A 288358-nucleotide genomic window follows, 5' to 3' on the forward strand; every position below is an offset into this window, starting at 1 on the left:
ACTTCACATAGAAATCACACCCCTGTGGAGTGCACACTGCCCTGGCACATTCCATCTGACAATCAATGATGACTCAACCTGACACTGATCCTGAATGTCTGGAGAATCAACCGTGAAAAACATATCAGCCTGAGATTGTTCACCTGGAAGTGTTACAATGTGTGCATCCCTACCCACACAGACACCACCAATGCAGTTTTGTGAAGAAACACATTCAAGCAGCTAAAATGAATACCCACTTGCAAAATGCAACAAGAGGACAGTGCCATGTCAGCCAACCCATCCCTAGCACCGCCACACGACACACCGTGCCATGTCATGCTATTTGCAGGTAAACAAAGTAATCCCCACAACATGACACTAGTGTCACAATGTACAGTGTCCCTAATTGAAACTTGCAACACCTGAAATGCTCACAGTAATGCAGGACCAACAACAAACTTGAGCAGGTACTACCATTAACATGACATCACAAATGTAATAAATTAGTAGTCTCACCACCTGGAAATGCCTGCACTCCCACCACTACCAACTGTGCAGTGTTGGCGCCATGTAGAGTTGTAGGTGCACTGCTGCCAACATGGACCGCATCTCCAAACTAGAGGGCCTTGTGTAGACATGAGGAAGGGACCTGCAAATTGGGAGGTAGACACAGATGATGAGTTACACATCAATGCAACATGCAGTGTACAACACAACAGCAATATGCACTAGGAATGTATACACAGTATTGACTAGACTACCCACACATGTAGTGGGAGTCCAATGTCACCATGTATGTCAATGTCACTTGGGCACACCCTTTGCAAGCCCAAGGAAACGGGAAGCAGGAGGGGTGTGTGTGACTCAAACCCAAGCATCTGAACCAAATACATGACAAGCCTGCATGTGCCCAGCCACAATGCAGCGTATGCCCACAGGAACCACGGAAGGCAACAAATTGTCCCAAAAAAATTGGGAAAAAAATAATTAAAAATAAAAATAAAAATTAAAATTAAAAAAAATCAAAAATGGCCATTGATGGGCCCGGGGGAGTTGGGGAGGCCACCCAGGAGGTCCGAGGACAGGGTGCACACCAAAACCCACCTGTGTGGATCCTGGGAAAAAAAACACCTCCATGGGCTCATGGCTCACACGGCTACCCTATTGTGGGAGTATCACTGCTGTCGCTATTATCACCCTGTGCAGCTGCATCCGGAGGAGGTTGCACTATGGGAGGCAGCCCACGCAAGGCCCTAGTCTGCTCCTTCATGACTGCAAGCATGCGGGTGTGGTAGGTCTCGTTCTGGAGGATGAGTGTGCGGAGGTCCCCATGCAACAACTCACGGGATGCCCGGACCTCCGCCCTCGTTGCCTGCATCTCAGCTGAGAGCGTACGGGTGAGACGCTCCAGCTGCTGTTCTGTCCTTTGGTGTGTTGAAGCCTCAAGCTCAACAAGAGTCGTCCTGAGGTGAAGGAGCTCCTGCCTCAGGGCTTCCCTGTGGCCCTGGGACTCTATGGAGATGGCCTCCTGCAGAGTCGCCAGTGCCTCCCGCCTGTCCCTGTTGGACGCCAACATGTCCTCCCTGTGTGACTGGCAGATGGAGTCGGTTGCCTGCTGTAGTCGCTCCATCAGCCTTTCAGGGGGGACAATGGAAGTGGCCACCCTATCCATGGCCTGAGCCATCATTTCGGATGATGCTGCCTGTTGGGTTGCCATACCGTAAATGGATTGCTCCCATGCGGTATTGCCAGGTGGCGTACGGCCACCACGTCTGCGGGCACCACACCTGTCTGGGGCAAGGCGAACTGCGCCTTGCTGTGCCGGCATTGCCTGAGGCTGCAGGACTGCATTCCCCCTCTGATCTGCTGGCCCAGGAACAGGATCAGATGTCGCGGAGTGTGACCCTGCATCCGTAACCACCAAAGGCGTAGCTGCCAACACTGACATCCCCATTGAGGGTTCTGACCCTGGTGCAGGTGGGTGGGACAGAACAGAATCCCTCCCTGGAACACTCACCTGCGACGGCACGTAGGTCTCATCATCCGAATCAACACCTGAGTACAGCTCGGGGGAGGTGCAGCCAGAGACACCCCTTGAGAGCACGACCTGCAGCACTTGTGGGTTCTCACCCACCACCACACCACGTCCCTCACTGGTGGTTGGTCAGCCCTCGGACCCCTCCTGGGTCTGCACCATCTCCACAACCCCAGCAGTATCAGGTGCATCTCCGCCTGCAAAGACATAAAAACAAAGAAATGGAAACAGGCATTAGCACCATGGCACACAATGAGGGCTGAGAAGCAAGAGAACCAGTACTTGATTGACACATGTGCCACATGACTAAAACCCTCCCATGCATGCACCCTCACTGCGTTTGAAGGGGAGGCAAATGGCACACATTGATGACACCAAGATGGAAGATGAACACATTTTCTGCATGCTGCCTGGCAGTGGCATCACACATTGGCCTGTGATTGCCAGGTGAAACACACATGCCATCACACAGATGGCATGTACCATTGCTATTGAGTGAAGATGGAGAGGAGGGCAGCACTTATTTATTCAGTCCAGTTCCCGCATGTAATAGCTTTTCTAATTCAAACAGGTCAGATTTTTCTCCTGGAGCTGCCAGTCCAAAATGGTCCAATTGCACAGGGACATGTGTGAACAAATGATATCCAGGTAACAAAGTCACTCCACTTTACCATAGCCATGTCAGACATGTGACTAGAGGACTGCGAAATGCCTAGTAAAAGTGGTGGAATGCAAACAATCTGACTGAATGAACAGTGAAAAATAAGCAACAATGTTGTGGCAAGGTGACACTTCAAGGGCAACTGGCGTGCAGTTGGGCTAGATGTCTACTGTTGGCAGAAGGGATACTGCTATGGCCAAATGCAGCTGCGCAGGATGTATTGCATGAAGCACATGGCTGACCCATACGACTCAGGCGCACACACTCTCACCTGGCAAACAAACAGAAGCCCTCACACAGACACCATGCACATGAATGACACACACATGCATGTGCACTCACCGGACAATGCCTCGTAATCAGGCAGATCTCCCACGCCTTGGATCTGTTCCTCCGTGACGTAGGTCCCAGCGACTGACTCATGTGGAATGAGTTCCATGTCTACTACTGGAGACCCACCTCCAGTCACTAGAGTTGCGGCATGACTTGAGGCCAGCTTACTCTTTGCCCTGCGCTTTAGGTCATTCCAGCGCTTATAGCAATCATTGGCTGTGCGCCTCACGATTCCAAGGGCACTTACGATGTCCGCAACGGTCTGCCAGTGTGCCTGGCGTTGTGCAGGTGTGGTCTTGGATCCTGCAACAATGACCATCTCGTTATCATGTGCGGACACATACTCGACAAGTGCATTCAGTTCGTCATCCTTGATGCTGGGCTTCCTCGACGGGCCGGACTGTGTAGCCGTGTCTGGGGCATCAGCCTGTGCCGGACGAGCACTCTTCCTCTTCTGCTTGGAAGGTGGTGGTGATCCTGAGTGTCCTGCGCCGCTCTGGACACTAGGGGCAGGAGCCCTGGTGGACTCTGTATCAGGAGTGTGGGATTGCACACTCAGCATGGGAGTTGGTGCAGGCATTGGCACAAGTGTAATGGTGTCAGGGGGAATGTCAGCAGGATGGACTAGGACCGACACTGTCCTGGCTGGGTGTGTGAGAGCTGGGGTGGATGGAGCCGCAGCTGCCCCTGCAGCCTCTCCGCCCTGCCTACTTGGGGCAGCAGATGACCTTGATGCCCCAGATGCACGTGGCATGATGACATCAACGTGCACCAGCGCACGTGTCATAGGCCTGCTGACCTGGAAGTCAGCCATTGAGTCAGCCAGGTCTGGTGCCACAATGGGCTGGTCCAACAAGGGCTGAGCATGGATGGTGTCAGCCACATCAGCCTCAACGGGAGGGGGGGAGGGGGGATTATGGGTGCCCTTGACTGGTCCTCCACACATGGGGGGACAGGCTCACCCTGCAAGTAACGACCACGTCCCCTACCGGATCCACCACAGCCACCACTTGTGGCTCTTCCACCTTTGCCACCCTTACGGAATCCTCGCATCCCAGCCATGGCACTGATGTTAATGTGCGTATGGGAGTGGCTGTAAACTATTGTCCTGGGCAATTGGGGGTCAAAGGGGTTGGGTACCAGATGGTAATCGTACCCTAGTGCTCTAGTAAGGCTGAATGTAACCCCTGGGGAAAGATGACGGGTCACGCTACGCACAGGAGCCCCAAAAAAGGGAGATGACGTGCACGCAACCCCTCCTAGACCACGTGTGCAGAAAGAAAAACCTGCACTACGCTGTGGCACCCAGTAACACAAGAATGAACGTATGCGTGTCACACGCAGCCTAGAATGACCTCTGAAGGGGTAGGCGACACACGGGGCAAGCACAGATGTTAGATACGTGCGTGACTCACCGTCTGCCAGGTAAAAGAGCGTGAAAAAGGAGCGCGTTTGTTTGGCAACACCTCCGCCAAAAGAAGATTTGTACGCTGTCTGAGGAGACAGGACAACAGTAGAAGGGAACACTGTTTGAGGGAACAGGCCCAGGTAAACCAGTAAAAGAGAAAAAAGAGAAAAAGCTGTCAGAGGTAACAGAGAATACGAACTTGAAACGCCGTGAAGTAAATCGCTTGTGAAACGACAAGAAGTACAGAATTCACCCACTCGCTCTCCACGAAAAGCACGTACAAGGAAATGGTGTTCTACACGTACCATTTATACAGGCCCACACGTCCAGCGTCACTTACGCGGCGTGTACACGCTAGGGCCATTTCCACCAATTACACGCTTTGTCACTGCCACGTGTACGCGCTAGGCCCATACCCACCAATTACACGATTTGACATTCGGACGTGTCTTTCATTTTTTTAACACGCAACATTTTCAAACGTGTGCCCAATTCAACGTGCACGTGACTTCATAGACGCGCATACGCTGGCGACGCCTTTACGCGCTAAGAGCCTTTGGTCCAATGACATCGCATATGCGTGCTGCTGTGCATACGCGCATGTCCCTTTCCTCGTATTACACGCGGACGTGCAGTTTTTCACGCACGCTGAAATGCGCATGCACGTCTGTACGCGTCACGTCACAGGGGCGCTTGCGCTTGAGGGGCCTTCTGTCCAATGAAAATGTGTATGCGTGCAGATGCGCTTACGCGCTAAGGGCCTTTCCTCGAATTACACGCTGACGTGCAGATTTTTCACGTGCCAAATCACTCCGTATCAAGCTGGCCACGCGTATGCACACGGAAGACCACGCTCCTGCCCAGATGGCCGAACTACTGCCCCCCAGAGCCCCGAGCATGCTCCCACCTGTCATCTGCTGCTGCCTGACTGCCTGCTGCCCACGTGCACTGCCATTTGCTGCCTGCACATCAGCCAGGGGTGCTGTTGCTGTGACCACCCCTGCTGGAACCGACGACTCCCGACTGGGATTCCATCGCTCCAGAGCCCAGCCCCAGGATCCAGTTGCCCACCCACTCCTGCCTCTGGGGTTGTCATGTCGGGGCAAACACCATCTGTGACCACTGACCACCCCCGGCCAGAGAGGCAGAGGGGCACCAGCTTCAGTGCCGCCGAAGTTGGTGTCCTGGTGGGGCAAGTCCTGGGGCAGCATGATGCCCTCTTCGGAAGTTCCCGCGCCAACAAGGAAGGACGGACTTGGATCTGGACTGACATCGTGACTGCCATCAACGCGGAGGGGGTGGCAGTCCGCGACTTACAACATGTCAGGAAGCGCTGGGAGGACTTCAGGTCCAGGACCTTGAACAAGGCCCGGCGCCTCTTGAAGGCAGCGGATGCCAAGGGGCGCCGGGGCCACTTGTCGGAAGAACAGATGAGGGTCCTGGAACGCATATGCCCAGCGCTCCACGTCCAGGTCCTAGAGAAGTAGACCCGTCTGGAGTCGAGCGGTGAGTGTACATGCATCCTGATTGTGAGCAGTGCGTGTGGTGATTATTCGGTAGTGTGCAGGTTGCACATCTGTTTGTATGGGGTCGAGTATGGCTGGGGGTGTACAGGGCCGTGGGACTGACACATGCGAGGGCTGTAATGTGTGAGACATGGATGGTGCTTGTGTGTGTAGGCTTGCATGCCAAATGCAGTTGTGTGGGCACACATGTTTGGATGAATGTGTATGTAAGTAGACATGTCAGTGATGTCACGCATGTATGTTGTTTTCGGCTGCATGTATCAGCACTGTGTACATGTGCATGTGTGTGTATTTGACAAGGGTGCAACAGTGATGCAACATGGATGCATGTGACAGCGGTATGTGGAAGCCTGATTGGCAGATGTGACATGGATGCCCGTCTGAACAGTGCGACACTTGGCAGAGGTGTACACATGCATGCAAGTGTGGTGGTGTGTGTACATGTGTGGTGCACTTCCTGTGTTGCATGTGATGTCGGGCTCACCTTTGGCTGCTCATGCTGTTGTATGTGTATGGATGGTGGTGGCAGTTGCGATATGTCTGAGGTATGGCTCATGTGTGCAAGTTGTAATGACATGTGTGTTGGGGATTGTGATGACATGTCTGAGGTTTGCCAATGCCACTCATGTGCAACTGTCATGTGTGTATGTGTCCATTGTACAGTGCCCTGATGCCTGTGTTTTGTTTCTCCCTGTCTGCAGCATCAACTGATGAAGAGGGCGGAGAAGGTGCTGTGGAGCACAGCGGCGGGGATCCCACCGCCAGCCGGAGACGCAAGGCCCGGCTCCCCTCCCGTGTTGTCATCTCGTCGGGGAGTGAGGAGTCCGGTGCCGCGTCCCAGGCCGCAGCTGCCGGGGGGAGGTCCAAGAGGCGGAGGTTGGAGTTGGACTCCTCGGCAGCAGAAGGGGCAGCTGGGACCCCACAGGGCCCAACAGGCGAAGATGGCACGGAGTCATCCAGGTTGGAGGGGGGTTTGGTGGAGGAGGAGGCCGTGCAAGCACCTGAGACGGGGTCTGGAGGTGGGGATCCCACTGGTGCTAGTGGTGCAGTGCAGGACCAGGGACAGGAGGCAGCACAGGCCGCCGCTTAGGTGCCTGTGTGCAATCCTGTCCCCGATCCTGTCCCTGCATCATCTTGCACCAGCAGGGATGCCTACGTCCAGACCTGTTTTCAGGCAGGGGATGAGCTGACGTCAACTGGCCTTCCTCTGCCTGCGGACGTGGCTATCCAGGTCCGGGTTGAGCCTGTCCTGGCTGGTGTGGCGTTGCGTCAACGGGCCATGCGAGGTGACCTGCAGTCTTTTCATGGAGAGACTGCACATCATCTCGAATGGCTCGTTGACCACATCAGCCTGCTGGGACAGGTCACCCAGGCCGGATTCCTCCGTCTGGTGGGGCTTGCTCCGACCCCCTCCTCAACTGGACCCCCAACGCGCCAGACGTCCTCTGTGCCATCTTCCCACCCATCAGTCACCTGGGTGCCCTGTGGAGCTGCCTCTGACGGTGCGGCCAGGCTGGTGGAGGAGGGATCCCTGCCACAGTCGGGAGTCGGACGTCCAGCAGGGGTGGCCACATCTATGACTGCACCCCAGCCGGCGGAGGATGTGCAGGCAGCAGGAGGCAGTGCACGGGCAGAGGCAGAGCAGCAGCAGCAACATGGTGGGAGCCATGAAGGCTCGGGGCCTTCGACATCGGAGGGGCAGGCATCGGCCGGAGGGCAGGAGGACCCAGGACAGAGAGTGTCTTCCGTGTGGCAGCGGTTGGGCCACGCCATAGATGCGGAGCGGCGGCGGGCGGAAGAGGCGCGGCTCACAATGGTCAGGGCGGAGAACTCCATGCGGAGGGCCCTGAGGCGGGCCGAGTGCCTCGAGGCAATCCGCAGGGAGTTGGAGGAGAACACGGCATCGTCCCTGCGGACCCTCGGGGCCATGGAACAGGACCGCCTCCGGGACATCGAACAGGAGTTCGATGATGTCCTGGCCCGGAACACCACGGAGTGAGCCGCTGGACTTGCCCGCCGCCTTTGTATATAGTTCTTTAGTTTTAGGTTTCCTTTGTTTGTTCTTATGATTTGGAGTCGACGGACACTGCTCCACTTTTTGTATACAGTAGCATTTTAGTTTTTTTGTAGGTTTCCTTTGTTCAGTTGGGCTCATGGACCCTTGGAAGTTTTGTACATAGTTCTTCATTGGATTGATTTTTTTTTTCATTTGACTTTGGACAACATTTTTTTGGATTAGGATTTGGTGTTTTTATTTTTTTAAACGGACATGCAGCTTATCTTTTTTCATTGCCATTGTAGTTTGTTTCACTTCTTTTGCATTCTTATTTTTTTTAATACAATTTTGTTTTCATACTTCAGTGTGTGGTATCATCTCATTGGTTTCATGCATGTCATGTTGGGTGTTTTCCCATTCAATTGCAACCATTGTGTGTGACGGACATGGGTTCATTAGCTTTATGAACATTGGGGTGTAACATGTAATTTCCATTTCGATGTGGGTGAATGGGTTACTTGGTAGGGCTTTTTGGCTGTGGAGGCTGACCATAACGCACATGATTGGGGATTGTGAGGACCTGGTGGAGGCTGCCCATGGTGGCTGGGGGGTGGGGGTGGTGGGAGACATGAGTGGGGGCCTGGTGGAGGGTGCCCCTGCACTGCTGGGGAGTGGGGGTGGTGGGAGACATGAGTGGGGGCCTGGTGGAGGCTGCCCCTGTACTGCTGGGGGGTGGGGGTGGTGGGAGACATGAGTGGGGGCCTGGTGGAGGGTGCCCCTGGTGGCTGGGGGGTGGGGGTGGTGGGAGACATGAGTGGGTGCCTGGTGGAGGCTGCCCCTGCACTGCTGAGGGGTGGGGGTGGTGGGAGACATGCATTGTTGATCAGTAGTGCAAGGTGACATGTGGGTTGGTTGGGGGGCATGCCCATGGTGGATGGGCTGCCTGCGGGACATGAGCAGGGGTGCAGGGTAGTCCCCCTTGGTGTGGGCTGCCTGCAGGGGCCGTGGAGGTTGTGGAGCGTACACCTGGGAGGACCCACACGGCCAATTCACGTGTAGTACTCCCCAGAACCCCTGAAATACACATACCCTGCTGAAATCGCGTGTGGAACTTCCCGCGCACCCCTGAAATACACGTACCCTGCTGAAATCGCGTGTGGAACTTCCCGCGCACCCCTGGAATACATGTACCCTGCTGAAATCGCGTGTGGAACTTCCCGCGCACCCATGGAATACACGTACCCTGCTCGCACTGGTCCAATCGCGTGTGGAACTTCCCGTGCACCCCTGAAATACACGTACCCTGCTGGAATCGCGTGTGGAACTTCCCGCGCACCCATGGAATACACGTACCCTGCTCGCACTGGCCCAATCGCGTGTGGAACTTCCCGCGCACCCCTGGAATACACGTACCCTGCTGAAATCGCGTGTGGTACTTCCCGCGCACCCATGGAATACACGTACCCTGCTTGCACTGGCCCAATCGCGTGTGGAACTTCCCGCACACCCCTGAAATACACGTACCCTGCTGAAATCGCGTGTGGAACTTCCTGCGCACCCCTGGAATACACGTACCCTGCTGAAATCGCATGTGGAACTTCCCGCGCACCCATGGAATACACGTACCCTGCTCGCACTGGGCCAATCGCGTGTGGAACTTCCCGCGCACCCCTGAAATACACGTACCCTGCTGGAATCGCGTGTGGAACTTCCCGCGCACCCCTGGAATACACGTACCCTGCTGAAATAGCATCTGGTACTTCCCGCGCACCCATGGAATACACGTACCCTGCTCGCACTGGCCCAATCGCGTGTGGAACTTCCTGCGCACCCCTGAAATACATGTACCCTGCTGTAATCGCGTGTGGAACTTCCCGCGCACCCCTGGAATACACGTACCCTGCTGAAATCACGTGTGGAACTTCCCGCGCACCCATGGAATACACGTACCCTGCTTGCACGGGGCCAAACGCGTGTGGAACTTCCCGCGCACCCCTGAAATACACGTTCCCCGCTTGGCGTTTGCTGTTTGCCAGCCCGGTGAACTGGTCCAGGGTTAGCGCAGCCCTTTGCGATGATTTAGCGATTTTGATGGCTTTTCCTTGCGCGAGGGCGTTCTTGGGGGCGTTACTGGTGCTGCTGCAGGGTCGCTGCGATTCTCTGCGCCACGGCTGGTTTGGGAGCCTAAAATCCATGAATACGCTGTGCGCGGAAATCGGTTTTAGCGCACGTGCCTGGCGCAGACAATCGCATGCGGACACTCTGCGCCAGCCGCTTGCGACACTTTTCTGCGAAATTCTATGAATTACCCTGTTTATCTCTTACGGGAACAAAGCCACAGATGGAGAAGCCAAAATGGTGGCATATTCTCCAGATATTTTGAGTTTTGATACTCAGAACATTTAAAGAGAAAGTAGTTACAATCATGATAGTGCAGAAGGGTTTAATAAGTTATCTATAACCCAACTAATGGAGATTCAAAGGATTGCACTGCAAGAAGAGCAGGAATTATAGAAGTGAAGGGGGTGTTCTTTACCCCCACAGAAGCATTATGGCAACAAGATAGCACTGGAAAGCCGGTGATGCCAGTAGCGTTATTAAAGGTCACGCTTGAACAGCTGCATTATGCTGGGCATGTAACTAGGGAGAGTCTTCCTGCTACGATTGTGGAAGACTGGTTCATTGCAAATCTGTTGGAGCATGTTGCACTATTTATAGTGAACTGCATTGTGTGTCAAAAGTTTACTGCTGGGCATACACTGAGAACAATTAGAGGGGTAATGCCTCGCCCAAATGGTGCGTTTCGACTATGTTGATATGTTACAGGTGTGTACTGGATATAGGTATCTATTAGTGGTGGTGTGTCCCATCTCTAGGTGGATTGAGGTAGGTCTGTGTGCATACCCTGATGCCACTCGCACAGCAAAGTTTTTAGTACGTGAAGTTTTTCCAAGATAGGGTGTGTGTGAAGTACTGAGATCCGACAATGGGCCGCATTTTGTTAATTAGGTATTTGAACAAATAGGGCTTTTATTGTACATTAAACACATGTTTTCTTCTGCTTATCACCCGCAAGTGAACGGGATGTGTAAGAGACTCAACAGAAAGGATTGCCAAGAATAAATTGACTTTGAAGAACGGATGGCTGTATTGGCTACCCTTAGCTTTATATGCCTTTTGGAATCAGCCTCACCCATCATGAGCTGGTGACAGGGAGACGTATGAGAACACCTCTTTCACCTTTGTCTAAGAGTAGAAGTGATACCCTGACTGTAGATAACACAATAGGTGATGAACTACATGATTATTTGACATGTATGACCTCTAGCATCTCTCTCATTTCAAATCAACTCAGGCACCAAGGGGGTCTGTCTCAGAACACATATGAAGACAATTCAACAACCAGATCAAATGAACTTTTATCAGCACCAAAACTATGGGGGTCATTACGACCCAGGCGCTAATTGCGCCAACTTTACGTTTACACCATGGTGGATGGCGGATTTACCGCCCCATTCCAAGGTGAGTGGGGCGGTAAATCCCCATTTCCCATTGTCCCTTCCCCATTCCCATTTTTGCCCCATAGGGCATAATGGGAGTGGGGAAGGCGCTAATTACGCCACCGTAAATTTCGGTGGCGTAATTAGCATCATGGCAGGTTAGCGCCATGGATTTTAACGGCTGCTAAGAGCAGCCGTTAAAATCAGAATAGACGTTAAGGGTTAACGACGGCGTTAACCCTTAACACCTGGGTCGTAATGAGGCCCTATATGTTGGTGATTCTGTCCTGATTAAAAACTTCACTAGAAAGTGGCATTTTAATGGCTCCTTTGTGTTGAAAATATAACCCCTTCAGCTGTAAAGGACCAAGGAAGATGTCCCGGGAGGATAGCTTAATGGCAACGTGCGCGCCTTGGAAGCAAGATGACACGAAGCAACACTGGTTCGATCACTGGGTCCGCGCTTAGAAACCTCTGGGTGTTTAAGCGCGTTATAAATATGCAACTAAGACAACAACAAAAAACAAAAAAAAAACAATTTCGCAACTGAAAAAACAAACAATTCCTGTAACAGCACCTCGATGCCCGCGGGCTGTGTGAGCGCTTTAAAAATGCAAAATAAAAATAAAAATAATCAAAAAGATGAGCTTGGCTTCACTTGGGTGATGTAAAGGCCTCTAAAGATGAGACCCTCCCTCCCACTATTGCTGATCTAGAAGCAAGACAAGAAGAAGCATTTAAGCGTGTGCAGACTCAATCAATGACCAAAGAAGAAGGCTGATAAAGCAACAACCAGTGGATGATGCTGATTTAGCTTGGACTAATATTCTGGTGATACTCCTCATAGATATTTTAGCAGGAGTACAAAGACTTGCAGCAGATTCTAGTGGGCCAAAAAATGAACTTGAGAAACACATTGAAGCATCAACGTTATACCTAAACGTCATTTCATGATCAGAAATTGGAAGCGAGATCAGTATACAGATTCATTTTGTGGTACATACCTGTTTTAAACAGTAACCCTATGGTTCTCACTGATAGTGATGTGCTTCGGCTTTTGCTTGCTGTTTTTGTATTTATACTTCAAGCTTATCCTGCTCTTGTCAGAAGAAACTTTGATATTCACACTTTTTTTACAGGATCCTAAAAATGGCCCTGTGATTAGAAGGCTCCTCATTAGAATCATTGAACAGATTTTACAAATGCAGGTGCAGAGAAAGTTGATAAACTGTATTAGAGATGAGAAATTTGGAAGCTGGCACAGTTCTAGAGTATGGACAAAAAAGTACCAGGATGGCGCAAAAGTTGGTTGTCTATGTTTTGGTGCATACTATATGCCTGCACGATTACACTCTTTATCTTTCTATTCTTTTTTTATCACAGGCTCTATCATACTAGTACTCTCTCTGAGGCATAGGCCTCTATAGTTCCCCCCACTATGGAAACTGTTTTTGATTTATTTACTTCCACTGACACAGAGGCCCCTAAGGTTCCACCCATTAGGAAAACTGCTTTTGATTTGCTTCATGAATATTATACAACTTTTAGATACGGGGGGCATAAGAGAAATGTAGAGGAAGATAATGAGGGGATAAATTCCTTTCTAGACAATGCAGCACACTTGGGTAATAACATATTGTATCAGAACATGAGAACGGTGGGAGAGAGAACATCTAAGGAGAGTTTTTACATCTGTGCTCTCATACCCTATGCCTTGAATACAGTATAAACTTTAATCTCTAGAGAAGTTCCAGAACATGATGCCAGACGCCTTGTTCATCTTGCAGCATATATGACTAAAGGACAATTTCAAGGAAGTTGGTCTTCTTTACAATGGAGATCGGAATGGTCATTTCTGTTCCAGTATGATTATATCAAGACTTCACAGATGGAAAAGCAACCTAAATGGGAGAGCAAGATGTGTGTGTATCCTGCAGAAGGACAGGAAGAGATGGTCATAAAAGACATGAAGGGAATGGAATACCCTGATATTACAGAGATAGCTTGATCCCCTGGATGTTGGGAATGGACTCAAGTCTTAGTCTATGGACAAGTGAAGTCCAAAAGGGATGGGAAGGAGGACTGATGCCTTGTGCAGCCCAGCTACTGAAATCAGAATATGTGCAAGAGGTACAGTGAGTAAACGATGGATGTTTGAAGTCATGGGCTAAGCATGCCAAACTGCTGACATGGGTAGAACATTAATCAGGTCAAATGATTGTGACCCCATTGGCGAATGACACACTGTGCTTCCGAAGAGCAGGAAGGAAGCATGTGGGTGATAACATAGGCTGCAAAACTATAGTTGTTGCTTCCAAAATGGGAGCAGGAATAGCTGTCCTGATGGATCGATATTGGGCTTGCGGGCCTAGGGCCTACATCAAGCTGCCCAAGGATTGGGAAAGAACTTGTTCCTTGGTGCTCATCCATATTCCAGCATCAGTGATTACTCAGAGCGACCTAAATATTGGTGAATTTCCAAAAGTGGATGCCGATTTAAGAAGGAGGAAATCACTTGTATTCCTCAATCGAACCAAGAGAGTGAATTCCTTCTCAGCCAAATCAATAGAAGCATATGACTCTATTCCTTATGAACACAAGTTGTTCAGCAAGTCTGCTTCAGCATTCACGACTATCGTCATGCCTGTGATCCAGACACGGGCAATGCCAAATGGTTTCAAATTACAAGATGAGTGCTTCTGCAGACAATCAACACCACCAGAAAGGGATTCAATGCATCATAGAAGAGCTCAGGGCCATACGACTAATGACCCTGCAGAACCGATATGTCCTTGACATGGTCACAGCGATGGAAGGAGGAGTTTGCACCAAAATCGGGCCATCATGTTGTATGTTTATACCTTCTCATGATGGTGAGAATGAGACCTTGGCAGAGACCATAAAGCTGTTGACGAACCTGCATAACCAGATGGAAGACAAGACAGAGAACATTATAGATGATAGTTGGTTTGCATCCATATTCTTATGGATTCCGCAGTGGATGGCAAACATCTCCAAGTTTCTTGGAGCACTATTGCTCATGGTGATGTTCGGATAATGTGTGATCAAGATAATAATCACCCAATGCATGAAGACAGCAAAGAAAGCAGTAGGAATGAAGATCATGATTGATGTCGAATCAGGGTTTGGACCCAATTAATTGACTGATGAAGATGTCAGAAAATACATGTAGGGCAGCATTTTAGCACCTGAAGGAACGAGGTTCCTGTGCCAGAAGAATCATAAGAAGTATGTGGGATGATGGATTTATTGTAAGATGAATGGACAGTGCAGCTACATGACCTGGAGTGTAGATGAACATGTCAAATCTGCCGGCACCCTGAAGGGGGGGTGATGAAGATTTGGACCCCAAAGAAGTAAGATGTGGAAACCGGTGAAGAGGTGGTTGATGGCTCGACCAGAGGGGGGGAATGTAGAGGAGCAGCTGCATGCCTCTGCAGAAAATCCTGCCCCCCTACCTCTTGTATGTTGGAAGCCTGAGATTGTGCCATGCTTGACACCAGCAGTTGTGACCATACCATGGTGAATATTCGAAAGAAGATACCCACTGAAAAAACCCTATCAAATGTATTGCCAAAGAAGTTATAATCTGAGGGAGCAACTCTCTGAAGGAATAGGAGAACAAGTGAAAAAGGAGCTGGTGACGTCACAAGAGACAAACATGATACACTGAAAAGACTGGCCATACAGAATGTACGGACCTTATAGAAACTGATGACAAAGTTAAGAATCGATTATTCTTTCATTTGCGAAGAGAACATTGATGTTTGTGACGCACTGCGGAAAATGCAAGCCGTTCAATAACTGTACAGATGCAGCAACGCAAGTAGATTAATCAATCTTAGAAGCTGGCTATACATAGTGAATAGACTGCAGGCGAGAGCCATTGTATAGAAGCTGGACATCGGTGTCATGAATTTAGTAAGCCCAGACCCATGGAGAAGAAAAGCCAAGAACTGTGTCGCAGTAAGAATTTGCTGAGATTGTGGAAGTGAAAGACGGGCTGTTTGGCCTTGTTTAAAATGTTAAAGCAGCTAAGGCCGGTTATCTATTCTTGAAGGCGGTGAACGTGAGAAGCTGAATCATCCCTTGTTAAATTGCAAAGATAGAACCCCAAGCGTGCCAAGTTTTATTCACGTAAGTCATTTAAATGCTGAGAAATGGTCCAAATCGTGGTCTCCTGTCACGTGAGCCAAGGGTGGAAATGGAGTTCATCTTGGAGTTTTAGAAAAGCGATAGTGCTTGCTCGCACTCGCTTCTATTCTCACAGGCAAGAATACTTTGCAAGGCCAATTCCAAAGACAATCTTCAAGGCAGAGGTCTTGTGTGATGGGAGACGTTGAGCTAATTGGGTGGGGAGGTAAAGTCAAATCCATCTCCTGGCACCTGGGTCTGAGCTCACGTGCTGCTAGGTGAACCGAATGTTCAAGACATGGCACAAACGTGCCAACCAATTATAGAGGGCCATATAACAAAGGGCTGTATAGTTTGAGAACCAATGATGTACTGTTTACTTAATAGTGATGAACGTTACATGTTTTAGAGGTAGGCATAAGTTGTCCATCTGACAGTAGGTATCCAATCACAATCCCACCGCTTATAGAAAGTACACTTAGATGTTCCCCTTGACCCTATCAGAACCCCTCATAGGTTTGTCTCATTCGCCATCCAGTATGACATCATGTATGATGAATTTTTAGTATATAAATGTGATTTTATGTGAACTGAACCAGGAGAACTTGAGCGAACATCCTTTGATGTCCATTGTTACTCCCTATTTTAGACAATTGATAATAAAACAGCAAGACGTTGCCATCTTCCTGAGTTGGTTCGATTATTTGGTGACAGAGTTATTCTGCATCCCCATCCATGGCATGCATGTTACCCAAAGAGTTCTGATATGATATATTTTATTTAAATTGTGCCCATACACAAGTGTTTCAGAGTGCGTTGAGTCAAGGGAGGGGTAGAAGGGAGGACAAAACAACGATCTTACTAGGCCCAGTGACATTGAGTATACGCAAGTGCTGAGGGGAGGAATAGAAAGTGCTGAGCATGTGATCAAAACAACGACAGATAGTGTGACCAGCAGGTGGCAAGTGCAAGAATTAAGCACAGACAATGGGTGTCTGATAAGTGCAGTTAAGGGGACTCTAGGGTTGCAGATACAGACCCAAGTGCAAGGGTTGCCAGGAGGGAGTGCGGGTATGCAGCTGGGTGGGCAGGGAACTTAGCCCGAATTCAGAGGGTAGCCAGGAGCCCAGTGCAAAAACAGGTAGATCAGCAAGGGAGAGGAAGCGAGAAGGCAGAATCAAAGAGGAAGGTCTTGAGGTGCTTCTGGAACCGAAGATGGTTCTCCTCAAATTTCAGAGAGGCAGGCAGGCTGTTCCAGAAGGAGGCCCCGGCCGAAGAAAGAGATCTACAACCAACACGTTGCTTGGAGAAGAACCTGACCCTGAGTGAGTTGGAGGTGGAGGAGTGAGGAGCTCGAGTAGGAAGGTATTTCCGAAGGGGAGTTGAAAGTATTGCTGACCCAGGCCCCAGAAGGCCTTGTGGACAATGCAGAGGGTCTTGAACGTAATCCTTGCAGCCACGGGGAGCCAATGAAGTGATTTCAGGGCTGGAGAGATATGATCCCTGGGCTTGAGGCCAAGGACAAGTCTTGCAGTCCTGTTCTGGATGAGTTGCAGAGGGCGCAGAGTAGTGGTAGGCAGATTTAGAAAGAGGCTGTTGCAATAGTCCAGCCTAGAGATAACCAGAGCTCTAGAGACAGTGAGCTTCTGAGGGAAGGAGAGGAAAGGAAGAATACCCCTGAGGAGGTGCAGTTGATAGTTTGAATACTTAGAGACATCAGAGATGTGTGGAAGAAAGGAAAGTGTGGAGTCGAAGATGACCCTGAGGTTCTTTGCCTTACAGGTGGGCCCAGGAAGAGGGCCAAGGGAGGCCAGCCAGAGAGAGATTGGAAAGGAAGCTGCAGGAGTGCCAATGAGCAGGATCTCTGTATTACTGGCACTAAGGCAGAGGTAGTTGGAGGCACACCACTCCTGGATTGTAGACCGACAGTAAGAGATGAGAGAGGGAGAAGAGGTGGCAGAGGGGAGCCTGAAAATTAGCTGAGTGTCATCAGCATAGCACTGAAAGTTGGAGCAGAGAGCAGCAATGCAGTGGGTGAGGGGTGCCAGGTATTGGTTGAAAAGCGAGGGAGAAAGGTTAGAGCCCTGGGGAACACCACAAGTGGAGAGTAAGATAGAGGAGAGGAAGGACCGAAGTTGGACCTGGGAGGGTCGGTTGAAGAGAAAAGAAGTCAGCCAGGCCAGGGCCTGATCAGTGATACCCAGGTTATCAGGGAGGCAGTTTAGCAGGATGGCATGGTTGACCGTGTCAAAGGCAGAGGAGAGATCGAGTAGGATGAGGACAGAGGGGAGATTAGATTCAAGGTTATAGAGCAGGTCTTCATGGATGTTCAGGAGAGCAGTTTCCATGTTTCTGGCTGCTCTGCAGCCAGACTGATGGTCATGGAGACAACCAGCAGAATAGGTGTGAAGGTTAAGCTGGGAGATGGCCAGCTTTTCCAGAAGTTTGTCCAGGAAAGGAGTGATAAAGATCGGGTGATAGTTAGCCAGGCAGGAGGAGTCAGCTGTGGGTTTCTTGAGAAGAGGGTGCACAAGAGAGTGCTTCAGAGTGGAGGGGAAGGCACCTGTAGCGAACGAGTGAGTGCAGAAGTCAGCCAGGACAGGAGTGAGGGTGTCAATATGGTCCTTGATGGTTTTGGATGAACAAGGATGAACCTGTTTTGATGAGACTTTCATAAATCCGACTTGTCTAGAAATCTCGTCAGGGGGAACAGAGGAAAGAAAGAGGGAGGCGAGGCAGCTGATTGGGTGGTCAGAGGTAGCAGAGAGAGAAGCGGGAAGAGGATGGGAGGACGAGATGGCAGAGGGGTGTCTTGGGTTTTGAGATGAAATGAGAAGCCTGGGCCATGCAGAGGGCCTGGGAGGGGACAGGGGAAGTACAGCAGGAAGAGGAGGAGAGCTCAAAATGACTGTTCAGTGGAATTTACACAGAGCAAATGGTAATTAGATGGGGGATATTCCCAGTTCTCCTACGTGGAGACAGGGTTGTAGTCAAAGTACTATTGATTGGATCTATCTATCTCAAAATCGTTTTAAGAGAGAAGATTTTATTATATTAGTAGTAATAACTTGAGTGATCATGCAAGCCTAGAGTTTACGATTAATCTGTTTATGCATCAGACAATTGTTTTTAGTACCTTGACCTGTATGAGAATGATAACTCGTGTCTATCAGTAATGCTAGAGATGGGTGTTATAAAACTGAATCCTGAAATTTAAAATGAGAAAATTAGGAATATTATGTAGTGAATTGGTGTTGCAAGGTAACATCTTACAATCAATTTTCAAAGAGTGCAGAGGCAATATTTCTTTGACTCAATGGTACAAAAGAGGAAAAGAAAGTTATAGCAAAATGCACGTTTTACTTGGGTACAAATCATGTAGAGTACACCACGTTTCTCTGCAAGAAGGCAGATAACGCAGTTTTGTTGGGCGCCGTCCCTAAACTTGGAATTGAATTCAAGGTCACCCACTTACCCTTCTTCATGTGTGGCGAGTCTGAAGGCCCTACATTTGGTCATGCAAGCGACAGGAACGTACGTTCAGTTGAGGCTGAGTGAAAATAAAACCACAGGAAATACACCAATAGAGACTAGAAACAGTGTACAGAGTGCCAACTTGATCCTTGCCATACACAATCGCTGACCCCGGAACTGTACCAAGGGCCCACAACCCTTAACTGTTAACTAGCAGGTCACTGTGACTGCCTGCAGTGCACACAACAATGCATCATTTGGTGATATCAACAAATAAGGAGCAAAATGACTCCAAGCAAGGAAATGAACACGTTGTGCATTTACAGCATTTCCAGTTGTCATGACAACCACGGAGACTGCTTCTTGGAACCTCTTTTGATTTTCTTGTAGCAATGTTTTGGCAGTATTTGAAAAAGTGCCAAAACCAAACACAGTTGTTTCTATGACCCGCCTTTCAGCTCTGTCTGTAAATCCTATGGCTTTTTATCCAATTTATTGGGATAACTGTTATGTACAAAACAAGCACACATGTGGCTCCATGAAAAAAATACATCACGAAGGGAAAGGGATTAGATACGCTCACTAAAATTCGTGGTGGGTATTCACTCATGACCGTTCCGAAAGCTCACCAACAGCCACTGTTGCATGCAATCACTGTATGCCACGTGTTTTTACAGCTACCGCACCATTTTTGTAACATTGCCTTTTCATTATTTAAAGTTGACTAGTTCCCGTTTTTTGTCAAAATGTAAGGAAATAAATGGCACGGTTTACTTAGTAGACCAAGTAACTGCGTGAGGAACATTTAACACGAGGCTTTAAAAAATGAAGAACTTGAATCTGTCTGAACGATCACACAATTAAATTCCCGATATGACATAGGAGCACTTTCCCTGTACAACAAAAACAGTCTCTGTACCAATGAAGAAATGAACACCTCGTGATTACAGATTCGTTAATTACTAAGAGACTATGCTTTCGAAGTACAGTTATCATATTGTCTCTGCTTAGGGTGACCAGATTTAAAAAGTAAAAAAATCGAGACAGGGAAACTAACATAAGAGTAGGACTAACTGTTGAAAGTGGCTGTCAAGGCATTACACTTCAGTAGCGTTTGGAGGAGAAGGGGTTTAAGTGTTACTGTTCAAAGAAACACATATTATAATTGATTTATCACAAACTAACACTATCTCAAGTTGTAAAATACAGCATTTCTTCTGTGCTAGATTGTGCATTCCTGCCTGCCAGCTATGAAGACCTACTACAAAAACCGGGACCTCTGCAGTTTCCAATGGGAACATAATCTTGAGAAAACGGGACAGCGCACCAAAACCCGGGACGCCTGGTCACCCTATCTCTGCTTCACAATTTTAAGCTTTCAAGCCACTTCCTCTACGACTCTTGCCCACTTCTTATCCTCTGTGTGAAAACATACAGTGGGTGCTATTGTTTCCCCTACCACACAGCGGGTGCACTTCAGATTACCCATCATCCTTGCATTTGTGTAAGTTCTTCTTAGTGTAGTTCGTCCACTGATTGCAATAATTTAGTAGCATGTCTGATCTAAATATGGCAACATGCATTCCTCCTTACCTGTGCTGCATATTTCAGATAAATACAAGAGATGGTAAAGCAGTTGCTTCCATGCCCAGACAGGCATATATACAAATGAAAGGGGTCAGTGTTGATGTCTAGTATCAGCCTTGTGCCTCCTTGCATCCATGCTACTGGCATCATCACCCCAAGCAATTGGTATTGCACTGAAAACCCATCTCCACCCACTGCCTTCAAAAATAAATCCCTGTTTTTGTATGTCAATGGTTCTCACTGATGGGTTTGGTTATAGATTCACCCCAAGATTCATGCTTGGTATTATGTTTTTCGGTGTTTTCATTGTGGTCCAATCCAACATGACACATTTCTTACAATTTGCCATAATCGACACATACAAATCATGCCTCGCTCACCATTCGGAATACCTTGTACACTACAACAGCTTTGTCAAATTTGTCCTGTGAACTCCCCACCATATTTCAAGATCTCTTAACTAGCACATCGCTATCGTTGCTAATCTAAGTCAGCCTCATCTAGTGTTTCTTATTCACTGCCGAAAATGTTGGGATCCATGTGACATTCACTTTATTATGGAAACAGGATACTGAGAGGATGTGTCTTGGGCCAACATGTGCTTTGTGAAATCAATTGCTTTTTCAGCACCATACCTTTCATTGCCCTTAGCCTGGTGGCATTTCTACCTGATGATGCCTTTTATTATCAACCAAGATCATAATTGTTTTTATGGCACCGACCATTATTATTAGTATCGAGAATACTTGTTTATACTATGATTGTCTATTCCATGAAGGTTTGATAACATGGATCTTCATTGTTTTCCTCATTGTGTATGGTACACGTTATGGGACTTATTTAGATTTTAATTATCCTTCTGTTTTTAAAGTTAATAGAATTTTACAGTAAACCTGATTTTGAAATACTTATTTTCATTCTTTTACTACTGTTATTAAATTGATTGTAATGAAATGTGTATTCAAAATATGTATTTGGAGCCTGTTGCTTAACTCTGCTTCAATTGAATGAGCTTACTGCAGCTCACAGTGTGAACGCTGTACTGCTTTTGAAATTGAAGCTGTCTCCTACGCACTACATTTCCCAGGTGAACTGTAGTTCCCATGGGTTTTTCTTTCACAAAGGGCGTGACAGCGCCGGCTCGACATCATCCTCCAGCCGGTCTCTGGCGGTCCAAGGTGTGCGTTTGTATACTGGAAACGCCAGCCTTTTGTACAGAATGGTAATTTATTAGGAACTTCTATTGCTCTGTTGGTGTGTTAGCACTGTTTTGTACAGCATAGTATGCCTGGGATGAGCTGTTCCTATTTCCGAAATGCCCTGCTTTCTTTTAGGGATACGGGACAAGGCTTCCTATCACTTCACACCCTGAACAAAATTAGAGATGCCAATATCTTCCGAAAACCAGCAGCCTCTATTAGGTATACAGTGGCTCCAGTTGTTTCGACCCATAAAGTAGATTTAATTAACACCAGATCAGCTATCAAGAATGCAGTGACGATTAATGACTATATTGAAGATCATGATATCGATATCCTAATGATTACAGAGTCATAGTTTACGGATTCATGTCAGTCAACTACCAGATACAATGGCTCAATAGAGAGCAACAAAATAAGAGGTGGGATGGCTATTATCTACGAAGATAGTATCGATCTTCAAAATAATTGCACCCTGAAATGGGATAGTGTTTCGCAGGTACTGGCATGCTCCTATCAACTCTCCCCCAATGAGTCCTTTAAAATGATTGTGTGTTGTAGAGCCCCAGGATCGGCCACTACATTCTTAAACACTATGTATACTTACCTACGGGTGTATGCTAGTAATCAACCAGATATTATTATTTTGGGAGATTTAAATATATGCTGCAACAAGCCAGAACATAGTGACTGTATACATCTTACATATATCATGGATTCACATAACCTTTGTCTTCTCTCAGACCGGCCCACTCATTCCAACGGGCATTGTTTAGATCCTATATTGTTCAGAGGGTTCTAGTTGAAGGAGGCAGACATTGAACAAGTTAGCTGGTCAGATCACTTAATGGTTCAGTTCAGATGGACCTTATTATCTAGTATAACTTATCTAGTATGAATACAAATAGAGTAATAGGTACCACAGAATTCCAACGTGAAAGAAAAGATTTGGATCGAATTTCTGATGCTGACTTGATGATTCATATTCCTAAAACATATGATATTACAGGTGGTGTAGAGGATTATACTAGCCTGATGTAACAATTACAGACAAACTGTGTTCTTGTGGTGCCTGTAAAGCAAATTGCAGGAATCGCTAGGAGAGGGAATCAGTGGTTCACTGAGAAACTGAAACAATGTCAAAGCCAATATCAAAATTTGGAAAATAAATGGCGCTCGACGCAAGCTGTTGAAGATCATATGATAGCAAAAGTAGCCTTAAAACAGTATGATTCAGATATTAAACAGGCACAAGAGCAAAATGAACAGAAGTAAATACATTTGGCAGCAAATAGACCTAAAGAACGTTTTAAGACCATTAAGAATCTAGCGAATCCTGATTGTATAAACCCATGTTTGAGCCCCAGTCAGAAGATGGCTAATGAATTTAATAGTACATATTTTAACAAAACTGACCAGATCAGATTAAATATTGATGCTCAGTCTATCTCAGCCCACCTCTCAACTGACTCTGATCTTATAGTTGGGGAAACGTCTCCTCATTTGGAGTTTAACTTCACTCCGGTGGGGAAGGACACTATTGAGAAATTTCTCTGTCCTCTTAAACCCACTAATTTCATGTACTTTCCTATTCAGCATACCTAGTTAAACAGCATGCAGATGTACTGAGCAAACCTATTCAAAGGTTTGTAAATGCATCACTTGCTTACAGCTATGTGCCAGAAGAATTAAAGAAGTCCTATCTCACGCCACTGTTAAAAACATTTTTTTTTTTAAAAACACCCTGGACCACAATGTTCTGGCAAACTAATGCCCGATTGCAGGGCTATTATGGCCAACTAAGATACTTCCGAAAGTTGTCAATATGCAACTTCAGGATCATTTAGAGGTAATAGTATCTTAGATGTACATCAATCCAGCTCCAGGCCGGGTGATGGGACCTAGACTGCGTTACTCAAGGTCTGGGATGATATAGTCGAAAATGCTGACAACGGCGATATTAGCATGCTTGTCATTCTCAGTGCCAGACTAAGCTCTCTGGCAGAGGTTTCTGACAAACCATTGAGATGGTTTGACTCCTTCTTGGCAATCGAAAGCACAGGTGAAAATGGATTCATTTCTTTCGGCAATGTTGACAACATCCTGTGGAGTGCCACAGGGTTCTACTTTATCTCCTGTATTGTTTAACCTTTACATCTGCCCTTTGCTAAAAAATGTTGCTCAGTTTGACCTCCAGTATCATTTGTATGCTGATGATATGCAGATTTATGTTAGATTAGCTGGTGGAGGAAGCTGAGCATATCTTGATATGTGCTGCTCCAATTGAATCACAACAAGGCAGAAACCATTGTTTTTGGCTCAAAACAAAAACTGCAAACTCTTTTTCCAGTAGTTCATGTACTCCATTCTTAGGAATTGCATCCAAGTATACGGATTCTGTGAAAAACTAAGGTTGCATTTGACAATGAAATCTGGGGTATAATCTGCATATTAATCAGATGATTAAACAAGTATATTTCCAATTGAAAATATTAAAACCTCTTCTTCCCCTGATTCCAGAGGGGGACCGACCGATTGTGGTAGACACTCTTCTGAATGCTGGGCTGGACAACTGCAATCGGCTCCTGGTCGGTTGCTCAAAATATCTGTTGCAGCACCTTACAGTAGCCCAAAACTTTTGTTACCATGGAAAGGGGCAGTCTTAGAGTTTCGCAGGAAACTCCACTGGTTGCTGGTCCATCAGCGGATCTGGTTTAAGATACTGTATGTGGTTTTTAGATGCTTACGTGGCCTGGCACCACCATACTTAATCACAAAGATTAAGAATTGTAACCCCATAAGATTTTTGCAGTCTACGAATCAAGACCTATTTTTAGTTCCACCTTCTAAATCCCTTCACTGGGGAGAGAGAAGGTTCTCAGTGGACGGCCATTGGGCTTGGTATTGTCTGCCGTCCCATCTAGGGAAAATTGAATCTTAGGCTATGTTCAGGATACAGTTTAAAACATACTTATTGGAGTAAATTGCAATATGAGTTTCTTCCACATAGTTTTGTGTATTATTAAAATCTGTGCCTAGATATGGCTTGCCGCTTGGTTCCTTCGAGATATGCGGGATATAAATCCAAAGTCAATGAATGAATCAATCAATGAATCTATACATCGAAACATCCTGGTACTTTATGAATTCTAGTCACTGATGAGAAGAAAAACGTATAATAGAGAGTAGAGGTTACATAGTTTGCATATCCTGCCTTTTGCATAACCCCAAGCATAATTATGCATAGTTAATTGCCCCATGACCCTGTGCGCCTTCATGCTCAACTCATCAAAGATGAAGCCATCTTTCTCTCTGAATCCAACACAAATCCTAATCCACCCTCTCCATCTCTTTCCCTCTTGATTTTCTCACCCTTGGCTTGCAACCCAGAGGTACTCTTTGACAGGAGCACCACTCTCTTCCAGTTCATCATGGTCATGACCACCACAGTCAGATGTAACCTCCTAAACATTACAACAATGTTCATGTCCCTGACACACCACTCAAATAAAACCTTCTGATCAGCAAAAGGAATAACAGGAAAATCCTACTTCTTCATCTCTATTCTTATCTCCTCAAAAAAGTCTTCGACTTTGCAACACACAACCTTCCCAGTTCTGTCTTCATGAAACCCTTACTGTCACAAGGCTGGATTACTCTCCAAGCAAAATTGTTCTCTTCATATTCCTGCTATAAATCTGTCCATAGTCTTGCCTCAATACCTCGCTGACTGCATCTCATTGCATCTCACTTTACTCTCACTCTTTAACGACTCACTCCCCAACACTTCACAATCTATCAGTCCCCACCACCCTCACCTATGCATTCTCCTGCTTTCACTCCTTTTCCCCAACTTGCCACAATCAACAGGGAGGCTCTCCCTCAGCCACCAAAGCTATATCATCAGTGGAACTCTTCACACCACAACTCAAACTCCACCTGCTAGCACTGGAAGGAGCACACCAAATCATCCCACCCTCCTATCCAAACCAACCACTTACCACCCTCTCATGCATTCTGCCACCTGCACCACTCTATGTATTTGTAAATACTATCCTCAGACTGTTAATGTTCCAAAATATTGTTTTGTCCTCAATCCCTGTCCCTGATATGCTCTCACATTTACCCCATCAGCACCTTGTAAACAGCACTCTATCAAACAATGCTCTTAAGTGAAGGCACTTTTGCCTAGGACCGTCTGCTCTCTATTACTACTTTGTAAATCATTTGATTTCAAAATGACCACACATTCTTTAATAAATATAAAATACAAATGCATTCAATTAAAAAGTAGACAGAAACAGCAGTTCACTGTATTGTTCTGCAGTACGTGAGCGTTCAAGAACATAATCAAGGATAATGTTTTCAAGTGGTTGATTTATCAGTTCCTTCTGAAAGTTACACGAGCAACAAAAATAAAAAAAATACCATTTTAATGAATGTGTTGATTTTCAATCATGAACTAAATGAAATTTTTTAAAAAAATGAACAGGAATGCATGTTCCTTTTGCGAGAGATGTGCAAAGCTGTCGTGTTCTGGAAATGGCCGGAAATTAAAAGAAAAGCACGAATCATATAAAAAAAGAAGTTCTGTACTACAATTTGAGATTACATAATTTATTAACATTGCTATGATGAATACATATAGTTGATAATTTCTTCTATGCAGAACTGTAAAAAAATAATTTTAATACAGTATCAAAATGTACATCAGTGTTAACAAAACAAAAGACCGGCGTCCTTTGAGTTACAACAGCAGAAAAGTGTTGTGGGCACAGTTCTGCACATAGTTACTATCATAGGAATACAACAATTTGAGTTTAAGATGAAAATCATTTCATAGAAGACAAAAGATGATGCAGCTTCTGAGCCCACATACATAACTACTGTAATATCTAAACATGTTGATTATATGGGTTTACATCTGCTTCTATTTTTGTGAAGCTTTCTTGGCAATAAGAGAACACGAATGCCTTGCATGGCACAACTTTGTTATGGAATCAAATAGAAATATGTATTTGATAGTAGTTAATTCCTCTTCCGTGCATCCACATAACATCTAATCAATGTTTTGGCAATATGTTGCTTCTCGAAAAATATATGTGTAGTTATGTGTTACACTTTTTCACAACCGATAGTCTCTTTTAACCAATTGGGACCCATTCTGTAAGGTAACAGCATATGCAAATACACCTGCTAAAGCGCCATTTTTTGTAATGCATAGAGGGGATGTGAAAGCACATGCCCAACTCTTGCACAACTCTTGTCTGAAAGCTGATTGGTGCAAGTGGCACCCTAAACCAATGTGTCGGTAGTTAATAAGCTCTGATCAGTGGCATCCTGGAGAGAACATGTTGTAGAATTATAATCGAATATTCTATAACATGTGTACACATCTACAATGTGCTTGCCTCAAGGGAGGAGTAAGAGCGCTAATCCAAATTCTGTAACGGTGCATGCTTCATTGACTGTAGGTTTACTTTTCATTGCATGGGATAAACCCTTGTGGCAATGCAAGAATCTGAGCGTACCTTCCAATTGGTTATTAAAGATAGGTCCATGCAACCATTCAGTAAAATGAGTGGAGGCCGAGCTTGATCATTTTGTTGGTATGGCCTTCATTGCCACTGCTTCTTCTCTTGGTGCCTATTTCTAGAGTGTCTGTTAACATTGGAAACCAGATTTATTCAAGAAAGAAATAGCAACCCGCTATGCTTTGATTCCAGACAGGTCTCCAGAGTGCATTGCCTTTAAATTCTATCCCATAATTGTACAAGTGTCCAAACATTGTATGACAATCATCAGGGGGAAGGGGATTCTTATCAGTCCATAGTAAACAACTGAATGGAAACATTTCAGGTGCAATATGTTTTATCAATACATACTCAAATAGATAAATACACAAAACAATGGAAATAATGTGTTTGTACCTCTTAGAATTCAGGTGTGTAATGTTAGTCATTTTCAGAAGTAAATTGCTTTACCTTCCTCTGGTGAGCATGGTGACTGACACATATGTGTAATGACCAAGCATGAGCAAACCTGTTTTGCGAAACTGGGAACAATCTGGATTTTCTGAGTATTTGGAGTTCAATGAATCTACAGATCTTGTACATTTTGGGGTATTAAGTTTGGTTTCGGCTCATTACAGTTGTAGGTTGACGAACTACCCTTTATAGTGAGGAAAAAAGATGAGAGTAGTTTCCGTCACTTATGAATAAAGTGGATTTGGAGGGCTAATTGCATGCAGGGTTAGAGCCATAGTCTCATAGTCTAAACAAAACATGTGGTCAAGGAGGAATCCTTCAAAACATGGCGTCTTTGCAAATTATCAACATCCCTGTTAGTCATTTGAGGAACCTCAAAATATGAGAGGCTTTTTCATTCATGTGCGACATGTGACTGACTGCAACGTCTCCACCGGCTTTGCTAATGTAGAAGCCTTCCAGAGACACTCTTTATTGTAATATTTCCAACACCACTGGCACTATTGTAAATCCCTGCAAAAACATGAATAGATATATAATGTGTGTTTCAAAGATTGCTGACTCTGCTGCAGCCCTGGCATATTTGCAGAGAATAATATCTGGTTTAAGCTTTCTATAATTAAATTAAGCCTCATAAGTACTCAAATAAGCATCTTCCAAAATATGAAAGGATTTCCTGCCACTCAGCTCATTCCTAACGTTCAATACTTGCCCCTAATACTCTAGATAGGTGATTATTATGAGACACTGGCATTCCTGGAATGTTTTGAAAAATAGTACCAACAGGGACTATATATTAGCTGCTAGTTTCACAGCTCCGAGGCTTCAGAGGGTTATCACATACCACCTACTACGGCAATCACTATTAATTGCAGTGGACACAGAAGGTGGGCAAGTGTATGAACTACATCTTAAGCAACCACCACAGTCTGGGGGCATAAAAAGGCCCACACTTGGTAAGCTCTAAAAGGAAGCTATGTGTCAGTGAACATTATGTGTTCTAAAGTCCAATGACATCAATATCTGTCAAATGACCCAAAGGAAGACTAAGAACATTGCTTAGAGTCTCGGAACTAGAGACAAACATGTCCTTCAAATCTCAGAATATGTTGGTAGCCATTTTAGGAACATGACTATGTAAACAACCCCATGTTTCACACTGAATGAGCTGCAAGTCTTATGTTTAAATATCCAGCAGATTCAGAGTTTAAATAATTTGAAGACATGCCTAAGCAATATGGATAGTTCACAGAAGAGAGGAATGCTTTTGAAACCATCATATTAGGTTGATAGTCTTTTCACACACTCATGCATGATTCTGTTGAGGCACATTCCAGAAAGAAATAGAGATGTCCATGTAGCAGGACTGATTCAGGATTTGGAATGATCTGATTGCAGAAACAATCCCCAAGTTGGGATCAAGAATATAGCTGTGAAAGGGTTGTGGGAGCTGCAACCATTTCACAGACATTACAGGTTCGTGGAAAGAATGTTGAAAGGTTAGTGACCTTGTCCTTCATGACCACGCAGAAGGAAATCTAGAGCTTAATGACACCCTCTTCACCTTTTCAAATAGGGAATTTCTAAGTTCTCTGTTATGATAGCCGAGTGTGTTTGAGAAAGTCTTTTGAAGCCCTGATAAACAGTAATTGTTTTTCTGCTGCTGATGCATCATTTTATCTCTTCATTTTAACAATTGGGCATAAGGGATGCAACTGAGTATTCCTTGTCTGAGGTCCAACATGACATTACAGAGGAATTGATAGTTTACAAGCAGAACATTAATCATTTAGCAAAGTCTTGACAGAATTGTCTACCAGATTAAACCATTAAATGCTAAAGTAAATGCTCACCCCAATCCTTTTCCAGAAAACATGATCAGTTGTTCCCAAGAAACACCCATTACTACTTTAGCTTTGACGCTTGTTTTCACACAGTCAGGGATGGCCTTACAATTCATCACTCAGCACCCAGCAAGATAACTTGTTACACCCAAAGTCTTCTCTGTGGACCCATAGATGGCTCACATATATGTGACCAAGGTGAAACTTCACTTTATTCGTAAATGAATAGCTTTTCGGAAAGCCATAGTAAAGCAGCTTTCCTGCCTTCTTACCTGCGTAGTCCTTGTTCATACCAAAAATCAAATTAATCTAATTTGAAAGAAGGGTTTTATCATAGTTTACATTGTTAATATGAAAGTCGTCCTAAACAAGCTAAGGTTGTATACATTCTACATAAAGTTGGGAAAACTTGCTTTGCATGTCCACACTATGGATTTCTATGGATTTGTGTGAGGGTGGTACCGATGACCCGTCCCAAAAAACGTTAGGTAATTTTGAGAGTAAACTTTTATTATCATTGTTTCAGCCAAACCTTTCACAGATCATGGTCTGAGTTATGCGCCGGTAAATAATAAGGTATGTCTTTTAGGATTTGGAAGCAGGTGCTTAAACGAAGATTGCCTCAGTCCTTATTCTCCTATCTCCAAACCCACTTCCACCATTTGTGATTCAAGCAAATATTCAAATCAACCTCAAAGGAGAAGTCTTGCTCAGACACAGTGTGAAACAGGGCGACTACAGCCTTTAGCATATCTCTTCCAGGAAATAGCACAAGTAGAGAGCAGTTACTCCATTTTTCACAAGGAGTTATTTGTCATATAGGATATGTTTGAGGGATGGAAGCAGTTCCTGGATCCTAACACTTGGAAGAGAGTACAAACTCATGTAGAATTCTGAAAAACTTTCATGTTGGCCAGAGTTTTTCTTCAGCTTTGAATTTCTGGTAACCTACCACCCAGCAGAAACAATGCCAAGGCAATTTGGTTAACACATATTAGCATCCGAGTGAGTGGTGTCAGCAAATAAATGGGCTTGCATTGATGGTATAAGTCTGCTTTCCCTCCCTTCCTTCTGCACCACTCTTCCAGCCCAGCAGACACATTTTCTTCAGATGATGCGTTGTGTCCCCACTTCTGACCTCTTAAATACACACCCCATGCAATCTGTGTCAACCCTCCTTCCATTGTCCACCAATGTTTCCTCCTAAACTGCTTGGGCTGTCTTCTGCTTTGGTGCCTATTCCACTCCATGGTCACCATGGAAACAGAACAAGGAAAATGCTGTTTTTCTGTTTCCCTCGTGACACTTTTTTTGTGGATTTTATTTAAGGGATGTCATCACAAGCAAAATGCCCAGAGCCAATTTTTTATTATAAAAAAGAAAACATTAATATTAACACCCTGGCTGCCTTAACCACCTCTTCCTCGGTGGGATTCGGTGGTAATGGCACAAAATCCTTTCAAGGCCCTTGCTTCACTTTGGCCTACATTTCTTGGCTTTGTGGGCAAATACCACCAACACCCACCCGAGGCCTAACGCCACAGTAAAGAAGATAATATCAATAACATTGGCAGAACCAATAGTTGAAATCTGCAATGCCTCAATGTACAGTGGTTTGGTCCCCATCCTGCTCTAATCTGCCACCATAATACCTTTATTAGGAATTCAGTAAACCATCAGCAGATCCGGCAGTTCTAGAACACTCTAAGCTATCTCCATGGCTTTCCTGGGGGCATTTCTGAAGGAAATGCAATCTTCCCAGCTGATGGGTACTAAAACCAATTGCATGTACATGACAAGAAGGTTTCTGGAAGCTCTCAAGAACACATCACATGTGACACTCAACCTCCTTGCTTTCATAATGGTTTTTGACCTGGTTGATCATGATATCACACCACAATAGGTAAAAAAGAACTGCACTCAACTGGGATCAAAATCTATTTCTAGGACCCCTCTTTGCACGTCAATCTGGATGACTTTGCCTCAGCATATTTCTAATTGATTTGTGTTTTCCCCCAATTATCCATAATATCCACTTGCCTATTCAGTATGTATGAGAGCCCTCAGGAAAAATGTATTTAAATCTTAACACCATACTTCTCGATTAGCTCTGACGAATTGAATATCCATCTGAATACCACAGAATGACGCAGTGAACCTGACCTGATCACCTGCTTCCTACAAACATATACTACAATGGTCCATCCTCAACATTTGTCTGAATCCCATTAAAAAATAAAATACTTGCTTTCACCGTACCAAAACTTTTAACTATTCTTCCAACACTCCTGATTGAGGGCCCTCAGCCAGATACAACTCCACGAATGTTGTTTGTTTAACAACACCTGTTCTTTATTCCCAAATCAACCTTACAGTGCAAAAGACTCAATTTTCAGCTGCACGTGTGGAAGGAAATCTCCCCTTACTTAAACATACCACAGAAAGTCATTGTCGCTCGAACACTCCTACTATTGATATTGGACTAATATAACACTATCTATCTTGGGATAAGAAAGGAATGCATTTCATATCTGCTACTCCTGAAACATTTGGCAGCCAGGCTAATTTTCTCCCTAAAAACATGGGATCCCATCTCATCCACGCAGACTTCTTTGAAATGGCTCATTGTCTAGCACAGAATTGTCTAACGGCCACAAGATTTTAGTGAAAAAATACCCTCACTGACTTATGATTAACATCAAGATAAATATTGCTTCCAGGAACATAAGCTCCTCATCCTTGAACCTGCCCACCACACCGAAGATGAACATAATATGACCATTGGCTAGAACTCCATATGCCATAAAGTGTTTGAAAGACAGCTACGCTCCCTACGTAGAGCAGAAGGTGCTGCCAATTAACAATGGTAAAACTAAAATATTGGTAGTGGAATGGAAGGGGATGTTCTATTGATAATATACAACAAATGCTCTCATTCAGGGACATGTTAGCTGTTTGTTGAGAAAATGTACAAGGAGATACAAATATTGTAAAGCAAGCTGCCTTAATAAGGCAAACATATTTGAAACTAATTAAATTGTTAAATGATCAAAGTAAACGGTCAATCGAGACAATCTTAAAAGTATATAAGGCCAAATTAGGTTCCATTGGCCTTTATGGTGCTGGGCTTTGGGCCTGCTAGAACTATAGGATTATTCAGAAAAGTGAAGATAGTTTCTTAAAATGAGCATTGGGCCACCCATCTCGGGCCCTTTATTTTACTTGCATAATGAGTTGAGCCAGGCTTTTATAATGGATAAGGCAAAGGCCAGACCTATTAGTGCCTGGCTACATAGACAATCAAATATCAGGGCTTTACAACTGAAGGAGATTGTGAAAGATATTTTGCACAGAGATCCCTTTGTTAGGATCGGGAGGATAGAGCAGGGGCAATGTGATCATCTTAGAAGCAGGACGACACAGAGCAACACTGGTTCGATCCACAGGTCCACGCTTAGAAACCTCTGGGTATTAAGCGTGTTATAAATAACATATCATATCATATCTATCCTGTGGTTGAGTTTGTTTGCGATATGCTCATTAGCATTCAGAGTGCACAAAGTTACCCCCTAAAGAGATCACCACATCTGAAATCAAGAATGTGATAAGTAAATTAAAGGGACTATGGTGTGAAGCAAGAGATTACATAGAGTTTAGAAAATCATCTAATAGGAAATATTTTTAGAATTACACCGATAGATAATAGCAACATTGCGAATTAGCTCAGGTGGATCTCTGATACCTTAGAGAGGATTCATTTAACTCACTTTCATTTTGATTTTCTTCCAGTTAGATTTGATTTTAAGGAATGAGAGGGTGAAAATCTGGACATGATCAGCTGTCCCTTGCATCCAAATCGGAGGAAACTATATTAATTGCTTTGCTTTTTTGTCCCAGGTATGTAGATATTCGAAAATGCACTTTGAAACCCTTTTTGAGGTCTAGGAGATTTAAGCGATAGCATTTGGTAATTATGTCATCTGCAAATGATATCAGAGGTTGCAACTTCCTGGACTGAAATATACATTTAAAATAAGGTCAAAAGAGGCTGCATGAATGTTCTACTCATATAAATATGCTATTCTAGTACATTGTGATTGTATTCTTAAAAAAATATGTTTTATATTACATACTTGCATTTTAAGAATTTAGTGTTTGGGAAGACCCCAAATTAAACTAAACTAGAACTAACACTGTCTAGGTGAATGCTGTCTATCCTTGGGCCTAAACAATGGAACACTCCCTTTTGAGATGAGAAGTAGTCTATCTTATCCATGTTCTGCTAAGAGCCTGTCTCCTTATCTTGGCCTTCCATGAATCTGCCTCCCTCTTCTACACTTTGTATGTATGTATTGTAATAATTGATATTGATTATCTGTCATTTACTTACCTATCATTGCAATGATTTTGGGTGTGAATCAGCAACACATTGTTCCTCATCCAAGAATGTGACTGTCAGGTCCACTGTCCCCATCCCCTTTAGATCCTTCTATGACCTCATGGAGGAAGTCGATTGCCAGCAATGACATACGTTGTGAGGCCTTGCTGATAGCTCTGAATTCAAAATCCCTTGATGGATGGATGTGTTATTGTGCTTTCTGTGTGCTTACATTTGTTGGCCATTCCAATGTCAGCGGACCTGGGCCTGCAAATCCGATGAATTACTAATACCCTGCCAAGCAGGGCCATGTTAAGCACTTTTGGGGCCCTGTGCACAGACATCTTTGGGGCCCCCTCCACCAAACCGAAGGAATTAAGTGATCCAGAATATCTGCCCGCCCCCACCCCACCGCGATCACAACACATAGGTTGATATGCTGCCTCACAGCATTACAAATAAGAAGGTTTACTCCCCTTACCCTCTTCTTTCTTGCTCTAATCAGAATGATAAACAAGTGCCATTTGATGGCCAACATTATCAGTCTACGCAGAGGTCACTTCTGTTCTAGCAAAGATACATGAGACTTTTTATCAATAGCATCCAGAAAGGTATGCAGCCTGTAGTATTAATGCAGGACTGTATGTAAAAGGTACATGTAACCCAGAGTATACAAAGAACTCACATTTGCCGCCTCACAGAATGCAAACGTGCTCAAGCATGGATAGAGGAGAACAATTGGGAGGAAGGAGAAAGTTACACATACCATACAATGGAAATGTGGATGCAGATTAGAAGCTACCAGGAAGGTGACTGAATCTAGACAGGCTGAGATTATAAGTGGGACATGGTTTTCAAACAGTGTTAATATGATTGGTTATTTAGATCAAAAGAATAAGTGCCTGTGGTGTGCAATATATCAATGCTCACTATTATAGTGGAAGCAACACTATAGCCAGTGACACCATGAGTGAGGCTGTTTTGAAGATCATACTATGAGAAGAAAATCATTCTGAAGGTCTGACAATGTTGATTGGTTAAGGAACTGGCAATTTCGAGAGGCTAGGCAATACATGATTACATTAGATGCTCAGTATTACACACACTGGTTATGGGGTGAATCTGGGATTTGTGCCAACTCAAATTTAATTAATTAATAAATATCTCTGCAATGAGTGCTTAACACACTGAGCTAACTTCTGATCCATTGTGGCATTCAATTTACCAATGTGCATTTCAAATGTGTCTATTGCACATGATCAACATAATTCCCACAGGAAGGAAAGAATGCTACAGGAGTTTTGCCGCAAGGAACTCACAAACTATATATACCACAGTGTACAACACAGAAAGCATTACAATGTGAATTGATTCAGGCAGAATATACTTGCCAAAACAGACAGTCAATAGGTTTAGAGCCTCAGCCATTAAACATCATGATGTGCGCTATTTCATTTTGGTGAACAAAGGAATCTTACTTCTTTAAACCAGGCAGCCTTGTGGGGCCCCCTCCAAGTTGGGGGCCCTGGGCAAGTGCCCCTTTTGCCCTCCCATAAAAACGTCTTTGCTGCCAAGGGCCAGGAGGATAGCTCAGGGGCAATGTGTTTGTCATTGAAGCAAGACATTGCAGTTTCTTTCCCAGCTGAAATACTGCCCTCTGATAGTAAGTGTGTTATAAAAGATTAATTTATGTGCTCATTTATTAAGGAGGTGATGGACTATCAAACTCCTGTATTTCAAATTTGATGAGATTTTGGCACATAGGGCCTGATTCACAGAAGTGTTTTATAATGTTATGTTATGTTGTTATGTTAGCGGTACTTGTATAGCACACCGTCACCAACAGAATTGGTCCCCAGGTGCTCTGGCGGATATGTAAACAGGAAGGGTGGAGATAGGGTTAGTCGGGAGGAGGTGAGAAGGAGAGTGGGAGAAGTGGTGTGCTGTTGGCAGCTTCAGCTCGGTATACACCAAGTGCTGGGCTTTGGTGCTAGTATCGGATCGGATGAAGGCCTCCAGTGCTGTGGGTGAAGTTTACGCATTGTTGATGCGGTGTGGTAAAGTACGTGCGGATTGCTGGAAGAGAGATGGTTATGTTGTTTTGTGTAGGTTTAAGTATGCAGAAGATTGAGGGTTGGGTTAGTGCGGTCTGTATCCTGGTTCAGGTACTTATGATTCCGTTAGAGTTGTATACCTGTGGGTTCGGATGTTGCTGGTTCCTCATGGGCTGACTCGATTTGGTGGTGTTGCGCTGATCAAACTGTTTCCTATTGAGTATATTTGGATTGGTGGGTGCGTCTGAACCTAATCTTCAGGTGTGGGACTAGGTGGGTGATAGTGTGACCCATGACCCTGATCAGTTAAGGTTTTGAATGGGTCGGGGTCATGTTGAAGTGTTGTCCTAGTAGATCCATCTTGGTGAGCGTGTGTATTCAGACGTTCGTATCCTTTTGTCCTGGTTCTTTGTTTTCCGTGGGGTGAAACTCCTTGGGACTGTTTAGTTGTGTGGTGGGGCATTGTGCTACCTGCTTTGTATTGGTGGACATTGTGTAGTGATGAAACATTCTGTTTCTCACCCATTCCATTGGGGCCGTGATGCAGTGCTTGCTTTCCCTCTCTATGTTTTGTTCTTAGGGCTGTTGGGGAAGGTCATAGTTATGGTCATGGTCCTCTTGATGATTCGGTCTAGTCTTTCTGTCTTAGTTTGCTATGTTTACTGTCTTTGGTCGTATTGCGACTGTCTCCCGTTAGGTCCTTTAGTATGCCGTGGGATATTTACCTCAGCTTTTCCCATTGATTGATCGGTGTGTATCGCGGTCGCACTACTTTAATTGATGTTTTTAGTTATGCCAGTTCCCCTGTAGCCAGTCTTTCTAGTTATGACGTGAAGAGCCAGGTTTTGAGTAATTTCCTGAATAATAGGTGGTTTCTTGTGTTAAGTATGTACTTTGGAAGGACGTTCCAGGTTGTCGGGGCTTGGTGAGAGAAGGAGGCTCCTCCAAGTTTTCTTTTGTAGTATGACTTCGGTTCCAGGCGGATCTCCATGCTTGATCTGAGAGTTCTTGTTGGTTGATGTAGGCGCAGTTGGCAGAATCCCATAGGAAAAGCCTCTGTGAATCAGGTCCATAATGTATACAAGATGATGCAAGTCAGACCTGAAGTGTCACACAAGCTTTTCAATAAAGCTAGTGTGTGACGAGTTTGCGATCTGTTCACTGATCCAGAATAGTTGGAGATTACACAATTTGAAGGCTGCACAGAGAGTAGCTCATTCTTCAGAGAGGGGTGTCAAATGTCAGTTCTAGAGATAGTATACACTAGCAACAGCATTTTGTAACCACAGTAGCAGACTGGTAGACTTTTCAAGATGATCACAGTTGCCGTGATCTCTATATGTGTAAGACCTTGTGAAACCTACCTCTAGGTGTATAACATTGCGTAGCGGTTTCACAGTTAGTTTTTACAAATCCATAACTTAGTTTACCTGTCTTCCCTATTGGAACGCTTGCGATGTGCAAATCCCTTAAACCAGAGATTAAGAATGGATAAATTGTTCATATAATCTGTGTGTAGTGCTAGAGACATTAGGATTTTCCCTCTATTTTTTTTTTTTGCTACTGCCTTTATGTGGATTAAAACACTTCTGCCTATGGGCCGGTTTAAGGGATGCAGAGAAAAGGTTACATTTTGATACCTGAACCATATGACCAGATTTCAACAGACTATGATGGGTATTAGAACACTGTTTGTTCTCTCTTTCTAGAGCACATAACATATTAATGTAAGTAACTGCTGATAGCATTAATAATATATTTAAATGTATTCTCCAGTCTGTAAAAACAAGAGTTCTCCCGGTGTAACACGAAGCAAATAGTCAAGTACACATCATGATTAAGTGGTTTTACTGTGCCCGTTACTCACTATGCATTGTAACTCAACAGCCCCTCTTATCCCACGTGTCATCTCTTTAGGGTATAGTTGCTTGCTCTCTCTCTCTCTCTCTCTCTATGTCTCTCTCTCTCCAGTGATTTGATTTTTGGTATGGTTGCAATACTTTACTCCTATATCTATGTGTTCTCTTTAATTTCCATCTCAAACCCATGTGTTTGCCTTGTTGAGATATGGCCTCAATATGTAAATGAACGAAGACAAACCATGTACTTCACATGATAATTGAAGGTTAAACCCAGCCAGAACATTTTGCCAGCACTTACAAAATGCATGGGACTGGTGTTTGTGGCATTTTATTTGAGCAAACCGCTGCTCACCAATGAAATAAAAACATTCTCAAGTTATGAAAATAGTCACCAAAAGGCTTGAAAAGGTCTTAGTCAGTGCTATAAAAGACAGAAAACTGCAACTTAAATCACAATCACAATGTGAATAAAATATTAATCTCACCTGTCACCACAGGCACTTCCGGGAAAGAGGGGGACTACCCCTTAAAAAGCATAGAGGAACAGGTGAACTTTTGAACGTTTTATTCAATGTGTGCTTATGAATAGTGTGTCTGCCTTTTCAGGATGTTCTGCCTCAAATCTCTGGTGAGGAGTATTCACTACACCATTCCCCATCGGATTGATGTTGCCAGCTCCACTTACCTCCACGTCCCTCTTCCTGTCTTACGTCATGAGGCCCAGCCTTCCCAACTGGAACTCTGTTTATTTTTCCTATGGAGGTACATCACCTCCCTCATGTCCTACAATCTTACGTTCAAATTTTTCCTGTCCTCTGAACAAGACCCAGGAGACATTTCAGGAGTAGGGCTCCAGGGAGCAATGAAAGGGACCCCTCTGCACCCCCTCCAGTGGGGCAGAGGTGGGAATACGGGAAGACCGGTCTCTTGGGCCCCCTGTAGGGTGAGGGGGACCAAGGAGCAGGGAATGCTCTATGGAGAAGGGAAAGCTCTCAGGATTCCTGCAGGGTGAGCAGGCCTGATGAAACTGCACAAAGCCACGTGCGCAGAGCCTGGGACTGCAGTAAAGAGTTGCGGGAGCCTGTGGAGAACTTTCCTAAAAGTGCTTCCATGTTGTGCTGGGGGTGGGCGGTGTCCGCCACAAGGATGGACATGGGGGCCAGGAGAGGCAGCACACATGTTTGTTGTGCGCTCGCCCACCTTTGGTAGCATGAAGGTGTGCCGGCTGGACCTGACAGGTTCTGGGGAGCCCAGGTTGGTGCCACCTGTTAGGGATACTTCTCCAAAATGGCTAATTCCCCTTACCTATTGAGTCCCTCAGCAGCGATGCTGGTTTTCTAGGATTTATTGTTTTCACCTGGTAAGAGTGTGAGCCTTTTTTTCCCACTCTTACATGTGTTTTGCTGTGTGTGTTTAACATGTTTGTGTTCATAGACTGTGGAGCCTCACCTACTCCACAGGCATCATCGTTTTACTGTGTGTTAAACAGCACGTTCAGTGCAGTGACACAGGGTTGTCTTTTAGACTTCCCGATTCAGACTCCATTTTCGGGGACTGACTACTGTCTCCCAGAACATGTAAAGTTGCCATTGACTTTATTAGTCTCTTTAAATGCACACACCCAGTACAAACTATCTTACATAGAGTACTGGAAAGGGTTAATACTTATCCCCTTTTGTCTGTTCCTCTTGGAGCATTGTTTCACTCCCTTTTCATTAAGACTTGGCGGGTGGCAGTGGTGACTACCCTATTTTTCCTACCGTGTTTATCTTAAATAACATTGGTATTGTTTTAGACTATCTTGGTAGCCTCGAACTTAAACCCGCTAGACCATATTTGTTTTAATTTGGTTCCGACTGGGTTTATTCATCATTTCTTTTGGAAAAGTCTTTCTTGTATTTTTCTCTGTCCGCCAAACCAGGTTTGGTTCCTTTGTTTGCCGTCCTTTCACGGGCTTCTGCACAGAAGCCCTCCTTAGGCGCCTGAAAGTCTGGGTCGGCAGGATGTGAGGGAGGGGTCTGAGGACCCCTGCCATGGGTTCCCTTGATAACCCAAGTTGCATTCCTGTTTGATTGGCTAGGTGACTGTCCCGCCAGGGCAGCCACCCTGCGGTGTGATTGAGAGCCAGGCTGGGTGAATGGGGGAAAACTGCACAAAAAGCAGGTCTCTGGAGCTGGAAAGGCAGAGTCGCCACTGGAACGAAAGAACCGAAGAGGAGCTGACAGAAGAGGACCTCTACAATGACTGAACGGCCCGGAGAAGCCCTGCTGCAGGTCTGAATCTTCAGACTCCAACGACAGAGATAATCTTCCAAGAGTCTTCTCCCCTTGAGCTGGTGGGACCAACCAGTTTGCCCAAACTGCAAGCCAGGACTCCCTCCTCTGGTCGAATTTGCTGTACAGAGCTACAGTGAACCGGATAGCCAGGAAGGTCGGACCCTGCTTGGGTTTTAAGGAGCACACATTGTATTCATTGCTTTGCTCTGCTGCTGGTTTCTCCCCTGGGCAGTGCAGGACCCTCCAGTCTTCCTACTCCGTGTCAGTCCGAAGTCGCTTCAGGAACCGTGAGCCTGCAGGACCTGCCAGGAACGGCCGCCTCAGCTACAGCTGCTTCTCCATTTTAAGGTACTGTTCAAATCCGGTTGTTTGTTTCGTTCAGCCGCGGCGAAGGTGTGTGAAACCTTTCGCCAGTCCAAGGGCTTGTCCTTCTCTATTCTATGAACTAACTTTTCTGCTGACCAACTTCGTTCTGAACTCTTGGCAAAGACTAAACTGCAAACTACCCTGAACTGTGTGATCTTGAGCAAAAGACGTTTGTCCTATTGACTTTGGCCCTAAGCCCTTTTGATTTGATTCCCTCACTGTAGTTCCTTTTTCTAGATTGCCCTGCTTACTTACCTTTTGGTGTTGCTCAATTTTGGTCTCACTTTGTCTTTTGCTCCCTTTTAAATTGTTGGAGTGCCATTTTGCTCACACTTCATTTTTGAGCATAACTTGTCCAGAATCTATTGGGAGTGGTGTGGTGAATTAAGAGCGTGATTTTGCAACTGCTTTACTTTAGTGAAACATTTTACAACTGATGTGTAAATGAATGTATATTCTTTTGAATCATAGTAACTGCTGTCCTTTGTGTAACTATTGATACTGCTCATTTGCTCTTGAGATAAGTCTGGCTGCTCATCCATTGCTACCACTTTACTGTGTAGTACAGGCTTGTACCAAAAGTGAATTTGTACTGTCACTTGTAGTCTTAATTGTGTGTGGTGTTCTCAAAGGGTACTGCATATAATTCTGCCTAACAACACCACATTGTGGTTGGCACTGTTACCGGCTTATAAGTAGGACAAAGGAACCTGCTGGCTACTAGGTTACTGGGTTGCTGCATCCTCCTGGCTCTGGAAGGTGTCACTCGCGGAAGCAGGCTGTTGTGGTTTCTGCTCCCTTCTTTTGTTCCAGGCTCCTGATGGGGATAAAGAAGGAATAGAAAAGCCATGTGGAGGACTCTTCTTTTGGATCCTCTTGTCCTGAGGGGGACACAAAAAAGGGGAAAAGCCAAAAAGGAAATGGAACTGAAGTATTCCCTATCCAAGAAGATGATGACATTATTAAGCAGACCATTAAAGAAGAACATGAAGACCAAAGGAAGAGGAAACAGTCCCTTCTTCCTAGTCCTCCTCCTCTTCTTCCACCTCAGAGAACATTTCTTCCTCCTCAGTGGTGGGCTCTACTGTCTCGAAGAAGAGGAAGCCAAGGGGAACTATTTGGACAGGGAGGAGGTAGAGGTGGCTTTGGCCCAGGTATGGGACAGCATAGGGTTTTCCAATCCTGTGGCCCTTGGGAGGAAGTAATTACTAGACAATTTGGCAATACAAACGCATGCCGAATATGTGGCTCCCACTCCTTTTTTATATTAAGGACAAGATCCTTGCAGAGTGGAAGGACCCTGAGCATATTTCAATGCCACGTTTTCTGACAAAGTTGTAGCCTCTGAAAAGGACAGAGTATTCCCTGATGGAAAATGTCGAGGTGGATGACATCTTTGCCATCCTTGTTGGCAGATGCTCCATGACAGTGGGGAAGCAGCTGTATGGAATCCGGTGGACAGGAAATCTAATGCAGCAATGGAAAAGGCTCATATGGAGGCCCACCTGGCTCTCAGGGCTAATGTCTAAGGATCCTATATGGCACAAACTGCCCATTAAAAAGCTCACAAAAACTATGGAGGAAAGTACAGCCTGTCTTCCGGTGTTGGCAGACATGCAGAAGCAGGTGGAATTTTTGTCAGACCTAGCATATGACAATGTAAAAGGATCTGCCATGGCCATGGGGGCAGGCATTGCAACCGGTAGACACATCCCCATCCGAGATTGGAAGTTGGAGGGTTCATAGAAGGCCATCACTCTCAAGATTCCTTTTCGAAGGCAACAAGTTATCTGGTGATTCCTTGGAGGACAAAGTACATAAGGTGTATCACGCCAACAGACATGCAGACAAACTGAGGAAGAAATGTTAATCTACTTCCTCCAAGTGTAAAGGATCAGAATACGCGACCCAGGAAACCCTTTCACACACTGGCTGGATTCCAAAGCCGGCCAGGAAAAGGAAAATCACCTGTTAAGATACAGAGGTCTTGAGAACCACAGAAGGCCAGTGGGTGGAAGATTAAAGCTCTTTTTCAGGACTTGGGAATGGTGGTCTGCAGATGCTTTGGTGAATGAGACGGTTCTGCAGGGGTACCTGATAGACTTCACAACTGCCATAATCATGACTCCTGATGAAAGTCATCAGAAAAAGGAACCCATCTTAAGTGCCATTCAGGAACTCTTACAAAAGTGGGCTATTGTAGAGGTTCTCCAGGAACTGCAGGGTCGTGGTTTCTACTCTATCATCTGCCTGGTCCTGAAGCCATTGGGGAAATTCAGGTTGATCCTGGATCTGGAGGCTCTATATGTGTTTATCAAAGGGGAGAGTTTCAAGATGGAAACCCTTCAGAAAATAATTCTCATGGAATAAAGGGGAAACTGGCTTCTGACCCTGGACATGCAAGCTGCCTATTACCATATAACCATAAGACCTGCTCAGCGGCAATGTCTCAGGTTTGTGTTAGGGGGAAGGCACGCACAATTCCAGGTTCACCCCTGTGGGTTGAAGTTGAAGACGGCCCCCAGGGTCTTTACCAAGTTATCTGCCTCCTGGGTGGCCCACCTTCAACTAAAAGCTATAAATGTCTTTCCATACCTGGATGATTGGCATATAAGAGCAGCCCATTGAGAGTTAATACAGATAAACTTAGAGAATGTGTGCAAAGCCATGGATCAATGGGGGTGGTTTCTTGTGAATTGGCCAACTCACAGCTGCTTCATTCTCAATATCTAAACTTCGTAGGGGAACCGTTTTGCACCAGACAGGGGAAGTGTTCATTCCCAAGGAGAGAGCCACTTGCCTCCAGGCTGTTCTTTCCAGGGTTCTACTGAAGGAGTGGGCTTCTGCACAGGAGCTTCATGTGGTACAGGTTCACATGGCCTCTTGCACATTTATGGTGCCCTGGGCCTGGCTTCATCTCAGGCCACTCGTTTCCCATCCCCCCTATCACGGGATTCCAGCTACCCAATCCTGTGAGTTTCGTATTCCTGTGACACAGTAGTTGAGGAAGGCTCTGGATTGGTGGTTGCATCTGGGCCATCTCCATTAGGGGAAAAGTGTTGATGCCCGCCTTGAAGATCATTCTCACCACAGATGCCAGTGGCTGAGGTTGGGGGCCACCCTGCGGCCAAGAGCCATGCAGGGGAGATGGACCCCAGAGGAGAGCCTAAGGTCTAAGGACTGGAGGGAAATATTTGCAATTGGCAGGGCCCTGGTGACGTTTGCTGGGTGAGGCTGTTCTGGTTGACAGATAATTCCATTGCCCTGGCTTACATCAACAGGCAGGGGGGGGTTTGGGTTCTGTGTCTCTGAATTCTCTGGCATGGGACATAGGCTCCTGGGCAGAATCTCACCTCTGATTCATAAAGGGGATCCAAATCAGGGGAATAGAGAGAGTTGTGGCAGACAGGCTCAGCAGGACTTCCCTATCCTCACAAGACCTGTCCCAGATGGACCGAACGTCTCAGAAAACTGTTGAAGGTTCCGAACCCCATGTTAGACTTGTTTGACTCCATGGCATCAGCCAAACTGCATCTGTTCTGCTCTTGGTGGCTCTGAATATGGTTTGGCCCTGGGAGCTTGTGTCACCTTTCCCCCAATTTCCTTGATTTCGAGGGTAGTAAGGAAAATCAGGGTGTGCATGTCCCTGGTGATTCTGGTGGTCCCCTAATGGCTTCAGAGAAGTTGATTTCCTATACTCGTAGAGCTCCAGACCCAGGAGGTGTTGATAATCCCAAAGTGGCCAAGCGCAAACCTTTGGGACTGCTTGGGCTGGCAAACAAACCTTGCTTGTGACTATAACCAGATGGATTTGGACTGTAGTTCATATGGCATCTGGACTTCCCATTCCTGTACAGGCACAGGGTCGTTCCATCAGGGGCATAGCTGCTTCCTGGGCTGCTGCCCAGGGGGGTTCCATGCAAGAGATATGCGGAGTGGCCACCTGGGCAGACCCTAATACGTTCATAAAACACTTCAGATTGAATGTCGATAATCCAAGGGTCGGCTCCTTTGGGGTAGGGGTACTCACAGCTGGAATGGGGTGACTTCTGTCTATTGTATAATAAAATTGGTGGATGGATGCATCAATTCTTGGGGTCTATGAGGGTTTTTTAGCTGGGGTCCCTCCCACTGCTACATGCTTGTGTACACCTCATGACATAAGTACTTGGTTGATGAAGAGGGACATGATGGTAATGCCTCGATTACTTACTGGTAATCTTCATTGCTCCCCATCCTACTCTCCCTCGTCACTTTACTGACATCCCTCCTCGCCCTCCCAGGATGTGGAAGGTCTAATTGTTCCGGTTTGGTAACACTGACAAAGTATTGTGTGTAATGAGGGATGTAATATACCTCCAGAGGAAAAAAGAAAGGAAAAGGGTTCCTGTTGGAGAGGCTGGACCTCATGACAAGGAAGAGTAGGGCTAGGAGTAATGAAGATCACTGGTAAGTTATTGATGCATTAGATAATGTGTGGGTCAAGCTATGCCATGACTTGGAGAATGTAGTGCACGGATAGGAGACTATGTTACCTTTGTCTTTACATAGTATGCTTAACATTTTTCCCAGTAGTAAAATGTGTCAATGACATTCCAGAAATTGAGTGTGTATCCCTCTTTGGATTAGCTGCTTATAAAGTTTAATAGAAACAGATTCGGCTGCTATGGGGCGTCAAGGTTACAAAACATCCCACTGAATGCGTAGCAAAGGGTTCAATCTAACGCACACTCTGACACATGTGGTACAAAAATGAAGAAACCTACATGGCAATATCCAACTTCTGATAAAACAGATATTTGTTAAGTGTATATTTGTTAAGTGTAGTTGGTCATTCCGTATTTAAACAGTGCTGAAAATATATGAAAAGACAGACTCTTTAGGGAGTTTCTTAAATATGCACCTCCATTTTCTTTTGTTTAGTTTTTTTTTTTTTTTTGGTCAATGAAGCCCATTTGCTTACAAAGCAGTACCGTAAGTAAAAACAAAAAGATACCTAGGAAGCAGGCTGTTTACATTCCACTTTCAGCAAAACAGTAAGAAAAATAGATAACAAGACCCCACAAACAGAATAGTGTAGCGTTTCAGATAAATGTTTAGCCAGAACAGGTTCGAATTCTGACAATTGGTGCATTCCTATGTTCTGTGTTATGCTACTGTGAATAGAGGAAAAGCAAACTACCACAAGCCTGTTGCACGTCCATACGAGGAACTGTCATTGAGTTGGGTTGTAAGCCACGTACTGTACCTACCTCAGCATTTCAACACGCACACACACAATCTAGTTATATACAAACACGCAAGGAGTTGAAAGAAAATCCAGAGTGGGGGAGGTAACATTCAGGGCAAACCTGCAGCCTGTTGAACATAACGTTCTAGCGTGGAAATAAAGAAAGTACATGCTCTGATTACAGTATTAAATAAAACAGGAGTTTCAGTTGCAAGGGAAATAGAGGCAAGGGAACAGTTTTACAAATAGAGCAGAACTTTCTAGAATCGTTTACTGGTCTGGTTCTATCTAAATCATAAATTAATACTGCCTCAATTTAGGAGCTGTGTGGGGATTGTTTTGGTTGAAAACTGTAAATTTCAATAGCTAAGTTTTGTTTCACTTTAAAAGAGGGGTCATTTTCAGAATGTGTGCCCTGAAGTGAGGGGTAACAGCGGCCTGCTGCAGCCTTTCCTTGTGAAAGAAGCAATGGCCTACTTGGTCGTTTGCTACACTCGGGCTGGTAGGAGACGTTGTGGTCTGTTAGCACCTCTGAATGCGTGTATCCGTAAAGGCCTGCGGCTGCACGACGCACAGCGTGAGCTGTCTCTGAAAGCGAATTACTGTCTTTCGGCTGTGTCAGCCGAAGCTGCGCCTTCTCTGCGTCGATCCAAATACGCATCAAAAATTGTGATCCAGCCACCCAAAGATGAACACATAAAACAACTTCCAAACTACCGCTGTGCCAAGACAGTTTTCCAAATGTTTCGCTAATTCTCTTCATGTTGACACCTCTGATGGAAGCATAATGCGTGAGTGCCTCTGAAGTGTTAGGTAAAAATAACTGTGCAACGGTGGCAGAGGTTTAGTAATGTGAGCCCTGCTGTTCGTTAAATGGATGCTGGGACACCACCACGCAGTTCATTTGAGGAGACGTCGGAAATAAGCTGAGCTGGCTTCCATGAAAGTCAGACAGGCTGCAGTCAGGTCAGACGTCCCGTTGTCAGGCATATGTTTGGTGTAGGCAGTATACATACTAGATAGCCTCCTTTTGTGCTCTTCGTTGTTTATTTGAAGCGACTGTTTTCCAGAAGGAGGCACATTGCAGTGTTTTCAAATTGGTCCTTTGTATTGGTTTTCTGATAAATGGTGTCTAATTCCAGGACATGAACCTGCAGCATCTCCAAGTTTCCTCCACACAACCTAAAACAAGAAAAGAAAGACATTTCGGTTGTAAATGTACTAATAACTTTCTGTGACAAAAATGCAAACATTTGAGTTCCTGGAAATGCAGGTTGACCTTTACAATTGTATACATTATGCATGTGAATCATATCCCCAAGTCTGCCCTGTTACTACTCCCAAATGAATAACATCTGGCGTCAGCAGGATAGCGGGTAAAGCGAAAGAAAGGAGAAGGTGGGGAAGTAGAGAACACATTCTATCCCAGATGAGAAACAAGAGGTTAGACAGAAATGAAAAGCGAAGAAGCCAAGCAGGCGGACCCACCAAAGACAGTTCGATGAAAACATTGTGAGAGATGTCAGGGTGATGTGTCCTAGAACACAGCCAAGAAAATGGCACATCAGGAAGATGGAAGATGACATCCTATTGCCTGAGAGGCGTTTAAACCAATGCCTGATTGTCAATCATTGGAGAATAGGCCAATTGAAGCACCTGGCTAGTCCATTGGCAAAACACACCTGAACAGAACACAGTTCATATAAAAATGAAGCAACTGTAATCAATGAGCTAATGGCAAAATTACTGCAGTGATAAGAGTGATTGAGGCGATGGTCACAGAGGCAGCGGGATAAACCTAATAAGAGCCCGCCGGAGGCGGGCAGCATGCCATTACCATAACACTGAGGTGATATCAGATTAGCAATAGCAGATGCTAAAGTCTAAAATAAATTACAAAAAAGAAAAATTCACCATCTTCGGTCCTGTGGTTCTGGTTGTGTAAGAGGGAATCTGTTTTACAATGGGGATTACCACGATGTAACCAACACTGAAAGAACCAGCATGCCACCGAAATGAAGGTGAAATGTTCTTTTTTTAAATATAATTTGTTTTAACCTTTAGCATCCAGGTGTGATTTTGTGTGAGTAATAAAGGCAGCATGCAGGTCCGGGGAGTGCAAGTGAAGCATAGGGTGAGTGGCACGGAGTACGGAGGAAGCTCCCAAACTGGGCTTGTTCCAGCGAATACAACCCCTGTTCTAAGCTTCCTGATTGGCCAGGCTGCCAATGAGTGATTGTTTGGCCCATATCTGAACTCGGCAGCTCTGATTGCCGGAATACTGGGAGAAAGAATTAGCGGTTGTAGGATCGGTGCATTCTGCCACTCACTTGTTAAGAAAATATCAACTTACTTCAATGGTGTTTACTAATTTACTTTGTACAGAACATTTGGGTACTGCATTTGAATATTACATTAAGTAAATTGACATGTTTCGTAGTCAGAGCATTACAGGTCAGCACCTTTCTCTTTGTGCACTACCCTTTAACCCATTAGGGAAAAAGATAAACACAATGCAAATGTTAAAGGAATGCAATTATGCAGTTCTTTGTTTAATAACACTGTTTTATTTTTTTAACTTTAGCTGAAAGGTGCTTAGGGACCTCCATTTGTGGAAACATCAGATCTGGGTAATTTACAATTCAGCTGCTTTGAAACCAAAGATTCTCCTTTGTAGAATGTCAGTAACACCAGCTCTCTGGTCCTATGGAAGTAAAGGTAAAGTGTCATGAATTTAACCTGGGTCCACAACCTGAGCAACCAAATATTGTCCTTTCCTTGTTCAAAGGGATACCATATCAGAAGCAGCATGTGCAACTGTCTCTTGTCTACAAGTTGTGATTTGTAAACAACTCCACCAAAAATCAATGTGAATCTTACTGCCTTTGGAAATAAGTACTAATTTTTTGACACTCAAGACTTTAGGGTTGTTTGTTTAAATCGTACTGGAGCTACATTTCCTTGCTAAGAGGCTCTGGGCCTGATTTACAAAGCTTTTTTCAATGGTGTTTTCCTTTGAAAACTGCTTCGTAACTCAGGCCCTCTATCTCCTGCAGTGCTGGATAAAACCCTGTGAAGGCACCTAAGCATTATCTCCTAATATGTTTTTAATTTTCTGAACCACTTTCGTAGCTCTTCTTTTCGGGCGTTGGCATTATGGGTGTACAATAGAGCGACGACAACACATTTCTACGCTTTGTTTTAAGAAAATGAAAGAATTCCTATGTCTCAGCCAAAATTGAGTAAAAGTGCCTGAACAAGATAGATTTGTTATGTTACGGTAGAAGGTAGACAGTGAAGTTAATCAAACTTCATTATAACTCAGAAAAGCTAACTTAGTAACGCAGACGCCGGGTACTGTTTATATACTCGTCAGACATCTCGAAGGTTCTACTCGCTTATATTCTACTAGGGTTGGAGTCGGCGGGAACTTGTGACACACTAATTGACAGCTTCATTTCTGGAGGTTTCTCATGCAAAATAACACATCCTCTGTCGGGATAACATTGAACTAAGTAGTGTGCATGTCAGCCGCTAGATGGAGATGACCCTCAATACTGTACATTACACATGTGTAGTTTGCAACAGATTTCTTTACAAATTGACAGCTGCCAGAAGGTGAGCTTTTAAGAGTCAAACTGTTATGTGAATCTGATGTCTCTGGCTTATGTACTTTAATTTTTCTAATAGGGTACATTACGTTAATACAGTATTTTCGCTATAGTCTATACAGTCTTTAATGTAAAGTTTGGATTTGTGTTGTTGAGTTTATCATTTTTTTCTAACTTTTGGAAACAATTTGAGAAAGCTTAATTGTAATTTTCTTTCAAGATCAAATCAATATTATTCTGAACAGTTGTCGCAACGCCCTTAAAAGGATGGCGGCCCGTAGGTCGTTGCCTACTTTGCCTATTTGGTTATCGAGCACTGACCTCCTGGCTCTTGGCCCTTTGAAAAGAAGAAACTCACACTTTCTTCTGTTTGCATGACACTCAAGGTTGCTACATTGCTTGTGTTTCTTTTAGACGGCGACCGTTTTGAGCTGTCTGAATAAATACATCTGGATCTATATTTCCTAGCTAGAATGCTCCACCTCCTGTCCCTTTAAAAACAATGATCTCACTCTGAAGCTGTGCTTGATGTTAATTTCTTGACACACAGGTCATACTGTCATGTTTCTTTCAGATGATATCTGTGCGATTTTTCCTTAGACCAGTCTGAGTAAATCTAACTGAAAGTCCAGATCCTAAATAATACACCCTGTCCCTCTGCTCTTTAAACAAGAAACTTTTGCTAAATGTCACTAACTACTTATTGCTTAATACTAAGTGGTGCTGCATCATGTGATGTTTCTTTTAGTCTGTGGCTGCTGGATTTTTTCTTTGAGATTTCTGAGTAAACCTCACTGCTGCAACTGCACATATCAGCAAGAACGCTCTAAATCCAGGAACTTTACAAACACGAAACTCGGCCTGCAGTGGCACTACATTGGCATGACAATAGTGCACATGGCATGCTTGAACCACACAAAGCATGTTGCTGTTGACTAGATGACAGACAGCATGAGATGTGGGAGATGATATTATGAGCAATTTAGCTGTCCGCATGCTCTATGCCATGAAGCAGTCAATACAATGATTGGGATCATCCCTCACAACTTTGACAAAACAAAACACCTGTATTGAATCTAAAACAGAAACAAATTGAATGAATTCAGTTGTTGCTGGAAAAGCAAAATGTCAACTATACATTTTAAAAAGAAATAGGTTAGTTTCTGAGCCCGTTAAAACACAAGAGTCTTTAAACTTATATATTTAAGGAAGACTTTAAAGTCCATAAAGATCTTAAAATGAAGTAGTGAATATTGAAGAAAATAGCCATGTACTACAAAACTACAAAACTAAGATGCATACGATATAGTTGAAACATCATTGCATCTGATAGGCTTGCACATACTTCGACCTAATATGTTCAATAACATTGCAAAAAATCTTCAAACATCACAAAATGATGCCTCTGTTCAGACAGACACAGCTGATCAATGAACTGAAAATGGGGAAGAGGTTCAACCTATTACTGTCTCACCACAAATTACAGCTATGACTAATACTGATACCGTACAAAGACATAAGCTGAATCACACGAAAAGTTGAATGTAGCAAACCCAAACGTGTTGAGAGATTTGGATGTACAAATGAACGGTCCTTCTCACATATTAGATAGTGTACCTCATGTGGAGGAGGACGTGTGCGACAATAGCTTGCTAGCTACCTTAGAGCTACTGCTAATGCAATGTACCAGTTTGGATGATCCTGCACATAGGTATAATAGTATCAGACTTGCCTCCTACTATATGAGTTAGGATGAGGTAAAGCCTGACCCAACACTATGCTAGAAGGAGGGGAGCTCATATCTCAAATGACCCAGCTGAAAGCATTAAACCCCATGCTTATGTTATGAATCCAAGTATATGAAAGTATATCAAAGGAGCCCATTAAACCTTCAGAACATCTGGAAACCATTATATCCCTTTTAACATGAGAACACGACAGTAATCAATCATTTAACATAGACATTCACAGTCATAAGGAAAACCTTTTGGACATTTTCTGTAAGACAATAGCTGAAGATTATCCTACATTTTGAGACATTGTGGCTGGTGCAAATGCATGCACAGTAATTCTCAATGGTCCCGGGCCTCCAGATTGCTCCAACAGTGCAGATGAAGTCTCACCAAAGTGAATACCATTTCTTACATAGACATTATTATGAACCTGAGTGTAAACAGTGTTACTGTAATTGAGGTGGCCAGTGATACATAATTGTAATGAATGCTGTAAATGGATCTGATTCTCACCAAGCTAAAGAATTTACCCCAAAGTGAACAACTAATCAAACATTTGCATAAAGAAAAAAGCAAATCTAAAAAAAGAGAAAACCTGAGATAGCATTAGTAATAACAAAATAGACTCTCTATGCGGTGGTCAAGAAAGATAGAATCAAGGGTAAGAATGGACTAGGAAGAAAGAAAAATAGGAAACACTCAAATGAAATCAAATCAAGAGATCTAAGGAAGGTTAATGTGTAGACCCAAAAATAATTATGACTAATAAAGCTGAGACAGAACCTAACATGGTTGCAAATGAAAGTGTTCACTTTGTCGAACGGGAAATTATATTGTGCCTCCTATACTGTATGAATATATGTATATTGGCCTACGCCAAGTTGCTTGAAAGCCACTTGCGAGGAAATCCGCGTTGCAAGGTCTTCACCTTAGATCTGTGTAAGCGCCATTTTAGATCTATCCGCCATTTTAGATTCTCCCTCTAAAGTCACCCTGTGTTTTAAGATGGTGGACAAAGTCATTTCAAATACAACATGGCCGTCTTGACATCTGTGTATAAACTAATGTATAACTTGCCTGTAGGCTACATGTTGGGGTCATGAACTGAGACCTTGTCCTTCGTTGACCTGTGTGTAGAGGATTACTTGAACCAACAAAGCTAATCCATGAGCATATGTAAAACACAATGTATTCAAATACTGAAACGTGAACGCTTGCTTGACTACATTGTATACAACTGTTTAGAAGGCTTAACATGAAATCCTAAAACATACTGTTGCCAGTAAGGCTTGTTAGTGAATACATTGAAGGTAAACCCTAAGTGCACAGATGTGTGAACTCGGCACAAACCCTAGATCCGTAATGCATTAACTAATATTAACTGGGAAATGGGTTGAACATCATGTTTTCGAAGGAATATAAAGTGCGACTATTCTAATGTACATTCGCACTCACTGAGCATACCAAACCACGCTGGAGTACGCTGTGTTGTACTGAGGGCCGATAGCTATCTGTTGCTTTTCCCTTTGAAACTGTTCAGTATAAAATAAAGATCTTTGTATGTTCCTTTGTAACCCGTGTTCGGTGTATTTCCTTTTGGGGTACTCAGCCTTGATATCTTCTTTTTGTTTTCACAACCTCACAAATTTAAATAATACTGGATTAACAATTAACATAAAAATGGACACTATCAAAGTGATGTCTATTATTCTGAATCAGCCCTTTTCAGCAAAAGTTGGAGATGGACCACACACAACATAAATCACAGTGATTATCCAACTTGAGATAATAGAATGATTATTTACATATGTTCAAAGACAAATTAGAGGCACTTAATCCCAGACATATTAACATTACCACATAGCTGTGTGTTATTAATATTGATAACCTTGATTGGGTTGAAATTATATAATATGTTATGTTGACTTGTAGCGCACACCATCACCACCACTGGGGTGGTCTCGAGTCAGGCACGTGGCACTGCAACTAAGAGGACGGGTGTGTTAGTGAGGGATGAATGATAGGATAGGTCCAGAACCACCAGGAAAAACTGAATCTGTGTGTATTGGCTTTCAGATGGGTTGGTTGTGTGCATGGCTTGTTGAATGCGTAAGGATGAGACCCAATGCCTAGACTGCTTCTTGTATGCAAGTGTTTGACATGCTGGGTGTATATTTGTGTGTTTTATGTGCAGATTGGCTGGTAGTTAAGGTTTTGCTCACAGGCTTGTTGTCTCCGAAGGATATGTTCAGTGCCTGGTATTGTTTGCTTTATATGGGTGTTACTTATGTTGGTGGGTGTGTGTGTATGTGTAGTATGGCTAGCCCATAGTACTTGGACGATGTGTTGGAGGGGAGCAGGAACAAGGTGGTTAGTACACTGGGTACTCTCAAAGTTCTTCTAAGTGGCTAATCTTCACAATTCTATCTAATGCTGTGCCATGAAAGCTCATCTTTTTGCAGAGGCCTAGTTGGCCTTACAGGTTACAAAACATGGGCCTTAATCAAGAGCTCAAATACAACATTACCACATGAACTAAACACACCTTGAAAAAGACCTCTGTTGGGTTGAACAACGTGTCGGCATCATTTGTACATTATACATCACTATCCTACTTCTTAATCGATCTTGATTGATGCTTTTGATGAGGTGTTTTTATCTGTATTTGCACTTTTATGAGCTTGTTCCCGAAATCAAGTATCTTTTGATTTGATTTGATAACAAAGGCAGAGATTTGCAACCAAATATGACACATGACATTATTCATTAAAAATGATTCTCAATTTCCGAGAATGACATTTTAAGGAGACACGCATTATTCACAGAAAACTGTTGCATGTAATTTAGGCACAGGCAATCTTAAAGTGGCACCCAGTCAGATAGAACAAACTATTCATGATATCCTGAACTAAAACAAAAGGTGATGGCTGGAAGGTTTCAAATTAATCATAACCTCTGGCACAGCTTTAGGCAACCCTTCACGCCATCAGTCTTTAGCCTACCAACCCATTACAGAAAGGGGAAAGACCATATTCAAATCAGGCTTGGTCCAATCCCAAAAGGGGCAGTCCAGCCCAAACTGCTAAGTCGCATCCCTTCTGCACAAGACCACAAGTATCCCCAGAAATGCTTCAGCCTCTTTGGGCATCATCAGTGACGAGTACCTTGGGTTTCCAGGCTCGGGACCCACATCTGGGCATACCCGTCCCGATCGGGGTGACTAAAGCAAAGCAAAAGGTGATCGCTGGAAGGTTTCAAATTAATCATAACCTCTGGCACAGCTCTGGGCAACCCTTCACGCCATCAGTCTTTAGCCTACCAACCCATTACAGAAAGGGGAAAGACCATATTCAAATCAGGCTTGGTCCAATCCCAAAAGGGGCAGTCCAGCCCAAACTGCTAAGTCTCAACCCTTCTGCACAAGACCACAAGTATCCCCAGAAATGCTTCAGCCTCTTTGGGCATCATCAGTGACGAGTACCTTGGGTTTCCAGGCTCGGGACCCACATCTGGGCATACCCGTCCCGATTGGGGTGACTAAAGCAAAGCAAAAGGTGATCGCTGGAAGGTTTCAAATTAATCATGCCCTCTGCGCAGCTCTGGGCAGCCCTCCAAACTAAACCACCATGATATCCTATAAACATCTTGAAAACAAAGATTTAAAATCACAGAATTTGAAAGCAGGGTGTTGTATCTCATGTACCTCACAGAATGAAAAAATATTTTTAAAATGATACAGTATTTTCATTTAGTCCAATAAAATGAATATCATGTCAAATGTATTGGATTTTTGTGTGTTTTTAAAACTGCACTAACATGGCGTTAAACTTTTCTTTCGACAGTGCTAAATAGTATTTTTGCTAAATCTGTTTCAGACCTGTTAAAAACCATATCAACCACGTTTCTAAGAATGCTACAATGGGAAAGTTCAACAATTAAAAAACATGTAGTGCAGACAAGAGTACAACGGTGCCCCTCCATACCAGACAGTTTAAGGTATTCCTAATTTTTCATATGCAATCTCGGTGTGCTGATTTTATGAAAGCTTTCAGGCAGAAATCAACTTAAGTTGCAATTGAGAGAAACTGTTTGGCTGACACTAACTTATGTTCAATTCTGATGCCAGTCTGCACGTGAAAAGAATGTGAGGACTGGCGGGCCCAAACAAGGGCCCAAACACCAAGAATTTCCCTTTGTATGTGTTTAGGGCAAAGGGTTCACTTCAGCACAGCCACCGTCACCCATACCATTGCAGCACAGTGATGGGTGTCAAGGGGCAAAAACCTCCTTCATACAAAGCTCTTGGCATCTTTTCCCCTGCCTTCGGCATCTAATAAATGTGCATATCATCTAATAAGTGCCCATATCAAGTGACCAGGTTCTTGGGATGAACTTAGCTGAGCACCCCCAGTCTGAGGCGCAAGCTTGCAGAATGTGGGGTGAAAGGACGTTAGTCAGTACTGTTTCTAGAGGCAAGTGGGCAGTTCAGTAATTAGCATTGCAATCATCTCAACTGGATGACAACTCGTCCAGAGCGTTTGAAATGGGCACACACTTGCCTGTGGACAATGCAGAAACTAGATTTGCGATGTGCTTCCGGGGTCAAAACCAGGATGGCACTCAGGATCGGTATGCACAAACATGATGAACTGGATCTGTTGGAAACGCTCGCCGCAATTATGGGTATTAAGTAAACACATTGGCCCTCATTACGACCCTGGCGGAAATTGACTGACCGGACCGCAACAGCGTAAATAGCGTTTCCGCCATTGCACGAAGGAGCAAAGTGCGGCCAATCACGACCCATCGGGCACGAGCATTACGCCATGGCGGAATCCGAAAGGCTGCGATGGCGGAAATGACCCCAAAACGGCCCTTACCGCCGCCGTACGCTGCACCAGGTGCAATACCGCCACCCATCTTAGCGGTCACCGTAATGAGCGGTCACCGTAACGAGCGTGCACCGCAAATTACGGCCACCGTAAATATACGGAAACGGAAGTAAAAGCATGTGGCCGGAACGGGAAACAGCACGCCGCACAACTATAAAATCCGAATCCCAACACAACCATAAAAAATCCGACCCTGACACACATCCCAACCCGTTAGCAACCCCAGTTAAAAAAATAAATATGGGAAAGGTAGCCAAGAAAGCGTGTGACCGCAAGCGGCAGGTACACTTCTCCCGAGAGGAACTGACCGTGCTCACCGAGACCCTACAGGAAAATTCCGCCGTCGTCTTCTCCAGTCAAATGACCAGGACGGCCCTTGCCAACAAGAAGGCCATATGGGTCCTGGTGGCACAGCGCGTAAGTGCGGTGGGGACAACACCCCGCACGCCACAGCAATGTCGCAAGCGGTGGGACGACCTGCGGATCCGCGTACGCAGCATACTTTCTGCGAACAGGAACATCGCCACAGCTACCGGGGGGGGTTCAGAGTCGCCCATCAAGTTGACCCCCTGGGAGGAAATCTGCGCCTCCACCATAGGAATGGAGAGCATAGAGGGAGTCGGAGGGATGGAGAAAGGAGTGCCGACATCCGGAGAATCAGGTAGGTTGGCCAAGAGAAACAATGCGAAATCCACAAACCACGAACATGTGCAGTACCATGTGACCCCATAGTGCAATACATACTTAGCCCTGACAGCGCCCTCTAAAAGTCAGAATGAACAAACAAATCAATCAAGAAGCCATAAACAACCCCTACATGTGCAGCATGCACCCCCTAACTGCAGGCAGCCAAATGAATGCATCCTCAATCCACACGAAAATGAGACCACCTCCAAGGCCCAGTCCCAAATCAGCCTCATGTACCACCCCAATGCATTTGATACGTTGCCATTCCAAATCCGACAGACCCATAACTAACGCTCGCCCCTCTTTACTCCACCACAGGGTCCGATACCAACGACGAGCTGCAGGACACCCCTACCAGCACGCCTGCAAAGAGGGCCAGGACCAACGTCCCAAGAGCCTCCACCTCAGGTGCAAGGATCAAGACACGGCAGCAGCAGGAATCAAGTGGCAGCACACTGGAGGGGACTGCAACAGGCACCCCAGCAGCCAGCAAGTCCACAACCCCAGCACCACAGGTCCCCCCAAAGAACGTATCTGATGGCACCGCCTCTGGTGGTAGCAGCACCATAGGTGACACAGCTGTCATGCCAGCATGCTCCGACACGGAAAACAGTGCTGGCGACGTAGGTACCATCCATGACCTTTCCCAATCCCCCTGCATGTTCCATCCCCTACACCATGACGAAACCACGCAGGGGCACCCTGAAGACGACGACTGGCCAACCCCCACAAGTCCTGTGCCAAGGCAACATGTGTTGAGCAGCCCCCCTGTCACACCACCGCAAATGTCCATGGCCCAGCAGAGGCAACAGTCCCTCGACCTGCTGATCGAGCAACAGCAGGAAGCGTCCACGCTACTCAAGGACCATGCAAATGAATGCGGGGGTTCCAGGGCAGCCATGGAAACATCCACCGAGACACTCAGGGCACAAATAGAGAAAAGTAGTGAGAGCCTCAGGGGAGAAATGGAGAGAAGCACCGAGAGCCTGAGAGCACAAATGGAGAAAAGCACCGAGAGCCTGAGGGGGGAACTGCATGCGACGTCCAAAGACGTCTGTGCTGAACTTGCTGCTGTGCGCCGTGTGCTCTCGGAGCTCTCACAAACCCTCAGAGACATGCATGGACGCGAGCAGGCAGAGACCTCATCCGTGGCAAGTTCCGTCCAGGGCAGCCCCCAACGCAGATCTGGCAGGAACCTGCGCTCCACGGGCAGGGGTGCCCCTGATACCCGTAGAGGGGGCTTGCAATAGCGTCTACCCACGGACAGCATGCATATTTGGACACTGGTGTTGGGGGGGGAGGTAGTAGGGTGGAGGGGGTGTGTTGGGCTTCACTGGGTGGCGGGTCCATAGGGTGTATAAATCAAATCACATTAACAATACAGCACCTCATTATCATCCAATGACATGTGTGGACATTGATATTTGCGTACGAGGCCTTCATAGGCGTACAGTCCACAATGTGCCTGTACTACACACACACAGTGCCACAGGTCCCCTTTCCGTGTAATAGGCACCATGCGTGGTTGCTAGAAGCATGCATCTATGATGCTCTGTCGGATTGCACGTGCATCCTGTGCCTCATGGACTCCTTGAGGTGCCTCCACATCCCCACCCTCATCATCATCATCATCTTCAGGTGCATGCAGTACAGCGTCAGGGGGCATGGGCACATTCCTACGTATGCACATGTTGTGCAGCATGACACATGCCATGACCATCTTAGAAACCTTCTCATGGCTGTATATGAGTGCCCCGCCAGACCTGCTGAGGCTGCGGAAACGAGCCTTCAGTAGGCCGAATGCCTGTTCAATGACCACACGGGTACGTGAGTGGGCATGGTTGTAGTCCTCCTCATGCTCGTTCTGTGGGTTCCGGATTGGTGTAAGGAGCCATCTCTTCAGTGGATACCCGGCATCACCTGTATGAGACGAATAAAGGGTGTCAGTGGAATGATAGTGCTAAGTAGCCCCCCCCCCCCTGCAAGGTCATTGACGCATCAAATGGGCCACGATGTCATGCATGAAATGAGACTCACCGAGTAGCCAGGATCTGTGCCCTGCGTGTCGCTCCATGTAGCGTGGTATTCTTGTGTTCCTCAGGACCATAGAATCATGGGTAGATCCTGGAAATCTGGCACAACAATGCGTAAATATCTTGTTGGAGTCACACACCATTTGCACATTGATTGAATGAAATTGTTTCCGGTTGCGGTACTGGACCTCCATGGCATGTGGGACAACCAATTCAACATGGGTGCAGTCGATGGCACCAATGCAACCCGGGATGCCGCCAAGTGCATGGAATCCCACTTTAGCGTTGGTAATCTCCTGGTACGTGCGTGGTAGTGTGATGTGGTCGTCGGCGTGCTTCAGGAGGGCATCGTGCACTTGGAAGAGTGTCCGTGAGAACAGTGGCTGTGAAATGCCATGCAACTGTCCCACTGTGTGCTGGTAGGTGCCTGTGGCCAGGAAGTGGAGTGCAGACACCACCTTCAGTAGGGGTGGGATGGCGGTTGGGCTATCTATCATGCTCACGAGGTCAGCATGTGTCATGTCCACAATGGCGATTATGGTGTCCCGGTCCAAACGGTAGAGGGTGTGGATCTGCTCAGCAGTGAGGTTGAACGGATCGGCTCGGAGGCGTGGGATTGCGGGCCGCCTGCGTGGTGGTGGTGGCAGTGCTTGTGGGCCTTGCTGACCCTGCCTTGCCCTCCTCCTCCTCCTCCTCCTCCGTCTCCCCTGTGCGCCCGGTTGTTGTACCTGTTGTTGTTCGTCGTCTTCTTGTAGTTGTAGCACTTGCAGTGCTATCTGGTACCCCAGGCCCAACATCGCTAGTCCTGCCGGTAGCATTTTGGAGTGGGAGTGGTTGTGGGAGGGGTTTGGGTCTGCAATATATGTGCTGTCGGCCTGTATGGCCTCCACCTGTGCTGATTGAATGAATCTGTGGCAGATGCAATCCCTTCTGGTCGAGCACGGCCCGCACGTAAGGCTGCATTTGGCCGCATGGCATCTTGGGATTGGAATCATGTATCAAATCCCGATGGCAGTGTGATGTACTTTGACTGATTTTCATGCTATGCTCCCATTGTTACACATGCTATGATTGCAGCCGCTTACATACCTGTGAAGAGTCAGTGGTATGTAGGGCTCGATCGATGGCCGACCCTCATGCAGCACAGTAACGTACTTCACCGACGGGCGTGGCGTCCCATTTGTGATTGCAGCCAGTTAGCATCATGACACACAGCCGCACTACATTGATGTAATTGTGAATGCAAGCGTTCACAGAAGCCTTTTCGACGTAATGTTGCAAGTGAGGAATTCGAAGGCCAGCATTTTTGGTTTTGAAGTAGCGGCGAGGATACGCCCACAGGTCTGGCTGGAAATGTAACGTTCTATTGTAGAATGTCCTTGGGACATGGCCCATAACGAGCAGGCAATGAATGATATGAATTTATTGGGATGCGCAATAGCGTAGTGGACGATGAGGCAGGACGTTCCCAAATCCATCTTGCTTCACAACACTACAGATCCGGCCAGGGGCACAGTGGTTTTTGCGGACTGCATTACGCACAGACGCGATGGAAGTTTCACATATTATGTGAGTGAATATTCATGCGTTTTCATTGCGGGATGAGGGAATGATGTGTGGATGCATGGACTGATGAATCCGTTTAGGGTCTGCCATGTACATGGGTTTCTTGGTTCACTCCCCTTCCCCTGCGTTATGTGATGCAAGGCTGCCATAGTGGGACATACGTCTCTCTGCCCTTGTCGGATCCTCCCTGTCTCGACGCGCCTTCATACACTTGTGTCTAGGCACGTTACTAATCCCATGTCATGGGTTCTATCTTGACGGACGCATGCACAGTAACCGACGTTGCCAATGGTGTATTTAGCTCGATTGGTTTCGTTGTGATTCGATACTGGATTAGGGGTGTGTATATTCCTTTGGAGTGGGCTAGCATGCATATGGGTGTGGATTTGGTGTGTTGAATGAAGATTGTAATGCATCATGAGTCCCGTAATGCAATCGGTTGATTTGTGTTTCTTTTGGGTGACAGGTATCTCCTGCCCTATTGCAGATGCCATCTCTACGCCACTCCTCCAGATGGTTTTTACTCTCGACTCCTGCAGCTTCGGGTGAATCAGTGGAGCACCATTTCGATCATATGGGACGATCGCCAATGGGCCACATGCCCTTACGCTGTACTGGTGGCTAGGTGCAACATTTCGGCCTTTCAGCTCGACTAGTGCCTGCCTCATGGGACGGACCTGCAGTTCTTGCCGCTTCCATGTTGCCTTTTGGAACGTTGATGTAAGCCCTGTGTGCCATGATGGTACAGGGCGTCACACAAGTGGAAGCCGGTCAATTATTGCAGATGCAGCCCTCGGTGATGATGGTTGTTTTGGTGGGATTTTGCAAATTGATGTGGGGCCTTTGTCATTTGGATGTGCATTTAAATTGTATTCCGATATTTGTCGTGTTGCGTTGTTCTTTGCAGGTGATGTGGCGATTTTCGCTTTGTGGCGGTATGTATTGCGTGATGATCTGCTTTGTGTTCCGCCTTCTGAGTTGAGTTGTGTGGTACAGTACTGGCCGCGTTTGCCTACGTAGCACAGTATGGTCACGGATAGAGGCTGCCATTGTGTCTGTTTACATGATGTGCTGTTCAGGGGCGGGGGATTGGCTTTTGGCCGACTGGTGCCTGTCAGCCAGGTCGATTGGTGGAATGATGGGTTGTTCAGAATGTGGCTGGTCACAGGTGACTGTGTTTGCGTGCGTTTGTTGGAGGGGGACTGGGGTCATGTCCATTGGAATAGCTTCTGTATTGATGCCATCTGTGCCCTGCAGCTCCCATCGGCCCCTCTTGGGATGGGCCTGGCTGCTCAGTCACTCTGCCGACTTGTGTGGTACATGCTTCTGCTGATGGTTGGTTTGTTTACTGGCATGAGTACAGGGCTGGTGCAATCCCCCTCAGGATGCTGTTGTGGATGTTGCCTTGCGCTGGTGGCAAGCGATGGGGGACTACTGTTGTTTTGTGTCATGTGTTCTTGATTTTCATTTTGATGTGTTGTACCTTCACATGCCTGTGCTGCGTCAGTACGGCTATGGTGACATGCCGTACATGGATGCCCACTCACGGGGCGCTTTGAGCCCCTGCATGCTTTTCTACGTTGGCATGCATGGGTGAATAGTGGATTTCACTGGTTGCATAGTGTGAGTACATTGCGCCTGCCAGGAGTTGTGCAATGAGGCCAGGGAGTGGAGTACAGGCACTCAGTGGGCCATTTACGGTTGGTTCGCGTTGCCGTATTTCTCGCCATGGCGGAATGGTACTTTACGACGTGCTTGATGGCGTTCAGTACATGTCCGCTAGGGTCAGAATTCGCGTACCGTTGCGCCATGGCGGTGATTCCGGTTTTGCAAGGCGCGCGTGCGCGTACTTGGTGCAGTTAGCGTTGCCGTTCACTGCGGTGTCGCTAATGGCATCGTACTTTACGGTGACGGGTCATGATCGCAACGAGCGGTGTTCGATGGCGGTATTGCATTTCCGCCATCATTTTTCCATTTCCGCAAGGGTCGTAATGAGGCCCCTTGAGTCAATTCATATATATAGGTTTTGAGGGAACATAAATGAACGCGTTATTTTTTTTCAGTAAATATTGGGATTTCACCTCAATTAATGAAAGAGCACAACAATGCTGCAGCGAAACTGTTGTTTGGGGAATCAGAGGACCGACTCGTTCAGAAAAAGCTTACTGGAAATAAATGAGTTTATGTAACAGGGATGCAAGCTATAATATGTTATGACAACAATTTACTGTAGTAATGGCCAGTGTATATGTTCTAGGCCTACAATATTAAAACCAAATAAGTGTGACAAACATCTAAACTTAACTTTTTTCTGATTTTCTGTTGAAAGTAATACAAGACAATAATTCGCGGGAAAGACAACTCTTCTCAAGTGTAATTCCATCCCAAGTATGTGGCGTACCATTTTACGGATAATCAGAACCCGTTCTGTTGCAAATCACATTTGTAAACTGAATAAATAAAGTCCTAAAAGGTTGTGCAATCCGTACAAATTAACTGTGAAATCTACTCATCCAATGCCTGATCAATCTTTGCAAATTGGGTTTATCTGGTGTTTGCAAGTCTACCACTCGTTCAATCGCTCTGATTGGGCTGCAAACAGAGGTGAGCTAGCACGTGACCCATTTAGTAATGCCTCTTTCCATGAAATGAAATTGATATCTGCCTCTTGGAGGAGGACTGAGGGCACTTCACTTTGTATCAACAAGCATGAAACTACAATATATTGATAACTGGTATTTACTATTGTAGTGGATCAGACCACAATCAGAAAGTTACAGATAATATGCACAAATAAAATGTTCCAATTCACTCTCATCCTATGACCTAGACTTCATTGTTTTCAGTAATCTGTGAGTTCCTTTTGGATTTTGCTCATATTGTAGGTTTTGAGTGCACACAATCAAGGGCATCTTATTTATGCCAGACAGAGCCACATGTCCATGCAATTGACAAAAGAGCAAAACAATGCAAACAAAAAGCTGTTGTTTGAGAAATCATTCAAACACGCAGAATTTAAATATATGAGTTCACACAGCAGGGATTGAAAATATGGTTTGTTACGACATCCATTTTTTATAGGAAAATCATGACCAATGTATAACATCAAAGTCAACAATATCATGGCCAACACATCATTCTGCACACCATTTCTTTCGGTTATTCTGTTCCAACACACCAATACAACAGTTTGGCTTAAAGTAATCATAACAGGATAATATTTCAATAATTTTTCCAGCTAATACTCAGTTCAAACCCAGTTATCTATGCATCGGTTTCCAACAATATACCTTACAACATGTTCTAAGATCTGCATATACTCACTACATGGAACTGAACATTTCACTCCTTTGAAATAAACTATGATAGCTATGTGGATTTGGCATCCATTTTGGGAAGTTTCTCTTCCGACATATGTCAGGGCCCCTTTGTGTTTATCTATGTGTGGAAAATGGAAATTGTAACTTAAGTGGGGGAGTGGGGGAGTGAGAACCTGTAATGTAGTGGAAAAAATAGATTGGCCTTTCACAGGATTATAAAGGCCGTACTAGACTAAGCTAAGCCTCTTGTCGAATGTGTTGTCAATGATCATTAGCCATGTGTAGGTATGGATCCTCTGTAATTATAATTGTGGTTATTATTTATATAGCGCCTTTTACCATTACTATAGTCTCAACGTGCTTATGATGGGAATGCCCTTGGGACTTCAGTCCAGAGTATGGGAAATTCTCATAGCGGTTTAGAATGTGTGTGTGCATGTTGGTCAAGATAAGGAACTAGGTGGGCTGGCCATGCTTCTGTAAGCAACCCCAGAGATCAGGCATGCGGACGGGTGCTGAGGGAAAACAGGCGAGTGCAGGTGCAGGAGACTTCCTTTGTGTCCAGCTGGACTGAATTTTGTCATAGGTTGTAACTGCATTTTGATGGTAGAGGTGTTGAGGCTTAGTATGCTGCAAAACATCATGTGCCTAGCTAGACCTACGTTGCCGTAGGTTGTCGCTGCAGTCTTGTGCATGAGTGCAGGTCACAATGCCTGTGGCCAATGTCCACCGAAGTGGTGCGTTTAAATGTACCTTGAAGCTCAGATGGAGCTTTGTTGTGGGCAACATGGTCAGTGAGTGGGAGTCCTCTACGCCCAATAGCCTGATCGCATAGCCCCAGCTACCCAGACTAGAAACAAAAGAAATATCACCTCTGACAACCTCATTCCTTTGATCTTACCGACCTTGAATGCTATTGCTGACCACTTAGACCCCTCCATCATGGTAGATTTGTATAATAAAGTTATGCTCTCCTCCCTTGACATCAGTGCACCTTTAAAGCTGAGAAAGAGCAAACCCCTCAAACATGTTAACACCTGGTTCTCCCCCCATCTTAAACTCCTCAGACAGGAGAAACGACGCTGCGAAAAAGTTTGGAGATCACACCCTACTGAAGGTAACAAGAATAACTTGAACACACTAGCCACCCAGTACAAAAAAGAATTATTCAGGCCAAACAAATGTCCTATAACTCCCGAATCTCACTTGCCAAATCTAATACAAAGGAGCTCTTTACTATTCTGAAAGAGGTAGAATCTCCTGTACAAACGCCTGACTCCTGCCTCAAAGATAAAAATTGGTGCGCAAGCATTCAAAATGCCTTAGCTAATAAAATCACGTCCTTGCAAACTAAGATAAAAAATAAAAAAAGACTCACTTCTCCCAACTATCAAAATGAATATCACCAGTTCAACAACGGAACTTCCGACCCAGCCACCCTCCACTACTCCCATTCCCCAGTTCAACTTCCATAAAGTCACTACCAAAGAGGTTGAAAAGGTTATCCTCACACTCAAACCTTCAAACTGCAAGGGAGACTTGTGTCCTGCACAATTGATAAAGGATGCGGCACGTGAACTTGCACCTTTCATCACCAAATTAATAAATGCCTCCTTCACCACCAATACTATCCCCAATAACCTGAAACAAGCGTGGGTCCTCCCCCTCCTTAAAAAACCTAGCCTAGATCCCGCGACTCCTACGAACTACCGACCTATTACTACAGTACCATTCTTACTTAACATCCTTGACAAAATAGCATATCAACAAATTCAATATTACCTCGAACACTTTCACCTTCTAGGAGTCCGACAGTCCAGCTTCAGGCCACGGCACGGCACCAAAACTGCTCTCCTGGATCTCAAGACCCAGATTGACGAGCTGAGAGAAACGGGAAAGACTGCATTACTGCTACTTCTTGACCTCTCAGCCGCCTTTGACTTAGTTGACCACGAGGTCCTCTGCAATCACCTACAATCAGCAGCCCACTTCTTTCGAGAGGCAACCGATTGGATCCAATCCTTTCTCAAAAACCGCACTATGAGAGTATTCTCCCCTTTAGCACCTGCCGACCCTACACCTATTACCTGTGGCGTACCCCAAGGCTCCTGCGTCTCCCCCACCTTGTACAACATCTTTACAAAGCCCCTTTTCGACGATCTAGATGGTCTGGGTATCACCCACACTAATTATGCGGATGATACCCAGATCCTCATCCCGCTGACGGGAGACTACGACAAGGATTTGGCCTTTGTAAATAGAGTGTACCTCATCATTCAGGCATGGATGGCCACACACGGTCTATGCCTGAATGATGACAAAACAGAACTCCTCATTCTCAGCACCTCCTCTAACCATACCAAACTAGGCCCAAATTACTCCTCCCTTGTAATCGACAACAACAAGATTACAGTAGCCAAAGAGGTCAAAACTCTTGGTTTCTACCTAGACTCGACACTCACCTTCTCAAAACAAGTAAATGCTATGGCATCCGCCACAGCATATACATGCAAACTTATTAGGGCCAAACCCTTCCTCTCATCATCCAACTGCATTACACTAGCCAGAGCATTAATATTGTCCAAACTGGATTATTGCAATACCTTATATGTAGGTTGCCATAAATATATCACCAATAAAATCCAAGTCCTCCAAAATAATGCTTTAAGAGCCGCCTTGAGCATCCCGAAAAAAGCACATATCTCGGATACTAGAAGATCTGTCACCTGGCTATCTACCAAAGACAAAATCTTCCTCAAATCTGTGTCCTTGACGCATAAGTGCCTCCACCAGGCAGCCCCTCAATACCTAATAACTAGATTTACCAGACCTATCTCCTCCCGACCATCCAGAAAGGCCAATTCCAACCTCCTCCTTGTGCCCAGATTCAAACGGATGATGTCTGGGGGGAATAGTTTCCCCGTCAAAGCAGCTCAATGTTGGAACTCATTACCTCCATCACTCAAGGATGACCTGCCTTACCTACAATTTAGGTCCATGACTATCCACTGGCTCAAGGAACATGATTTTTAATACACTACTAGGCTGTGCCTTACCACAAATTCTACAAATCTCGTACACTAATGCTTACCTTGGCCTATTAGAGGCTAGCTGTTTGATCACCTGTATATATTGTATACCTTGTGTGTGTGTTACTTGATTGTCCATAAATGTCAAGGTGCTTCCAGCAATGTAACCTCTGCTGGACCTACCTCTGTTGCTATGTAACTAAGTTTTTACAATCCTCTTGTCACTTTTTGCGCCTTGCTACCCTTTGGGTTAGGAGCGCACTATAAATAAACAAACAAACAAACAAACAAACAAACAAGCAGGTGCAGGAGACTTCCTTTGTGTCCAGCTGGACTGAATTTTGTCATAGGTTGTAACTGTATTTTAATGGCAGAGGTGTTGAGGCTTAGTATGCTGCAAAACATCATGTGCCTAGCTAGACCTACGTTGCCGTAGGTTGTCGCTGCAGTCTTGTGCATGAGTGCAGGTAGCAATGCCTGTGGCCAATGTCCACCGAAGTGGTGCGTTTATATGTACCTTGAAGCTCAGATGGAGCTTTGTTGTGGGCAACATGGTAAGTGAGTGGGAGTCCTCTACGCCCAATAGCCTGATCGTCACAATACGTCTTCAGTTGTCTCATCTACCAGATGCAATATTGAGGCTCCTCACTTATCTAAATGCGTCATGTGCTTGCAATGCTCACACATAAAGGTGCATTAGACAGGCTAATTCCAGGGTCCACTACATGTACTGAGAGAGGAGAGTCCGCAGGATAAGGTAGACTAAGACTGTGTTTGAGTGATGGAGGGAACTCTTAAGGCTTGGAGTGTGTGTGGTAGTTTATAGAGTGGAGTGTTGATGTGCACTGTATATTTAGAGGGATGCCAGTGTCCCTGTGTGGAGGGCCGCTGTGATTACAGCCAGCCACTGCCTAGTGGAGCGTGGCCATGTTCCTCATTGGAGCATTTCATTAGCAACATTAGCAACAGCCTGTCATGTCTATGGTCGGTGGGTGACTGAGTTGTGTGGATAGTGGTCTGTGGTTCCACTTTCCAAGGTAGGCCACCACGATAACGGCCTGGACCGCCTCAGATGTCAGGACATGTTCCTGGGTAGAGTTTTGCACTGTCGTGGCTAGGGGGATAGGGATGGCCTGGCTCATCTGTGTTATGCTACACCTTGCAGAATGACTAGTTTGGATAGGAACATGGCTTTGGCCGGGGGAGTGATGATGTTGCGATGGAGATGAGGCAGGAACTCCATTTCACTAAACATTTCAGGATGTGAATGGTGCAGTGAGATAAAATGTGGCTGTAGACCCTCCTGAGTGGAGGAAATTCCTTAAAATAAGGTATTTGGCCCATGTTTGTTTTCAGAAGCGGAGCTCCCACACTCTTGTTTAGTAGCGGATGTTCGTCCACTGCCCGGGATATGAATCTCAATGCCATGCAGTTGATGACCTCTTGCACAAAAAGGAGTACACCCAGAGAAATATTCACATACCAAACAGGCCTTGTTTTGGTTATTTCACTTGAATTACAGGGGCAAGAGGCAAACCCCCTAAAAGTGTGAAACATCTCCGATTGGACATTATCTGTGTGTGATGCTTCAGCTCATGGTGTTTGATCTTAGACCTGTGCTGGTTTTACAGAGAACTTTGCAGCAGGGAGCTAGTGCAATACAAACACAATGCAGGTTCCCCCTGCAAAAGAGTACTTAACACAAGCATGCACAATATACTAAAAAGGTCACCATAGTGTGAATACATGGCACAGATGTGCATTGCCACATATGAGCTTTCACATTGCTATGTAAAAGGATATGCCAAGCAGTGTGGTCAGTGTATGAACAGTGATGTGTGCATGTGCTGTATGTTCACTTTGAGCATCATCACGCAAATTACACTTTTGCAGCAGGCACCATGCAAACAAAGCAGAGGTGCTCACAAAAATATAGCCAATACCTGCTTTGCTTGGTAGAATTAAGCAACATCGACATTTGGCTAGTCCACATGCCACAATAAATTCATTGGAGCATATAGTAGTAATCCTGGAACAAGCAGCACAACGAAGGACCAAGACGCAGTCGATCCATGTGGACATTGACCAGACCACCTTGAGTAGGACCAAGAACCATAAGGCGCACATCAGGCACCTTCATAGAAGAGAATTTCTTCAACACACCTGTGACACCGCAAACAACGGGCTCAGATGTCACATCAAAGGGGTCCACAAAAGAAACCACCAGGCTCTCTTGCCTAGTCCTGAGGACGGCACTAGCACAGCCAACCATCCAGCTTGTGCCAGAAACACAAGTGTCAACCAGATAGATGTGTTGTGTAGATTAACCACATCATAAGTAACAATTTATACTAACCCTCACAAGATCTCAGTACTACAACTTGTTAGTCATATGAAGTTACAATATGATGGCATGTTTATGTAATTCTGCATGAAAAGGGAGTTGGAAACTGGTGACATAGACTCAGCAGCCTATAGAGGCTTTTTTATATAAAAAAACATTGAAAAATAAACTGTCACATATGAAAATGAATATTGGTGCACTCTTGTTTATGTAAAGACCAAATGCCATAGTCTTTAGTGCGATATCACACTACCAGCAAGTGTCATTCAGGTGGGGTAGCCTATGTCCTTGTGTTAAAAAATACTGTTACATACCCTCATGACTAAGCCCCCCTGATCAAAAAAAAGGGCCACACACACCCCCTTGGTATTACAAGCATATAGTAGTTGAACATTTTTTGTGAAGTGTAAAATCGTTTACGTTTTACTCTAGACACAGCATAGCAATGCAGCATCTGCACAGTTAACAATTGGCTCTTCACATTTGTTGGACTACATCTCCCATCAGTCCTAGCAAGCATAATCAAGGGTAAAGTAGGAAATCACCTGCAGGACTGCTGGTTGTAGACCCCTTGTCTAGTGCATATTCCTGTTATAGTCACCTGGAGAATGTTGAATGATCTTAGTAATAGTGTTGAACCCATAACCAATGGGTGATTTTTCATAATTCACTGTATTGAAAATAGTTGATTACAGAGAAGTAACTAGGGGACACTTGGGGGGGCTACAGACCCGGGTTTTTTGGTTGTAGCGCTGAATAGAGGCTCATGGGCTGCAACCAAAAGGCTAGCTAGCCCAGAGTCCCGAAAGAAGTGTAACCCCAGATCTTTTCCAGACCTAGCAACACCCCTGGTTGATTATAATCACTTGAATTATTAGTTGAAATATAATGGATTTTATTGCATTCAAATACGGATTTATACCACGAATTGGATGTTCCCAGTCACCCAGGGGAAGTTGGTTCCCTGCACCACGATTTCATTAGGCTCGCCATAGATCGAATTTGGCAAAGCTTTCTTTGTTGACCAACAGAATCCGGCTTTCCTGGTTTCTGCTGAAAGCTACAAGTGGCCGCCAGGTGCTGCCTGCTGTGCTCCATCAGACACTCTAAGAGAGTTTAACCATTGGAAGTTAAGAACCTTTGTAAGAAAGTGGCTTTCAAGCCCCAGAAACCTCGATGCGACGTTCCTGTTCAATGGAATGCAGATCGTGGAACTTCTTGAATCTGTAAAGGCAGAGTTTGCATTTGTTAAAGATACACAATTGACATCAACGTATTTATGTTAGGATTTTGTTAAGTTAGGTTGTGTTCTCACACACTGATAGTCGGCAGGACACGAAAAACAAAAGTACTTAATCAAGTTTAAGCATTAGGAATTGGAATCATACATGAGCCAGGACATGTCAGTTCAGGCATGATTTATTAAAGCTACCTCTGCTAAGTAAAGTATCTGAGTGTTTGGAAATAGGTGGGAAAACACACACGCGTGCAGGGAGGCTGCAGAGTATCCAGATTCTCTTTAAGCTTGCACATGTACAGGTGTTTACCGGAACTGGCCTCGTTTTGCTCTTTTTCTGTGGCATTGGCAAAGGCAGGCAGAAGGCGCCTGGGCAAAGCTCGCGCGTTCTGATCTTTGTCTGCCAGACCCGCTTTTGCAAATGGTCATGCCAGCAGCTTTGGCCGTCATCTGGTCGCAGGTCGTGTCGCGCATGCAGGTCGTGTCGCTGCTAAAGCCAGGGCTTGTTTATAGGGGAGTCAACCCATATTCTGTGGCACGCCTTTTTGACACGTTGATGGTAAGGAAAATGTAGGCGACATGTTTCGCTGTAGGAAGGCAGTGAATGTGCACAAGGACTGAAGCACTTACCAAAATATGAACATCAGGTGGGTGTTACTCACCGCTCTGAATTAGTGAGCATTAACTATACAACAGCCGTTTTCACAGCAAGATGAGTCATGCGGGGGAAGCTGCTCACTTGTGCACTAGCCAAGCCAAAGAAGAAAGCCGGTAGCTTTAAGGTCACGCTATGTGTACACAACAACATGGAAAATTGGAATGCACTGGTGTCAAAAAGTGTGATGGACTTTCATTGTACACAGCCTTCTTCCTCCACAAAATGCAGCCCCACCCCCACACATACACAATTTTGCTTTGTGTTTTGAATGGTTAAATAGTGTATCTCCTGCCAGACTATCAGTAAATGCCAACCCCCATCCTTCCATGTGATGCAAATAAACATAGGGTTTAAAGTGCCCTTCCTGTGGATTTCTCAAAGTGCCTCTCACGCTACGCCCCCCAGCAGTTGATATCCCAAAAGGTATTGGAATATTGTCTTTGCTTATTGAATTGAGAACAGCATGTCACTCTTTTTGATGGTGCATGTCACCATTGAGTGATTTCGCTGAATAAACTTAACTTGTCCCTTAGTAAATTTGCATTCATGTGACAAAAGATGGAGTGAACCATTTTTTAATTGGTAAGAACGAAAGCAATTAGGTGTGCTACGTAATTTTCACAATGCTTCAGATGAAAACAGTCTGGGGTTCTGAGGCCGCACCTAGGGTATGTTATGCTGTCCTATTTGTTTCCGTGCCAACAGATGGGTGACCCTCTGTTAAATGATTCTACTTATTTACATACTGGGCTGCAGAGTCCTGCTGATGGGGTGCCTTAAAGAGCTTAATTGCTCATAGTTGTACAATCACGTTCTGTTGAGTTACCTTCTTCACCTGTCTTCTGCGGGTGGGATGGGGCGGCACACACATGATCTTACTGTCACACAGACGTGTGAGCATGGATTCTCACACTGCACTCATCCAATACCAGGCATGGTTCGTTCCATTTCCAATTACAATCAAGAAGATTGTGATGATTGGTGTTTTTTTTTTTTTTTTGGTTGATACTAGCTAGTTTTGGTGATTTGTCAAGCACTTGTGTGTGCTTCATTTCACGGTTCTGCTGCTTTCCTGTTCTCTGGGTGACTGAAATGGGCAAGTTGTCTGCTTTCTGTAGCTTAACCTACTCTGAGGAAGGCAGAGTGGTCATGACCAGGTTTCCTGAACATTGGCACTCAATATCATGTCCTATTCATTACAGCTAGCTCCACTGCTGGCAACTTGGCTATAATAAGACATCAATGCTAGGCTGCAAAAGGCACCATAAGATGTTAATTAATTAGAAACGAATCAGGTTTTTGATGCTTTTTTTGGAAGGGCATCCAATCCCAAAAATTCAACATTGAGATGACGACCGTAGAGGAGAATGGTCTCCTGACTGACAGAAGCACATGGATGTCACCTTTTAAAAATGTCCAGCTTGTCAGAAGGAATACAGTGGCTTTCAATATGGAGCGATATCAACCCAGTGCCTTTTCCCACTGATGCTCTCTTAGGATGGGAAAGTGGGGAGGTGTGTGGCAACTGTGGTGATGGGCATGTGTTTAAACATTTTGTCCAGAAACATAAAGTCCTACAGGCAGTCAGGCCTGTTGCCGTGGTTGCCCAAACCTTTTTAAATGTGTCATTCAAGAATCACTACAGCAGCTGTTCTTGGCACTCATTGGTGAAGGATGTGCTACACTAAAGGTTACCCCATGCTACTTTGAATGCTGGAATGCTGGGATAAGTGCCAGAGCATTGGAAGAATCCAGAACAGGAAACCAAAGTGCCTTAGGGGACACTGGCTTGCTTGCTAGGGAGCATCTAGCATGGCGTTTGTTTTTAATACCAGTTGCAGACCTTGTTCACGCTGAGTGCCAGCTGATCCAGAGAGGAATCTTGAACAAGTGCATATTCCGGAAGGGAACAGTGGCCTGGAGAAGTGAATGCCACTTGGCCGACTCTCTGCCCTGTGGTGACAACGTAAGGGATATCTCATGTGGATTATAGTTTCAGGGCAACAATAGCTAGAATTCATAACATTGTTCTACGATGGTAACCAGTGTTTGGTTCTTTGCTCTAAGGTCGCTCCACAAATCACACGTCTGCATTGGCCATTGGGAAACAGGCTGTGGGGTGTGGTGACCAGGGTTGGACATGTGTACCCCCTTCCAAGAAGGGTCATTCTGTTTGTTGAGGTGGCTCCGACCTCTCCTTGGCTCTTGTCATGCATTGATCACTTTGAGGATGTGACTATAACGCTAGTTATCTAAACAACAAAGATATTTGGTATATGACGTGTGTACATTATTAGTTTACTTGAATTGCTAGATAAAATTTTGATACTCTATTTTTCTCAGTAATCCAGATGACATGGGAACCTTTGGCAACTTTAGGCTCTTCCAAATCAAGGACATTGAAGCCTGTAACACCCTCAGCCCACATTTCGTATTTTAGGTGACCATTAAGGCATTCCTCTTCCAGCAAGCTTTCTACTAACCAACTGCCTCACAAGCGTCCAACTTCACATTTTAATGTAACTGTTTCCAAGTTAGTGGTTACGGAAATGTCGATTTGCAAACAATGGCTGCACCCCAAAAGCCTCATGGCAATGAATGACGGCCTACAAATCACATACATACATTCAAACATAGTAAAGAAATATCATTAACACATTGCACTATTTCTAAATTGATTACAAACGACACTATGATTTACGCCTGGAGAACGGCGCTCAGACAGCAGGTGGCTAGGAACACAGGTGAGAACAAACAGTGTATCAACTGCATTTCTCGAGCCACCCAAATCCCTTCCCTGGGTGCCACCATCTTGATTGAGGAGCGGCAACAGAGAGTAGCTCCCTGTTGCCTCCCCATGTTCCCACCCTCCCCTGACACCCAAAGACATCCTGCACTCTTCCACCACCTCCTCCCTCCATCTCTCCCTCCCACAAAGCTGCTGGACTGGAGCTTTGTGCTCTGTTCCCGGCACTCCTTCCCACCTGTGACTGCTGCAAGAGAAATAGAAATGGGACTCAGTCCATTTTCTTTTTACTATGGCAGTGGCCATCTTTTTGTATTTTTCTGGAAGATTGGGATTGCGTAATAAAACAAAATATAACCTTTTGATTTATTTGAGATATAATCCTTCATTGTGCCATTCATTATCCATTAGCCAGTGTCAGATGTCTCATAAAGTACCTCCTTTTGATGACTTGCTGCTCATACTTTTTCTGGTGGTACACTGAGGGGGACCACACATTTAGGGGTAGGAACCATTTGTGCCCTTAACATTTCTGGACTACTTCAGCATTGTAGAGATGAAGCAATAGAGAGCTTCCTTTGCCAGCCGGGTGTTCCGTGCCTACTCGTTTGTAGCAGAGTCCTTGCCATCTTTAGTGATGTATTACATTTGTCCGTTCTGTTGCATAAAATATGTCTCGTTTGCTGGGAGTCAAGTTGGGATTACAAAGCTGCTCTCTCATTATGGTAAACACTCCATGTCCAAAGTTTGGCCTCTAAAATGTGCAGCTAGAGGTGAATCACTTGTATCATGGTGACAGTTTGTAATGAGTCAATGTGGTTCTGCGGCTCGTGACTTTAAGAATGGTCTGGACTTGAGTTAATGATGTGTGTTGCTGTCTGATTAGACCTTGCTAAAAGCAAAAAAGAAATGTGCTGCATCGAGAAAAACAATGAATCATTAGAGTGTGTCATTGATTTGTTCCCTCGTTTCTTGTAACAGCATCCTGCAGTACATTGGGCAGCACTAGTCACAAGAAATGTAACTATGGACATTTTTTTTCTTTTAAAATAATACTGCAGTTATTTACTTACAATGCCATATTAAAACTGACATCAAAATTACTTATTTCTGAAACTCCACTTTTACGGGTGCCCTATTATTATATATTGTTCTATGTGCAGTATCTTACATGGGTACTCATGTATCCACTGATCACAGAGGGCACCACATTTCTAAAAAGGACATAATGTGAATAATGTGGTTTCCGTGTTATTAAATTATCATCCAATTATATTCATGTGAGAGTTTTGAAGAAGTTCTTTGTGAATGATGGCATTTATAACTGTGTGTAGTGAGTCTGAGTGGGGCAGTTTGGGCAAAACTCAAACAAGCATACGTTCTTTACATGCTCTTTGCAGGTAGAACTTTACATGTTTTCACTGAGCTTCGAGATGTGAGGTTCTACAGGGTGTGAATGTGTGTCTATATAAGGACAAGCCCGTAGAAATTGAGGGCAGCCAGACATTAGCATTTGAAGAAGCAAAGGCAGCTCAAGCTTGTTATGGAAGGGATTTGTAGGTTAGAATTAGATCAATAATAGGTCCTAGGTGCACTTAGAGGGCTATGTTTGACATTTTCTGTGGGGTTGCTTTGTGGGCATATGATTTGTAGGTGGGTGGAGAATGGGAATTGTGGGCACAGGGGAGGTAGAACGTGCAATTTGTATGCATAGGAGAAGGCCAAAATAGTGATCATCCCATGTGCATTATGTAGACGGAGAAGGCAAAAGTCACTTGGAAGCCCATATGCATTTTGCGGACAAAGGAGAAAGACATAGCACTCAGAACTCACATGCACTTTAATAGACGGATGAGAAGGCCAAAGCATTTAAAACCTCATGTGCATTTTTGAGGCGTAGGAGAAAGTAAAAGCACGTTGAACCCTTCATGCATTTTGTAAGCAAGAAGTCCAAAGCAGTGAGAACGCCACATGCATTTAGCAAGCGTAGAAGATGGACAAAGCACCCCTGCATATTGTAGGTAATAGAAAATGCCAAATCCATGAGAACCCATGTGCATTTGTTTGCCAAAGGAGAAGACCAAAGCATTGAGAACCTCAACTGCTTTTACTACACATAGGATGAGTTAAAACAGTGAGAAACCCATGCTTATTTACCAGGCACTCACTTCAGAAGGCCAAAGAACTGAGGCTCCTCTCTCAAGTCATGGGACTTGCAATCAGTGGGCAAGCCTCAAACCCCTTCTGGAGACCCATGGGGTAGGGGGAGGTGGAGTTTAACCCTTAAGGTGTCCTTTGGTAATCCTGTGGTGGAGTTTGCCTATCACCAGGGTGCACACTTTTTAAAGCTAACTCACAGTCTAAGATCGTAATATCCAAATATCAGATCAGGTCTTCTATTATTCCTGATTCTAGAATTAAAACCTTAGATTCCAGTTAAAACAATTTAATCATCTGCAAATCATCTACATGTTCTGCAGCATTTCAAAATTTTGAATGACTATCAAAATCTATCCATCCCCTGCTCAATAACTATTGACTTCCCTTCCTCATTCCACCAGGGACAAGAAAGATGACATTTCTATTGGAACACCTTCAAGTTCAGGTTCTTCACACTGTAATCTACAACATTGTCCCTCCGCGTTGTGACATCCTGCCTGAAGCTACCATTTTAATGGTGTTCATTTGTGTTCTACATATGCCCTAAAAAATCAATCAATTAAAATAAACACATACATAAATATAGGTGATAGTGAAACCCCTAAGACACTGAACTGTGTCTGACATGGACTGCTTCACACAACATGTTACTTTAAGCCACAGAGAACATTGTTTAACTAGATTAAATGAGCAATCATCAAAACATTTTAAACAAAGCAATACATATTACTTCCCAACTATATCGCAAAACAAACGTTTGTGACGTTCTCTTGCAGGATACCATCTGGCCAGCAGACATCATTACCATGCACCGGCATTGATGTATTTTTCCAAAGTGCCTGGTAATAACGAACACATAGACCCAATATCGCCATCACATAATCCAAATCTATTGCATTAAAGATGTGATCCCTATTGCCAACAAATTAATTTACTCACCAACAGGACATCCAGGATAAAAATAGGCCGTCACTGCTCATCCACGGAAATGGTTGACTGGGGTGTTCATTGGGGTTCTACTCTGCCTCCTTTACTTTTAACATATATTAAAAACCCTTAATGACCTTCGAATGCAAAACAGACATCGCTTTTCCCTTGGTCTCAGTATGCACATCGGCTATTGGCTTGTTTGTAACTCTGCATATTCAGCATTATGGCGCTGGATCGGATCTTATCGCACCCTGACATTAATCACTTGAAACCATAGCCTCAGACTGCAGCACATCTAACACGCTACACTACGTTAATTATTTGCTATTTGTATCCTGGCTGATCGTGACCCTGATATGTGCCTTTTAACCACCTCAGATGTACCTGGACATCTCTGTATTCTAGCACAGCTTGGATAACCTGCTTACCACCCCCTATCTACCTTGTTCAGCTTCACAAGGTATGTTGCACCCTCACCTGTCCACACCTCTGACTCTTCATTCAGCCCAGTTATGCGCTGTTTTTTTTATCCAACTGTATCTACCACTCTCAACTTATCATCTAGCCCTGCGACGCTTTTACTTTGCACCAAACTGTTATTATACTGGTATACCTGATGTAGCCCCTCACACCACGAGGCGTGGCTTTGCCAGACTATGCCCATATCTGTTTTAGTCTCCTGGTTTGTCTGTAATTTCTTTACATCTAACCTACCTGTAACCGCTGGATTGATACTTTGCAGCCCTGAGGTGTGCGTCACATCTAACCTACCTGTAACCACTGAATTGACACTTGGCAGCCTTGCGCTGTGCTTTACACCTAACTTAACTGTAACCACTGGATTGACACCTCACAGCCCTGTGCTGTGCTTTACACCTAACTTAACTGTAACCACTGGATTGACACTTTGCAGCCCTGCGCTGTGCTTTACACCTAACTTAACTGTAACCACTGGATTGACACTTTGCAGCCCTGCGCTGTGCTTTACACCTAACTTAACTGTAACCACTGGATTGACAATTCGCAGCCCTGTGCTGGGCTTTACACCTAAATTAACTGTAACCACTGGATTGACAATTCGCAGCCCTATGCTGGGCTTTACACCTAACTTAACTGTAACCACTGGATTGATATTTTGCAGCTCTGTGCTGTGCTTCACATCTAACCTACCTGTACCCATTGGTTTGACAATTTGCAGCTAACCTCCTCGAGGCTACAACACACTATGAACACTCTTTTAAATGTCAAGTTAATAAAATCATAAAATGTTGTGTGCTCTACCATCTGAGCCCCTCTCTGAACTTTGTATACATGCCTGATGTAGCCCCCGGCAACATGAGGCAAGGTGTTACCAGCCTGTACACTAGCACCTATCCTGTACTTATGATGTATGCATGCCAGATGTTGCCCCCTATAACTTGAGGGGAGACATGTCAGAGTATGCTGCCAACAAATTATGCTGTAATCCCAATGATGTAATCCTAATGAGTATTCATTCCTATGAATTGCAACAAGCACTTACTGTAACTAGCGCCTAGATGCCTCAGGGTTTGTGCACTGTAATAAATGCAAAAATACATAAAATAATTACATATGTTACCAAACAAGAAAATATATTGCTCCACAGTCGTGCTGGGTCACAAGGTAGAGGTTGATACAATTAGTCAATAATAGGATGGTTTAATGGTAGGTAGGACAGATGTATACATCATTGAGAACATTTACTATTACATAATAACAAAAGGCCTTTTTTTTGAGGTTTTGACCAAAACACCATTTTCACCGGCCTCTCCCCGCCACATGAGAGTGATCTGGATTTGTAACCACAGTTGATTTGCAATTGTGTAATCAATGGAAGTCCAGAAGTTCACATATGCTTGTTGCCAGTTGGAAGTGTTTCTGCCAAACTAATAACTTTACTGCCAGGTAGACTTTGGTGGCTACCTACAAGCAACTCAGGTGTGATTATTCAGCTCAGTGCTGGTGGGTGCAGCATCCTGGCTGTCCTCAGAGATGTCCTCAGAGTTCTCCAAGGGCTCTTGCTGTGCAAGCATGACAGAAGGAGTCACTTTGAGATTTCGAGGCTGTGGAGACTGGACAAAGGAAAGGCCCCACATGTCAAGCTGGTGGGCAGCATAGCTTTGCCAACCGGCGCCCTCAATCAATTGCTAATATGAACAGTGTTCAACCACTCATTGTAGAAAGGGGAGAGACTAAGGCTCTGTGGACACTGTCAATAGCTACCCATGCATTTTCTGGGGTTGATGGCCCAAAAACTGTGTGTGACTTCTGTATATTCGATGGTCACATATCTAAACATAAATGATCCCTCCCCCTCCCCCACAACTCTCTTATTCACCTAAATATCCCCCTAACTCCCACTGCTCCACAAAACATCCCTCTTCCTCACCAGCACCCCTAGAATAATCTCATCATTTCTGTTTCTACTCCCAGTGCAAGACCACTGGGAATAGAAAAGGATCTTTGCCTTTTCACACTGCTCTGTAGGGACCTGGCCATCCCCAGAAGGGGAGTGGAGCATTGATAAGGCACTGTTATGGATGACAGCAGGATGCTCTTCCTTGCAGAGCCATAATGATGTGCCATTGGATGGCCTCCAACTTTCATTAATAGCTCTCTAAAGAAGGTCTATATGTTGGCAGGACGGACTCTACAACAGCCACAATGCAGTGATTTGTCAAATCCCCAAACATCCTCATCCAGGCATATCAGCAGAGATGTAGCACTAATAATGGCAGAGGTGAAACTATAACTGGAAGAGATGATTGTAGCTCAGTCTTTAAATCGATCAGGCCCAGTGAGGTTGGTTGAAGGAGACCTTGTCCTCATGCCACCAATTTCGAAACGGGGGCCTTAGTGCAATGCACATAGGACACTGAGTATGAAATTATATGGGAATGATCACGTGATAGCCTTCATGCATGAAGGCATACAAACTGCAATCCCATCAGATAGCACATCTTCCAGCTGCTTTCAGCACCAGCCGGCACAGGGGATCTTTGAAAAGCATGTTTGAGCGGTCCTAAATCTATGCATTTGAAGGTGCCTTTAACATCGAGCGTGTTGTGATTGGCTAGGTTATGCCTTCTGGATGTGTGATATATTCAAAGATAACATTTCTGCTGCATGCCCTCCCATCCCCCAATACCTGCACAGCATGGTTGCTTATCCCACAAAGCAGTGTACACCTGTACAACTCTCTAGGAGGGTCCTGAAGTACATATTGAGTCTGCCACTCATCTGTGTGGCCAGTGTGAGGGTTAGGCTATGTGCTGGCATACATTTACACATGCATATGCAGGCACAGGGATACATTCAACTGTCCATCAGCAGGTTGAATATTCTTTGTATATCACAATAATAAGACCAACAGGGTGTGTACGATATCAACGATCTAAAAGGGGATCTGAATTCACATGGTATATACGTCTGACGTTGACTGATTTATTCCCGTCAATTTAGAATTTCAAATGGATTTTAATGAGATACAGGGTTATTATGACTATAAGATTTATAAGACAACTGAAAGGTACTAGAACGACCACGTTTGTCCATACATTTTTAGCATTGTCTCTTAATATTCTGCTTCCGAACACAAGGAGAACATCGAATACATTATCCATTCCATAGCCCTGGGCTAAGACAGAGCTGCGAGTAGAACAAAAAACATCTCTTAGCAAAGGTTAAATGAAGGACTCTCAAGGATTCTTTTTTAAGAACTAGCATAAATAAAGAACATTTTTGATAACACATGATTACATTTGAAGAAGCAGCAAATGGACTCAAAAACAGGCTTGTGATTAGTCAAGCATCAGAAAGTATGCAAAAGCATAAAGAAGCCGCCAGTAGAGGGAAATCTATAAACGTTTGCTTGTTCATGTCAATGATAACTTGAATAGAGGAGAATCTAAAGAAACACATATGCCTTCTCTTCTAATGGTGATTAAAAATGTGTTTGGAAATTGCAGCTCAATTTAATCTTAACTATGCTGCCTAATGAGTGTATTCATTACCTAACTGCCTTTATATGTGCCTTTCTTCATTAAGCTTATAGTTAAAGTGCAAATTAGAGAGAAGAACAATTTCTGCTCCCTCTGTTTTCATTGTCATCAACTAAGTCTGTACTGAGTGTACACTATAGGTCATGTCCCTTGTACTTAACATTCTGAAAGGATATACGTTAGGCAAACTCACACATAAGATATAGAGCCATATACCATACTATTGATGACACGGGATGTTATACTAGGGTTGGATGTAATGCCCCACCCTACAGTCAATCAGTGTAGCCATTACATTATTGGCCAGCAAGCAGGCCATTCTGGCCAATCAAGCAACGTGAAATGTTCTGGTACTCTGATTAGCCCAAACACTCAGTGCAGCCTCACATTTGTAAAATCAAAACATGTGTGATTTTATAGTGCCCAATTTATAAGAGAATACATACAGGGCTAGTTCACCATTTTATGGTGAAACCTTTTCCCATCTTAGATCTAGGACATCAATATCAGCTCGGAAACAGTAACTGTAGACATAACATTTAAATAGACTTGAACAAAGGGGGCATAGGCTCACATCCTGCGCCAGCACTTTCATATATCAATGTGGGCTGTGTGGCTAAATTTGCTAGAAGATGTGAAAGAAAAACTTTGAGAATAAATTCGAGTAGGTTGCTGCACATTTTTTACAAGTTAGTGGTTAATTAAATACTTAGGTTGAACTGAATTGGATTCATTCAGAGGCTTAGCTGATCAGCGAGGGCCAAGATATGTGAATCACCCCTGTGCCACACTCGACCTGACTTGAAACCCATCCAAGGACACACAGTATCACCAGGGAAGTCTCAAACTTTCTCTTCCATTCAACCACCCAATAGAATTGTGGATGCACCAAACAGTAACCATTACAACTTTGAGGCAACAATAATATCAGACAATGTGAGAACTTTGAACAACCACACAATCCCTCCTGATGAGCCACGCAATAAGAGTGGCGAAACACGTGTAGGGGGCTACAGATGATATAAGGCAATTTAAAACAAGGAGATGAAAGAGAATACCATCGAAAATACCCAAGAGGATACAATTACCAACAACAGCAGATAAACATCTGCCCAAATCAAACAAAGATAACTCTAATTGGATTAATCCTAATGGATTACACCACTGGACAATATTAACCCTAGCAGACTATACCACCGGACAATCAAGATAACCCCTAGAGGGAGTATTTTTCAACACATGAAGTATGCAACAAACTGACAGGCCGATTCAATGAATAATTAACGCGGCGCAAGTGGCCAAAAACGTGCGATTCGCAGTGGAATAGCGAAAATCGCAGTGCAAGTGCGAAAATCGCACGAAAAGCAGTGCACATCGATTCATGGAAGGCCGTGCGCGAGAAAACCATCGGATGTGCGCTAAAAAAGTGCACGGCGCACGTTGGCGCACAGGCCATCTAACGGCGTGCGCCAGGTCACAGCGAAAATCGCACAGGCCACAGCAAAAATCGCACATAGCGTGGCACACACAACAAAAGTATGCGGAACACGGGGCGTAACACTCGGAATGGGGAACAACTTGCCAAAATGTGGACGTCACGGGGGAAGTACAGGGTGCAAGTGCGCGGAACGCCCACACGCTCGCCTACAACACGTATTCATGGAATCGAATAGGGCAAAAAAGCGCACGGTCAAACCAGCGCACAGGCACAAACACGACCGCCACAAGAAAGCAGGCGGTAGCGTCTCTGTGCCTGTAATAAATGTGCGCCAAAAGGTGCGCCAACAAATAGCACCTATATACAGCTATGATGAATGTCCTATACTGTGACCCTCCAGGACAAATGACGTGCAAAGGGGTACCCACAAACACGGACACCCGCTGACTGAAAAATAATATGTGCGTGTATTCCGGGGTGCGCGAATGTTCACACGCGATTTGGCAGGGTACGTGGATTTCAGGGGTGCGTGGGAAGTTCCACACGCGATTTGGCCGGGTACGTGCGCAGGAATTTCCACACGCGATTTGGCTGGGTACGTGGATCTCAGGGGTGCGCGGGAAGTCTCACACGCGATTTGGCAGGGTACGTGTGCGGGAATTTCCAAACGCGATTTGGCTGGGTACGTGGATCTCAGGGGTGCGCGGGAAGTCTCACACGCGATTTGGCAGGGTACGTGGATTTCAGGGGTTCGCGGGAAGTTCCACACGCGATTTGGCCGGGTACGTGCGTGGGAATTTTCACACGCGACTTGGCTGGGTACGTGGATCTCAGGGGTGCGCGGGAAGTCCCACACGCGATTTGGCAGGGTACGTGGATTTCAGGGGTGCGTGGGAATTTCCACACGCGACTTGGCCGGGTACGTGCGCGGGAATTTCAACACGCGACTTGGTTGGGTACGTTGATCTCAGGGGTGCGCGGGAAGTCCCACACGCGATTTGGCAGGGTACGTGGATTTCAGGGGTGCGCGGGAAGTTCCACACGCGATTTGGCCGGGTACGTGCACGGGAATTTCCACATGCGATTTGGCTGGGTACGTGGATCTCAGGGGTACGCAGGAAATTCTACACGCGATTTGGCTGTGTGCTCCCAGGTATTCCCTGTACACCCTCCACGGCCCCTGCAGGCAGCCGACACCACAGGGGACTACCCTGCACACCTGCTCATGTCACCCAGCACCCCCACCCCCCAGCAGTGTGGGGCACCCTCCACCAGGCCCCCACTCATGTCCCCTATCACCCCCACCCCCCAGCATCCAGGGGCACCCTCCACCAGGCCCCCACTCATGGCCCCCTGCATCCCCACCCCCCAGCAGTGCAGGGCACCCTCCACCAGGCCCCCACTCATGTCCAACTCATGTCCCCCTGCACCCCCACCCGCCAGCATCCAGGGCACCCTCCACCAGGCCCCCACTCATGTCCAACTCATGTCACCTATCACCCCCACCCCCCAGCATCCAGGGGCACCCTCCACCAGGCCCCCACTCATGTCCCCTATCACCCCCACCCCCCAGCATCCAGGGGCACCCTCCACCAGGCCCCCACTCATGTCCAACTCATGTCACCCACCACCCCCACCCCCCAGCATCCAGGGGCACCCTCCACCAGGCCCCCACTCATGTCCCCTATCACCCCCACCCCCAGCATCCAGGGGCACCCTCCACCAGGCCCCCACTCATGTCCCCCTGCACCCCCACCCCCCAGCATCCAGGGGCACCCTCCACCAGGCCCCCACTCATGTCCCCCTGCGCCCCCACCCCCCAGCAGTGCAGGGCACCCTCCACCAGGCCCCCACTCATGTCCAACTCATGTCTCCCACCACCCCCACACCTCAGCAGTGCAGGGGCACCTTCCACCAGGCCCCCACTCATGTCCAACTCATGTCTCCCACCACCCCCACCCCCCAGCATCCAGGGGCACCCTCCACCAGGCCCCCACTCATGTCCCCTATCACCCCCACCCCCCAGCATCCAGGGGCACCCTCCACCAGTCCTCCACTCATGCCCCCCTGCACCCCCACCCCCCAGCAGTGCAGGGCACCCTCCACCAGGCCCCCACTCATGTCCAACTCATGTCTCCCACCCCCCCACCCCCCAGCCACCATGGGCAGCCTCCACCAGGCCCCCACTCATGTCCCCTATCACCCCCACCCCCCAGCAGTGCAGGGGCAGCACCACCAGGCCCCCACTCATGTCTCCCATCACCCCCCAGCAGTGCAGGGGCACCCTCCACCAGGCCCCCGCTCATGTCCCCCTGCACCCCCACCCCCCAACAGTGCTGGGCACCCTCCACCAGGCCCCCACTCATGTCCAACTCATGTCTCCCACCCCCCCACCCCCTAGCCACCATGGGCAGCCTCCACTAGGCCCCCACTCATGTCCCCTATCACCCCCACCCCCCAGCAGTGCAGGGGCAGCACCACCAGGCCCCCAATCATGTCTCCCACCACCCCCACCCCCCAGCAGTGCAGGGGCACCCTCCACCAGGCCCCCACTCATGTCCCCCTGCACCTCCACCCCCAACAGTGCAGGGCACCCTCCACCAGGCCCCCACTCATGTCCAACTCATGTCTCCCACCACCCCCACCCCTCAGCAGTGCAGGGGCACCCTCCACCAAGCCCCCACTCATGTCCACCTGCAACCCCACCCCCAGCATCCAGGGGCACCCTCCACCAGGCCCCCACTCATGTCTCCCACCACCCCCACCCCCCAGCAGTGCCGGGCACCCTCCACCAGGCCCCCACTCATGTCCCCCTGCACCCCCAGCCCCCAGCAGTGCAGGGCACCCTCCACCAGGCCCCCACTCATGTCCAACTCATGTCTCCCACTACCCCCACCCACCAGCAGTGCAGGGCACCCTCCACCAGGCCCCCACTCATGTCCAACTCATGTCCCCTATCACCCCCACACCCCAGCATCCAGGGGCACCCTCCACCAGGCCCCCACTCATGTCCCCTATCAACCCACCCCCCAGCATCCAGGGGCACCCTCCACCAGGCCCCCACTCATGTCCCCCTGCACCCCCACCCCCCAGCATCCAGGGGCACCCTCCACCAGGCCCCCATTCATGTCCCCCTGCACCCCCACCCCCCCGCCAGCAGTGCAGGGCACCCTCCACCAGGCCCCCACTCATGTCCAACTCATGTCTCCCACCACTCCCACCCCTCAGCAGTGCAGGGGCACCCTCCACCAGGCCCCCACTCATGTCCAACTCATGTCTCCCACCACTCCCACCCCCCAGCATCCAGGGGCACCCTCCACCAGGCCCCCACACATGGCCCCTATCACCCCCACCCCCCAGCATCCAGGGGCACCCTCCACCAGGCCCCCACTCATGTCCCCCTGCACCCCCACCCCCCAGCATCCAGGGGCACCCTCCACCAGGCCCCCACTCATGTCCCCCTGCGCCCCCACCCCCAGCAGTGCAGGGCCCCCTCCAACAGGTCCCCACTCATGTCCAACTCATGTCTCCCACCACCCCCACCCTCCAGCATCCAGGGGCACCCTCCACCAGGCTGCCACTCATGGCCCCTGTCACCCCCACCCCCAGCAGTGCAGGGGCAGCACCACCAGGCCCCCACTCATGTCTCCCACCACCTCCACCTCCCAGCAGTGCAGGGGCACCCTCCACCAGGCCCCCACACATGTCCACCTGCACCCTCACCCCCCAGCATCCAGGGGCACCCTCCACCAGGCCCCCACTCATGTTCCCCTACACCCAGGTCCTCACAATCCCCAATCATGTGCGTTATGGTCAGCCTCCACAGCCAAAAGGCCCTACCAAGTAACCCATTCACCACATGGAAATGGAAATTACATGTTACACCCCCAATGTTCATAAAGCAAATGAACCCATGTCCGTCACACACAATGGTTGCAATTGAATGGGAAAACACCCAACATGACATGCATGAAACCAATGAGATGATACCACACAGTGAAGTATGAAAACAAAATTGTATTAAAAAAAATTGAATGCAAATGAAATGAAACAAACTACAATGGCAATGAAAAAAAGATAAGCTGCATGTCCGTCCAAAAAAATCAAAACTACAAATCCAAATCCAAAAAAATGTTGTCCAAAGTCACATTAAAAATAAAATCAATCCGAGAGAGAAAAATAAATGCAAAGACCATTGCTCCATGGTGAATAAATAAAAAAAAAAAATAAAACAATCCAATGAAGAACTATGTACAAAACATCCAAGGGTCCATGAGCCCAACTGAACAAAGGAAACCTACAAAAAACCCTAACTAAAATGCAACTATATACAAAAAGTGGAGCAGTGTCCGTCGACTCCAAATCATAAGAAGAAACAAAGCAAACCTAAAACTAAAGAACTATATACAAAGGCGGTGGGCAAGTCCAGCGGCTCACTCCGTGGTGTTCCGGGTCAGGGCATCATCAAACTCCTCGTCTATGTCCCGGAGGCGGTCCTGTTCCATGGCCCCGAGGGTCCGCAGGGAAGACGCCATCTGCTCCTCCAACCCCCTGCAGATTGCCTCGAGGCACTCAGCTCGCCTCAGGGCTCTCTGCATGGAGTTCTCCGCCCTGACCATCGTGAGCCGCGCCTCTTCCGCCCGCCGCCACTCCGCACCTATCTGCTGGCCCAACCGCAGCCACACGGAAGACACTTCCTGTCCTGGGTCCTCGTGCCCTCCGGCCGATGCCTGCCCCTCCGATGTTGATGGCACCGAGCCATGATGCCTCCCACGTTGACTCTGCTGCTGCCTCCGAAACAACTGCCTCTGCCAGCACGACGGCATCCAGGCTGATGGAATCCACCGACGCCGTCGTGCACGTGCCCTGCCTGATGATGCCGGCACATCCTCCATCTGCTGGGGTACAGTTGCTGTGGTGTCCACCCCTGCTGGACCTCCGACTCCCGACTGTGGCAGGGATGGGATCCCCACCGAGCTGGCTGCATTGGTCAGGGCAGGTCCACAGGGGGCCCTGGTGGCATCTGGGCCAGAAGACGGCAAGGAGAACGACCGGCGTTGGCCTCCACAGAGGAGGAGAGGGCCGCCAGATTGGCCGACACATGCAGGAAACCCCCGTACATGGAAGATCCCAATTGGGCCACGTCGGCACGGTGCTCTTCGTGATGCCGTGGTGCTCCTCCCGGGAAGCACGCACGTCATCATGAATTGAACCCCTGCGCATCGCGACCCCAATCAGGACCTTCTCCATACGGCCACGGGTCCCCTCATCCACAGGTGGAGGGGAGTCAGGTGACATGGACATCCCCTCTACCTGCGGACGGGCCTGGGACGTGGCATCCCTGCTGGTGCATGGTGGTGCACTCACAGGGTCAGGGACAGCGACATGCACAGGCCCCTCCACGGTGACCTGTGCTGCCTCCTGCCCCTGCCCCTGGACTGCACCACTTGCACCAGCAGGGATGCCCCCACCAGGCCCCATGTGTGCCTCAGTGGCGGCCTCCTCCTCCTCTGTGGAAACCACCAACCTGGATGGCTCCTCACCGTCTTCCGCCGTAGCAGGCCCCTGTGGGTGCTCACCCACCCCTTCCGCTGCAGCCGTGGGGGCATCCCCGCCACCTTGCTCCACAGCGCCGTCTCCGCCCTCTTCTTCACTAGCCGCTGCGTAGAGGGAGACATAGAACGCAAGCATCAGGGTACTGTACAATGGTCCCCTAGACAGGAAGCAATAGCAGATGAGTACCACTGTCAAAGTACACTTCCATCATGTCCCTCCACAACACATGGGTCAGTCCAGGCAAAACACACACAGTAACAGGCATGGTGCATGCCATGGACATTTCCATACATGTCCAATGGACTCTTGAAACATACAATGATATGGAACTCACATGCATCATGGGTCATGCCTATCACATGCACACACTTCACCTCAGTCACTTCCATCTGGCCTCATACACCCCAAACACAGCGGATACAAGGATAACTAGGCTGCATCAGTGAATCTGTGCATTGTCACACACATGTGTCATGCATCCATGGCATTCACAAGTCACAGACACGGAGGTCAGGCACACAGACATGGCTACCATATATGTACCTGACATCAGCACCCATCCCTCACCCCCACCCATATCCAGGAACAGAGACTGGCATGCTCTCATGTGTAAAATCTGCACAGGGCTCCCCATATCGCATTTAAACACATGCAACAACCATGTGGTTCACACATCACTGGTCGCATATGCATTACCATGATGTCCCTGCACACATACATGCATACATGGCCTATGTCACACATACAGGCAAGTATCAGACAACCAGCACACCGCAACATGCCCTGTCTCACACAGCAATGCTTGGCCACTTACCGCTCAACTCCAGACGGGTCTCCCTCTCAAGGATCTGGGTGTGGAGCGCTGGGCGTACGCCTTCCAGGACCCTCATCTGGATGGAACTCATGCGGCCCTGGCCCCCCTCCACGAGGCGCCGGGCCTTCACGAGGGTCCTGGACCTCAAGTCCTCCCAGCACTTCTTGATCTTCTGGACGTCGCGGGTTGCCACCCCCTCCACTTTGATGGCAACCACACAGTCGGCCCAGATCCTCTCCCGTCCTTCCTTGCTGGCGCGGGACGATCCAAAGAGGGCATCATACTGCCACAGGACATGCTCCACCAGGACACCAACTTCGGTGGCAGTGAAGCTGGTGCCCCTCTGCCCCTCTCCCCCTCTGCCCTGGGGTTGCCACTGGTGCCAGATGTCGAAGTGCCCGACATGGCAACCCCAGAGGCAGGAGTGGGTGGGCAACTGGGTCCTGGGGCTGGGCTGTGGAGCGATGCAATCCCAGTCGGGAGTCTTCTGTTCCAGCAGGGGTGGACACAGCAACTGGACCCCTGCAGATGGCTGATGTGCAGGCACCAAATGGCAGGGCACGGTGGCAGCAGGCAGGCAGGCAGGCAGCAGCAGATGGCACGTGGGAGGCTGCTCGGGGCACTGGGGGGCAGTAATTCGGCCTTCTGGGCAAGAGCGTGGTCTTCCGTGTGTTTTCGTGTGGCCAGCTTGATACGGAGTGATTTGGCACGTGTAAATCCTGCACGTCAGCGTGAAATTCGAGGAAAGGCCCTTAGCGCGTAAGCGCGTCAGCACGCATACGCGATTCTATTGGACCAAAGGCCCTCAGCGCATAAGCGCGTCTGTGACGTGACCCGCACGGGTGTTTCCCTCATAGCACGTGATGACGGAGCACAAGTGGAAAGACTGCACGTCAGAGTGTCATCGCGTGTAATTGGACAAAAGTGCGCGTACACGTGATTGGCCTATGTACGTGTATTTCAGGGGTGCGCGGGCACTTACACACGCGAGTACATCAGCACATGTGTATTCCGGGGTGCGCGGAAATTTCCACACGCTATTGGCCTGGGTACTGGATTTCAGGGGTGCGCGGGAAGTTTCACACGCTCGCCTACAACACGCGCAAAGAAACATGTACGCCAGTAGGAAGCAGGCATACGTCGACCCCCATAAATTTGCGTGCAAAAAACTAACAAGCTCAGGCACCAGGATGAATATACGGTTCCTAGCAGCAGTGGCCGTGGGCTACCAAAGGAGGAGGAGGAGGATAGTCAGGGCCAGAATTTTCACACCCAGAACCAACCTTTTCGGGATGCCTGATGACCAGGTGTATGGGAGGTACAGGTTTCCACCACACATAATACTGGACCTGGTGAGTGAGTGGGAGGATGACCTCACATCACCCACCCTGTGCTCCCAAGCACTCAGCTCCCTGGAGAAGGTCCTCAATGTACTGCACTTCTTAGCCACTGGATCATTTCAGCAGACAAGTGCCATAGTGGGTGGGGTGTCACAGGCCACGCAGTCACGCTGCCTACACCAGGTCTTGAACATCATCACTGCACGCCCATCAGTCCGCAGGCACATATACCTGCCCGGAACACCAGCAGAAAGGCATGCTGCCGCCCTGGATTTTTACGGTGTGGCACGATTCCCCAAAGTGCTAGGTGCCATCGACTGCACCCATGTGGCTCTACGTCCCCCCAGTGCATCTGAGCACATCTATAGGAACCGCAAGCACTGGCATTCCATCAACGTGCAGGTAGTATGTAATGCCAAGGGAATCATCACCTCAGTATATGCCAACTATCCCGGGTCCACCCACGACAGCTTCATTTACCGAATGTCCACCCTAAGCCGGGACCTAGAAGCTGGGCGGCATGGCGATACATGGCTGCTTGGTGAGTATGAATGCCACTGCACATGCATGCATGTCAGATACTGAGCAAGGTCACAACCCCACCAATGATACCAATCACCACCTCCACAGGGGACAGTGCCTACCCTCTCAGCCCCCACATGATGACGCCAGTTCGGAACCCCACCACGCCACCCGAGGTAAGATATAACACAGCCCACATTGCAACCCGGGGCATAGTGGAGCGCACATTCGGAGTGCTTAAGTCACGCTTTCGCTCCCTTGACCATTCTGGCAGGCAGCTGTTATACGCTCCCCCAGTAGTGTGCAGGATCATAGTGGTAGCATGTGTCCTGCACAATGTTGCAACACGCCGGGGCCTGGCCGTGGACATGGTGGTGCCCCCACATCCCCAACCACATGCACGCCCGCTGCGCATGGGAGGGGAAAGGGCATGGGGGAGGCAGCCCGTACACAGCTAGTGGCTAATTACTTCACATAGAAATCACACCCCTGTGGAGTGCACACTGCCCTGGCACATACCATCTGACAATCAATGATGACTCAACCTGACACTGATCCTGAATGTCTGGAGAATCAACCTTCAAAACCAAATCAGCCTGAGATTGTTCACCTGGAAGTGTTACAATGTGTGCATCCCTACTTACACAGACACCACCAATGCAGTTTCGTGAAAAAACACATTCATGCAGCTAAAATGAATACCCACTTGCAAAATGCAACATGAGGACAGTGCCATGTCACCCAACCCATCCCCAGCACCACCACACAACACACCGTGCCATGTCATGTTATGTACAGATAAACAAAGTAATCCCCACAACATGACACAAGTGTCACAAAGTACAGTGTCCCTAATTGAAACTCGGGACACCTGAAATGCTCACAGTAATGCAGGACCAACAACACACTTGAGCAGGTATTTAGCAATAACACTTATCAGCTACTGACCCTCAAAACTACCATTCAAATGACATTACGAATGTAAGGAATCAGTAGTCTCACCACCTGGAAATGCCTGCACTCCCACCACTTCCAACTGTACAGTGTTGCCGCAATGTAGAGTTGTAGGTGCACTGCTGCCAACATGGACCCCATCTCCAAAGTAGAGGGCCTTGTGTAGACATGAGGAAAGGACCTGCAAATTAGGAGGTAGACATGGATGATGAGTTACACATCAATGCAACATGCAGTGTACAACACAACAGCAATATGCACTAGGAATGTATACACAGTATTGACTAAACTACCCACACATGTAGTGGGAGTCCAATGTCACCATGTACGTCAATGTCACTTGGGCACACCCTTTGCAGGCCCATGGAAACGGGAAGCAGGAGGGGTGTGTGTGACAAAAACCCAAGCATCTGTACCAAATACATGACAAGCCTGCATGTGCCCAGCCATGATGCAGCGTATGCCAACGGGAGCCACACAAGGCAACACACTGTCCCAGAAAAACCAAAAAAAAACAAAAAAACCCAAAAAAAAATAAAAAATTAAAAAAATCAAAAATGGCCATTGATGGGCCCTGGGGGGTTGGGGAGGCCACCCAGGAGGTCCGAGGACAGGGTGCACACCAAAACCCACCTGTGTGGATCTTGCAAAAAAAAAAACACCTCCATGGGCTCATGGCCCACACGGCTACCCTACTGTGGGAGTATCACTGCTGTCGCTATTATCACCCTGTGCAGCTGCATCCGGAGGTGGTGGCACTATGGGAGGCAGCCCACGCAAAGCCCTAGTCTGTTCCTCCATGGCTGCACACATGCGGGTGTGGTAGGTCTCGTTCAGGAGGATGAGTGTGCGGAGGTCCCCATGCAACAACTCACGGGATGCCCGGACCTCCGCCCTAGTTGCCTGCATCTCACCTGAGAGCGTACGGGTGAGACGCTCCAGCTGCTGTTCTGTCCTTCGGTTTGTTGAAGCCTCAAGCTCAACAAGAGTCATCCTGAGGTGAACGAGTTCCAGCCTCAGGGCTTCCCTGTGGCCCTGGGACTCTATGGAGATGGCTTCCTGCAGAGTCGCCAGTGCCGCCCGCCTGTCCCTGTTGGACGCCAACATGTCCTCCCTATGTGACTGGCAGATGGAGTCGGTTGCCTGCTGTAGTCGCTCCATCAGCTTTTCGAGGGGACAATGGAAGTGGCCACCCTATCCATGCCTGAGCCATCATCTCTGATGATGCTGCCTGTTGGGTTGCCATACCGTAAATGGATTGCTCCCATGCGGTATTGCCAGGTGGCGTACGGCCACCACGTCGGCGGGCACCACACCTGTCTGGGGCAAGGCAAACTGCGCCTTGCTGTGCCGGCACTGCCTGAGGCTGCAGGACTGCATTCCCCCTCTGATCTGCTGGCCCAGGAACAGGATCAGATGTCGCGGAGTGTGACCCTGCATCCGTAACCACCAAAGGCGTACCTGCCAGCACTGACATCCCCATTGAGGGTTCTGACCCTGGTGCAGGTGGGTGGGACAGAACAGAATCCCTCCCAGGAACATTCACCTGCAACGGCGCGTAGGTCTCATCATCCGAATCAACACCTGAGTACAGCTCGGGGGAGGTGCAGCCAGAGACACCCCTTGAGAGCACGACCTGCAGCAGTTGTGGGTTCTCACCCACCACCACACCACGTCCCTCACTGGTGGTCGGTTGGCCCTCAGACCCCTCCTGGGTCTGCACCATCTCCACAACCCCAGCAGTATCAGGTGTGTCTTCCCCTGCAAAGACATTAAAGCAAACAAATGGAAACAGGCATTAGCACCATGGCACACAATGAGGGCTGAGAAGCAACAGAACCAGTACTTGATTGACACATGTACCACATGACTAAAACCCTCCCATGCATGCACCCTCACTGCGTATGAAGGGTAGGCAAATGGCACACACTGATGACACCAAGGTGGAAGATGAACACATTTTCTGCATGCTGCCTGGCAGTGGCATCACACATTGGCCTGTGATTTCCAGGTGAAATACACATGCCATCACACAGATGGCATGTACCATTGCTATTGAGTGAAGATGGAGAGGAGGGCAGCACTTATTCATTCAGTCCAGTTCCCTCATGTAATAGCTTTTCTAATTCAAACAGGTCTGATTTTTCACCTGGAGCTGCCAGTCCAAAATGGTCCGATTGCACAGGGACATGTCTAAACAAATGATATCCAGGTAACAAAGTCACTCCACTTTACCATAGCCATGTCAGACATGTGACTAGAGGACTGAGAAATGCCTAGTAAAAAAGGAATGCAAACAATCTGCCTGCATGAACAGAGAAAAATAAGCAACAATGTTGTGGCAAGGTGACACTTCAAGGGCAACTGGCGTGCTGTTGGGCTAGATGTCTACTGTTGGCAGAAGGGATACTGCTATGGCCAAATGCTGCTGCGCAGAATGTATTGCATGAAGCACATGGGTGACCCAAACGACTCAGGTGCACACACCCTCACCTGGCACACAAACAGAAGCCCTCACACACACACCATGCACATGGATGACACACACATGCATGTGCACTCACCGGACAATGCCTCATAATCAGGCAGATCTCCCACGCCTTGGATCTGTTCCTCCGTGACGTAGGTTCCAGCGACTGACTCATGTGGAGTGAGTTCCATGTCTTCTACTGGAGACCCACCTCCAGTCACTAGAGTTGCGGCATGACTTGAGGCCAGCTTATTCTTTGCCCTGCGCTTTAGGTCATTCCAGCTCTTATAGCAATCATTGGCTGTGCGCCTCACGATTCCAAGGGCACTTACGATGTCCGCAACGGTCTGCCAGTGTGCCTGGCGTTGTGCAGGTGTGGTCTTGGATCCTGCAACAATGACCATTTCGTTATCATGTGAGGACACATACTCGACAAGTGCATTCAGTTCGGCATCCGTGAAGCTGGGCTTCCTCGACGGGCCGGACTGTATAGCCGTGTCTGGGGCATCAGCCTGTGCCGGACGAGCACTCTTCCTCTTCCGCTTGGAAGGTGGTGGTGATCCTGAGTGTCCTACGCCGCTCTGGACACTAGGGGCAGGAGCCCTGGTGGACTCTGTATCAGGAGTGTGGGATTGCACACTCAGCATGGGAGTTGGTGCAGGCATTGGCTCAAGTGTAATGGTGTCAGGGGGAATGTCATCAGGATGGACTAGGACCGACACTGTCCTGGCTGGGTGTGTGAGAGCTGGGGTGGATGGAGCCGCAGCTGCCCCTGCAGCCTCTCCACCCTGCCTACTTGGGGCAGCAAATGACCTTGCTGCCCCTGATCCACGTGGCCTGATGACATCAACGTGCACCAGCGCACGTGTCATATGCCTGCTGACCTGGAAGTCAACCATGGAGTCAGCCAGGTCTGGTGCCACAATGGGCTGGTCCAACAAGGGCTGAGCATGGATGGTGTCAGCCACATCAGCCTCAACCAGGAGGGGTGAGGGAGGGGGGTTTATGGGTGCTCTTGACTGGTCCTCCACACATGGGGGGACAGGGTCACCCTGCAAGTAACGACCACGTCCCCTACCGGATCCACCACGGCCACCACTTGTGGCTCGTCCACCTTTGCCACCCTTACGGATTCCTCGCCTCCCAACCATGGCACTGATGTTAATGTGCGTATGGGAGTGCCTGTAAACTATTGTCCTGGGCAATTGGGGGTCAAAGGGGTTGGGTACCAGATGGTAATTGTACCCTAGTGCTCTAGCAAGGCTGAATGTGACCCCTGGGGAAAGATGACGGGTCACGCAATGCACAGGAAGCCCAAAAAAGGGAGATGACATGCACGCAACCCCTCCTAGACCACGTGTGCGGAAAAAAAAACCTGCACTACGCTGTGGCACCCAGTAACACAAGAATGAACGTATGCGTGTCACACGCAGCCTAGAATGACGTCTGAAGGGGTAGGCTACACACGGGGCAAGCACAGATGTTAGATACGTGCGTGACTCACCGTCTGCCAGGAAAAGAGCGTGAAAAAGAAGCGTGTGTGCGCGTTGGCAACACCCCCGCCAAAAGAAGAATTGTACGCTGTCTGAGGAGACAGGACAACAGTAGAAGGGAACGCTGTTTGAGGGAACAGGCCCAGGAAAACCAGAAAAAGAGAAAAAAGAGAAAAAGCTGTCAGAGGTGACAGGGAGTACGAACTTGAAACGCCGTGAAGTAAATCGCGTGTGAAACGACAAGAAGTACAGATTTCACCCACTCGCTCTCCACGAAAAGCACGTACAAGGAAATGGTGTTCTACACGTACCTTTTATGCAGGCCCACACGTCCAGCGTCTTGACACTCGGACGTGTCTTTCATTTTTTTAACACGCAACATTTCAAACGTGTGCCATATTCAACGTGGACGTGACTTCATAGACGCGCATACGCTGGTGGCCTTTGGGCCAATGAATGTACAGACATGTGCTGACGCGCTTACGCGCTAAGGGCCTTTCCTCGAATTACACGCAGACGTGCTGGATTTTCACATGTAAAATCACTCCGTATCAAGCTGGCCACGCGTTCACACACGGAAGACCACGCTCCTGCCCAGAAGGCCGAAATACTGCCCCCCAGAGCCCTGAGCACTCTCCCACCTGCCATCTGCTGCTGCCTGACTGCCTGCTGCCCACGTGCCCTGCCATTTGCTGCCTGCACATCAGCCAGGGGTGCTGTTGCTGTGACCACCCCTGCTGGAACCGAAGACTCCCGACTGCTTTTCCATCGCCCCACAGCCCAGCCCCAGGACCCAGTTGCCCACCCACTCCTGCCTCTGGGGTTGCCATGTTGGGCACTGCAACATCTGGCACCAGTGGCAACCCCCGGCCAAGGAGGCAGAGGGGCACCAGCTTCACTGCCACCGAAGTTGGTGTCCTGGTGGAGCATGTCCTGGGGCAGTATGATGCCCTCTTCGGAAGGTTGCGCGCCGACAAGGAAGGACGGACTCGGATCTGGATGGACATCGTAACTGCCATCAACGTGGAGGAGGTGGCAGCCCGCGAGTACGAACGTGTCAGGAAGCGCAGGGAGGACTTCAGGTCCAGGACCCTCAACAAGGATCGGCGCCTCCTGAAGGCAGCGGATGCTAAGGGGTGCTGGGGCCACTTGTCGGAAGATCAGATGAGGGTCCTGGAACGCATATCCCCAGAGCTCCACGTCCAGGTCCTTGAGAGGCAGACCCGTCTGGAGTCGAGCGGTAAGTGTACATGCATACTGATTGTAAGCTGTGCGTGTGGTGTGCCAGGAGTGTGCAGGTTGAACATGTATTTTTATGTGGGCAAGTAGGGGGGGTGTACAGGGCCGTGAGGGTGACACATGCGAGGGGTCTCATGTGTGACACATGGATGGTGCTTGTGTGTGTGGGCTTGCATGGCACACGATGTGGAGGAATGATTGTCAGGTGTGACATGGATGTCGATCGGAACACTGTGACAGTTGGCGGAGGTGTACACATACATGCAAGTTTGGTGGTGTGTGTGCATGTGTAGTGTACTCCGTATGTTGCATGTGATGTGTGGATGACCTTTGGCTGCTCATGCTGTTGTATGTGAATGGATGGTGCTGGCTGTTGCAATATGGCTGTGGTATGGCTCATGTGTGCAAGTTGAAATGACATGTGTGTTGGGGATTGTGATGCCATGTCTGAGGTTTACCAATGCCACTCATGTATGACTGTCATGTGTGTATGAGTCCATTGGACAGTGCCCTGATGCCTGTGTTTTCTTTCTCCCTGTCTGCAGAGTCAACTGATGAAGAGGCGGAGAAGGTGCTGTGGAGCACAGCGGCAGGGGTCGCACCATCAGCCGGAGATGCAAGGCCCGGATCCCCTCCCAGGTTCTGATCTCGTCGGGGAGTGAGGAGTCTAGTGCCATGTCCCAGGCCGCAGCTGCCGAGGGGCTGTCCAAGATGCGGAGGTTGGAGTTGGACTCCTCGGCAGCAGAAGGGGCAGCTGGGACCCCACAGGGCCCAACGGAGGAAGATGGCACGGAGTCATCCAGGTTGGTGGGGGGTTTGGAGGAGGAGGAGGCCGTGCAAGCGGCAGAGGCGGTGTCTGGAGGTGGGGATTCCACTGGTGCTAGTGGTGCAGTGCAGGATCTGGGACAGGAGGCAGCACAGGCCGCCGCGGAGATGCCTGTGTGCAATCCTGTCCCTGCTCCTGTCACTGCATCATCTTGCACCAGCAGGGATGCCTACCTCCAGACCCGTTCTCAGGGAGGGGATTGGCTTACAACACCTGACCTTCCTCTCCCTGCGGATGTGGCTATCCTGCAGCAGGTTGAGCCTGTCCAGGGTGGGGTGGCGTTGCGTCAACGGGCCATGCGAGCTGACCTGCAGTCTTTTCATGATGAGTCTGCACGTCTTCTCGCATGGCTCGTTGACTGCGTTGACCCACTGGGACAACTCACCAGGGCTGGATTCCTCCGTTTCCTGGACCTTGTTCTGACCCCCTCCTCCACGGAACCCCCTATGCCCCAGTTGTCCTCCATGCCATCTTCCCACCCATGTGTCACCTGGGTGCCCTGTGGAGCTGCCTCCGACCGTGCGGCCAGGCTGGTGGACAACAGATCCCTGCCACAGTCGGGAGTCGGACGTCCAGCAGGGGTGGCCACATCAACGACTGCACCCCAGCTGGAGGAGGATGTGCAGGCACCATCGGACAGGGCACATGGACAGCAGCAGCTGCAGCAGCAGGAGGCTTTAGGTGGGAGCCACGATAGCTTGGGGCCTTCAACATCGGAGGGGCAGGCATCGGCCGGAGGGCAGGAGGACCCTGGACGGGAAGTGTCTTCCGTGTGGCAGCGGTTGGGCCACGCCATAGATGCGGAGCGGCGGCGGGTGGAAGAGGCGCGGCTCACAATGGTCAGGGCGGAGAACTCCATACGGAGGGCCCTGAGGCGGGCCGAGTGCCTCGAGGCAATCCGCAGGGAGTTGGAGGTGAACATGTCGGCGTCCCTGCTGACCCTCGGGGCCATGGAACAGGACCGCCTCCGGGACATAGACGAGGAGTTCGATGATGCCCTGGCCCGGAACACCACTAAGTGAGCCGCTGGACTGGCCCGCCGCCATTGTATATAGTTATTTAGTGATAGGTTACCTTTATAGTTTATTTTTATTTGGAGTCGACGGACACTGCTCCACCTTTTGTATATAGTCCCATTTTAGATAGGTTTTTTGGTAGGTTTCATTTCTTCTGTTGGGATGATGTATCCTGAATATTTTGTACATAGTTGGACTTTGGATTTGGTTTTTTTTTTTACTATGAATATTTTTTCCCATGGAGCAATGGTTTTCTATTTCTTTTTTCCCTTCATTTCCTTTTTATGGAGTTGAACTTTGGAAGAATTTTTTTTGGATTAAGTTGAAAAGGGACAGCCAGCTTAATTTTGTTTTTTTTTACTTGTGTATTTTGTTTAATTTTGTTTGCCATTACTGTTGTTATTAATACATTATTTGGATTTTTTAATTCTTCAATGTGTGGTTTCATCTCATTGTTTTCATGCATGTCATGATATGGGTTTTCAGGTTCACTTGCAACCATTGTGTGTGTGTGTGACACATGTGTTGATTTACATTGTTTCCATTGGAGTAGTATCATGGGCGCACGTAATACTTGGTTGTGTCTTTGGGCTGTGGTGGCTGGCCATGAGTCCCATGCTTGAGGATTGTCAGGGCCTGGTGGCAGGGGGACATGAGTGGGGGCCTGGTGGAGGCTGCCCATGGTGGCTGGGGGGTGGGGGTGGGTGGGAGACATGAGTGGGGGCCTGGTGGAGTCTGCCCGTGGTGGCTGGGGGATGGGGTCATAGGGGCCATGGGTGGGGGCCTGGTGGAGGCTGCCCATGGTGGCTGGGGGGTGGGGAGGGTGGTAGACATGGGTGGGGGCCTGGTGGAGGGTGCCCCACACTGCTGTGCTGGGGGTTGGGGGTGATAGGGGACATGAGTGGGGGCCTGGTGGGGACTGCCCATGGTGGCTGGGGGGTGGGGGTGGGTGGGAGACATGAGTGGGGGCCTGGTGGGGGCTGCCCATGGTGGCTGGGGGTGGGGGTGATAGGGGACATGAATGGGGGCCTGGTGGGGGCTGGCCATGGTGGCTGGGGGGTGGGGGGGTGGTAGACATGGGTGGGAGCCTGGTGGGGGCTGCCCATGGTGGCTGGGGGGGTGGGTGACAGACATGAGTGGGGGCCTGGTGGAGGGTGCCCCACACTGCTGGGGGGTGGGGGTGATAGGGGACATGAGTGGGGGCCTGGTGGGGAATGCCCATGGTGGCTGGGGGATGGGGGTGGTGGGAGACATGGGTGGGGGCCTGGTGGAGGGTGCACCACACTGCTGGGGGGGTGGGGGTGGTGGGAGACATGAGTGGGGGCCTGGTGGGGGCTGCCCATGGTGGCTGGGGGGTGGGGTGGTGGTAGACATGGGTGGGAGCCTGGTGGGGGCTGCCCATGGTGGCTGGGGGTGGGGGTGATAGGGGACATGAGTGGGGGACTGGTGGGGGCTGCCCATGTTGGCTGGTGGGTGGGGGCGGTGGGAGACATGAGTGGGGGCCTGGTGGAGGCTGCCCATGGTGGCTGGGGGGTGGGGTGGGTGTTAGACATGAGTGGGGGCCTGGTGGGGGCTGCCCATGGTGGCTGGGGGGTGGGGGGGTGGTAGACATGGGTGGGAGCCTGGTGGTGGCTGCCCATGGTGGCTGGGGGGTGGGGGTGGGTGGGAGACATGGGTGGGGGCCTGGTGGGGGCTGCCCATGGTGGCTGGGGGGTGGAGGTTATAGGGGACATGAGTGGGGCCTGGTGGAGGCTGCCCATGGTGGCTGGGGGGTGGGGGGTGGTAGACATGGGTGGGGGCCTGTTGGAGGGTGCCCCACACTGCTGGGGGGGTGGGGGTGGTGGGAGACATGAGTGGGGGCCTGGTGGAGGCTGCCCATGGTGGCTGGGGGGTGGGGGACATGAGTGGGGGCCTGGTGGGGGCTGCCCATGGTGGCTGTGGGGTGGGGGTGGTGGGAGACATGGGTGGGGGCCTGGTGGAGAGTGCCCCACACTGCTGGAGGGGTGGGGGTGGGTGGGAGACATAAGTGGGGGCCTGGTGGGGGCTGCCCATGGTGGCTGGGGGGTGGGGGTGGTGAGAGACATGGGTGGGGGCCTGGTGGAGGGTGCCCCACACTGCTGGGGGGTTGGGGGTGGTGGGAGACATGAGTGGGGGCCTGGTGGAGGCTGCCCATGGTGGCTGGGGGGTGGGGGTGGGTGGGAGACATGAGTGGGGGCCTGGTGGGGGCTGCCTATGGTGGCTGGGTGTTGGGGGTGATAGGGGACGTGAGTGGGGGCCTGGTGGAGGCTGGCCATGGTGGCTGGGGGGTGGGGGTGGTGGGAGACATGAGTGGGGGCCTGGTGGAGGCTGCCCCTGCACTGCTGGAGGGGTGGGGGTGGGTGGGAGACATGAGTGGGGGCCTGGTGGGGGCTGCCCATGGTGGCTGGGGGGTGGGGGTGGTGGGAGACATGGGTGGGGGCCTGGTGGAGGGTGCCCCACAATGCTGGGGGCGTGGGGGTGGTGGGAGACATAAGTGGGGGCCTGGTGGAGGCTGCCCATGGTGGCTGGGGGGTGGGGGTGGTGGGAGACATGAGTGGGGCCTGGTGGTGGCTGCCCATGGTGGCTGGGGGGTGGGGGTGATAGGGGACATGAGTGGGGGCCTGGTGGGGGCTGCCCATGGTGGCTGGGGGTGGGGGCGATAGGGGACATGAGTGGGGGCCTGATGGGGGCTGGCCATGGTGGCTGGAGGGTGGGGGGGTGGTAGACATGGGTGGGAGCCTGGTGGGGGCTGCCCATGGTGGCTGGGGGGGGGGTTGGTGGGAGACATGAGTGGGGGCCTGGTGGAGGGTGCCCCACACTGCTGGGGGGGTGGGGGGTAGGAGACATGAGCAGGTGCTCAGGGTAGTCCCCTGTTTTGTGGGCTGCCTGCAGGGGCCGTGGAGGGTGTACAGGGAACACCTGTGAGGACCCACCCAGCCTAATCGCGTGTGATTATTCCCGCGCACCCCTGTAATACACGTACCCAGCCAAATCGCGTGTGATAATTCCTGTGCACCCCTGTAATACACGTACCCAGCCAAATCGCATGTGAAAATTCCCGCGTACCCCTGTAATACACGTACCCTGGCTAATCGCGTGTTTAACTTCACACGTACCCCTGTCATACACGTACCCTGGCTAATCGCATGTAAAACTTCCCGCGTACCCCTGATATGAACGTTACCCGCTTTGCGTTCCTTGTTTGGCAGCCCTGTAAACTGGTTCAGGGTTAGCGCAGCCCTTTGCAATGATTTAGCGATTTTGATGGCTTTTCCTTGTGCGAGGGCGTTCTTTGGGGCGTTACTGGCGCTGCTGCAGGGTCGCTGCTATACTCTGCACCACGACTGGTTTGGGAGCCTAAAATCCATGAATACGCTGTGCGCGGAAATCGGTTTTGGCGCACGCGCCTGGCGCAGACAATCGCACGCGGACACTCTGTGCCAGCCGCTTGCGACACTTTTCTGCGAAATTCTATGAATTACCCTGTGAGTTTCTGAATGAATCCAATTCAGATCAACTTCAGTACTAAATTAGTGACTAACTTGTAACACATGTAATAAAACCTTGCAGCAACATACTCAAATTTAGTCGCAGTTTTTCTTTCACATCTTCTAGCAAATTTAGCCACACAACCCACTTTCATGTATGAGGCACAGGATGTGAGCCCATAAAGACTTTGTTCTTGTTGAGCATTGGACAGACACGATTTTAAGGCTCAACCAGCGACAACAAAACCAAACTGCACATATTCATTTTATTTGAAATGTTGAGGTTTGCCACAGGGTAATCTTATGTCTGCAAACTACTAATTGTAATTTAATTAGACTTGTACAACAGCAAAATGTTTGCCAAACAAATTAAGGAGTTTCCAAAATAGACAACAAAGAGCGGTAATGGGTGGAACACAGTGAACGAGAAATAACACCTTCTATTCGTGAAGCAAGAGACAACGCCTCTGTATGCTGGAGCAATGTGGCATGTTGAGCTATGAGACTGTTTCCTTCTGCAAATAACAGAAGGGTCTTGCTGACTGCTATATGAGTATAGTGAAAACCAATGTCATGGAAAGCCAACGTGCCATAATGCCTGGTGTAATGGAGGTGCATTCACACTCACACACCCACACACCGGCACACACACTCACACAAACCCAATGATGTCACAGGAAGTAATGCCACTTGAGTTTTGGCTATGATAACATAACAGGAAGTGATGCATATGTGCAGTTTCTGTCATCTCATGGTATAGCACAGCATGCTAAGTAAATTAATAACCCAGATGGAGTTAACCCCTTTGCACATTGAATAACCACATTTGATTTGTTACATGTTGCATTCATCAGTAAACAGTCGCCAAACATGGGGAAATATGCACCAAACTATGTGTAACACCATAGGTTTATACTACACCAGTAAAGGATCTGAAACTTTGCACCACTTATGCATAACATCTTATACAAAGCCCTAAAAATATGCATGTAGAACACACTTTCATTTAAACCATCATGCAATACAACACATAAGGTCTAATGTATGTAGCAAAATTCATTAGGTCTGTCAATACAGGAGCATGCACTTCTGTATACAGCTTGAATGCCACAGCATCAAAACACACATAATACAGTGCCGAATATTCACAGGCCTATCCACGAGCAAAGAAAAACAAAAAAACTAGCTAGTCATAATGTGCTTATTTATTAACATATATCTATTTGCAGTAACGCAATCTTCAACCTTTCCTTTCAAATAAACCTGGGTGGCCCGTAAATTGCCGATTTACAAATATAACATCAACACAAGCCACAGCAAAGACACACAGTCTAAACGTAAAACATGCATTACTATGGCGATGTTAGCAGGAAAAATTGCTTTTGCTAGAAACCAAAAAATATTTAGGTAACTCATCTGAAGTTACTAATAACTGTACACGCTATTAATAAGTATATAATAAAAGAAAAACGTGCAATATATTAGCATTTAAGTATCTCCTTCCAGTTCCACATTTATGGCTGTCTCTGAGTGTTTGCAGCACACAAGAACTACAATAAGCACCGCGATCTACCTGATGGATTTCAGACACATCCTTGTTTCATTATGAACCTGGTGCTATTTATTTATTTGAATATATTTGACTTATCAATAAGTCATATTCATGTGCTACAAAACCAGTATCAAATTCATGAATACAAAAATGGGAACAGCATGGAATACCAGTTTTAATATTTAGAGAAGAAAAGAACAGATTTGAGACAATAACAACACAGCAAGAATGGGTGAACAAAAAGTGGGAATGGGGAGCATTCGAGAGTTTGGGAGCAGCAAGAGATACATAATCAGGACCAGTCAAAAGGAAGGTTTGAGATTGCTAATAAGAGTAATGAAAAAGAAGAGCATAGAGAGTAACGGATAACATAGAGTGAAACAAGGGAGAAGTAGGAAGGAGTTAAGCCGTGGCAACATTTAAAAATAAAACAGAGAAAAGGAAATTGAAGACAAGCAGAAATTGAGAGTTAACCAAGAGAGGCTAAAATAGAAGAGAATAAGGAATGAGGTAGAAGAAAGAAGAAAACGTTCATGGATGAATTGAACATCATATTCAGAAGAGAAAGAACATATGCTGGCATGCCAAGAATACGGAGAATGCAGATATTATAATTTTGATGTCAGCAGTAGCAGAAATGTGGAAAGAGAACAAGAGGGAAGAATGCAAATGTGATACCTAGGTTATGAGCAGAGGACAAGAATGAAACCAAGTCAGATTCACAATACATGGAAGAAGAAGAGGGACGCAAACTTAGAAGAAACAGGGAACAATAGATCATCAGTATTAGTAAAATTAAGATGAAGAGAGTGAGCAAGCATACAAGTCTAAATTGTGGGCAGGTTATCACAAATACAACATTGAAGTGGGGCAGAAACAAAAAACAAGCAGAAATCTCGCCATCTTCAGCATAGCAATGCATAGCAATGACAATCTAGCAAATTATGGATAATAGAAGATAGGGGCATAGTATAGAGAGTAAATAAAAGAAGTTCAATGACTGACTCATCAATATGTTTCACTACACAAAACCATAACTATCCAAGTGATGCTGGCCAAGGGGCCGTTCTCCTATGCTATACCTTATGGACATTCACACAACACATACTCAAATAAGACTGTTTATGCCTTCGAGGGTCACCTTGTTTGTACGTATGCGGAACCTGAGTTCTGGAGTTTATAAGAACACTCAAAGCAGTCTTGTGGACAAAATGTCTGACCTTTTTACAAAGAAGCTCTGCCAATAAGTACACACATGGGATATCCTTGATCCACATCCACATACATGAAAAGCAAAACAACATGCACGCTATACACATGACAAAAAAGTCAACAGTACACGCAACTACACTAACCACTACATCTACTCAAACTACCTCCATTGCTGCATGCCTTAAAAAAACAAAAACAAAACATTCCATGGCAAACCCTCCCCGCACACATCAACTAAGGTATAGAAACAGGAAATTGTTCCAATCCATACTTGTAAGATATACCTATTAACAATATCACTATTCAAAAGCAAAATGACTACTAATAGCATGCATTGTCCAAATACCATTGTTGTGGCTCAAAAACATCCAACGACAAACAACGTGTCAACATGAATTGCAACATTATAATAAAAGGGAATAACATTGTATACGACCCACAACAAAAATGCTTCATATGTACCTATTTAGGAACAAAAATTAGTCTTTGCACAGTTCTTTCAACAAAGCCACAACGTATGGATGGTGTCAAGAGCAAATGTCAACATGCCATCATTGATGACATTAGTCGATAAATAGTTTGTGAAAAAAGGGCTTGCAGGTGCCGCCGAGCCCACGGACATCCTTGCTGACCACAAACAGCACAGTGAGAAAAAAGTCTGGAAACACATTTGGGGTTCTTTGGTGGATGAAAGAAGTTTTGGAAAGGGTCCGGGAATGGAATAAAGATGACATGGAGCTGTATCTAGACAAAAAAATGATGTGCAGGTGGCACTGAGTCTGCAGTCACTTTTAGTGTCTGCGGACATCATTTGGATTGCAGGGGGTTCAGGGCAAGTCTTGTCATTTGAAGGTGTATTGTATGTACGTGTTATATGGTTTAATTCAATTGCAGTGGTTGTGGCCAGTGGCCAGATAATCTGGTCACTGGCAACACATAGTACAGTAATATGTGTATAGTAATTATAGGTACTGTAGGGAGGGTATATCGTATTTGTAAATGGTAGAATGATGTAATTGAAGTGTATATGTTTTTTATGATAGTAGTACAATTGAGAATAGTGCTTCTGGAATATGTATTTGTGTGTGAAGATAACAAACAAGATAATGGATGGTATGGTTCTTAGCTGCATACGGTAATAAAGCTGAAATCCCTGGCTCTTTTTCTGTGAAAAGAACAGTCTAATGTGTTAAGCATGACAGTTTAAAAGCTTTAAGTGGAAACAATTGTACTTACACATTTACTTTTTGACCCTCATAAAGAGTACATTCTATGTACTATGTTTGGTACAACATTAGTGTGTGCTACACTGTTGTTGTATTGACATGAAATACTAATTGGGTCCTCGGGAAAAAAAATCCATAGAGGATAAAAGAATCCCTATTAAAAATATGTGAGATTAAGTGTGATAGTAGGTTTGTTTGAAGTGTGTTGCAATTAAGGGAATGTTTTAAGTAGTTTGATACCTGTTGGTGTATTCTGACTATATTGGATAAGTTTTGCAGTAATAATAACTGGGATGGTATATTTAAAGTCTAATGCAATGAAGAGAAGTTTAGAAGTAGTTAGATACCTGTTGGCATATTCTAACTGTTTAGGGTTTCAAAAGTACTATTGTAGTATTTTAGATGGAGTTAGATACCATTTGGTGTTTTGTAACAGTTTATTGTACTATAGTTTAGTGAGTAAATTTAGGGTGAAGGAATATTAAGTAGGCATTTGTTAGATTTGGTGTTAACGTTGGCATATTGTAATTATATTGGATTTTACAAGAAGTATTGAAGTAACAAGAACTCTGATCACGTATTTGAAGTGTATTGCAATGGAGTGTATTTTTGAAGTATATACCTGGTGGCGTATTCTAACTATCTTGGCTATTAAATGTACTATTGTAGTATTATGGTTATAGTTGCTACCGGTTGACGTATTCTAACTCTTCATTGTGCCACAGTTTAATGATAACATTTGGGCTGAAGGAATATTAAGTAGGCATTTGTTAGATTCGCTGAGTAATGGAGGTGTCATTTTCAAACCAACTACTTATTTTTTTGCCATTTGAAGTATAGCGGCCTGAAGTGGTTGTAGCACCAGTGTGGTAGATTATGCCCACTGTTGTGAAGGTTTTCTTTCCCAGAGATACTTGGCCTTGTGTGAAGCTAGTAAGCTTTCAGTTGTTTTTGGTACCATCTGCATTGTACCTTACAAGCATTAGTATCACATATTGGCCATGTGAGTTTATTTTTATGTTGGAACGATTGTCTGAATTGCCAAAAGGTCATAATATGCTATGATTTTCATTCTGCAGAAGGTGGTAAAATGGAATTGATTCAGAATTTGATATGGATACATACAAAAATTGTTAATATTGATGTGCTCTTGTGAAATATGGTTGCAGAGAGTGCATGCATGTTTCCACATGTATGAAATGTGAAAGATTTGGTTTATAAGAATGTTTTTGGTATCCAGTGTGGATCTTCCTGTGTGCTTATGGTGAATTTAACCATTCTTGCACAGTAGTCCAATGCTTGCCTTATACCTGAGACACTGTAGGTGCTGTCAGGATTATTTGTGGCATTTAAATGAAGGACGAGCATTTGCAAACACAACTTGTCCGAGCCGTTTAAGTAAATGTCGTGAACAATTGGTGGCAATTGGAAGAGAAGACTGCTACATTTTCAGAGCAATTTACTCGAGTTGTATTGTTGAATTTAACAACATAGCCTGTTGTATTCTGGGATCCAAGGAATGTCAGCATTGACACAAACAGAGTTGGTACCGGAGGAACTTAAAGATCTGGAGGGAGAGTATTTAGTGAGAGCAAGTTGTAGATAGTGTGGGCCAAGGCTCAAGACAGCCTTATGGATGATGCACGGGGATTTTCATTTCATCCTTGCAGCAACTGGGAGCCAGTGGAGAGATTTTAGGGCTGTAGAGATTTGATCAATGGGCTCGAGGTTAAGGATACGTCTTGCAGCCCTATTCTTGATTAGCTGGAGGGGTCGAAGAGAAGAACAGGGTAGATTAAGGAATAGGCTATTGTAGTACTCAAGCCTAGAGAGAACCAGAGCTCTAGAGACATTGAACTTCTGCCTCATTTGATATGTTTCTAAAGAATCTTCTATGGTATCTTTGGAGTGTAGTGGTGATTTGTATACTGGTCCAAAATGTTGGCTGCAGGAACAGGATCTACACATTTAAATTGGTCAGTTGGTGAATCTTGAATTATTTGGGTGGTTTCTCTTAAGTTGTCCTCTATGTTTATATATTTGTAGTCTTTGCGATATTGTGTGGCTTGTCTAACTTTCTTTAAGTTGATTAGTTGTTGCCACATTTTTTTGTTTTTTCCTGGTGCACCATTAACTAGTACAATCAATGATTGATCTATTGACCGTTGTACTCTACATTTTCTTTAAGATCTAATGGTAAATATACTACTTTGCCACTGATGTGTTTTAGTAATTCAGATGGAGGCAATTTGGCTGTTTTCGGTTGAAGGCGTATTATAGCTTGAAATGGGTGTACTGTGTTTAGGTTATAATGCTCTCATAAAAGTTAAGTTGTTGGAGAGCTTTTGGAAGTGGGAAGATTTCTACATTGTAAGTAATAGCATGTGATGGCAATTGGTTATTGTCAAGCTTTGTATTGCAGTAACATTGAGGGGTTGGTTATTTTGTATTTATTTTCTGTTACATATAAAGCTAATTGGAACCGTTGGATTCCTCATTGTCTTGTATTTAGTAGGTCATATCTACTATTTTTGTGCTCTTTTTATGAAAATTTCTGTGACGACAGACACATACTTGGTCTGGAATTTCAGCAGATGCGTTAGCTATTTCTTTTTTGTATGTGTTTGTTAGGAGGTTGGTGTTAGTGAGGCTTTCGCTAATGTTTTCTGAAGTTACAAAATGCTCTAAATTAACTTCAGTTAAAACATATTTACTATGGATGTGCTCTATTTCCACTGTTCCATGTAGGAGAATGTTATTCACATTCTGGAGTTCTAGAGCAGGACCGTTTGGACAGTACAGTCTTGTATAGCGGAATGGTGTATTGCTAACATTTTGATGTGGTGGATGGTGATTTTGCAAGCAGTTCCTGAAATGCAGGCTAATAAATGTCCTTGCAGTCCAGTGTGGCTGCACACTGGGCAGGAGTTTATATTTTTTAAAGTTTTCAACTTTTGTCTTTTAGTTTCACATAGTGACTGAGGAATTGTCGTAAAGATTTGAAGGATTGTTGGCATACTTTACATATTGAGCTGCATGTCCATTTGACGGTTTGTTTGGGTGAAAGGAACATTTGGTTGAAAGTTTGTTTGGGGACTTTTTTCTATTAGGGTTTCTTTTGCCATAATGGTGTGTCCTACCATTTCAGACCCTCATCAATTACTGTATATGGCAATTGGGTTGTTTTGTTCTTGTTTACAAGCGTCTTTCCTTGAAATATGGTTCTTTGCTGCTTGTGTGAATCATTCATCATTCATCATTCACCTTCACAGAAGTTTGGCAATGTGTCTATATTGACATTTTGCTTGCTTAGAAGTTCTATATACTGTGGCTATTGTAACATTGGTAGATATAATTTTAGGTTCATTAGTAGATCTGCTTTTGTTTAACATTTTTTCGACTTTTTATTTTTGCAAGAGGGGCCTTACTTGTTCTGGTGGTGGCTGTTTTTGTTTTGTTGAGTGAGGTTACTAGCTGTTTTGTTTTAATGCTTTCTGTACATTGTTTCAGAGGTGGTTGACTATATGACCTGCTTTCATTCGTATCTGCTCTATTTTTTCTTTGTTTTCTACAGAGTTACTTTTTAGTGAGCATTTTGTTTTGTCTGTTGGGAAAGAATAACGTTTGGGTTTGAAAGTATTGGAATGTATATGCCTGAGTTATGCATGGGTGTGTGGGTGTAATTGTAGAGATGAATAGAGTGCTTTGTGATTATGTAGTGGGATGACAAGTGTGGTTGGGAAGGTTGTAAGAGTAAGAATCTGTATTGGTGTGAGGGGTTTGGATCAGTGAGTAAGGGTGTGGTGATGTGATTGAATATGTAAGGACATTATGATGTTTTGAGGGAAACAGTGGATGTTATAATGGTGGTGTATATATGGGAATAGAAAGAGTGTGAATGTTGCTATATAATGAGTAAGAGTGAAATAAATGGTTGATTCAAAAATAATACTCTGGCTAATATATAGTGACAGTACATTGTTATAATTAGACAGATATGCATGCTTTATTAATGTACTCACTTTGTAAGATGTGAAGAACATTGGTTTTTCAGTACCTGTCTTCTGCAATCTTCTTCTCTCCTTTAATTGTAAAATAATGTTAGAGGGTATATGTGGAAATGGTGAAGTACTTTTAGTAAGCAAGCAAGTTTGTTATCTAAGAAGGTAGGAGGAGTTGTTGGGAAAAATAGTTAATAAAGTTGTCTTATGGGTGGTGTACTAAAGTATGTTAAGAATGTTGTTTGAACAATTGGAGTATGAATAGTGCTGTTTGGGACATTAGAAGGAACAGGGCAAACATGAGGGTGATTATTTTTGTGCTGCTGATTCGAATAAAATAAGTGCTGTGTCTGTTGTGCAATGTATTTGTTATGTGTTGCAGTGTTTTTGAAGAATAGGGAAAATGTGGCCTAGTGGTAATGCAATGGCAGATTATTATTGCAGCAGTTTTAGGTGTCTTATAATAGAGGTTGAGAAAGAAGAGTAATGTATATGTAAGGTGAAGTATTGCATATAGATACGTTAGCAGTATACACATATATATGTGAGCAGGTGGAGAATAGTGGCAGTATAAGGGATGTAATGAGTGAGTTTGGAAAGTGTGACGTTTATATGGAATCAGACATGGAAAATGCTGAGCATTTTAAAAAAAAATCTTTTCAGGAGCATTTTCATGAAAGTTTAAAAATGCATATGTGCATTTATAGCAGCACTAAGTGTAAATGTTTTTTTAAAAGAAATGGAAAGCAGATGGAAAAGAATTGTAGAACATGTTTAAGTGGCACTTGGTGTGTGGAAGTTGAATATGTTGGCAGTACATGCACACTTGCAAACATGATCCATTCCAATATGTAGGTGCTTAGCAAGTCTTGTTTTTTTCTTTGCATTCTGGGAGTTGTAACTGCACTTTTTCCTTTAGAAAACTTGGACTAAATATTTCAAAAAATAAAACATGGGCGGATTTGCAGCAAACTTGTGCAATTAGCATTGGCAGGGACCTGAAAGCATGGTTTCACAAAAGTGCCTGTGTTTTATTTTTTGAAAGTGTTATAATGTAGGTACAAAAAATAGTGATATACCTTTGGGGACTGAGGTATAGCCTATGGCCATGGCCAGTGGTCAGATTGTTGGGGTCATGCGATGACCCTTCCAATCTGGCTACTGCCCATGACCTCAAAGGACCGGCAATGGGATTTAAGTGGGCATGGCCACCAGGGACCGCTATGTGTTAATATTTTTCGAAAAGGGGATAGGTTTGAATGGGAAAAAATATCTGCTAGTGGCTACAGCCCGAAGTGCTCAACGGGATTGCAGCAAACCTGCGTGAGGAGCCTCAGCAAGGACCTCAAAGCATGGTTTTGCAAACCTGTCCTGTGTTTAAATTTTTCCAGTGTCAAGATGTAATTACAAAAAATAGTGATACAACTTTGGCACCTGAGCAGTGGTGATGGCCCTGAGAAAGGACACATGTGTTCTCTGATTTGCTTATTGGGGCATGCAGCATGGCTGAAGCCCTAGGCTTGAATGGGAAAAGAGATTCTGCTTGTGGCTACACCCTGAAGTGCTGAATTGATTACAACAAACCTGCATGAGGAGCATCAGCAAGGACCTGAAAGTATGCTTTTGCAAATCTGTCTTGTGTTTTATTTTTTTCCAAAGTGTAAAAATGTAAGTACACAAACTAGTGATGTAACCTTGCTGTCTGGGCAGTGGGCCTGGCCCTCGGCAAGGAGAAAGGTGTACTCTGACTCTCTTATTGGCGCATGCCACATAGCTGAAGCCCTAGTTTTGAATGGGAAAGAAATGTTGCATGTGGCTACAGTGCTGGATGGGATTGCATCAAACCTACGCAAGGGGCATCAGCAAGGAACTGAAAGCATGCTTTTTCAAATCTGTCTTGTGTTTTATTTTTTCCAAAGTGTCAAAATGTAAGTACAAACATATTGATATAACTTTGGTGCATGGACAGTGGGCCTGGCCCTCAGCAAGGATGAATGCCGACTCTGATTTACTTACTGGGGCATGCGGCAAAGCCGAAGCCATGAAATTCAGTGAAATAACTTTGTTAAAAGGACTGCTGCCACCGCCATGTACTGCTAACACTAACACCCAGGACATCAAAGATGACATCACAAATTACATCATCTGTGACATAACTGATGGCATGGCGGTGGCGTGAGTTATGGTTGCATAGCTTACCATAACTGGCGAATTTGTTGGGGTTTTTGATTTTAGTTGTAACCATAACATCCCTTTAACAAAGTTGTTTCACTGAATTTAATAGGTTTTCTTTTAGTACAACTTAACCATAAAGTCCCTTTAACAGGTCCTTTACAAAAGTAACTTTAAGCTAAGGGGACAAGTGCTTCAAAATAAAGCATACTAGCTAAATATAAAAAAATACATTATTAAATGTAGGTAGTGGTTGGGTCTTGTAGGTAGGAATGGGGGAGACGGCAAGGGGAACTTCGACTTTTGCAAATAAGTGAAGTTAAGCCAAGCTTTAAAGAGATACAAAGTGTGGCTGTCTTTGATTCCGATGGGCAGTGGGTCCCAGTGCAGTGCGCTGAGTAGGGAGAACGAATGAAAGTGAAAGGAGGCACAGAGCAGGTATGGAACAGTGAAGCTGAGGGCAAATGAGGATCAGCAGAAACACGATGGTGCGTAAACTGAGAGACCATCAGATATCCACTGAATAACAAGACCATTAATAGCTTTGTAGAATAGGAGAAGGCATTTGAAAGGGGAGTGGTTGTGCATGGAGAGCCAACTAGCATTTTGTCAATAGGTATAAGTGCGGGAGGATCTGGGTAGGTGTGGGTAGCAACATTGGGGACTTTAACTAGAGGGAGAAAGGCCATAGAGTGGGCTGTAGGAGTATTCAAGTTTTATGAGCATGAGGTGGAGGTTAGAGTTTCGTAGAGTGGTTAGGAGGTTAATATGAGCATCAGAGGCATTGGTAGTGATGAATTGTTGCAGTGAGGGGTTTCTATCAAAGAAGACCAATCTAGTAACAGAGAGTAATAATATCTGCTAAAGGTTTTGAGTCCCAGAATTACAATGTTTCTCCTCACTGTCTGCTTGTTTCAAGAAGAAGAATACACTACAATGGAATACATGTTGTAATGTCAATTATACCGTTATTCCGGAGACATTTGGAGTCAGCTATATTCCAGGGACGATGTTAGAGGAATTTGCTAAATTCAGCAATATTGTTGTGGCCAAAGATCTGTTATGAACTTAATATAACTCAAGAAATGCAACAATAAAAAATAATTGTGGTCTAAATTATTCTCACATTAATACTTCATCACGTTGAATTTGATGATTAATAGATCTGTTAAACATCAAATTCAACATCATGCAAACTGCAGTTGTATTGTTGAAGTGTGTGAGGGATTTGCTACTTTGCAAACGTTGATAGTGGTTATAAAGAGCTTTGCCATGAAAAGACCAATGGTTAATGCTGAAGAGGCACATTCGATATGCACAGGAAAGTATAGTTAAGGTTCATAGTAATCATGTAAATGACACCACATGTCCATACGTACAGTAAAAATGTTATTGCGAACAATGGAAAAAACACTGCAGAAGTACAACTAGACTTTTGTAACCTCAGGAAGGAGCTGCAGCTGATGAAAAGTTTTTAAATGTAAAAATAGCACTTTCCATGAAAAGGAAAGACATCAAACGAAGTGTGGCAAGCAAATAAGATGATGCCACTGTAGCTGCTCTTCAAAGTAGGGAACATGTGTTACAGTGGACGTACACATCAATGTGCAATGTTCATGAAGAGTCTTACACACTTTTCATGTCCTTTCTTAGCTGGCTTCACAAAACCTATAGTGTTAGATCTGTGTGAAGTAAAAGAGTGCAGTGGCTTGTGAGGTAACATATTGGATTGTTGGGCTGAAGGAGCATGCAGCAGTGTGCTCCGCCATATTCTCATACTTAGTGTCTATGACACTGGAATTTGTCACCTTATTATGGAATTGCATTTTTTTTCAAAACAGTAGGTGTCTTAGTGGTACTTTTACCAAAATAAATAGATTTCTGGAACTGTGTAGCAACTGAACACTCTTTGAGACTCTGTGCACCAGACATATTTCAGTTCTGTCTTCTCCATTGCAAGAGTTATATGTTGGAGTAGCACATACACATTTCATGCTTTCAAATGACATCATTCTTGGAAAAGCAATGGCTCCCTTTGAATGCTTTGCCAGTCAGACGAGAGACAAGGTTTGTGTATCTTGTTGTCTTACATTTGATAAGTTGCAATTACAAAAAGTCAGTATTACAGAAAAGGTGATTAAAAAAGAGGTGATGGTGGAATGCACTGTTTCTATTTATGATTGTTGGGGATCTGTTTTATTTGAGTGAAGCTCAAGCAATATTCAAGTCTTGTGTTAGTGTATTCAAAATCAGTTCTATGTATACCTGAAACATTTTAAATAGCTTTCATTGTTGTGCCTTTTTTCCACCTCTTCATAATATGAATATGTGTGAGGTAAATGCACTGTGAAAAACTCATCTGTTTTGGGTTTTCAGAAGGCTGGAGATTATGTCATCTAGGCTTCCATGTAAAGAGATTGCGTGTTTCTCCACTGGGGCAGGAGGACAAAAGGATAATCGCTTAACATCCTTTTCAGCATCAGAATAGCATTCTACTCCAATGTATTGTGAGGACACAAGATTGAGGACAAGCATGGAGTATATTCTTCACTTATTGTATGAGAGTTCGTTTTACCCTGCTTTGCTATTTTTTGGCTCAGAGGCTGAAGACTGCACTAATTTCTAGCTTTTCACTGCAAATGAAATGATAGAACATGTGAAGGAAACGTATGAGAACTTGAACACAAAGATCACAGTTATGTCTGCCAGCATACATGCAACTTTTCATAGTGGTGCAAATGACATTCGGATGTGAAGTGCTGTGCATAGTGAGGGTGTGCTGATCTGGCAGATGTTATCCAGGAATATAACCCAGGCAAAATCGGGGTAATGCACATGACACCAGCCACATTCCTTGCTATGGACCCTGTTGTTGTGTCATGTTTCTTCCACCATTATATTTTTGCTATGCTCCATTTCATCTGCAAAGAAGATCATTTTCCTTTGGATGTTGTTGTAAATTTACTTTTTTTGAGGAAACAGTATTAGGCTCATAGATCATTCCTAGTGCGATGTCTGCGAAAGATGATTCAAGATTTGGAAAAGACCCTGGCAGCTCTGTTGTTGAGGTTATTTAGAAACATGCAGAGCAATTTCGACAGCAGATGATACTGCAGAGTTATGAATGAAGGTTTTGCATGTTCAAATGCACAGTTTTTGAAGATACTGCCACAGAAGGTATAAGGTCAATGTGGAAAAATGTTACAGAAAGTGTGGATTTGCTTTCCCCAAGGCCATTCGTTCAGCCAGTTAGGCAAATAGTGTTATGTCACCTGTTCACAAAAACATAATTGGCAAATCTCTTCAAAAGATGTACAGCCCCAAATACGATGAATAATCTCACTCGCTAAGGACTATAACTCTGTTATTACTCTGCCTTGGAATGCAAATATAGATCCTTAATCTGTGGCTGAGAGCGTGAGCATGATTGTATGGTACATTACTGCTTATTTGATCAAAGTCAAAAATAGTGAAGATAGTCTGGTCCAGGCTGATTTGCCAGCAGATACGTGAGAATTTGAGTAAGAATCTGGTTAGATTTGGCATCTAGGTGTACTCTCATAGAAAGTCCAGTGCCTTTAAGGCTTTTGATAGTTCAAGTAGCACTTTGCATAATGGTCATGCGATCAACATTTTGATTTGTTTCTGAAATATGTATGAAACAAGTGCTTAAAGCACTCTATGAAATTGAAACCATGTGCCTGATAGGTCCCTGACAGCAAAGGCATCTTGAAAACAATTACCCTTATTACTGCAAAAGGGCTAGAGCCATAGAGTCCCTTTGAATATATGAAGCAGCTGAATACTACTAGTATAATAATGTGTTAGGCAACACAGTGGCAGGTTGTTTAAGGTTTTCTCAGTTTCCTGGTAAGATGTGACAAACTATCTTGCATATGCCATATGAAATTGTCTTACAGAACATTTTAAAATAATTAATTTCTGGACTTTTGCCTTATGCAATTGTTCTTACCTGGGTGAAATATACCAGGTAGCCTTTGAAACTAGAAAGGGGGCATTGTTGTCACACATTCCAAACATATTTGGACATTTTGAAAGAAGATGATTTACAGGAAGCATCTGTGGCAGCACAAACTGTAAAGGCCACTCCTGAAGGGAGCCAAGGGTCTGTCAATGGTAGTCAGAATGCCCTCGGTGACCCTGTTGTCCAGACCGATGTTGAAATTGCCAACATTGTCGCTGGGCATGGGGTCATGTAATGCAGTAGGCATACGTTTGAGAAATTGAGTTGGCAAGTTTCGTTTCTAAGTTTATTGAGCGTGAAAATAAAATCTGATCCTGCCTAGAATATCAACCATTGCTTCTGTATGTTATCCGACAAGCTGCTTCAGGGAAGAGTTTTCTTATTCATAACGTGAAGGCTTTTGTCAAGCAAGAGACTATCTACAGTTTATATTGTGTGGCAACTGCTCTCAATGGATCAACAGAATTTTACATGGTTCTATGTGATATTCTCGAATATTAAAGGCCACGTACACAAAAGACAATTTTTTTCCACCCGCTTTGGTGCAGCCTTTAATATTCTAAATACATCACCCCCACTTTTCCCATCCACCCAGTGAAATCGGGGGTTTCACCCACAAATCCCCCTTTTGAAACCGCACACACCCCACCATTACCATAGCAGACAAACACCCATACAAATACACAAACACACAAGCAGACACACACCTTCCTCCAAACAACATATGCACAGAAACACTTACCTGTCAGCCTTCTGCTGTCTTCTGTCTTCCTCCTGCACTCGGGTGCGGCAGGGGAGTGACAGTTGTGCTTTAGAAAGACCACTCTGAGAGTTCTCAGGGTGGTTTTTCTAAATCAGTCTTTTTAATTTCCGATTAAATTAAATAGGCTTTTTCACTCCATACCTTTTACATAGATGTAACTCTTCATCAAGTGTGGGTACTACCAGTTGAGCATGACAGCACGTTGGAATTCAGGAAATTGTCTGATGAAGCGTCCCAAGGCCGTATGCTATGTACCCCAGAACATGTAGGTTTTCATTGTGAATGAGGTTAGCATTGCATCTAATGTTGTGCTAGCTTTTGTAGATTTGGGACTCCAAGAGATGCTAAAGGTTGACTCTGAGGAACTGTTTGGATGAAAATATACAATTGTTTTAAAGGATCTCCTGCAGTTAATTCCTGCAAAAGGGCAGCCAATGTTTTAGCTCCTTAACACTAAAGATGCCCCATACTCTGTGCCCTGGATGCTAAACAATGTAAACCTCTGTAGTTATTTCATGTTTCACAAACCAACGGTTAGCATGACGCAGAGATACAGAGATGCTGACAATAATGGCAATAGGTGATGTGGGCAATGGTGGGATAAAGCCCTTAAGAGGTGCATTCTGTTATAACATACTCTATGAAGGAGTTATTGGTCCAGAGGCTATGTTGGATTTTAAGCAAATACAATAACACATATGTTCTTGACATCCATTGTTGCAAAATGTAAAATGTTTAAATATGTGATGATGGCCACTGAAAATTAAAATATTGTCTAACTGAATCTACAAGACTTTTAGATGACCAGGCAATGCATTTGAACTGAATAGAAAAGTGAAGTCATGCTTCACTGACTTTCAGAGGTCAATTTCTCAAAGAGCAGGGTTATAGTCTGTTCTAAGATGGTATTTCATTTCTTGAGTTCGTTAGAGACTTTGTAACTTAACTCCGAAGTACTGACATTGAGTTCATTCTCATCAGGTTTGACCAGATTAATGAGCTTCGATGTATAGCCAAAGCATTAAGCTTCTTAAAGACATGTTCGCACAAAGTCTGCCTATGTAAGCGTGCCCTTAAAACAACAGGAATAATTGGGCAGATATACACTAAACCAGAGATATTCCTGTTGCAGAATTCACTTAATGTATTTTTGAAACTCCTAATTCTTGTAATTAGAAATCTAGCATGGAACAATTAATGTTCTAAGAACTAGTTAAGGTGAACACATCTCATGATTATTAGCCTTTATGAGTATAGATCAGACATACATTTAGCTACTTAAATACCTTTATTGAAGAACAGTTTGAATGGTCATTTATGATAATAAAGACTGTATTCATGTACATACAACATTACTATTGTGATGTTTGTAGAGAACAATCAAAATACATGACAGATACACATATATACAAAATAGATTCACGCAATGTTACATCAATGCAAGTTAAATTCATACATTATTGCATCAGTCAAAACTGAACAACAATGAAGAGATCACAGATATTTGTATAACAATTAACTGACACTGAATGAAGAGTTGAACATTCTAAGGTAGAGCATTCCTTAAGGTAGTCAGCAAAATTATTGCTAGTTTATAATACAGTTTAAAAAATCTTTAACGTTGTCTATCTGGTATAAGTTTTAAAACATCCTCCTAATGGTCTACGTAAGTAAAAATATTGACTACATATGTTTCAATGCAAACTATTCATTATTGCACCTTCATTAGGACACGTAAAATGTATATAGTGCAGGAGATTAACTAGTTGCGTTTTATAAAGGATTATTCAGTATTGTGTTTTCATTGGCGTGATAAGAGAATTCAGTTTATCAAATCTGGAGTGAAAATAACCTACTATTAAGGTGTGTACCTCTTCTTTTCTTTTAAGCACTTATCATCATAGATGTGCTCACACATGACATTTCAAATGGACATACAGTGAATGTATTTCAAATAGGAGTGTGAATATAGGTGAGGAACTCTTTACCGTAAAAATGGGTGGTGAGGGTGGATGTGACACAGGCGGGCTGATTCATGGAATAAATTTGTGCTGAAAAGGAGAGCGCAAGTGTGAAAATCGCAGCGCAAACATGAAAATCGCAGCACACGCGTGCCAGTGCCACGCACATCGATTCATGGAATTCAGTGCGCGTGTAAATCCTGGGATGTGCGCTAAAATCGTGGTTGGCGCACGCGGGCGTACACGTCATTAAAAGGCGTGCGCTACGCACACAGGGAAAGCGCACATAGCACAGCGCACACAGCAAAAGTGGGCGAGACACGGGGCGTAACACGCGGAAAGGGGAACAACACGCGAAAGTGTGGGCTGTAAGAGGATTCAATTCAGCACTACAGCCAAGTCAACGCCTAGTCTAGAATACTGAATGAAAACCCTTATTGATATATCTTTATGTCCAGTTCATGCGTTCTGGATGACTACCCCTATATAACACCCCTCTCTTGGAATCCTCCTGACCCCACTGAGCCAAGAAGTAGTTCTGTTTTGCAAGTTAAAAGGTTTAATTGATAATTTAAACCATAGATATATATATCACACTTTAGAATAAATTAATAATTGAATATCACACTTAATCTGATATGTAATCAATAATGGATAGTCTGGCACTAGCACACCTCTTTATAATCAATGATGAGTGGTTATAGGATGGATAAGATAGCAACAATACTTTTATGGTTTCAAATGGATGCAATGTGGAATGAAATGCAGTACAGAAAATAACTTGATAGGATTTCAGCAAAAACAATGTAATCACTTTCTTGGACAATTCACCCCCCCCTTTTATGCTATGCAAGGAATTGGAAGGAAGGCACACAATTCTCAGAAATGCAATTCAAATGTAATTCAGTTCACCCAGCAACTTAGACTACAGACGTTGAAAACACAGGCCCAAATGCTTTTAAATGTGCTGGCAATGTAGAAAAAAATATGCTAAAATGCTTTTAATTCCCTCTAGGAGGTTTAGGGCGAGTGGTATATGCTTTGAATAAGTTCAGGATCACTTTAGCAAGGATCTAGGGTGTAACTAGCAGGTTAAACAAATTTCTGGCAAATGGAAGGCAAGCAGCAGCAGATTTTTACACGTGAAGAAATTTGCAAATCGCGGTAAAATTCGCGAATGCGTCTGGCGCGATTACAGAGGAACTACAAGGGCTAGCAATATCGTTATGGGGTCCTATGAAAGCCTAGGATCTCAGCCTCCAGGTGAAAGTTACTGCAAGTCTCTAGCACAAACGGTCGCGGAGATATGAGCGATTGAATAAAGGTCGTTTTTCAGATTGAAATTTTAAAGTTCAAAAAGACAAGTGCAGCTTGCAAATAGAAAATGACAAGTGACAGCTTTACAAATGACAGGTGACAGGAGGCAGTTCTACTTAGATTAAAATAGCTTGGATTATATTATTTTAACTAAGAGATTGGTTCTGCACAGTTTGCTAGGTACTCACACTATATTCTTGAATTAAATGGCTGACGGATCTGGTCAGGTTTTGGACTGGACTCTGGTCTCTGCACTTCACAGTGATCTGGGTCAGCTCTCTCTGGTTCTGCTAACAGCGGTCTAGGCCAGCTCTCTGAAGGTGGATAGATTGAAGTCTCTATGTTAGCTCTCTGGAGGTTGATGGAGGTAAAGTATGGATTTTCCCGGCAGAGCTTCCAGCTGCAAATGGATTTGAAGGTCCCTATCTGTCCTGTCTGTCTGCTTTTATGTGTTTAGAATGTGGGTGTGTTCTAGCATCACTGACCCTACCTCTCTCTCAGCTTCTAATTGGTCAAACTTCCATTTCTCACTTGATTGGGGGAGATAAGTTGTGTCAGAGTGATGTCATTTTACAGCCTGCAGAAAGTCCACTCCTCCTGTCAACTTGCACACAAATCTAGATTTGAACCAAATACATATTTGCAGAGGTACATATTGTTTTAAAATCATATGCACCCATCATGCATTACAGGAGGTATACCCTGTTCAAACTCTGCTCTTCCTGGGAGCTTGCATTCAGAAATGGCAATATTTTGCACTTTTTAACTGGTTTGCAATACCGGACATTACCCCAAATTTACACACATGTGCGCAAGGAGTATGGACATTAGTTGATGAAGTGTCAGATTTTTCACATGCACACATTTTGAGTAATATCCTCTTTTCCGCTAAAACCCCCCTGAACATGCCACAGGTTCTAAAAACCTCTTAAAATGTGGGCAGAAAAATCACAAGAATTATGGTATCATTTAAATAATTTTCACAAGTCCGTACTATGAGTTATTCATCTTTTTCTAAAACCATATTCTGGCTATAGAGGTGTGTCTTTTCAGGTCACATGGTACAGAAACCAGTCTTTCCAGTTTCTGCCAAGCTCAGAGACCCTGCCCCTCCCAGCTTCTGCCAAGAGGAAGCTGTTTTACGACATCTGCAATAAAAAATTTGCCTGAGTCAGGACAGGGCTTTGTTCAGAGCTCCTGTATTCTGTGGGGGCTCCCCTTAATTCAATTATCAGAGAGATGGCATATCCTTAGTGTGGCCAGCAAAAGGCAGATAGGCCTGGGAACACAGCTGTGACTCAAGTTTCACTCCTGATGGGGGTAGTTGCCAGGCAGAATTGGAATCTCTTTAAGCCAGTTTTTAGCTACATGTCATTTCTGTTCCCCAGTTTAAGTCAAGACATTTTTTTTACATATGCAGCTAGGATGCTGATTCTAAGTTTAAAACTATGACATTTAAACAATTGCAACCTATGTGACACTCAAAGTAGGTCACTCATTTCTTTTAAACATTTAGATTTGTAGTGTCTTTCAGTCCAAATTTACTTAAACTGCTGAAATCCACAGCTCAGCCAGTCTTGTTCTAAACCTTCAAGTCACTTCAGAATATAACTTTACATTGGATCCACCTCTTAAAGTGTCTTTCTTTGGCATGTTTTGGGTTCATTTATTAAGTTTTACACAAAAAAAGTAAAATCTGGTGTTGTTTTAAAACGCCGGCTTTTGGATAGTGGTGAGAACTGGTACTGCACCGCTTTTTGGGATTTAAGAAAATGAATTCACAACAGTTATGGGTTTGCTTTTGGCAATCAGCATTGCCATTCCCAATGGTTTCAGACTACTGTGTGGGTAGTCCAATGGTGGTTTTAGGCAGTGTCCTTCTGTGCCCATAACATCGGCAAAAATGAGTGGCAGCCTATTCTTCATGCATTTCCCTGTGCATTTTCTGGGAAGCTCTGGCCATCATGAGGTTTTCCATGTCAATACTGCACAGTTTTGAGGTAGGGCTCGGATGCATGGGTAAATACATCCCACAAGCCCCCCTCTTGCGATGGCCATTCGGTTTCACTGCTGGGACTCGCAAGACCTGGGATATTTCCTCATCTTCTTCCAATAGATGGCACAGTTCAGCATCTTTTCCTCCATCCGGTACTGGTCGATCGGTTCTCCTCGCCGGTCCTGATGGGAATATTGGGCGGTAGCCCGGGCCCATTGGATCTTCGTTCCCATCTCCTGATCATCCTCCTTGGCCCGTCTCCAGGTTTTCTTTCTCCTAGGACGACAAAGGAAGAGCGGCAATACCTATTCATAGACGTTTTTCCACCACTGTTGAGATAGTGGGGCAGCATATGCATTTCATCATAACGAAACATTACATTCTTATTTTGAAAAAAAAACAGTATAACTAAGAGACAGTTTCATGCAAATCACAATATTTTAGAGACTAGATGTGGTATGTTTTATGATTGGAACTGAATTAGTCTGAGACAGTACCCTCTAGGATTCCAGAGGATTCCTCCAGTTGTTGCAGAGTGTGCCTGGGATAGCAACATTTCAAATGGTTTATGTGGACCCACTTGTCTTCCCCCGCTGCCAAAGGACCTTTGGGGATGTGGATTTTGTAGGCCACAGGGGAGATCTTGTCGATGATCTCAAAGGGTCCCTTCCATGTAGGCAAGAATTTCCGCTGTTTTGCCTGGTTTCTTTGGAAGTTGTATAGATAGACCCGGTCTCCCACCTGATATTCTTTCCTGGAAGTTTTCAGGTCATAGTGGGTCTTCATGCTATCAGCCGATCTTTCTAGATTCCGCTGAGCGTAAGCAAAAGCATGTTGGAGGTGTTTCCTTAAATTCTCCACATACTCATGAGTAGTGGAGGCATTTATCAGTGTCTGCTCTTGGGTCCTGTAGAGCAAATGCTGAGGAAGCACCATCTTGCGCCCAGTCATCAACTCAAATGGTGACATTTTGGTTGCAGAGGAAGGGGTAGATCTGATGGCCATTAGGACCAGAGGTAATTGGATATCCCAACTTTGCCCAGAATCTGCCACAAACTTCTTTAATATGCTCACAATTGTCCGGTTATATCTCTCTACTGCCCCAGAAGAAGCTGGTCTATAAGCAATATGCAACTTCCTTTTGACCCCCAGTATCTCCCACATCTTTGTCATTACTTCACTGGTGAAGTGGCTACCCCTGTCTGACTCAATCCTTTGAGGTAGACCAAAACGGGAAAAGATGTGGTTAATCATCAGGGCAGCTGCGGTTTCTGCCTTGCAATTTGGGGCTGGGAGACATTCCACCCACTTGGTAAACAAGCATGTCACAGTCAACATGTACTTATTCCCCCTAGCAGAGCGAATCACGGGGCCTACAAAGTCGATTTGTAAATCTGACCAATGCAGTGTCATCCCCCGCTTTTGGAGAGGCGCGCGGTGCGTGAGGGATGATGGCTGAAATTGTGCACACACAAGACACCCCTTCAAGTATTGGTCGAGGTTCTGCCCCATGTGTGGCCAGTATGCAACCTCTCTTAAGATTTCCAATGTTGTGTGAAACCCCCTATGACCGGCGGTGGCCGCATCATGGGCGTGACTTAACATCAGGCTTCGGAATGAAGTAGGAACCACCCACTGATCGTGGCCAGCTTTGGATTTCCTTACCAGCAAACCGTCTTGGATTCGGAACATTTTTGGACATTTCATCAACACTCTTAGGTCCTCTTTCCCAATGTAATCGGTATCCATCAGGGGAAAGTTCTCAGGGTCCTCAATGTGCTGGTAAAATTTACCAATTGTTGGATCCCCCTTCTGAGTGGTAATCAAATCAGCATCAGGGGTCTCCTTACTCCATTGTGCAATTGAAAGGTCGTTGTGAGCATTTGTCTGGGACCTAGTGATAGCAGTGACCTGGACTTCCCCCAACAGGGACTCAATCTCAATTAGATCCCCTTGGATGGCCCCGGTTTTGGCCAGCTGATCAGCTAAGTCGTTTCCAGTTTTGTCTGGTCCCTCTACTTTGGAATGACCCTTGATCTTTTTCCAATAGATGGTCATCTCATTCGAGGTGACCAGATCGTCAATGTTTTGGATCAACTTCCCATGTTTCAAGGGTTTGTGATTAGCACATAACATGCCTCTGGTTTTCCAATTAACCAGGTGCTCCACGAACCCGTTCCGTACATAATCCGAATCTGTGATTATGACCAGTTTGCGGAGTTGATGCTGGACAGCAGTGAGGATGGCTTGATGCACAGCCATCAATTCTGCCACCTGACTACTTCGGGGACCAATTTTGTATCCAGCAGAGGGTTCTGGGGACTCATTCACCTATGCATTCCCTACGCCGGCCACCAGTTCTTTCTCCCCGTTGTTGTCAACATGGTAAGAGCATCCATCCACATAGACAGTGGGCATTCCCTCACACTTGTCTTCTTCAAAGACTTTGTGTGGGGAATTAAGGTATGCCTCCATGTTGTCCTTGATTTTTAGACTTTCGTCCTCGAGACAGTTTTCTCTGGCACAATCATGCAAGTCAGCCAGACCTTGCGCGAGGCGACTCTTCTTGTTTTGGCCATATCTGACCTCCACAGGAAAGCCTTGCATTGACAGAATCCAGGAAGTAATTCGGGAATTACTCACATTTCCGGTCCGGATTCTATCACTTTGGAGATATTGCAGAGGCTGGTGTGGAGTCTCCACTATGATGTGTTCCCCCTGGATGAACGGGCGGTAATTCTTCAATGCCCACACCGTTGCCAGGAGTGCCTTCTCACAATCGTTGAATTTTTCCTCCACAGAGGATAAAGTTTTGCTCGCATAGGAGATTACTTTATTGACCTTGTCATGCTTTTGGTATAATACTGCCGTCAAGCACGTATTAGAGAACCCCGTCTCCAGGAAGAACTCCTTGTTTCTGACAGGGTAAGCTAGGCAAGGCGCTTGTGAGAGGCTTCTCTTGAGTTGTCTTACTGCCTCGGCTTGTTCTGGACCCCATTCCCACTTGACCCCCCCTTCAGGAGATGAATCAGGGGTCTGGTGATCTCTGCGTAGCCCTCAATGAACTTTCTGCTGTAATTAGTCAGTCCAAGGAGGCTCCTTAGTTCCCGCAGAGTTGTGGGGTCTTTCAGTTTTTGGAGTCCTTCCACTTTCTTTTCCTGGGGACAGAGGCCCTGAGCAGTAATCTCATGCCCCAAGAAATTAACACGGGTTCTACACCACTGTGCTTTCTGAAAGGAAAGTTTTGCTCCGGCGGCCCTCAACTGCGTCAGAACATAACGGATCTCCGCTATGTGTTCCTCCACAGTTGAGCTTTTGATGAGGACATCATCTACATAAGCCAGGTTACCCCTCGCACCCAAGTCGGGCATGGCCTTGTGTAGAAAAATGTTGAATTCATTGCCGGAGTTGAGGTATCCGAAGGGAGTCCGGGTCCATGTGTACTGCTGGCCCCCAAAGGTAAAAGCCAGTTTGTATTGGTCCTCCCTACTGACAGGCACGGTCCAGTACCCATTGGTCAGGTCTATTGCAGTGAATACCTGTGACCCCTGGATCTGGGCCAGCCCTTGGTCAATGTAGGGCAGAGGCCATCGAGAAGTATGGACCCGTTTGTTGAGCTCCCTGAGGTTGGCGCAGAGTCTCCACTGGCCGTTTGGCTTCAATATTCCCAGCACCGGATTATTGAAGGTGCTGTGGACGGGACGGATTATTCCCCGGGACTCAAGGTTCTTAATTATTTCAGTAAGGGACTCCATTTATGCGAGAGGCAAGCGATATTGCTTCACAAACACTGGAGTCATGCCAGGGTCCGTGGGGATTGTCGTTGTGTGGATGTCAGTGCGACCACAGTCATATGAGTCTACCGCAAAGAGATCTTGGAAATCCAAGAAAACTTGTTTCAACTTTTGCTTTTGTTCCAGAGTCACACAGGCATCAGCTAGGTTGACTCTCTCTTCCACCATCTGCCTGAAGCCTGGAAAGACTTCTGGTTTGGCTATCTCCGCGGCCTCCTCCAGCTGGGTGGAGAAGTCCCTGGTCAGAGTGCTGATTTGGACTGGAGGCTTCAGGTGGGAAAGGCAGCCCTCATGGACCTGGAAAATCACCTCATCCCTCCTGAAGTCACAAGTCACATCTTCCTTACCATAGGGGCAGGAAGTGTACACCAGGAAGTTCCCCCCGTGCCGGGTAAAAATCCTGTCTGGTGTTGTATTGTCATCACTGTCACTGTCAAAGCAGTCCTTGGGGATTGGTCCTAACAGTTCATTTCCAAGATCAATGGAGAAATGTCGGTCATCAACCGCCATTCCAATAATGGTGCCTGCGGCTAGAGTAATACTCTTTAAGTCGCTGTTATCCACCTCTATTAGGATGGTGTCATGTTCTATGTTGACTAATGGAGTTGGGTTTACCCCCAACCCTTGCTGTTGGAGAGAAGCATTTAGATGTATATAAGCATCAGGGTTTTTCAAATGTTGTCCTCTTTTAACTTTCACTTCCAGGGAGAATTGTCGGGTCCTTTCTGGGATGGTGACCTCCTCTTTAACCTGAATTTCCACTGCATAAGGTAGCAATTGAGCTGACCTAAATGCTTTTTCTGGATCATCAAAGCCCATGGGATTATCCGCTAATCGGGACCAAGCTTTGAAGTTTATTAGGTCCAAACTAATGGCAAAGCGATTGAGAATGTCACCGCCTAAGTAAAAGGCGGCAGGGACGTCTCGCACGACCCAACAATTATGGACTATGCTCTTGTTGCCAATGGAGATTTTGAGCATACACCTGCTTGGCAGGAGATGTTTGGAATTAGGCGCTTCCAGGTCCATTTCCCATTTGTCTATCAGTTTGAATGTGGGAATGGCTGGATCTTTTGGGAGTTGGCGGAACATGGCTTCGCTGATGAAGCTCTTACCGTTGTTCACACACACTCGAGCGAGAACAGAGTCCTTCCCATCATTTAATTGGACAGGGATGAACAACTGCTCTCCAATTTGCTGAATATCAGCCAGGCTCTGAGCTGATTTCACATCTTTCTGGACTATAGGAGTGGGAGTTTCTGATTGTGGATTAGTATAGAATCTCAGAGTGTTTCCTTCCAGCGTGGAGTACCACTTTAGACTGGAAGGAAGGTTGATTTTCAGAAATAGAGAGGACCCTCCATCACCAGTCTGTTGTCCTACTGCTATTACTGTCACGTCTGGAATTTGGCTATTCTGGAAGTGAAATTCTACTTGGTCAGATTTTTGTTCAACCATTTGGCAGGTGCCGTTTAAACTAACATGGTTGACACTCTGTTTTAATTTTATTGGTCGGCTAGTCTGGGTCCAGAGGACCTTGTTTACGCAATCTATTAGGGGTGACAACCTCCTCAGGAGGTCATTGCCCAGTAAACAAGGGGTGCCCTCTGGAGTCACTACTATGACCGGGTGTTTGGTAATTCTCTCCCCTTCCTGCATTCAGTTCATCAAAGGCCCTTCTGGACAGAAGGGTAGCTTGAGATCCCGTGTCCACCAGTGGCAAAATTGTACCCTGCCCCTGTACTTGTACCGGGGCATAGTATCTTCCCTCCTTCTCCTCAAAGGGGCACAGATAATGTACATTTTTGGACAACTGGTGGGCTAACTTTCTGGTTTTGGACATCGCTAGCGAAGAGATTTGGGCGGAATTCTGCAGAGAGCCTTGGGAATCTGAAAGAAAAAGTTGGCAACTGGAAATCAGAGCCATTGTGGGTTCCCCTGGCTCCCGTTCTGCGCCGCCCCCCCCCTTTTTGGAGGCAGTCACCAGGATGGGTTTGAACCAGGGGATTTTCTTGCTGTTGTTTCTGGGATGAGATGGTGGGCGGCGGTAGCTCAGTCTCCACATCTCCCCAGTCTGGATTTGCATCCCTAGGGACCCATTTTTCTTTGGGAGGAGTTCCCCCCTCTCTGAAGGAGAAGATCCTTTTCCCAGGATCCTCTGAGGATCCCTCTCCCTCAAATTGGAAGATCTGTACCTCCTCCTCAAACTGAGTCTGTTTGGGTCTTTTGTTTCTCCTACCCCCCCTCTGCTCCTTAGGAGGCAGACTTTCAGGGGCAAGAGATTTTGTTTCCGGTTCCTGGGTTTCCAGGGGCTGTTTACAAGTGAGGAAGGAAGCTTCCTCCAAGGCTTTACACCCCCCTTCCCCTTGTGCCTCCTCCCTGGGAACCGGTGAGTTATCGGGGTGCTGCCCCCGTCATTGTTCTGGAGCACCAGGTCCAGAGTTGGGTGCGTTCTGTGCCGGCATGCCGATCTGAGGGTTCTGCTGAGCCCTCAGTATGTGACCCAGATCCCGCGCCATGTTTTGAACCTGGCGCTCTAACTGGGAAACCCGCTCAGGCTGATACGGGGCCCTGTTTTCTCCCCTGGGCTGAACCCGGGAAGGGTAGCTATCCCTCCTTTGGTAGTACCCCTGGTTGGGAAGATTTGGGTACCCCTCCACCCTTGGCCTCCCCTCTCCCGGATTCAGTGGTCTGGGCTCAGGGAATTGGGGAAAGAAGGATGGATGGTTTTGGGGCTGAAAGTCAGGTGGATCTCTGGGGAAAAAGTTCTGCCCAGGGCTTGGAGAATTTCTGCCCTCCTGTGGGAAGTTAGGAGGGAAGTTCCCTGGGTTAGGTGCTTGGCTGGATCCCCCCCCTTGGGCTGGAGGAGTCCACACATAACCCAGGATGGGTCGATTTCCCTTGTAACGGGGACTTACATAATCAGGAGAGCGAGGGACCCCATTTGTGGGGCTGCCTCCTTGGCTCCCTGTCTGTGACTGACCCGAGGACCTCCTGGGCCTAGCATTATTAGGTGCAGGTAGGTTTTTAGGCCCCCCCATCTCCAAATCCAAAACGGGGGTGACCTTTACCTCTGCCACCTTGGCAGCAGCAGGGGTGCTGTTGGCTTTGGGGTTTTTCTGGGCATTACTTTTGCTATCTACCGGTTTCTGCACCTCATAGATCCGGGTAGCCTGTTCAATGACCCAGTCTAAAGATCTTTTCTCGTGAAAATCCCTCACGAGCTGGGTCATTATGTATTTGGGCAAGGCATGAAAAAATGTATTGATGAATTCTCTACTGTCTGTGCGCACCCTTCTGGTGGTCTGCGCAAAAGCACGTTTCAGTTCTTGCACAAATTCTTGTGGGGCCTGATCCTCCCCACATTGCAAATTGTAGGCTGCCTTACGAGCCTCTTGAGGATTTCTATGAATGGAAAAATGTTTCAAGATGGCCGCCTTATAGGTGGACCATCTTAAATGATTTTGGTCCTCCAGCCCCGCAAAGAAACTGGAGTATTCCACGGAGAAGGTCCACTTTACATATTGAATACAGCTTTGGCTGTCCTTCAAATGGAAAGTCTCCATCATTTGCTCAAACAACTCTAAGTGCTCCCAAACAGAATAGTTAGCGTTCTTATGGTAAGGCGTGATGACGCTCCTGATCGCCTTAATCTGCTTTAAGGGGTCCTTAAGCAAGGCCCTTTTTGCCTTATTGGCCTTTTTGGTTCGGGTAACCCTTGTCCATTCATCCTCTGACTCAGAGGCACTGCTCCCAGAGGTTCCTGTCTGTTCTTCCAGGTTTTCCCGGATTCTGCGAGCCTGGGAATGGCTGGCAGAATGTGGGGACCTGGTCTCCTGTTTCCTGTGGTGCTCAGAGGAGTCCTCAGATCCCTCCTTGCTGCCAGGATTTGCTGGGTACCCCCCCACTGACCTAACTGGGCAGAGGTTTTCAGGATGCCCTTAAGGGGCCTACTCTCCTGGGGTTCCCCACTGAACTGTACTGTACTTGGGTGCCCATACCCGGATGCCCACCCCTCCATTCCTGAGTGGTACTGGCCTATGAGCCCCATACTTTTAGCTGGATAGTAATCTGCCATCCCTGTGGCCCTGTGCTCATGTGCGCCAGGGGACATGGGGGTGGCAGAGTCCAGGGACTGAGAGAAATAAAGGCCTCTGGTACTAGGGCTCCTGGGGTTATGCTCAGGAGTTTCTCTTTCCCAGCGAACCTCATCTCTATCCGCCCCTGCTCCCTGATGCAATGCAAGAGCCTGCGCCTTCAGTTCCTCAGTTAAGGCCTTACTAGACTCTATCAGTCTCTCCTGCATCGCTACCTGTTGTTGGAGCCTATCATTGTGCTGGCAGAGAGCCTCATTCTCTCTCTGCGTTTCCTGATTGGTCCTGGAGCACTGGGCCAGTCTTTGCTGCAGGAGGTTTACCTCCTGAGTCCCATCCCTACTGGCCTGCTCCTTTCTTGCCAGAGCATCTTCCACCCTTCTGGTGTGCTCTACCAAGTTCTGGTTTTCTTTTTGGAGGTCACCCAGCCCCTGGAGGGCCAGGTGATTTTCTTCAATTTCCTTTTTTAAGTGGCAGACTTCCTGGCCTAAAGTGTCTCTTTCCTGACTGAGATCCTGCATCTGTGCTGCCAGGTCGTCCCTCTGTCGTTGAAAGGCACCAGCTTTTTGGCGCTCCTCATCAAACTCTGCCTGGGTATCCAGGTCTTTCAGAATCAGTTTATTGCTCTCCTCTTTCTCTCTATCTAGCTGGCTTTGCAGGGTGACTACCTGCTCCGCGCATGCCCTGTTGAAATTGATCTGTTGCTCCAACTTTTTCTGGTTCTGCAGTAAGGAGTCCAAACTGTCTTGGTGCTCCTTCTGCAGGGCCAGAAATCTGGTATCCTGGTCTGTCTTTTCCTGTTGTAGGATGCCCATATCCTCTTTTATTTTAATGATGTATTGCCTACTATCATTTTCTGACTCCTGGATCCTGAGCAGCCTCTGCTCAGAAGAGTCCAGATCATATTGGGCCTTCTGTAATCCCAGCAGTTGCCTACTCGCCAGATCTTGGCCTTCAGCACATTTGTCCTGCATGGCTCCCATATGTAAATATAAATATGCCGCTACCCTGGCAATCTTATTGTGTTCATCTTTGGCTTTAGGAGCCATATATAGTTCACTCAGGGCCACATGTAATGGACCCTGATCTCTCCATAGGTCTGACCCTGTTTCAGTGACCTGTCGCGTGATGGCCTGCAACCAGGCATCCTGGCCCTGTTCAGTCCATTCACCTCTCACAAATAGTTTATGTAAGAGGTGCTCTCTGGCTATTTTCATGTCTACTAAGGTCGTCATTCTAGAGATTGGTCTCTGTCCTGACTTACAGAAATTAATAATTTATTTTTGCAAAACAGACCTTTTTCTTAGAGCGTTCCCATGAGGAGTGCTTTACAGCGTAACACAGCGTGGTGATCCGACCGGATATGTGTATCTGGTCAGCTGGCACGCTGTATTAATCTGCACAAATGGTAGATCTAACCCAAACGTCCGGCACGTGCCCCCAATTTGTAAGAGGATTCAATTCAGCACTACAGCCAAGTCAACGCCTAGTCTAGAATACTGAATGAAAACCCTTATTGATATATCTTTATGTCCAGTTCATGCGTTCTGGATGACTACCCCTATATAACACCCCTCTCTTGGAATCCTCCTGACCCCACTGAGCCAAGAAGTAGTTCTGTTTTGCAAGTTAAAAGGTTTAATTGATAATTTAAACCATAGATATATATATCACACTTTAGAATAAATTAATAATTGAATATCACACTTAATCTGATATGTAATCAATAATGGATAGTCTGGCACTAGCACACCTCTTTATAATCAATGATGAGTGGTTATAGGATGGATAAGATAGCAACAATACTTTTATGGTTTCAAATGGATGCAATGTGGAATGAAATGCAGTACAGAAAATAACTTGATAGGATTTCAGCAAAAACAATGTAATCACTTTCTTGGACAATTCACCCCCCCCTTTTATGCTATGCAAGGAAATGGAAGGAAGGCACACAATTCTCAGAAATGCAATTCAAATGTAATTCAGTTCACCCAGCAACTTAGACTACAGACGTTGAAAACACAGGCCCAAATGCTTTTAAATGTGCTGGCAATGTAGAAAAAAATATGCTAAAATGCTTTTAATTCCCTCTAGGAGGTTTAGGGCGAGTGGTATATGCTTTGAATAAGTTCAGGATCACTTTAGCAAGGATCTAGGGTGTAACTAGCAGGTTAAACGAATTTCTGGCAAATGGAAGGCAAGCAGCAGCAGATTTTTACACGTGAAGAAATTTGCAAATCGCGGTAAAATTCGCGAATGCGTCTGGCGCGATTACAGAGGAACTACAAGGGCTAGCAATATCGTTTTGGGGTCCTATGAAAGCCTAGGATCTCAGCTTCCAGATGAAAGTTACTGCAAGTCCACGACAAACGGTCGTGGAGATATGAGCGATTGAATAAAGGTCGTTTTTCAGATTGAAATTCTAAAGTTCAAAAAGACAAGTGCAGCTTGCAAATAGAAAATGACAAGTGACAGCTTTACAAATGACAGGTGACAGTTAGGAGGCAGTTCTACTTAGATTAAAATAGCTTGGATTATATTATTTTAACTAAGAGATTGGTTCTGCACAGTTTGCTAGGTACTCACACTATATTCTTGAATTAAATGGCTGACGGATCTGGTCAGGTTTTGGACTGGACTCTGGTCTCTGCACTTCACAGTGATCTGGGTCAGCTCTCTCTGGTTCTGCTAACAGCGGTCTAGGTCAGCTCTCTGAAGGTGGATAGATTGAAGTCTCTATGTTAGCTCTCTGGAGGTTGATGGAGGTAAAGTATGGATTTTCCCGGCAGAGCTTTCAGCTGCAAATGGATTTGAAGGTCCCTATCTGTCCTGTCTGTCTGCTTTTATGTGTTTAGAATGTGGGTGTGTTCTAGCATCACTGACCCTACCTCTCTCTCAGGTTCTAATTGGTCAAACTTCCATTTCTCACTTGATTGGGGGAGCTAAGTTGTGTCAGAGTGATGTCATTTTACAGCCTGCAGAAAGTCCACTCCTCCTGTCAACTTGCACACAAATCTAGATTTGAACCAAATACATATTTGCAGAGGTACATATTGTTTTAAAATCATATGCACCCATCATGCATTACAGGAGGTATACCCTGTTCAAACTCTGCTCTTCCTGGGAGCTTGCATTCAGAAATGGCAATATTTTGCACTTTTTAACTGGTTTGCAATACCGGACATTACCCCAAATTTACACACATGTGCGCAAGGAGTATGGACATTAGTTGATGAAGTGTCAGATTTTTCACATGCACACATTTTGAGTAATATCCTCTTTTCCGCTAAAACCCCCCTGAACATGCCACCGGTTCTAAAAACCTCTTAAAATGTGGGCAGAAAAATCACAAGAATTATGGTATCATTTAAATAATTTTCACAAGTCCGTACTATGAGTTATTCATCTTTTTCTAAAACCATATTCTGGCTATAGAGGTGTGTCTTTTCAGGTCACATGGTACAGAAACCAGTCTTTCCAGTTTCTGCCAAGCTCAGAGACCCTGCCCCTCCCAGCTTCTGCCAAGAGGAAGCTGTTTTACGACATCTGCAATAAAACATTTGCCTGAGTCAGGACAGGGCTTTGTTCAGAGCTCCTGTATTCTGTGGGGGCTCCCCTTTATTCAATTATCAGAGAGATGGCATATCCTTAGTGTGGCCAGCAAAAGGCAGATAGGCCTGGGAACACAGCTGTGACTCAAGTTTCACTCCTGATGGGGGTAGTTGCCAGGCAGAATTGGAATCTCTTTAAGCCAGTTTTTAGCTACATGTCATTTCTGTTCCCCAGTTTAAGTCAAGACATTTTTTTTACATATGCAGCTAGGATGCTGATTCTAAGTTTAAAACTATGACATTTAAACAATTGCAACCTATGTGACACTCAAAGTAGGTCACTCATTTCTTTTAAACATTTAGATTTGTAGTGTCTTTCAGTCCAAATTTACTTAAACTGCTGAAATCCACAGCTCAGCCAGTCTTGTTCTAAACCTTCAAGTCACTTCAGAATATAACTTTACATTGGATCCACCTCTTAAAGTGTCTTTCTTTGGCATGTTTTGGGTTCATTTATTCAGTTTTACACAAAAAAAGTAAAATCTGGTGTTGTTTTAAAACGCCGGCTTTTGGATAGTGGTGAGAACTGGTACTGCACCGCTTTTTGGGATTTAAGAAAATGAATTCCCAACAGTTATGGGTTTGCTTTTGGCAATCAGCATTGCCATTCCCAATGGTTTCAGACTACTGTGTGGGTAGTCCAATGGTGGTTTTAGGCAGTGTCCTTCTGTGCCCATTACATCGGCAAAAATGAGTGGCAGCCTATTCTTCATGCATTTCCCTGTGCATTTTCTGGGAAGCTCTGGCCATCATGAGGTTTTCCATGTCAATACTGCACAGTTTTGAGGTAGGGCTCGGATGCATGGGTAAATACATCCCACAGGGCGTTACGGGGAAGTAAAGGAGGTAAATGCTCGCAACGCACACACGTGCGCCAACAACACGTATTCATGGAATCGAACGGGGAAAAGGCATGCACCAAAAAAAAGACGCGCTAATCCGGAAACACATACACCAGCAGGAAGCAGGCGTAAGCGGCACTGCACAGCATAAAAGTGCGTGCAAACAACAAACAAGCTCAGATGCTACGATGAATATACCGTTCCTTGCAGCAGTGGTCGTGGGACACCGCAAGAGGAGGAGGACAGCCAGGCCCCGCATTTTTTACCCAGGACCAGCCTTTTTGGGATGCCTGATGACCAGGTGTATGGGAGGTACAGGTTTCCGCCACACATAATCCTAGTACTGGTCAGGGAGTGGGAGGATGACCTCACATCACCCACCCTGTGCTCCCAAGCACTGAGCCCCTTGGAAAAGGTGTTCAATCTACTGCACTTCTTGGCTACTGGGTCATTTCAGCGGACAAGTGCCATAGTGGGGGGGTGTGTAACAGGCCACGCAGTCATGCTGCCTACACCAGGTGTTGGCCATCATGACTACACGCCCCTCAATACGCAGGCACATATACATTACCAGAACACCTGTAGAAAGGAAGGCCGTGGGCCAGGGCTTTTACGGGGTGGCACACTTCCCCAAAGTGCTAGGTGCCATTGATTGCACCCATGTGGCTCTACGTCCTCCCAGGGCCACTGAGCACATATATTGAAACCGCAAGCACTGGCATTCAATCAATGTGCAGGTTGTGTGTGATGCCAAGGGAATAATCACTTCAGTATATGCCAACTATCCAGGGTCAAGCCATGATAGTTTCATTTTCAGACTGTCACCCCTAAACCGGGACCTGGAAGCTGGGCGGCATGGAGACACATGGCTAATTGGTGAGTATAAATGCCTGTGCACATGCATGTACATCAGAAACTGAGAAATGGGAAAACCCCACTAATGAGAACCATTAACACCTCCCCAGGGGACAGTGGCTACACTCTGAGCACCTACATGATGACGCCAATTTGGAACCCCACCACACCACCGAGGTATGATACAACACAGCCCATATTGCAACCCGGGCATAGTGGAGCGCACATTCGGAGTGCTCAAGTCACACTTTCGCTCCCTTGACCACTCTGGTGGGCAGTTGCTATATGCGCCCCCAGTAGTGTGCAGGATCATAGTGGCAGCATGTGTCCTGCACAATGTTGCAACATGCCGGCGCGTGCCGGTGGACATGGTGGTGCCCCCACATCCCCAACCACATGCACGGCTGCTGCGCATGGGAGGTGAAAGGGCATGTGGTGAGGCAGCCGGTACCCAGCTTGTGGCAAATTACTTTGCCTAAAATCACACCCCTGCGGAGTGCACACAGCCCTGGCACATACCAGCTGATAATCAATGATGATGGCAAAAAGGACAATCAACTGTCACAACCATACCAGCATGAGATTGTTCACCTGGAAGTGTTACATTGTGTGCATCCCTACATACTCAAAGACACCCAATGCTGTGTCACAAAAAGACACACATTCATGCAGCAGGAAAGATTACCCTCTTGCAAAATACCACATCAAAATAGTGCCATGTCAGCCAACCCCTCCCCATCTAAGATACCCAACACACCATGGCATGGCATGCAAAGTGAAAGCACCTAAATTAATGCACAACACATGACACAAGTGTCACAAAGTGCAATGTTCCTAATGTAAACAGTCCACAGACAATATACTCTCAGCAATCAATAAGAAACACCACACATGAACAAATACTTACCTGCAACACAAAACATCAGTACAGGAAGAAAGTGTGGCAATATAAGACAGGAAAAAATTAAAGTAGTGCAAGTCTCACAACCTGACCACGGCATCACATGGACCCCTTCCAACTGCAGAGTGTCGCTGTCAGGCAAATGTGTCAGTGTCCTGCATACAACATGAACTGTATCTGGAAAGGAGACAGCCTTCTGAAGACATGAAGAACCTACATGTATATAAGGAGAAAGACATGGATGAACAAGCACATATCAATACACCATGCATTGTAGAATCCAACAACAATCCCCACTAGGGATGTACACACAGTTTTGACTACAGACTGCCAACACAACTCATGGGAGCCCAATGTCACTGTGTAAGTTACTGTCACTTGGTCACACCCTTTGCAAACCCATGGAAAGGGGAAGCAGGAGGGGTGTGTGTGTCAGGAAACCAAGCATCTAACCCAAAGACAGGACAAGCCTGCATGTGCCCAGCTGGAATACACAGTGGATGCCCACGGGAGCCACACAAAGCAACACACTGTAAAAAAATATATATATATCAAAAATGGCCATGTGTGAAACAGGGGGGTGAGGCCACCCAGGAGGCACGAGATACAGGGTGCATCCCAACACCCACATGCGTTGATGTTGAAAAAAAAAATACCTCCATGGGCTCATGGCCTGCACAGCTACGCTACAGTGGGAGAACTGCCGTCGCTCTCTTCATCCTCTGCTGCTACATCAGGAGGTGGCCGTGATATGGGAGGCAGCCCACGCAAAGCCCTGGTATGGTCCTCCATGGAAGCAAGCATGTGGGTTTGGAAGGTTTGGTTCTGCAGGATGATGGTACGGAGATCCCTATGCAGCACCTCATGAATTGCCTGCATTTCTGCCTTCATGGCCTTGCGTGATGCCCGGATCTCCGCAAGGGTTGCTTGGAGCTCAGCTGAGAGTGAGCGTGTGAGCTGCTCCAGCTGCTGTTCTGACCTAAAATTCCAAGAAGCCTCAAGTTCACCCAGGGAATCACTGAGGAACCCATGTTCTAACCGCAGGGCTTCCCTGTGGGCCTGTGACTCTACAGATATGGCTTCGCGCAGAGCCTCCAGTCCAGCCCGTCGGTCCCTGTTGGACGCCAACATGTCATCCCTCTGTGAGTGGCAAATGGCACCTGTTGCATTCTGCTGGAGGTCCACCTGCCTTTCAGGGGGAGAATGGAAGTGGCCACCCTATCCATTGCCTGAGCCATCATTTCAAACAATGCTCCTTGTTGTGCTGCAATAGTGCAGATGGAGTTCTCCCACACAGTATTGCCTGGTGGCGCACGGCTACTGCGTTGACGGGCACCACACCTGTTTGGGGCAAGGCGATCTGCACCTTGCTGTGCTGGCACTGCCTGAGGCTGCAGGACTGCATTCCTCCTTTGATCTGCTGGCCTAGGAACACGAGCAAATATTGTGGAGTGTGACCCTCCATCCGTAACCGCCACAAGCAGACTTTCCAATACTGACTTCACCATAGAGGGGTCTACCCCCGGTGCAGGTGGGTTGGACAGAACAGCATCCCTGCCAGAAACACTCACCTGCGATGGCATATATGTCTCACTGTCCGATTCAGCACCTGATTCATAGAGGTCTCCGGAGGTCTACCCAGAGACACCCGTGGACAGTATGGTCTGCAGGAGGCTTGAGTTTTCACCCACCACCACCCCACGTCCTCCACTGGTGCCCGTTTGTGGCTGAGATCCCTCCTGGGTGTGCACCATCCCCTCCTCCTCAACAGCATCAAGTGCCTCATCATCTGCAAAAACATGAAAGACAACAAATGGAAACAGGTATGAGCACCATAGCACACACATAGGCCTAATGAGACAGAGATCCAGTACATAAATTACACATGTCCCACATGAATATAACTCTGGCATGCATACACTGTCAATGAGTTGGAAGGGGAGGCAAAAAGCACACACTGAGGACTCCAAGATGGAAAAGCAACAAATGTGCAGCGTTCAACTCTACGGCTGAAGCACCACTCACTATTTGAATGACATGTCTTTTATAGACTTTTGATAGTTACTTAGTATTTTTAGTGTTGTCGCATCCACTTTTTGGTAATCATTGAATTGTCTGAATTGATATTCTGCACCAAACAATTTTTTTCTGTTATATGCCTGTACATAATACATATTTTTCTTTACTTACTTCTACTGCCTGCAGCTTCAGAGCACGTTCCAAACTCTGCTCTGAAGTTCTCTCTGCCTCCGCCCTCCCAACTTCGATCTATCTCCTTTCTGATGTTTTACGAACCTTCCTCCAAATACTCTTTCCTCATTCTTCTTTGCAAGAAGCCTCCTTTTTCCACAGTGCCTCTGTCTCCTTTCCACCTTAACTGTCTTTCACTGCTGCTTGACAACCTTCATCATCCCAATGTCTCCATGTCTCTTTGCTCACTCCAAAACCCCAACCCAAGCTAAGGTGTGCGTTTTATTATTATCTCAGGATTGGTTTAATATGTTTATCTTTAAGTGTGGGGAAACAAGAAAAAGTCAAGCTCAAATAATGGCTGCACACTTGGGTTTGGCATGCATGGTTCAGCTTTTCTGAGAAGGGTGACTCTCATGTAAACCCGACCGCCAGACTTCTCCCTCCTCTCTACTACGGAGGCATTATACTCTTTGAACTGATCACACTATAACATATGACTCTCTACACTTTTCACCCATCCTGCCCTTGCTGTAAACCTCTGGAACCCTGGCTTACTCATTAACTTCTCTCTCTTTGCTCTTCCTTGTGTTGTACTGATCATCAATGGAAAAAAAAAACTTCCATGGTATGAGGAATTCGACCATGTGTACACACGCGGGCCTGGGCTTTTTTGATTTTTTTAATAATGAAAATCAATGATGGGAGACCAACCTCCGAACAAATGTGTGACGCCATTCCCGGCCCATTTCATCTGCTTCCCACACAAAACACATGGTTACATGTACTCCGAGAAGACACCGCCTACAGGCGCTGTCATCCCCTGTGATATTCAGCGGAATGTGACAGTACATCAAAGCATCTCGAGGAGGGAGAAGACTCACCTTCCTCCAGCATGGGCATATTCATTTATTTATGAAAGACTCCATGAATCTGCATTCCTTTTGTCCTGGTGACAATGCATACTAACAAGATAATTGAGACAAGCCTGCTGAGTAGGCTTGGTTGCCGAAGAGACGACAGGAAGGCGGGACTAAAACACCTTTGGTATGCAATGTGTCAACCTGAAGCTAGTTCCCACCTCTCTGTATGAAAGGCAGTGAATGACCTGTCTGGCTCCAGAAGATATTGCAGGTATCCCTGCAGAGTAGACCCCTTTCAGAGGAGAGAAGTATGTGGTTTGGGGGAGACAGGAAGTCTGCTCCCAGCACAGACTTCAAGGGAACCCTGCGCTTTAATCAGTCACAGAGGGCTCAGTTAACCAGATAAACACTTTGATCTACAACAGACAGGGAGATGGGTGGGATTTAGGTATATGTTGTCACCCCCTTTTCTGTCTTGTTGAAGAACACTCTGGTCCTGACCCCATGCATAACAGAAAATTGTTGTTGGGGATCCAGGATTGGTTCATTAATGTGGGCTTAGCCTGCATGAATCACAGAGGCCCATTTGGCTTTAAAAGAGGGATGAACCCCTCACTTAGCAGAACATCTTGAGACTTCAAAAGGAGTAAGAAGGACTCATTTTGAACCGACCTGAAGGTACAGTCTACCTTACATCCTCTGCCAGTGAAAGAAGGCCAAGAATTCCAAGAGGGAAGCACGAGCCCTCCCCTAAACATCTCCAAGTGAACAGAGGGTGTGAAAGCAAAAGAAAATATCGAGGCTGAGTACCCCAAAAGGAAATACACCAAACATGGGCTTATAAAGATTCTCAGATCTTTATTCAAACAACTGTACAGTTTACAAAAAAACAATGTATCAGATAGCTATCTGGCCCTTTCGGTGTGAGAAGTGAGAGGTGCTGGATGTCTAAATATTTGCATCTTTTATACAGTTTTCAATCGTAATGTCCAACCCCTCTGCAGGTTAATAATTTTCAGTCTAGGGTTCGTGCCGAGTTCACCTCTAATTTATCCGACTATATGCATGTGGATTATGTCCAGTTTGTACAACAACAAATCACAATGGCAACAGTGTATCTTTGAATTTAACATTTCAGCCTTAGTACACATCCTATACAATGTAGTTCAACAAGTGTTCATGTTTAGTATTTAAACAACATTGTGTTTTATGTATGTCCGCGGATCGGGCTTGTTGCCGTAGGTAATCCTCGATTTACAGGTCAAACGTAGGACAAGGTCACATTACACAGTCCTAACATTTGGCCTGCGGGCAGTTTGGACATTAACTCTGCGTGAAGGTCAGGATGGCTAGGTTACAAGCGGGAAAACACTGTCCACCATTTTAGAAAACAGAGTGACTTTGAAACAGAAATAAAATGGTGGAAGTACCCAAAATGGCAGCTAGGTCGATCTAAGGTCGGAACCTTGCAACGCGGATTTCTTCGCAGAGCGACTGGGCTTAGGCCAATATATACAATAAAAGAGGTACAATATGATGTCCCATTTAACAAGGGAGATACAGGAACCAGAGGACCTGTCCAGCAGCTCCAGAACCGGTACCCAGCAGGCACAAAGCATGCCTTGCTAGGTTCTGGCAGCAAGCTTCCTAGTTCTTAAGTGCTGGAGAGTCTCTGGACAAAGGACAAGGCTGTTGCCTGAAATCACTCTCCTGAGCCTTGGGCCATCCACCTTGAAAGGACATGAGCCCTGCAAAAAATCTAGGATGAGTGCCACACAAGCATTATCCAGCGTCCTTGTTTTAAGGACATTTTCGAGACAGCCGAGTCCTCAAACCGCAACCGGCTGGACCACTGACTGTTGTCACACTTCAGTCACAAGAGCCGTCTGATCCACCTCAACCAGCCTTCCAGATCCACTAACCTGCACAGAAACAACAATTCTTGGCTCTGGGCCGCCGCGTTGGTTAGCCTGCAGACATTAGTCCAGCCTTGCTTGCTGAACTGCCTGTGGCGTGGTAACTGCAGCTGTCTCCAGTCACTAACTTTGTCTCAAGGGCTGCAGAGAGCCCTTGAACAGCCTTGACACTGTTAAGCACCAAGAACTCCTTCAACACCAGGTACATTGTGGTTCTGCCCCCATGGGGTGTCTCTGAAGGCCCCTAGAGACAGTTACAACCCTTTGCCCCCTTGGTGCTGGAACCACATAACATTGAACAGTAATACTGATTACTTTACCAACTACCTTCCTGTCAGTATCCAGAGTGCATCCCTTTCCTTCATGAAACTATCTGTCCTCTGTGTTCCTTTACAGGGTGGGTTGTATTTTGTAGTGTGCTAGGACTGTCTGTTGTAGTAATAATAAAGTCAATTTTTTATGCAACCTTGACTGGACAGTCCCTTTTATCATTGGGTAATAATTGTATTTTTGCTGTGTTGCAACTAACCAACGTTCCATGACCTTGTGGAGATAAGGCTGCTGTTCCGTCCACGTTACCAAAATTGGACAAGGAAGTCTTATAATACACTTGTATTCCAATCTGTTTGTTTACCTTCTGGTGGACTATACTAGAGGTGTGGGGCTGATTGATGGCTTAGAAACCGATATTTATCCCTGGACCACTGGTGCCCCAGAAGTTGATTTGTCTCATAGGGACAACCTCAATTTACTCTTTTCTCTGCACATCTTGGACAACTTATTCCTGTCACTAGCAGAAACGTGCTATTTCTTTTGATCTCATTCTGTCCTATTCCCTGCAAAAGCCATCTCTTTAAACTTCTTAACCAAATCTTGCCCCTGATCCCTATCTTGCTTCTTATCTTTCTCCAGCTGACACATGCTTTGGTCATGTTCTAGCCTCTAATCTCCGCCCTCTACAACTCATCCAGAACAGGACTGCGAGTCTTGTCCTTGGCCTCAAGCCCAGGGAGGGTATCTCTCCAAGACTGAAATCGCTACACTGGCTCCCTGTGGCTGCGAGGATTAAGTTCAAAACCCTCTGCACTGTCCACAAGGCCTTCTGGGGCCTGGGGCCAAATTACCTTCAACTCTCCATTCCTAAATATCTTCCTTCTCGAGCACTTCACTCTTCCGCCTCCAACTCCCTCAGGGTCAGCCGCTTCTCCAAGCAACGAGTTGGGGGGAGATCTCTCTCCGCAGCAGGGGCCTCCCTCTGGAACAGCCTTCCTGCTTCCCTGAAACTTGAGGAGAACCATCTCCGGTTCCGGAAGCACCTCAAAACCTTCCTCTTTGCTTCTGCTTTCTCTCTCCCTCTCCCCTGCTAAATCACTGAAACTGTACTGAATCAGCAACTGGGCCACTCACCAATCTCGGTCCTTGGCCCAGCCAATCTCCCCTGCACTGGCCCTTATTATTTATCTTGTTCATTACTAACCCTTTACTGCACTTTCCCCTCTCCCTTTCCCCCTTGCACTTTTCCCGCCCCCCCTACCCATGCACTTGCGCGATCTGAATGACACCTGGCCTAGTAGGATCGTTGTCTGTCTCCCATTGTTCCCCCCTCCCTGCCTCGTCGCGCCTTGAAACACTTGTGTATAGGCGCGTTACAAATGCCATATCATATCATATCATTTAAGGTTTCAACACTTGTATTTTTCTGCCTCGATTACTGCTACTCTCTTCATTTTGGTCTTTCTGCCTATCATCTTACCTCACTCCACTTTGTTTTCAATTCCGCATGTACCTTCACTTTCTTGTAGGCTGGTTTGTAAGTTGCCAATCAAAACAAAGTAATTTCTTCAGCTTCAGTGAGTTTTACACGTTTCACCTACCTACTTGGCCTACTGGGCTGAAATGTAGTATGAGCAAATTGTGCATTAAAGCAGCATTGGCAGTTTTACAGTGGGCCCTCCCTTAAAGGGAAAGGCATTGCATGGGCATATTTCCAGTGACAGTCCTCTGCCAGAGAGCTGGATGGTACGGGGCAAATCCTATGTACCACTTCTGTGTGCCGCTACAAGGCATGGGTGGCAGAACTCGTCCCCAGTAACTACCCCTTTCAGCCCAAAATAAAGGCAAGGGACTTTGTCACGAGGATGTATAAAATGAGCCACAACTAATAACCTGTGTTGCTGTATTTCTAGCATCGTGCATTTTTTACTGGTCAGCTACTGGAAACGATTTACGAACAACAAACAGCCCACCTCCGAAATTCAGACATAACTGACCCTTCTACGTGTGGAAGCAAAAATGCAAGTTTTGTGTTTTACCAAGTGGGATCTGCTCAATTAAGTTCGGAAGTACAGTTATGGGTGTCAATTTATCGTTGGTAGATGCAAAGCACATATTATAATAATAATAATAATAATAATAATAATAATAACAATAATTCAATGCAACTAATCCTAATGACAGCCATGTTTAGCAAATAATTCACACCCAGAACTGCAAAGTAATCAGCACACATACTGTACAGATAAGCCTTAAAGAGAAAATCATTAAGCTGCAAACATGCTCACATGGCTGCCTCCATGAGGTTTGTCTACCATCCTTAGTAAAAGACGCAATGTGCTACATTTTGATGTGCATTCCCGACACTAATGTATGCAAAGGGACTGGACAGCACATCTTTGCGCCACTGCCCAGCCCCTCCTGAAATGCTCAGTGCACCTTTGATAATAAGGAGACCTAAGAATTTCACTGCGACACGTATATTCTCTGCACCCCTTAATTAGTGCTACTGTTTGAGAATCTGGCCCATTATGGCAAGACCTCAACAAATCACTGGCAATACACAATTGCTAATAGAGCCACAACCTCCTTCAGATTATCCAAAAGAAGATATGTTCTAGACCTTAAATGTTCTGGTTAACAGTTTTAGAATGGCTTCTTAATGCATTATGAAACACACGAATCAGTACATAGAGCAGCAGGCAGAGACACGTGTAAATGTTACTTACATAGAGAGGAGGGTGGGCATTTTACACTTAAAGCAACATAACATATATGCAAACAAATTTTTTGTCTTTAAGTACTTGATTCTGATTTTGCAAAGGACCATAAACACAACGTCCACATTCATCAAATAGGCATGAACATCCCCAACACAAAGTTGCTACATAATGAACAGCCTGATGCCCCTATAAATGCAAACACATGGAAAATAACAGCACTTCCTTTACAGATGGTGCAGCTACTGATGAGGAGAAGCCAGGAGGACCACAGCTGACAGCGGGAGCTGGAAGAGGGGCAGTAGACGCAGGGTGTGGGAGCAGAGGCACTAGCTGGGAAACCCCTCACTGAAGTTTCCTAATTTTGTCAGATATTGCACGTGAATATCGCTTGCTCACTAGTTTTAGAAAGATTTTAATAGAGGATGGTCTGTTCTTTGTAGCCATGGCTTCCATCATTTCAAAAATGCCATTTACTTTTGAACACTTAAAGGGCTGGAGGCATAACAGAAGACAGGAGCACGCTCACACCAAACACACGTGCATACTCCTTACTTTCCTCAAAACGTACATGTAATGTGTTCATTTTTGGAGATCAATACACATATGAGTAAGGGGAAGGCAAAAAGTAGGAATCATAAAATGCAAAAGATTGTGCACACAAATAGTATACTGTACTTTAAAATCTGATTGTATATTACATTCAGAATTGTACAATATAATAACCTAGAGATGCCAAGGGGAAATCATTATGGCCTGTGAGTCTTCTCATCCAGAGATTAAGGAAATCACCAAGTTGAATGGCCCAAATGTGTAGTTGTTTATTTGTGAGTTTGCTTTACAGATTACATTTCCTGAACAGTTGTGCTCGAGCAAGTGTTATTTGAGTGCTTGTATTGTTTTGACAAATGTCTAAGAGAATTGAAAACGAGAATCCAGTTTAAAAATGATCTTTTCCCAATCGTGATGACTAACCATTAAAAGAAATAGGAACACCGTTTTTTATAGCATAAGAGGTTGCACTCCTCAAACCGCTTTTAGTAATCATGGCACACTTGAAGAAAAATACATGTACTGGATAACAACGCTTTTTGTGATTGCAAATGGACCTGTGCCCATCAAAATTGCAACTTGCAAATGTGTAGAATGTGCCTAATTCACAAACACAAAACAATGCACGATCCACTAGGCAACTGTGGTGTGAATAATGTATTCATCTTTAGTGTAATGTACACCAGCTCCAACAGAAAGTGAGAGCCAACACATAACTATTTACGGACAAGACACCTGAATGACTTCCACACCTGTAAAGGTGCCAACCCTAATGAGGCCGTTGGTCCAAATAAATAAATAAATAACGGGACTAGGTATCACTTCTGATTACCCTAGTATTCAAGTGGCCCACTTCCAACAAGGTGTATGTCATGCATTCAATGGCAGAACATGGGACTTAAGTACTAAAGTGATATGTGAACTCCATTTTTTTTAAAAACAAATATCGTATTCTGCATATCAAAGAAGGAAACTAAATATCACAAATGCAATATGAAAAACCAATGACACATTAACAAAGTCCCACGTTTTGACCATGCAAAAATGCAAAATACAAATTGCATTTGTGGTACTTCAAATATTGATAATATCACCCAATGATTCTGTATTGCATTTTGAGGTACCAAAAAGAAGAACCCCCTTGGCCCCCCTAATGATGTCAACAAATACGCACAACTATTACGCACTAAATATTCTGAAATCATCTGCATGCCACGGCATACATTGGAGGCAAAATGCGATGCACCACAAAAAAATGAACCAAAAGCTTTATGGGTTCACTACGAACAAAGTACCTGACACGAGGAGGCAGAATCTGCCAATGACAGATGGAGTACAAGTGAGCATGCCTGTAATTGTCTTGACAGGACATATATGGCCTACATAGATTTTCCTTCTGTATGATCCTTAAACTCCTCACAGATATCAAGGAGCACACCCAATCCCTGAAATGGCAAATATAGGCCATATCCTTGACATATCTATTAATATTTGTAGCAAGACATCTCTTCCAATTATTGGTGCCTTTCAACAAAAAAACATCAGACATGAACAATCACATACCACAGACACCAAAGAGCAGAAAGTGTTGAATGGACATGTTGTATATCATGCATGATGTGTCTAAGAAAAACCATGTGGAAGCCCTCAATATGTGCCGCATGAATACAAAATGTATAATTCTGTTGCTGGCTCAAGAATCAATGACTTGAATTTGATGGGGATATAGATGCTATGCAAGCAAACTTTGATTGTTTTTATTTATGCCCAGTATTGAACATGAGAGTGTCACATTTCTCTAGAAGGCTCTTAATTTACAGAAAAAAGACAAAATGAAACATGTACAAATAAAGGACTTACTGAACATATTACGGTCAAATAAATTTGAACAAAATTAAATAAGAAACCTTAATTTTATAACTGATTTTTGGTTGGTTTCATGCATTTCTAGATTTATTTTCCAGATTTTAGACATTCAGCTGCGGTGCTTTAGTACATCACTATCCGATGTATATGCACTGCTATGATTCTTCTTTTAATAAAAGCTTTATTTCATTTTAGTCTTCAAAGAACATGTCCACTTTTTACAGAGAAGATATCACAACATGGATGAAGCACACATTTTCTTATCCGCCTATCCCCAACCCAACTGAAGGAGCAGAAAAAAAAATAAGGAAAGACCTCATAGCACTACCAATGAAATCTTCTTCAGCAAGACTTGACCTTGATAGTCCTCAATTATCTCCCCACCCATCGCGGGCTAACTCTCGCTATCTCAAGGTCATGTATTGTATTAATTGAGGTCTAAATAGGGCTGTTTCTCTATCTCTAATGATGTCTAAGAGGGGAGCCCATACGTAATGTTTCTTAAAGTACAATCTAAGAAATACATCTAGTGGGTTTACTGATTGTGAATTACAGACATTTCATATTTGGGGTCCCTCTGAGGTAAGTTTGAACCTCTCCACTCGTGTTCTACCTTTTAAACATCTATGAACTGGGTGTGAACCTTTCTCCCAGTGCTTTACCTGATTGTATTTATGTTTCATATGCTCTAGCCATAAACCGGCCTCCAATTAAAACACACTGTTTGATTGAAATGTGTACTATTGCTTATAATGAGACTGAATGAGTACAAAACAAGTGGTCAATGGCAGGCAGGCTCTGAAATGAATGAACAGAATGACCACCTGATAAGGGACTAGGTTTAGGAAAGACTTCCCTCGATCACTGAGGGTATTTATTTGTTTCTGTGAAACTAATCACTACTAATAACAATTGTCCACATTATAAACATTATCCTGATAATATTTATAATGTGGACAATTATTAGTGAATGCAATTTGCTATTAAGTATCTTGTAATTGAAAAAGTTTACATGAAAACTTTCAGTTCTCAAAATAATGAACTGTTTTAGAACTGAATGGCATGTATGGAGTATGACTGAATGTTTTACTGAACTAGAATTTGTATTTGTATTTTTACATTTTGAATCCCCATTTTATATATAATCAGAATGAAATAAAATAATGAATAAGCAGCTACAGCTTTAGTCTCAATCTCCCCAGTTTTTTTCTAATTTTTCCATCCGGTACTATCACGGTTCTATACACAATTGTTCTACCTCAGAGTGACAGTGTAGTAGAGGTACCCACCCTTGGGTTTTTGTTAAGTTTTAACAAGTGACATTTTACATATTAACCAAAATACAGTAAACACATAACAAGTCGGTTGGTTTTGCTCCTCCTGTCTAACTTTTAGGCAAATAGAACAGCACTGCATGAAACTTTCGATTTATCAGATATTACTAGGAATTAGTAATCAGTGTTCATTATAGAAATCAGGGCCGTGATGGTGCTTGGCGTTTGGTGGCCTGCAGTTCTGTGTTCAAACATATATGCGTTTGTACATGCTTTATAACCACAACATTGGTAGTTTAGATGATTAAACACTCGACAGAATAAAGTTAGAAGCACTATGAGCGAGTTTCAAACTTCTACATGAAATATTATGAACCTAAAACAAGCTACAACAGCTGCATAAAATATAATGTTACATCTTAACCAAGGAACATAGAGAGGTATTTTAAAACAAAAGGAACAAGCATGAGATCTCGGTTAGAAACATCTGCTTGAAATAAGAATGAATAATAGGCTTCTGGAGTAAGGTAGGGGGCGAGGAACTCAAGATGAATGACACCATCATTAACCAAAGGTGTTATTAGGCAGTCGGTATGCAAGGAGCCCATCCTGTGGCAGTATGCTCTGGGGTTACTATGAACGGATGGATTAACACTTTACAGAGCATCCATTCCTGTCCATTTAGGATGCAATTCAGGAACAAAATACCATTGATGGTAACTGCTGTTGCACTGGGGTGGGGGTGGCAGGAGTGATGTCAGAGGTCAAATGAATAGGTTGGCAGAGGTACTGTACAGGAGGCAGTCAAAATGGCATGCGCCACACACAAATAATTATCATTATTAACACTGAGCATAAAGGCAGTGCATGTTTACTGGGGACTGCGTTTGGTAAATTCGAATTTGACCAATGGCCAGGCTGAGTTCTCTAGTTCCTCTTACAAGCAATGGTTAACTTGGAGAGAGTGGACTTGGTATAGGGGACTGGGTGATTGTACAAGTTAAGTCCCATCAGGTTGACACAGTCAACCTACATGCAGCATGAGTCTGCAACAGTGTGTTTTAAGTACAACTATATCCATAGGGTTTCAATTCAGTAGCAATAGCATTCACTAAATGCATGAACCCACCCACACCTAAAATGCAAAGACAGGAGTGATTTCTTGCAGAGAACACTGACATAGTGAGGAGGCTGTTATACCTTCCCCTGTCTGTAAAGCACATTCAAGGGACACAGTGCAGGGTGGTAGGAGACCCACGAGCAGTAGCTAGCCACACAATTATGGAGGTGTTTAAAGTAAAGTAAACTGCAGGAGTTGAATGAACAATAAAGCAAATTCACCATCTGTTGGAGAAGTCTGTATACACATATGTTATGAACACAGACACCGCTGACTACTGTGAAATGTAGGTTTTGGCTGATTGTTTGCCCTCAAATAAACAGCTGGTTAAATAGCATTGGTTGACAAAAGGGGGTCAAACTGCACTCTCCCCCACAGCAATCACTAAGGATGTTGTGTTAAACTTATATATGTTTGTTTGCTTTTCAAAACCACAGTATTTGTAGTGGACAGGATTCCGTATTTAACATTCATAAATATTGAGCAGACTTGTGAACTGGGTTTCAACACCTCCGCCAATGCAGTTTTTAAATTGGAACTGTTATGGCCTACATAATGCAACCAGTATTTGCATTTGCCATGAATGTATGACACACCCATTTACAGATATTGAATGCTCTCTCTTGCCTAAAGTTATATGTTATTTTCAACTTTGCAACTTGTGGTGAGTCTGAGGGCAGAGTCATGGCAGGTATGTGGCAAGTGTGTAAAATCATTGACAACCGGACTAAAGTGGCACTTCATTTTGGAGTGATGACTTCAAATATGCACCATAACCTACTCAACCAAGTTGACAGTATGTTTCAGAAAACTAGTATGACTGTAGTTTCATTATCCCCATCATGAATTAAAACCAACAATTACCAGAATTCAGATTAATGTGAGTCTACAGAAATCACACCTGGAAAGTAACAGACTGAAATGAAATGCACCTGATTGTAGTTATTGGGCCTCATTACGATTTCAGCCGTAGCCATGCTGCTATTGGCTGCTGCCGAAATCGGGTCCGGGTCTGGATTCCCAGAATGGGGAATTACCGGGCCATTCTGAGTTCGGAGGGACCGCTAATTCCTCCCTCAGGGAACCCGGGCCCGGACCTTCCCCATTCCCATCTGAGCCCCCATAGGGCTCAATGGGAATAGGAGAGGGTGCAAACAACAGGCCGATTACGAACGGCCCATTGTTTGCTCCCTCTTCCCCTCGTGGGATCCGACAAGGACGCCTGGTTTGACCACGCGTTTCATACCGGGTCCCGCAAGGGGAGCTTGTAAGAGGCGGAACGGGTTTAACGGGTCCGCCTCCTTTAGTGGAGCCCGTTAACCCGTTCCGCCTCAGTCGTAATGAGGCCCATTGTGTTGCACAGCATGCAGCTTTATACATCCGTCACATTTTTTATCACTCACCATTCAGTCATCTTAATGGACTTTGCACATTACCCACTGGCTGCTGTGCCTGCAGCTTCTTAATGTTAATTGCACTTTATTGTGCTAATGTTAAAAAACTAAAACAAGCCAGAGCAGACGTCTTTTGAGCTGAGAATCTGTCAGAGAGCTGGTCACAGAGGATCACTGCATCGGCAGTGTGCTAAGATAGCATTTGCATGTGCTTTTGGTTTATCTGAATTGTGAATCCATTAAGACAATTTTGCTGAATTCCAAATTGAGATAAATCAATCCCAAATCTAGCAACCTGGATCTTCAAACCTTAACACACATGTCCAATTACAACTTAATTAGCATGAACTGTACATACCAAATTACCAGAACACCTGTTAATGATTGAAACAGCTCACCAAAAGCAACCAATAACTGGCTCGTTTGTATTAGGTCTGACTAGCCTGTCCAATACTAACTCACTTCATTTAGATTTCTGGGGGTAACAATATCTGACTTGGTACACCAAAACAATGCTCTTCAACAGCATCATGTAATGTTTGTGTTTTAATGAAAAACACCTCACTTTCCAAATGTGATGACAATTGTAATGTTTCCTCACTTTATTAATTGTTCCACTTACCATGAACTCAAGATCCCAATCTCAATAAATCAATTAGTCTTTCCCTTTGAAAATGTGCAAGCAAGTTTACATCCTTCTAAATTAGTAGTGTTAGATGTTTTGAAAAACAATTATCTCAATCATGCACTAACTTTAACAATTGGGTAGATGTTAGTGACAGTGAATAAAAGATGTCAGATTCTGTTTTAATTGGTAAGAACTATCCTTACACTTTAAAATGCATTTGGCCATATACAAATTGAAATCACCTTAATATTATAATCAGAGCATTCCTAATACCAAATTGCATAGCAGACATGTCCCACATAAAGCAACACTATTAGGGAATGCTGTGATCCTGTCTGCCAGCATATGCAACGTTGGCCCATTTCTATCTTGCAATTTTTAGTTTCATTTGGCATTGCAATCACTGCAGGTAATTATGTGGGGGTGGCTGCTAGGGAGAAGCAGGAAAGCATTCAATTAAAAACGGCGGGCTGGTTGCACCAGTAGAGTTGCAAATATAGTGTACCTATAAACAACTTCAAACTGTGAGGAAAACAACACATGCTATGTTCAAATTGTGTGTTTTTCAATCTTACAGTTCTGGATTGCTCTACAGTAAAGTGGATATTCGTCCATACATAGTGGGCGCCTCTTTTAAGACTCCTTTAGCTTAGGCTTATGGACACATATTTATATGCAAAGATGCTGTGTCAATAATATGTGCCTCTTAGAAATAATGTGGCAATAAAACCCGAGACGGCGGGTCAATACCACCCCAGGTAATGCCCCCAGGGACCCTAGTTACAGGCCCGAGCGTAACGAGGGCCTTAACAAGGCCCCGGGGACATTACCGTAGGCGGTATTGGCCCGCCACCGAGGGTCTTATAGCCATTACTACCCAGGCCTGTTAGACAGGGGGTACTAATGGCATTTTTTCTGTTCAGAAAAGTCAAATAAAATGCCTGCTGGGAAAGGGAAAATGTAGTCCGTTTTCCCTTTCCATGGCGGCCATCGGGAGCGGACGTGCTTGGAACAGAAGTGTTCCCAGCGCGTTCGCTCTCAAGAAAAAGAAAAAAGAAGATAAGTGGTGTTGGGAGGCCGGGGAGGGGGATGGAGGAAAAAAAACTTACCTGAGTCCCCGGCAGGGGACAAATCAGCCTCCAGCCTTAGGGAGGCTCGGAGTGGGGATTGCCCCGTTTTGAGCTTCCCCGTTGTCTAAGGGGCTGCCACGCCCCCCGCCGGGAACAAACGCTGGCACGTACGTGCATCCACGGGAATACCGTGTGGTATGGCTCGGAAAAGAGCCAATCCACGTGTGGTATTTCCCGTGGACAGCGTGTGCCGAGTGCTAATTCCCAATACTGCTAGAATTGAGAAATGTTTTCCAATGTGTACCGTTATGTGTTTGTTGTAATACAAGATGTGTTTCTCTATAAATAAAGTTGCCATCCAGGGGCTGAATTCTGTGCATATTGTTCCTGCAGTCAATTGAGTTTGAAGTAAAACATTGGGTCTCATTACAAGTTTGGTGGTAGTCTTGCTGGTAAAACCGCCAGGCTGCCGCCAAACTTGCAAACATTTCCAGCACCCGCAAATGGGCAATTACCGGGTCATTACGGCCATGCCGGACCCGGTAATTGCCCATTCGCGGGCTCCGGAAAATATTCTTTCTCATTCCCATATGAGCCCCATAGGGCTTAATGGGAATGCGGAAGCCAGATACACGACACCACCATGGTGCCGGCACATCCAACATGCTATGCTTGTGGGTGCCGATACTGCCGCCAGGCCAGTCCTGGCAGGCGGGAAGGCACCCACGAGCAGAACTCATAGTTTGCCGGTACCGTAGTTACTGGACCAGCAAACTTGTAATGAGGCCCATTATCTCTTATCTTTTGCTATATGAGAGAACTTTCCATCACTGTGTTTATTGTCTCTCATTCCATTGTGTGATAGCCATCTGATGAAAAAGACTATGCTATTTCGAAAGGTGATGCCTTTTACCTCCTCAGCAGAATATTTTCAGCTTATCCAAAGAAAGGTATAGACAAACTTAGATTGTGGGTGTATGGAAACTGCAGTGTCATCATCAGGCATCCATATTTTTAAATATGGGGAGAAGATGTAAATAAATGCATCTAACTCACTCTATAGGATAGATGCAAAAAGTTGTAGGTGGGGAGTGGTGGGTGACCTATATAGACAAACCTACAGAAGAATGCTGGATAGATTGAATATCATCATACTACCAGTCACTAGCATACATACTCATGAATGCACCATCACTACTATCTATCCACTAAACATATTGGGCCTCATTAAGGCTGCCTCCAAACCGGGCTCCATTAGTGGGTTCCTGCAATGAGGAATAACCAGGTCATTCCGACATAGGAGGACTCGGTAATTACTCTTTGCAGGAACCATTCCCCATTCCCATTTGAGCCCCCATAGGGATCAATAGGAATGGGGATGGAGGTAACAATGGGCACATTACAAGTGTCCCGTTGTTACCTCACTCTTCCCCTCACGGGACCCGGAAAAGACGTCTGGTTTTACCAGGAACCTCGTAATCGGCCCTGACGGAATGAAGGGGGCCGGTCCCGTACCAAGCCCTTTCATTCCGTCAGTGCCAGGGTCGTAATGAGGCCCCTTGTGTTCTCTTAAAAGCAGAGAAGTGTGTGTTCCCAAAATGTTATGTTTGCTTAAGCCTGGTGTTGTAAAGTGCTTCAGGTATCTCAAAAGCAGAGCATAGTGTGTACTTACAGTAAAACATGTGATACACCATGCAGGGTGAACACGTTTGCAGCTAATCAGAACATTTTGCATTTTGGATGGTTCAGGGTCCGGAAAACATATATATGTTTTCTTCAACATGATAATAAAGAGACAGATCCTAAAAATAAAATGGAATGATCAGTGTAAGCAAAAGTATGTAAATGACGTAACCATTTAAAGAAAGAATCTAAAAATGTTGTATTATAGGAAAAAAATTATTAAAATAATATCTAGCCATGAAAAAGCCTATCCTTATAAAACAAATTAGTACTATAATGATAATGAAAATGAAGCCATTTTGCAACAGGATAGATCAAAGTACAATTGCTATAATAACACCCAGTCTCCCATCCAAATCTGGTAATTTAGTAGTGATAGTTTGGGATGAAGGCCTGCCATCCCTCACCTCAGGCAGGAGTAGAAAGGTATATTTTGAGACAGCTACCTATGGAAATGAACTACCTTGGAACAGGGCAACACTCCTTAAATTCCAGATAGAGAACCTGTCACCCAATTATCGCTATACTGCTGCAAAAGCTCTATTGGGAAAGGGTTACTGCTTCCCATGACCTATTTGAGAACCTTATCAAATGAACCCAATGGTTCAAGAAAGTATAGTTAAATATGTTGCAACTGTGATTCAACAGGTAAGGATATCACATGTCTTCATAGACCCTCTATGTTTAGTCCTGCAATGGGAGCACCACAACTCTTGAGTTGGCAGTGCAGAGATTTGCAAAATATGAAGTTTCAAATGGAAGAACCTCGCCATTATTTATTCAAAGAAGTAATGCTGGTTTAGACGTCACTTAAAAAAATGACTATATAGTCATAAAGCCTATCACTACAGGGGGATCCCTGTTCTACTCCGAGGAAGTCGGGTCTACCATCTGCTATCTGATGGGCACAGATATGGACACAGAATAAATATAGAAAACAGAGTAAGCCTGAGGCAAATCATGCACACGAGCAAGAATGGATCCCTTAAAACGAAGTAAAATTCCTAGTCATATTTTATCCTTTACATGGATTTTAATTTGTCCACAAAAGACTAGTGCTGAGAAAACTCTTTCAGAGATAATCTGATCCTCATGAATTTTGGACTTTTTCTTTATAGTCATTCATAAATATTTCAGAGCACACAGGTTGTAAAAAGAAGAGCCCTGTGAGGGAGGGCATCTGCTGTCAGCTCCTTTAGAACCTGATAACATACCCCCCTGCCCTAATGTGGCATGAAAACATGCTGCAGTGAAGCGGGGCATGTCAAACACAGTATTTTTGTGTTGCAAAGTGAACAAAACAAGTTTAAATACATCTTAAAATGAATAAGGGAGAGGCCATGAGGAGAAGTGGTGGCAACAGTGATAGGGATACTTTGGTGGGATGCTGGGGCGGGGTAATATGCAACACCAAATATTACCTGTAAATATTAATTGGTCACCGGTTACCCCCAAATATTCTTGGGTCACTTTTGGGGAAGTTTGACTGGCCTTACACAACATAAAAATCCATTCCCCACTAGGAAGACCTATCACTTCAGGGATGATGTATATATGCCGTTACTGCTCAATTACACAAAACATTGAGACAGTGCGACATCTACTCCTTCTTTGTCCAGGAACAGACAAATTAAGAACAATTTATCTTCGGCCACACAGACTCAAACATCAGACGACAACTGACGATGTTTGGTGGAATCGGATTATGAGCGGAGATTCCACATCGCTGACATTAGCAACAGCTACATTTTTGTATGATTTGGACCTAGACGGAAAGGCCGCAGATCAAAACTGGTACAAAGAGGACAGAGCTCCTCAAGGCCGCATCTCTTAGCAAAAAAAAGGGAAATGTGACAACCAAGGAAAACATGCACTGAGTTTGTAAAAATTGTTAATCACGATTAAACACAAAAAAAATTCAAAATAAATAAATAAGTGACCTTTTCGAAAATGTGTAGACTTTTTCTGCACACATGTGTCATCCGTATGACTCTATATATGAAAATAAATACGAATATGCTAAGGAGGTGAGCATTGTGTGAGTTTGACACCAGTACATGTAACTAAGTTAGCAGAGACATTAAATCCCTATATACTGAGATGCTACAGATGGAGATTCTTCCGTTAAAGAACTAGTGCTTACTACACAGGCACATACCTGGATGAAACTACTTATTTCATAGTTGAGATGAAAAAAATTATGCTTAATAAGAACCATTTTACTTTCATGTACAGATTTTATGTTTCGTCTATTAGGGTGGTGTGTAACATGATTACATTATACTATAGCTAGGAGGGACACGCCAATTGTAGGTGTTGTTTGGTACTAACCCCTCATAACTACCTAAGTCCATGCTAATCCTTTTCGCCATTCACATCCATTACATGCCCCTATTCTCCCATAACATTTCCTCCAGGGATCTCTCTCCGGTACCTCTATTAATCAGTACCATCAAACTCTGGCAGCCAGTGTTACTTCGAGGCAGTCCACTTAATTGGTACTGGTGCTTTAAACATGTCTTAGCCGAGTTTGCCTTCAGCTGCTTGATTTATATCTGTTCATTGCACTGATGTCCTCTAAGGATTTATTATACTGTTATGCACCTATTGTTATTTTGAGCTGTTGCTAATATTTCATGACATCATTTTCCATAACATTATTTAAAAAACAGGCCTTGTTAAAGCCAAAATTGTGAGCGTGCGTATTGATATTAAATAGGCATTTGCAAGGCACTTCTATCATATGCCCAGGTAATCAGTACATTTCCCAGCTGTTGCCTTCTTGTGCCTTCCCAATGCCCATCACATCCCTACACAAAAGATACAATGTTTGGCTTTGCCAATGCTTTTGTCAGACTGAGCCCATTATGGCGAATGCAGCATTTGTGGCCAGGCTTGCCGTTTTGTAAAACAATTAATATATTTTGAGGTTATCAAGAATGGAAGTCCCTTTAAAATGCATAGCTATTGCTGGAAGTGACATAAGGAGGACATCGTGTTCATGTGCTAAGGAAATGAACATTCTCAGAACAACTTCAATTTGGATAAGTATGCTCAATCCACATCTCCATTTGAACATGGAATGGGAAAAATACAACATTACATTTCTTGAATGCAGAACAGAATGTACAGTTCATAAACATTCAAAAGTTACCACCCTAACATTCTTAGAAATAAATTGACATTGGGGAATTTGTTAGGTTTGTATGAGATTGTTCAACCAATAGGCGTAAGACATACAAGCTGACAGACACAACAAAACACTGAGATAGGATATTCTAAATGTATATTAAGGCAAGCCAATAAGAGATCTAAAAACATCCCATGAGATTTACAGGGTAATTCATAGAATTTCGCTGAAAAGTGTCGCAAGCGGCTGGCGCAGAGTGTCCGCGTGCGATTGACTGCGCCAGGCACGTGCGCTAAAACCGATTTCCGCGCACAGCGTATTCATGGATTTCATGCTCCCAAACCAGCCGTGGCGCAGAGTATCGCAGCGACCCTGCAGCAGCGCCAGTAACGCCCCCAAGAACGCCCTCGCGCAAGGAAAAGCCATCAAAATCGCTAAATCATCGCAAAGGGCTGCGCTAACCCTGGACCAGTTTACAGGGCTGCCAAACAAGGAACGCAAAGCGGGTAACGTGCATATCAGGGGTACGCGTGAAGTCATACACGCGATTAGCCAGGGTACGTGTATTACAGGGGTAAGCGGGAAGTTCAACACGCGATTGGCCAGGGTACGTGTATTACAGGGGTACGCGGGAAGTTTAACACGCGATTAGCCAGGGTACGTGTATTACAGGGGTACGCGGGAAGTTTAACACGCGATTAGCCAGGGTACGTGTATTACAGGGGTACGCGGGAAGTTTAACACGCGATTGGCCAGGGTACGTGTATTACAGGGGTACGCGGGAAGTTATACACGCGATTAGCCAGGGTACGTGTATTACAGGGGTACGCGGGAAGTTTAACACGCGATTGGCCAGGGTACGTGTATTACAGGGGTACGCGGGAAGTTTAACACGCGATTAGGCAGGGTACGTGTATTACAGGGGTACGCGGGAAGTTTAACACGCGATTGGCCAGGGTACGTGTATTACAGGGGTACGCGGGAAGTTTAACACGCGATTAGCCAGGTTAAGTGTATTACAGGGGTACGCGGGAAGTTTAACACGCGATTAGCCAGGGTAAGTGTATTACAGGGGTACGCGGGAAGTTTAACACGCGATTAGCCAGGGTACGTGTATTACAGGGGTACGCGGGAAGTCTAACACGCGATTGGCCAGGGTACGTGTATTACAGGGATACGCGGGAAGTTCAACACGCGATTGGCCAGGGTACGTGTATTACAGGGGTGCGTGGGAATCATCACACACGATTAGGCAGGGTGGGTCCTCACAGGTGTTCCCTGTACACCCTCCACGGCCCCTGCAGGCAGCCTACAAAACAGGGGACTACCCTGCACACCTGCTCATGTCCCCCTGCACCCCCACCCCCCAGCAGTGCAGGGGCAGCCTCCACCAGGCCCCCACTCATGTCTCCCACCACCCCCACCCTCCCGCCACCAGGGGCAGCCTCCACCAGGCCCCCACCCATGTCTCCCACCACCCCCACCCCCCCGCCACCAAGGGCACTCTCCACCAAGCCCCCACCCATGTCTCCCACCACCCCCACCAGTGCAGGGGCACCCTCCACCAGGCCCCCACCCATGTCTCCCAACACCCCCACCCACCAGCACTGTGGGGCACGTGGCCAGCAGGCAGTCAGGCAGCAGCAGATGGCAGGTGGGAGCGTGCTCAGGGCTCTGGGGGGCAGTAATTTGGCCTCCTGGCCAGGAGCGTGGTCTCTCGTGTGTGAACGCGTGGACAGCCTGATAGGGAGTGAAATCCCACACGTCAGCAAAGGCCCTTAGCGCGTAAACCCGTCAACAGCATATGCGCGCCTATAGTCACCTGCACGTGCAGGAAATTGTTGCGTGACACGTCCCAGTGTCAAAGCGTGTGATTGGTGAAAATGGATGTACACGTAGAAGTGACAAAGCGTGTGATTGGTGAAAATGGATCTACACGCAGAAGTGACAAAGCGTGTGAATGGTGAAAATGGATCTACACGCAGAAGTGACAAAGCGTGTGATTGGTGAAAATGGATCTACACGCAGGAGTGACAAAGCGTGTGATTGGTGAACGTACACGCCGCGTAAGTGACGCTGTACGTGTGGGCCTGTATATAAGGTACATGTAGAACACCATTTCCTTGTACGTGCTTTTCGTGGAGAGCGAGTGGGTGAATTCTGTACTTCTTGTCGTTTCACACGCGATTTACTTCACAGCGTTTCCAGTTCGTATTCCCTGTTACCTCTGACAGCTTTTTCTCTTTTTTCTCTTTTACTGGTTTACCTGGGCCTGTTCCCTCAAACAGTGTCCCCTTCTACTGTTGTCCTGTCTTCTCAGACAGCGTACACATCTTCTTTTGGCGGGGGTTTAGCCAGCCAAACGCGCTCATTCTTCACGCTCTTTTACCTGGCAGACGGTGAGTCACGCACATATCCAACTTCTGTGCTTGCCCCGTGTGTAGCCTACCCCTTCAGAGGTCATTCTAGGCTGCGTGTGACACGCATACGTTCATTCTTGTGTTACTGGGTGCCACAGCGTAGTGCAGGTTTTTCTTTCTGCACACGTGGTCTAGGAGGGGTTGCGTGCACGTCATCTCCCTTTTTTGGGCCTCCTGTGCGTTGCGTGACCCGTCATCTTTCCCCAGGGGTTACAATCAGCCGTGCTAGAGCACTAGGGTACAATTACCATCTGGTACCCAACCCCTTTGACCCCCAATTGCCCAGGACAATTGTCTACAGCCACTCCCATACGCACATTAATATCAGTGCCATGGCTGGGAGGCGAGGATTCCGTAAGGGTGGCAAAGGTGGAAGAGCCACAAGTGGTGGCCGTGGTGGATCCGGTAGGGGACGTGGTCATAACTTGCAGGGTGAGCCTGTCCCCCCATGTGTGGAGGACCAGTCAAGGGCACCCATCATCCCCCCCCCTCCCCCCCCTCCCCCCCTCCCGTTGAGGCTGAAGTGGCTGACACCATCCATGCTCAGCCCTTGTTGGACCAGCCCATTGTGGCACCAGACCTGGCTGACTCCATGGCTGACTTCCAGGTCAGCAGGGCTACGACACGTGCGCTGGTGCACGTTGATGCCATCATGCCACGTGGATCTGGGGCAGCAAGGTCATCTGCTGCACCAAGGAGGCAGGGCGGAGTGGCTGCGGGGGCAGCTGCGGCTCCATCCACCCCAGCCCTCACACACCCAGCCAGGACAGTGTCGGTCCTAGTCCATGCTGCTGACATTCCCCCTGACACCATCACACTAGAGCCAATGCCTGCACCAACTCCCATGCTGAGTGTGCAATCCCACACTCCTGATACAGAGTCCACCAGGGCTCCTGCCCCTAGTGTCCAGAGCGGCGCAGGACACTCAGGATCACCACCACCTTCCAAGCAGAAGAGGAAGAGTGCTCGTCCGGCACAGGCTGATGCCCCAGACACGGCTACACAGTCCGGCCCGTCCAGGAAGCCCAGCTTCACGGATGACGAACTGAATGCACTTGTCGAGTATGTGTCCGGACATGACAACGAGATGGTCATTGTTGCAGGATCCAAGACCACACCTGCACAACGCCAGGCACACTGGCAGACCGTTGCGGACATCGTAAGTGCCCTTGGAATCGTGAGGCGCACAGCCAATGATTGCTATAAGCGCTGGAATGACCTAAAGCGCAGGGCAAAGAGTAAGCTGGCCTCAAGTCATGCCGCAACTCTAGTGACTGGAGGTGGGTCTCCAGTAGTAGACATGGAACTCACTCCACATGAGTCAGTCGCTGGGACCTACGTCACGGAGGAACAGATCCAAGGCGTGGGAGATCTGGCTGATTACGAGGCATTGTCCGGTGAGTGCACATGCATGTGTGTGTCATCCATGTGCATGGTGTGTGTGTGAGGGCTTCTGTTTGGGTGCCAGGTGAGAGTGTGTGCGCCTCAGTCGAATGGGTCAGCCATGTGCTTCATGCAATACTTCCTGCGCAGCTGCATTTGGCCATAGCAGTATCCCTTCTGCCAACAGTAGACATCTAGCACAACTGCACGCCAGTTGCCCTTGAAGTGTCACCTTGACACAACATATTTGCTTATTTTTCACTGTTCATTCAGTCAGTTTGTTTGCATTCCACCACTTTCACTAGGCATGTCGCTGTCCACTAGTCACATGTCTGACATGGGTATGGTAAAGTGGAGTGACTTTGTTACCTGGATATCATTTGTACACACATGTCCCTGTGCAATTTGACCATTTCAGACTGGCAGCTCCAGGTGAAAAATCTGACCTGTTAGAATCAGAAAAGCCATTACATGCGGGAACTGGACTGAATGAATAGGTGCTGCCCTCCTCTCCATCTTCACTCAATAGCAATGGTACATGCCATCTGTGTGATGGCATGTGTGTTTCACCTGCCAATCACAGGCCAATGTGTGATGCCACTGCCAGGCAGCATGCAGAAAATTTGTTCATCTTCCATCTTGGTGTCATCAGTGTGTGCCATTTGCCTGCACTTCATACGCAGTGAGGGTGCATGCATGGGAGGGTTTTAGTCATGTGGGACATGTGTCAATCAAGTACTGGTTCTCTTGCTTCTCAGCCCTCAATGTGTGCCATGGTGCTAATGCCTGTTTCCATTACTTTGTTTTCATGTCTTTGCAGGGGAAGACGCACCTGATACTGCTGGGGTTGTGGAGATGCTGCAGACCCAGGAGGTGTCCCAGGGCCGACCAACCACCAGTGAGGGACGTGGTGTGGTGGTGGGGGAGAACCCACAAGTGCTGCAGGTCGTGCTCTCAAGGGGTGTCTCTGGCTGCACCTCCCCCGAGCTGTACTCAGGTGTTGATTCGGATGAGACCTACGTGCCGTCGCTGGTGAGTGTTCCAGGGAGGGATTCTGTTCTGTCTCACCCACCTGCACCGGGGTCAGTACCCTCCATGGGGATGTCAGTGTTGGCAGCTACGCCTTCGGTGATTACGGATGCAGGGTCACACTCCGCGACATCTGATCCTGTTCCTGGGCCAGCAGATCAGAGGGGGAATGCAGTCCTGCAGCCTCAGGCAGTGCCGGCACAGCAAGGCGCAGTTCGCCTTGCCCCAGACAGGTGTGGTGCCCGCCGACGTGGTGGCCGTACGCCACCCGGCAATACCGCATGGGAGCAATCCATTTACGGTATGGCTACCCAACAGGCTGCATCATCCGAGATGATGGCTCAGGCCATGGATAGGGTGGCCACTTCCATTGTCCCCCCAGAAAGGCTGATGGAGCGACTAGAGCAGGCAACCGACTCCATCTGCCAGTCACACAGGGAGGACATGTTGGGGTCCAACAGGGACAGGCGGGCGGCACTGGCGACTCTGCAGGAGGCCATCTCCATTGAGTCCCAGGGCCACAGGGAAGCCCTGAGGCAGGAGCTCCTACACCTCAGGACGACTCTTGTTGAGCTTGAGGCTTCAACACACCAAAGAACAGAACAGCAGCTGGAGCGTCTCACCCGTACGCTCTCAGCTGAGATGCAGGCAACGAGGGCGGAGGTCCGGGCATCCCGTGAGTTGTTGCATGGGGACCTCCGCACACTCATCCTCCAGAACCAGACCTACCACACCCGCATGCTTGCAGCCATGGAGGAGCAGACTAGGGCCTTGCGTGGGCTGCCTCCCATAGTGCAACCACCTCCGGATGCAGCTGCACAGGGTGATAATAGCGACAGCAGTGATACTCCCACAATAGGGTAGCCGTGTGGGCCATGAGCCCATGGAGGTGTTTTATCTTCCCAGGATCCACGCAGGTGGGTTCTGGTGTGCATCCTGTCCTCGGACCTCCTGGGTGGCCTCCCCAACCCCCCCGGGCCCATCAATGGCCATTTTTGATTGTTTCTTTTTCATATTTTTATTTTGATTTCTTTTATTCCCAATTTTTTTGGGACGATCTGTTGGCTCCGATCTGTTGGCTCCGATCTGTTGGCTCCGATCTGTTGGCTCCGATCTGTTGGCTCCGATCTGTTGGCTTCGATGTGTTGGCTTCCGTGGTTCCTGTGGGCATACGCTGCATTGTGGCTGGGCACATGCAGGCTTGTAATGTATTTGGTTCAGATGCTTGGGTTTGAGTCACACACACCCCTCCTGCTTCCCGTTTCCATGGGCTTGCAAAGGGTGTGCCCAAGTGACAGTGAATTACACAGTGACGTTGGACTCCCATGAGCTGTGTGGCCAGTCTGTAGTCAATACTGTGTATACATTCATAGTGCATATTGCTGTTGTGTTGTACACTGCATGTTGCATTGATGTGTAACTCTTCTTCTGTGTCTACCTCCCAATTTGCAGGTCCCTTCCTCAAGTCCACACAAGGACCTCTAGTCTGGCGATGGGGACCATGTTGGCAGCAGTGCACCTACAACTCTACATGGCGCCAACACTGCACAGTTGGTAGTGGTGGGAGTGCAGGCATTTCCAGGTGGTGAGACTACTAATATGTAACATTTTTGATGTCATGTTAATGGTACTACGTGCTCAAGTATGTTGTTGGTCCGGCATTGCTGTGAGCATTTCAGGTGTTGCAGGTTTCTAATAGTGCCACTGTACATAGTGAGAGTGATGTCATGTTGTGGGGATTACTTTGTTTACCTGCAATTAGCATGACATGGCACGGTGTGTCGTGTGGCAGTGCTGGGGTTGGGTTGGCTGACATGGCACTGTCCTCTTGTTGCATTTTGCAAGTGGGTATTCATTTTAGCTGCTTCAATGTGTAACTTCACAAAACTGCATTGGTGGTGTCTGTGTGGGTAGGGATGCACACATTGTGACACTTCCAGGTGAACAATCTCAGGCTGATATGGTATTCACGGTTCATTCTCCAGACATTCAGGATCAGTGTCAGGTTGAGTCATCATTGATTGTCAGATGGAATGTGCCAGGGCAGTGTGCACTCCACAGGGGTGTGATTTCTATGTGAAGTAATTAGCCACTAGCTGTGTACGGGCTGCCTCCCCCCGTGCCCTTTCCCCTCCCATGCGCAGCGGCTGTGCATGTGGTTGGGGATGTGGGGCCACCACCATGTCCACGGCCAGGCCCCGGCGTGTTGCAACGTTGTGCAGGACACATGCTGCCACTATGATCCTGCACACTACTGGGGGAGCGTATAACAGCTGCCCGCCAGAACGGTCAAGGGAGCGAAAGCGTGACTTCAGCACTCCGAATGTGCGCGCCACTATGCCCCTGGTTGTAATGTGGGCTGTGTTAAATCTTACCTGGGGTGGCGTGGTGGGGTTCCGAATTGGCGTCATCATGTGGGGGCTGAGAGGGTAGGCACTGTCCCCTGTGGAGGTGGGGATTGGTATCATTGGTGAGGTTGTGACCTTGCTCAGTATCCAACATGCATGCATGTGCAGTGGCATACATACTCACCAAGCAGCCATGTATCGCCATGCCGCCCAGCTTCTAGGTCCCGGCTTAGGGTGGACATTCGGTAAATGAAGCTGTCGTGGGTGGAGCCGGGATAGTTTGCATATACTGAGGTGATGATTCCCTTGGCATTACATGCTACCTGCACGTTGATGGAATGCCAGTGCTTGCGGTTCCTATAGATGTGCTCAGATGCCCTGGGGGGACGTAGAGCCACATGGGTGCAGTCGATGGCACCTAGCACTTTGGGGAATCGTGCCACTGCGTAAAAATCCAGGGCGGCAGCATGCCTTTCTGCAGGTGTTCTGGGCAGGTATATGTGCCTGCGGACTGATGGGCGTGCAGTCATGATGTTCAAGACCTGGTGTAGGCAGCGTGACTGGGTGGCCTGTGACACCCCACCCACTATGGCACTTGTCCGCTGAAATGATCCAGTGGCTAAGAAGTGCAGTACATTGAGGACCTTCTCCAGGGGGCTGAGTGCTTGGGAGCACAGGGTGGGTGATGTGAGGTCATCCTCCCACTCACTCACCAGGTCCAGTATGATGTGTGGTGGAAACCTGTACCTCCCATACACCTGGTCATCAGGCATCCCGAAAAGGCTGGTTCTGGGTGTGAATATTCTGGCCCTGACTATCCTCCTCCTCCTCCTTTGGTAGCCCACTGCCACTGCTGCTAGGAACGGTATGTTCATCCTGGCGTCTGAGCTTGTTATTGTTAAAGTCCGCAATTTATGCTTAGCGCGTGTTCTAGGCGAGCGTGTGACCCGCGCACCCCTGGAATCCAGTTCCCAGTCCAATAGCGTGTGGAAATTCACACGCACCACGGGATACAGCGTGTGACCCGCGCACCCCTGGAATCCAGTTCCCAGTCCAATAGCGTGTGGAAATTCACACGCACCACGGGATACAGCGTGTGACCCGCGCACCCCTGGAATCCAGTTCCCAGTCCAATAGCGTGCGGAAATTCACACGCACCACGTGATACAGGTTCGCTGACGTACTTGCGTGTGTAAGTGGCCGCGCACCCATTAAATACACGTACATAGGCCAATCGCGTGTACGCGCACTTTTGTCCAATTACACGCGATGACACTCTGACGTGCAGTATCTCCACGTGTGCCCCGTCATCACGTGCTGAGTGGGGAACACCCGTGCGGGTCACGTCACAGACGCGCTTACGCGCTGAGGGACTCTGGTCCAATAGAATCGTGTATGCGTGCTGACGCGCTTACGCGCTAAGGGCCTTTCCTCGGATTTCACGCTGACGTGCAGGATTTTCACGTGCCAAATCACTCCGTATCAAGCTGGCCACGCGAAAACACACGGAAGCCCACGCTCCTGCCCAGAAGGCCGAGTTACTGCCCCCCAGTGCCCCGAGCAGCCTCCCACGTGCCATCTGCTGCTGCCTGCCTGCCTGCCTGCCTGCTGCCACCGTGCCCTGCCATTTGGTGCCTGCACATCAGCCATCTGCAGGGGTCCAGTTGCTGTGTCCACCCCTGCTGGAACTGAAGACTCCCGACTGGTATTACATCGCTCCACAGCCCAGCCCCAGGACCCAGTTGCCCACCCACACCTGCCTCTGGGGTTGCCATGTCGGGCACTTCCACATCTGGCACCAGTGGCAACCCCAGGCCAGAGGGGCAGAGGGGCACCAGCTTCACTGTCACCGAAGTTGGTGTCCTGGTGGAGCATGTCCTGGGGCAGTATGATGCCCTCTTTGGATCGTCCCGCGGCAGCAAGGAAGGACGGCAGAGGATCTGGGCCGACTGTGTGGTTGCCATCAACGCGGAGGGGGTGGCAACCCGCGACGTCCTGAAGATCAAGAAGCGCTGGGAGGACTTGAGGTCCAGGACCCTTGTGAAGGCCCGGCGCCTCGTGGAGGGGGGCCGGGGCCGCATGAGTTCCATCCAGATGAGGGTCCTGGAACGCGTACGCCCAGCGCTCCACGCCCAGATCCTTGAGAGGGAGGCCCGTCTGGAGTTGAGCGGTAAGTGTCCATGCATTACTGTGTGAGACAGGGCATGTTGCGGTGTGCTGGTTCTATGATACTTGCCTGTATGTGTGCCATAGGCCATGTATGCATGTATGTGTGCAGGGACATCATGGTAATGCATGTGCGACCAGTGATGTGTGATGCACATGGTTGTTGCATGTGTTGAAATGCCGCATGGGGAGCCCTATTCAGATTTTGAACATGAGAGCATGCCAGTCTCTGTACCTGGACATGGGTGGGGGTGAGGGATGGGTGCTGATGCCAGGTACATATATGGTAGCCATGTCTGTGTGCCTGACCTGCGTGTCTGTGACTTGTGCATGCCATGGATGCATGACACATGTGTGTGACAATGCACAGATTCAGTAAAGCAGCCAAATTACCCTTGTAACCGCTGTGTTTGGTGTGTTTGGGGCCAGATGGATGTGACTGAGGTGAAGTGTGTGCATGTGATGGGCATGAGGCATGATGCATGTGAGTTACATATCATTGAATGTTTCAAGAGTCCATTGGACATGCATGGAAATGTCCATGGCATGCACCATGCCTGTTACTGTGTGTGTTTTGCCTGGACTGACCCATGTGTTGTGGAGGGACATGATGGAAGTGTACTTTGACAGTGGTGCTCATCTGCTATTGCTTCCTGTCTAGGGGACCATTGTACAGTGCCCTGATGCTTGTGTTCTTTGTCTCCCTCTACGCAGCGGCTAGTGAAGAAGAGGGCGGAGACGGCGCTGTGGAGCAAGGCGGCGGGGATGCCCCCACGGCTGCAGCGGAAGGGGTGGGTGAGCCCCCACAGGGGCCTGCTACGGTGGGAGACGGTGAGGAGCCATCCAGGTTGGTGGTTTGCACAGAGGAGGAGGAGGCCGCCACTGGGGCACACATGGGGCCTGGTGGGGGCATCCCTGCTGGTGCAAGTGGTGCAGTCCAGGGCCAGGGGCAGGAGGCAGCACAGGTCACCGTGGAGGGGCCTGTGCATGTCGCTGTCCCTGACCCTGTGAGTGCACCACCATGCACCAGCAGGGATGCCTCGTCCCAGGCCTGTCCGCAGGTAGAGGGGATGTCCATGTCACCTGACTCCCCTCCACCTGCGGACGTGGGAACCCCTGGCCGTGCGGAGAAGGTCCTGATTGGGGTCGCGATGCGCACGGCTGTGATTCGTGATGCCGTGCGTGCTTCCCGGGAGGAGCACGCACGTCATCACGAAGTGCACCGTGCCGACGTGGCCCAATTGGGATCGGCCATGTTCGGGGGTTTCCTGCATGTGTTGGCCAATGTGGCGGCCCTCTCCTCCTCTGTGCAGGCTATCCACCAGTCGTTCTCCTTGCCGTCTTCCAGCCCAGATGCCACCAGGGCCCCCTGTGGACCTGCCCCGACCAATGCAGCCAGCTCGGTGGGGATCCCATCCCTGCCACAGTCGGGAGTCAGAGATCCAGCAGGGGTGGACACCAGACCAACTGGACCCCAGCAGATGGAGGATGTGACGGCATCATCGGGCAGGGCACGTGCACGACGGCGTCGGTGGTTTCCATCAGCCTGGATGCCGTCGTGCTGGCACAGGCAGTTGCGTCGGAGGCAGCAGCAGGCTCAACGTGGGAGGCATCATGGCTCGGGGCCATCAACATCAGGGGTGCAGGCATCGGCCGGAGGGCAGGAGAACCCTGGAATGGGAGTGGCTTCCGTGTGGGAGAGGTTGTGCCAGCGGATAGGTGCGGAGCGGCAGCGGGCAGAGGAGGAACGGCTCACGATGGTCAGGGCGGAGGACTCCATGCGGAGGGCGCTGAGGCGGGCTGAGTGCCTCGAGGGTCTTCGCAGGGAGTTTGAGCTGGACACTGCGTTATCCCTGCGGGACCTCGGGGCCAGGGAACATGCCCGCCTCCAAGCCATTGACCAGGAGTTCGATGATGCCCTGGCCCATGACAACAACCAGTGAGCCGTCCGAATAGCCCGCTGCCTTTGTATATAGTTGTATAGTTAGGGTTAGGTTTCCTTTGTTTTTTTGATTTTTTTTTGGTTGCGATTGGACAATGCACCACTTTTTTGTATATAGTTCACTTTTTAGTTAGTAGTCAGTTAGGTTTAATTTGGTAGGGCTCATGGACCCAGGATGATCTTCTTAATTGGCTTATTTTAATTTTTCAGAATTTTTTCTTGGACATTCATCTTGTTTTGTTTGATTTGCTTTGTGTTTTTTCTTATTTGCTGTTCAATACATATTATTTTTTTAATCTTCAATGTGTCGTATCATCTCATTGCTTTCAGGCATGTCATGTTGGGTGTTTTGTCATTCACTTGCAGCCATTGTGTGTGACAGACATGTGTTAAATTGCATTATTTACATTGGGGGTGTAACATGTAATTGCCTTTGATATGTGGGTGGGTGTGATAGTTGGTTGGCCCTTTTGGCAGGGGAGGATGGGCATTACGGACATGATTGGGGAATGTTGGGACCCAGGTGCAGGGGGGCATGGATTGGACATGGGTGGGGGCCTGCTGGCAGGTCCCACACAGTGCTGGGGGGTGGGGGTGGTGGGAGACATGAGTGGGGGCCTGGTGGAGGGTGACCCTGCACTGCTGGGGGGTGGGGGTGGTGGGTGACATGAGTGGGGGCCTGGTGGAGGGTGCCCCTGGTGGCTGGGGGGTGGGGGTGGTGGGAGACATGAGTGGGGGCCTGGTGGAGGGTGACCCTGCACTGCTGGGGGGTGGGGGTGGTGGGTGACATGAGTGGGGGCCTGGTGGAGGGTGACCCTGCACTGCTGGGGTGTGGGGGTGGTGGGTGACATGAGTGGGGGCCTGGTGGAGGGTGACCCTGCACTGCTGGGGGGTGGGGGTGGTGGGTGACATGGGTGGGGGCCTGCTGGCAGGTGCCCCACAGTGCTGGGGGGTGGGGGTGGTGGGGGACATGAGTTGGACATGGGTGGGGGCCTGCTGGCAGGTGCCCCACAGTGCTGGGGGGTGGGGGTGGTGGGTGACATGAGTGGGGGCCTGGTGGAGGGTGACCCTGGTGGCTGGGGGGTGGGGGTGGTGGGAGACATGAGTTGGACATGGGTGGGGGCCTGCTGGCAGGTGCCCCACAGTGCTGGGGGGTGGGGGTGGTGGGAGACATGAGTGGGGGCCTGGTGGAGGGTGACCCTGGTGGCTGGGGGGTGGGGGTGGTGGGAGACATGAGTTGGACATGGGTGGGGGCCTGCTGGCAGGTGCCCCACAGTGCTGGGGGGTGGGGGTGCAAGGGGACATGAGTTGGTGTTCATTAGTTCAAGGAGACATGTGCCTTTGCTGGGGGGCATGCCCATGGTGGGTGGGCTGCCTGCGGGACATGACCAGGGATGCAGGGTAGTCCCCTGTGGTGTGGGCTGCCTGCAGGGGCCATGGAGGGTGTACAGGGTACACCTGGGAGGACCCACACTGTCAAATCACATGTGGAACTTCCCGCGCACCCCTGAAATACACGCGCCCAGGCTGTTCGCGTGTGGAACTTCCCGCGCACCCCTGAAATACACGCGCCCAGGCTGTTCGCGTGTGGAACTTCCCGCGCACCCCTGAAATACACGCGCCTAGGCTGTTCGCGTGTGGAACTTCCCGCGCACCCCTGAAATACACGCGCCCAGGCTGTTCGCGTGTGGAACTTCCCGCGCACCCCTGAAATACACGCGCCCAGGCTATTCGCGTGTGAAATACACGCGCCCAGGCTATTCGCGTGTGGAACTTCCCGCGCACCCCTGAAATACACGCGCCCAGGCTATTCGCGTGTGGAACTTCCCGCGCACCCCTGGAATACACGCGCCTAGGCTATTCGCGTGTGGAACTTCCCGCGCACCCCTGAAATACACGCGCCCAGGCTATTCGCGTGTGGAACTTCCCGCGCACCCCTGAAATACACGCGCCCAGGCTATTCGCGTGTGGAACTTCCCGCGCACCCCTGGAATACACGCGCCCAGGCTATTCGCGTGTGGAACTTCCCGCGCACCCCTGAAATACACGCGCCCAGGCGATTCGCGTGTGGAACTTCCCGCGCACCCCTGAAATACACGCGCCCAGGCTATTCGCGTGTGGAACTTCCCGCGCACCCCTGGAATACACGCGCCCAGGCTATTCGCGTGTGGAACTTCCCGCGCACCCCTGAAATACACGCGCCTAGGCTATTCGCGTGTGGAACTTCCCGCGCACCCCTGAAATACACGCGCCTAGGCTATTCGCGTGTGGAACTTCCCGCGCACCCCTGAAATACACGCGCCCAGGCTATTCGCGTGTGGAACTTCCCGCGCACCCCTGGAATACACGCGCCCAGGCTATTCGCGTGTGGAACTTCCCACGCACCCCTGGAATACACGCGCCCAGGCTATTCGCGTGTGGAACTTCCCGCGCACCCCTGAAATACACGCGCCCAGGCTATTCGCGTGTGGAACTTCCCGCGCACCCCTGGAATACACGCGCCCAGGCTATTCGCGTGTGGAACTTCCCGCGCACCCCTGAAATACACGTAGCCCGCTCCCCCAGACCCGATCGCGTGTGAAACTTCACGCGAACCCCTGTGATGCACGTACCCTGCTGAAATCGCGTGTTAGACTTCCCGCGCACCCCGGTATACACGCACACGTATTTTTTGTCAGCGGGTGTCCGTGTTTGTGGGTACCCCTTTGCACGTCTTTTTTCCTGGAGGGCCACAGTATGGGACATTCATCATGGCAGTATATAGGTGCGATTTGTTGGCGCACCTTTTGGCGCACATTTCTTACAGCCGCAGAGACGCTACCGCCTGCTTTCTTGTGGCGGTCGTGTTTGTGCCTGTGCGCTGGTTTGAGCGTGCGCTTTTTTCCCCTATTCTATTCCATGAATACGTGTTGTAGGCGAGCGTGTGGGCGTTCCGCGCACTTGTGCCCTGTACTTCCCCCGTGACGCCCACGTTTTGGCAAGTTGTTCCCCATTCCGAGTGTTACGCCCGTGTTCCGCCTACTTTTGTTGCGTGCGCCGCGCTATGTGCGATTTTCGCTGTGGCCTGTGCGATTTTCGCAGTGACCTGGCGCACGCTGTTAGATGGCCTGTGCGCCAACGTGCGCCGCGCACTTTTTATCGCACATCCGCTGGTTTTCTCGCGCACGGCCTTCCATGAATCGACGTGCGCTGCTTTTCGTGCGATTTTCGCAATTGCACTGCGATTTTCGCAATTGCACTGCGATTTTCGCCATTCCACTGCGAATCGCACGTTTTTGCCCACTTGCGCCGCGCTAATTATTCCATGAATCGGCCTCTTAGTTTTGCTTCCAAAATGCCTACAATCCTGCTAAATAAATAACCCCTATTAGCACTTCCAGTTCTAACTCACATAAAATAAACAAAACAATTATTAAAGATAATTGGCACATCTAATCTTCAGTATCTAAACGCTAGCTAGAAAAAAACATGGTTTACTTTTAAAAGTGCTAACAATATAGGAGACGCTGTTTGCAGCCTTGACGCCTTCTTTTCCAGGTACTTGACAAAGGTCATTATGAGCTTTACTTCCTCTTCATGGTCATTCTTCTTCTGTTTTTTTTGTTCATTTTGTAAATATACAGCCCACAATTCATAAGTGAAAATTGGCCTAACGTCTGAAGAATTCATTTTGAAGGCTGTGCTATTTTTTTAAATAATGTTTTAAAGTATATTAATGTATCATGTTTGTAGGTGCACTATGAGAGAATGGACTTATGCCCAAATAAACGTATGTTACAATGGTTTTAGTCTAAATGCCTTATCAATGGTTCTAGTATGAGCATTCATGCATTAGAGACCCATGGTCTGGAGATATAAAGCCATCCATTATTGTACTGTACTGGAGGGGTCTTCAAGATAGATGGCACACCAATCTCACCTAACATTCCTGTATATCTATCTCTTAGATATCTCTGAGATAATCATTATTAATATTGTCTGTTTCTAGCCATGTGTAAAAGGATGGGCACAAGAGATGTCATTGGAACTGAGCTAACAAGAAAGAGGGCTCTCATTTCTGAAGCTACTCCTCTAATCATCAAGTGTTGCTACAACTATGTCCCAAGGCCCATCACATTGCTGCCTTGGAAGCTTCTGTCCCTTTCAGGGAAAAAGGTATGATGGAAATTCCCATGATGGCGGTATTGCCCTATGCTCAGTTTCCAATGCAAGTGTGCATAAATATTACCCAGAATCACAAGGGTAGGGTCATCAATGTGGCAGTCTTGGAGAGGACCACCAATGGAGACGGACTAACACATCCCAAGTCCCACATTAAAATTGCAAGCTATTTCCAGGGGATGGGCCCATCAGCCAATCTCATAGCCATTGCAAAGGGAGACACATCAGAGCTCTCTTAGATCAGAAAGAGGCTGGAAGGGTGGTCCATGCCTCTAAAATTTGAAGCCCCCATGGCAGAAGGCTGTGGAGTCAGGGGCACAAGCTCATTCGGGGACTGCTGGCAAAGAGTGCAGAAGGAGTTGGAGTAGCTGGCAGAAGTCTAGGGGCCAGATAAGAGAGCCAGGATGGTCGGAGGAGAAAGGCATAGGAGGCTGTGGTAAGAAAGAGACAGGAGAATGGAGGAGACTCCCACGGACTACCAATTTCAGCTGATACAGAAGCAAACCAAACCACAATAGTAACATGATACCAAAATAAAAACGTTTCAACCAATGTTCTATAAAAATAGGATAACAAAAAGGCACACCACTAATAAAAACACTAGTGGTCAACACCCAAAAGGAAAAACAAGATAAAGCAGACTTTAAAAAGAGGGCACTCTGGGTTTGTTGAGAGGACTGCTCCGACAACGATTTCAGCAGCAATATTTCAAAGTTATTGAGCATGTCTTTCAAAGGGTAGGCAAACAGAGGAAGGGGGCATAGCTAAAGTAGTAGACATATCTGTCAGTAGGGCTCTTTAAGGTGGGCATGGGGAACATGGCCACTTCAAAAACATGTAGTTTCTTGTTTTTGAGAGCACAATACTGTTGAGTCTGTGTTATAGGTGCTTGCGCTGCCGCCCCTTCTGTAATATCAAATTACAAAGTGTGCACATATTTTATAATAGCACACAGAAAGACCAAACATGTTTACAGAGTTAGCATGTCACGTAATTAACCACAATGTGAACTATCATTCAGAAATCACAGTTATGTGAGTTAAACATTTGGTCATAAAGCATGTCACTGAATAGCCAGATAAGATTGATCAAGTTTAGACAAATCTTTAAGAAATTGGATTAAGTGATATTACAAACAGAACCAGAGGATTTGTAAAATACACTTTTGAGAAAATAAGGTACCAATCAATTATCAAGTGTAAGCCTTTTTTTTTCTTCTCTGAATTCAAGGTGAAATGCAAATTGCATTAGAACATTTGGTTGTTTATTGATCAACACTAAATGGTGTAGCACGTGGTTTGATTTGGGTACTGTTATCATCAAAATACAATATACTACAGTGCATTACAAGAAAATCAATCAGAAGAAAAGTGGCCATGACTTGTCATGCAAAAGAGTTTTAAAAGGCGGCTCTCTGATAATGGTCAGTTGCATCACATCCCTTACCAAAAGCTTCACTCTTAAAGTTATACTCTTCTTAAAAATAGAGTACAAAATGAAACATGGAACTTACATTGCACATTTCTCTGACTAGAGTTTTTTCTGTCTCACTAAAGTCATTGTCATGGATTCTACAATGTTGTTGTTCTATAAGCTCCTGCACTTCAACGACCTGTATATATTGAAAAAAAAAGAAACATTTACCTTCTAATTCCATCTGCAAAAAATAAAGATACATGCAATAAACATAAACATTGCTTGTTTAATGACTAAGCATAAGGATGTTCTATACACTAATTGACATACACTGTTACCAGACTATATGAGCAAAATAATGAAACTCCTCTTAGTAAGGTTTTTCATCAGCTTTAAGCACATCAACCATGCGTCTGCTTACACATGTGATTCCTTACACCATCAAATATTCACAAAAGGTTATTCCTGTCATTACCTTGCAAAACTAGGTATGCAATGTCCATGCATACCTTAAATATTTAATCAAGAATATGATTTATGTATTTCACTGGTTTCCTTTAGCATGTAATAAACAAACAGCTGGCCAACCATTTCTGCTCACAGCACTACTATGAATGCCCATCAATAATATACAATTCTGCTAAGACCTAGTGATATAGAGAGTGTAAATTCCACATGTTCTACTCATAATTAGCACTGATGGGCGTGCAAACATGTGCACTTATGTCCACACAGATTCCTCCCTGGTAATTTCATTGATCGCACTACCAATTGCAATAGTTATACAATGACGGCCATTGTTTCTAGGTGGATCGGGTTTTGTGCACTTCATAGGGCAAACAATTGCAGGAGGAATGCACTTATTGCTCCTGCCATGTACACACATGACACCTGGAAACACAATTTATTTGTATAGGCGCCTAACTAATGCTCAATCAATAAAATTTTAAAAATACATACGTCAGGCATTTACATGGACTCCATTGGAATCTATCAGTGTGTATCATGTGCCAAAAGCTGCAGAATTCCAAAAGGGTGCAATGCCATCATCAAACAAAGATTCTGGTGAACAAGGGGGAGAAATGTATACATTTGATTGGAGGACCTCCCACAGGGGCAATATAAAATCCCACCAAAAATTCAACTTCACACAATCATAGAATTCCGGATGAAAACAATACAATTTATTGATGTCTGAGAGACAATCCCACCGACAATCTGGGACAAGAAACAGATGTTTTAAGTAAGAATAATGTTGTTTTTATTTAAATAGAATGAATGAATTTAAATGCAGGTGGTGCCGACCACATAACATGGGAAGTCACCAAAATATTTCACATAAATCTGGGTTGGCTTGAAATCCAATATGTCATCATAATACAAACGGACTGTTTTTGGTGTTGCTAATAAAAATATAGAATAGAGAACAGGAATAGCATTGCTCATTCAAACTGACATCCATCCATACATTATCATAAGTGAGTTTCTATCAGTATATGAAACATTGCCACATCATTTTGGTTAAAAAAAAAGGCCACTTAATATCCTGCATATTAGCTTTTCATAGTGAGTCAAATTTGGAATATTTAATATTTTGGGTTTACATGATATGTAATTCAGGTATATATTATACTATGCTGTGATACCCCAGGGTTTGGACGTATAACGGACAATTACAACAACATTCTAAATGATTCTATTGTGAAGATGGGCAAGTGAGAAGGAAAAGAGATTTTACCCACTGTTCCATTTGGGCCCTATTTCTATAGCAAATCACTCATCCCCAATGCTTTGAATACAGGAAAAAGGAAACTTAATTTGGACATTATTTGACTAAGCCTGCAACAAGGCATAAAAGGCATTTAATTCCTTTATCAATTGTGTGACTTATTATGCATAAGAGGCCACAGCTTTCTGGAGACTCTTGCTTTCCAAACAAATTGATGCTTGATATTACATTTCAAAATTAATATAACTTATAAATGCAAAAATGGGACATCATGTTCAGCTTGTGGATATAACTCTTTGGATAGGAACCAAAATCAAGGATGAATATCTCAGTGCCCTGTGGTTGGGGCTGCCCCCCCCCCGTGCCCTAAATGGACTGGCAAATCATTGGACAACAGGCCATCTTATTCTAATTATCAGCCCTGGTATCCGGGTAACAAGATTTCCCAGCTCCCAAGTTATATCCCGTTCGTGGCTCCATAGGCAAATCATCCTTTGCTCTACAATTAAGTGCCTCATTACCTGCACGTAAATGTAGCATGTATTTCCTTGGTCAATTCATCTTTGTTGTCAACATGCAAGATTAAAATTAACTCTTTGACTGCTCATAGGGTTTGGAATGTCTATGTATCTTCCTTCAAACACATTAGAGAAATCTGATAGCGGTTTATTATTCTATGAACCCTCTAATTGGCTTAATGTGACTAATTCGTACACATAAAGTCTACCGCCACTGGAACTAAAGGGTTGTAAGGTTTTTAATGTCATCAGAATGGGTTTCTAACTTCTAGTTCACCTCCACCCTTGCAAGTTAGATTGTATATCTGTTGAAATATGTATTTCTTAAATAGCTTCCATTGTGTTTACCCGAGAGTGTGTTAAATGACATATTATTACTTGGAAGCATGCACTAATTCTAACATGATACCTTTGTACGCCATAACTCACAGAACACTGGTGTTATCAATATGTACTATTTAAAAAGAGGGAATAACATTATCTAAGCAAGTATTTGTATTTTTTTGATTGCGCATTGTATAACAAATCTGAATGTGTATGTCATAATTCACTAAAATGTATACTATTACATTTTGAAATATGTTCATACATAAACAGGAATTTAAAATATAAACCTGTATGTGCATGTCTGCATTTTGTTTTTGAAAGTGTTAGTTTGGACACATTGATTCTTGAGGTTATAGATCTGGAGCTCAAAAATCAAGAATTGTTCATGAAATTAATAGGCTCGTAGGCTTCAATTATAACACATAATAACGTGCTTTATGGATGGCTTCTCTTTGATTATACCAAAGAGTAAGTAGAATTGGAACTCTTATGAAACTGAAATTCATTTGAATAATGATTCATAAGCCCAAAGTCAGTGTTTATACTACAGCCATCATCTCGACAGCAGGTCATCATCCATCAATTTAAGAATGCACTTTGACCATTCAAATGACTTTTGGTATTACATGACCTAAAACAATTCTCTGCATTTCTATATGTTCTCAGTTAGCTAAATGAACATGATTCTTACATAAGCACAGATGTTCTTACTTTATTTTGAAATGCATTAACCTTTTTTATAAAGGTCAAATGAATTCTATTGGTATCAAACTTAAAGAATCACAGCATTCCTTTCCCTGTAACATTTAAACACAGAATAACGTATTCGGATGTTTTGTAATTTCCTATATCAAATCATTATCTAATGTGTGATTTTAATGACATACTTACATTACTCATGTAATACATTGTGATTTAGTGTATGTATTCTGATCAATGTGGATTGTTTTCTCCTTTCATTAATTCTTCATGGCAGTGTATCGGGATTGCACTGTCACTATTCGTGGTTTGTAGACACACATATGCAATGCCAAAACACGTTCATTAATGTTTGTAATAGAAATCCTACAACATGCATGTTCTGTGTATGTCAGAGAGGGTGGGGTGGTTGATTCATGAATTGGAACAGTTTATCCTGCCCCGCCAATGAAACAATTGCACATGAGGTGAAGTTAAAATGTTTAACTGCAGGTTTTATACATGCTTCGCACACATACATTTTACAAACCACCTCATACAAATGTGGCCAGAAGTAGCATCCCATTGGGCACTTGCATGGCATTTCACAATATGCAAGTGTCACCTAGGCTATTCTGGCTGTCCTTCAGGATGACCCTGATAAGTCTTGAACAAACAGTACTCCAGCCCTTTATACAATTCTATGTGTGTCTCAGTGAGACATGCTATTGATTTTCTTCAGCAGCCCCACTTGACCTTTGATTTGCAATGCAGAGGAGAACTGTAGCATACGCAGAATGTGTAAGGGGAGCTGATTTGCATGACCTTGCCCCAATACATATGTGTTTCATTTGTAGCACCTAAACATGGCAGGAGGGCAGCAGCAAACGTTTGTGAATCCCGTTATTTAAGTGGCATCGTTCTCATGTGTACTCTTGTCTTGCAGCACTCATGAATACATATTATCCCCAATTCCTCTATTTCCACATGCACTTCTCATACTTCATTCAATCTTCCTGCATACCTGTTTCTCTCTGCCATGCACTCTTCACATGCCCCTGCTACATGACCCTGCGCTTCCAATACCCACATATACAATCTCCCTAGATACTTCTTGCCCTACCTGTTCCCTTAACACATGCACCACAATGTTCCTTCCACAGTATTCTGCTGTCACTCTCCATCCTTCCCTTGCTCTTGCTGTTCCCTCCTCCAAGCAGTCGGCTCGGAGGAGCCTGAGAAACTTAGAAAGAAAAACCGAAACGTTTTTGAAACACAACAACATTGTATTTATGTTTGCGGTAGCTTCAGCTTGGAGCCCATTGGGCTCCAAGCTGAAACTACTGCAAACATAAATACAACGTTTATAAAGCTCCAATAGCCCGGAAAAAGTAGGGAAAAAAATGCAGATAGTGCTTATTTTTTGTAAAAAAAATAGCACTTACCGAGATGCAGCTGCAGCTTTCCTGCCTGTAGTCTCTGGTCCCCGTCCTCCGTGTCTGGCACCAATGAAGCAAAAGCCACCCAGTAGTAGCTTTTGTTTACTACAGCTGGCTGGCTTTAGCTTCATTAGTGCCGCAAACGCAAGCACAGGCGGCATCCATTTTACAAAATGCATGCCCCCTAGTGCTTGCAATTTTAAAGTTTGAGTTTCATTTGCTCGAAACTTTACATAGACACATAAAAAAAATATATTTTACATATTTGTTTTACTATTGCCCATCTTTTTGGCCAATAATATTTCTGAACGAACTATTCCTTTAAGGCATGAGTTTACACAATCTAATGGATAACAAGTCACATGTATTGATTGATGAAATAATGCTATATGTAACAGACTGGGATTTATGAAAAATTGCGATAAGTTACTAAATTAAGATTTATGTATTTTGATTATTTTTTAGAACCTAAGAAACTATAAATTTAGCTCCTGATGAATTTCAAGTTGTTGTGACCAATTTGAAGACTGTCATTTGAAAAATTACTGTTTTCTCTATCTAATCCATGTTTTATTGTCATCTGAAAATTGGATATTAATTTCCATAAAACAAGTGGTCCATTGCAATAGGTAATGGGTGTATTACCTGGCAATTACACACCACTTCTAAATTATTGATCTGATTTTTTCAGAAACTGGACAGTGTGCAGGGGACGGGAGTTCCCTATTTCGGGAACACTTTTTTTCTGTTTCTATATTATTTCCAACCTAGATGCCAAGGTTGAGACTATCTCCCCCCACCTTTAATTTTCTATAACTCATGCCACAGAACAACATTTAAATACATTGAATATTGGTATATACCAAATGGAAATAGGTGTGCTTAGTGTTTTTCACCTGTTCTAACGCTATGTGTGGTAGCAGCAGTGGTGTGGAACTGCCCACCTGCAGTGTCACAGAAGTACTCAAAAATATTTGGGCCCTGGCACTTACTTTTTTACAAATTAAGCACTGGGTATACACATGAAGTTTCAAGAGTATGCTATCACAGAGAAACAGGGACCGCAAAGCCAGTTCAAGTACCCCCTCCCAGGTGTGCTACTAGACAGGTAGAGGTAAGTTGGGAGCCAACCAGCCTCTTTCTCCTATCTGTGCTAATGTACCATACAAATAAGGGGGATCAGTCTCCTGCAGCCTCTCTACCAGTCATCAATTCTTGATGGTGCAGTCATAAAAAAAGAGATTTTCTTTTTGGGTTCATTTTGTTTACAAAAGTAGCACATTGCTACACCCCCCCCCCCCCTGGCTGCCAGTTCAGTGTCCATGGAGCTTCCTCGGCTCTCCACCCCCTGATAGCCACCAACCTTGGGTGCTGTTTTATAACAAATGAAAGACGCAGACAGAACAGTAGCCCTGTGAGTCAACTGAGAGATGAATGCACTCATGCTGCATTCAGAGAGAGGCTTATAAAATATAGCTCTGACAAATCAGAGAAAACCTCAGAGTGGCGGTCTCAAAATAAAGCCACAATTTGATTCACTTTCTGCAGACTGACAGGCCCACCCTTTCCATTAGTACTTGCTATGTAAAATCAAATTGACTTCTGCTGAATATACTAATAGGAATGTATTTTGAGAAAAGGAAAGCACTACTGGAGAATTTTGTGTTTACTTGCACAGTTTCTATGTTTGGATTGGAAGTGATTGTATTGCGGTCTTGGAATGTCTCCCCAACAACATAACACTTCAACATTATGGCACCAGGCATTCTGCAGACATCTCTATACAAGTAAATAACACCAACACAGAGGGGCAGGGCAGGGGGGTACCAAACAATTTATGTTTTGCTCCGGGGAGCCTTCATTTGAAGACCACTGCGTTTAGACAGATGTCGCAGATATTTAATTTGAAAACAAGTTCATGGACATTCAGCAAGCCTTTGTGTAGAGGTGCATACAGACATTGAGGTTGACAGTTTTGAGAATTGAGCTAGCACTTTAACGAACCTTACTTTCTGTTTTCTTTCATTGCTTGGTGGCTGGCTCACTTGTTCCTGGGTGGCAAATGTACTGTGGTTCTGTGTAGGGGAAGGGGTGATTGTGTTCAGCACCACTTCAATGCCAGGCTGTTCTTCTTTGAAAGCTGAAGCAATGGACTGCACCATTTCATAGTGATGGATGTGAAGGCTGACCTGATGGATTTGTACTTAACAAGTGCATCAGGACGGATTCTGATTGTGTGTGCTACAGTGCCATCATTGGTGTGTAATATAAGGCTGTATACATATTTAAAAAAATAAACACATGATAATTCGTATTGCAAATGATCGTTGAACATACCAAACATCAAATGAAGGAAGACAACCTGGCGTTTTCTATGCGTGGTCTTCTCCCATTACCTTTATGTAAGACTCTCAAAGCAAGTTCTTCATAAATTGTGCTTCTCACATCAAATGGTGACTCACCCGCCGGTTGACAAAAGCAAGATAGTACTCAACAAGGATGATGGACGTAAAGCACCAATGAAACAGATAACAGAGCAATCTGTTTCCAGCATTGCAAGCACTGCAAGCATATAACTATCCTGAAGTACTTCAAGCACAATACATAGTTATCCAACGCAATACAAATCATCACACAATATCTGTGTACATTATACTTAAATAGATTAGTCTCCTCTTGCAAAACCGTGCTTTCAGTGGCTCAAAGTGTTCCACTCCACACAATTTGCCGAACCGCATGTATCACTGGCAGTGGGAAACCCAGAGGCTGACCTGAACTACTAAACGTATAAACCTGGCTCAAAATTTCAGGACAGGGCACATCCACCTTATTCTCAGGCCAACAAACATTGGCAAAGTCGATAGATTGGGCTTTTGTGTAAGCATGGGAGAGGCATTTTACAGGCACTGCAATAATGTTACTACCTGGCCATAGCAGGGCAAAAGCTGGAAAATGGTGTCAGAACATGGGTTTATTATGGCTTTGGCTCTCAAATGCCAATCTAATTCATAGGGTGCAAAAGCCAGAACTGTTAACTTTGCCAATGCATGTTTTTAACAGTGCAAGGAACAGATAACCGACAGCCATCATACTTATAAAGCAAGTGGCTGAAGGCACACATGGTTAAGACATGAGCTGCTAGTAAGCACAACTGTTTAGAATAATATTGGCATCCCCTTAAAAGCACACAGCTAGATAAAAGGGACCCCAGGTGGGGTGCTTTGAACATGGAGGAGCAGGTACTAGTTGGCCATATGGATTAGATTGGCCATGGGCAGTCTTTGATTGGTGAAAAGTCAAACCGCCACAGGTTGTGTGTCCCACCTCACATCCCTTCTCTATCTAGTATCTGCACTTTCAAAGCTAATATGTTTGTCTCAAAGGCAGCAGTTTCAGCGTGAACTAATAGTCAAAGGATAAAATCAGAATATGAACTACTGTTTCCATCGTATTGCTCCCATATAAACACAGTTATATCTGCACACGTTGCATTCCCAGCATCAGACTGTTGATAGAAGGGAAATTGCCCGAATGGGATCCTGGCATGTAGTGACCTTATCCACAAGTCCACAATTATGTATTGGAATAATTATATTGGGTAAATTATTTTTTGGTCAAAAGAAGAAACATATACAGGGGTTAGGCTTCTTCTTTCCGAAACCTTCTCACAATATCACCCTTTTAAAAGAAATACATAAGTTATTGCCAGTTTGCAGTTTGCCACACTCACAGACATAAATTTGCCAGGGCACTTCTTCCACTCTGTCCATGTCAACCTCATCACATCTGGCAATGGAACTTTCTTATGAAAACATTGCTAGTTCCACATAAGAATGGGCCTCAGCAGGGCTTCTTCACCCACTTGTTGGGTACCCCAATTTGGTCTCCATAATATCAACACGTCTACCCCTTCAGGCCAAAGAGGCTTATAGCAAAATGCTTTCTCATCTGTAGTCACCATATGAGGCATGCTGATCTCCATTTACTATAAAAGAAAGAACCCAGAATCATTGCTCTACTGTGTTGGACCTCTAGAGCATCCCTTGTGGCGGTCTGCCCAAGCACACGGCTCCATGGGTGCCTTTGGCTAGTTTCTGGACCATATTAGACTCCTGTAGCCTTTATAGCAGAATCGCAGAATGTAATAATGAACGACTTGCCACTTCATAACTCCTTGCAGACTCAACATTCAAGAACGTGTTTGTTTCCAATGGACCATCATCATGATCTGGCTTCTCTTTTTTTAACAGCTCTCAATCTATATAGAATTACTCCATCATTACCAAACACACTTTCAATCCCACTCATGTCCATGCCATCAGCTGCATCACATGCCCATAAAGAACTGAGGACAGGCTTCTCACGTATCACTGCGATATCACTACATGCCTCACCCAAAATGTTGTTAATGTACAACTAAAGGCAAATACTAACCCATGCTTAACCATTTTCTGGACTGCAAAACAATTGGTCAATTTGCCTCTGTTACCGTATCTTAGAGCCATTCAGTCTCCTGTGTTCGTGCTCCTAATTGACTCTAGCAGATTTAACTCCATCCCAAAAACGTTAAGCACCCCCAAAGAATATGAAATATCAATGATGTTGAACAGCAGACAGAGTTCTATAAATGTGCAGTGTCCACGCAAAGACAGTTCGAAATAATGTGTGTGTTTTTATGGAATTCTGAGATAAAGTGTGAAAAGGTGAAAAAAAACATATAATTAACTGAAAGACAAAACCGAAGTCTAGCATGCAGACCCCTTGCCTAAATCCTAATTGGACTGTTGAAAGGAGTGTCTTTCCATCCGCCCATGCCTGGATTCATCCCAGAACCACCTTCACATATATCTTGGAGAAAAAGTCAAGTATAAACATTGGCCAATAACAATCCAAGTTCTTGCTACTAGCCTTTTTAAATATGTAGATGATAAATTATTTCCACTGTCTTTCCCAACCCACCACCCTTGAATCTGTCATGTGAGTTCTCCAGGACATACCTAGTAGCAGTTTATGGGGTAAACCTGTCCAATTTGTCTCTTCGCATATACCAACACACTTGTAGATTGCCTAGTAGAGTCTGCTACTGGGGTCATATGTGACTCAATTATTAGTCCTTCATCCTGATATTATTCCCCATTATCCTAGACAAGCTGAACTCTTTAGGAATCAAAGACACTGCCCTCACTTGGATCTCCTCTTGCATCTCTAAATGCTCACAAATCATGCTCCCCACCCTTTCATCTCTATTTCATGACCACTACCACAAGGGTCCCACAAGGAGCATCCAAATCTCCCTCCTCGTCAACATCTACCTGAACCTTCTCCCCGCACTCATCCTCTCCCACAATCTTACCAGCAACATCTATGCAGATGATACCGAGATCATAGTTAAAATCCAAAAATCGCCAAGTTCCAACAGTCGAGATCTGTCACCATCCCTTTCGGATACTAACTATTGGATGACGACCAACCACCTCATGCTCAACCCAGGAAAAAACAAAAATCCTAGTCTGCGGGGAAAGCAGCGCTCCTTTACCAACCTATTCCCTGGCCTCAATCCCTATCCCCCAGCCCCCGGCAACCTCCACCTTGGTGAAAAATCTTGCATGCATAATGGACACTGATTTATCTCTACCCCAACACATCAACTCTGTATCCAGCACCTGTTTCTTCCATCGATGCATCCTCAGGTGTATCTTTCCAAGCCTCACCTATCCTCACTGTTTCTCTGCCATCATCTCCATCATCCTCTCCCGCTAAGACTATGCAAACTGCCTTTACCTATGCATGCCAGCATTTCAGCTAAGGAAACAGCAAAGAATCCAAAACGCTGGGGCCCACCTGATCATTAGCCCTAAAATAAAAGTTATCCATTGGCACCCTATTGGTCGACACACTACCTTTAAAACCATGTGCATCACTCACCATGCCATCCACAACACTGCCCCACAATTCATCCAAGACAAAGTCACTCACTACCACCTCTCAAGGACACTCAGATCTGGCACAGCATTTCTCCTAGTTGTCTCACATCACAACTCCACCATACTGAGCGGATCCTCGTTCTTCATCCAATCGCTGCTCATCCGGAACTCTCCGCTGCCCCTGCATATCCGCAACATTGACAATCACATGGCATTCAGAAAGGCCCTCAAAACCTGGCTCTTCCCTTCATCCTCTTGAAAACACTCTCACACTCTAAACTGTTGATACGCGCACAGAAACACTGGCCCAAACCCAGCAACACACCCATCCACCCAAACCTCGACGGATGCAGGCCAGCACTCACTGCGGTACACTGTGACAAGTTTTTGCCTCCTCACCCTTCACCCCCCCACCCACAGACAATTGTACATCACTCCACTGTCCCTCCGGGCCCCTTTCCCACTGCTCAGACTTTCAATCTAGGCCAGAGTTCATCAAACTGTGTAGCCACATCATGGGTTGTGGGGGCTTGGGGAGGGGTGCGAGAGCCCAGCATGAAATGTAAACAGAAAAATAATTGTATTTTTTTTAGATCAGAGAAAATGGGCAGGGGCGGACTGGAGAATAAAACTGTTACAGGCACCAATGAAAAAGTGGCCTGCAGTTGAAAATGGATATTCATTCCTTTAGTCACAGACTGTTTGAATAGTACCCAAGGGGGTGATTTTTGTTAACATGCAAATAAATTGTGATATTTAAAGAATACTTTTTCAGCAACAATGGTCAGAAACTACTACTAGCTGCATAGTGAAGTATCTTATCAAACTGGCCCACATTGGCCAAAAAAGTCACCCATTTTGACTGGCCCACGCTAGCATTTTGCATTTTTGGTATGGGCATTTCCCTATAGGCCAATCTGAGCCTGGTAGCTCGTCCTCCATAATGGCCGAGGGTGGTGCCCACCCAGTGACCCCCTCACTTATTATGGAGGAGCCGATGAGCCAACCCAGTGAAAAACTGAGCACCCCCTCTGCTGCTTTTTCCAGCTGAGGGAGTGCTCCTAGGCTGGCTGAACTGTCAAAGGGCAGTTCATTTCAGTTCCCCACCCGCACATGCTCACTGAGCCATGCAAGTCTGGGGGCATTTTGCTTTGCCAACCTTGCAAAGCTCACTGGAAATGCTGGCTAGGGCACTGCATCTCTTTATGTGCGAGGGGGAGCTCCCGCGCCTCCTTGCACATGCGGACAGAGCAGCCTGGAGCAGGGCGTTTCAGCACCCATGCGCAGGCCCATGCAGAAGGTACGCTTATGTTAATTTATTTTGTATTGAAATATGTGTATGGATGTGTGTATTTTGTGTTACGAGTGTTATGAGTGCGTGTATGTGAATGATAGTGATTGCTGTGTGTGTGTGTGTGTCTGTGTGTTTGTTCTTGTCTGTTTGTTGAGCTGATTTTGGTGAGTGAGGGGTGGAGGGGGGAAGGAGGGTTGTAGAGGGTTGTACAACAAATGCATTTTCCTTCTGAGGCGCTGTGGAGCCCATGGGACAGGGATGGTATCTTTTTACTGGACATCTATCATAGAAGTACAGTAAAAAATATCATGCCTGCCTCCTGGGCTCCCAGGCGGCAATGCTAACTGTTTGGCGTTTTACCCATTTTTTTATTAACTATGCTCTGAGATGTAACATTTTAACCCGTTATTTTTAAAAAAATTCACTGGAGTCAAACCGCCCAGCCTCCTTCATAGGTTTGGGCTCCCTCGCTGAGCTTTGTCGTTATGCCATTTATGCCCCTCCACTTAAAAAATTCACCAGCCACCACTGGCCCTCGGACTGTGTGTGTTACGGGGGGTTGGGAGCCCAGGGACTGTGGTGGAAACAGAATGGGCGGGAGCCAAAGGATAGTGGTGGGAGCAGGGTGGGGAGAGCCCAGGGTCTGTGATGGGGTGGGGAGAGCCTACGGACTGGATAGGAGTGGAATGAGGTAACCCAGTGACTGTCATGGAAGCAGATGGGGGTGCCCAGGGACTATACTGGGAGTAGAGTTTGGTGATGGCGTGCAAATGTTCACAGCCATTTAAAATGTACATACTGTCCATTTGGCATTTTTGCGGCCTGCCCAATTTTTGCTCAGGGGGGCCCAGGCCAAAAAAGTTTGAAGACCACTGATCTAGGGAGACCACAATTGGTGAGACCAGCCAATTGCTTTTGACCTAGAAAAACAACATCAAAGATGAACTCCATCCAGGTCTACGTTAAGTTTACATTCACCACATCTGTGGACAGAGGCTGCAACCACGGCCACCCATTGATCCACTCTAGAATGCAGCTATGGCTAAGCCACATTGAAACCCCTGATGTACCTCAAAACCTCTGCCATTAGTATACAGCAACAACCTATGAGAAATGTTGGTCTAGCTGGGCACACATCAAATCTCTGGCCCTAGCACTCTATCCTACACCACCAACTATGGTCACCAACGGTGTTCCAACTATAAGGAGCATTGAGGCCATACAAATGGGGAAAGGGTGCTATATAAGTGACAAATACAATACAATAGTCTACCATGATGCCAGAAAGGTCAAATATGTGATGATTGTTGCTTTGTCTCTAGATAGATATGTTGGCATCAACGGAAAGTCAGATATTGGGCCTCATTACGACCCAGGCGGAAAACCATGGTGCTAATAGCATGCCGGTAACTTACCGACTCCACCCCATTACAAGGTTGGCGTGGCGTTAATTCCCCCTTCCTCCATGGCCCTTCCCCATTCCCATGTTTGCCCCATAGGGCTCAATGGGAATGGGGAAGGTGCTAAGTACGGTACCGCAAATTTCGGTACCGTACTTAGCACCAAGGTCCCTTTGCGGGTCCCTACTTTAAGGGCCAGCCGTTAAGGTCGGGTCCCATAAAGGGTCCTCGTGATCAGGCGCTAATGGGTTAACGGCGCCGCAGCCTTTTACGGTGCCGTTAACCCATTAGCGCCAGGGTCATAATGAGGCCCATTGACATTCTGTTCACTCAACAGAAGCCATTCAGTAGATTGAAGCCTCTATCTATTCTTCTCTTAGTGGATATTAATCCTATTACATTCTGGGATTCTCCTATTACATATATTCTTGATGATTTCAAGATTTTGTCAGCTCCTCTTCCCTTATGTGAATGCTAAACACAACCCCAAAATAATAAGGCAATCCCACCCACCGGGGCTTGTTTCAACACTGTTCTCTCTCTGTCTTACTCTAGATCTGTTCCTAACTGCCTAAATATAGATTGCATGAATTATTATCTAAATATATACTTTCTTGATTATAATTAATTTACGCAAAACAAATGATATATTGTGGTGCCCCATGGATACTAATGTAGTCCTGATCATGCAAGTATATGATATCAGAACTATCACACACTTATGGGATAACCCTCCATTTGCCACAGCACAAGAATGCATAACATGCTGAATAATGCCATTCTTTATGGAGCGAGCCTAAAGCTGCCTACTCTTGAATCTCCATTCCCCCGCATGTCTCAACACTCAGCACATTCCAGTGCAGTATTTTCAAACTGTGACTTGCTTGCATCTTACAGCTCTGCTCAATAGACTGCAGAGATGTTGTTCCACTGTTGACCCTTAAAGGCTGTGGAAACATCAGCCCACCTTTCACCACTTCCTTGTCTCTACGTATTCTACCATGTGGCCTAATCTGTAAATTAATTATGAAAGAGTATCCAGCTATAGTCTCAGTGCATTTAAGGCATCATAATACGGGCTAGTGCGAAACTAGTTAATGGCTCGCTGCTTACATCCTTCATTATGGGCTCTTCCACATGTCTAGTTGGCAGATGCTGCTTGCGGCCAATGTAACCTTCATCAAAACATACGTGCAACCATCCACAAAACATTTGGGGCCAATCCTACCCAGTGATATAGGGACTGGTTGATGCATTCTCCATTGGGTTTCAGAGCCCTGGGAGTACATGGGGAACACACTCCAGGCAAAACTGTTTGATTTATGTATCATTGTTTCAGAACACTTCATTTAGACCTGTCCAACCTAATGGTACAGAGCATGCTCTAATGTGTTGAGCAGGTTTCCTTGGTCTGCTCTTGAATCCTGCAGTACTGCCCCCATTATACCATGCCCTTCTACCAGGTGAATAGTGATACAATTTCCTTGCTCCTCTACAATTAGCGATCCAACAGTTGTAGTCATATCAATGCCCCAGTATCCATGCTCATTGCCATGGCCAACTTGCAAACCTTGTACATTTCCTAGAGCTTGTCCCATATGCCTAGTCCTCTCCCTTCCTCCAAGTTTTTTGATACATTCTCAATTTCATCTTCTAGTAAATGCTATCCCACAAAACAAGTTAAATGAAATCATTTCCCATCCTTGCATTTGCAATTTTATTATAGAGAACAACACACGCTTATTTTGTATCCAGAGTCTACTGTTAGAAAATATGGATATCCTTCATGAAATTACATATAGCAGACGAACATACTTCTGTGTACTTTTTGTAACAATGCCAAATGGTACTAGAAAATGGAATTACGAATAGCTAGCTGACACCTGGCATCCCTGATGTCATAATAACCTTATTAACACACGAACTGGAGAAAATATATTATTATTTCACCTTAGCCCTAAAACAGTCGCTGAGCAGAGTGTGTGTTTTTTTTTTTTTTATTTTATTCAGCGCCAGGATAAAACCTCATTGGCATTCTGTTTTGTTATATCATATCTGGTGGCAGATATGCATCAACAAATGTTTAGGCCCAAACCTGTGCATAAGCATAATGTGGTGTATTCTTGAAAATGCTGCCCCCATAATTAAATACCATTGGCTTCATGGACTATTATGTGACAACCAGTGTCAGTACTGTGGTAGCCTCACAAGTGGGAGCCAGGCAAACATAAGGAACAAGCAGTTTGCCCTCAAAGTATTTTGCTGCTGCATGCACATATCTGAACAAGTGTCCAATTTGGCTTTCATCTTTGTAAGCACCTAAAACTTGCCTGTCTATGGTTAGAGATTAATTGGGTTGGGAATCAATCATACCACTCTTTCTTGCCAGAGAACACCCCTATAGCTGGGCTGGACTAAAACTGGGATTCTTTCAAATCCAGTGATTAACATTCAGATGTCATCCAAATGTGGATAGGAGAGCTTCAATGACTCATCTCAACCCATAAAATACTGATATGGTCTGGATGAAAGGGGGTGATTGGGCATGGGGAGACATGTGTAGGCAGTGTCCATTTCTTTGCAGGGACGTTTTATATGAACAAAGCTAAATTAGCATGGCACCAAGTGGACAGGGGCTATTCCTTCATCTGCTTTGGAAATTCTGAACATACTTAGTTTATGCCTCCAAAGCAACTCTTCTATAAGCAAGGTACTACTTTGTGTATTGATGTGAAAGATGGGATAGGCCCCTGGGAGACATCTCGATTGGATTCGAGCAGAATTATTGACAGTTCAATGTTCTGATCCACGGGGGTTAGACAGCTGATCAGACAAAATAGAGACACTTCCTGTGTTTTCCTGCAACTGAGGAGCAGGGACCAGGAACCCCAGTTTACCTAGAAGATGACAGTGGGCCTCATTACGATCCAGGCGCTAAGTGTTTAATGGCGCCGTAAAAGGCTGCGGCGCCGTTAAACACTTAGCGCCTAATTACGAGGTCCCTTTGCGGGACCGGACCTTAACGGCTGGTTTTTCCAGCCGTTAAAGTAGGGACCCGCAAAGGGACTTTGGTGCTAATAACGGTACCGCAATTTGCGGTACCGTTATTAGCGCCTTCCCCATTCCCATTGAGCCCTATGGGGCAAAAAATGGGAATGGGGAAGGGCTATGGCGGCATGGGGAATTACCGCCCTACCAACCTTGGAATGGGGTGATAATTCCCCATTCCACCATGGCGGACACCGGCATGGACCTTGGTGCATGGTCCTCTGCCTGGGTCGTAATGAGGCCCAGTGTCTTGTGGTACCTCAGTTACTTTCAGCAGGGGGAAGAACCCTGAAGAGAAACCAGCACAGCGGGGTCCATTGGGGGAGACCCAAAGCAAACTGAATTCCTAAGGCAGTGCTGCTGCTGTGGTCAGGAAAGTGAACATATTAGTAGGTTTTGAGCTGCCAAATATAGCTGCATTATGCAAGCAAAGTCAAACCATCAATCCTTAGAAGTCTAATATTGTCGAGCCAGATCAACGTTTTGAGACATAGGTCAACATATTTGAAAGAACATGGAAGATCAACTCGACTCTATCAGCCAATCTACAAAAAATAAGGTAGCAACTTGTGAGCTAGATGTCCTTTTTCAAGCACCCTAGGCACTCTGACATAGTGGAATTATAGTCTGCCTGAAATGTAGCTTGGGCCCCTGTCCATACCTCTTCGCAAAGACATTTTAAAGCACACTATTCTATGTTACCTTTCTATGTTCTTTTGCCTATTTGTATATCCCTCCTGCAATACAATTCCGAGTTTCTACTAAACAGATATTCAACTGTATAATAATGTATTATTCTTTGCAAGGGTGGATGATTAGGGTTTTTGATGATTGCGTTTTTGGTAAAGACTGTGTTTTTAAGAGCCTTGCTTGGGCATTGATGTATTATATAGATCCATGGCTCTGTCCGCTGACCATGCGTGCAAAATAGAAAATAGAAGTGAAATAGGTGCAAAAAGTACTTTTACCGGATTTAACTAAATGACTGAACATGTTCTGAGCCAATTTGTGGTGCAGGTTTGTGCATAGTGCATACAAGCCCGGGTAAGGCCAAGCTCTTCTTTTAAAAGCTAAGGTACGCATTTTTCACTGGAAATGTAGACAGGCTGCTCCTAACTCACGATTATATGCTACGGTTAAGGTTTCTACGAACCATGCCATGGTCCTAAAAAAAAGTACACTAAATTCCATCTGCTGTCTGATGTCATTCTGGAGCTCTCATTAGCCAGAAAACCTTTACAATTTAAATTATACTCGTCACAAACAAATAATGCGCCATTTGTTTGGATTGTTTTATCAGGAACATTTTTGTGGAACTTGCGAACAAATTCTCTAGTGGTCTTTATATGGCATCAGTTTGTCAAGTTACCTCGTATCCAGCGACATTACCTCTTTTCCCCAAAATGCTATCTTAGTCCTTATGAGAAGACTGGAGCACGACTGCATATACCAGGAATGGAAAGAAATTGTAGGCTGTCTGGGGATAATTTACTGGAGACTACTAAGCATCTCCTATTGCATTCTAGCAGTCTGTATGAAGTTCGCTCTAAAGCTTTTAAGGCTGGCGGTTTTACAGATCTGAATTGTATTAATGTTGACTCTATTTGGGGATGTTTTATGGCCAGGAATGATTTAAATATGATTTACCATCTCTCTAAGCGTTGGCTGTTTGCACAGGATGTTCTTAAAGAATTAACGCGATTTTAGAATTTATTTTAATAAGTGAGGATAGATATTGTTTTCGGCTTATTGTCTAATTGTCTATCATTGTCTATCATTGAATGATTATCAATGTTTTTGTGTATGGATTTTGTTATATGATAAAAAAAAGTAATGTCATTCATGACTATATCATATTAATAAAACAAAAACAAACAAACACATCTCTCCGTTGCTCTTTTTCAGGGCCAAATAGATTTATTTCAGAGTCATTTATTTTATAAGTGGAGACAAAGGGTGATGTTGTATACTGCCTAATTGCAAATAGTTGAATCAAGAAACCTCGGGTTAAAGCCAGACTGCCCCACTTAACCAAATTATGTGATTCTTGAATTTATCTCATTGTGCCTTATGTTTGTTAGATGCTAAAATTGGGAACAAGTAAACTTTTTCGGTTGAAAAGCCTTGCTCATGCATGATCAAACAGACTAAACTGTTGTTTCACATACAGTAATAATGGCCACTCTTTTAAAGCACACTAAAGGTATAAATGTCCCTTAATTCACTGAAACGAATGTTACTTCTAAGCCATTAGCAAACATGTTTTAATTTGCATTCCAGTTCAAATGTCACATTATTTTCTTTCAACCTATGCCCAGTGAAAGAATGTAAGAACTAGGAATGATTCTCTTTTCACCCTCTCTTTGCAGCTGCACAAAGCACACGATTTAGTAATTGGCAGGTCTGTCAAAGAAAGTTAAGCTGCACAAATGTTTTATCAAAAACAACTCACAACAGCCATAACAACACAATCCACTACGCACACATACTCACTGGGATTTTAAGTTGATCTCTCTATGAGACAACATGTATGTTTAAGACTGTATTTGTAGAAGATTTTAAGTGGTGTCAGGCTGTATGTGTTATGGTGTTTGTGTTTGTGACCATATGCATACTGACAGTACTTGATGGGTGTCATTGGTATGGCAATGATGGGACTGGCCTCACATTTCTATGGAGTAAATTTAAAGTCAGCATGAGGATTTGTGTCAATGGAATAAAACTTAATTTCTGAGGGAATTTATTAATCATCAGGTGAATGTTATATACCGGGGAAACATTAGCACAACACTTTCCTGGATGCAATGTCGAAAACATCGGGCCTCATTACGAGTCCGCCGTTAACCCTGTCGGTGCTACCGGCGGTTTGCCGGCTGACTCGTAAACATTGACCGGTGCATGACTTCCTGGTGCCACCGGGAGATTACAAGTCCGGCGGCCCGGGAAGTCAAGCACCGGTAAAAAGTAAGTCCCCATTCCCATAGAGTCTCATAGGACTATGTGGGAGTGGAAACTCAGAAGCGCTGGCACTGTTGTTAACAGTGCCTGTGCTTCCGTGACTGGTCTGCCTACCCTGGCCTCTGCGCCCGGCAGGTTCAGACCTGTCGGGCACATTGGCTCTGGCAGGCAGACTCATAGTTTGTTGGTCTGGAAACAAGGGTGCCAGTGAGCTCACCGGCACCCTTATTTCCAGACCAGCAAATCTGTAATGAGGCCCACTATTGCCAGGTGGTTTAACTGGGGCAAAGCTAGCAGGCATTGTTCATTGTTGGCACAGCCACAGGTGACAATTGTGCTTAAATGGGACAGTTAGAAACTGGCGCCTGCCATTTTAGAATGTGTCATGTTTAATGTCTCCTGGTCACTGTGCTTTAAAATGCACCATTTCAACCCATTCTTCTAGGCATGTTTCATTGTGGAAAACCTAGTGTGGCTCAGGCTACCTTGCATTTCCCACTTACATGGACTAAGTAGGGGAACATATTTACAGCTCACAACTTTCAAAATGTAGCAGCCACTTCAGACTTCTTGTAGTGGAGGGACAGGAGCCTCTTGTCAGGCTGGGTGCAAGTTCTTGGCTCACAGAGTGTTAGGATGTGCCTTAGTGGAATGTGGCTGAGAAGCAATGTTCCTATTTTCATCTATCAACTTCCCAGCCTCATTTTGTGTGCCAAACTCTTCTCAGTCCCCATTAAATCTAGTTTGTCTGCCATGCTTGTCTGTGCTGTCACACAATCTTGTTCTGCCACCTTCATCTCCAATCTTCCCAAGACTGACTTTGTCCTCCAGAACCTCTGTATTCGCGTATGTCTTCTTCCTCAATTGGTCCAGCACTATTTCTCATCGCTAGTGGGTTAGCTTTCCTCTTCTCTCTCCTGGTGGTACCTTTCCTTCATCTCACTATTGCAATCACATTTAGCTACATGTGTCCCCACTACTTCCTTTTATCTCTCATTCATATTCTTCAAACTAATATCTCTCTGCTTTATCACCAAAATGGCGTTGTCATCATTATCATTAAAGAGTGTGTCTCTGTCCTCCACAATCTGTTTCCTTTTTGATATCTCTCATCACCCAAATGTATATTTCTTTTTCAAGATCTCTCTCCTATTCAGCCATTCTCTCTCTCCCGTTGTCTCTCTCATGGTCTCTCCCCACTAAAAGATCTCTCTCCTTTATCACAAAATAAACTCTCTCCACTCCACTGTCTCTCCATCGATCCATGTCTCCCTGAGTCTCTCTAACCAGTTCCCCATTCTTCACCACAACACATTTTCAGCCTTTTTCCTCTTTATTATGATTTTCCTCTACTTCACTTGAGTCGCTTTTATACTGTTTTTTTAAAATATTTTAATATAAGTTAGAGTCCATGGCACAAATGTACGCAGATTGTGAGGAGGAAATGTATACATTAACCTTGATGATTGCCTGTAACAGCACCACCACCTGTGTTAAGGAATGATTGCTTTCCCCTGGTCCTTAAATTGGGCAGCAGGCCATTACCAACAGGGTCCGTTCGTAGCTGAGGTAAGTATCACCTCAATTTGGCATTTTCAGTTTACTTGATTTGCAGATTTAAAAAAAAAACAGTAGGTGATGCAGAGGAGGCATGCAGCATACATCATTACTATAATGATGTATGTCTCACTGCACAGTTGCTATTCTTACGTATTTACATCACATCAAAAATGTTTAAAACATGCTTCACCTGGAGGTGGAATGATTTAGGAAGAAGCATTCGAATGATCAGACAAATTACCACAAATTTGGATCTATTTTCCTTTTAAATATATAAAGGTCAATAGGAGAAGTTGGCTTTGAGTCCATGGAAATAGTGACTCAATGATTTCCCACTCTAGCTTAGAAAGGACTCAGAGAAAAAGACACGTCATCAGAGCACTGAGATAAAGTACTCAACCACAAAAGCAGTGTGCGCAAGTGTGTACTGCATGAGCTGCAGTGCAAATACAGTTACTTCATGAGATGTATTTGCATTGCTGCTAATTCTGTTTGGCAAAATGTGATTTTGGTTGGTCAATTTATCGTAATTCAGCTTCAAGTTTCAAAAGTGTTTATGTGTGAGAAAAATGGTAAAAACTATAAACAATCATCCACCCTGCAAAACTAAAGGTAGGATAAGTCATGTCAGAAATTACCATATGTACACATGCATACTTTTGAAAAATTGAGTAAGTATGATTTAAAGTAAACATGTCTAATTTCCCACAGCTCAATGGCTACCGGAAAATATTAAACATCTATTGCATTATTTCCTATACATTTTGAACATCTAATGCTCTGAATCTTTTTAAATAGAGGATATCACCAATTTTAGAACAGTAAAACAGCAAGGAAAAAATTAATGTGGGAAAACAGTTGTACCAATCTAGCAATACTTGGCCTGTTTAACATCTCAGAACATAGCAGGCTGACAGCAATCATGGCTCCACCCAGGTTATACTGTGAAAGTGCTCATGATTTGTGGCAAATACCAAATGATTGATGGACCAATGTGCCCAGTTTCATTTAGCAAAGTATAAAAATGATCCTGAACCCCATGCCTTAATGAAACCTTTAAAGTTTTTGGTTGTGACTTTAAATTTTAAAAGGTCCTGTAGGGAGTAAGTTATCAGAATGCAATGGGGAATGGATGAGGGTGGAGAGATTAGTGAGCTAGAGATCAAGAGGCAGACAAAACAGCACAATACATCAAGACCTCCATTAAGACCTCCAGTGATACAGCGCAGATGATTAATTCTCTCGCTTAAGATATTTGTTGGGATCACAGATCGAAAAACAGCCAGGAAAGACTCAGCCTATAAGCTGTTGGGAAATGTATACTGAGGAAAAGTAGGCACCTAAAGAAAATCACCTGTTTAAAACAAACATGTGACCTGCAGTCTGCACACAGTATTTGAACAATGCATGTTTGAGGAAATGTGTAATGTTTGCAGCCCATCTATATTCATAATGTATGCCCAATGCAACTGTTAAATTCAAGAAAAAAAGTCCTACCAGTTACCAGAAAGTATGAAGCAATGTTTATTAAAATGAAAAATCACCCAGACTGAGATGAAAAGTGCAGCATTTTACAATTTCAGAAATACGGAATTGGGTCTGCATGTTCAGGTTGTGTTTGTTTTTATTTCCTTTACAGGGTTTAGAATCAGTATTTTGAAACCTACATTTATTGAAAATGTAGACCTTTTATAGAAATTTGATTACAAATAAAAAGTTATAATGTGGATCTATATTAAGGTGTCAATTACAACATAGAGAATAAAATGATTTTTTAAGGCTAAATGGGGGAAATAGTAGCTTTTGGGAATAGAAAGTGACATTTTCCTGACCTCCCCCAACAAGACACATGGCCTGGGACTTGTTTTCCCATGAAATAAATGAAACTGGAGTATTTGGGAGCTGAACCATAAAAAGTTATTACTTTGCTTGGACCATGATTCTTTTGAAGACATGCCCTGCAATTAAAACAAACAGAACTAATTTAAAACGTACATCTTTCTCTGTTCTTGGGCTTGAATCCATAAATATACATGGAATGTATTCTGAACAGCTGTCAGAAGTGGTCCTGTCTCATCTAATCTGATACCACAGTCAGCCATAGCCTTTTGTGAAGTAAGGTATGTAACACCTTTTGGGACTAAATGTCTTCCTTAAGAGGGCAGCCAGGTCTCGGAACTACCCAAGGATGGGGGACTGAAGTTAATAAAACATCCATGCCAGCTTAACTTCAAAGATCATTTGTTGAGGACCAAGCTTTCATAAGGGTTATAAAAGCTCTGGCTCTGATCAAACAGGATGCGACACCAAAGGGTCTGTTGCTGGGCAGATTAACTGGAGTTGACATATAGCAATTGGTAAATAAGAAAACAATTGCATCATTGAAATTACATTGGATTCATATTTCACTTGATAACCTTTCACTAAATGTCATAGAGAGTTATTTTTTAAATGTTCCCTTGAAACGATCTATGAGATGGTTATGAAATGAATGTTTGTAAGTCAGTTTCATTATGTAAATTATGTGAATATGGATATCTATGCAGAGAAACAGTACACGTTAGTGATTCATACATCATAGCATTCATTTGTGCTGCCATTATTCTGAGCTGGAAATGTGATTTGTGGGGTTAAAAGCATAATAATAATAAGTTGCATGTATATAGCACTACGAACCATCAGGTATCTGAGCACTGCTTTTACCCACAGTGTGTGGTGCTCATTTATTGACCTCAGATGTATGGCTGAGTTTGGCTCTGCCGGGATTTGAACCTGCATCGGCAGGCTCTGCATGGATGTCAAAGCAAGCACTCTAATAGCTGTGCTATCAGAGCAAAAGAGACAGACGTTTGTATCACATGCATCCCATATCATGACAAGATCGGACTAGCATTATCTGATTTGTCTAGGTGAGAGCAATCTAATGAACCAATAGGTAATGTGGTCACAGTGGAATATGCTTGTTAGAAAGTTACACAAGTTTAACGCAGAAATCTCCACAATGACATCTCATAAAATGGGAGGGAAACTGGGTTTAGAAGTTTTTTTTTTCTTGTTTTTTTTGCCATTTGCCATTAGATAGCCCTCTTCATTACTATACCCAATTACCACAGAGGGGTTGGTTCAATGTGATGTCATTTGTGAAATACTGTTCAACCACATACATTGACCAATTTGATTAGAGAAATGATGCACAAGTGTGTGGTTTATTCTCTATAAAACTTCAAACCCATAGATCCTAAGGGGGAGACACAGGCACTCACTCACTGACTGGTGGAGAGAAAGAAGAAGAACATATAGAATTGATAACAACAGAAAGGAGAATGGAATAGATTGCCTTCCTTTTTGGTCCTATTGTATGGATTATCAACAGAGCACTGTATGAGATGCTGACTTGGAGTTACAATTCCATTGAAATGGTAGCAGTCAGGCAGCAATACAGAGAGAGGGGATCCAGGCTCCGAAGGGAAGCTTTCCCCATCTTGCTGACTGATGCCCATCTGTTCAAAGAGGGGGAAATTGAACAATTCTTTTAGAGGGTGCACAACTGTCTGTGAGACAGCCAAAAGAAATGCAGATGTAATTATAATATAAAGGGGAAGGATTCCTGTGGGGAATGATACTCTGAAAGGGGAAAATATTCAATCCTGGCCCCTTTCTTTTGTTAGTACCGAGGGGCAGGGTATATCAATTGACTGTATAGCCTGGGAAAAAAGTAAATATTTCAGAAGTGTATGTGCTTTGCAATTAAAGATTTCATTACATAGATCGTATGGTGTAGATACTGGGAGAACCTTGATTCCTTGTCTGCGCAATGTACAAGCACAGAAAAACAAAGGTCACCTCGATGTGTGTACATCTAGAAAAATTAAGTAATTTTCTGGTTACATCACCAGGAAGAGTTTTGTTACTAGTGCTTAACCATTCAATTAAAAGGGGAAATAGATATTAAAAATGAGAAATGTACCAGTTCACAAATGAATGCAATAGAAACACTACTGAAGGTAGGTTAACAAAAATAGACTTTCCTTTAGTAAGTGATTCACATGTGGGAATGTTAAGTAGCGTGGTATTTCAATAGAGTTTCCAGAACACGGTTTTGTAAGCGATATTCAATCAACACTACAGCTAAGTCAATGCCTGGTCTGGGATGCTGAGGAAAACCCTTATTGATGTATTTTTATAATCAGTTCAGTACTCTGGATGACAACCCTTTTATAACACCCCCCTCTTAGAATCCCCCTGACCCCACTGAGCCAAGAAGTAGGTTTGTTTTGCAAATTAAACGGTTTATTTGAAAAATTAAACAATATATATATATGTCACACTTCTATAATAAATTAATATCTGATAGTACACTTAGACATATGATGTTGATCAACAATGGGTAATCTGGCACTAGCACACTTCTTTACAATCAATGAGGAGTTAGTATAGGATGGATAAAGTAGCAAAAATACTTTTATGGTTTCAAATGGATGCAATGTTGAATGAAAATGCAGTACAGAAACTAACTGATATGGTTTCACAAGATATCATATGTTCACTTTTCCCCTGGTGGCAATTCACCCCCCCCCCCTTATATGCAATGCAAGGAGATGGAAGTAACACACACAGTTCTCAGGAATGCAATCAAATACAATACGAAATTCAATTCCCACCCCAGCAAGCTTAGAGAAAACAGGTATGAGTTTTAAAACACAGGCCCAAGTGCTTTGAATGTGGTGGCAGTGAAGTGAGAAATATGCTGAAAATGATTTTAATTCCCTTTAGGAGGTTCAGGGTGAGTGAGAGATACTTGGGATGAGCTCAGGCTAACTTTAGCAATGATTCAGGGATGGTTATTAAGAGGCAAACACATTTTTAGCAAAGGAAAGCAAAAAGCTGCTATCTTTTTACAGGTAAAGAAATCAGGCCAAATCGCAAATCGCGGCAAAATTCGCGAGTGCGTGAATCACGATTACGGCAAAAGTATAAGGAGTAGCAAATCGGTTACTAGCCGAAATGGTTCCAGAGATAGGGACGATTAAATAAAGGTAGTTTTTTCGGATTTAAAGTAAACTCAAAATGACAGGTGACAGCTTGCAGCTGCAGAATTAACAGGTGACAGTTGTGCAGCTTTAAAAATGACAGATGACACGATTTCTAGGAGGCAGTTCTACTTAGGTTAAAATAGTTTGGATTAGATTATTTTAACTAAGAGATTGGTTCTGCACAGTTCTGCTAGGTACTCACAATATAAATTTGAAATAGGCCTCGCCACGGATCTGGTCAGGATTTGGACTGGACTCCGGTTCTGGTCTCAGCACTTCACAGTGATCTGGGTCAGCTCTCTGGTTCTGCTCACAGCGGTCTGGTTGACTCTGGATCTCTGGTCTGGTCTCTGGCAATTGTTCTTGGCAAAAGAATTCAAACAGCTCGCCCGGCTGTGGACTAGTTTGCAAATGATTTTAAGGTTGCTGAGGCCTGCTGAGAAGAGTTCTCAGTTGGTGGGTTTAGGCCCTTGCTTTAAGTTCTGAAGTAAAGTTCTGGTCTTTGGAGATTGATGGATTTGAAGTCTGGATCTCTGGATGTGAAGTCATCGGTCAGCATGCTCCGCAGCAAATGGAATTGAATGTCTCTACCTGTCCCAGCAGTCTCTTTTTATGTGTTTTGAAAATGGGTGTGTGCCTGGGCCTAGCTAAGCCTGCCCCTCTCTACTTGTCATTGGCCCAATTCTCCCCTCTCCCATGATTGGGGGAAGGAAATGGATTGTCATCATGATGAGGTCTGTTTATGGGTCAGAGGATCCTCCCCTGGTCAGTTTGCCCACAAATCTATATTTGATTCAAATACATCTTTCCCAGATATACAATTTGTTGAAATTACATGTGCACATTATATATTCCTTATGGTCCATGCTTGTCCACCTCTGATCTTCCTGGGGGCTTGCATTCAAAAATGGCAACATTTTGCGCTTTTTAACTGGTTTTACAATATCGGACATTTACCCGAAATTACACACATGTGCGCAAGGAGTATGGACATTAATTGATGAGGTGTCAGATTTTTAACATGCAGACATTTGGAGTGAGACCCTATTTTCCGCTAGCAACCCCCCAGAATACACCACAGGGTCCTAACGCCTCTCAAAATGTTCACAGAAAAATCACAAAAATAATGATATCACTTATATAATTCTGACAAGTCCGCACTATGAGTTATCTATCTTTTCAAAATTATGCCCTGGTCAAAAAGGTGTGTGGCTTCCCACATCACAGGGTGGAATAACTGGTTTATCCACTTCCCCCAAGCTCAGCTGCTAGCAGAGGCACTGCCCCTCCCAGTTTCCCCTAAGAGGAAGCCACTTTACGACGCCCCCAATATAACATTTGCCTGAGTCAAGGGAGTTGCATTGTTCTGTTCCTTCCAGTTCCCAGGTGCTCCACCCCTAATCTAATCAGAGAGGTGACAACTCCTTTTGGCAAGGGGCAGCAGGATGCAGCTAGGCCTGGGAAGAGTGGCTGAACAGGTTTCTCCTGTCGGGGGTAGTTGTCAGGCAGAATCCAGTTTCACTAAGCCAGGTTTCAGCTAAATGTCACTTTTTGTTCCCAGTTTTCTACATTCAAATCAAACTGACAATTTTCACCTATACATTAATTAATTACTTCCTTCAAGTCATTTCAGAATATAGTTTTACATTCTTCCACCTCTTAGCAAGTCTTTCCTTGGACTGGTTTTGTTTCATTTGTTCAGTTTTACACAAAAGTCTGGTGGTTTTAAAACGCCGGCTTTCTGATAGTGGTGAGTACTGGTAATGCAACCATTTTTGGGATTAAGAAAATGAATTCCCCACAGTTCTGAGTTGCTTTTTTGACAATCAGCATTGCCATTCCCAATGGTTTCAGGCTACTGTGTGTGTAGCCCAATGGTGGTTTTAGGCAGTGCCCTCCTGTGCTCACAACATAGGCAAAAATGGGTGGCAGCCTATTCTTCATGTTTTCCCTGTGCACCTTTTGGGGAGTTCTGGCCATCATGATGTTTTCCATGCCAGTACTGCACAGTTTTATGGTAGGGCATGTATGCATGGGTAAAACATCCCACAGTTTGAAAGTGACATGTTCATTGAGTAAGTGGGAGATATGTGGTTTCAATAAATGGGAAGAGGAGAGATTAAGACAGGCAGGGACATTTTGTTAAAATTTGGTTTTTGACAATTTAAAGCCTTATCCTGGACACTCGTGCATTGTTCAATCCATGGTGCATGTGTGCCCAGGGTAAACAAAATGTATATATGGCAGTATGTGTTTACAAATGTTTATTCAAGTAAATGTAGCATAGAAATGTGATGTGGCTGGTCTATTGATCATTTTCCATTGTAGTACAATTTGACATGGAAAGTTTATCGATGCATAATGTGTATTCTTAAATTGATTCAATTATTTTATATGTTATGAATACATAGATCTTTTGTGCAACCCTGTGTGTTTCTTATCCTGACAGGGGAGGGGGTATTTTGTGAATCAATATTATTAAATTGGGGGTCTTGATTCATAAAAAGAACTTTATTCAATAAATAGAAAATGTGTGCGCTTGGTTTAGGGTGGTTGGAATATTCCACTGAATTGGAAGACACCCATTTAAAACATCCTACAAAACCTTCTGTGGTCGATTAATTACAAACAATTCATTTGTCAAAAAATAAAATAGGGTTCATTGTAGAGTCAGGAATGGAAAAGCCTGACTTAGAATTCCATCCACGTGAGTGAAGTAAAAGGAGTAAACCTGAGATTGGAAAAATTAAAATAGAGACTTTGTTGGCCAGTTTCTTTAAAAGCTGTATAGGCCTTTTCAGTCACAGAAAAGGTACACCTGTCACAGACTTTAATCTTGCTCAAGCTACTGAAAGAACCTAAGAAATGTGACTACGTCAGCCACAATTGTAATGACCAAGAAGCCTTTTGAAGTACTGCCCTAGCCAGGGAGGATAGTTCAGGGGCAACATGCTCGCCTTGGAAGCAAGACGACACGGAGCAACACAGGTTTGATCCCCGGGTCCGCACATAGAAACCTCTGGGTATTAAGCGGATTATAAATACCCTATCATATCATAAATCTGCACCAATTAAAGAATAATTATGTGCAGTGATTGAAAAAGGGAAAACTAATCTACTATAAAAAAAGTTCATTCAATTATTATGATATTTATTGAGCGCTGAAATAGCTTAGAGAAGCAACAGACTTTTTTACAGAGGTATACAACAATGAAGAAACATAACAGAGCGCTTTGTGGAGGTATGCAACAGTAATAATAAAAGTACAGATGCATAACAGAACACATTCCAGAGGTAAAAAGGGAACAGATATACAGAGGTGGGGTAGGATACAGAGGGGCACAGAGGAGTGGTACAGCCATACAGGATAACAGAGAGGGGCATACGGAACCTAGCGAGTCAGATGGCAGGGGGCAACATGATGTCCTAGGTGAGGAGGTGAGACTCTTTGGATAGGTGAGTCTTGAGTTCTTTTCTGAATTTTAGGAGCGTGGGGGCAAGTCTGACACTGATGGGGAGGAGGTTCCATAGTCTCGGGCGCAGGCAGAGAAGCCTTGTTTTCTTGTCCTTTCCTTTTTGCAGCAGCAGATTTCACGTATGCATGTGTCCTGGCTTCTGGTGGTGCGCTGTCCACCGGAGATGCTGAGTTTCTCAGTGAGGTAACTGTGTGATTCCTGGCTGACTGCCTTATAGATGATGCAGCAAGACTTGAAGGTGATTTGTTCATGTGGTGGGAGCCAGTGAAGGTCAATTAGGGCCGGGTTGATGTGGTCGTATCTGATTAGATGCATGATGAGGTGTGCAGCTGTGTGTAGGACACTTCTCAAGGGCAAAAGAGAGGATGACGGGAGGCCTTCGAGGAGGGCATTTCCCCCATAGGTGGGATAGAGCACTGCTTGAACAGTGAATTTAATGCTGTCCGAGGGAGGAAGGGCTTGATTTACCCAGGAGCGAGAGCTGATACCAATCTGAGTTGTCTGAGCTAGTCAATGGGCCTCATTCCGAGTAGAGTGGTAAATGATACCGGGTGCCGGTAAGGAGACCGGTGCCAGTAATCCCTTACCGCCCTACTACGATGTCCCTTACCGGGTCCCTTCCTTAACGCTTGGTCTGACCAGGCGTTAAGGATGGGACCCGTTAAGGGACTTCAGAGCTAATAACGGTACCACAAATTGTGGTACCATTATTAGCTACTTCCCCATTCCCATTGAGCCCTATGGGGGCTCAAATGGGAATGGGGAATAGTTTTTTCAATGGGGACTTACCGGTCCCGCAAAGGTCGGACTACACCGGTAACTCCCCATTAAACGAGACCGGTGCCGGTACCGTTATTGGAGGCAGTCTCCAATCTCGGAATGAGGCCCAATGTGTTTTTGTTTTTCTTTGCCACCAGGTTAATGACTGCACTAGCAGCAATAAGGAATTGTTTTCCTTCTAGGAAACTACACTGATGCAAACATGCATTGAAATAATATGATTTTTGTACTGCTGCATTTTCTTGCACCATGCACATTTTCTGCATAATGTACCCGGCATGATTTATTTAAAGGATCATGTAGATAAAAGGGGGACCAAGGTAGGGGATAACATGGCCTGGGAAGAAAGCGTGTGATAGTCTTTGCCAGTCGGACTGTCAAGATGCACCATAATAAAGTGGCGGATGTAAAAATGGCGCAGCGTCAACGCATAATGTGCATTCCCAGCAGCTTTAATGGAAGTCAGCCAGACCTGTGAAGTGCTTATGTGCGACATGTAGGTGGACAGGCGAAACCCATGCTCAGGAAAGGATCAACAAGGCCACTGTAGTGATAAAGGGCGGGCCAATGAGAAAGGACGATTATCTCATTCTATTTGCCATGTTCATTTCCTCGCTCAGATCATATGTGGCACTTCCTCGGATGGATAAAGAGCTGTGGCCGCCTCCATGACTCTATTTCAGCCGCATATGTTTTCAGCTAATACACCTTGCCAATGACACATCTGTTCCATGCAACTTTCAGATATATGTCATCACTCCCTTCGTCAGAAGTGGATTCCGGTCGCTATAAAGGAAGGCGACCTACCTGCTTGTATCATTAATGCAATCTGTTGCCTACACTCTAGAGACCTATGGCATGCCGGTAAGTGGGCACAGTCTCAGGTCTTCCTTCCTCGCTATGCAGCAGAAGCAATTTATAGTGACTGCTTTCTTCCTTTTATCGATCAAAGTCCAGATAGCCGAAACCATCTAGACGCACACATTATGACAATGCGTGCGCAAACACCTTTGGCTCATGTGAAACATGCCTTAGCCCTCTGCAATGTATTTGGCGATTTGGCACCAGGTCAGCTAATGTTAGACAGCTTGCTCTAGCTTCTGCAAATAGTTCAGGGCAGCAGTTAAAACATTTGCGTATGCATGCCTTGCTCCGTTATTTCAATGGTCTGCATCAGGAAATGCTGCTAGGTTTCTCTCTATTCTGAAGATCTTCTCTCTATGTTTGTTTCACTGCAGTCAGTTGTGAATGCAGAGATATGTGGATGACCTGGAGCCTGGACAGATATAAGAATACTTGCACGGACAACAGGGCTTAGGGCAATGGTTTCATTACTGCTATCTGACTAGCCGGACTAATGAAAACACAGGTTGTGATACAAACATCTTTCATATAAAATTCAATTAAAAGTTGCACACAGCATTACTTGTCCCTCAATATAATAGTATGATATGATATGATATGATCGTTTATTTATATAGCGCCTGTACACAATGTGTTTCAAAGCGCTTCAAGGCAAGGGAGGGAACAAGGGAAAATACAACCACATTCTTACAGGCCATGAACAGTAAGGATGTGAAATTAACTATCGTACTCGGCCTGACGACATTTCAGATAGTGCAAGAGCTAAGACATAGATAAGGAAGGGAGGGGTAGAGTGGGAAGGAAATGGAAACAGACAGGCGACTACCGTACTAGGCCTGATGACATTTCTGGTAGAGCCGGAGAAAAACAAAAGGTGAGGGAGAGGGGTGCAGAAAGGGAGGGGAGGAACAAAACAAGCGACTATCATACTAGGCCTGACGACATTTCAGATAGTGCTGGAGGGGTCGTGGGGAGAAAAAACAGTAATGGGCGGGTGGAGGAAACAGACGAGGTTGCTATCATATTAGGTCCAGGGACAATTCTGATAGAGTAAGTGCATAGAAGAAAGTAAGGGGAGGAGATAGGAAAAGGGAGAAGGGAAAGGAGGAGAGAAAAGAGAGTAAGCAGTCAAAAAGAGTGGAGAAGCAAGAGTGGAGAGCGAATACAATTGCAGAATTCAGTAGTAACATATAATGTTGCAAGCCAGGACACAAGATGAAGATGGGAACAGCATGATTCAGGGTCACCATGAGTACAAGATGCAAAGGAAGTCCAGCATGAGAGTTGAGAAAGAGTGACGCACCGTGAATGAATGAAGTCCATAAAAGTCAAATCCAGCATTGGCCACATGACAGTGATGGTGAAGGAAGGCACCAGGTGGCCGGGGCATGCTAAGTGGTGAAAAAGAGCAGCAGGCAGGAAGGCACCAGGTGGGCAGGGCTTAGGCCAGGTGACCTAGATCCACTTGCACCTGCTCCCCATCTGCAAAGGAAAAGAAGCTGGAGGGCTCCTTAAGTAGGGAAACAGAGCGGCAAGCACGAAGGCACCAGGTGGGCGTGGCTTGCTAAGTGGTGAAAAAGAGCAGGAAGCAGGAAGGCACCAGGTGGGCGGGGCTTGCTAAGTGGTGAAAAAGAACGGCAAGCAGGAAGGTACCAGTTGGCCGGGGCTTGCTAAGTGGTGAAAAAGAACGGCAGGCAGGAAGGCACCAGGTGGGCGGGGCTTAGGCCAGGTGACCTAGATCCACTTGCACCTGCTCCCCATCTGCAAAGGAAAAGAAGATGGAGGGCTCCTTAAGTAGGGAAACAGAGCGGCAAGCACGAAGGCACCAGGTGGGCGTGGCTTGCTAAGTGGTGAAAAAGAGCGGGAAGCAGGAAGGCACCAGGTGGGCATGGCTTGCTAAGTGGTGAAAAAGAGTGGGAAGCAGGAAGGCACCAGGTGGGCGGGGATTACTAAGTGGTGAAAAAGAACAGCAAGCAGGAAGGCACCAGTTGGGCAGGGCTTGCTAAGTGCTGAAAAAGAGCGGCAGGCAGGAAGACACCAGGTGGGCGGGGCTTAAACCAGGTGACCTAGATCCACTTGCACCTGCTCCCCATCTGCAAAGGAAAAGAAGCTGGAGTGCTCCTTAAGTAGGGAAACAGAGCGGCAAGCAGAAAGGCACCAGGTGGGCGTGGCTTGCTAAGTGGTGAAAAAGAGCAGGAAGGCACCAGGTGGGTGGGGCTTGCTAAGTGGTGAAAAAGAGCAGCAGGTAGGAAGGCACCAGGTGGACGCGGCTTAGGCCAGGTGACCTAGATCCACTTGAACCTGCTCCCCATCTGCAAAATAAAAGAAGCTGGAGGGCTCCTTAAGTAGGGAAACAGAGCGGCAAGCACGAAGGCACCAGGTGGGCGTGGCTTGCTAAGTGGTGAAAAAGAGCGGGAAGCAGGAAGGCACTAGGTGGGCGGGGCTTGCTAAGTGGTGAAAAAGAGCGGCAAGCAGGAAGTTGCCAGTTGGGCGGGGCTTGCTAAGTGGTGAAAAAGAGCGGCAGGCAGGAAGGCACCAGGTGGGCGGGGCTTAGCCAGGTGACCTAGATCCACTTGCACCTGCTCCCCATCTGCAAAGGAAAACAAGCTGGAGGGCTCCTTAAGTAGGAAAACAGAGCGGCAAGCACGAAGGCACCAGGTGGGCGTGGCTTGCTAAGTGGTGAAAAAGAGCGGGAAGCAGGAAGGCACCAGGTGGGCGGGGCTTGCTAAGTGGTGAAAAAGAGCGGGAAGCAGGAAGGCACCAGGTGGGCATGGCTTGCTAAGTGGTGAAAAAGAGCGGGAAGCAGGAAGGCACCAGGTGGGCGGGGATTGCTAAGTGGTGAAGAAGAGCGGCAAGCAGGAAGGCACCAGTGGGCGGGGCTTGCTAAGTGGTGAAAAAGAGCGGCAGGCAGGAAGGCACCAGGTTGGCGGGGCTTAAGCCAGGTGACCTAGATCCACTTGCACCTGCACCCCATCTGCAAAAGAAAAGAAGCTGGAGGGCTCCTTAAGAAGGGAAACAGAGCGGCAAGCAGAAAGGCACCAGGTGGGCATGGCTTGCTAAGTGGTGAAAAAGAGCAGGAAGCAGGAAGGCACCAGGTGAGCGGGGCTTGCTAAGTGGTGAAAAAGAGCAGCAGGCAGGAAGGCACCAGGTGGACGCGGCTTAGGCCAGGTGACCTACATCCACTTGCACCTGCTCCCCATCTGCAAAGGAAAAGAGGCTGGAGGGTTCCTTAGGTAGGGAAACAGAGGGGCAAGCAGGGTGGCACCAGGTGGGCGGGGCTTTCTAAGTGGTGGAAAAAGCGGCAAGCAGGAAGGCACCAGGTGGGCGGGGCTTCCTAAGTGGTGAAAGAGCGGCAAGCAGGAAGGCACCAGGTGGGCGGGGCTTGCTAAGTGGTGAAAAAGAGCAGCAGGCAGGAAGGCACCAGGTGCGCGGGGCTTAGGCCAGGTCACCTAGATCCACTTGCACCTGCTCCCCATCTGCAAAGGAAAAGAGGCTGGAGGGCTCCTTAAGTAGGGAAACAGAGCGGCAAGCAAGAAGGCACCAGGTGGGCGTGGCTTGCTAAGTGATGAAAAAGAGTGGGAAGCAGGAAGGCACCAGGTGGGCGGGGCTTGCTAAGTGGTGAAAAACAGCGGCAAGCAGGAAGGCACCAGTTAAGCTAAGTGGTGAAAAAGGGCAGCAGGCAGGTAGGCACCAGGTGGGCGGGGCTTGCTAAATGGTGAAAGAGCAGGAAGCAGGAAGGCACCAGGTGGGCGGGGCTTGCTAAGTGGTGAAAAAGAGCGGCAGGCAGGAAGGCACCAGCTGGGTGGGCTTAGGCCAAGTGACCTAGATCCACTTGCACCTGCTCCCCATCTGCAAAGGAAAAGAAGCTGGAGGGCTCCTTAAGTAGGGAAACAGAGCTGCAAGCAGGAAGGCACCAGGTGGGTGTGGCTTGCTAAGTGGTGAAAAAGAGCGGCAAGCAGGAAGGCACAAGGTAGGCGGGGCTTGCTGAGTGGTGAAAAAGAGCGGGAAGCAGGAAGGCACCAGGTGGGCGGAGCTTGCTAAGTGGTGAAAAAGAGCGGCAGGCAGGAAGGCACCAGGTGGGTGGGCTTAGGCCATGTGACCTAGATCCCCTTGCACCTGCTCCCCAGTAGCGTCCACAAGAAATACACAGCAATTGTACAACAGCTGTGCTGGCTGTTTGACAGAGAATGTGTTGAACGTGGGATAGCGCCATTATAACACGCTTCTGTGAATCAGGCCCATATTGCGGAAAACCAAAACTATTTAAGAACCTTATGCACTTTGTAGGTTCCTTCTTGTTCTATATTCTTCTCTTCCCTTCTAACTCTCCATATTAAAAAAAAAAATGCTCAACCTCCAGTCTGCTAGAAGGATATCCGATTCTTAGCACATGGACCTTTAATTGTCAAAATAGAACAATAGTCATAATAAATGGTCAGTCTACTACCCCCCTGAAAGTGACTAGGATGCGTGGCGGTATGAATGGAGTTAGCAAAGTAATTGCTCCTGAGCCGTAAGGAGAATATCTGAAGTGTAATTTAATATGAATGAGCAAATGTGAAGAATGGCTGGTCAGAGTAAGCTTAGGTAAGGCTGAGGAGTGTACATAATGGAGGAGAGAGTAAGAGAGTGAGACAAAGAGAGGGAGAAAAAAGAAAGCAAGACAGAGAGAGAAAGAGAGAGGCTGGGAGAGAGGGAGAGACAGAGAGAGAAAGAGGAAGAGAGGGATGGATAACAAGCCAGTGCTGATATGAGTGGTCAAAATGTTATGAAAGACATTCATCCGTGACAGTGTGCAGAAAGTATGGAGTTGACCATCTTACAGTTGGAAGCTGCCATTTTGTCCTGGGGATTGATATGATTGATTTCCAGCTATGGATGGGAAATTATCAATCTCTAAGTAGATTCCTTTATTGAGGCTCCGTGTCAGGGCACCCTCTCTTGAGAAAATGTGAGGGCCATGCGATGCTTTCTGGGAGGAAAGAACATGTATTCATTTTTGGTGCATATGATTAAATGGCATTTGACAGGGTGTCAGATATGGTGAGAGGTAGTCATTACGCTCTTTGAGTCAAACTGCACAAAGAGAAAGAACAGAGAAGAAGACTGACTGACAAATGGAAAGACATTTAAGAAGTGCTGGATAAAATGTCCAATACTGGTCACTGATCGACTGTATGGACAGATAGCAAATGCAAACTAATTGTTGACCTCTGAATAAATATGCCAGTGAGAAAAGGATTGGGCCAGGACATGTGTCTGATTTATACACGAATCCACAGTAATCAACTATTTAAAATTGCAAGGTTCTCAAAACCTGTGAATAACTCTTAAGTGCTGCATTGTGGGATTAAAAGAAGACATTTGTTACTGCTAGGTCTGTGGCTCACTGGACTAATGCATCCACTAGCGTAATCTGTGTTGGACCTCATGGTAAAAGGTGCAAATCCTGGCAGGGCTCTTCTGAGATTGAAAAAATGAGTACCATTGATTTTGCCTACTATAAACATATGTTATCTGTGAATAGTGCCAAGATTCTGCTATGCAGTAAACATGACCTCTACAAATACACACGTATGCACGCTAATTCCAGATTCATTAACAGGAAACTATCTCTCTTATAATTTTGTGAAATATAAGGTTAATTCTCAATGTGCAGTGGGTTATGGTGGTAGAGATACATTGCATATGAAAATTAATCCCTGCCTACCAGGTTCATTGTTGATACTTGTATGTCTTTCTGTCTCCAAGGAAGATGCTTGGCTTGGGTTCAGTTGTATTATCAAATAAAATATGTCTGCCTTATATCCTGAAGTAAGGTATCATGTTATGATCATTTCAAAACGTGTATTCCTTTATCTAATTGGCTAATTTATTTAAAAATAAATCACATCAAGTGCACACCCAAAGAATGTTATTAATTGTGGTCTTTCTCTCGTCAAAATGTGTCCAAATTTCCATTTTCCTCAGATTTCAGCCTTAGATGCCGAGTTGGTGACACCATACTTAATATGAAAAAATGTATATCAGGGATGGGTAAAATAATGTTCAGATCGCTGCCGATTTCAGTACAATACCACTATTGAGTGCCAGTTTAAGAGCTGGATCTCTTGTTTAATTAATTATTGTTTAACTGTTGTGACTGGACAGTGGGAAATTACATTTTGTGTTTTTCTTGAGTGTAGTCCCAGCTTTGGGAATCAAAGGAGCAACCTAGATGGGAACCAGCTAAAGGCATACATTAGATAGTTACACAGGAAGAGTCCAAACGGGCCCCATTACAAATATTGCAGGGTGGGTAAAAACGGCAGTAATGGGGCAATAATTCCATTACTGCCACTTAACCGCCACATTACTGCACCGCCAGAGTTTGGTGGTAGGGAGGAAGATTTACCCCCAGCAAAACGTTGGAGGTAAATCTTCCTCCTTACTGCCAAAAATCATCAGATATACTCCACTGTAATTTACCTGGTGATAGATCCACCAAATAACCGTATGGAGTCCTCTGGACTCCAGAAATTGAGAATTACCACCACTTGCACTTCCATGGTAACTCCACAAGACAAAGTGGCAGTAACAGTCATTGAATATGGTGGCAATTCTGTGGAATTACTTCCGAATTACCACCAAACTCGCAATGAGGCCTAATATAGCTTTTTATCAGCCAAATATGCTAGCAAGACCTAGTTAACTTTTACAGTGGTTCAGGAATATCTAATAATTTTGATATGGCATCTGATGGTGGAATAGAGGTGGCCTGTAAAAAGGGTAGTCCTCAGCAGGTATGCTAGGCTGGGTGAGTTCAAGGGAGTAATTTACAGGGTGCAAAGAGGGTGATTCTTTTCTGAATTGCATGACGGTGGGTACCTGCTTACTTTTGCCAAGGCTTCTCTGCGGTTCTTTATAGTAACATGGGGAAAATCTGAATAATTAATGGAAAGGATACCCTAATTAGCCTTAGCACATGAATTCCATTCAAGAGCTCTCCTCAACCAATCAGAATGCTCAGAATACAGTATATAATTAGACAATGAAGCAGGTCAAGGTGATCTTTCTGTCCTAGTAACATCCTGAGTTAACCACCTGAGTGGCAGCATGTCTGGAAGAGCAGTAACATCACCAGCACCACAGAGGGCCTCATTACGAGGTGGGCGGTAAGGGATTACCGGCACCGGTAAGGACACCAGTGCCGGTAATCCCTTACCACCCTATTCTGAGGTCCCTTAGCGGGTCCCTTCCTCAACGCCTGGTTTTAAAAGGCGTTATGGAAGGGACCCGTTGAGGGACTTCAGAGCTAATAACTGGCCCGCTAATAGCGGGCCCGTTATTAGCTCCATCCCCATTCCCATTGAGCCCTATGGGGGCTCGAATGGGAATGGGGAATGGTTCCCGGAATGGGGACTTACCGGGTCCTCCTAGGTGGGAATGACCCGGTAAGTCCCTATTCCAGGAACACGGACCTGGAATGCGGTAAGGGGGTAGCCATGGCGCTAATAGCGCCATAGCTACCTCCTACCTCGTAATGAGGCCCAGAGTCTCTGTCCAGGGGTATTAATATATTTTCTTAAAGGAAATGTTCACTGTGTAAGCATTCCTCTTTTTATTTCTATCATGAGGGATCATGGCCAGGAGTGGGGAATCAAACTGGAAAAAGTGTGGAGAGAAGGAGGGGCGAGGAGGCAACAAAAATGAGGAGGTTAGTGAGGATGGGCCAAGGGTGGACCTGTGACAATGGCTGAGTAAAGATTGGAGCTCAGAGGAGTAGCACAGTAATAAGAGATGGAGATGGAACACAGGCTTATCCTGGGAGCTACAGTCCATGTCCCTAGCCTCCAGATTGGCTTGCCTAATCCCCCAGGTGCTGGTATAGACCTCATTCCAAACATTCTGACCTAAGCAGCAGTCTGAGAAGCAGCTCAGAAACAATACTCTTCAGCTGTGTACAGTTCAATCCTGAAACTTACAAACAGCAATGAATTACAACAAGTGTAAAGTTTATTATATTAATATTATATATGATTGTGGCGTTTTGTCAGGGATGTTATTTGAGGGGCTCCAGGGGTAGCAGGTGCTACCTCTGGCTCCCCCTCTGCTACCCCTAGACCGGTCCTTGCAACCCCAGGGCCACTGGACAAAGATACAGTCCCAAGAGCAGATTTCTGTGTTGCAACTGAAAAAGGCAGTTGTAAATGCAGCTAACTGTGCTTGCTTTTTTCACCTGGAATCTAGATCTCATTAGCTGGAGAAATAACAGGGATACATGAAAAACCATGAGGCCACCGTCACTCACAGGTTGACTGTCCATTAGTGAAGCATGCCTGAATGGTTGGGATCAGAGGTGGGGCTGTCTGTGCAGCTCATACCCATTACTGTAGCAACAGGAAGGATATGAAGGCTAGGTCTAGCTAGCAGGAAATGAGTAAGAGCAGCCTTCAGTACTCAGTGACAGCACCGCATGAACGGAAATATCATCAGTGTTTCTCATTGTCTGCTTTGTACATCCAGTAAGCCACTGGGCATGTGATGAGAGGGGTGTGCCCCAGTGGCTTCTTCCAGCAATCCTGCTTGGTCAATGTGTGACCTGACCCAGATCTGCCAGACCTGCATCAGAGGCACACTGTAGATAGATGCAAGGTGAGATATTTAACTTACATGAAGTTGCCCACCTTTGAAGTAATCCATCCGTTGCTTCCTGAATCAAAAAATATATATATGTGGAAGAATAGCTCTGGGGCAACATGCTTGCTTTGAAACAAGAGGATGCAGTGCAACATGGGTTCCGTTCCTGTTCAAGTGCATAGAAGCTGGAGAAGGCTGGTGTTAAGCAAGATATTATGAGCCAAAGAAAATAATAAAATGGGCCTTTTCTAGGGGTGAAGTCATTGAGCTGCAGCCTCTGTATATATTTTAAAATTAAAATAAAATGCAATTACTGTGACGTGCAACACATCCTTCCCCTCTACCTCCCTTCTAACAAAAACAAACTGTGGGTTACTTACCAAATAAGTAAAACAGAAAGGTGGCTGGAAGTTTTCAAATATTTCATAACCACTGTCACAGCTCTGGGCAACCCTCCAGCCCATTGCTTTTCTGGTTGGAGTTGTTTAGGTTAGTTGCTGTTTCCAGTCTGTGGCCAGACAGTTGGCAGGCACTAGGTATCTGCGCTTTGGGGTTTAGGGTTCTTTGCAATGCTCAGTCTGTTTACATTTTAGCTCAAGTGATGTACAATAGTCCAGGTTTTTGTGTTGGATGTCTGCTTACACAGACAGAGCCGACGAGCACCAGAACGCACATATCATACGGAAACATGGGATTTAACCCCACAAAATACGAGTATGGCACAAACTAGATTTTGCCCAGCTTCGAGAAAGGCTTGAGTTAGCCAAAACACGTGTCGCGCATAAGGGCATTGCAAAAATAAAAAATAAATCATGAGTTCTAATTGAGTGTTGTATCAATCATCAGCTGGCGCTGTCTTGAGAAATTTCTTTAGTATAGTTTTTCAATAGCGGTTTCAGGCTATATCCGCTCTTCTACAAGACGCGACAGACTTTTCACTACACAATCATCAGTCAACTAATATCAGCAAATTCAACATAACAGGCTTATATAGACGAGTCGCCACTTGACCAGATTACCAAAGCCAAACGTCCCTCTTCTTCTTTACATTCAAAATAATTTGTTAATATGGGCCTATACACTAATATTAATGCTACATATGCTGATCCATTCTTGTATGAAATGTACATCATATTACAGTGACATAACCATATTTTTCTTAGTGTACTGAGGAACAATGCTATGCGATGCCACTTCCTGTTTTTTCAAGGGGTGAAACGTTGTGTGCCATCACTGCCTGGGATGTCACTTGGGGGTGTGGTCCAGTGACATGACTTCCAGTGATGTCATCAGCGGTCGCAGTTCATGTGATGTCACTTCCGCTACCCCAGGCATTTTGGTGAAATGACATCCCTGTGTTAAGTTCCAGCCCTTGAAACAGGGGTTAACGGCACAAGCTAAGAGAGGGCCATTAACGAAAGCTCTGGGCCATTACCCTCATTCCAGCACTTGGAACGCGGGCGTAAAGCCATTATCACACTGGGCTACAAAAGCGTTAACCCGGGGTGCCGATTAAAAAAAGAGATTTTTCTTTGTTCAATGGGATGCCGAGCGTGACCCATTTAAAGAGGGAAAATCCTTTACAAATATGGCTGCCATGAAAAGGTAAGGCGGGCTCCGTGCGAAGCCCATCTTCCCTTTCCATGGCAGCCTGCGGGAGGCAAGGGGAAGGAGTGGATGCGACGGCGACACCCACTGCTGCCGAAATAAGGTAAGTACGGGTGTGTGGGGATGTAAAGACAAAAGGGACGGAGAGTGGAGGGAACATGGCGGCAGAGGAGACGACCATCAGGCGGCATGGAACGCAGGCTTTCACCATTGGTTCAAGCCCGCATTCCTACCCACCTGATTGGCTGGCAACCCTGCCAGGGTGCTAGTTGTGTGTGAACATGTTCCCCAGCAAACACACACTGTACTTTTAAGTTGCATAACTACCCGATGACAGTCTAATATTCTCTACAGTCATACTATTCTAGACACATTTCCTGTTGCATCTGTGATCACATTTCAAAGAATCAATCAAAGATCCTTCTAGTAAACACCAGATAAGTTCCCTAGGACCAAGTCTGCCGGTCCTCTACCTGCAGTCACTTGGCAGGAGACACCATCCAGCCAAACAACAGACCTACACCTGCGCTGTTTCAACAACGCCTTATTAAACTGGGTTGCTGTTCAAGCCCACAAATCCTGCTGGAATTGCATTCCAAGGATTTTGACACCTTATTTCTGAGATCAGCAAGTTACCAATGTGATTCCTGAGGCTTCTATCACAGGTCATTCTTACAGTATCACCTGTGAGGCTTTATTTTAACTTCAGAGGATGGACAAATGATAAAGTGTATCGCAAAGAAAAAAGAACAGATGGGAAAACAAGCAGCAATACATATTTGCAGTAATGTGTACAAGAGTTCCCTGTTCTGTTTTGTCTTTTTGAGATATATGTTGGCTCTTCCAACCAGAGCGAGATAATGATTTCTTGACTGTGCTGGTGGACTCTACATGCACATGCATGTTCCCCACACTGCAGCACTGCTCTGCATAGAGCCAAGATCATAGTGGCAAGCTTATTCCAGAGTGAGTAATTTGCTATCCAACTATAAAAAGCCACATCATCGGCTTTCTTCTCTGCAATGTCTTTCCAAATAAAATAAATATCAGTGGCTGTCAAATTTGAAGTCCATCAAAATGTAATTAAGAAATACAACTCGGTACTAGAAAGCCTTTGGAGGCTATTGTCCATCTAGATTTGAGTGAAGCTTTGAGATGTGCCCTCTGGTGGTGACATGTAGAAGCTGTCCCCTTGAAGCGACAAGCACTGATGTACTCTAGGGAAGATAGCAAGTTAAATGCTCGGGGGAGGGCAAGCAGAGACCTACTGCAGGGGTTTGAGAGGAGGAGGCTTATCCGCTGGCACAAAACAACATGTTTCTGCTGCACTGAAGACTTTCTTGCCAGAGAAAATAGGTCTTTTCAAATAAAGCATAATACGAAGTGAATCACAATGATGTTTCTATGCCAGAAATGTTACTGTGTGTAACTATTTTCTGAAGCACCGAGTCAAATTAGTCCTGCGGTCAAATATGACTACCCAATTAATAATTCATTTAATATTGTTAAATCCAAGGTTTGGACAAAAGTCAATGTGTAAACGTATATTCATATTTAAGTAGTTATATTGCTATACAAGGAGGAACAATGTTCTTTTGTTCTCCAAAGAACGTACAAAAGATGAACATCCGATGTGAAGGGAAGCGGGGAGCTTCTTACAATGGGGTACGTTCGAGGGACATTCTGGCCAGATAGTGGAGGGGAGTAAATGGAACAGTCACCGGTGACACTTCACGTGCTAGTTGTCATCACCATTGGGTACTTGATGGTTTGCTGTTTTTTCAAAAAATACCACTTAATACCACGTCTTACATGTTAGAACAATTGTTTACTCCCTAATATCTTGGAAAAATAAACACAACTGCATATCAAGAGTGCGCTTTTTAAAAGAAAATATGGGAATCTAAGTGTACAAGGAGTCTGACAACACTGATCCTGAGTTCTTTGTGTTTTTCGCAGGCACGCTGAATTGGTCTGTCTTAAGGACCAACACCTCCACCACTCCACTGATTTTGCGGGTGCTGCTGACGGGCGGTCTAAAAAAAAAAAGTTAAGCACATGTGTTCCCAATCATTTTAAACGTAGTTACAAAGTTAGAACGTGCACACAAATCAACCATAAGTAAATACAGAGAACGAACTAACTTAAAAACAATGGCCTGATTCATGGAAGTGGTTTATAATGTTGCAATGCCATAGGAAAACGTTCTGTGAATCAGGCCCTATGTTTTTAAAACACATTACACGCTCGAAACAAGGAAAAGGACATGCCTTTACACTTTTTCAAGTAAACACTCTTTTTTTCCATTTTCCAAACTTTTTTCTCGTATGCCACCCTTTTCCACTTATATTCCAGCTTCCTTCTTTCCTGTTTATCTTTCATTTTCTTTCCCCTTTCCTATTGCACCTTTTTCATTTTACTTCCTTATTCCATTAGCTTTCTTTTCTATGTTGAGCCTGTGAAGCATTTAACATTTATCTTTGTGTGTAACTAAAATCACAGGCCCTGATTCATGGAAATGTGTGCAGAAATCCCTCAAGGGACACGCACCAGGAAGGACACTGCACAAGCCTGCGAGCAGGATAAAAAATGCATACCCTGCCTATTCATGGAATTTAGAGCGCAAAATAACCATATTCGCAAGTTGCGCCTATAACGCTGCCACGCAAAGCATAAACAGCCAGAACAGCTACCTTTGCGGGCTCCCATGGACACGAATACATGCACCCTTCAAACAGTGCGTGAAGTCCTCCTCAAGCAGGCCTGCATCTCTAGTGGTGTAGAGATTGAGGGATTTGTTTGGCCATTACGATGCCGAGAGGCTGCATGGGTGTTTCCATGAATATGTGTTATTTGGCGCAATTGTGGCCATGCAATGATTTGCCCACAGGCCGTCCCTTGGAACGCCCACTTTTTTGCATGTTCTTCCCCATTTTCTTTGTTCCGCTCCACAAACAGGATTTTGCATGCCGTTTGGCGCGCAAGTTCACTATTGTCCGTGCAAATAATTCCATGAATCGGGCCCAGAGACTTTATCTCACTCCTTTCCTTCATTGATTTCTCTAATTTCTTTATTTATTTTCACACTCTCCTTTTCATGTTTTTCTTATTTTACTTGTGTCTTTCCATTTCACTCTTTCTTTGCTTTCCTTGTAGTTGGGTACTCTTCCTTTCTTTCCACTTTCTATGTGCTTGCTGTCTTCTTTGCCAAGTTCTTCCTTTTTATTTTGGTTATTTTTAGTCCTCTATCTGTTTGCTCCTTCCTTTCCTGCACAGTCTGACTGCATTTTGCTGCTACCACTTTTCTCTACAGTGCTAATATCGCGAACAGCAGCTTCTTGCTGGAAGCATGCTAGTTGCATCCAACTACAAAGAAAGCCTCCCAATATGGAAACGGCTGATCTGTTATGTTATTTCATACTTGTAAAGCGCACTGCGACTCAAGGGTAGCCTGGTATCCGTAACTGAGATCCCATGAGAAAGAAAGCGAGGAAGATTAATTGAGAAATCAACCAGTACCCGTTATTCATGAAAAAGGAAGGTCTTCAAAGCTTTCTGAATCTTAAAAAGGTTTTTGTTTTTCTTTCCCCAATTTTAATGATCGTATGTATTTGCAGTATACAGAACTGTTTGCTCTTTCACCACGTTCCAATACATTTTTGGGAGATAATTGCCATACTCTTTTTTTTGAATTCTGGGACTTGCAGTCCTGCATTTAAAATGAGCAAATCAGAAGTATTGTTTGTTGATGGGGAAGCCTCTCCAGATTAAAATGGATCATGTTGGCATGTAAGTGACTAATGTGTAAATTGCAAGGTGATTTCTATTGGCAGCAATAGATTACATTCACTGACAAGCTCTCTAATGCAGTAGCGTGTCCACATAGTACGTTATGCTTGCATTCAATCCCAAATAGATATGCATTGAATCCTTTCAAGCTGTTAGTCCACATGAATGATGTTGTCACTGGAAAAAGAAACACATTTTCATGACAAGATGTGTTTCTTTTTCCCCATCTAACAAGAAATACAAGGGGATACATTTCAGTGAAGAGCTAAACGTGACATGTTTTTTAGAATGAACACTCGCCATACAATAGTATATAGCTGGATAAAAGCATATGCATATCATTGGGCATGGTACTGGTGGTGTAGTGGAACTAGTGTAGGCAAAGGAATGTCGTCATCGGTCTCTGCATATACCTTTCCCGGTCCAATCTAGATGATCAATACCTGAAAGAGATCTAGAAAAGCCAGGCACTATTTTTCTTCCACCTGTCAGAACCACCCCTTCCAGAGGACCAATGCCGTTTTCCTTTTTATGTAACATCTCCAGTGGCCACTGATGTAAAGGTGTACTCTTTGTGCATGGATAGAATTGCAAGAGCTGTGAAAGGCAGCAAGTGGGTTGTGAGACATGCAGTAAAAAAGTATTTCAGTACGTTCAATAAAATGTACTGGGCTGTAGATTTCCCCCACAGACATCACAAGCGACTGGCATCTTTCTTACACACTGGGCCTCATTACGGGTAGGGCGGTAAGGGATACCGGGCACCATTAAGGAGACCGGTGCCGGTAATCCCTTACTGCCCTACTACGAGTTTCCTTAGCGGGTCCCTCCTTCAACGCCTGGTTTTGCCAGGCATTATGGACGGGACCCGCTAAGGGACTTCAGCGCTAATAACGGTATCGCAAATTGCGGCATGGTTATTAGCTACTTCCCCATTGCCATTGAGCCTTATGGGGGCTGAAATGGGAATGGGGAATAGTTTTTTCAATGGAGACTTACCGGTCCCGCAAAGGTCGGACTACACCGGTAAGTCCCCATTGAACGAGACCGGTGCCGGTACCGTTATTGGAGGTAGTCATGGTGCAAATAGCGCCATGACTACCTCCAATCTCGGAATGAGGCCCAGTTGATACTGCTTTTTAAAAAAGTCTACAACTCCATCTTCTCGGTAGAGCAGCGGCTGAGAGGTTTGAAAGGTTTGAGGTTTGAAATCAGCTCACTAGGCTCATCCTTTTTTTTTCAAAGTCAAGGGACCAATCTTGCAATTGAAATTTAACTTTAAGTGATTAGTACAATCGATGATGTTAGAGTGGAAGCTTTCCACTGGTCATTCATCGGTCAAACCAAAGCTCTATGTTTTTTTTAATATCATATATGTACTACCAATATCTATGTCACACACACTTTTTGGGAGTCATTCGGTTATCGTACTACTTTATGTGTTCACTGTGAGTTACCTGACAGCACAGTGTCAACAAGGATTGACCGGCATATCACCTGATTACTGTGTGCCTGTTTGCATCCCAATGGTATTTTTCACATCGATTGCACACGCGTAAACATTCCTCAATTTCACCACTAATGAGTTACATGTGAATTTAATTCTGTGTGGAAACGATGTGCCATACGAGTGCTTTACTTATTACTGTATATATTGTATATCCTTTACACAATGTGTTTTTTTTTAATTTATTTTTTATTCCATGTATTTGTCAAGGATGTCTCTAAAGGCACTGAAAGATCCCAGCCTCGGCTCCGCCTAAAGATGATTCATGTGTCACTTCTTCTGCTCATGTCCTTGCATTCGAGCAGGTGCTTTGTTGGGTTCCTCCCACACACGACTGATCATAAAGCAATATGTCTTCCAGCTTTCGGCTTGCATTTCGTACATTAGAACATCCTTTTGTTCCTGCCTTCTTCGTCCTTGCCGCCCACATCCCCACTATCTCTTTCATGGTTCCCTCCGAGTTGTCATGCAAACGTGTTGCCCTGCTGTCACAGTAAGAGGCATGTTCACTTACAAGGAGACAGGTATATAAGAATTAATGACCTTCTTTCCTTCACTCCCCCTGGAAGAGGCGTTAAGGAAACAAAAGAGAAGACGTTCATATCCGAGGGATGTCCAAACAGATGCTGCTGCCAGTGGGCACGCTTTGCATGTTCTTAGTGATGGATGGCTCACAACAAAACAACTGGAACATAGAACCATCAGTAAGTGCAAGAGCCACTGGTCCTAGCCCTCTACACATGTAGAACATTGCTTGTGTGCTGAGGCAAAAGTGACGATTATAAGTAAGAAATTCATAAATAACAGCATTAAGCGCAACAATGTATGTGAAACAGAAGGAAATAGAGGCTAACATGCTATGGTATGTCACATCATGGCAGTGCATAGCATGTCATAACATGTAATGTTTTTCAAACATTGATTCATAAAGTCTACATATGATGTAGTTGGCCTCCTGAAGCCTGGCCTGCAAGTAAGGTGGACTATGGAAAATAGGGTGTGCCTACATTGAGGCAATAGCCAGGTATATGGCAGGATTTCAGAACATCTGCTGACTTAAGTGTCAAGAGTCCAAAAGGCCTGACTTGCCTGCACATGAACTACTTTGCTGAAAGGGGCCTATTCACAGAGAGGTTACTGGGGGTAAATCAGTTAGGCGTAAGCCAGAGTTACTCATAAATAGCATCATGAAGAGTTTGCTGGTAATTCGGCAGCAAATCAGCCAAATTACTGGAAACCTTCAATATCAGCACTGACACGTGGAACTGCGAAGTTACCACAGGATTATCAGGGGTGCTAGCGTGGTGGAAATCCTCATTTTTGGAGTCCTTAAGACAACATGGGGATTTTGGGTGGATTTACCGCCAGCAGAATTACCGTGCAGTAATTGTTCCGGGGGTAAATTTGCCAAAACCTATAATTTGGTGGAATGGGAATAACGGTGGTAATGCTGTTGCAACCAAGTAAATTGCAGTGACAGAATTACCACCACATTTTTCCTGTGCTGCCAAACTTGCCATGAGTAACTTATTTTGTGAACAAGACAGCCCTCTCCACGGCGATCGTCAAGAATAGCTCAGGGATACTCACTCACCTAAACTACTCTGTGAATTGGTTGCATAGTACTTTTTGTCAGTCTCTATTTACCTCTTGCAATATATAAATCTTCTTTCTCACGAATGCTCCTACACACGTTCCTCTTTCCCAAACTTTAAATCAAGGAGCTGCTCTTCTGACAGATCAACAGCAGATCAATACACAGTAAAGGCATTTCCCCCAGAATGCTGCCTGGAACATCCTGCCCTGGGACCTGCAGGCATACCTTGCCCCTGCCACAGCTGTCTGCACTCTTTATTTTCTTTCAATTTCTTTCATATCTAGCATGATAAAAAGCACTACTTCTTCTTGGAAGGAGGAGAAGGAGAGGCAGCTTTGCTGGGCAGACATCGCTATACTCCACTTCTATTGACACACGTCGGTGGCTAAAACTAAAACTATGATACAAGGTCACACGGATATAAGTGCCCGCGATTCATTCAAACTCTCTGTCCACTGTACACCAGATGTTAGTGTCAGTCCATTCCCTGCTTGGGAACAGCATTTCTAGATATCATTGAAGGGGATCTCGAACATATCTGGCAACACCGTGTAAGTGATTTCAATCCAGCACTTCACCAAAGTCAATGCCTAGCGTGTAGTGCACGACTGAAATCCTTATTTATTTATTTGTGTCTAAAAGTTCTTTTATTCTGAACGATGTACCACTTATATCACGCCCCTCTCTTGGACCCCCCCCAGTCACACGGAACCAGGAATCAGGCTGTTTTGCAAAATTAAACTATTTATTTATATATTCACAAATGGGGATACAATGATCACCAATGGGGTGATTTCACACTAAGCAATCTTTTTAATCACCAGGAGTAATAATGAGCAAAAACAATGCAATAGAAATAATACTTTTGGGTGTAAATTCAAATAAAATAGCAGTGTGGTTACTATTTCCCCCTGCACACCCCTCAACCCCCGAATATGCAATATAAAGAGGTCGGAGGAGAGAGAACAGGTTTCAGGAATGCAGAATTCAAGCAAATGTATCAATCCCAATTTCCCCCCCAGCAAACACAAGAAAGAAACAGAACTGATTGGCAAACTGTCAAAATAGTTTTAAAGTTGGCTTTGAATAAAATAGGTAAAACACTAAATATGGGCTAAATCACTGAAGTTGTTTAAATTCTAATGGGAGCCGCTTTACATGGTTGCAAACAAACACTAGCAATGACCTGAGAGTAATAAGCAATGGGAAAACTTAAGTTTGAGGTTGGGTGCAATGAAAAGCTACTTTACACGTTGTAGATTTTGCCAAAACGAAAGTTTGCGGCAAACGTTTCCGCGCACGGTAATCGCGACCGCGGGAGAACTATAAGGATATGAGATGCGGTTTTGGGTTCTCTGGAAAGCTTAGGATGTTAGCTACAAGCAGACACTTTAATTTTAAAGTTATTTTCAGATAGGAGTAACAATGAGAAACAGGGATGAGCTTTTAAAAGACAAACAGGGTTTCTGTACACTAGGGTCAGACTATGAAGAAGCAATTGCTACACGACTGCACAGCCACTTGATCAAGGCAGCTGCCAGCCGAGAAGCTTGCCTTCTTCAGATGCAATATATCAGCTCAAAGATAATTTTAACAATATTAGTACAGAAGGAATATAGGATAAGATGGAAATTTCAGGCAATTCAAAAATATTTCTAACAATGCAGGTTTCTAAAGATAAGGTAGGATGGATTTAGATAGAGATTACTATGGACAATATATATGATAGTGACACAGTTCTATACTCTGGATACTCACTATATGTATTTGAACCGAACCGTCAGGGATTCAGGTCAGGGATTCTAGGATTCTGCTGGGCACACCAGGCTGGACAGCAAGGCGCTCTGGTCTGCAATCAGCAAGGCGCTCTGGTCACCGCATGGTAGGACTGTACTGGATCTGCAATGGCTCTCTGGTCACAGCACAGCACGGCACGGCACAAGATTAGGTTTAATCTGCCCTGGTTCTGCAGATAATTATTTGGCAGGCAAGCGGTACAGCACAGCCCGGCTGCTTCTTTTGTTTCCCCTTTAAGTTTGTGGGATGGGTTCTGGAAGTTAAGGCCCAGCTGAAAGTGGTTCAGCTATGCAATGAGCCTTTCTGCTTGCAAAGTTTATGGAGTCTGGAGTCTGGAACATGGATAGTTCTCCTTCAGGGTGCTTCGCCAAGATCGGGAAGGTGGGTGGATCTGTGTCTGTTTCTATATCCTCAGCTTTCTCTATGTATGCATTTGATAAAGGGGTGTGTATGCTGAATTATCCTAAGAGCACCCCCTTGGCTGGCTATAGGCTAGAATCTCCCCGCTCCCTTGATTGGAGGAGAAAACAGGGTGTCACCATGATGATGTGGTTTTATGAGTCAGCGAATACTCCCCTTGGCTTTTGAACATGAAATCTACTTTTAGTATAATACATATTTACAATTTTACAAACTTTATAACAATAACATATCTAGATCACATATTTTGTGGAGCAGATGCTCTTCCAAGCTCCATCGCGGTAGGATCTTGGGTCTGGATTTGACAGAATTTTGCACTTTTTGTCTGGGACACGATATCTGGTTTGTCCAGAAATGTTTATACATCTGCGCATTCTATGTGGGCATAAGCGTGTGAAGTTTCATGCTTCTGACATAAATACATCTGCTATAAAACCACAATTTCTACAGTTACGTCCCAGAACATAGCACAGTTCTGGCTCCTCTTAAAATGTGCAGCAAAAATGTAGGTTCAGAAGGATTTATATTTTTTTTATAATTGCACACAGTGGCCCTCATTAGGACCCTGGCGGAGTGGGTTTCCGCCAGCGCTAATCGCGGCGGACCCGTCCGCCGTACTACGAGTTCCCTTAGCGCCATGGAGGTTTTCTCCGCCTGGTTTTACCGGGCGGAGAAAACCATGGCGCTAAGGGACCTCATTGTTAATTACGCCGCCGTACTTTACGGCGGCGTAATTAACTCCTTCCCCACTCCCATTATACCCTATGGGGCAAGAATGGGAATGGGGAAGGGTAAAATGGGGATTGGGGATTTACCGCTCCGCCAAGGTCGGCATGGGGTGGTAAATCCGCCAACCCCCATGGCGCTATCGACGGCTTTCCGCCGTGCTTCGCGGTGCATTTAGCACCGCGAAATCCGCCAGGGTCGTAATGAGGGCCAGTAAATTATTAGTCTTTTTAGAAATCTGCTTTTTGTCCATTGTGAATCAACAAAATTGTCTGTCCCTGCCTCCTTCTCCTTCTTGCAGCTTCCAAAGCAATCTCTGCCCCCTTCCTTCTGGCAGAGGCCCTTTACAATCCTTCCTGATTAGCATCTCCATGCCTGTGAGGAAGCCCATTGGGCTCTTCCCAGAGCAGCCCAAGTGCCCCACCCCTCTTAATCAACACATTAATGTGAGTTCCTGGCCTAGAGAGCAGAAGGGAGGTGCCTTGCCCAGTGGGGGAAGTTGTTTGTGGTTTTGGCTTAAAATCAGTCTTACTTTAAAGGTCATTGTGTTACAATTTTCTTTGTTTAAAACAAACTTACAATTTTAAAACACACAACTAGAACACTGATTCCAGACTTTAAACCATGAACTTTAAATAGTTACAACCTAGGTCACTCTTGATGACAAGTCACTTAGATTTTAGACATTAAATCTTAATGGTACAAGTTTACAGTTCTAATGCAGACTTTTGAAACAGCATTCAGGCAGCCGCTGGTACTGCGCCCAAGTTTTGACAGATTTCAAAGGCAGGCAAACTGGCTGTAGATGTTTTTTGTGACCAATTCAGCTTTCCAGGATATTGCAATTTCACAATGATTTCTTGTATTCAATAACAGAGATTTCGGATTTCTTTCAGCAAGCACTGCTTTTCATCTGTGCTCAATTTTCACTAGTTGGGCAGCCCAATGCCATGTTTCAGAAGTGAGGTCTCCATTCCACCACTGACAACATGCATGGTAGATTTGGCAGCCATCTTTTTGTACTTTGTAGGGTGCAAATTCCATAGGTTCTGGCGCGGATAGAGGTTTTGCAGCCATTTTGATGATCCTGGCCCCATCAGGACACAGTGAAGTCGCAGGGCAGAGCAGAGTGGGTTAATACATCCCATAAAGCCCCCCCTCGCGATTTGACTTTTGACCGCCCGTCAAGGGGAAGTCAGGAGATTGGGATGTTCAGTTTTCTTTTCGGTGCAAGTGGAAACAATTTGTCTGCTTCTCCCATCAGTGGTGGATCGACAGGTTCTCCTCACCAGTTCCAGGTGGAAGTATATGGAGCAATACCCCGGGCCCCATGGGTCTTTTCTCCTGGTCCCCGAGTGGTCCTCCTTGGGCTTAGGATCCATGGTTTCAGTCCTATGATGACAAAACAGAGAATATTTGTAGACATTTCCCCACCACTATTCATGTAGTGGGGCAGACGCATACATTTGGTAGATACATGACAATCTTTCCCGCTTATACTTATTACTGATTATAGTGGATGTAATGGTCTTTACAGTCGGAATTTTCAAGGGAGCTGGAATGTCCCCCTCAGGGATTCCAGATGAATCCTCTAGTCTCTGCAGAGTGTGCCGAGGATGGCAACACTTCAGCTGGTTCATGTGGACCCACTTATCTTCCCATTCTGGCAATTTGCGTTGTTTGGCCTGGTTCCTTTGGAAATCGTACAAGTAGACCCGATCTCCTAGTTGGTATTCTTTTCTAGTTGTCTTAAGGTCATAGTGGGTCTTCATACTGTCTGCAGATCTTTCTAGATTCTGCTGAGCATAGGCAAAAGCATGTTGAAGGTGTTTTCTCTGATTTTCAACATACTCATGAGTTGTGAAGGCATTTATCAAAGTCTGCTCTTGGGTTCTGTAGAGCAGATGCTGGGGAAGCACCATCCTTCGTCCAGTCATCAGCTCAAACTGTGACATTTTTGTTGCAGAAGAAGGGGTAAATCTGATGGCCATCAGGACAAGAGGTAATCAAATGTCCCAACTTGGCCCAAAATCTGCCACAAACTTTTTTAATATGCTCACAATTGTCTTTTTGTATCTCTCAACTCCACCACTAGAGGCTAGCCGGTAGGCAATGTGTAATTTCCTTTTGACCCGTGTATCTCCCACATCTTTGTCATCACTTCACTGGTGAAGTGGCTACCTCGGTCTGACTCAATCCCTTGGGGTAGTCCAAAACACGAGAAGATGTGGTTGATCATCAGGGCAGCTGCTGTTTCTGCCTTGCAGTTTGGGGCCAGGTGACATTTCACCCATTTAGTGAACAAGCATGTCACGGTCAACATGTACTTGTTCCCCCTAGAGGAGCGAATCAAGGGCCCGATAAAATCGACTTGTAAATCTGACCAAGGCAGTGTCATCCCCCTCTTTTGGAGAGGCACACGGTGTGTGAGGGATATTGGCTGAAATTGTGCACACACAAGACACCCCTTCAAGTATTGGTCGAGGTCCTGCCCCATGTGTGGCCAGTATGCAACCTCTCTTAAGATTTCAAGTGTTGTATGAAACCCCCGATGACCAGCTGTGGCTGCATCATGGGTGTGACTTAGCATCAGGCTTCGGAATGAGGTTGGGACCACCCACTGATCATGACCAGCTAGGGATCTCCTCAACAACAAACCGTCTTAGATTCGGATGATTTCTGGACATTTCATCAACACTCTGAGGTCCTCTTTCCCTATGTAATAGGTATCCTTCAGGGGAAAGTTCTCAGGGTCCTCAATGTGTTGATAAAACTTACCAATGATTGGATCCCCTTTTTGAGCCGTAATCAAATCAGCATCTGGGGTCTTCTTACTCCATTGTGCAGTTGAGAGTTCATTGTGAGCATTTGTCTGGGACCTAGTGATAGCAGTGACCTGGATTTCCCCCAACAGGGACTCAATCTCAAGCAGATCACCTTGGATGGCTCTAGTTTTGGCCAGCTGATCAGCTAGGTCATTTCCAGTTTTGTCTGGTCCCTCTACTTTAGAATGACCCTTGATCTTTTTCCAGTAAATGGTCATCCCATTCGAGGTGACCAGATCATCAATATTTTGGATTAATTTCCCATGTTTCTTATGGTTTGTTATCAGCACATAGCATGCCTCTGGTTTTCCAGTTAACCAGGTGTTCCACAAACCCGTTCCGTACATAATATGAATCTGTGATTATGACCAGTTCGTAGAGTTGGTGTTGGACATCAGTGAGGATGGCTTGATGCACGCCATCAACTCAGCCACTTGACTACTTCGGGGACCGATTTTGTACTCAGCGGAGGGTTCAGGGGCATTATTCACCCATGCATTCCCTACGCCGGCCACAAGTTCTTTTTCCCCGTTGTTGTCAACATGGTAAGAGCATCCATCCACATAGACAGTGGGCATTCCCTTACACTGGTCTTCTTCATAGACTTTGTTTGGGGAATTAAGGTATGCCTCCATGTTGTCCTTGATGTTAAGACTTTCGTCCTCGAGACAGTTTTCTCTGGCACAATCATGCAAGTCATCCAGACCTTGCGTGGCGGCCATACCTGACCTCCACAGGAAAGCCTTGCATTGACAGACTCCAGGAAGTAATTCAGGCATTACTCACATTTCCGGCCCGGATTCTGTCGCTTTGAAGATATTGCAGAGGCTGGTGTGGAGTCTCCACTATGATGTCTTCCCCCTGGATAAACGGGCGGTAATTCTTCAATGCCCACACCGTTGCCAGGAGTGCCTTCTCACAATCATTGAATTTTTCCTCCACAGAGGATGAAGTTTTACTCACATAAGAGATTACTTTATTGACCTTGTCATGCTTTTGATATAATACTGCAGTCAAGCATGCATTTGAGAACCCTGTCTCCAAGAAGAACTCCTTGTTTCTGACAGGGTAAGCTAGGCAAGGCGCTTGTGATAGGCTTCTTTTGAGTTGTCTTACTGCCTCAGATTGTTCTGGACCCCATTCCCACTTGACCCCCCCCTTCAAAAGATGAATCAGGGATTTGGTGATCTCTGCGTAATCCTCAATGAGCTTTCTACTGTAATTAGTTAGTTCAAGAAGGCTCCTTAGTTCCCGCAGAGTTGTGGGGTCTTTTAATTTCTGGAGTGCTTCCACTTTCTTTTCCTGGGGACAGAGACCCTGAGGAGTAGTCTCATGCCCCAAGAAATTGACACGGGTTCTACACCACTGTACCTTTTGAAAGGAGAGTTTTGCTCCGGAAGCCCTCAACTTTGTCAGAACATATGGATCTCCGCTATGTGTTCCTCCACAGTTGAGCTTTTGACTAGAACATCATCTACATAGGCCAGGTTACCCCTTTCACCCAAGTCGGGCATGGCCTTGTGTAGAAAAATGTTAAATTAATTGCCGGAGTTAATTTATCCGAAAGGAGACCGTGTCCATGTATACTGCTGCCCCGAAGGTGAAAGCCAGCTTGTATTGGTCCTCCCTACTGACAGGTACAGTCCAGTAGCCATTGGTAAGGTCAATGGCAGTGAATACCTTTGGCCCCTGGATCTGGGCCAGCCCTTGGTCAATGTAGGGAAGAGGCAATCAGGAAGTATGGACCCTTTTGTTAAGCTCCCTTAGGTCGGCACATAGTTGCCACTGGCCGTTTGGCTTCAAAATCTCCAGCACCAGATTATTGAAGGTGCTGTGGACTGGACAAATTATCCCCCGGAACTCAAGGTTCCTAATTATTTCAGTAAGGGACTCCATTGATGCAAGAGGCAAGCAATATTGCTTCACAAACACTGGAGTCATGCCAGGGCCGTGGGAATTGTTGTTGTGTGGATGTCGGTGTGACCACAGTCAAATGAGTCCACCACAAAGATATCTTGAAAATCTAAGAAAACTTGTTTCAATTTTTGCTTTTTCTCCAGAGTGTCACAGGCATCGGCTAGGTTGACTCTCTCTTCAACCATCTGCCTGAAGCCTGGAAAGACTTCCGGTTTGGCTAGCTCAGTGGCCTCCTCCAGCTGGGTGGAAAAGTCCCTGGTGAAAGTGCTTATTTGGGCTGGTGGCTTCTGGTGGGGAAGGCAGTCCTCACAGACTTGGAAGATCACCTCATCCCTCCTGAAGTCACAGATCACATCATCCTTACCATAAGGGCAGGAAGTGTAAACCAGGAAATTCCCCCCATGCCGGGAGAAGATGCTGTCTGGTGTTGTGTCATCGTTGCTATCACTGTCAAAACAGTCCTTGGGGATTGGTCCTAACAGTTAATTACCTAAATCTATGGAAAAATGTCAGTCATCAACCACCATTCCAGTAACGGTGCCTGCGGCTAGAGTGATACTCTTTAAGTCGCTGTTATCTACCTCTATTGGAATGGTGTTGTGTTCTATGTTGACTAATGGTGTTGGGTTTACCCCCAACCCTTGCTGTTGGAAGTGAGCATTAAGATGAATATAGGCTTCAGGGTTTTTCAGTTTCTGTCCTCTTTTAACTTTCACTTCCAGTGAGAAGTGTCAGGTCCGTTCTGGGATGGTGTCTTCCTCTCCAATATGAATTTCAACTGCATAAGGCAGCAATTGAGCTGACCGAAATGCTTTCTCTGGGTCATAAAGTCCATGGGATTACCCGCTAATCGGGACCAGGCTTTGAAGTTTATTAGGTCAAAACTAATGGCAAAGTGATTGAGAATGTCACTGCTTAAGTAAAAAGCGGCAGGGACATCTCGCACAACCCAAAAATTATGGACTATGCTCTTGTTGCCTATGGACATTTTGAGCATACACCTGCTAGGGAGGAAATGTTTGGAATTGGGTGTTTCCAGATCTATTTCCTATTTCTCTATCAGTTTAAATGTGGGAATGGCTGGCTCTTTTGGGAGTTTGCGGAACATGGCCTCGCTGATGAAGCTCTTACCGTTGTTCACGCACACTTGGTCGAGAACAGAGTCCTTCCCTTCATTTAACTGAATTGGGATGAACAACTGCTCTCCAATTTTCTGAATATTAGCCGGGTTTTGAGCTGATTTCTCATCTTTATGCACTATAGGAGTGGGATTTTCTGATTGTGAATTTGTAAAGAATTTCAGAGTGTTTCCTTCCAGTGTGGAATGCCACATTAGACTGGAAGGAAGGTTGATTTTCAGAAATAGAGAGGACTCGCCATCACTAGTCTGTTGTCCTAATGCAATTACTGTCACGTCTGGGATTTGATTATTCTGGAAGTGATATTCTATTTGGTCAGGTTTTTGTTCAACCATGTGGCATTTGCCGTTTAAACTAACATGGTTGACACTCTGTTTCAATTTTATTGGTCTGTTAGTCTGACCCAGAGCACCTTGTTTACATAATCTATGAGAGCTGACAACCTTCGCAGGATGTCATTCCCTAGTAAACAAGGTGTGCCCTCTGAAGTCACAACTATGACCGGGTGCTTCACCTTGTGTCGCCCAATTTTAATGTCCAAATCTGCAGTCCCCTCGACGGGAATTTCCTTCCTGTCGAAGTTCTGAAGTTGTCTAGGAAGAGGGGTGAGACGAATTTGGTATTTCTCCCCCCTTGCCAAAATCACTTGATCAAAGGCCTTTTTTTACAGAAGGGTAGCTTGGGATCCAGTGTCCACCAGTGCCAAAATTGTACATTGCCCCTGTATTTGGACCGGGGCATAGAATCTTCCCTCCTTCTCCTCAAGGGAGCATAGATAATGTACATTTTTAGACAACTGGTGGGTTAGTTTCTTGGTTTTGGATACTGACAGAAAGGTGATTTGGGCAGGATTCTAGTTGGAGTCTTGGGAATCTGAAAGAAAAAGGTGACAGCTAGATATGTGGGAACTTTTGGGTTCCCCTGGAAGGCAGTCACCAGGATGGGTTTGAACCAGGGGATTTTTGTGCTGGTGATTCTGGGGTTTGATGATGGGCAGTGCTAACTCGGTCCCCACAATTTTTCTTTGGGAAGAGTTCCCCCATCTCTGAAGGAGAAGATCAATTTCCCAGGATCCTCCGAGGATCCCTCTCCTTCAAACTGGAAGACTTGTACCTCCTCCACAAAATGGGTGTTTTTGTGCTCTTTATTTCTCCTAACCCCCTCTGCTCCTTAGGTGGCAGACTTTCGGGGACAGGATATTTTGGTTCCTGGGTTTCTAGGGGCTTTTTACAAGTGGGAAGGAAGCTTCCTCCAAGGCTTTACACCCCCTTTCTCCTTGTGCCTCCTCCCAGGGAACCGGTGGGTTGTCGGTTTTCTTACCCCGACATTGCTCTGGAGCACCAGGTCAGGGATTTGAGGCATTCTGCACCACCATGCTTATCTGAGGGTTCTGTTGAGCCCTCAGCATGCGACCCAGATACTGTGCCATGTTCTGGACCTGGCGCTCTAGTTGGGACAACCGCTCTGGCTGGTACTGGGTCCTCATGTCTCCCCTGGGCTGATCCCGGGAAGGGTAGCTATCCCTTCTCCCAAAATACCCTGGGTTAGGAAAGTTTACATACCCCTCCACCCTTGGCCTCCCCTCTCCCGGATTGGGCTGTCTGGGCTCAGGAAATTGGGGAAAGAAGGATGGATTGTTTTGGGGGTTAAAGTTTGGCGGGTACATTGGAAAGAAGTTTTGTCCAGTATTTGGGGGATTACTGCCCTCCTGAGGGAAGTGAGGATGGAAGTTCCCTGGGTTAGCTGATGTCTGTTGGACCCCCCCCCCCCCTTGGGCTGGAGGAGTCCACACATAACCCAGGATGGGTCTATTGCCCTTGTAGCATGGGCTGATGTAATCAGGGGAGTTAGGGGTCCCATTTGTGGGGTTGCCTCCCTGGCTCCCTGTTTGTGATTGGCCAGATGGCCTTCTGGGTTTGGGGTTGTTTTGATTCTGTGCAGTAAGGCTTTTAGCCCCCCCCATCTCTAGATCTAAAATGGGGGCAACCTTCACCTCCGCCCCTTTAGCAGCAGCAGAGGTGTTAGTTGTTTTGGGGCTGTTTCCACTATTTTTATTTTCAACTGGCTTTTGCACCTCATAAATGCGCGTGGCTTGTTCAATGACCCAGTCAGTGATCTTTTCTCGTGAAAGTCCCTCACTAGCTGGGTCATGATATACTTAGGGAGAGCATGGAAGAAAGTGTTTACAAACTCTTTGCTGTCAGTGCGCACCCTTCTAGTGGTCTGTGCAGAGGCACGTTTTAATTCTTGAACAAATTCTTGGGGAGCCTGATCTTCCCCACATTGCAAGTTGTAGGCTGCCTTGCGAACCTCCTGAGGATTCCCGTGAATAGAATTTTTTTTCAGGATGGCCGCCCTATAGGTGAACCATCTGGAATGATTCTGATCCTCCAGCCCCGCAAAGAAGCTGGAGTACTCGGGAGAAAATATCCACTTACATATTGAATACATCTGTGGCTGTCCTTCAAATGGAAAGTCTCCATCATTTGTTCAAATAGCTCAAGGTGCTCCCAAACTGAATATTTTGCATTCTTATGCTAGGGCGTGATGACGCTCCTAATGGCCTTTATTTGTTTTAGGGGATCCTTGAGCAAGGCCCTCTTGACCTTGTTCGCTTTTTTGGTTCGGGTGACCCTGGTCCACTCATCCTCTGACTCAGATGCACTGCTACCAGAGGTGCCTGTCTGGTCTTCTAGACTCTCCCGGATTCTGCGTGCTTGGGAATGGCTGGCAGAATGTGGTGGCCTAGTTTCTTGAGTCCTGTGGCGCTCAGAAGAGTCTTCTGATTCTTCCTTGCTACCCGGATTGGCTGAGTACCCCCCCCCCCACTGTCCTAGCTGGGCAGAGGTTTTCAGGATGCCCTTAGTGGGCCTACTCTCATGGAGTTCCCCACTAAATTTTACCATCTGGTCTCTGGGTAAATTATATTTTTGAGGATCCATTTCTTTGACCGTCCCCTCATTGGAGTCTCCCTAATCAGAGAAAATGTCTCTAGCACTTGGGAACCCATACACAGATGCCCCGCCCATCCATTCCTGGGAGGTGCTGATCTATGAGCCCCATATTCCTCATTGGATTGAAGTCTGCCATCCCCGTGGCCCTTGGCTCATGTGTGCCAGTGGATATGGGGGTGGCAGAGTCCATGGAGTTGAAGAGATGAAAGTCTCTGGTACTAGGGTTCCTGAGGTTATGCTCAGGTGTTTCCCTTTCCCAGCGGACCTCATCTCTCTCAGGCCCTACTCCCTGTTGCCATGCAAGAATCTGGCCCATTTGCTCTTCTATCAATGCCTTACTAGTCTCTATTAGTTGTTCCTGCATAGCTACCTGTCTGTGGAGCCTGTCATCTTCTCACAGAGAGCCTCATTGTCTCTCTGTGCTTCTTGGGTAATTTTGGAATATTGAGCCAATTTTTGTTGTAGGAGGGTTACCTCCTGAGTCCTGTCCTTACTGGCCTGGTCCTTCTTGGCTAGAGCATCTTCCACCCTCCTGGCGTGCTCTAACATTTTTCTGTGGTCTTTTTGAGTTCACCCAGTCCCTGAAGGGCCAGGTGATTTTCTTCTATTTTGGCTTTTAAATAACTGACCTCCTGGCCTAAGGTGTTCCTTTCCTGAATGAGAGTACCCCTCTGTGCAGCCACGCCGTCCCTTTGTTTTTGGAGTGCACCAGCTTTCTGGCGCTCCTCATCAAATTCTGACTGGGTGTCAATGTCTTTGAGAATTAATTTATTATTTTCTTCAATTTCTTGGTCTAGGCGGTTTTGCAGGGTGAATACCTGCTCTGCGCAGGCTCTATTAAAATGTTATTGCTGTTCCAGCTTTTGTTGGCTCTGTAGTAGAGAGTCCAAACTTTCTTGGCACTCTTTCTGCAGCGCCAGTACTTTGGTATCCTGCTCTACCTTCTCCTTCTGCAGGATATCCAGATCTCCTTTTATTTTTACCAGGTACTGTCTGGTTTCATTTTGTGATTCTAGGCTCTTTTGTAGCCTTTGCCCCGCGAGAGTCCAGATCAGTTTGGGCTTTTTCTAGTGATTGTACTCACCTATTTGCCAGATCTAGGTTTTCGGCATATTTCTCCTGTATTGCTCCAATGTGGAGGTACATATGTGCCGCTATTCTGGCAATTTTACTTTGCTCTTCTTTTACCTTAGGGGCCATGTACAGTTCACTCAGTGCCATGTGCAATGAACCCTGATCCTGCCATATATCTAATCCTGTGGCAGTGGCCTGTTCTTTGATTTCCTGCAACCAAACATTCTGATCCTGCTCTGTCCATTCACCCCAGACAAATAATTTGTGCAGTAGGTGTTCTTTTGCCATATTAATTTCTACTAGGTTCACCATTCCGGAAATATTAATTTCCTTTCTGACTTACAGGCGTTATTTTATTTTTGCAAAATAGGCTAAATCCTTACAGCATTCCTATTGAAGGGTGTTTTTACAGTCTAACACAGTGTGGTAGCCCAACAGGGTTTATGTACCCCATCAGTTAGCACGCTGTATTAGGCTGTCACAAGTGGTATGTCTAATTCAGAGATCTCGTGATGAGCCCCCAATCTTGTAAGTGATTGCAATCCGGCACTTCACCTAAGTCAATGCCTAGCGTGTAATGCACAACTGAAATCCTTATTTATTTATTTGTGTCTAAAAGTTCTTTTATTCTGAATGATGTACCACTTATATCACACCCTTCTCTTGGAACCCCCACGGTCACACTGAACCAGGAATCAGGCTGGTTTGCGAAGTTAAAATATTTATTTATATATTCACAATATAATCACACTATTTTTAATGGGGATGCGATGATCACCAATGGGGTGATGTCACACTAAACAATCTCTTTAATCACCAGGAGTAATAATGAGCAAAAACAATGCAAGAGAAATAATACTTTTGGGTGTATATTCAAATCAAATAGCAGTGTGGTTACTATGTCCCCCTGCACACTCCTTACTCCCCCAATATGCAATATAAAGAGATAGGAGTAGAGAGAACAGGTTTCAGGAATGCAGAATTCAAGTAAATGTATCAATCCCAATTTCCCCCCTGCAAACACAAGAGAGAAACAGAACTGATTGGCAAACTGTCAAAATAATTTTAAAGTTGGCTTTGAATAGAATAGGTAAAACACTAAATATGGGCTAAATCACTGAAATTGTTTAAATTCTAATGGGAGCCGCGTTATATGGTTGCAAACAAACACTAGCAATGATTTCAGAGTAATAAGCAATGGGAAAACTTAAGTTTGAGGTCGGGTGCAATGAAAAGCTATTTTACACGTTATAGATTTTGCCAAAACGAAAATTCACTGCAAACTATTCCACGCACGGTAATCGCGATCGTGGGAGACCTATAAAGATTTGAGATACGGTTTTGGGTTCTCTGGAAAGCTTAGGATGTCAGCTACAAGCATTCAGTTTCTAGCATGAAAATTGAAGAGGTTATGGACGCTTTTGTGGAGGTCGTTTTTTTCAGATAGGCGTAAAAATTAGAAAAAGGGAGGCGCTTTTAAAAGACAAACAGGGTTTCTTTACACTAGGGTCAGACTATGAAGAAGCAATTGTTACATGACTGCACAGCCACTAGATCAAGGCAACTGCCAGCCGAGACGCTAGCCTTCTTCAGATGTAATATATCAGCGCAAAGATAATTTTAACAATAATAGTACAGAAGGAATATAGGATGAGATGGAAATTTCAGGCAATTCAAAAAAGATTTCTAACAATGCAGGTTTCTAAAGATAGGATAGGGTGGATTTAGATAGGGATTACTATGGACAGTATATATGATAGTGACACAGTTCTATACTCTGGATACTCACTATATGTATTTGAACAGAACCGTCAGGGATTCAGGTCAGGGATTCTAGGATTCTGCTGGGCACACCGGACTGGACAGCAAGGCGCTCTGGTCACAGCATGGTAGGACTGGACTGGATCTGCAATGGCTCTCTGGTCACAGCACGGCACGGCACAAGATTGGGTTTAATATTCCCTGGTTCTACAAATAATTATTTGGCAGGCAAGCAGTACAGCACAGCCCGGCTGCTTCTTTTGTTTCCCCTTTAAGTTTGTGGGATGGGTTCTGGAAGTTAAGGCCCAGCTGAAAGTGGTTCAGCTATGCAATGAGCCTTTTTGCTTGCAAAGTTTCTGGATTCTGAAGTATGGAACATGGATAGTTCTCCTTCAGGGTGCTTCGCCAAGATCGGGCTGGTGGGTGGATCTGTGTCTGTTTCTATGTCCTCAGATTTCTCTATTTATGCACTTGATAAAGGGGTGTGTATGCTGAATTATCCTAAACGCACCCCCTTGGCTGGCTATAGGCTATAATCTCCCCTCTCTCTTGATTGGAGGAGAAAACAGGGTGTCACCGTGATGATGTGGTTTCATGAGTCAGAGAATCCTCCCCTTGAATTTTGAACATGAAATCTACTTTTAGTATAATACATATTTACAATTTTACAAACTTTATAACAATAACATATCTAGATCACATATTTTGTGGAGCAGATGCTCTTCCAAGCTCCGTCGCAGTAGGATCTTGGGTCTAGATTTGACAGAATTTCACACTTTTTGTCCGGGACATGATATCTAGTTTGTCCAAAAATGTGTACACATGTGCGCATTGTATATCGGCATAAGCGTGTGAAGTTTCATGCTTCTGACATAAATGCATTTGCTATAAAACCACAATGTGTACAGTTACGTCCCAGAACATAGCACAGAGTTCTGGCTCCTCTTAAAATGATGCAGCAAAAATTTAGGTTCAGAAGTTTGGGGTTTCTATATTTTTTACAATTGTCCACAGTAAATGATCAGTCTTTTTAGAAATCTGTTTTTTGTCCATTGTGAATCAACAAAATTGTCTGTCCCCACCTCCTTCTCCTTCTTTCAGCTTCCATAGCAATCTCCGCCCCCTTCCTTCTGGCAGAGGCCCTTTACAATCCTTCCTGATTAGCATCTCCATGTTTGGGAGGAAGCCCATTGTGCTTGTCCCAGAGCAGCCCAAGTGCCCATCCCCTCTTAATCAACACATGAATGTGAGTTCCTGGCCTAGAGAGCAGAAAGGAGGTGCCTTGCCCTGTGGGGGAAGTTGTTTATGGTTTTGGCTTGAAATCAGTCTTACTTTAAAGGTCATTTTGTTACATTTTTCTTTGTTCGGCCTTCTGGCTTAATATTTCAAATGTTGCTATGAGCTGTATGCTGTGGGAGACTGACACTGATAGATATTAGTGATCTTGTTACCCAATTCTACTATATGTATTCTGAAGACAGAAATGTGAGAGGAATTAGCTCATTTATCACAGAAGTTTAGTCTTGGCTCATAGAGGTTGATCAAGCCACATGGATGAGAAAAACCTAATACTACACAAGGGGTATATGGGATTGGTACTTTATTCTAGATTTTTTGGAGCAATAGATAGCTTGACCTGGGGTGCATTCTATGTGTGAGCTAAACCCTTGTCACATTAATGTGATTCAAAATTGCCACTTCTGTCTGTTGAAACAGATGTTTATTATAATTAGTTATTTTCAGCTGCTCATTATCTAAATATATATCACATTAATGTTTTTTTTATTAATGTTATTTAGAACAGCTTTCTACCTGCAAAAGTGTCTTTCAGAATAGTAATGGGGCAATTGCAGATATTAGACTGCTCCTGGTGTAAAAAAACATGTTTTAACCCAGTGTGCCTTCTCTTACTTGATTTCTAAGCAATGCAGCATAGCAGCACATGACCCAGTGTGAAAGTGCTTAGCTTGTTTAATTGGTATTGGCTGTTAGCTGGATCTCTAGCACCAACTGTAAGCCACGATTTTTAACATAGGAGTACAGAAAGGAGGGAGGTGAGACGCGAGGAGGGAAGCACGGCATATGAGTGTTGTAGGATTTGTTACCCACCGATTGACCACCCGTGGACATTCTAATCCTTATGGTCATTCCTACCCACTATCTTGCTCTTCTCACCTAAAACACCCCCACTCAAGATCTCTTTGATCTGGCTCTATCAAACAATAACATCCAACTATGCACATCAGTCATTCATTATGGGAGGGCAACAAAGATTGTTCATGGGCCCCTACCTTGCGATGGGGATTTAGTGCCTCATTTAATTGTGTTTTTCGAAGTCAGTGCATATTTCAAATAATATTGTATAGAGAACTGACCAATTAATCCTGTAATGCATTCTGTTTTCCCTGTAGTACAAACATGTGTTGAGCTCACTATAGGACAAGTGTGCAGCATGTTCACCTTTCTGTGGGACATACATGCATCATGTGTAATCATGAATAGGACAGTTTGTGCAAAACCCAATCCTTTATAATTTCCATGGGTTTGCCCCTGTCAAACTTAGCAGGTTTTTCATGGGGTCTACAATATGAGGTTCTACTGGGTTTGAACTTGTGTCTATACAAATGCAGGTAAATAGAAATGCTTGGAACTCCATCTGCATTTTGTAGGTGAAGGAGAAGGTGAAAGCATGGGGAAGCCACGTGCATTTTGTACTGTGAGAAGAATGTCAAAGTGCTGAGAACCCCAGTGCATTGTGTAAGTGAAGGAGAAGGCAAAAGCATTGAGAACCCATATACATTTTGTAATTTGAGAAGAATGCCAAAGTGCTGAGAACCCCAGAAGGAGAAGGCAAAAGCACGGAGAACCCACATGCATTGTGTAAGCTGAGATAAAGGTCAAAGTACTGAGAATCCGGTGCATTGTGTAGCTGAAGGAGAAGGACAAAGCACAAGGAGATCCATCCCATTTTGTAGGCATCGTAGTAGGGCATGGCACTGAGACCCAACCTGTCTTTATTGAATAGAAGTGAATAGAAGTGCACATTAAATTAACTTGTATCAATAGACAGCATGACTCACATGTGGTATGGGGTGTTGTAAGGGCTGGGGATGGAATCTATCTCTGTTTCCTTTTTCACCTGCTACAGCAATAGATGTCTGCTTTGGAGAAACCCAGATATTATGTGAGACTCAAGTCCATAGCCTCAGATCTCTCCTCTGCAAGGAACATGTGTATCTGTCTCGGTATAGGCTGGATACAGTAGAGACATTCATAGCATCCTTTAAACCGAAAGTATGATCATAATTGTACTACTAAAACTATTCTGCATCTGCATTGTGTTGTTCCAATTTTTCCAGATGGGGTAAATAAGATTTTAATGCAGTGGGTTTGGTTTCTTTGTAACTTGATCCAGTGTTCGCTTCACATTTCCACTAGCAGGGCCTTTAGGTTTGCACGTATCCAGTTGTTTATCTGTTTCATTATCTATGTATCTGATGGGCATAGAAACAAGCTGAGGCTTAAAAAGGAGGTAGGAATTCCATGTGATAATCCAAAGGCAGGACACCAACACCATGTTACACACGAATTTAATGTGGTGACCTCCTCTCACCTCAAATTCTGCTTCCAAAGAGCATTTGTGGGACCTTAGCAACTGTAAACAGAACACTTACTCATATCAGTCACACACATCATATCAGTGTTTAACATCCATTTATGTAGTTTCCCAGAGATTTGGCACCTTTGCGTACCGCAAAAACCCAAACGTTTCTTTTCCGCGATTCATGTTGAGACAAATCAGTGCCCAATGGGCCACATGCCATTGTTCTATAGAAGCAAATTAGAGATGGGGATTTCAGCTGCTGGTAATTCTGTCAGTGGTAATTCCACCAATATTGATGACTTTTGACTTTGAGGTGGCGGAATTACCTCCAGCATTTTGTTGGATGTTTTCTTCCAACTCACCACCAAGGTTGTAGTATCGCTGTGCATTAATGTGGCCATAATGCAGTGGTAACAGAGTTAAAACTGCAATACTGCTATTTTTTACCACAGTGCCGTACTTGTACTGAGGCTCTAAGACTGTGGAAAGGGGACGTGTATAACTTTAAATGTCCATGCAATAAATAAATAAACAATCACAAAAACCCTATTAGCGTTACATGTCCCATGTAATTTGGCATGCACGTGTCTGAAGATAATTTTATGAAAGAATATATTTTCTTCACTCAAATAATCTGTAACCACAGACAATATTAAAAGAAAATATATAACCATTTGTTTAACCTAGTTGTGTACATGGGAAGACAGCTGTTTGCTTGACAAAATAGGCGTAAGTGTGGAGCTTGCATAATTATGCAGTACACTGTAAGAAGGATTACAAATTAAGTGCACGTCGAAAAGTGTATACAATACAGGAAGAATTTGGGTACATTGGAAAAAAGGGCAAAGGGCAAAGGAGGTGTAAGGGTGATCTGCACCAGCCTCATCAGGTGCAAGGATGAGATTACAAATGTGTCCAGCATTGAGCTGTGGGTCAAGTGAGCCTGATCCTTACCGAGTGTCACTATTTATCGCCACCTAAGGTCAGCCATCAGTGGGTGAGGTGCTTGCGCTGCCACAGGAGGCACTTCCGGCTTCTTCACTCCCATTCCCATAATAAGGAAGCTTTGCCTTAATTCTACCTCAATAGTCGCATTGTTGGCCCTGTATAGAGTCTGGAGATCTGTGCTGACGATGCTGGAGTTAATTGACATAGATATGGAATGTGAGTGTGATGTTTGTGACAGGATTCTATGGCAGATACATGTATCCATTGATGTCGTTATAGGAGATGCGTGACAACTTGAAAATGACCTGATTTTCTCTTTTAATGTGATGTTTTGTTATATTTTAAGTGAAATATATGTTTTCTTTTTATGTTTTGATAAATGTTTTTGTACTTATGAAATTGGAAAATGATATATGTGATAATCTGTGTTAAGTATTTGTAAAAATTGATTAAATTGTTATTATTGTAAAAATTCAGTTTCTGAACTATTATACAATTATAATCCATTTTTTTAAAAAAAATAAAAAAATAAGGACGTTATGCCTGGCTGGGCCCTGGGCACATGTAATTACCAAAGGCAATAATATCTCAGACGAATCCCCCGCAATATCTTTGCAGTGTAAGAGGCCTCTAGGATGGGAGATGTTGCCTTTAGGAGAGAGGACACTGTGAAATGATGAGAGTGAACATGCTGGCCTCTTCACATCCTCACATCCTTCTCCACATGCCCACCCTCCTCCACTCCCTCCTATCTCCCTGGCCACCCCAGGGAGCTCCTTTCGAGGCTGCCCAAAGGGGCCTGTGAACACCGCCCCCGTTTAGCAGAGTACAGACGATACCCAAGTGCCTGTGTAACCCGACCTTGGGACACCTCGTCATATGTTTGACGGACAGACATCATACTGCAATACGATCATTACAAGGCACATACCTAATTGACACCGTAATGGTCGGGCTGGACTGTCAACCTCTTCAAAAGTTTGTTAACCTTCAGAAAGTTGTCCTCTTTGACACACCTTGCCAGTGTGACTGATTACCGCTGATGAGTCACATTAGTAACAGATAACGTTTGAAAAGGTACAACACTAACCCCTTACACAGAACTGCAGACAACTCACAACAGTCATGTAGAACTGTGGTCTCCTTGACTTGCACTGAGCAAACAACAGATGGAATTGCTTCTTAGCGGCATACTAAAGAGTTCTTTCTCAAAGGTGACTGGTTTTAGAAGGGTGAACGGTGGAGTCCTCGCTTCGGCCATTTGCATTTGTGTCCTTTTTCGTTTGTTGTTCATCGGGGTTCGAACCCGTGCTAAATTGTGTGGTCTTGCTTCCAAGACGAACGCATTGCCCCTGAGCTATCCTTCCTCCTGTTTGCAGCAGGTCTATTCACCCAAAGAGCAGTCTTACTGAAGAATAATACAAAGGCACATTATATTGAAATAGTGAAAATCCTTCTAACATTCATCCCTATCATATTTTGAAAAAGCAGCTCAGTGTGTTAACAGGCTAGAAAATGTGACTGCAACAGTTGGAATTCCTACCTTTTGACATTCCGTTACCATTGATGAAATAAGTACCACTGAGTTGAGACATATTTCTTAATCCTGTGAACAGATGCAAATCAATACGTGGTTTGTGCAGTTCAAGCCACAAACAGAATAGTTTTTTTGCTGTAAAAAAAAAAAAAAGGTTATTGGCCAAATCACAGCGGCCGTTTTGACGAGGCTTTAAAATGGGACCGATAGGAAAATCACAAGCAGAGAGTTTGCCTCAGCATGTTTTTTTTTGTTTTATTTTTTTATTATCTTGAATAGGTTTCCCCAAAGAGAGCAGGACACGAAGTGTGAAATGCCTGCCCCTCTCTATCTACGTTCCGATCTATATATAATTGCAATGCAGGTAGAGACTTGAGTCCCTATTGATTGTAACCCACATTATACTTCAGACAAAAACAGCTGGAATCCAGGGGGATTAATGGTAATTCCGGCCCCGTACACATGCATGGCGCTTGTCATTACTGCTTATTTGCCTGTAGGGTGTGTTAAGGTATGGGAACCCGGAACCTTGTTATCACCCCGGATGGAAACTGATCAAAGTCCATTGGAGCAGAGCGTGGGCATGAAGTCGGATGCATCAGTGATCAGCTCCAAAGGAAACGTGCTGGTTGCTAGCAGCCAGTAGCAGAGGCGAGGGGCAAAGTGTATAGTCCCTGCTCCACACACATTCTCTAACTTAGATACTCTTAACGAGACATTACTTTGCCAGGTGTGCATGCGATGCCTGCTGGAAGAGCAGTAAGAGGGCATGAAGTGAGACAATTCAAGCGTGTGTTGTTAGACAAAAAATGTGTGCTGCAATTAGGTAATAATGCACAAGAGCAGTGCTGAATGGGTTGCTGTCAGGTGGATGTAGGGACGTGCCATGAAACAAGGAGAACTGGAGAATCGTGCTGTTATTATTACCCAGTGTGCAGGTTCTGTACACTTTAGGTACACTGCACTTGTCATCGATATTTGAAATATTGGCTGGCTTATTGAGCACCCTTAACCCACACTGATATGAAAGTCTTTATTGCGGGCAGTGTGTGTAGAATACCAGTAGTAGAAACAGAACTTCATTCGGGAGAGTTGTGATCCAATGAAAACATGGAAAAATAAACACACTCATAAAAAATATGCAACAAACATATCAGGGAATAAAAAAGAGTAACTAGTAAAGTCAGGAGCTAACATATTACTCAATAAATCATTCTAAAATGTACTATTCACTGAACAGAGTAAAAGTGATAACTGTGGGGTGCATCGAATCCTGGGACGCAGTGGAGAAACTTTGCTGAAAATGTTGGGGGGGGACATGGCCTCTGAAGAAAAGGTGCCCCATTCAAATGAATGGGGACAAAATAGTGTGCCATGAGAGTTGGGGGGGGGACAAACACCCCCGTCCCCCCGTAAAATTACGCCCATGCTGGGACGGAGTCGATGAGGCATGTACGCGGATGATGAGGCTACCACCATTTACGAATCTTGTTCCCCAATCGAATAGGTGTACACTGTTTGGGGTGTCATCCCTATAGCAACTGCTGCTAGAATGCAACACATAGTTGGCTACCTATATGCTTCCCAGTGCTCCTACGTCAAACCCTCCCCTCCCTCGCAGGGTGCGTGTGGCCACAGAGCCAGCATATGAAAGTGTGGGTGACTCCACACCTGTTCAATGGCAAGTACCAGCTAGGGGTGAAATAAGGAGTGGATCGAAAGGCTATGTACCATGGGCATCAAAGCTACATTGGATCTAAGATAGTGCTGAAATGTGTGGAAAGTGTGAAAGCAACATCTACATCTCTGGCAAATACTTGCCTAGGTGCACTTATAAAACAATTGCAATCTTCACACAAAGTGCTTCATTTCAAAATGTGCCTTGGGCTGGTTGAATCATGGATGTGAGCTGTCTAGCTCAATGTGAATCCCCAAAAGGTTGAATTCTTTCTCATCTACAAGGGCAATGTACACCATTGCTTACAATTCTGGTTCAGATAAACCATTATTCCCTGACTTTCATTCCATGTACAAAATCTCTGGAATTCGACTCTGATCCCAAACACAAGTCCAAAGCACCATTGTCAACCAGCCCACACTCCCACCCTATCTAATGTATAGTATACCACTATGCCGCAGCAAGCACTTTCTACTAGACTCCAATGCAAAGTCAACGATCCTAGCCATGGTACTGCCACACATTGATAGAGGTGCTATCCTCTCCACAGGACTGCCAGAATACATTCTCAAGCACTTGTAAGGAATAGGATGTACTACAGCCAAACGGTTAAAGGACGATGGAAGTGTATAGACAATACCTATATCCAGATGCACATACTCTTACTTCCATTTATGTTGAAATTATACATTTAAGAGCATCATTTCTTTCAACACCCCCACAAACTTCAGAGAGACAACCTAAGAGCCATTTTAATTATTTCCTCTCTACTGTAGTCTAAATATATCTTAATAGGTGAGGCAGAACCTTCCCTGGCTCCAGGAGACCCCCTGGGGAGAAAAGCTCTCATCATGTGCACATGCTAATCCATGGCAGCCCCTCCCTATCCTTGGAAGGGCAGCCCTTAAAATATGGATGAAAAAAGCATGTCTGTCTTCGCACTGGCCCCATCATTTAGCTGTGGCACAAGCAAAGCATTGTCCCTGAGATCCTTAGCCACCCAGGGGCCAAAGAGACTGCATGCATGTGATGGCAGGCTAGACGGAAAGTTCATCATATCCCCCACCACTCAAAAGCTGCATCTGTCACTGCCGACACACTGCTCTGCACCACCTGGCAGCCATCTCACCTCCCCCTGCTGCACATTTCTTTTCCAAAGAAATCCGCACTCCACCTTCCATCTTTTCTGCTCCTCGTTTCATTGCGAAGAATACCCTGTAATGTTGCAGTATCACTCTGATATCGAAAGCCTGGTGCTGCATCCAAACCTGGTAAATTGTGGCTGTTGTTCGTATGGGAGGGTGGTGTTTCATTTTGGACTGTGTGAGAAGAGATTGGTAATTGTGTGAGGCAGCAGGGTGAACTTGTAAGGGAATTTAGCATGGATTCTGGCCCCTGCCTAATCCAATCCTCTGATTGAAGCCTGACAAATGCTTTGTCATACTTCGATACTTCGACAGGCCCTTCTCTCAATGGGCAAAAGTCCAATGAGCATAGCTTCTGATCATTTTAGAGTGAAGTTTGAGGCATGACTCAGCCTTCTAACCACCATACGATGGAAGGTGAAATGGGTGACTGTGGTCCTTATATTTTAAGCAAACCTTCCACTCAACTGTACATTTTTGCCTCCCAGAATGCTTAGGAGGTTATGGTAATGTCTGAGTTTCCAAACGACCCTTTCGCTCATCTTCCAACTCCCAGATGCTTGTTTTGTTCCTCATCTGGTACACTGTATCTAGTTGAGACAGAGAGACACAGAGCAAGAGCAAGAGAGAGGGAGCGAAAGAAAATGAGAGAGAGAAATAGAGAGAGAGAGAGAGAGAGAGAGAGAGAAGGAAAGAGAGATATTGCACTGGGAGTTAGAGAAATGGGACCAGTCAGCAAATGGCCAGGGGTGGGAGTGCAGGGATAACTTCTGCCTTCCCTGACTAAATGACTCCCCTTTAAAATCTCCTACCACCTTGCATTTTGAAGTAATTGTCATTTCTGGACATTGAAGTGGGAGAAAGACTTCATTGATATCAGAGTTACAGGGGTGCAGCCTTCCCTCTACTTCAGCAGCTTCCAACTGCCCTTATTTCAAACATAACATTCCTTGAGCTCTTGACCATTCTGGCGCGCTCCATGACAACAATTGGTGACGTAAGTGTACACATCAGGTAAGCAACTATGTACATGAATCACACTTTAACTATGTACACTATATAACACATTTCCTTTCCCTTCAAAACAGCAGAGAGCAAAAGGAAGATTAGAACTGTGTGTGTTACAAAGCAAGTTGCATAACAGTTACAGCAAAGCAAAACAGGTTATTAAGCAACATTTACAGTTGCAGCTGAGTCTGTTCACAGGAACAGGTTGAGAGGGTGCAAGAGATGGAGTGGGTGCTCCTTAAGCTATGAACTTTTTGCAATGTGCTCCTTATTCCACACTTTGCCACCTTCCAACAGAACTGCATTATCATAATCCTTAGACACGAAAACTTTGAGTCAATCTTCCCACTCCACCTCAGAAGTCTAATCCTTACCTCATCACCTCTACTCAACCTCACCAACTCACATCCTTTCTTCAAGTCAAACCTTTCCTTAGATTTCTGTACACCCAATCTAATTCTTTCATGAATTCGATCCACATCCACATCCACTAATTTAGAATGGCCAGTGCATCCTGATACCAGGAATGTATTTGGCTTGTGCCCACCCATTACTTCAAATGGAGACACACACAACTCACCAGATGAGGTGTGCACCTGTACTGGAACACCCTCCAAAGCACCTCCTTCTGCCTTTCACCACCAGATCGCACAGACAAGTGGATAGCATCCATCATGGTTCTGTTAAAGCATTCCACACACCCATTGCTCTGCGGGTGATACAAAGACATCCGTTTATGTTAGACACCATTCTCTTCTAGCCACCTTTGAAACTCCCTCAATACAAATTGAGGTCCATTGTCGCTGACCAAGTCGGTTGGCCTGTTAGTCTTAGAACGACCCTAACCATGTATAGTATGTATAGTATGCATATTATGTTGGCCAGAAACCAATCGCATCATATGGCCGACATCGCAAACACAGAATTGTCAGTATAACCGGTATAACAACAGGGCGTCCATCTTGTGCAACAGCCGCCATTTGCTTTTTACCTTCTGTCAAATGCTTTGCAAAATGTATTTTATTCTGAAAGCTTAAATACGGTGCGACACCACTGCCTGCATATTGAAACATCAACCCAGACAGGAATGCCAAACAGTACAGAAATACATTGTTTTCCTCCCTCACAAAGTCCTTGGAGGCAAGCAGAAACAGCATTTTATCAGCGACACAGGTGCCGGCCTGTCTCACAAAGCTGTAGAAATAGGCAGTTAAAGCATGAATTATACTCTACTAGCGGTTCTCCTTCGCGGATCTTCCTTAGAACAGGCTGACCCCTAGTTCACGAATAGAAACGGGAAGATAACGTGCTATGGAATGTGTCTCTCTCGCGAACACAATATCCTTGCTGAACAAGTACTTTATGTTCTCCATAACAAAGAACTGTCTCTGCAAACTGTTGCTAAAATAAGTATAATTAGATTGAATAAGAAACTTGTCATAATGTGTCATATTTGTCATGATTGTCAATCACCGAACCATAGCTCTAGAAGATACATTATGGGCATTTTGATGTGCTCTATAAGATTGTATGTTTGTGTATATGTTGCTGCTTGGGCGATGCTCGCTCTCTTGCGTCTCACAAGGTCTGGGTGACACACGTTGCGAGATGTTAGACCCAGTCGTCCGACTGAGCATACGTTGCAATACACCACAGTATGTGGAAAATCGAACCTTGTGTCTGTCGTATCACTAGTATATGGTGATTGTGCCTTAGTTTCCATATGTGGGTGTCTTCAGGGCCCTAGCAGGCCAAACCTCTCTCCAAGATACACCCTTCAAAAATGCCATTACATTGTTAGATGGGATTTCCTTAATCACCCTTACTTCTGGCCAGCTACTCAATGACTACTATGATATAAGAGTCTCTTCTCCCTCGAACATTCAAGGGTCCCAATAAATCAATGGCAATGGTGTCGCACAGAACTTTGGGTGTCTCCGGTACCACCATGGGCAGATTTTTCATACCAACACCTTGTTACTACACTCCTCACACTCCTTGATCCTCATTTCAACAAACCTATCCATGCCAGGCCACCAAAAATCCACCCTTTTGAGAGCTTTGTTTCTACGCACTCCCATTTAAGCATTATGACCAATGCCCACTAACTTTTCTTGCATCCCCGCTGGGACTAGCAATCTCTGACCCCTACACACCAGACCATCTGAAACATTCAATTCTTCCCATTCCTTGCTGAACTCCTTGAGTAGATCACTCAATCCTTAAACATTGCACAGCCTCTATCTGGTTTCTTTCAACCCCTTAACCTTTTGATATAGCTCATAGTCACCATACGCTTCACGCCATTTCTCTCACTTAATGACTCTTCCACCACAAATATATCCTTACGGCCTTCATCCGAAGTGAAATCAAATACATAATTCTCGTAAATGGGATTCTTCGACAATGTATCCTCCACCACATTATCTTCCCGTTGACATGCTCCACCACAAATTCCAAACCCTGCAATCTTGGTATACATTTGAAATTCACCTCAAAACATCATGCAGTCACTTTTGGTTAAAGATGGCAACCAAAGGTTTGTGATCCATCCTCATGTGAACCCTCTTCCATGCAGGAACACCCTGAACTTGGTTCTTGCCCACAACACAGCCAGTGCCTCCTGCTCTATCATGGAAAATTGCTTTTCAAAATCCTTGTTTACACTAGGGGCATATTCTATGGCATGCAAGCCATTGTCATATTCTTGCATGAGTACACACCCTAACCTTACTTCCGAGGCATCATTGAATACAATTGTGCATGCATTATCCCTGAAACCCTGCCATACAGGAGCCTGTGTAATGTCTCCCCTGACACTCTTGAACTCCTCTTGACACTTAACATCTCATTCAAACATCACACCTTTTCTGGTCAACCTCTGCATGCTTACCGTCTTGCTGGCAAGATGTTTGATACATTTAGCATAATATTCAATCATTCCCAAGAAAAATGACACTTCCGCTTTCTTTCTTAGTGATTGCATTTCCAGTATGGCTCTCACAGTGCTCAGCTTGGGACATACACCATCTCCATACAAGCTGTACCCCAAATAGTCTACTTGCACAGCCCCAAATTTACATTGTTTCAGGGTCAGGGCCATTCCAACCTCTTTCAATGTCTTCAGCACACGCTGTAACCTGTTGTCATGTTCACACCTATCCTTCCCCCAAACCAAAATGTAATCTTGCTAAAAATTCACACCATTTAGCCCTCCTAAAATATTGTGCATTGCTCGTTGGAAAATGCCGGCTGCTGAAATCGAGCCAAACAGCATTGTGACTTATTTAAATAGTCCCACATGTGTTATAAGGTAAGGATGTCATGAGAGGCGGGATGTATCCTAATCTGATGATATGCATATTTTAGGTCCAATAAAGAGAAGACCTTTGCCCCACTGAAATCTGCGATCATCTCATTGGTCTTGGGCAAATGGAATCTCTCAGTCACAGCGCTCTTATTGACTTGTCTGAGACCAATGCATAACCTTATGAATCCATTGGGCTTCTTCACAACCACTATGGGACCAACCATTCTGATTCCTCTGCTCTTTCAATGACTAATTCCTTCAACATTCTGTTAATTTCCAACTCGACTTCCCTCTTGCATGCTATGTGAACAGGTCTAAGCTTGGCAACAAATGGAACAGCATTCCTTCTGAGCCTGATTTTGTGAATAAAACCATTTAGGCACCCAACATCTGGTCTGAAAATATTTGGGGACCATTTAGCTACCTCATCCTAGCACAACTTGTCGTCTTCCTTTTTAACACATCCGATGTGGTCAAAGTGACTTCATTGCATCCATTATGAACTTGTTCCTGGTCATTACAATCTAGTTTCATATTGAGTGTGGCCTTGCAGCTCCATGACAACACATTTCCCCGAACACTGGTCTCATATATCTTGCTGGTGGTGATCTCATTCTTAAACGATAATGTGGCATCCAGCTCACCAATTATAGTGATTGGATTTCACCCATATGCATTGGCTATCCTGCTGGCCTCTGTCAATGTGCATTTATCTAGACTCTCTGCCCAGTATTTCCTGCTAAATAAGGGGTAGTCAGCACCACTGTCAACCAACATCTCAATGGTTGTGCCATTTACTCAAATTAAATTCTTGGGTTTTTTAACCTTTATCTCACACACCACATTCACTACTTTTATAATACTCAACCCTTCAGGCACATCTCCACACTCATCACCCTAATGTTCAATCATTCCTACATTCCCACTTGAAAAACCACAACATTTGGATAAGTGTCCCCTTTTTCCACATTGCCTACATTCAACATGCAGTGCAATGTGCTCTCTGTCTGTAGCAAAGTGATCAGGGTTCCCACATCGATAGCCACCCCTAAACAATTTGGGTTGTCAACAACCACCAAACACCTCTCTTCTGTTGCATAGAGAACCTCTTTCCCTTCCTCTGTTCCTGTGTCTGATCCTGTATCCTCAATCACTGGGTTTATCATATGTAATATCTCTGTTTGCTGCTGTTCTTTTGCCCGGTTTGTCTCTTTTTACTTCACTAGATTGCTCAAGTGCATTCTTGGAATTATCCAATCCCATCTTGTTTTAGTTTACTAGTTCCTTGATACATGAAGCCATATGTTCCACATTCTTTGCTATTACTATGGCTCTGTTCAGGGTGATACCCTTCTCCTTCCAGAGTTCCTCTCTGATCCTTATTATCAGCACACTTGATAACCAGATGATTCCTGAGCTGTTCCTCATGGCAACACGGTCTGAACTGACAATTAACAGCCAATACTCTTAGGACCGTGTCAAATTCTCTAATATTTTCCCCTTTGTGCTGATCCCTGGTGGCAAATCTACATCTTGCAAGCTTTTTGTTTTCTTTTACATCATAGTATTTATCTAGCTTGAAGGTACTTTGGTCAAATTAGCTTCTTAAATTTAATCTCTCTTCAGTTGTAGGATCGGGAAGTCTTTTCCTGGCCTCTATGTCCCAGACACGGGTATAATAAGGCATCTTTTCTTTCTAAAGATTGATTAGGACTATATACTGCTTGGAAGTCCTCCTTCTGATCCTTCCAACAATGCGTTCACCACATGCTTGAGGGAGAAAAAATGCCGGGTCAGGACTATTTGCCATTATCCAGTGCACTGTGTGGGTGTTACTCTTGCTAGTTGTCACCCAAAATGTCCCTTTTTAAAGGATGTTTCCATTGCAGCATGTTTAATTACATTTTTGTTCTTCCTTATTTATTATTTTTTAACTTCAGACTTACATTTCAGAAATTCTTTTGCTTTTGGGAAGATAACACATCGTATTGTTTCTTTTCCTTTCATTAATATTCAGCTGTACTGAAGTGGATGTGCTCGGCTTGGCTCGATGTTCTCTTTTTCTTTTTTTTTTGCGAGATGCAGCGCATGCGTGGCACAGCTTTCAGACAGTACGCATTGCCTAGGAAATCTTTGTTGGAATGGGTTGCTTCTTTTCCTTTGGTTTACAAGCCGTAGCATGTCGATCCATCCGGGTTTTAGGCTTCCCAGGAAAAGCGTATTGCCTTGGTAATGTCGGGAGGTCTCACGCGATTAGGTCCTTTCTTCTCAACTCTCGCACACAATGCTGGGTGCTCATGCTGGCCTTGTCCTTCTGAATCCTAGCACACAGAGTCAGCAGCTTGCGCTAGTCTTGCCTTGCTGAGGCACACTGCTTACATGCCGGTGCACTTGCTCTGTCTTGGCTCTGCAGAGACTCGTACTGCCCGCGTGCTGGTGCACGTGCCTTCCACCCTCCTCCACGGGAACCAAGCTAACTATGGTGGAGGGTGTACCGTCCGGGGTGCCGGGGCAATGTATAACACTACTTTCACTCGAACTGGAGATAGCTGCTCATTGGGTGGAGAGCACTCAATCAATCAGGATTGCTGGTGCCACTTACAGTTCGTTTCGGAGATCCAAGTAACAAGGATATGGCCTGGAATTACACTTTCATGCTCTCAACCTCTTTCAGATCCTGCGCAGCACAAGTCCATCGCTGTCTTTCCCTGCTGCAGCTCTCAGACAACGGTCCACATCGGCAAAATGAAGTAACTGCCAACTCTGGACATTGAAGTGAGAGAAAGACTTTATTGATATCAGAGTTACAGGGCTGCAGCCTTCCCTCTGCTTCAGCGGCTTCCAACGGCCCTTTTTTCAAACATAACATTCATTGCATTCTTGACCGACCTTGAGCACTCTATGACATCAACAGGTGATGTAAGATTCTACAGATCAGATAAGCAACTATGTACACTATATAACACACTACACACATAACCCCACTACAGAAGGCCCTAGAGTCCTAGCAGTTAGTACATACACTAAGCGAGCCATGATTAAGCTCTCCTCGTTAGCCATTCATACTTTCCCACAACAGAAGCTAACTCGACCGAATGTGCTGTAGTGTATTAGATCTTGGGCTCTTCCATATGGATAATATACTCCCAAGTTTCTTCCGCCAAACACATAAAGAGCAGATTGCTACTCAGGAACCGAGTACTTCCAGCCTGCACCCTCAACACCACAGGTTTTGTATCCGTTTTTTCCCACAGTCTCACTAATGAACACCACCACCCTTTTCTCTTACAGGGCCAAGTGCAGCAAGGCTAATAACAGTGGCAGACAGGTGGCATACAAGAAAACATATATTATACTACATCACATTACATCAACTAGCCCACAAACATAGGGGGTCATTCCGAGGTTGGAGGTAAGGGAAAAACGATGCCGGTAAAGGATTACTGGCATCGCTTAACGCTACGGGCTATTCTGACCAACCAGACCGCTATTTATGGCATCGTACTTAACAATGCCGTAAATAGTGGTCTGGGCGCGCGCGCGTGACACACCATGCCGGCATTAGCGGCATGCGGTAAACCGCTGCTGATCCCAAGTAATGCGGACATGCAAATAACGGCCTCCTGAAGGTCGAAAGAGAGCTTTCCGGCATCGAGTAAATACCGGCATCTCCAAGAAGGTGTAAAGAACCCTGAGCAGCACAAAAGGAGCACACTCACACACCACACACCCTCCCACACCACCATGATACCAATAGTAGTAGCATTACTGGAGCTGGAGGCCCTGCTTGCAAGGCCTCAACAACAACAGCCCCCACCACAGAGGAGACACAGGAGGAGAAGGAGGTGAGACAGACCCAGCATGCCCCACCAGTGCAGCCACCGTTACCATACCGGCAGCCCCCAATCCCTTGCATCAGAGCCACCCCCTTCAACCAAACACCTGATCATATCCACACCCTGTACCGGCTTAACCGTGACACCATCACCACTATAGTGGACCTGATACACAAGGACACAGTGAGCCTCATCGAAATACGCACGCCATGCCCCCTCTACTGAAGGTAGTGTCTGTGCTCCACTTCCTTGCCACAGGCACCTACCAGCACACAGTGGGGCACATGCATGGCATATCACAACCCTCATTTTCCCGGATACTGAACCAAGTGCTGGATGCCCTCGTCAAGCACACAGGGGACTACATATCCCTACCTTGGACTCCCCAGGAGATATTCGATACAAAAGTTGCCTTCCATGAACTGGCAGGTATGCCAAATTGTGTAGGTGCCCTTGACTGCACCCACGTGGAGTTGGTAGTCCCGCATGCCATGGAGGTGGTGTATCGCAACCGCAAGCAATACCACTCCAACAATGTGCAGATGGTATGCAACGCCAGCAAAAACATCACACATTGTTGTGCTGAATATCCAGGGTCAACTCATGACTCTTTGGTCCTGCGGAACTACACGCTACCACGCTTCATGGAGCGACATGCTGAACGACGTGCCTGACTGCTTGGTGAGTTGCCTGACTGGCCCATGGCAGTGCATCGGGGTTGTGAGGTGGGTGGCTGCATACTCCACCTGGGTGGGAAGGGGGGATGCATACCCCACCTGGGTGGGAAGGGGGGATGCATACTCCACCTGGGTGGGAAGGGGGGGGGTGCATACTCCACCTGGGTGGCAATGTTGATGTCACTGCACGATGTGCACATCACCGAACACTGTGCCCCAAAGCAACTGAAATGGCACATGACAACCAAATTCCATACTGATGAAGTAAGTCCGACACCTATCACTACATGACTAACAGTTAACCAGCCCACATCCCACAACACATGCACCACTCATCGGCGGCCCTCACACACCGTAAGGCCATCCCACACCATGCACTGCATATGCACTATGTTGCTGTATCCAGCATATCACCACACATGACAGTCATCCCTGGGAGTGCATTTAATTGAGCCAACCAGGGATACCACAGTGTGTCCTTGGTTCTGCACACCTATAGGAGCGCTGCAAGTCACCATGGAACTGATCGGTGCAGAATGACGAATATGGTACTGAATACAGCCAACACTCCCTACTACAAAATCTCACAGGACACGACACATGAATGAATTTACTCCAACACTGCTGCATGTATATACATTGCGCGTGCAACAAGATGTCAGTGCACACCATGACCCATCTCGAAGATGCAACCCACTCCATCAGTCCACTGCACAGGACACATAGCGTGGCCAGAAATGGGGCAAATGCATCCAGGGATGTGTGCGTGTGGGCAGAAATTACCTGCTGCCATGTGAGACTAGTACAGTTGCCCTCTCGTGCAGGTGATGGTGGCTATCCCTTGAAGCCATGGCTCATGACCCCTGCCGAAACCCACAGAACAGGCACGAGGAGGACTACAATAGTTCCCATACCCGTACACATGTGGCAATTGAGCAGACCTTTGGCCTGTGAAGGCATGATTTCGCTGCCTCAGCCGGTCGGGTGGGGCACTCCTCTACAGCCATGAGAAGGTGTCCAAGATCACCATGGCATGTGTAATGCTGCACAATATGTGCATCCATCGGAAACGTGCCCCTGCCCCCTGACATGGAACTGCTACCACCAGATGATGACGAAGGGGAGGTTGGAAGATGTGGCAGGACATCATCAGGGTGCCGATGAACAGGAGGGACGTGCCGTGCGCCAGTCATTGATTGGACAATATTTCTGACACACAAGTCAGCAGAGGGTGTCATATTCTGAGGACATAGGGCACTGGGTGTGGGGATACATGAACACTATGCACTGTTATATATTAAATGACACATGCGCAATGATGAATGTCCACTCTGGTTTTTCTTTGCAACACAACCGGTGTATTAAAAGTGAAAATGTCTAAGTGAAAAACAAACCCTCCACCACCCTCACCCCATCCCCTCCCCCCCAACTCCCCCACACACCCTCACCCCCTTCCCCCTCCCCCCCAACTTCCCCACACACCCTCACCCCCCTCCCCCTCACCATACAACTCCCCAACACTGGTCCCATAGTGTCTACATAGCCCACATGTGGCTGGCAGTAAAGTCACTCTGCGCTCCCGGAGCCAGGGGGAGGCATGTCCCGGCGGCGCTGGGCACGGAATGACCGACGGAGTGGGCTGGTCTGGGTGGAGTTGCTCGTTGAAGGGGTGTCCTCATGCTGAGGCTGTTGGGCAGGATGAGCAGCCTCTAGAGCATTGGCTATGTGGCCGAGCACCTCACAGAGCCGATTGGTGCTGTCCGTTATTATCTGGCCCAGTGCCCTCATTTCATCATGCCACTCCTCCCTGGCCTGCCGATTGTCCAGCACAAAATCTGTGATCAGGGCTGTGAGCTGCTCAGCCCACTGTGCATCTGCGGATGAGGTTGCAGCCCTGGGCACAGGACTGGCATGTCCCTGTGTTGGTCCATGGTCAGATTGCTCAAGTTTGTCGGTCTCACCCGAGTCACTAAAGGAGACCTGGTGGTTGGAGTAGGCTTCAGGGGTGTGCAGGACTTCAACTGTGTCATCCTCTGTCGCTCCACAGATGGAATTGGGGCTGTCCGCAACTTCGAGGGGGGCCATGGCTGCCACCTCCTCAGCCACACTCGACTCCTCAGACTGTGGCATTGGGCATGTGTCTGCAGCCAGTGCAGGGAGGGGTGGGGGTGAGGGTGGTGCACCCTCCACGGGCCTTGCTGGAGCTGGTGGTGTACGTCCAGGTGTTGTCTTCCTCGCTGGGAGACGGCGGCCCCTGCCTTGGCCCCTGGAAGTGCTGGGACGGTTGCTCTCCTGCTCCTCACTGTCATGCTCACTGCCTGTGGGGGTGGAAGAGAGGGACGGCATGAGTGATGATTTGAGAGCCAGCATTTATACATGGCTACAATAGCACATTCAGATATTTGTGGGTTATCAGCATTTGGGTAAAGAACGGCACATCACTCAATATTTGGGTGGTAAATGCATGCATTGTCGATGTCACTCATGTTGGCCGGGTACTGTGCTGTCTAACATGCACACTGTTTACATCAACTGCCCTGTTTGCCTCATGGGATAGGCCACTTTGTGTGGTATGTGTCATATACGTTACGGCCTTGCACCTGGCACTAGCTTGGGTCTCACTTGCTTCGGCATGATTTACAAGGGGGGGGTGTGGCCGACCATGCCTTGACTCCTTGGCCAGACCTTAGCAGTGACTTTCATAACATTGGCATTGGCAGTATTGACTTTGGACACTCACCTCCATCAGCGGATGACGTTGCACCACACTCCATTTCTCCGACCCCTTCAATGAATACAGAGCCTATCATGGCTGCACATGTCTCCTCCAATGGAATGAGTTTCATAGGGGAACTTGGGCCTCCTCCAGTCTCCAAGGCCTGGCTTCTATTTGCAGAGAGGTTGCTCCGCACCCACAGCCGCAGGTCATCCCACCTTTTGCTGTAGTCCTTTGTGGTGCGGGGGGTGTTGCCCAGATGTCTTTTTTTTTTAAGCACCGCCACCCTCCGCATGTCGTTGCTTATGAAAGTCTCAGCATGCTCGTGGAGGGTATCCACAAGCATTTGCTTCATCTGGGCTGAACTGCTTCTTTCAGAGGCGGGCAGCTCTCTTCTTTGGCGCTTTGGGCATTCCTTGGTAGTGGTGGTAACTTTCAGGTAGGTCAACAGTGTACCAAGGGTCCTGTCTGGTGAGGATGGCAATGGATTGTGTTTTTAAAGATGACCGCCGTGCTCCTTCCAGTTCCTGTGCGATGACGCTATTTCCGGTTCCGCATTTTAACGGTGTCCGTAAATAACGGTGACCGCTATTTACAGTCACTGCTAATGCTGCGTTGCTCTATGGCGGTAGTGTTCGCTATGGTGCGGTTTATGCCGGTAGGGGGTTTTTTGGGCATTTTAGCAGCATGCCGATATGTTGATTACCGGCATGGCGCAAAGCTTGTGCCTGCAAACTCGTAATTGTGTGCTTTTAGCGGTCTATTTCCAGCTCGGACACGTTATTTGCGCCATGCCGGTAATGGACGGTACTTACCTCCAAACTCGGAATGTGGGCCATAGTGTTTAAGGGGCAGGGACTTGTATCCCTGGAGTGGGAACCCCATTATTGAGGTATGGCCTGAAAGGAGAACATTAATTGTCTTTACATACAATGTCCGCAGGTCCTTTAACTTTGACTCAGTCGTATGGTCACCATGTTTCAAACCTATCAAGAGGAATCAAGAGAAATGCACAAACATCCAGCATGACTGAACTGTGGTACTTGAGTGCAGGTGGCACTTTTGGGTGATTAATAGAACGGCTGACAGGCTTACAAATGTGAGGCTAGGTGAGTAGAGCCACATGCACAGGCAAGCCATGTCATGGATGACAGAGGTCCCATGGACAAGAACGGAGGGATTCCTCAGAGTGCATAGGCAGTACAGAAACCATTTCGAAGTTAGTTTACCAGGCATTTCTAGTCCTTGTCCATGGAGGGACAGAGTCCCATGAACTTCAAATAGATATTAACCAATTAACCAGCATCTACCAATCACAGACATATGAGCAGGCTACATCACACCTTAAAGCCTTTCCTGTGACCTGGCTAAGAAGTAGGGAATTTTGGGTATTAAAACAGACACTATTAAGGCAGTAGTGCAGTAGTTCAGAGTAGCAGAACAGCGACCGAGTGATGGTGGAGATAACCAGAAGCGCAGGAGAGGCTGGAGTTGCAGCAGAGGTTGGAGGCGTGGATGAGATGGAATGAAAGTGAGAGGTTAAAGCTAAGGAGGTGGAGGTGAAGTGGGAGGGTGTGGAGGAGTTGGTGAAGCAGAAGAGGGGACCTGCAGAAGAAGAGAAGGGTGTCATTGGATAGTTGAAAGGAGGAAAATGGAGAAGGAAACACAGGACTGGGGACAGAGAAAAGATTCATCTCAGGAGAAGGATTAGGATCAAGTTGAAGAATGGGAAGGCATGAGGAGAAACAATAGTAAGGATATAGTAGTGAAGGAGCTAGGAGGCGTAGCAGCAACATTGATGACAGAGAGACGAGCGAGAGGTTGAGCAGATGTGCAGAAGGAGGAGAGACTAACAGAGGAGTATTGGAATTCCCTTGGAGGTGTAGGGAGAGAGAAAGTAAGGGCTGTTGGAAGGAGTGATGGACATGTGGCAGAACATCAGGAGGTTAGCAAAAGACAGCATCAGGGCCAGAAGTGAGGCAAGCTGTATGCCCATTCCAGGAATCAGAATGATGAGAAGAGCTAGAGTAGGTTGGGGGATTGTGGATCAGGACCCGAGGGTAGGGACTCAATAAGGAGCCCAGTACAAAATCAGTATAATCTTCAAGTCCACCTCAACCTCAAATAAGAAAGAAGCTGGTGACAGGGACCTCATTTCACCAAAATGCCTGGGGTAGCGGAAGTGAAATCACATGACCCATGACCTCTGATGACATCACAGGAAGTGATGCAATTTGACCCCAACCCTAAGTGATATCACAGGAAGCGATTGAACATGACCTTTCACCCCTTGATAAAACAAGAAGTGGCATCACATAGCATTATTCCTAAGTACACGTTGAAAAAATATGGTTACAATATCACTATAATGTGATGTATATTTCATACAAAAATGGATCGCCATATGTATCATTAAGATCAGTGTGTATAGGCCCATATTATAAAATTACTGTGAATGCAAGCAGACAATAATGATAATGATGTCTTATTATATAGCACATACGCTAAGCGCTTTATATAGAACAAATATACATACAATATCACCCAACCTGTGTTGGTACTCATGTATCGACCTCAGAAGGATGAAAGGCTGAGTTGAGGGTTTTAAGAACAGACTAAATCAGTGACTCCCCCCCTGAAGTGTACCTGAAATAAACCTTTAATGAGTCTAGCAATTATTGAAAAGAATTCCAGAAAGACAAATGATTTGTAATTCCTATTCTTTCTTATTTAACGTCACTGCTCAAAGTGTTAGACTTGTGGAACCCCGTTTTTTTAAAAGGCCTGAACAAGAAAGTTATCCACTCCAGAAGCAAAGAGCCACACGGCGCTGGCCATAGGAGCTTGCATTTAAAAAACAAAACAAAACAAAAAAAAGTTGTTCCTTCTTTTTTTCGCAGGGGTATCAAGGGAGATCACAGGGTAGCAAGGGAGACCTAAGGGGTCGCAGTTGCGACCCATGGCAACTCCTAAATGATGTCCCTGTCTAGTGAACCTGCTGACCAAGTGTGCCAAACTACAAGTGGAATTTCGGAGGTACTTCTGTGATGCTACTTATCCAAAGGCCTAACAGAGCAGCGACCCAACAACAAGCACATTTACAAGAGGCTGAACATGACACCAGGGAAAGACCCAGGGAGACACTTTAGATGCATTATTTGCCCTTCTTTTCAATCAAATACATGTAGCACACTCCCTTCCCTCCCATTTCATGTATTGTATTCAAGTAAAATCAAAGTTTGAATTTGGCACTATGTCTGTCATGTTATGCTACAGACCCTGTGACTTTATGGAGCACAATCCACCTTCTACACAATTTGAGATTTACAGTCAACAGCCACAAACCTCCCCTGGCCCATGGTGCCAGGTCAATATATGCATTGGAGTTACGATTTGCTCCAAACAAGCACTGGCTTGTGCTTCCCCAGAGAGACTGCAAGCCTTTCTGCAAATGGTTGCTCCTTACCAAACATCAACGTTGCTGACAGTGGAGAAAGTGATGAAAATACTAGGCAAGATGGCATTTTATATTCATCTGGAGCAAAATGCCAGACCATACCCAAAACCTTTACAGGAAGAGCTCCGTTCACAGTGGACACAGACTTATGGTGGCTGGGGGTATCTGGGAGTATCAAGTATGTATAACAGTGAAGGTCACTAATTCTTTCAACTGTTGCATTCCACATAACTTAGTGAGGGGACAACCATGTGTCTTCTCCTCAGGTGACCATAAAAACAGACTCAACCTGCCTGGGGTTCCCACATTCAGGATATCGGACAACAAGAGGTATTTACACAATAGCAACAATCCATAGACCCTGAACCTTGGTTCTGAGTTGAATGGAATTGCTCCCCATCAGTTGCATTCAACCCAGAACCAAGGTACATGATGTATTCTATAAAATAAAGAGACGTAGAGAATGGGTTTCTGTCTGGATTGAGGAGCTCTGTTACTCTCCATTTGATAACCCAAACCCTTCTCAGGTGGGAATTCCCTACATTCCCATTAATTAGTTTGAACCATCCATGCACATCAATGTGTTTCAGATTATATCCATAGCTCTGGCGATTTACTATTTCCATCCATAAAAACAGGCAAGCATATCCGTGCAATGGCGGCAACACCACAGCAATGCTCTATGCCAGTAAACAGAGATGCAAATAGATCCAAGATAACACAGATAAAGTCGTCATAGTGTCTCCTCTGGAAATCCCCACTTCTAACAGAAAGTGGGCCACGGTTACAAAATCAAACCACATAGAGGACTGATTAAGGTGTCACTTTCAGCATGCATATGCATGGGAAAGAGGCTCAACCATAGCGTGGAACATTTTCGAACAATGAGTGATAGATCTATTCACAACAAGGAAAATCAAGCCATACCAGGACTTTGCCTCCAGGCACCCATAATCAGAGTGCACTGGGCAGTGCAATGTCTACCAATTGGCCAGGGATCTTTTCATAAATGTTTCCCTCAATACTGATGTTCGCATCTAATTCACAACCTTTTGATTCAATACAATTGGCACGTATTCTAATGACACCAAAGTGAGCTTAACAAATATGGTATTCGGATTTACTTTAAATGCCCGTAGGCCCGCACATCAAGGTAAAGGTGCACCACTAGAAGACATATAAGAAGCTTGCCTACTGATGTCAGTGAATGTGGCTCTTGAGTTAATAACATTTCCCTTGCAGTGTTACCATTTGGTTTGGTGTTCCTCCCTTGATATGAGCAGCAATCCTGCACACTCTATGGGCATTAAACCCATCCTTGAACCGTTGCCCACTCCAATAGTCATGCACTATATTTGACAGCTAATTCCCCATTGACATCAGGACCTGATTGGCAGTGCCTTGAAACATGTATGTGGGGGTAACTTAGTCAGACCAACAATTGGTATGCCCCGCATTGCCGAAATGTATTTAAAACAAACTAAAGTTTTTTTGGGGAATGCATACATACTTAAACACACTAATTGTTAGTTTGCACCTACACCCTTCTAGTAGTTTTAGTTGATTGCTACATTCTTTAAAATGCATTATCAGGCAGTTTAAAGTGTGATATAAACGTAATACATACTTTTACTACAACTGTTTGACCAATCTTCAGTCTATCATGCAAGCGTGCAATATAATGCAACATTTAACATGCAATATTTACCTAATACATAAGTTATTTTTTTTTTATTTTGTTCATTTAGGTTTATTGGTAAAAACACATTTAACATATCATATACACAATACAAGATTATAATACAAACATTATGTTTTAAGATTAGCAAAAGGAAGAGCAAAAATAAATATACAATTCTAATTTACACTCAATTATTAAAAACAGTTTTCCATAATCAATTGAATGTTCCTAAAAGACAACAATTGTCATCTAAAAATCACCTATTCTATAGAATTAATCATCAATCTTCAAATGCAGTTTCAAAATCAAGCACCTAATATAGTACACAGCATAGTTCGATGTCAGGGTTTCCCCAGAATAAATTTGGGACCAAAATTAGTCACTCTGAAATTCCCTAGGATTTGGAGCAAAATCATGATAACCATTGACATATAAAATCTCCAGTTTTGGACATGACGTAAATAAATGCGGAGAAGTCTCAGTATCATCATTACAGATACGGCAGAGTTGTTGGTTGTAAGCAATGTTTATCTATGCTCCTTTATGTTAATACGTGGGTAGTTGATCAAAACGTAATCTCACAATGAAGTGTTGTACCTTAGATTTTCTTACTTTATAAATATAGTTAAATGGTGCTATAACTGTAAAGCCCTGTGTAACATATTTGAATAGGAAGGTGTGTTGGACAGATGATCTTGATTTTTCCTCCAATCCCATTCTTCAGCCGTATACTTTATTTCTCTTATATCCAGGCCAATATTTTTTGGCACATTTACCACAAAATATATGTCATGATGGAATTTCTTGATATCTTTCACCCATTCCCCCATTACTGAAGGGCCATCCGGTCTTAATAATTGATCACATTCATAAAATAGAGAGTTTTCATTTTTACTTTGTTCAAGCATTTGCAGGAAGTGCAAGCTGCAGCACAATTTCAAATGGGTCAACACAGTCATAATTCCCAATCAATTACTAATTGCCTCAAAAGGGGTAGTGGAAGAAGACCCAAAGTATTCGCCAAAGCTTACCCTTGATAATCTTTATCTCATGTGATTCTTTGTCAAGCAGAATTTTGTGTCCATGTAAAGCAGTCTGTACTATGCTCTCATTGTATATCTTAAGTAGTCCCTCAGGGAGGTACCGCCACCTTGAGAAATAAAAGATCCTATCATGTTGCATTTCTTGGTGAATTTTGTTTTTTTGGCCTTAGCCATTAATCTGTGATCAAAGGAGTCCAAAATAAGTATTCCCAGATACATATAGCTTTTTACTATCTCAATGGGAATCCCTTCCAATTTCCAACTGAAGTTCTTATACTTGCTCTTACCCCCATTGATTATCTTTATTTTGGTTTTTGCCAGATTAGGTACCAACTCATTCTCCTTAGAATATTTGTATAAGGCAGTTAAACTCTGTTGAAGTCCAATGGGGTCCGGTCTAAAATAACTATGTCAACTACGTATGATAGCCAATGTAAATGTTGCTGTCCAATTTTAGGAGGGTACTGTTTTACTTTGTCAAATGGATCATCCATGTGAGCAATAAGTATATTAAAAAGTACCAGAGGCAAGAAACAGCCCTGCTTTAGGCCATAATTCATGTTTATTGAGTGACTAATTTGGCCATCCATATTAATTTGTACTTGGGATGAAGTATCAGAGTACAGGGCCATGATAAAATGTAAAACTATGACATCCAATCCCAATTGATAAGGATTTTGCCACAATCTATACCTCTCAACTTTATCGAAAGCTTTGGTGTAGTCGACAAAGCACATATAAAGTGCTTCTTTACTAAAATTAGTCAAACAAATTAAATATGACATAATCCACAAATTAGAATATGTATTGGTTCCTTTCCGAAATCCTGTTTGTTGTCTTTTTAAAACCTTTTTTTTTTAAATCCATTTATATATTTCCTTTAATATAAAATGACAGAAAATCTTGGTGATAAAATCAACCATAGCCAGAAGTCAATAGTTTTCAGGGTTAGCTCTAAGGCTTTTTTTGTGGATAGGAACCAAAATGGATCCCTTCCAGTTATTGGGGACTACACCAGTTAAAATAACTTGAATAAAAAGTATTAAAAAAATGATGCCCATGCACGAAGGTTACGTTTAAATACTATATTGGCTAATTGGTCAGGGCCAGGGGCTCTTGATACCTTTAACTTGTTTATTAAATCCTCAATGTTGTCAGCGACTATTGTGATACCATCTCCACAGTAACTAAAGCCGAGGTAGATTTCATTAAATATTTTTCCTCTACTATAGAATTTTTCATGTACAGTTCTTGTACATATTCTACCCAACAATCTGCAGAAAGATTATTCATTTCATGTTCCCCCACTACGGGAATAGTATGCTGCTTGTAGATATTCCAAAATGTGCAGGAATCTGAGCTATGCACTGCATTACTCATAATTTGCCAATGGACATTGTCCATTGATCTTTAATGCATAATCAGAGTCCAGTTTCTGTATCCTGAATGAAGTTTCTTCAAGGCCTCTTGTTTCTTATGATAAGATAAGTCATTTATAACTTCTGTACACAAGTGTTTCTATAAGATCAGATTTCCTTAATATTTTGATGTTTATGTCAATTGTTTTATCTTTCCCGCAATTGCCACTTCATACATTCTCCTAGAATGAGAATTTTTCATTGGAAGCTTCCCCAATGTTTCAAAAATACCTCCTATTCTTTCGTATTATAGTCTAAAAAACAAATTCTTGCACCTCCTCTAAATCTGCAAAGATCTGTAATATCTCATTATTAGTTTTAACTATATTAAGTTCTGTCCAAATCAGTCTGTTTGCAGCATTGTTAGCAATACAAGTTCCAGGCATTTTTTCTTTAGGCCTTGCAGTTGCCCAAATAAGACCTATTTTTATAGCTGCATGTTATCTGTGGGTGTTTGTAAATATCTTGAACTTGTCGATGCTATCATACAGGCTATAATGGACAAGGATATGATCGATCCAAGATTTGTACAGACCATTTGACCAAGTAAACAGTATGTGTGCATTGGATTGAACATCTAGATAAAGTTGTTTAAGTACAAGATTATAAATAACTTTTTCCCATAGATTCTGCGTACATCTTCCAACATTTTCTTCTAAATAAAAATCTACTAAGAACATAACATTTATAATTTTCCTTATTTTTAGGTTTAGAAGGATTGCTTTGATAATTAAAGTCACCTCCGACTACATAGGGGCACAATTCGTAAACTAGAAGCCACTCAGTTACTCTGCCTTCTACTGAGGAAATCATTTGGATGGTTTCAGCTCCTCCCGTGGTATCGTAAACATTAATAAACATCATGTGGGTTCCTACATCAGTTGTTAAAACTCCAGCTCGGACATACGGACTGGTAAACTCCTGCCTGTCAAAAAATTCTAGGCCCCATATAAAGGCAGCGTGATGGTCTACCAGTCAAGTTGTGATGTACCCTGCTCTCAATTATATTAAACCCATCAAGACTAGAATTTCTGATAAACCAAGACTCATGTGTAATAAATATATCTGCCTCAGACAGCAAGGTTTGACCATAACAACATTTTGTGAAAGAGCTAATGATATGATATGATATGGCATTTGTAACGCGCCTATACACAAGTGTTTCAAGGCGCGACGAGGCAGGGAGGGGGGAACAGGGGGAGGACAGACAACGATCCTACTAGGCCAGGTGTCATTCAGACCGCGCAAGTGCAGGGATAGGGGGAAGGGAAAAGTGCAGTACAAGGTAAGTAGAATAGACATAAATAGATAAATAAATAAATAGGGCCAGCTGGTGGCAAGTGCAAGGTAAGTGCAGACAAGTGCTGGGAAGGGGGGGCTGTAGGGATACAGAGAACAGTCCCGCAGTGCAGGGGTTGCCAGGGAGGCAGTGCAAGTGGAGAGTGGCTTGGCCCAGGACCGAGGTTGGTGAGAGTGGCCAAGTTTCAGATTCAGTGCAGAATTTTGTGAAGAATTAGCAGGGGAGATGGAGAGAGAAAGCAGAAGCACAGAGGAAGGTTTTGAGGTGCTTCCGGAACCGGAGATGGTTCTCCTCAAGTTTCAGGGAGGCAGGAAGGCTAATACCTTTTGTTATCTGTGTAAAAAATGAAAGATGTTCTAAGGTACTCTTTCTCGGTCAAACTGTGTGTTTGGTTTTGTTTCCTTGGTTGGGCCTCACTTTATGGGTGGATGCCATGATATCTCCCAATACTAAAGCCAATTTAGCATTAATGGTTTCTAGATCTTGCATGATTTACATTGTCAGGCGTATCATTTACGTGCTTAAATTCAAACCCAAATTTGAGAAAGCTTCCCCATTGGACATTATTAGCTCAGTGATCATGGAGAGATACATTGAACTCTCGCCCAATTGGTTTCAAGCAAAGGCCCTGGGATTAAAACCAATACAAGGTAGTTTGTGGAGCTGAGGTGCAAGCCCATTAAACAATGAATAATCCCCAAGATTCACTGTTGATTTAAAAATACACTAGTCACTGTATCAAGCTGTTAAATAATTTCGATCCTATTGTTCACATAGCCAGCACTCCGGTCTAAACATACAGTTCACAAGTTACGATTTTAATGGTTAAATGGTATGGATAACACATTTGTTCAGCGGGCGTCAGGCTTTATCCCGCCTCACGTCCACTCGATGTCTCACCGATTCTTCCTAGACTCACTGCTAATAATTTTTTTCCTTTGAACGGGGCTAACCGCAATGGATGAAAACATACTATTCATTTTGGAGACCATGTTTTCTTCTTGTGTTCCTTCATCACAGGTCACACTAGTTTCTTTTTCGCATTACGCCTCCATATGGGTGTCTTTTACCTTATTAATCAGCAAATTATAAAATTCTTCTATGGATTCTTCTATGCTTTCTCTCCTTAGTTCTTGTATATTGATCGGCAAATTATGCTCATGAAACTGGGACGATAGGACCATATCTAAAAGTTTGACTCAGGCAATTTTTAAGAACTGCTGCTCCTTTTGCATATTATTGTAAAAGACATAAAGTGCTTTCAAAATTGTTAATATGTCTGAATCAGATGGCACTTCTTTGTCTGAAGAATCCAAGGATCTAAACAAAATGTCATTAGCCGGTGAGGAGGTGTAGACACTTTCTGAGATCCAAACCAAATAGGTGGACTTCGATAAGTCAGAGGCATTACTAGAGGCAATTCTAATTATGTTTCTGTGATTCAAATCTTTGCTTATGAAACCCACCTTGTTAGTTACTGTGGAGCAGCCTATCGAATTACTTTGAAAGCTGATACAAAAGTTCAGCAGAGAATTGTTTTCAGTTGCATCCAACATTGATAACTCAACTGTCATCAATGGAATACATTGTTCTGCTGGTGTTAGCAGAATCTTTTCAATAGCTTTAAGGGATACTGGTTTCAAAGCAGTTGTAATTTTGCTCTGATCCATTCTCAGAGCAGTTTTGTGGGATGTTTCAACCCACTAGTCCAGGCCCTGCAACATTACTGTGCATTGCTTGCATCAGGAACATCAGAGTGGCCACTGGAAAGCATTCTGCTCGCAAAACATCACCCAAAAGTGTGCAGTAAAAATCTGAAAAGTAGGCCGCCATCCACTTTTGCCTATGTCAGTGGTAACACAGGAGACCACTGCCAAAACCCATCACTTGGCTGCCCACAGAGCAAGGTTGGTTGTAAAAGAAACACAGAGCTGTGTGAAAATCCGTTTTTTCTTGGTTGTCAAATTTGCAAAAATCATGGCTCTCAAACTGCCCAAAAGATCCAACCTCCTGTTGGGTGTTGAACATCATTCTACTTCAAGAATCCACATAAATATAATGTCAGGAGGAGTATATGTTATCAGAACAGAACCTACTTTTGAAGATGGTTGCTGGGAAGAAATCTGTCAAAAATGGGTGTAATACCATTACTCGCCTCTGTCAGACGCTGGCGATTTCTAAATCTGACAGGAGAAGCTGTGTCTCAAAAGCTAAATATGCCAAAGAAGGGATTTTCATCAAATGCAATATAGGGTGCCACACATTGATTTTCATGTTGAAAAATACTGGAATTGAAGATATGTTTGCTTATTTTAAATTTGTAACTGTAATTTTTCACAAGGAACTATGTCACAACTGACCATAAGATAACCTGAATCAGCTTACACTTCAAAGAGGCGTTCTTCCCCTGAGAACACCCCCCCTGTTCCGTCCCACCAAAAGGAGAGGGTATTGCATTGCGATGCTAATGAGAAGGGGAGGAGACTTACTCTGTTGTTCTGGTAAAGAGACAATGGAGTCCTTGAACTGAATGGAAATGCTAATTTGGGTGTGACTGACAACAACTGCCCTGGCAGGAAGACAAGCAATGTGACTCTCTGACTCAGCCAAGCTTTGGAGCCGGGCCAGACTGAAAATGTGGATTTGAAATTGGACTAAATATATGTTTAAGGAACAGACTTATAAAATATTGTACCGAACTGACAAAAATATGAAACTTAGAGATTATTAAAATGAAAAATTCACTCACAGTTTAAAACTAATCTGGAATCGGTGCAACATTGTAGCTATTGTGATCATGCTAGGAACATGTAAAATTACAGGAATATGCCCAGATGGTATGTGCATGTATGTATAAAAAATTGTAACGATCTGAAAATGTGTAACCAACCAAAAGCTCAAAAAATTGTCATTCATGAACCAGAACTCGTAGGAAGATGAAATTTTGACGGGAACGTACCTTAGGCAATCTGTGATGTGTATATGTGTTATTACCCAGTTCTGCATATTGAAAATATATTTTTTTTTTGAAAAAATAGATTTTCTGGGTAAAAGCAAGGGGGAGGTTCTTCCCTGGATTGTAAATGGCAGCATCACTCTGACACATGATGACACCTCATGACACATTGTTCCTTTCTCAAATCAGGGGACAGGGAATTCTCTGACCTATCAGATCCTTAGAGGGTTGGGCATAGACAATCAGCCTTCCCACCCACTTTGGAAAATGGATAAATAGGGACTGCTGAGGACAGGCAAAGGACACACACTCGTTCACTCATCACTGACACCGGCGAAGCACCCTGCAGGAAGATCCAGACTCCAGAACCAGACTCCAGATCCAGACTTTAGAACCAGACTCTAGAACCCTGAAGCAGAGGCCTAATCCAAAAAGCTAAACCCTTTTCAGCAGGTCTTTAGAATCTTTTGCAACCTGATTCTAACCCCAAACCTTTACGGGGCCTAACTAAACCATTCAACAGCCTGGCTGAGCTGTTTTGCTTCTGGCCAAGAACCCGTGCTAGAACCCAAGATCCAGACCAGTCCAGCAGAGCTGTAACCCAGAACCCGTCAGATCCAGTCCAAGAGGCCGCGCAGAGACCAGAGTACTGAGAGCAGCACCAAGCTCCTGAGACCTGTCCGGTGGCGAGCGGAGTCCAAGCCAAACGTTTGACCAGATCTTTGACGGGTCCATTCCATTTAAACCAGAGTTGTGAGTATTTAGGGTAGAACTGTCCATAGTCATATCTTAGTTTAAGGTAATCCATCCAACCCATTCCAAGATATCCAGACTGCATTGTAGAATCTCTTTTGTCCATTCTGAATCCTTTCTCATCCATCTAATCCTGTGATAATTTTTAGTGTAAGCCAACCTTTTTGAAATTCAAAGCGCAATTTCATTTGAAATCTTGACTCCTTTTGAGAAAATTTGTATGAAATTTAAATGTCATTTTGAAGCTAATATCCCCAGCTTTCAAACGAACCTAAATCAACATACCAATTCCTTATAGTTTTTCCGTAATCGTGTTTCCCGCACACAGAAAAGTTGCTGCGATTTCGCATTTGACTCAATTTCACCACCGGTAAAAACAGCTATTTCTTGATTTCAACTTCTGAATTTCGTTTTCCATCTGCTAACCATTCAACAATCATTGCTAGTGTTGACCTGAACCAATCCAAAGCAACTCTCACTAGTTCTGAATCTCATTTAGCAAATTAAAATCATGTTAGCATTTTTCCCATCCAATTCAAACCACATCTAAAAGCAATTGACCTGTTTAAAATCATTACTGTTCTCTCTAAGCTTGCTGGGGGGAATCGGGATTGAAACTGCAATTGTTGATTGTTATTCCTGATACCTGGGTGCCTTCATTCCATCTCTTCATTTTGCATAATAGGGATGGAATTGAGTAATATCAGGGGGAAAGAGTGATCATATTGTCTCTGATTGAATTCATATCAAGTTTCTTTCTGTGTTGCATTCTTTCCTATCATTGCATTTCCTTGAACCACAAAAAGTATTCTCTGCTACATTACTCTTCCTATTCCTACTCCTAATTGATTAAAGAGATTGTTGATATTGTAATATTACCCATTGCCGATCATTGTTCATATTCATAAGTGTGATATTCAGATATTATCCATATTTATAAAAGTGTGATATATATATATATTGTTCAATTCTTCAAATAAATCTTTGAATTTGCAAAACAAACCTATTTCTTGGTTCAGTGAGACCGGGGGAATTCAAATAGAGGGGCATTTTATAAGGGTACATCATCCAGAATTAAAAGAACTTTTGACATAAAAATATAGAAATAAGGGTTTTCATTGGGCATCCCATACTAGGCATTGACTTAGTTGGAGTGCTGGATTGAAATCACTTACAGTTTCCACTCTATTTTCTTCAACTGCAGCCACAATACCCTGCACGGTCGCATTAGCATGTAACTTGCTACGGCCCCGTTTTTAAAAATTGTGATTTGTATCCGAAGTCCAGGTTTAGACCATACTGTTTGCACTTCTTAATTGGTAAGATTTAAGAGTGGCAGGCTTTATTAGGAAACATGAGAGACCTGTAGTGTCTAGGAGCTCTTTAGCAGCTCGCCAATAGAATAGTATAGTTGAAATCAAATTGGAATCAATGGGGTGAAAAGGAGTTTAAGGTCTTCCAAGCCTCACACAAACCTCAAACATTTCAATGTGTAACAGCCCCAGAGAGGCTTTGCAATTCCAGGGACTCACAGCAGGGTGCTCCCTTCCACCACCAACGACGTCCTCCAGCAATGTGCACCGCACTCTGAGTGCTGGATTCACTAACCAGATTCATAACACAGCGCCGTGCTATCACAAGGGTCTTCACGTCTCCTTTCCCCAACCAAACAGAGTCGCTGCTGCCGCAGAGCCCAGCACAGCACAACAAAGGCCATTGTGAAAGCAGCTGTTAGAGGAAAGGAATTAAAGGATAGGGATCAGGAAAGAATACGCCTATGCATTAAGCTGCACTGCGTGTGTTACACTGTCTCCCACATTAGCCGCTTCTGACGCGAATATCCATCGATGTGATGTACAGCGTTGGCTAACTTAATACAATGTAGTGTACAGTTTAACATGTAATGCTCACGAAATATGCTTGTAATGGAAAATACTGTCTGACAGGTAACTCACAGCCCTTAACTGCAAACAGTTCCTGTAGGGACAGATAGTTGTGTCTAAATATGTTGCACACTTAATGGTGCATCCCTAATTAGTTCTCTGAGTTCCACTACAAATTCTGTTCCCATGTCAACAATCACTTATTGAATGGCATAGCAAAACATGCAAACCCTGCACCCAATAAGTAAAACTGATAAATGGAACATTACAGTTCTAATAATGTATTTCAAAAACGTTCATTTGCCTGCAGTTATAACATACAGTCTGGCGTAATGCCCTTCTCCTGTAATGTAATGCACAGTTTGTCATGTATTGTTAGACTACAGTCTGCCGAACTCACAGACAGCCTACGGTGCATTGAGGCCTTGAAAATGCCAGGTAGACACTATAAAAATGTCACTAATGACATTAACATAATATGGGCTCCTTAAATGAATTAAAAAAGACATTAATGTGTACTGCCCTGACCACCTTGGGACCAGACTCCAATCCATAGTGCCCCTCTCTCTTAGAATTTAGCAAGCAATCAGCATCTAGTGGACATCCCAATATTCACACCCATTACCTAAAATACACAAATACTGTAACCTGATTCCACAACTCTGTGTAAAGACTTTATCATGCCATATGTGGGGTAGTCTCATGTTGCACATAGCACCCGAGTGCAATCCCCTATTCACCGGAAAACAAATCGTGCTCAGTGAAAAAACTCAAAATATGCTGTAAAATGAAATACAGGCATTTACAGTGACGTCATTTTGTGTGGACGAGTCTATGTAGAACAGGAAACGAAGGGCCTGATTCACAACACGTTTTTAAATGTGAAAACCCCATAGAAAAACGTGTTGTGAATCAGGCTCATAATATCATGGCGTGGACCTGTGCTGAGTGTTTTAGATTTTGAGCTAGATTAGTTTAAAATACCTGGTTATCAATTTTACAATGTTAAATTAATAAAATAGGTACTCTCTTGAAAGATTGATTCGTGCGTTTCTCTTTAAAATATAGTGGGCGTTTGTTGGACTTATTTTTAATTCGATAAACGTCACAGAGGGTAGTGACAGATTGCTGTACCTTATCTCGACCAATAAATGGTTTGGGGAAAATGAATTGCTTTCCTCGTTGGGACAGCTACCTCCAGCGCCGCTTCGCCTACCCGCACACACAGGCCCTGAATCGCTGTCAGTGCCAATGGTTTGCTTCTAGAATGTCACCGAATGTCGTGAACAGCATGGAGGGACCTCGCAATACTGTGGAATTAGCTCAGCGATGACAGGCGTGCATCTACTTGTTCCACTGCTATTAAGAAGTGTAAATGAAACAATGCTAAAAATAAACCTTTCTTTCCTTTTTCTTTTTTCTATGCTGCACTGCGATAAGTTGCCATAGCAACCCTGCTTTGTTTACAGTGGAGGTTGGTGTGTGCCTGGTACATCCTGATGCCAAAAACGAGATCGACCCATTTACGTACCAGTACATTGCATTTGCAATATCAGTTAAGGCTTGCATTTTTGTATTTTAAAACAATGAGTTTTGTGTCATGTGTAAAGAGCAAGCTCAAACGCCCCTATGCCTGGAATAGACGCCATACGGTACGATGTGACGTCACCTGTGCAGGTGCTGCCATCATATGATAATTGCAACCTCAAATCGTCCATATGCCTGGTGTAGTGACGTGACCTGGTGGGCAATGAAAGTCCGTTAGACAGGTAAGTTATTAGTCGTACTTTATTCACCGTTACAAGGCGGTACTGTCATAAGATGATATGTGCGACACCGGCACTACCCCACCCGGCAGTTAACACCAACTGTCAACCTTGGAATGTATCCACGCAACACTGCACTGCACGCTCTCACCCTCATGAGTCCAATTTCCATTCACGTGCATAACACTCCAGCCTCAAAAACGCATAGAGTTAAAGTCCGACCAATTTCAAATTAATGTTCCGATGTAAAAAATGACAATCCTGGGTCAAATCCATACAGAGCCCGGAAGAAGGTCACCTGGAATACCTGGAATACTGAACACCGATGCCTCCACCACTTCTTCCCGAAACTGCAGAAATTGCCATCCTTTTCTGCGGGGCTCCACCTGCATACACTCGATGCACAGCCACCATTTCCAGTAACAGCAATAGAAAAATGACTTTGTTTGGGAATGGCTTCCTCGCTGCTGCACCCAGGCTGCTCGACCGCCATCCAGCACATATACCGTCCCCAAGTCCATTCTTCGCAAAGACGTCACGAACCTGAAAGCCCTTGTAACAGCACCACAGGGCATTACGTTCCTCATGTTCTCACCAAAACAAACGTTGCAGGTCTCCCAAATCACTGCAATAACGCAGGCTGCGTCCACGCCACAACCTCCACCAGACTTCCTTATTGCAGAAAGCCAATCCTTAAGCTGCTCTTCAACGTGGCCCCGACAGGACCAACGTGCCGTCACCTGATCGCCACAGGACCTGGAAAAACGCCGCTCTACACGCTCCCAGCTACAACATAGCCCGCTGGGCGCGAGAATAGCCCGCTGGACGGAAGATGCCGCTGGGCGCCCCCCAGCCCACTTTCTTGAGGGCACAAACAGCTCACCTGCTGCACCTCCACCTTACTGGCACTGGGCTCCCCACAGCCCACTTTCTTGAGGGCACCAACAGCTCACCTGCTGCATCTCACCTTACTGGCACTGGGCGCCCCCCAATCCACATTCTTGAGGGCACCGACAGCTCACCTGCTGCACCTCTGCCTTACTGGCACCGACAGCTCTCCTCTTCGCACTCCTAAACCTATTCATAGAGGCGCAGCCTGCCACCCCAACACGCTCTGCCAAGAGCACCGACAGCTCTCCTCTCCGCTCTCCAGCACGTATTCCTGGAGGCGCAGCACCGCCCGGCTGCTCGCCTCACAGCGCTCCGCTGTCCCCGCCGTAACCATCACAGGGGAGGATAAAGGACACCGCTGGCTGTTTCTTCACAGGATTCCGACCCTCCAGTCCTGAAGCCAGCCCTGCCGGGTGGGGTGACTACCTTATGGAGGGCGGCGTTGTCACAGTTGCACCGCCCCCTCCACAACGGCAAACATCCTTGTCGCCAGTGACGTGACCTGGTGGGCAATGAAGGTCCGTTAGACAGGTAAATTGTTAGTCGTACTTTATTCTTCGTTACACTGTGGTACTGCCATAAAATGATATGTGCGACACCGGCAACACCCCACCCGGCAGTTAACACCAACTGTCAACCTTAGAATGTATCCATGCAATACTACACTGCACGCTCTCACCCTCATGAGTCCAGCTTCCATTTACATGCATAACACTCCAGCACTTAATACACATCACAACATGTTGCCACAATAAATACGGCGATGGCTCCCAGGTGGTACCGATATGCCAACTCTTTCCTGAAATGCCCATGTAATACCATCATATCCCTGGCAATTGTGTACAGTATCATCTCATTCAGGTTGCCATCGCATGCCAATGCAATGCAACCACAGCTCCTTGCCTGCTGTAAGGAAGATTCTTTTAAAAAGAGGAGATGAGGACCCCTCCCCTGCAGGGGCCTAACAATAATTGAACAAGCCCTGATCAAATTCCTTTTCAATTGTGCTTAGTCAGTCCTCAAGCTTAATAGAGATACAAGGCCCATTGTTTGGTAACTCAACATTGTCTTTTTTTTAAATTGTTTTAAATAGGAGTGAAATAATTACTTCTTCAGTAGAAAAGTACTTTTCATATGAAAATATGGGTACTTTAATGTAATGAAATGATTGCATGCTTTATTTTCAACAGCATTTCAAGCCACACATGATCACACAATTTGGAGTGTAAAACAATGAGGGTAACTAATTAATTCTGTTTCTCTTGCAATGGTGATGATTAGAGTCCACGCTCCAAGGAAAATGGGACCCTCCCTATCTCCTCTTTCTGAAGGTCTAGGTTGGGGAAGAGTGCAGCAGAAATCCCAGCCCCTTCCATCTGAGCAGTGAAAGAGCAGTGCTTTTCTTGACTGTATTTGAGACAAAGTGGTGAAATGCTTCTCTATACCGGTGGCAGCAGCTTCATTACATTTAAATGTATATCTGGTTGGTTTCTCTTACTGTTCATGGACATGGAAATTACCTGGGCAAGCGGAGGAGGAATCATTTTTGAAAGGGCCTATAGGATTTCAAATTCTAAAAATCCTGACGGCTAACCATATACTCGAGCGGTTTCTTCGCCTGTGACAGCACCACCCGCTATACATTTACGTTCATGTTATGAATAAAGTATCTATCTGTACCTGTGTATATTCGGAAAATAAGCGTAAACTGACTCAGGTTCATGACTCTTGGGAATAAAACACCAGAGCTAGCCTGTCGAACAGTTTGTACCATTACTTAATAAATGCATCATATTTTTCAAGCTCAGTAGATATCAGAAGTTTTCAGTGACATTTAAAAAGATAAGCTTTCATTTTAATTTGATATTCCAGGCAATACTTTTCTCCACTAAGCTGTCAATAGTCTGCCTTCCGAATACAAATAAAAACAAAAACTGAATAGGACAAATCCAGGTCGGTGACAGCTGAATCCAAAGTATGCTTTTACAGCTAGCAGTAGCTAATGTGCGGACTGCCTTGCAGGCTGTAGGGGGGCTAATGGGAGTGAAAACCATCAGAAGTCTCACCAGATCCTAAGGAAACTATGATAACAGAGCACAACTCATATGACACTTTTTTCCAGAAGGATGTGTGCCATGGCTGTCTAATATGTGAAAAACTTCAGGAAGTGGCATTTAAAGGCTTCTATCAAAGGAGCACCCCAGGGATGCGAAGGAAGAGAACACATGGCCAAAGCACTGTACTTATCTGCTAATGCCATTTTCTCCTATACACACTTCACATCATCAGTTTTGACACTCCAAGCTAGCACGTTACCACCACTTATGAGAAGAAAACCTACAAGATAATTTGAAGATAGTAAAGATTCAATTTGCAGAGGAAGAAACCATTGCACTACATAGGAAATCAATCATCCAGGATATGCATATTCAAATCAACCAATTTCTATTCATTTAATTAATTTCCTCAATATGCTTTGTTGAAAGGTATTCTCTCCTTTCATAAAAAAGTGAAATAAAATATAGATACACTGGTAACATATAAGCTGTAAAGAACACATGCTGATAGTCAATCATATATAATTATACCTTAACACAACACTGTTTGGTCATTGCCTTGCCAAAATAATGTAATCTTCACTTGAAAACGTAGAAATTCCATTCTTTAAATGGGAAATCATCTCATGTGATGTACAATAAATCCTTGTTTAGAAAGTGAGCGCCACTTCAAAGTTTTTATTGAAGCACTTCATCATGTTAACAAAACAAAAAAAAAGGGGGGCACTCTTGTTTGGCTACACAAAGACGGCACAATTCATCAGGATACTCAGGATAATCATTAAGTCATTATTCCCCCTCACAATCCTTTCAGCAATGCAGGTAGACAGGCAGCAATAACCATTCCAGAGCACACTGGAAAGGTGGTCGGGGAGGGGGAGGAATGGAGAGGCCAAGCCAGCGGTGAGTCTCCCCATTTTGGAGAAGTGAAGCAAAAAAGACAAAAAAAGGAGTGCCTTGTTTCACAAAAGTAAAATCAACAAACACATGCACTGGTATCGCCTAAGATCGAACAAAATAAGGTGGTGTGGACAGGGTACGCTGACGACTTTCTCATCATTGACACTACTCCTGTCGCCGTGTAGTGGATTTTGAATGCTTTTAGTACATTTGTCAGTGAGAATGCCTTGAAGGTTAATCCCGCTAAGACCAAAGTAATGGAAATCTCTAATAGGCGCAGGTCTGCACCTTATAAATGGCATACGCAAGACATACCAGTGGAGAGGATTGATTCTTTTATCTATTTGAGTTTCCTCATTACAGCTAAACCATCACTCACTCCTATTTGCGTAAGGCTACACTCCAAAGCTGTAAAACTAACAACTCAGCTGCAACAAGTGGATGCCAAATTCAGCAGGTTTTCTCTTTTACCTGTTCTGAAATATTACAAAGGTAAGATTATCCCCAAATTACTATATGGGATTGAGATTCACAATCCTGTTTTAGTTGAATATCTACGGACTTTGGAAGCCCTCATTTGGCGAAGAGTGTAGCGCCTTCCCTCGTCTGTCCCCCATTCAAGTATTAGATACAAACTAGGACTTGTCTCTCTTAGGGCCCGAGCACTGGCAATATACAACATTTTTTAGGAAGACGCTCGTCCCGACCGCAGATTTACTCTGGGAGTTGTTTGGCGAGGCATCGTTTGGGAGGAGCCCAGTTGCCTTTGCCGAATTAAAAGAGCTTGCCACTTGTCACTGCTGGAGGCTGGCTGTTCAGAGAAAGACCTGATTGACAACTCGGACAGCGTGAACACATTGTTATTTAAGGCTGATTGGGCGCACACAGTAGCAGAATTTCATGCAGACTTTGTCGTAAGTCATCTTATTTCTGACCATAAAAAGCAAGGCTGTTGGGCCCCCTCTCTGCAAATTTATGCCAGTAGGGCGGCATGCTCTACTTTTCTGAGATTCTGGTTAAATCTAATAAGGACTAGAGAGACGCTTCTGAGATATGGTTTGGCTACGGAAGCTGAGTCATTTTGCAGGTTTTGCAAGAATTGTATGGTTAGAGAAAACAACACGACATCTGCTTTTGGAATGTCGAGCCCTCTTACAAATGCAGATTCAATTCTTGCACAAATTCAATAGGATGAGGTGTGAGAGGCTTTGTGCACTTGTTTATTTATTTTATTCATTCATTTTTATTTGTTGGTAGGGCCCAGACCGGAGGTATCTGAGTGCTAAGAAGGCAGTACATAATGCGTTACAGGATGGTTAGAAACAGTAGAGTAAGATTTTGTCAGAAGGTGTGGTATTCATAAGAGTTGTTAACATATTTGTTAAATAGTAAGGTTTTTACTTGCTTTCAAAAGAGTGTGTAGGATTGTTCATTTTGGATATGCTGAGGGAGAGTATTCCAAAGTGTAGGACTGATGGTTGTGAAGCAGGAGCCCCAGCTCTCCTTCTGGAGAATCTAGGTATGCCCAGGGCAGATGTGGTGGAAGAGCAGAGATTGGGTGTGTTGTGTTTCTTTGCGATACGGTTCATGAGGTAGGGGGGCAGTGTTGTGTAGGCAGCAGTAGGTGATAGTGAGGAGTTTGAAGTTGATACAAGCTTTGATGGAGAGCCAAAGAGCCTCTTGTTTGATTTGTGAAATGTTTTTGGAGCGTTTCATGCCCCAATCAGCTCTAAGAGCGTTATTTTGAAGCAGTTGTAGTTTCCTGTATGTTTTTGGTTGAGGTCCTTGCTAAAATGGCATTGCAATAGTCCAGTTTGATGCCTATGATGTCTCTAACTACGGTGAGGCAGTTGTTTAGGTATGGGAATCTTCTAGAGAGGATTATTAATTTGGTGGAATAAGCTACTGAGAAGGCGATTGCTTTCACATGTTTTTGCATGTTGAGTTCAGTGTCCAGGTAGACACCTAGGGCCTCATTACGAGTTTGGAGGTAGCCATGCCGTGTCATGGGTACCAGGCAGGTAGTTGGGGCAAGCTGGGTGGAGGCTTGGCAGGCCTGACATAGGCACACAAAAGACCCATAGCAGATACTTCCTTTTAATCCCTTCCTAGTGTTTGTAGGAACTTCCTCGTTACCACTTCCTGTTGCCAAACAGGAAGTGCATAACAATTCATGAGCTCTCTAGTGTTTGGCTGGGGCTGGCTATATAAGCCACACCCAAGATTCTTCCAGTGCTTCCTGTTGCTTACTGTGAGCTGCATCAGCAACACACTTGCGTGCTCTGGATCATCCTGCTTCTGCTTACCTGCTCCGGATCAACCTGCTTCTGCTTACCTGCTCCGGATCATTCTGCCTCTGTTTACCTGCTCCGGAGGAACCTCCGTGCTTTCTCCATGACGCAGCTATCTCCGGTCAAGAGGGGACTGCTACACCGGCACCTGTAAGAACAAAGAAGAACTGCGTTAGCAGGCGCACTTCAGTAACGCTGCGCATACTCACCGAATCTTCCGGCGACGCTGGTTCCAGGTCAGTTGTGCGAGCGAAAAAATCCCTGCAAAAGAAAGAAGAGACATTATTCATTGCGCTCGCCCAAGTAACACAGAGACTTATTTCACTGCGCTCATTCTCATAACGCAGTGCATACTTACCAAAGCCTCTGTGCATACTTACCAGACCACCAAGTCTCCAGTAGCGCTGAATCCAGACTTGAGGCGCTAATACCACATAATCCACTCCTGCAAGGGAAAGGGAGAGACATTACTAGGCGCGCTCGAATTTAAGACGCTGCGCATTCCTACCAGCAGCTGACTTCTACACGCAGCGTTACTCACCCACAAAAGAACACTGAACATCCTCCGCGCAACGTTCACTTGTGGAAAAGTCTTTCTAGCCAGTGAAGAAACTGGCGCCTTGCTGTGAAGGCATATAACAGCATGTGGCATCTGAACTTAGCCAACAGACATTGGCATCATTCATATGAGTGAATCGCGCCCCTGCAAATGCAGGAAGGAGTGCACACCCTACTAAAAATCAAGGTAAGCACTTAGGGGACATCGCAGTACACAGTAAAGAGAAGGGAAGGGCCCAAGGGAATCAGATGAATTTAGGTCCGAGTGTACATCTCGTATTTAACAGGTATCCCTCCGGGTGAAACAGGGGAAGTGAGAACTCGGGATCAAGGGAGGCTCATCCAACACTCCTGCAGAGACACAGGTGAGTATAACAGCCCTTAATAAGGGTATGGCTACCCCCAAACTCGGGTCCCGGTCTGGGTTCCCTGAATGGGGAAATACTGGCCGATTCCGACCTTGGAGGGCCCGGTATTTCCCCATCCAGGGAACCCAGACCCGATCCATCCCCATTCCCATTTGAGCCCCCATAGGGCTGAATGGGAATGGGGAGCATGCTAACAACAGGCCTGTTAATGACGGGCCCGTTGTTAGCATGCTGGGCCACTCACGGGACCCGCTAAGGACATCTGGTAAAACCAGGTGTCCTGAGCGGGTCCCGCAAGCGGACCTCATAATAGGGCAGTAAGGGGTGGAGGGCTCTGGCACCTTTACCGGCTCCATTAACCCCTTACCGCCTGCCTCGTAATGAGGCCCCTAGTGTTTTGACTTGTTTAGGAAAGGAGTGATGGCTACTTCAAACTTTGAATTTATATGCCTCCAGGAAACTTGTCCAGCCACCAAGCTGCTTTGCGAAGACTTTCAAGTATGTTTCAACCGGGCTATAACAATGAAAGTAGGGAGGCCTTCTGTGGGCCTACTAACTTTGATAAGATTGGGTCAAAGTTTCTAAATTGTGGGCTCAAGTAACCCAAGTCCATATGTGCAAATTGTAATTCTAGACTGGGAAGCTTCTCCGGGTCAGGGTCCATCACCGCTAGTGGTCTTCAATGCATATTGGAACCCTGTAAGGATTGGGGACGAGGAGTTTGTTGACTTAATCACTGGTCTAATGGATAATTGTTTGGTGGATCTAAAATCTCCTTTTTTTCTGACGTGTGGAGATTTGAATGCAAGATTCTTGGACGAGTCGGGGGCCAATCTACAGTGGGGCTCCATGCAAAAAAAGCAGCCTTGTGGATGTCCGGGATGAAGGAATGCGATGTTTGTTTGGTAAATGGCACACTTAGAGGTGACATTCCGGGTAGAGCTACTTGGGTACGTGATCCTCAAAAATCTCATCTGGACTATTCTTTTACATCCACTAGTCTCTTTAAATATATGAATTCCCTGAATATCTTGCCTACAACCGATAGTGGCCACCATATTTTACATCTTTGTTTCAAGGAACAGGAAAGTGAGGTAAAAAAGAGAATGGCAAAAGATGTCCTAATAAATCAGGGGAGAAACCGTCTGCGAATCTGGCCGGGGAAGGTACCTGAGATTATAACCTCCTATAAAAATGCTTTAGCTTCTAAGTCTCTGGGCATTGAATATCATTGTACCCTTTTGAGATTTTAAGTAACGTCAAGATTTGAAAGGAATGACACAGTCAATAGGCTTCACTATCTAACAAAGATGTGAAAAAGGCAAATACAAATCTCAGAGCTGATTTGCAGGATATAGACCGTCTCGAAAGGGGCGATAAAGCTACTTTAAAAAAAAAGTGCAAACAGCAATATAGGAATTGGCTGTTGGCCGCAAAGGCACAACGCGTTCAAGTGGATGCTGAAGTCATGATGAAAATTATAGCCACAAAGAATACGCATGACCTCTGGGCTCTGCTCAATAGTAATTGCACATACCAACTGGCAACAATGATTCTGACAGTTTCTGAAAGGGTTTGGATTGAGTTCTTCTATGGACTCTTTTCAACTATTTCAGAATCGAATATAGTAAGCATGGCTTTGTCTACTACGCCTTGGTCCTTTGAGTTTAAACAGTAGGTTATCGTTATCAAGATGAAAAAAATGGAATCCCTCGCAAGCTGTGGGCCCAGATGGTCTACACAATGAAATACTAAAACATAACCTTGAGGATTGGGCAGACATTTGCTAGATACTGTTTAACCAGATCCTAATATCTAGGGAGGTTCCTGCCTCATGGAAGGCAGCAATAATAGTCCCAATCTATGAGAAAGGGGACAGAGACAACCCGGAAAATTACAGACCCATTGCCTTATTGGACACGCTTGGAAAGATCTTTGTGTCCATTCTGATGGGACACCTGAAGAACTGGGCAAAAGGGTTTGTCTCAGGGGTGGGCACCAGCCTAAATCTATTTCTCCTTAACATCCTAAATTTGAATGCCTGTAGGTCAAAGCAGAAGGTTTACTTAGCCTTTATTGACCTGGATTAGCCATTCAACTCTATTAGTAGAGAAAGGCTTTGGGTGAAATGATCTTACTGGCATTGCCCCCAAGACCTCCTAGAGGCAATACAGAACCTGTATTCTTCAAAATCTATCCAAATCAGGATGTCTGGAGAAGGGCTTTAACAAGATCGATGAGTACTTCTAGAGGCCTCAAACAGGGCTACCCTCTGGCTCCAGAGCTATTTAACTTGTATATATAAGATATGAAGCATAGCCAGACTAAAGTCAATGCCTTTGCCCCAAAAACCTATAGCCAACTGATCCCGTGGGTTGAATATGCGGACGATTTGGTTTTGATTGACTACACTCCAATAGGACCACAAAGGTGTCTAAATCAGTTGGAGCGATATCTGAAAGAAACCAACTTGAGCGTGAATACAAAAAAAACTAAAATAATGATTCTCCCCAAACCAGGAACAAGGAAAATGAATACATGTACTTGGGTAGTGAATTCGGAGAAAATTGAAACTGTTGAAACCATGATTTATTTGGGCATCCCGTTCAATTGTAGTGTGGTCGAAAAACCATGGGTGGACAGTCTCAGACTGAAAGGCATGAGACTGGCCACACAAACAAGGACAATAAACATCAAATTCGGCAAATTTACAATTGAACCATTATTCTGTTTATATAACTCAAAGTGGCACCTATACTAACATATGGTGCTGAATCTGCCCCTAATCTTCTGGAGGGGACTTGAGACAGATTAAAGGGCCTTTTCTGGAGGAGGGTGCTAGGGCTATCACAGTTTCTTCCCATCGCCGTTGTCCGATTTGAATTGGGCCTGCAATCTCTTAGTTCGATGATTGGATGGCGATCGTTGAGCCTATTCTCGAAATGTATGATTGAGGGGAGGGCTCTCCCATTTGAAATCTTTGATAAGGGAGTCTATAAAGGAAATGGCCAGGCAATGGATGACTGGAAATCATCCTAGAGAGATCTGCTCAGGTAGCTAGATCTAACAGAGGAAGTCCTTAATTCGAATCCGGAAAACGCAAAACTACAGCTGAAGAGATTGGACTGAATCTGCACTATCTTGCAAAGAAGCTCCTACAGATTATCACTGAACCTGGAGCATGAAGGGAAACCGTTGAACACTCCCTAAATATCTATCGAAATTCCCAAGCAAACATTATAGGGAACTATTTATGAGATTGAGATTAAATATTCTACCTGCTAGCGAAGTTCTTAGCCACGACAGATTCCGATTACTGAATCTTTTTTCAGATTCTGTAAAAATCAAGAAATAGTGGAATCTACTGTCAGAGTGTCAATCTTTAGAGGCAGAAAGAAGGCAATATAAGAGTGAAGCAACCAAGTGCTGTAAAACATTGACGTGTCAGGAGTGGTGGGATATGTTCATCCTGAGAGAAAATATCTCAATGATGTTAGCTGCAACAAAGTTTTTGGAGGCTATATTGGAACTGACAAAGGCTCAATAAGATCGGTTGAACTGATCAGATGCTTCTTGTTTCACTAAGGTTGTGGGTGATTCATCGGAGCTGTTATGATTTTCCGTCCGTTCTTGTCTTTCGTTTGTCACTGTTCTTGGTTTTCCCTTTTTTTAAAGACATGTGTGGAAAAATGCAATGGAAGAGATTACATCTTTTAACTTTTTTGTAAAATTTGAAATAAACCAATAATTTAATTTAAAAAAATAAAAAAAATAATCTGCATTTTGTGGTATCTTGGTTGATCAACTCAAGAACGCATAAATTATAGGGGCTTGTGGGAGAAGTCTGCATGAAAATAATTAGTGTAACATATCGAATAAAAAGTAATAAAAAACAATCCACTACTTCACATAATGGAACAAAACTGTTCTGGATATGTGTTTTTTAAATGTTTTATTGGTTAACAAAGTATTAATTCATCAGACATAAAAGAAAAACCGGTAAAAAAAGGAATCATTTTTTAAACCATTGCATTTCATAATTAATCTTTAAGAAAAAGAAGAAAACAATAATTCCAATAATTCAATTCCATGAGGCTATGTTCAAGGAGTAGATGGATAGACGCTCAGGAAGTTAAAGTTTCAGTTTCTGTGTCAGTGTTCCTGCCAGCCACGACCAATCAGATGGTGGGCGTGAAGCTCCATTAGTCGGTTCTCTCATCCTAACTTTACTTTCTGCTGCGTTTTAGTATCGTATTAGACATGCATGGATGCAGGAGTTTCCTGTTTACGATTTTGGTCAGTAGAGCCTGGATTTTTAATGGCTCGTATGGGATGGAATTTCTGTCCAGATACTTGATTGGTCAGGAGAATCCTTGTGGTAGGAGATTTCGACCTTATGGACGTTAGTTCAAATTCTGTTTTCTCCAGTGTTTCGTGCTTTTCTAGGTCCCCTTGAGTTAGTTCAAAGCCCAAGTGCAGAAAATCAGGGGATACCTCCATAATGGCTTTCTTCACCAATACAGAATTGAGATGCAGTATCACCCAATCCATACGCTTTTCATTAACAAAAGCTACTATCTTCATGTAATTTTGCTCAAAGCGCCGTAGTTTGGCGAACAGTGTAGAAGATTCAACAGGTTCCTCCTGTTCATTATGAGACCATCTTTCTCAATAATTATCCTCTCGATCATTATGAAGGGCTTGGCGGGTGCCTGGAGCTTTCCCTGCTCACTCATGAGGCCTTCCTTCCTCTTCTTCAATGGATCTGCCTGCACACAGTTAACTCTCTGCTTTGCTCCAAAGTGTAGAAGGGGAAGCAACCCTTTTTGTCCTAAACGTACTGTATGCTGGTGTCCGAATGTGGAGCATCAAGAGAGCCTCCTTCGGCCTCCAATTCCACCTCGTTGGGGCCAAATCGATCAACCACGAAAGTCAGATCATTTGCTTCCATTGACACTTCAATCGGGCCATCTGAGTAGGTGTAAAGATTAAGTAGTACTTACATGTTTTTGTCTTCTGAGGCTGGCTCCTCAATGGTCTCTAGTATCCTTTTTACACGGCACAGAAGAGGGCTCTGATCTGTTCGGTCGACATCAATCAATGTAAGCCTTTTCAAGAAGGCTATGGAGCCATTTTATTTTCCCTTCTTGGGTGCTACAAGATGTTTCATTTTTCTTTGGGTGAATTGTTTAGTGACCTGTTTATGGTCAGTTTCAAGGCTGCCTAGTTTTTCAAAATGGAATATACTTTCCCAGAGGTAGTATCCTGCTCCTCCCTGGGGAAACTAAGAGCAAACATCAATGACTTGTCCCAGCTCATAGAAGGCTTCAATGCATCCAAGCTTGATTGTATAAGTTCTATATTAACTAGGCCTACTGGCTTGGAGGTCTGTATCGTCCTTCGACCATGCCCCGATGGTGCTTTCACCCGAGTAAGATCATGGGTTTCATTATTCAAGGTGTTCTCCCTTTCTTCTCTAGGCTTTCTTGCCAACAAGTTTATACTTTGGCAATTGGTTGTCTGACTACTGGAAGTTGGGCCTAAACCTTCTGACCCACATCTTCTCCTGTGACTCCTTGTCCATTTCAATAGATCTAGGATTCCCAATCTTAGGGTGTTTTTTTCCCACTCTTCCCCTCTCACCAGGTCGAAGAGCCTAGACTACCATTGAGCATAGAGTTCTGCTTCTTTGTCTAGTCTAAAGTGGTCTGCCACGGCAAAGGATTCCAAGTAGTTGAGTTTAGAGTGCATTGTCACTGTGACCAATGCCTGATCCTTTAATGTGTCATTAAAGGGTTCATAGAGTTTTACAAAAGGATTGATGGTAATGTTCAAGGCGGCCATCATTAAGCTCTGCAGATGGACATGATCGATCCCTTCCAATAGCACAGACGATGGTTGGCGGCCCTCTCTTGATCTCCCTGAGGAGGCAGTACCTCCCCAATCTGAAGAGGAGGTGGACGAGAGATTTAAATCCTCATTTGGTCTATACAAGGGGGTGGAGAGGATACTGGTTGTGGTTGGCACCAGTAACTGCATGGTGGTTGTCAAAGGGCCAGCCATGTTATTTACACCAGACGCTGTGATAGACAGAGCGGACTGCAATGGTGCCAAATGTGCTACCTCCGACTGATCTTCCAATGATAAAATCCTCTGTGTACAGGGATTCTTTCCCATTCCCGAGGGCCCAGGTATATCCCAGGGTTTTTGTGTTGAGCAACCAGAGCACGCCAAGTCGCTCAACCTACATTGTGACTGTCTAGTAAAACTCATCTCGGAGATGTCCACAGCTAGTCTAGCTGCCAAAGCTGCATGTTGGTTCTCCAAGGTCAATACTGAATGAAATTGACAACCCTGGGGCTTAAAGAGTGGAGATGTCCCAGGGGGTCTCAAAACAGGATACTTAGGTGAGTCAGGGTGATTGAAAACCACCTCTAGATATTCTGCATCTCCTTCAAATTCCGAGTCTTCATTGACCTTCTCTGTCTCCCGAAGTTCCGATGGCAAGATTAGACCTGGGGGGAGAGGACGATGGAAGGGGCTGAGGGCCCATGCTCTAAAGAGAAAGAGAGGAAGGGGATGCGAAGACCCCATGTGGAAGGGAAGGAGGGACATGAGCGCAGGAATAGGTGAGGACTCCTGGACACTCTCACTTGGACAGACCCTTTCTCCATCATGAAGAGTGAGAGGCCACTTAGTGCCCTCTTCAAACCTAAATTTAAAGCGTGGAGGGGAGGGATCCTGTTGAGGAGTCTTCTCGTGAATACCAGATGTAGTGTTCATTTCTGTGTCGTGGTATTTCAAAAAGGATCCTTTTGGAGTCAGGATTGGGGCCGATGCAAGCGAAATAGAAGGAGTCGAGATTGCAATTTTCCCTTGCGCCTGGTGCGAGGGCCACTCTATGTTAGTGATTTTCACACAGTCAAGGTATTCAGTATATGCTTGGCCCTCCGATGTTGGTAGAAAGGGTGTTTATTTAAGCCAAAACTTCAAAGTTCCACAATCCAACCGTACGTTCTTCTTCCTACGACTGCCCTTTCAGCCTGCATAGACTGCAGTGACTGCAAAACTCTGCTGCCAAAGTCTTCTGCCGCGCTTCCATGTGGGAAAAACGTGTGTGTGTGTATGAGCCTTACCGAAACAAGGTATGAAACCAGAATGCAAATAGCAGCTAGTGCTTCATATTTTCATTTCGAGTCCGTTAAATCAGAAACAATGTTCTTGGACAGACCATTAAATGAACACAAAAAAACACTTAGCATACGGAGCTAAGTAAAGCCAGTTACAGCATTGCAAAATTCATAAAATGAACATATGTTTTGAATAATTTCTCAAATATAAGATCCCTTTGACAAAAATGTAATTTCCAAGATTTTTCCATAAGAGTAATCATATAAGAAATAATTGCGTTTATCTCACTCTCAAGTTTGTTTTTAACACACTGCACGAACTAGACCAATGAATTATGTAGTCACATATTTTACAATAATTTGGAGGATGTAGGGAAGAAATTAGTAATACAGTGATAACGTGCATTAAAATAATAATGCAGGCAGCATTCAGTGCTAACTCATCTCATTAGAAGTAATCAAAAACTGCTACATTTCCTCAACATGTCCTACAGCAAAAAGGTTACAGCAGAAGCATGCTGGGTACCAGCAGGGAGGAGAAGCGAGAACAGAAGGTTGAAGGCAATTATCGCTCTCCATCAAATCTGAACATGGCTACTTGAAAAATGATATGTTGCAGCTGCTGATTGCACGTATACACACTGGATGTGTGGGTGTGAGTTCTCTTTTAATATTTGTTCGTTTGCGTTTCATTTGGACTGCACGGAAATGTGTGGTCCTTTCAGCAATTTTTCTGAATAATAATGGAAATATTGCATGAGTGCATTTAAGGACAACTGGGTAACTCTAATGTATTAAATGATCAAAATATTCAGACACATATCTAATACAAACCATCAAAAGAAATTAAATATTTGTCTCGATG

General features: G+C 45.2%; 1 long non-coding RNA gene across 1 annotated transcript; it reads right to left on the bottom strand.

Moving 5' to 3' along the window:
- Positions 1 to 26457: 26457 nt before the first annotated feature.
- Positions 26458 to 173997, bottom strand: LOC138467795 (uncharacterized). Its single transcript, XR_011268144.1, has 2 exons — positions 173919 to 173997; positions 26458 to 47035 (listed from the first exon to the last, which is right to left on the bottom strand). It is a non-coding gene; the product is annotated as an uncharacterized lncRNA (long non-coding RNA).
- Between the last annotated feature and the right edge of the window lie 114361 nt (positions 173998 to 288358).

This window comes from Ambystoma mexicanum, chromosome 4q (assembly GCF_040938575.1).
Source record: "Ambystoma mexicanum isolate Mex_15411 chromosome 4q, UKY_AmexF1_1, whole genome shotgun sequence".
NCBI lineage: Eukaryota > Metazoa > Chordata > Amphibia > Caudata > Ambystomatidae > Ambystoma > Ambystoma mexicanum.